This window comes from Panthera tigris, chromosome C1 (assembly GCF_018350195.1).
Source record: "Panthera tigris isolate Pti1 chromosome C1, P.tigris_Pti1_mat1.1, whole genome shotgun sequence".
NCBI classification, from domain to species: Eukaryota; Metazoa; Chordata; class Mammalia; order Carnivora; family Felidae; genus Panthera; species Panthera tigris.
This window is the reverse complement of record NC_056667.1, coordinates 4,177,930-4,453,171: the sequence shown is the minus strand read 5'-3', so window position 1 is coordinate 4,453,171 and position 275,242 is coordinate 4,177,930. Positions and strand designations below refer to the sequence as shown.

At 54.5% G+C, this 275,242-nt stretch overlaps 11 protein-coding genes and 2 long non-coding RNA genes across 28 annotated transcripts; 6 read left to right on the top strand and 7 right to left on the bottom strand.

Moving 5' to 3' along the window:
* Positions 1-7,853: 7,853 nt before the first annotated feature.
* LOC122240970 lies at positions 7,854-12,537 on the bottom strand. Its single transcript, XR_006220832.1, has 2 exons — positions 12,264-12,537; positions 7,854-8,140 (listed from the first exon to the last, which is right to left on the bottom strand). It is a non-coding gene; the product is annotated as an uncharacterized LOC122240970 (long non-coding RNA).
* A 13,741-nt stretch (positions 12,538-26,278) lies between these two features.
* Positions 26,279-92,148, top strand: DNAJC11 (DnaJ heat shock protein family (Hsp40) member C11). The gene is made up of 16 exons (XM_042994820.1): positions 26,279-26,396; positions 46,811-46,940; positions 50,071-50,144; positions 56,958-57,059; positions 74,459-74,587; positions 75,562-75,684; positions 76,628-76,701; positions 79,769-79,958; positions 80,768-80,853; positions 81,099-81,215; positions 88,266-88,421; positions 89,472-89,541; positions 90,047-90,104; positions 90,238-90,380; positions 91,001-91,130; positions 91,523-92,148. Exons 1-16 carry the CDS (start codon positions 26,325-26,327, stop codon positions 91,546-91,548), a joined length of 1,680 nt encoding a protein of 559 aa, XP_042850754.1. The 5' UTR covers positions 26,279-26,324; the 3' UTR covers positions 91,549-92,148.
* Positions 92,149-93,901: 1,753 nt separating this feature from the next.
* Positions 93,902-101,906, bottom strand: THAP3 (THAP domain containing 3). Of its 3 annotated transcripts, none has more exons than XM_042994823.1 (5): positions 101,793-101,906; positions 98,610-98,802; positions 95,522-95,584; positions 95,062-95,160; positions 93,902-94,654 (listed from the first exon to the last, which is right to left on the bottom strand). In XM_042994823.1, exons 1-5 carry the CDS (start codon positions 101,864-101,866, stop codon positions 94,523-94,525), a joined length of 561 nt encoding a protein of 186 aa, XP_042850757.1. In that variant the 5' UTR covers positions 101,867-101,906; the 3' UTR covers positions 93,902-94,522. The 3 variants fall into 3 exon arrangements, with proteins under 3 accessions (XP_042850757.1, XP_042850756.1, XP_042850755.1); XM_042994821.1 differs by having other exon boundaries at positions 93,905-94,783; XM_042994822.1 differs by lacking the exon at positions 95,522-95,584 and having other exon boundaries at positions 93,903-94,783.
* Positions 101,907-102,854: 948 nt separating this feature from the next.
* On the bottom strand, positions 102,855-110,730 carry PHF13 (PHD finger protein 13). Its single transcript, XM_042996670.1, is given in 5 exon segments — positions 102,855-105,474; positions 105,476-105,528; positions 106,047-106,581; positions 107,849-107,950; positions 110,360-110,730. Coding segments are annotated over 5 exon segments (903 nt in total). The 5' UTR covers positions 110,399-110,730; the 3' UTR covers positions 102,855-105,300.
* Positions 110,731-117,881: 7,151 nt separating this feature from the next.
* Positions 117,882-129,991, top strand: KLHL21 (kelch like family member 21). The gene is made up of 4 exons (XM_007078394.2): positions 117,882-118,943; positions 121,137-121,542; positions 125,360-125,432; positions 126,636-129,991. The coding sequence occupies exons 1-4, from the start codon at positions 117,923-117,925 to the stop codon at positions 126,927-126,929; spliced, it is 1,794 nt and encodes a 597-aa protein (XP_007078456.2). The 5' UTR covers positions 117,882-117,922; the 3' UTR covers positions 126,930-129,991.
* Positions 129,992-131,902: 1,911 nt separating this feature from the next.
* ZBTB48 (zinc finger and BTB domain containing 48) lies at positions 131,903-139,381 on the bottom strand. Of its 4 annotated transcripts, none has more exons than XM_042996684.1 (11): positions 139,310-139,381; positions 137,994-138,690; positions 137,275-137,516; positions 135,118-135,229; positions 134,422-134,514; positions 133,941-134,027; positions 133,634-133,788; positions 133,060-133,196; positions 132,824-132,988; positions 132,345-132,433; positions 131,903-132,257 (listed from the first exon to the last, which is right to left on the bottom strand). In XM_042996684.1, the coding sequence occupies exons 2-11, from the start codon at positions 138,681-138,683 to the stop codon at positions 131,961-131,963; spliced, it is 2,067 nt and encodes a 688-aa protein (XP_042852618.1). In that variant the 5' UTR covers positions 138,684-138,690; positions 139,310-139,381; the 3' UTR covers positions 131,903-131,960. The 4 variants fall into 4 exon arrangements, with proteins under 4 accessions (XP_042852618.1, XP_042852616.1, XP_042852617.1 ...); XM_042996682.1 differs by having other exon boundaries at positions 139,243-139,371; XM_042996683.1 differs by having other exon boundaries at positions 137,994-138,686; positions 139,243-139,371.
* Positions 139,382-139,891: 510 nt separating this feature from the next.
* TAS1R1 (taste 1 receptor member 1) lies at positions 139,892-148,383 on the bottom strand. 2 transcript variants are annotated; one of them, XM_007078344.3, is made up of 6 exons: positions 148,085-148,383; positions 145,982-146,288; positions 142,881-143,642; positions 142,257-142,469; positions 141,825-141,945; positions 139,892-140,828 (listed from the first exon to the last, which is right to left on the bottom strand). In XM_007078344.3, exons 1-6 carry the CDS (start codon positions 148,273-148,275, stop codon positions 139,897-139,899), a joined length of 2,526 nt encoding a protein of 841 aa, XP_007078406.2. In that variant the 5' UTR covers positions 148,276-148,383; the 3' UTR covers positions 139,892-139,896. The 2 variants fall into 2 exon arrangements, with proteins under 2 accessions (XP_007078406.2, XP_042852002.1); XM_042996068.1 differs by lacking the exon at positions 142,257-142,469.
* An 822-nt stretch (positions 148,384-149,205) lies between these two features.
* On the top strand, positions 149,206-168,476 carry NOL9 (nucleolar protein 9). Its single transcript, XM_042996069.1, has 12 exons — positions 149,206-149,571; positions 151,183-151,402; positions 153,416-153,543; positions 156,562-156,697; positions 156,820-156,916; positions 157,470-157,567; positions 162,371-162,532; positions 162,733-163,030; positions 164,270-164,381; positions 165,655-165,832; positions 167,337-167,470; positions 168,158-168,476. Exons 1-12 carry the CDS (start codon positions 149,215-149,217, stop codon positions 168,305-168,307), a joined length of 2,070 nt encoding a protein of 689 aa, XP_042852003.1. The 5' UTR covers positions 149,206-149,214; the 3' UTR covers positions 168,308-168,476.
* A 20,446-nt stretch (positions 168,477-188,922) lies between these two features.
* Positions 188,923-194,625, bottom strand: LOC122241033. Its single transcript, XR_006220953.1, has 3 exons — positions 194,575-194,625; positions 191,661-191,939; positions 188,923-189,204 (listed from the first exon to the last, which is right to left on the bottom strand). It is a non-coding gene; the product is annotated as an uncharacterized LOC122241033 (long non-coding RNA).
* Positions 192,474-220,231, top strand: PLEKHG5 (pleckstrin homology and RhoGEF domain containing G5). Of its 5 annotated transcripts, XM_042995468.1 has the most exons (22): positions 192,474-192,525; positions 193,382-193,458; positions 208,839-208,968; positions 210,154-210,256; positions 210,637-210,694; positions 211,060-211,151; positions 211,574-211,710; positions 211,992-212,137; positions 212,623-212,817; positions 212,895-213,092; positions 213,381-213,476; positions 214,085-214,135; positions 214,261-214,410; positions 214,713-214,823; positions 214,954-215,103; positions 215,194-215,331; positions 215,508-215,627; positions 217,278-217,410; positions 217,510-217,625; positions 217,708-217,895; positions 218,689-219,465; positions 219,752-220,231. In XM_042995468.1, exons 1-22 carry the CDS (start codon positions 192,522-192,524, stop codon positions 219,759-219,761), a joined length of 3,180 nt encoding a protein of 1,059 aa, XP_042851402.1. In that variant the 5' UTR covers positions 192,474-192,521; the 3' UTR covers positions 219,762-220,231. The 5 variants fall into 5 exon arrangements, with proteins under 5 accessions (XP_042851402.1, XP_042851404.1, XP_042851400.1 ...); XM_042995470.1 differs by lacking the exon at positions 219,752-220,231 and having other exon boundaries at positions 218,689-219,469; XM_042995466.1 differs by lacking the exons at positions 192,474-192,525; positions 193,382-193,458 and adding an exon at positions 203,035-203,148.
* Positions 220,232-220,852: 621 nt separating this feature from the next.
* TNFRSF25 (TNF receptor superfamily member 25) lies at positions 220,853-225,164 on the top strand. 3 transcript variants are annotated; one of them, XM_042995476.1, is made up of 10 exons: positions 220,853-221,021; positions 221,564-221,684; positions 221,878-222,012; positions 222,381-222,548; positions 222,648-222,726; positions 223,470-223,525; positions 223,621-223,728; positions 223,938-223,975; positions 224,466-224,640; positions 224,833-225,164. In XM_042995476.1, the coding sequence occupies exons 1-10, from the start codon at positions 220,980-220,982 to the stop codon at positions 225,162-225,164; spliced, it is 1,254 nt and encodes a 417-aa protein (XP_042851410.1). In that variant the 5' UTR covers positions 220,853-220,979. The 3 variants fall into 3 exon arrangements, with proteins under 3 accessions (XP_042851410.1, XP_042851411.1, XP_042851409.1); XM_042995477.1 differs by lacking the exon at positions 220,853-221,021 and adding an exon at positions 221,207-221,482; XM_042995475.1 differs by lacking the exon at positions 220,853-221,021 and adding an exon at positions 221,257-221,482 and having other exon boundaries at positions 223,941-223,975.
* A 506-nt stretch (positions 225,165-225,670) lies between these two features.
* On the bottom strand, positions 225,671-257,344 carry ESPN (espin). Of its 4 annotated transcripts, none has more exons than XM_042995472.1 (15): positions 256,937-257,344; positions 253,840-254,033; positions 243,136-243,322; positions 242,818-243,036; positions 242,537-242,668; positions 239,841-240,042; positions 238,685-238,953; positions 235,869-236,030; positions 235,580-235,778; positions 234,217-234,243; positions 232,874-233,019; positions 232,528-232,791; positions 227,954-228,033; positions 227,845-227,856; positions 225,671-226,583 (listed from the first exon to the last, which is right to left on the bottom strand). In XM_042995472.1, exons 1-15 carry the CDS (start codon positions 257,228-257,230, stop codon positions 226,436-226,438), a joined length of 2,535 nt encoding a protein of 844 aa, XP_042851406.1. In that variant the 5' UTR covers positions 257,231-257,344; the 3' UTR covers positions 225,671-226,435. The 4 variants fall into 4 exon arrangements, with proteins under 4 accessions (XP_042851406.1, XP_042851407.1, XP_042851408.1 ...); XM_042995473.1 differs by having other exon boundaries at positions 242,818-243,000; XM_042995474.1 differs by lacking the exon at positions 234,217-234,243 and having other exon boundaries at positions 242,818-243,000.
* Positions 257,345-263,102: 5,758 nt separating this feature from the next.
* HES2 (hes family bHLH transcription factor 2) lies at positions 263,103-264,059 on the top strand. The gene is made up of 4 exons (XM_042994394.1): positions 263,103-263,170; positions 263,259-263,354; positions 263,619-263,718; positions 263,809-264,059. Exons 1-4 carry the CDS (start codon positions 263,126-263,128, stop codon positions 264,057-264,059), a joined length of 492 nt encoding a protein of 163 aa, XP_042850328.1. The 5' UTR covers positions 263,103-263,125.
* Positions 264,060-275,242: the final 11,183 nt, after the last annotated feature.

Below are 275,242 nucleotides of genomic sequence, written 5' to 3'. Positions count from 1 at the left end.
TGCAAGCACCCACTATCCACTAGGGGAAGAGTGTCACTGCAGAGAGGGTACACGCTGATCCGAATGGGAAAGTCGAGGAGTGTGACAGAGGGGTTCAAGCCCCAGATGTTCTACCTCAGCTGCGTGACCCTGGGCAAGCCATTCTGAGCCTCAGTTTCCTTATCTATAAAATGGGGTGAGGGGGGCGCCTGGGTGGCTCAGTCGGTTGAGCGTCCGACTTCGGCTCAGGTCACGATCTCACGGTTCGTGGGTTCGAGCCCCGCGTCTGGCTCTGTGCTGACGGCTCGGAGCCTGGAGCCTGCTTCGGATTCTGTGTCTCCCTCTCTCTCTGTTCATCCCCTGCTCTCACTCCGTCTCTCTCTCTCTCTCTCTCAAAAATAAATAAAGACTAAAAATATTTTTTTTAATAAAATAAAATAAGATGGGGCGAATAATGATACCTTTCTGTGGTAGACAGCACAATGGCCCCCAAAGAAGTAGGTACCCTAATCCCCAGAACCTGAGACTGTGGGACCTTACATGGCTAAAGGGTGTTCCCAGCTGTGGTTAAAGACTGTGGCTTGGGGCGCCTGGGTGGCTCAGTCGGTTAAATATCCGACTCTTGATTTTGGCTCAGGTCATGATCTCACAGTTCGTGGGTTCGAGTCCCACATCGGGCTCCATGCTGATGGTGTGGAGCCTGCTTCGGATTCTCTCTCTCTCTCTCTCTCTCTGTCTCTCTGCCTCTCCCTTGCTTGCTCGCTCTCCCTCTCTCTCAAAATAAATAAACATTTTCAAAATAATAAATAAACCTTGACTTATGGAGAAGGTCCTGGATTATCCAGGTAGCTCCAAAGTCATCCCCAGTCTTAAGAGGGAGACAGGAGGCTCAGTCAGACAAGAAGACACAGTGAGGACAGTAGAGGTCAGGGAGAGAGATTTGAAGGTGCTATGCTCCTGGCTCGGAGGATGGAGACAGGACCCACAAGCTAAGGATGCAGGCAGGCTCTAGAAGCTGAAAAGGGAAGGAAAAGGAAGAAAATGGACTCTCCCACTCCCCGCCCCCAGGGCCTCAGGAAGGAACAGAAGTCTGTCCACACCTTGATTTTAACCCCACACAACCCATTTCCTCCAGAACTGTAAGACAACAACCTGGTGTTGTTTTAGGCCACCAAATATGCAGTAATTTGTGACAGCAATCATAGCAAACAAATACGCTTTTCCACAGGAAGTTTGTAAAGATTCATGAAACTGCGTAAGCAGCTCCTAGCACGGTGCCAGGCACTCAGGCAGCTGCAGCTGTTGGTGGGGGTGGGGGACGCTCATGTTCCACCCCCAGCCTGGCCAGGAGCATGGAGGTCATTACTAAGTGGTGACCCTGGACTTCCTGCTTCCAAGCACCTCCGATGCCTAGAGGTCAGACAAGCTTGGCGGAGAAGGATCCCCAAAGCGAAGGCTTTACAATCACAGATGAAGGGCAAAGAGGACCTCAGTCCTGAGGGTTCCAGCCAGCATCACGCACTTTCCTTTCACCTAAGGATTAAAGCCCACTTTGTAAAAATCTCTATACCTCCACAATAATTTCACAAAGAAATGCCATTTTAGGGTGGGGAGGAAAGAGTATAAAATAGATGATGTGCAGCTTGAGTTTCAGGCTGATGCAAAAAGGGGCAGACACAGAACTGAGCCTCCCAGGAAGGACTTGATGATGGAGACCGTGGCCGCAGCCCTTGAGATGGCACGCGGCTCCCGGATTACCAAACCTGGACGCGGGCCAGGGTGTAATGGATCATAACTATGGAGTAAGTTATTCAAATTATGATCATTTCAGGAACCGTTTTTTTACGAGAAAATAAATTTTAAATAATAGCATTTTAAACTTTTTATGGTTACATTTGTCATGTGACCTGAGACAAGGTATATTTTTGCACTAAAATGGGGCGCATTAATTATCTCCAAAGTAACACTCGCTCAGTAACAACATCAGCGGGATGAAAGGGCAGGCTGGGCCAGTCAGCCAATCCTCTGACCTGAGACACGTGAGCACACACACGTATGTGCACACACGGAGGGTGGGACAGGACGGTTCGGCCTGTGGGTCCAACATAGGTCACCGAAGGGCGGGGGAAGATTGTACACAGGGCAGGTGACTTAATGCAGGCCCAGCAAAGCTAATGTGTGTGTGTGTGTGTGTGCGCGTGTGTGCACGTGCGTGTGCAATTGTGCACGTGTGCATGTGTGTATATGTTTGCTTGTTTGTTTAGCAGCTAAACAATCAGTTCATGTTTGGCCATACGCTTCCCCAAACTTCTAGAAATGGAAAAGAAATTTCTATCAGCAATCGTTGCCGACCTTTCTCTCCATATTCCCATGGGAGCCCAGAGGGTCTGAGCCCACCCACCGCCCCTGCAGGTGATCGGGGGCCTGGCAGCAGAGAGTAGGGTTGTCGAACAGGAGGTTTCCTGGCAGGAAGACCGGTCACTGGACCTAGGAGGTCCACACAGTCGCTGTTGTCCCTGGGAAGAAGGACAGGAGGCTCATACATAATAAAAAGGATGTTTTGTATAGTGCTTTCCAGTTTACAACTCCTTTTCCATTCATTGTATCGCCTGCCCAGAACTGGCTAATATAATTTGTGGGGCTGGTACAGGCCCCATTTAAACATTTTTAGGAATTTTGGGGCGCCTGGGTAGCTCAGTCGGTTAAACGTCCGACTTCGGCTCAGGTCATGATCTTGCGGTTTGCGAGTTCAAGTCCCGCGTCGGGCTCTGTGCTGACAGATCGGAGCCTGGAGCCCGCTTCAGATGCTGTGTCTCCCTCTCTCTCTGCCCCTCCCCAGCTCATGCTCTGTCTCTGTCTCTCAAAAATGAGTAAACATTAAAAAAAAAATTTTTTTTTTTAAATTTTTAAGAGTTTGAAGATGGCAACCACAGAACATTAAGCCAAGCCCAGGACACTCTGTGACTGCCCGGGTCAGCCGCCTGTGTAGGTAGCCCTGCTCCTGCGGAGATTTAGAATTTACCATTTGAGGCATAGGTACCACCCATTTTCTCCCATGCCCCCCTCCCCCTCATCCCCCTGCCGTGTGCTTCCAGCTGCAAAGTACAAACACCCAAAGCAAACTGGCTTAAGCAACAAGGAAATGGACGGGGTGCCATGACTAAGAGTCAAGAGAAAGCTTGGGCTTCAGGACGTCCCTAATGCACTGGCTGTGACTCAGTTTCCCTGCCTTGCTCTGGGTTCTGCCCTCTTGGGCAATGACATCATCCTCAGGTTGGAAGCAAGAATGGCTGCACATCGGGGCCCCCCCAACTGTGCACAACATGCCGTGCACCGACCCAACCTTGGATTCTTTGACCAAGAACTAGCAAGAAAGGGGGCTCTACAGCCCCCTCCCCATCCAGCTGAGCTCAGCCCCCAGACCACCTTGCTGCTGCGCTGGGTGTTGCAGAGACAAATCCACACGACCGCACCAGTGCCCTGCCCACATTCCTTGGTGAAAGCTGTCATGAGCTGCCATGTTCTCTAGCATATGACATTGACCTCGAGCCATATCTATTTGGGACACGGGTGCCCCAACCTGAGGACCAACAACCGACCGGTTATATATTGACCTGTATAGAAAGATGGATTAGACCAGATTGTTGCTCTGGGCATTTGAAGGAAGAAACCATAGGACTCAGAGAGAAGGAGGACCAGTTAATGTTCAAAACTGAAGTTTAAACATTACAACATGAAAAGAAGTCAGGGAGGCCACAGAGGGTCTCGTGCTACCAAAATCATGAACAAGATCCGGGTCCAGCAGAAGCCATAGGGTAGAGATCTTGAGCAAAAGGTGAGAAGCAGGAGAGTGGGGGAACGGAGGACCCGAGTAGCCTGGCGGAGCCCCAGAGTGAAGCCCACAGAGTCCTGCTCCCGAGGGCCTGAGGGCAGTCCAGCCTCTGGCGGCATTGCCCAGCCTCGCCAGCCCTCCTCGTTCTTCTCCTCTATTCGCTCAGTAGGTTTTTCTCACAACCAGAGGAGTCCTGCTTCAAACAAGGATCTTAGATTTAACTGCACTTTTCAGCTAAGAGGAGAGACATACAAGAAAAGAGCCCTTCCTTCATTCAACACACACCGAGAACTCCAAGCCGAGCACTCTGCCAGGCTTTGGGGACGCTATGGGCGGCCGGTCCTCTCAAGGACCTCGGTGTGGCCTCGGGGGAGGGGACAAGACAGGTGAGCAAGTGATTACCCTGTGGTGCGATGATAGGGAGAGGAAGGAAATGATTCAGAGTCCCCAGACTCCTCCTTCTCTGAGGGAAGTGTCCCCAAAGCTTAAACCACGTTCGAAATGGATGCTCTGAGCCAGCGTGAGATGGAAATATTGAGTAAAAAACAAGCATATGGCAAATTTCTCCGGTTCCCCTCCCCACTGTTTCTCCTGGATCTGTAATCCTTCCACTTCCATGAAAAAGAATTAAAAACAAATAACCAAGGTTTATCCAGAGAGCTTTGCACAGATTAGTCCTTGCAGTGGGTAAAGCCCGCAAAAGTACGGCTTGCAGATACTGAGAACGCTGATAACCAAAACCATATCCATGGTAACTGATCAGAAACATAGGAAATCTATGACATAGGAATCTCTGATGAGACAGAGTAATCAGATGGATGATAGTGACTTATGAATCTAGTTACGGAATTTTATGAGAAAAAGAAGAGGAGGGAGAAGGAAGGGGGTTTGCTTCTCAACACAACATCCATCTACGTCAGAATAAATAACCTCACCTTGATTCCAAGGGACTCGCCTTTCTCTCTGAAAATATCCAGGGATATTGGGTGCGTATTGGCAGGTTGGTGCCGGCTGGGGATGGGGCATGAGGAAGAACTTGCCTATTTTTGTGGGGAAGATTGAGCCACACTTTCCTGATTCACTTATCCTATGGGCATTCAATAAACCCACTGCACATTCACGGACTGATATTTGATATTGAAACGCTGGTTTAAGAAAGCCTTAGGTCCCGTGGGTGAAAAATCTTGCGGTCAGAACTCTGAAGCAAAAAGGTCCAAGGAAATTTGCTACAAACTTTGGAGGGGGACATTAGCTTAATTCTCTGAGGGACAGAATTACAGACTTTCCCCTTCCTTGCCTCATTGAGACCTCCTTAACATAACAGGATGTGCTGTTAAAATCTGAAAGAAATCGCACCGCATAAATCATAAAGACTGAAGTTTAATTTTTAGATTACAAGAGAGAAAAGCGAGCCTGAGAAGACCGCCCTAAGGTCAGCCGAAAGGGACGGGAATTGATTTCTCATGAAGTCATGGTTCAACAAACCCCTGGCCAGATGTGACCTGGCAAATGTCCACATCTGTATCAGAGAATCCAAAGTGCCATCCTTTCGTACTTAGAAAATAGATTAATAACAAGGCAAGTCACGATCACATTAACAACACGACAGCTGCCGGTCTGATGAATTGGAATGGGCAGAAGTATATGGAACTTACATTTTCGGAGTCAATGAGTTTTGATAATTGAGTTTATCCCTTGTGATGAGTACAGTTCTAGGAAATCTAGATAAAAGTGTTACGGGCTCTGTTTGCCTAAGTATTTCCTGAACAAGGACCGTTAGCTTTGTATCACTTTTTTGGACATTTTGTTGTCATTACATCCAGAATAAGATGTTCAGTGGTGTTCTCCAGCACCGTTTGCACCCCACAGAATGCCCTTTTTTTTTTTTTTAAAGTAATCTATGGAAATATCTGGAAATCACCCAGAAGAAAGGCAGCTCTCTGCTTGGTGAATGGCTAGGAGGGGCTGACCCTTTTCACCCCTGTCCCCACTGTTACACACAGTAGCCCCTGGGGGGATCCTGGGGAGCACAGTTTGAAAACCACTGCACAATCCCAGTGGAGCTCCATGATTCTTTCCTAGTTCATGGACTATCACTGAAGCTTCAGGAGGATTTGGGCTTGGGTTGGCCTTGGTTTGGGTCTGCATGGGCTGGCCCAGGAGAAAGCTGTCTGGGAAGAGAATGCACTGAGGGCCAGGGGCAGGGATGGGAGGGAATCTGGGGCGGAAGGAGCCTGGGAGTCACCCAGAGAGGGTGCCTGGGATGATACGATAGGAAGGAAGACGACAGATTGGGAGTTTGGGAGGAGACAAGGTTATAAAGGGTCTTGGATACCAAGCTAAGCAATCTGGCCTTTGTCCTATGTCACTAGGCTCTGTGACTAGTTGATTAGACTAGTAGTTCCCTAAGGCTCCCATAGCAAAGATCCACAGACTGGGGGGCTTAAACAACAGGAATTTATTTCCTCACAGCTCTGGAAGCTGGAAGTCTGAGAGCAAAGTGTTGGCAGGCTGATTTCTTCTGAGGCCTCTCTGCTTGGCTTATGGATGGCCACCTTCTCCCTCTCGCGGTCAGCCCTCTGTGTGTGTCTCCTCTCTTCTTAGAAGGATAACAGCCACGCTGGGTCAGGGCCCACCCTAATGATCTCATTATTTGACTTCATCACCTCTTCAAAGTCCCCCATCTCCAAATACAGTCACATTCTGAGGTGCGGGGGGCTAGGGGTTCAACGTATGAATTTGGGGGAACACATTTCAGCCCATAACATTGAGATTTATAATGTAAAGCACACACACACACTCTCTCTCTCTCTTTTATTTTTAATTTTTTAATGTTTGTTTATTTTTGAGAGACAGACAGACAGACAGAGCAGGAGTGGGGGAGGGGCGGAGACAGAGAGGGAGGCACAGAATCTGAAACAGGCTCCAGGCTCTGAGCCCCCGTGGCTGAGCTGCACCCCAGCGCAGGTACAAGGAGAGGTGGCTGTCATCTGGTGCCCGCGGGAGGATGCATTCCAGAGCACCACAGGAGTTCAGGCAAGAGAGGAAGAACAGTGTGGAGGGCAGAGAGTGTGGCGGGCACTTGTGCGGGACTTGACCCTGGAAGGGTGGGCAGGGCTGGGCTAGGCCAATGAGGGGAGGTTCTGCGTTAATAAAGAGGCGAAGGCCGAGCCACAGGACAGGCTCTGCAGCTGCCTGTACAGTTCGCAGACCTCCATGTGTGAGGTCTGGACATAGCCACACTCATTAGCTTAGGAAGCCACGGCTTCTCAGAGCACAATATTTAAATAGGAAGGACTTTGCCCTGACATCTGCATTGATCCTGAAGACATGCCCGGAGGTGATGCCGAGAGCCCCCATCCTCAAGAAGAACATTTCCTTCCTTCAGCGATTGGGTTTTGGGTTTTGTTTGGGTTTTTGGGGTTTTTGTTTTTGTTTTTGTTTTTTTGCATTTTTATCCGGTTGCAACACACTAGGCAAGCTCTCATTGCCTCCAAAGCCCTCCCAGGCACTCACACCAGCCCCCGGTTGGAGGATAAAGGAGGGGCACCCCTTCTAAGCAGGTCACAGGGAACCTGACATCCACCATCACGTGTGTTTCAATGGCACTGATTTTAAAGGAATTTTTAGACGGGCTCAAATAACAATCTGGAAAAGCCAGACTCCAGAGAACAATGAGAAAATGTAAAGAAGCCAAATATAAAAATCCTGGCACATGCAAAAGAAAAGAAAAAAAAAATCAATTCACTTCCCCAGATTACAACTGGAAATTCCCAGAAGAACAGGTAGATTTTTTTTTTTTGGGGGGGGGGGGGGAGAGGAAAAGAGATTATATTTTATGGGAAGAGATACAATAACCATTCTCTTCCCATAAAGCAAGTGATGGAAGATTGTCTCTGCTCCATAGATGCACGCTGCACATTCTCGGGATAATACCAACAGGAAATCAATAGGATCTTTTATATGTGAAAAGACATTATCTCTCACAAAAACTTGCCACTCGCTGTTAATCTTGGTCCTGAGACAACAAGTAGCCTTTAAATCGAGATCTCTGTTTATTTTTAAGTTATCCTTATTATTTATTTGTTTAGAAATAATCACGTTCAAAGCTTCACCCTTCGTTAGGGCCAGAGGGCCTTCAGATAACGCTTCAGGACAAGTGTCTCCACCGAGGGCCAGACGCTCTCCAGAAACCTCCCTCCCGGCCGCATCCACTCCGGGTGAACGGCCATATCGTTAGCCACCAAAAGCTTTATCAGGGCATAATTTGGCAGCTGTGACGAGCTCGACGGGATTTATGGGATCTCCTGGTTTTTTGCCTCCATTGATCTGAAATGGAACCAAAGTTAATATTAGCAAAAAGCACTTTGTGCTAGGGTAATTTTCCCATGAAAGGCTTTGGCGACTGGTGGCTTTGAACATCTATCATCCAAGTGCTCTTGGCCAACTCTAGGTCATGAGTTTCATAATACCCAAAAGACTAAATATCCTTGTCTCTCCTCCCGTATGAGAATCTAACCACCATCCTGGTGAACTCTCTCATTTTTCCAAGACACTAATTTAATTGTCACAGGGTATAAACCCCATTAGTATCAGGTTCGGATTTAGCACTGGCTCTGACCTTGTATTAGCTTCCTGGGGCTGCCCTAACAAAGTGCCAAAAACTAGGTGGCTTAAAACAACAGAAATTTCTTCTCTCACAGTCAGCAGGCCTGAGCTCTACCTGAGGACCTTGGGGGGGGGGGGGAAGGGGGGGAAGGGGGAGGGAGGATCCTTCTCTGTAGCTTCCAGCTTCAATGGCAGACGGATGTCCTTGGTGACCCTCGGCTTGTAGCTACAGGGCTCCAGTCGCACGGCCACCCCTCCCTCTGTCTTCACGTGGTCTTTCCTGGCTGCATGTCTGTGTCCAGGTTTCCCTTTTCCATAAGGACGCCAGTCACATTGGATTAGAACCCACCCTAATGACCTCATCTCAACTTGACCTCTTGCCAAGTCATCTTGGTGACGTCAACTTAAAGACCCTATTGCCAAGTAAGGTCACATTGTGAAGTATGAGGGGTTGAGACTTCCACGTATCTTTTTTGGAGGGCACAACTCAGCCTAAAACAGCCCTCAAGGAATTCATCTCTTATTACACGCAGACTAGATAACTTGTCATACGACTAAGTTGAATTAGGGGTTCTTGACCTCTGCACAAGTAACATCGTTTTGGGATAATTCTTTGTCCTGTGTATTGCAGGATGTTCAGCAAAATCCCTGTCCTCTACCAACTAGAGGTACAGGTAGCCACCTCCTGCCCCTTTTAACAACCAAAAGTGACTCCTGACCCTGCCGAAGGGCCCCTGAGGGGGCAACGTCGCCCTGACAGGACCAATGACTTCAGTGAAATGTAAACCAAGCTTATGAAGGTGCTTCATGCAGACTGAACCCTAAAGAGCTGAGGGTAGTTCTATGTCAATCAAAGAAGAGTCCCGAAAAGAGATGGGTCCTGAGGAGTCCCCTAAACGTCTGCATTCCTTCAGTAATGTAACACGCATTTACTGGGCACGGTGAGAAAAGAAGAGGACGAAAGAGATTTTGAAACCCCTGCCTTAAACATCATACATTTTAGCGGGGAGGCTGAAAATAAACAAGATGAATAAAACATATAATATGTTTAGATATTGATGAAAGGGGATGAGCGCAAGACGAAAGCGAGCAAGGAGGACAGGAAGCGTTGGCAGGAGAGGTGCTGAAATTTTCGACAGGGTGGCCTGGGAAGGGCTCACTGAGATATGGGTACACACCTAAGAAGTTGGGGCTGGGGGCTGGGCCGCAAAGATTTGGAGCAAAGACCTTGCAGGCAGGGACATTCCTGGGATGTGTGAGGAACAGGAAGAGGCTTGTGCAACAGGACAGATAAGGCGGGGCTTCCGGGTCCTAGCAAAGACACGCTGGCCCTCCTGGTGACACGAAAAATCAGCGGACACGTGTGTGGAGGGATGACCCCTGGCCCAGCGTGGTGGGTGACAGGGCCTGTGGCGAGGTTCTGAGCGCGTATCTGAAGGCACAGCTGAGCTTTAGTGGTGGGCCGGAGGTGGCCTGGAAGAGAAAGAAGGGGTCTTTGGCTCCCGCCAATGGAAAAATCGAGGTGGTATTAAGGGGGACGAGAAGTCTGCATAAGGAGCAGGTATGAAGGAAACATCAGAAGGAAGATCAGAAATTACTGGAATGCGAAGACTCGGGTGTTTTACGTGACAAAATTTACCAGTTCGACCACCTTTAACGCTAAGGCCCTGGGGCACCTGATACGTGTGTTGTGCCTCCATCACCACCATCCATGTCGAGAATGTTTACATCTTCCCCACAGGTACGCTGAACTCCTCAAACACCCCCACCGCTCCCCAGCTCCTGGCAATCACCAGCCTTACTCTGTCTCTGTGAGCTGACTGCCCTAGGAACCTCACGTAAGTGGACTCTCACAGTGTTTGTTCTTTTGCGACCGGCTCACTTCACTCAGCATCACGGATGAACTTCAAGGTGCATCCACATTATAGCGTGTCAGAATCCCCTTCTTGTTTAAGGCCGAACAATATTCCATTGCGTGTACGGACCACGCTCGTCCGTGGATGGACCCTTGGCCTTCTTCCACCTTTCCGCCCTCGTGAATAACACTACTCTGAACACGGGCATCCAAATGTCTGTTCGAGTCCTGCTTTCGGTTCTTTGGGATAGATACCTGGGAGTAGAATGCCTCAATTATATGATAATTCTGTCTACATTTTTTTTTTTTAATTTTTTTTTCAACGTTTTTAATTTATTTTGGGGACAGAGAGAGACAGAGCATGAACGGGGGAGGGGCAGAGAGAGAGGGAGACACAGAATCGGAAACAGGCTCCAGGCTCCGAGCCATCAGCCCAGAGCCCGACGCGGGGCTCGAACTCGCGGACCGCAAGATCGTGACCTGGCTGAAGTCGGACGCTTAACCGACTGTGCCACCCAGGCGCCCCGCGGTCTACATTTTTTAAGAACTGCCCTATCATCTTCCACAGCAGCTGCACCATTTTACATTCCCATTAGCAGTGTGCAGGAGTCCTTGCCAACACTTGCTGTTTTCTCTTTGTTTGTTTTTTAACAGCCCTACCAAATGGGCTTGAAGTGGTATCATATTGTGATCAGAAGGTTAGTTTTGCCTGTGTTAAGTCTGAGGTGCCTATTAGACATACAAGTAAATACATCAAATGGGATATATGGATCTGGATGTGAGGGGAGAGGATGGGGTGGCCAGACAGATTTGGGGGTCAGAATCTGTGGGTGGTACTTAAAGCCATGAGCCCGGCTGGGAAAAAAAAAAAAATTATCTGGGTCTGCACTGTCCAGAATAGTAACCACCAGCCAGATGCGGCCATTTAAATGTATATTAATTAAAATTCAGTAAAACTTAAAGTTGCCTTACTTAGTCACATCAGCTGCATTTCAAGTACTCGACAGCTACATTTGACTAGTGGCTATTATATTGGACAGTACGGATGTAGAGCGTTTCCATCATTGCAATTCCACTGGGCAGCACCGGTATGGGGACTATGTAAGATTTTTTTAAAAAGGGGGTGGGGGGGGCGCCTGGGTGGCTCAGTCGGTGAAGCGTCCGACTTCGGCTCAGGTCATGATCTCGCGGTCTGTGAGCTCGAGCCCCGCGTCGGGCTCTGTGCCGACAGCTCAGAGCCTGGAGCCTGCTTCGGATTCTGTGTCTCCCTCTCTCTCTGCTCCTCCCCTGCTCTCTCTCTCTCGCTCTCTCTCTCTCTCTCTCTCTCTCAAAAACAAATAAACATTAAAAATAAATAAATAAAAGAAAAAAGAGGTCCAAGCACTGAGTCACAGGGCACTTCAACACTGGGATCTTTAGTGGAGTGGGGTACAGGTTGGCCTAAAGGTAGGGTTACCTGATGGCCCTCTTTTCCAGGGACAGTCCAGATTGTGGCTGTGGGTCTGAGATGACTAACAGCAGCTCCTTAAATTCTGAAACGCACTCCACCTTGACAATGTGGTCACCCTACCTACCCCCCACTCCACGCTTACTTACTCTGCAGTAAGAGCTACCAGGTGGCGTCTCCTGTAAAGCAGGGGTGCGGAACTTCAGTGATCCACACAGTCCATACCGGGAGCCAGTTAGAGGGCTGGGGACGGTCTGCTTCTCCCCGTGACTAACCCGCGGAGGAAAAGTGTGCGCATCGGAGGCCACGCCTCTGGTACTGACAGGAAGCAGGTGTCAACCCCCAGCCCCCGTCCTCAGGGTCATGAGGGCACGCACGGAGCTTTGGGTCCACTTTCCCCTTCTGTCTGCTGGTTCTGATACGCTAAACCAAAGATGAGTTTAGATTGGCAAAGTTCGGGCTGTGAGATCTCCTGCTAGAATTTCCATCTCACCTGCAGCCTACCCTGTGGGGACCATCTGGTTATTTACAGCAAATCTCACCTTACTCGTTACCATTTACACGCACATGCAAAACTAAGGGAGAGCCTGAAGAGCTAGGAATGTGAGGATCCGCGGCGCTCCCGCGTCAGTCAGTCCATGTTTCGTTAGCCAGGGGGGCCGGAAGAGGAGAGAAAACCGGGAAGTCATGGGCACACATTCCAAAATCCCCCGTGACATCTTCAGAAGGAATGAAACCCCATGGCTGGCAAAAACAATAGCCCCTGTTCAATTCTGAAGTTTAGATGCGCGTTGGCACCGTTCTAGCTCAACCTTTCGTTTCCATGGAAACCATTCATGATGCCACACACACAGAAATGGGGATTCTGACCAGAGCGAGACAGGAGTAGCAGCACTGAAAACTAGCTTTCAAGTAAGCCTGTGGCAGAGGGAAGGACAGGAAAAGCCATGGAGCCGTACTAGAGGGAGAGCAGCACTCTCGGGGTCCCCAGGATGAGCACTGGTAGCCCGAGTAGAGCCCACCGACCCCAGAGTTGGTTCTGATGACCTGGCCGGCGACATGTCCCAGCCCGAATCTGCTTTACTTTTTTCCTCTTCTTTTCTAATGCAAAAAGCGTGTTCTACAGTGGGTGGGAAAGGGCTCTTTGCTGTAACTCAAGCATAGGAAGGTGTGGGATGGAGGGAGCAGAAATCACCCATGGTATCAGTTTCCTGTGGCTACGGTCACAAAGTACCACAAACTGGGGGGGTTCGAGACTTGAAATTTATTCTCTCACAGTTCTGGAGGCCGAAGTCTGAAACCCGGATATGAGGAGAGCCACGCTCCCTCTGAAGACTCTAGGGGAGAATCCTTCCTACCTCTTGCAGCCTCTGGGGGCTCCTGGCGTCTCTTGGCTTGCAGACGTGGTTCCAGCCTCTGCCTCTGTCTTCACGTGGACTCTTTCCCTGTGTGTCTGTGTCTCAAATCTCCCTCTACGTTTTCTCGTAAGAACACCTGCCTTTGGATTTAGGGCTCACCCTAAATCCAGGATGATCTCATTTCGAGATCCTTAATGACATCTGCAAAGACCCTTTTTCCAAGTAAGGTCACATTCACAGGAATGAAGACGTGGACGTACCTTTCTGGGGGCCTCTGTGCCACCCAGCAACACCCACTGTGCCCGGGGAGATGCAAAGATTCACATTCTCGGCCCCGAATTGGCAATCCTGCGGGTCTTGAGGCTTTGGCCAATTTCAGAGGAATGTCACGACCAGTTCCTATCATTCTGAGACCCGGGCTCGGCGGGGAAGCTGCGTCGTTGCCATGGTGATCCCACACCTTGAAACTTTTGTCCTTTTGCATTGTTCGCAAGGAACTAATTACTGAAGCTTGGCTGGAAGCACAGGAATGTGAGAGGTGGAGTGTTTCTGCAGGAAAGTCATTGCTCGGAGTGGGGACCTTCCTCTCCCCTCATCAGACAAGCAGAATCTGTGACATTCTTTGGATTTGTCCCAGACGACCGTTGTACTAGGCTCAGTCACAACGTTGAACATAATCAGGCACATCGTAATCGGACGCATCTGGGAGTGAGGAGAACAGCCCAGTGGGAAGGGGAAATAAATGCTCCTCCTCACCCTCACCACGTCCCACCCCGCCAGTGCAAAAGAGATTCTGAAAACGTTCGACCCCCCAGAAATGCGGGTGGTCACAGGGACGGGAAGGGAAAAGCCTCTGCATGAACATGATTCATACTGCTCTGCCAGGCACGGAGCAGAAGGGCCAGGCAGCGGGTGAAAGCCCGCTTCTCCGGGGAACTGCACCAACTTGGAGAAGTTGTTGTTTACCCTTCCTGCGGTTTTCGTGCAGGCGAGCTTGTAAAAATGAAGATTTGGGGGGATTCGTCAGTTTCAGCCCGGATAGAATTTTGGCAAAAGGTCCTGTGGGTAATTTCCTTTCTCATGAGCTCTTTCAATGCATCCGTCCCCTTCTGGATTCAGCGTCCTGCCGGGGGGAGCGTGCTGGGGCTTGAACACATGGCCCCAGTGAGCCCTGGAGAGCCTACCAGATAGGAGGATGCGGAGGAAAACCCCCTCCTTCTTAATGGTGTTTCACAGCAGAGGCAATTCTCGCTCCTATAACACCACACTCCAGACCAAGATCAGCGTGCTAGTGAGGAGTCAGGAGTAGAAAAGCAAAGTCGAGGTGGTCTGGCAACTTTACGTTATCTTTACGGAAGGAGGTTATGCATTTTTGAGAGCACAGGACGATTAAATACATTGTCCACAAAAATAGAAAAACAGCCCCGCCTCTGGACAAGCGAGGGCTGCAGCTGCCATTTTCCTGAAACGTCTCCCCCTCCGTTCCAAACCTTCAAGAACAATTTTCTTTGCCCACTTGTGCCGATCGGGACCACAGGTCTGCCCTCTGCTGGTTAAGGGACATTCGAGCAGCGTTCCGACTGGGAAGGGGATGATGTTGGGTCCCTTAGCCACCTGCCTGGCCAGGGGATGCAAGGTGTCCTCACTCGCAGACACTTCATGTTGGAGTCAGAGCTGTTAAGTGGGCAAGAGAACATTCCCCGCCCTCGCGGGTCCCTGATAACATCTTCACACACCACGTGTCCGAGGGAAGGAGAAGACAAAACTGACGTCACCACACGTACGGCTCAAGGTCCTCTGAAACATCATTATACAAATCAGTCTAAAAGCGAAATAACGATTGAACGTAAAGGCAGTCCTAAAAGGAGACAGACCTGCGTCTGAATCCGTTTTGAGGTTTACGAGCTCTGAGGGCTGGGACGAGAACCTGCCTGAGCCCAGCTGCCTCCTCTGTCAAGTGAAGCTATCAGTAATTACATTGGAAAATTAAATGAGAGGAATCCGTTAGCACAGTGTCTGGCACATGGCAAATATTCTATAAATGGTAGTTTAAATATTTTCCTTTTTCAATCCATTTAATTCTAGAAGCTGGAAAATCTTTCTCCTGCGCACGGAAAGTAGGAGAAGCCGACGTCAGAGAAGAGGGGTTCATGACCTTGTGGTTCATGACCAGTGTCCTCACCTCTAACCCAGAGTTCTTGACTAGGGTGATTTTGTCCCCTAAGAGACTTCTGGCAATATCTGGAGACATTTTTGGTTGTTGCAGCTGGGGAGGGATACTACTGGCATCAAGGGGGTAGAGGTCAGGATAGTGCTAAGCTCTTACAGCGCACAGGACAGCCCCATAATTACCCAGCACCAAATGTTGATAGCACTGAGGTTGGACACCCTGCTCTGACCTTTCTAGAAGCGTCTTGAGTTTTATTTTTTTAATGTTTTTTTTTTTCTGGGGGGGGGCACGTGAGCAGGAGAGGGGCAGAGAGAGAGGGAGACACAGAATCCGAAGCAGGCTCCAGGCTCTGAGCTGTCAGCACAGAGCCCGACGCGGGGCTCGAACTCACAAACCGTGAGATCATGACCTGAGCCAAAGTCGGACGCCCAACCGACTGAGCCACCCGGGCGCCCCTGAGTTCTAGAACTTTCAATCTCTGACAGGCAACATTTCTGCTAACTGCTTGGCTTTCTTGACGACAGTGGGATCAAGAATCAAGGATAAAATCTTCTGGATTTAAAAGCCACCCAAAGTCAAGAGATCAAGACTCCCAATATATTTTTTAAAAATGTTTAATTGTAATAAAATACACATAACATAAAATTTACCACCTAAACCATTTTGTGTCATTTATTTGTTTATTTTGAGAGAGAGCGAGAGCAGGGGAGGGGAAGAGAGAGAGAAGGAGAGAGAGAGAGAATCTCAAGCAGGCTCTGTGACGGTGCAGAGCCCTAGGGGGGGCTCGAACTCAGGAACCACGAGATCGTGACCTGAGCTGAAATCAAGAGTCAGATGCTCAACTGACCAAACCACCCAGGTGCCCCCACCTAAAGCATTTTTAAGGGTACTGATCAATAGAGTAAGTACATTTACGTTGTTGTGTGACCAATCTCCAGAGCGCTTTCCATCTTGCAAAACTGAAACTCTATAACTCTACACCCATTAAAAAACTCTTCATCTCCCCTCCCTACAAGGACTCCTGCTATCTCTGTAAGATAAAATACTCATGTGTGTGTTTTTTTTTAATGACCTACAGCAGCCATCCAGGCGCTGTAAGACGATCTAGCCTAAGCAGACACAAATCCCAAGAATGCCAGAGACGACTTGGAAACTGCCTTCTTCCTGGGTATCATTGAGCTGCTGATCTATCTACTTCTGGAACCCCCTGGCTTCTTGCTAGATAATAACTTCTGTTTCAGGGAGAAAACATGTAAAAACAAATTAAAATAACCAGCCAACCAACAAAATACCCATAGGTTTTTCTTTGAAGTTGGCACTTAATTTAAAAGAAGACATCTCTTTGGGGCACCTGGGTGGTTCAGTCAGTTGAGTGTCCAACTCTTGATTTCGGCTCAGGTCATGATCCCAGGGTCTTGAGATCGAGCCCCACATTGGGCTCTGTGCTGAGCATGGAACCTGCTTGAGGTTCTCTCTTTCTCTCTCCCTCTGCCCCTCTCCCCCGCTTGTGCTCTCTCTCTCAAAAAAGCAAATAAGTTTAAAAAGAAGACATTTCTTCAAAACTGGCGTGACTCTATGGTCAAAGCGGGTCCCCTCTGTGACAAACCCACCTCCACCTGTCTCTCCTTGGGGTTCCCAAGAAACGACGGGTAAGGGAGCTGGGCAGCTTATCACACTACAGAACCACGTATTTCCTGAGATCAGGGATGTTCGTGAAGAAGGCTGACCGACCCCAATTCAGAAAGGCTTAGAGTTTCCCTTGGCTCTCTGCTGGGCTCCTGGGGTCCCTGGCACCTCAGCCTGAGCTCTGTCGCCCTGCCTATCAGTGGATGAAAACATCTCTCTGCTTCCCCACGTCCATCATCTTTTGCTTCGAGCTCTCTTTCCTCTTGGTTTCAGTGCACGTTAAATACATGCATGTACGTTAAGCTCTTATTACATGCAGACACACAACGCTGTTGGAAATAAAATACAAACTATTTCAAGCACTTGCCTCCAGAGCTTACAGTCTAACAGAGGAAATAAACGTGTAAAGGATGGAAATTTGTCAGTGGAATATAAGTGGTATGGATGGACATTACGTTGTACAAAAGGACTGAGATTAAACCTGATGAGACACAGATAGGAGGTTGTCTTTGCTCCCTCCAGAAATCCCAATGAAAGGATAACAAAGGAACTAAGTATAAATACACATGGACACAATGCATGTAAGAGACAACATTGGACAAAAGATGCGACAAAAATTTGGAAGATGGAAAATGGAGGGGCCCTTTGTAACAAACTTGGGTTACAGCTTTCTCCACTTGGCTAAATGCTTGTGAGGTCAGGGAAGACAACTGAAAAGTGGGCTGGTTTGTGCTACAGGATCCAGGAGTGATTCAGGAATTGGAGGCTGGACATGTGTGTTGCTAGTCTATGTGCAGATAGTTTAGAACCTCAAATCTTTCCCCAATCTAGCCAGTCAGGCAACTATAGCCCCACCTGCACCCTGTAGGGGGTTTATTAATTGCTGAGGCTCGACAGGAAAGGCCCTGGAGTCTAGATAACAAAGCAAAGGTAGATAGCAGATATTGTAATGAAATGCTATTCCCGTCCCCTTTCCTACAGAGCTTTTACCTACCCCAGGCAGAGGGAAAAGTAGGACTCCTCCCTGGGAAAACCAATACACCCAAGAGAAAAGACCTACAGATCTGACATGTGGGGGACCTTACCTGACAACTCTCTAAGAGCCCCCCTGAAGAGTAGTCTTGAACATGTACACGGGGCTCCCATGAATAGACAGCCAAGGATCACCAGAGTTTTGAGAAAAGTCCCTTCCACCCACCCACACATACCCACAAAGGCCAAAACAAACAGGGGGAAAAATAACTAGGAGGAAAAACAAAAAGTGAAAAGGTAGAATAAAACTTAAATACATTCTCAGAAATACAAGAGAACAAATTGCATATACAAACCTATTTTAAAGATAAAATAATCAAAGAACAAGAAAGAGCTCTGGAAAATTTAAAAATTTTTTTAATGTTTATTTATTTTTGAGAGCAAGAGACAGAGACACACACAGAGTGTGAGCGGGGGAGGGGCAGAGAGAGAAGGAGACACAGAATCTGAAATGGGCTCCAGGCTCTGAGCTGTCAGCACAGAGCTTGACACAGGGCTCAAACGCATGAACCACGAGATCATGACCTGAGCCAAAGTCAGACACTTAACTGACTGAGCCACCCAGGCGCCCCTGGAAATTTTTTAAAAATATATTATGACAAGTATTTTTCAAAAATCAATAGAAGAACTGATAGATATAGTTGCATCTCCAACAAAGACTCAAAGAACAAAAGGATGGAAATAAAAGCATGTGGGAATCAGTCCAGGAGGTCTGGCATCACAATAAACATAGCTCCAATAAGAATAAACCCAAAAAACCAATTAAGTGGAATTAAGTTATCAGTCTAAGATATTTCTCCAGATATATCAGATATATCCAGATATATCAGTCTAAGATATTTCTGACTGAGTGACTCAGTCAGTTAAGTGTCCAACTCTTGATTTCAGTTCAGGTCATGATCTCACTGTTCGTGAGTTCGAGCCCCATGTTGGGTTCTGTGCTGAGTGTGGAGCCTGCTTTAGATTCTCTCTCTCCCTCTGCCCCTCCCCCCCCAAAACAAACAGACAAACAAACAAAAGAATATATTTCTCCAATGGACAGAAATGAACCCACTGAATGCATAGCACAATCCATTTTAGAAGATCTATACAAGGTACATCATCATGTAATTTCAGAAAACCAGGAATAAAAACAATGTTTCCAAAGAAAGAAGAAAAAAAAAAAAACAGTTACAAAGCCATAGGAACTAGAACAGGGTCCATCTTATTGCCAGCAACATTGGGAAACTGAGGTTGTAAAGCAATGCCTTCAAAATTATGAGGAAAAGTCTTTCGAACCTAGACTTTTGTACCCAGTCAAACTATCCACCTAGCAAACTCACTATCAAATATAAAGGCAGGATAAGGGTATCCAAGTTCTCAAAAACCTGGAAAGATTTACTCCATTAAAAACAAGGAGGGGTGCCCGGGTGGCTCAGTCGGTTAAACGTCCGACCTCGGCTCAGGTCATGATCTCATCATTCATGGGTTCGAGCCCTGCATCAGGCTTGTGCAGACAGCACAGAACCTGGAGCCTGCTTTGGATTCTGTGTGTGTGCCTCTCTGTACCTTCCCCTGCTCATGCTCTGTCTCTCTCTTTCAAAAATAAACATTAAAAAAAGGAGGGGAATGAAACAAACAAATAGGAAATAAGGCATTCAGGAACAGGGGTGCCAACAGTGAAGACAGGGAATGGGTCATCCTACAGTGACAGTCTAGGGAAGATGCAAGATGACAGCTGTGGGACAGGATGTATGTTCCATATATAAAATTCTAGAAAATGCAGACTAATCTACAATGATAAGTAGCAGATTGGCAGTTCATCATCTTATTTATTGTAATGGATTCACAGGCACATACATGTGTCAAACTCATAAAATTTTTCACTTTAAACATGCGCATTTTATTGCACGTAAACTATACTCCAATAAAGTAGTAAAAAAAATTTTTAGGAAAATGAGAGAAGTATAGAGAAGTAGAAGACTGGTCATGGAGAACTATCCACAAAGAAGCCATAGAGACAAAAAGAAGGAAGATACAAAAGAGAATAAAAAGCATACAGAATACACTGAGAGGGTCTAACACGCTTAATTGAGATCCCCAAAGAAACAAGAGAATCATGTCACGGCAGTAATCCCAGACATCTAAAGGAAGTGAAACCGTATTGGGAACAATGTGCTGGAAAACAAAAGAGCTGCCAAACTAGATTCCTCTACCCTGAGCGGAAAAAAAAATCCCTTAATATTAATAAAGACAGATAAAGATCTTTTCAGATAAACAAAAGTTGAGAGCATTGTTCAACAGCAGACCCCATACTCAAAAAAATTCCACACGGTGTTTGTTTAAGCTGAAGGTCAATGACCCTTCATGGAAGCTCAGAGATGCAAGAAAGGTTCAGAACCAAGTTCAAGAATGGTTCAGAGATTTAAAAAAAACAATTTTCTGGCTAGAACCAAAGCTCCATGAAGAAAGTCAGGAGATATAAGGCTGAAAGATGTGTGAACCTAGATCACACGGGTCCTGAATACCAGCAGGAGGAAGTAAGGATGATGAATACAGAGCAACATGGAGGTCGAGAGAGAGAGAAAGCAGAGCAGTGGAGGATGGAGAGCTTATAATGAAAAAGAAGGCAACGCCGTTAATGCTGCCTGGGGTCCAGGCCAATGGCGAGGAAACAGATGCCATTGGCTCTGGGGCTCAAGAAGTCACTGGAAACTTTGAGGAGGGAATTCTAGTGAAGGATGGGAATGAGGGTCTGATGGCAAGAAGGGAAAGAGTGAGGGGCGCCTGGGTGGCTTGGTTGGTTAAGCGTCCGACTTCGGCTCAGGTCATGATCTCACGGTCCGTGGGTTCGAGCCCCGCATCGGGCTCTGTGCTGACAGCTCAGAGCCTGGAGCCTGTTTCAGATTCTGTGTCTCCCTCTCTCTGTGACCTCCCTCGTTCATGCTCTGTCTCTGTCTCAAAAATAAATAAACGTTAAAAAAAAATTTAAGAAGGGAAAGAGTGAGTGGAAAGGAAGCAGAAGCAGCAGGTACCTCCTCTACGTGGAGGTCTAAGAAAGACTTAGGTCTACTTCTCCAAAGTAGAACTTTTGGTTACTCCCTCCAAACCCTGCCGCTTCCCTAGCTTCCTCGGGAGCATAGATGGCCTCACCCCCCGCACCGCAAACCAAAATGGAGGAGTAACTAACCACCGATTCCGCTCTTCCACCCCCACCCCCTCCAGACCCAACCTATCGTCACTTCCTGTTGACCCCAGTGCAACCAGTGGTCCATGCTTGCCAGCCCCGTGCAGCCCCCGTCTGTCTTAGTGCAAGCCCACCTCCCTCTCTTTCCAGAACACTGTGATAGCCTCTAACAGAGGAGGAGGGGAGGGGCTGCTTCCATTCTTGCTCCCTCTAGCCTCATCCCCCTGGAATAATCCTTCGGAGGGGGGGGATGGAAACAGGACCATGTCACCTCCCTGCTTAAAATCCTTCCATGCTCCCCATCGTGGTTGGAATAAAATTTGAATTATTGAACACTGCCCTCCACGAGCCCTAACCGAGCTTCTCTAACACCTTTTCCTACCGCTTCCTCCCCACCCCCACCCCCACCCCACCCCCCGCCCCCACCTGATACGCTTCATGCTCACTGAACGATCAGTCTTATGCTTCACCCTCCCTGTTCCTGGAGCACATCAAACTTCTTTCTGTCTCTGAGCCTTTGCACCAGAACGTTCTTCCCCGAGGTCTCGCAAGCTGGATCCTTCCCGTCATTCAGTTCAAAATTACCTCCTCAGATAGATCTTTCATAACCAACCAACTTGACGTGAACTCCCCCGACCTGCGACGTCCCACCGTTACATCAGCGTGTTTTATTTTCCATACAGCACTCAGCATCTGAAATTATCTTGTTTATTAAGTGACTGGTTTATTGTCTCCACTTCCCCGCCCGGTCCCCTTGGAGGGTTAATTCCACTAAAACAGAAAACATGTCCTTCTTGTGAATTGCTGGACCACCAATGCCCTTTCCTGGTTGTTGCCTTCCAACTTAAAGATAAGCTGAGGAGACACTGTGGGGGAATTTACAGAGGCTTAATAAGAGGTGAATGCAATAGGTTTACCAAGTAACACTGGGGGCTCGTTGAAGTCAGATAGCATCAACTGTGCGTTTTCCAAGACTTTTCCAGCTACTCCCGACAGCCCGGGAGAAGCGCAAAAAGGTAGAGAAGGAGGAAGAACCAACCGGAGAATGGATGTGGTGGACAGAGCCAAAGGTCAAAGGATTTTTGATATCGCCGAATGACCAAGAAAGCAGCTCGGAAAGGACCCCAGCTGAGTGCTGATGGATTAGGATGGATTAACACACAGGGACCAGGGACCTAAAGTTGCAAACGGCAGGGAAACCGGTACCCTTGGCACAATGGATGGATCACCTTGCAGGTGAAATGCTGAGTTCCAAAGGCAGGAGCTCTGAATCGGAGATTGCGGAGATGCACACTTTGTCGGGATGGTGAGGTCGAAACCTGGTGAGGCGTGACCCCACCTCCCCACCCCCTGTCCGTCCCTGCACTGCTGCCAGACACCCCCTCCCCCCCCGCCAGGCTGCCTCTGGGGTGTGGGACTGTCTCAGTTCTTGCAGGAGTGGCCCTTCCTCTGGCTGACTCAACCCTTCTGCAATTGTCATCTTGGCTAAAGATGTAAATGACACGTCCCTGAAATGCTAAGGGGGGAGATACCATCAAGAAAATTTAATCCTTGAGTGCCTGCAGACTTTCCCTTCTTTTCTTTAGCTAAGGAATATTTTCCCCCTAACTCCTCTTAACAGGGTTATCAGAGTTCAGGAGGAAAAGAGAGAACAGGCTATGAATGGCAAACAGGCACTGAGTCCCAATCTGGACTCAGTGACAAGAGAATAATAAAAAAGATTAGAGGTAATTTTTCCTCCTGAATTATAGAGAAAGGGTGTGGATCCAGACCAGCTGTGCAGGGTTGGGTCAGGCTGCTAACCTCATCTCTCAGGAGTCCTACTCAGGAAAAGGGGGAAGGAGTGAAGGGGTTCCAGTTGGGGGATGCCATGAGTAGCAAGTAAAATTGCAGGGCTCCCAGTCCAAATGAATTTCAGACACACAATGGATTTTTTTAGTATATGCATACGCCCCATGCAATATTAGTATACTTATCCTAACAATTATTCACCGCATATCTGAAATTCAAATCTAACTGAGTCCTGTATTTAGTGCTAGAAAGGAGGGCCCCAGCACTAGATAGAGCCATTAAACAGAGGAAGCTTCCCGATAGGCAGTCCTGGGAAGGCCACATGTTCCGGGTCATTCTGAATACGAATGGTGGTAAAGGTTAGGGGCGCGTGGGTGGCTCAGTCGGTTAAGCATCCGACTTCGGCTCAGGTCATGATCTTACAGTCTGTGAGTTCGAGCCCTGCGTTGGGCTCTGTGCTGACAGCTCAGAGCCTGGAGCCTGCTTCAGATTCTGTGTCTCCCTCTCTGTCTCTCTGCCCCTCCCCTGCTCATGCTCTGTCTCTGTCTCAAAAATAAATAAAAAACATTAAAAAAATTAAAAATAAAAAACAAATGGTGGTGAAGGTCAAGGTTTTTATCTTTTCTATTTAAAGCTAAGAGAATTTGGGGCGCCTGGGTGGCTCAGTCAGTTAAGCATCCGACTTTGGCTTAGGTCATGATCTCGCAGTTTGTGAGTTCGAGCCCCGCGTCGGGCTCTGTGCTGACAGCTCAGAGCCTGGAGCCTGCCTCAGATTCTGTGTCTCCCTGTCTCTGCCCCTTCCCCACTCATGCTCTGTCTCTCTCTCTCAAAAATGAATAAATGTTAAAAAAATGTTTTTTAAATATAGCTAAGAGAATTCAAAAATGATAATATATACATATATAATACATACACATGTATATATAAATATATTACATAAGTATACCAGGCTGGGCTTTGCAGCTAAATTACAAACTGGTTTGTGGCTTTACCCAATAAAGAGAAAACAAAAATGCAAGGCAGTGGGGCACCTGGGTGGCTCAGGCAAGTGCCTGACTCTTTAAAAAAAAACCCGATGGGGCACCTGGGTGGCTCGGTGGGTTAAGTGTCCGACTTCAGCTCAGGTCATGCTCTTGCCGTCCGTGAGTTCGAGCCCCGCATCGGATCTGTACTGACAGCTTCAGAGCCTGGAGCCTGCTTTGGATTCTGTGTCTCCTCCTCTCTCTGCCTCTCCCCTGCTCATGCTCTGTCTCTCTCTGTCTCTCAGTAATAAATAAATGTTAAAAAAAAATTAAGAACAAAAACAAAAAAACATGAGGTCGTGACCTGAGCCAAAACCAAGAGTCAGACACTTCACGGACTCAGCCACCCAGGTGCGCCTCAAATGCCTCACTCTTGATTTCAGCTCAGGCCATCATCTCACAGTTCGAGTTTGAACCTCGCATCAGCACTCTCAGCATGGAGCCTACTCGGGATTCTCTCTCTCTCTGCTCCCTCCCCCACTTGCTCTCTCTGTCTCTGTCTCATATATAAACAAATAAAGTTAAAAAAATGCAAGGCAATGAGTTAATGTGGCTGAGTTTCGTCCGTTGCTCTGGCACGAGTAACGGTTGAATGGGTGTGGTAACTTATCAATTTGTACTGTTCCTGGTTTCCATTATTTTGCCCATCAGAGATTAGGGTTTTTGGAGGGAGAAACAAAACAGCCAACCTCCGAAATAAATTTACTCTCAGGCCTGTGGTGTATCTAAGTTATTTTCCCTTTGTCACAACCACTTTCCAAGTAACCATACTACAAAGCATCATGGGCCCGAGAGAGGACAAACACAGAGCATCCCTGAGTCACTATTTATTTTGTTCGGGTGACGATAAAAACCAGGTCATCCTCAATCATAGAAACGCAGACCTGAACGTTCTGGAACATATGTTAGGTTCTGTTTATATAATTCCTAGAGGCGGTGTTTTCCAAAGCAGAAGAAGGATAGCAAGGAATTTCTCTACCCAACTGAGCATTATGGCCCAATTAACGTCTACAAACCTAAGGAAAAAAGGAATGTCTCAACACTGTAGTTTTTTTTTCCCCCCAGCCTCTCTGTAAGAAATTCTTAAAGACCAGCAAATGTCAGCAAGCAGCTTAGCCCTAATCACTGTTCTGCAAAGGAGAAAAAAAGAAAGACCGTAAAAAATTGCTGTGATAGCTTGCGGAACGTGAGGGTCTGCGGAAGCTACTGCGGAGAAGCCTCACACAGCTAGAGAAACAGCTCTTCCTTTGCAACCCCGGGCAGAGGTCGGCTCCAGACTGACTCAATAAACCTGCCTCAGCTCACCTATGTGTCTCATGCCAAAAGATCCTAAGAGGGGTGGGCAACTTGGAAGGGACCACACACAGGCCCAGATGGTGAACATCTGGCCAAAAATTAGAAAGAGAAAGAAATCAACTTCTCAAATCCACAGACAGGTGTTTGGGGCTTCCCAGGGGACCTGCTTAGGAAGGGCAACAGGGATGGTTCTAAACTGATCCTTAGTTAAGGAACAACACACACTCCTGAGAAATAATGAGGAATGGATACAGGTCAGCATGAACCAAACAGGTGGCAAGAGTATGGGAGCTCTGCTGTCCACCTTCTCTTGATAATTGCATCCTTTCGAAGACATTTAAATTATTTAGATGATTGTAACCGAGACATCTTTAATAATGCACCAAACAGCAGGCACCAGGTTGAAATCAATTAGACTCCACCGCTAAATTATAAGGTAGAAATTTACAAGAGGACGGCTCTGGGATAGGGACTGAAGGTATATATGCCTGCCAGAGACAATTATGTTAGGAACCAAATGGGTATTGCCTCGTCAGTTAAGAAGCAGAAAAAATGGTCAGGTGCTCCTAAATATAGGGCAATAATAAAAAACGATAATGAGGAGGCTGGTCCTCTGGGCAGGGTTCTGGACGGCCGCGAGGAAAGACAAAGAACAACGGAGGCAGGAACCAATCCCGTTCTGGGGGTTTCCTGTGCAAAGACGAGCCAGCAAGTGGGGCCTCGAGGAGTCTCGGGCCAGGGTGGCCTCACGGGGGTGGCCTAGGTGGGGCTGTTTGGGACAGGATGCTCGCCGCACTAGTAGCCGGCGGGAGGAGGGGGTGATGAGGCAAGGGAGAGGTCGTGGGGCACACAGGGAGTCCCCAGGTGTGACCGCAACGTCACGGTCCGGTCCCCGCTGAGCCGTGCTGGCTTCAGGATCACGAGCAGCACGTGGCTGGCCCCCGGCGCCGCGTCCCGCCCTCAGCCGCGCGGGGGCGCAGGGCGCAGGCGCGCTGCCGCAATGCGCGGGCGGCGGCGACGCCACTCCGGTCCGCCAGGGGCCGCTGTGGCGCAGGCGGGCTGGCCCGCGCTGTTGGGGCCGCGGCTCGCGGGTCCCTCTTGGGCACGGCCTTGCCGGTTTGGCGGGGTGAAAGGTTGCGAAGATGGCGACGGCCTTGAGCGAGGAGGAGCTGGACAATGAAGACTATTACTCGTTGCTGAACGTGCGCAGGGAGGTGAGGCCTGCGGCGGGACGCCGTCTGGGCGGAGGCCGCGCCCGGTGGCTCGGGAGGGCCGGGCTGGCGGCCACCGCTCCGTCCCCGCCACGGGCGGCCGGGACCCGGCGGGGAGGCCGCGTGACCCCGTCCGACATGCGCGACCGGCCGCCGACCGGGCGGTCCCCACTGCCCCGACCCTTGCACTGGGGGTGTCCCGCCGGCCTCTGCCCCTGCTCTCGGCGGCCGGGGCGCCGCGTCCTGGCAAGGCCAGAGGCCCCGGTACCCGCAGGAGGGAGAAGGCTCCCCGAGGTGGAGGCTCTTGGAGTGGGGTTCCCGGCCCTCCAGGACCCGGTGCCTCGTCCGGCTCACAAACTCACCTTGGCCGAGGGGCTAGGTCATCGCCCCCGGCCGGCAGAATGGGAAACTGAGTCTCAGGCACCAAGGTCAAAGCCACCAGCAAACCTTCCCACGGGGGTCTGTCCGGTTCCCGAGTATCCATGGGGACGTCCGGCTTCTGAAGTGAATTCAGGCCCCGAGGCGCGTGGCTTGTGTCCTCCTGTCCCCTGAGCTGCTGTCCCGAAATTGAAGGAAGAGCCTCCCGAACCTACAGCCTCAATTCGGAGGCCGCAGTTTAGGAAGAAGCCGTAAAGCCAGGAAAGCAGGCGGTGCCCCAAGCACGGCCTCAGCACGCGCGCCGCTTTCCAGACGCCCAGTGTTTGCACCCTGTTTCCTCACCCAGTAAGAGATAGGGTCTCACGCTGTGCCTGGCACGTAGTAGGGGCCCAGGAAGTTTCATGTCTTGTTGACCAGCCCAGTTGACATCAGCGTGAAGGGCAGGAAGGCTTCCAAGGTCAGGTCATAAGGTGGATCTTTTATCTCTAAGCTGCCGGGTTCGGTCTTCCCAGCCCTGCTAGAGAACCGTTAATTCCCTCTCTCATTTTTCCCAGCGATCGTAATTAGCCAAGTTTGACAAAGTTGTAGACAAAACCAGTCAAATGTGTGTCGTGCGTAAATGTTGGTGTGCATCGTGTCTGTCGGTAATAGCCAACATTTTTTGAGTACTGCTTTTGTGCAGGGCCCCGTGCCGAGTGAACACTTTATGTTACATTATCTTGTTCATTTCTCACCCCGGCCCCTAAGGGAAATGTTATGATAATCCTTGATTTACAGCTCAGAAAACTGAGGCAGAGAGAGGTTAAGTGACTTGCCCAGAGTCACATCAGTAGAAAGTGCGAGAGCCTGAATTCATCCCTGGGAAGTCCGGGCGGAGCTTCCGCTCTGCTGTCATAACTAGTCAGACTACAGAGCTGCCAGTTCTGGTACCGTGAGCTTGGGCACCCACATAAAAATCCCCCAAATGTGTTAGCCACCACGCATTATGAACAGTGAACTGTCTGGGGGGAACTGCAAGTCATGTTATCTGCCGTAGGCACCTGGAGGTTCTCATAAGTAATAAACAGTAAAGCTTGGGGTGAATCACTTCTTTGGCCTTGGGTTTCTTTCCTTTTGAATGAAGCTGTTTGGCTAGTTACTAAGTTTTCTCCAGTTCTTAGAAGCAAAGCAGTATATGAAACCAGCTTTTCTGAAACCAGCCTTTCTTACCACTGGTTTATAGTCGGTCTTATCAGTAATTGAGCAACAATGTATCCCATTTTCCAGGCTTACTGAATCTTATTTCAATTTTTTTTTTTAACGTTTATTTATTTTTGAGACAGAGAGAGACAGAGCATGAACAGGGGAGGGGCAGAGAGAGAGGGAGACACAGAATCTGAAACAGGCACCAGGCTCTGAGCGGTCAGCACAGAGCCCGACGTGGGGCTCGAACTCACGGACCGTGAGATCATGACCTGAGCCGAAGTCGGTCGCTTAACCGACCGAGCCACCCAGGCGCCCCCAGGCTTACTGAATCTTAGGCAGCCGCAGATGATCAAAAAGATCTAGAATAATAGACTTGGCCAGAGTCTTTGGTAAGCATTTGTCAGAGGTATACCTTAAAAATGCTGGGGTCTTAGGACTTGCCATTGTTATTGGACTGATGAGTGGGAGCCAAATATTTATTTCTTAAAAAAAAAAAAAGTCTTATCTCTCCCAATGAGTTGAGGCACTTTTCATGTTTATGGCTGTAGGTGAAATTCCTGTGAAACATGTTCTCTTGCTAAAGTCACTTTGTGTTCCCTGTGTCCACAAGCTCTGTGTAAAATGTTATCAAGTGTGTGCAGATTTTATCTCTGAAGATTCTACTGGAAGAGAAGCTCTGAAGGTGATCTCTGGACTTGATATTTACTAGGATTTGTTTTGTGAAATCAGAAATCAACCTGAAGTTGAAATAGCATGATTTAGTTGGAGAGTTAGAGGAAAAATAGAAGTAATCTGAACTCTTACATGTGTGGTTGGAAGGAGACAATAACACCTGTTTATTTGCTGTCAGTTCTGCAGCTTGACGCCATTTACATATACCTGTAGGAGGCAAGGTCCTCTTCCCACCAGTTATTCAGAGCACCTTCCAGAGAGTACCTTCAACGCTCTGTGTTCAGGAAGTTCAGAGACTTTTCCCTAGAAACCTCAAATGGAAGCAACCTGACCCAAAACCGGGGAATTCTATTTAAAATTTGAAAAATTACAAGCCTGATACATAGTTAAAATTGGAGTAATACAGAAATGTTAAAAACCAGCTTACAAATCTCTTTTTCCAGGTTTTAAACTTCAAAATATCCACTTGTATTGTATTTCAGAGAGTGAAGCAGGCAGCTAGACAGGACCAGATTCTTCTCTAAACAAGACTTCTGTGATCTTTAATGATTCCCTTTTCTCCAGTGTTCTGGATTTCCTGTTTGCAGAGTAGAGCCATTATCACACGGAGGAGGGAGTAATTTATCATTAACCCGGCACTCTGAAACCAGATTGGCATCTTTGGTTTAGTGTAGTCAAATGTGTCATCATGTGCCTAAAATCTAACTGATCTGAGGTTTCTGGGATGACTTTCTAGGACTTAATTTGGAGAAAGAATTCCTGACCAATCAGTGAGCTTTTCTTGATCTTTATACATTTTATAGACATTTTAACTGACACATTCTACACTGAATTTATGCCTTTTTTTAAGCTGAATTTATTTCTAAGTAAATGACTGAAATTCCTGCTTTATCAACGTGGCATTACCATTAAAAGAAGCTCTTTCATTTTTACGGATGCCTTTCAGCAGTGTTCCTAACCCATTTTAAGATCTTTGATCCCAATCAATTTAGCTTTCAAGGGGCTGATCTCCTTCTCAAGTTTTAAACACTTTTTAAAAAGACAGTTTAAAAAGGAAAAAAATAAACTTACGTGAAAAGGTTTTTTTCCTTGCTAATCCACCTGTGGAGGTCAGTCTTCTACACTAGCCTTGAAACTAGAATTGCAAAACTGTCACCTACCAATAAAAAGTTTCCCCGGAGTCCCTGCACTTTTTTTCGTTCCCTGGTTTAGAGCACGCTGTTCTTTCCGAAGTTTTTGGTTGTCTGGGTTTCTCTGGCTGGAGATGAGAGTCACAGAGTGGGGCTAAACATTCAGGTTTGGACTGTGGATGGGAAGAAAGGGCTAGAGCAGGAGAGGAAGGTTTACTGGCCACTGTCCGGATTGACCTAGAGGGATGTCACGCAGCCCAACAGGATGGCTTGGCTGGACGTCTAGACCGTGGAGAGTAGTGGTGGGGGCTCAGCCAGGCGCACACTCCAGTCCCCGAAGCAGGGAGGTGTTGTTTACTCATCCATTGCTTATCTAACTTTGTGATGAGCAGCTAATTTGGTCTTAAGGAGGGATATCAAGATAGGTCTGAGAAGGTTGTTCCTATGTTCAAAGTTACCATACTTTGTAATCGTGACTCTGCTTAAAACGTGTGCATTCAGGAAGTAGTGTTAAGCCTTGGTTGTCCAAAAACCTGTCTTCTCCACGAGATCACATTCCTAAGGTCACCTGTAAGAGGCTGAGGAGGAAGGTCATTAGAAACTGGAGTCTCAGCCCACATTGCCCCTGGGTGACAAGTCATTTGACCTCTTTTTTTTTTTTTTTTTAACAAGTCATTTAATCTCTTAAAGTGTCCCATTTACTCATGTGCTATAGTACTTCAGAGTTACTGGGAGAGTAGAAAGAGGCAACACTGTGGCTTTGCAGCCAGAAGGTCCTGTGTTCGAATCCCCATTTTACTATTGGCAGGAGCGGGTTCCTGCCTCTGGGCCAGTAGTTTACTCTTCCTGCTTCCCATTTTCTTTGATGTTGAAATGTAGGTGACAGGCAATAGTTTATTAGGAACTTACTGTGAGCCAGCATGCTGTATACTGGAGTTTGGCAAGGTAATGAGGATATGTATACAGTGCCTTTGTACAGGTGGATGTTCATTTAATATTTATTGTTATTTCTTGAATTTTGATAAAGCATGAGGTTTTGCTTACTTTAAAAGGACATACGTGAACATAGAAAAGCTTCGATACACTTCATCCTGGCTAAGTTTGCTATTCGTCTGTTATATCGATAAAATAAAAAACACAGTGCCAGGATTTGTGCTAAGTGTTAGGTTATGAATTCCCAAAGTTTTCTCTTTCTGTTCAAAATACTGAGTTTCTTCTCTTCAAAAGACAGTTATCCCTCTGAAGTCTGCTTCCTGCAAAGTCATGACTTTGAGTGGGGAGGGGTTCCCAGAAGGTGGAGCCAAGTGTGGGAGTAGGGCGAAAGGGATAATCCAGAAAGACAGTGAGTATCTGTGGTAAAGGCGCAGAGGGACCCAAAAATATAACTGTCGTGAGCTGTCGGCCTTTAAGGGCCCAGGCAGGAAGGGGAGGACCTCCCTGATCAGAAGACAGAGCACTGGGGTCAGGAGGGTTCCCAGCTAGAGTTCAGAGAGGCTTCTGGGTGCAGAGGGAGCTCTTAGGATACCCAGTTGGTTCCAGTGTCATAATATGATTAGCAAACACCATGAGGTTAAATTGTAAAACGTGTTTTCTTTAATGAACCACAGGCTAGTTATTACCTTTCTGCTTCAGGCATTTCAAACAATTGCTTCTTGAAATTTTAATGCTTAGTTCTGCATTATCTACCAAAACACCTCTCTTTTTTTTCTTTGCTAAAGAGAATTCAATTGAAAGCTTTTATATTTGCTGTGAGTTCAGTAGTAAAACGGTGGATAAGAGAATACAGGACAAGGGAGCAACATGTTTTCGTGTTTCCCTTGGCTGTGGAATTTTAGTGTTTAACTTTTATTAAACTTTGACTTTTATTTTATTTATACCCTACCTTGTTCAAGAAAAGATTTAACACAACTAACAGGAATGAATAAATAAAATGGCATGAGAGTTTAAAAGGGGGCCCCACTGGGAGAAAGACCGTCGGGAACACTGCCGCTTTATCATCAGAGTTGCGGCCCCTACGTTATCAAGGTCCCTTTTTCCCTTGAAGGAGCTCGGAGCTTGGAGCCTCCTCCAAGTTCATAGCCTGATGGCCGGCTCCCGTTTGGCTCTTGTACCGTTAGAACCATATCTGCATGCGACGAGTGCACAGTGTTCCCTCCCTCGTTTGGAGGAGCCAGAACATTCTTCAGTGGTAAAATGCCAGCAGACATCAACCACAAGAAGTCTGCGTGAGTGGGCAGGATTTAACAGATGGACACGGAGAGAGCAAGTAGAAGGTCAGGCTTTTAGGGAAAAATAAGCCAAGCTCTTGATGCAAAGACAGGATCCGAACCATCACTTCTGACCCAGAAAGGAACTGGAGCTCGTTTTTCTAAGACGCTGGCCTTTATTTACTGTTGTGTCTCAAGGGCACCAAAACCGCATATGGACATGACCGGGAAGAGAAATGAGCACCAAATTGTACAGCGGTCAGAAAAATCTCCCCTCAGCCCTTGGAATGACCTCTGGTCAGGAATCAAACTTTCTGCTCCACTGGCTCCTTTGTCCTCACATTCCGTTGTCTGTGGAGGTGGGCTTGGAGGAAACCCCCCCGCCCCCGCCCCCGCCCCCGCCCCATGAACCTTGAAGGTGACCAGGGGCTTGCCTTTTTCTTTGTTAGTATGTAGACTTCTGTCACTACTGATCGCCTATTCTGTTTTTGAATTTATATTGCCATCTTGGGGGGAATGAGTTGTGTAGATTTTGTAAGTGTTTTCCTTCTGTGTAAGACAACTTAGGTCTCGGAGTTACTTGATCAACCCCCTGTTTAACTTCTCTGACTTATTCGTGATTTTGTTGTCTCTCTCTGAAGCCCACCTTCCCGAAGCAGCATCTAAGATGGGTGTAGGAGGTTGACTTTTCAAAACCCATGACATGGACTGTATCCACCTGCCCCCTGTGCTCTACAAAGCTGTGGCCGTGTTCAGGGGTTCAAGAGAAGGACAGTTGAGGCCACTGAGCCCAGCACCTTCCATGGAAAGCCCCTGTGCACATTTGTCGGTGATGATTTGAAAAGGCAGAGATGGGGGCGGAGCTTGGAAAGATGAAGTCCTTGAACTCAGATTTGAGTTTGACTTTGTATTGTAGCAGCCTTACCTGGGGCAAGCCAGTTAGCCTCTCCAAGCCTCTCTCTTCACCCATAAACTCCAGACAATAATTTCACTGTCCTAGGGCTTTGGGGGAAATTAAGCAAGAACGCATGTAAGTGCTCCGCATAGTAATGGGCATGTTATTATGCAAAGTAAATGTCAGTATGTTGTTATTAGTATCGTGAGCATAAACGTTAATAAGGAATGTGCTTATTGATTTGTCAGAGTTCCTCACACAGTTTGGATGAGCCCGCTGTGTGATTGATGTTTTGTAAATACCTGTCCCCTCTCTGCAGCTTTTCACTCTCATGAACCACAGTGTGGTCCCGGCCAGGGGCCAGGGTGCACGGGCTCTTACTCTCTAGCCAGCTTTTGGGTCAGGGGTCCAAGGTCAGGGAAACTCCTTCTCCACCTCAGATCACGCTTTTAAATCTTTCTGATCCTCATTGTGTTTACCTCGTTTTAAATGGAGGTCCCAATACCAATCTCAAGGTGTTCTGTGAGTATTTTTTTTTTATGTTTATTTATTTTTGAGAGAGAGCGAGACTGCGAATGAGGGAGGGGCAGAGAGTGGGGGACAGAGGATCTGAAGTGGGGTCTGTACTGACAGCAGCAAGTCCAATCGATGCGGGGCTCGAACTCTCAAACGGTGAGATCATGACCTGAGCCAAAGCCGGACACCCAATCGACTGAGTCACCCAGGCGCCCCAAGGTGTTCTGTGAGTATTAAAGCACCAAATGAGGAAATACCAGTGGGAGTGTTTTGTGCAAGTGTGTGTGTGCACCACGTGTGTGCCTGTGTGCCACCTTGAAGTCCCCTTCGGCTTTGGCTCCTCTGATGCTCCCTTTGTCCTCCTTTCTTACCTTGCCAGGTGCTCATTCTCCGACCTGAGAATTCCCCCAGGTTTGGGCCTCGTGAGCTTGGCTCTTTTTAAAATCTCTTGCTTCTCCTGCATCTCTGTGTGCCTTCTGGGCTGTACGTGGTGGTCAGATTCACCTTCACCCCCAGCCCGATGCTTCCAATTTCTCCCCAACCCATGCATCTGAGCCAGAACTCCTGGAGTGCTTTTTGGTCTGTTTCTCCTTACGGTATTGAGCCCCTTTTAATTGTCCCACAAACGCATTCAGCTCATAAAGCCTCCCCTTGACCCCCTGCCGACTCTGATCCTTCATTTCCACTCTGACTTCTGGGCTCCCAACCAACCCTCTAACCTCAACCCTGTGGTTCTGCTGCACTTTTCCTTAGGTCTCTCTGATTTTGATTTTTGTCAGTTCTAGTCAGACTGTACCAAACTAATATCAACAAACAGTACCAATCGCATTATTTCCCTGCCCAGAAACCTTTCATGACCTCCCATTGTTTATCGGGTCAGGGTCAAACTCTCGGCTCCGTTTTAAAGCACCTTATAAATTAGATGTTTTATGTTTTTTTGCCTACCGTATGGTGATGTTCTGCTTTTCTCCACTGCAAAGTAAGCGTCATGTGGTTAGGGACCACAGCTGTCTGATTCCCCGTTATATCCCTTTGGACAGTGTGGGTATATGATAAGTACCTGCCAATGTTTACTGAATGAACGAGCAAGTGGATGGATGTCCAAGTTCATTTCCTGCCAGCCTCCTGCTTATACTTCTTAGCTCTTGTCAGTTTGGTCAGTGTTCTGTCTCTGTCCCCAACAGTGGCCTGTTCGTCAGGATGTTCTTTTCCTCTGAAATGCCCCAGCCCGCCCTAGATACCAAAGCAAATCACAGTCCACCTTCTTGCATTCCCATTTGGGTCCCTCCACCTCCATGAAGTTTTCTTCGCATTCTCACTGCCCCGAACTTATTTCCCCCCCACTAATGTTAGCATTTCTGTCTTGTATTGTTTAGTTAAATCCATACATGTGGGGTTTTTTTAGGGGAAGCACACATCCACACGCACACCTAGTTTGTAAACTCCTTAATATATTTCTGTTGTACCTCCTGTGGTACTTAGGACAGGGCTGGCACTCGATCAATGGACTGACTCGAAGAGGTCAGTATTTACTAACATCATATTCGCGTGTCTAGACGTGTTTTACTTTGTGGAAAACCTGTGTCGAAGATCACATTGCGGTTTTGGCAACAGACCGCTCTAGAGGAATTTATTGGAAGGAGTTTATCAGTTATCAGCTTGGCATTTCTAAATTTTCACTTAGAAAAACTGTTCAAAGTCAGATGCAGGAGGAAGAGAGCAAATTGAGATGCAGGCCTTGGAGCTCGCTCCCTGCGGAGACTGGGTACCAGGCCGGAGACTGGGTACCAGGCCAGGAGAGGAACGAGGGCTTGTCCTGCTGGGCTGGTGCTTTTTCACCTGGGAGACACCCTGTTCCTCTTCTGTGTATTGCAGGGGGAACCGGTTCCTTCTTTCTCATCTCTTGCACGGGCATCAGTGACGATATTGGTAAAAGCAAATACGTTTCAGATGGATTCGATTGTAGTTTCTTTTGTCAGAGCTCAATTTTCAGGATGGACAACGCGGGTTTAGTCTCACTCGAAATCCTGTTCTGCTTGAGACGCTCTTGTAAAGGTGGGTCAGGCGGAATGAGTCTGCACCACGCCTGAGATTGAGGGTGAGTCCGCGTGCGTCGTTGGAGTCTTGCTGTTTGCGGATGAACCCCAGCTTATTTCCAGACCCTCCAAACGAAAATGTAGAAGGCTGTGTTGAGCAGGGCAAATGACAGTAGAAGACGGCAGGACTGTGTGTGAGCGTGGTTTTATTGTGTGGAGTTTCGGACTACGTGGTGGGAGCCTTTGCAAAATGAAGTAGGACATTTTTCCAAGTCCGGCGTAGTGCTTTGGTGAGGACATGACTTGGTCTCCTCAGTGACACCAAGTGATCTGGAACAGCCCTCCTCCATGAAGCAGCTCTTACTCAGCACAAAGAACCCAGACTCTCTTGGTGTCAGTTAGCTCTGAAATCTGCTTTTTCCTTTAAATTGTATGAGCACCAAGTATCATAAAAAAATTACAGGTTTTATGAGCTGATGCAGTTGATTTCAGTCAGATTGTCATGGAACATATGGACAATAATGAATCTTCAATTGTGGTAATTAGGCAAACTTCCCAAAATCCAATAGAACATAGTTTGTGGAGACTTCCTTCCGGAAATACAGCAACATAGATGCAGCCTGGGGGTTTGGGCTGGAAAGTATAGGCTTCAGCAACTAAAGACCTAGTGGCTTTCCTTTTCCTAAAATGAACGTGGTGAGGTGTAAGTTGCTGCTTACGTGCTTCGAAGTATTGAATTAAATCTTGTCATTGCGTTAGTTTTAAGTGCTGCACACCATTTATTGGTTCTTTGCTTGCCGGCCAGGACTACACTTCCTGGTCCCCTAGTGGTTGAGCGAGGCCCTGTGACTAGGTCTAGCCAATGATATGAGTGGAAGTGATGTGGGTCCTGCTCAGGCTGAAGGGTTTAAATGCTGGTGTGAGAGCCAGAGAGTCTCTGTCTCTTGCCCTTCCCTCTGCCTTAGAGACTGGCAGTGGTTCAGGGGCACCAAAGTGGCTCAGTCGGTTAAGCGTCCGACTCTTGGTTTCAGCTCAGGTCGTGATCTCGTTGTTCATGGGTTTGAGCCCTGCGTTGGCATTCTCTCTCTCTCCCTCTCTGCCCCTCCTGCACATGAGTGCGCGCTCTCTCCCTTTCTCTCTCTCTCAGAATAAATAAATAAACTTAAAAAAGAAGAAATTAAAGCTCAATTAATAAAATATAAAAGGAGACATAAAGTGTACTCGTATTTCAGTAAGGCACAGGAAGACTGAAGGATTTCAAAATAGCTACGTATTGAAAAATAATGAAATTACAGAGATACAGACATCAGCAGATAAAATGAAAAACATCTAGTAACTACACAGTGAAATAACTGAGAGCCAGTTGAATGAATCTCTGAAATCTCTTATATTTGTGCTGTAAAACTACCACCTTAGAAATTACTAGCAAACACAATACACAAGTACACATTTTGTTAACCATCAAAACAGTGAGGTCATCACATATCATTTGGCCTTAAGTAATTCCCACTGTATGCATGACACGGTGAGAAAAAGGCAAGCGGTGGCTTAGTTTTATTGAAACTAGTTTTCAGACCCCCAGGGGGCCCCACGCCACACCCCGAGAACCGCCGCCCTCCCGGATCATGACCGATACGGTCTCCGTTCAGACATACGGGTGTTCCTCACCCATTTCCACTTACTTCGTTAAATGAAAATAGAAAACGAAAGCAGAGTGGCTGTATGCTCTTTGAGTGTGTGCATCACATTGATTCCAGAGATGGTCTTCCCCAGACTTTGGGTAGGTGGAGGTAGTAGTAGCTTCTTCAGTGGCTTCATTATTCAACGATAGCAAATAGGATGAAACTGGAGTCCGAGACTTTTCTGAGGATGACACCACAGCAGAGATCAGAAGAGAGACAATGTATAGGTTTGGTTTTGTAAAAGTGGAGAACTTCTGTGTTTGCTAAAGACAAAAAACCAAAACCTAAAAAAAAACAACCCATAACACAATTTAAAAACTCAAAAGGAGTATACAGTATATTTATTTGATCAACAATTCATCTATTTCCAATGTATATAAAGAACTCTTGGAAGTTAAGCAAAAAAAAAAAAAAAAAAAAAAAAGGATAAATGCCCCAATAGGAACACAAAACAAAGGAAACAAATAGGTTATTTCATAAAAGAAGAAATCTAAAATGCAAATAAATACATGGAAAAATATCCACCCTCAATAGTAAACAAACATGCAATTTTTTTAGTGTTTATTTTTGAGAGAGAGAGCAAGTGGGGGAGGGGCAGAGAGAACGGGAGACAGGATCTGAAGCAGGCACTGTGCTGCCAGCAGAGAGCCCAACACAAGACTTGAACTCCTGAACCACGAGACCATGACCTGAGCTGAAGTTGGATGCTTAACTGACTGAGCCACCCAAGTGCCCCCCCTTTTTAATGTAAACAAACATGTAATTTAAAACAGGGTACCCGTCTTTGTCTGCCAGATGGACAAAGATTGTTTCCTTTCTAATGGTAACATTCAGTGCTGATATGCTGGGTCTGCTCCCCCCCCCCCCCCCCCCCCCAGCCAGAAGACGTGACGTTTATTCCCTGGAGAAATTGAACCAGGAAAGCTTCAGAGCCTAGACCTAGACGCAGTGGAGGGCGAGAGTGGCACCCTTACAAAAGCAGGGAATACCTGAGCGATTGTATCCTGCATGGTGAGACTTAACAGCTTTTCCCATTTGTTCTCTGTGCTCTTTCCTGAAAAAACTAACCTATCAAAAAGAAAACACTGCCAAGTGAAACTTCCCTTCCTGGTCCTCTCCCAGCCATTCCACAGAGAGGCTCATCAGATGACAAGGCCTATTCACATAGGGCTTCCAAATACTTTCTTAGTATCTTTCTGTCACATATAAATTGATATTAAGGAACCATCAAATATTTGAAGGAATGCTCCAGTCTGAAATTCGAAGATCATGCAGACAGAGAAGAGAAATGAAAGAAGCAGTGCAGCGAGTTTGAAAACTAGATGGTCTTCAGAGAGAGAAGATATTACGTGTAAGAAATAAGAACAAGGTGATACTTTTAAAAGAAATATATACAAATGAAGAAACTCTTGGAACTTAAAAATAAGATAGAAGTTAAAACTCTATAGAGGGCTGGAAGGTGAGGAAATCTCCATGAAAGTAAAATTTAAAACTTAGAAGACCAACTCTTAGGCAGTAAAAAGGGGAAGACAGTATTAAACAATTATTATCAGAAAGATTCTCAGAACCAAAAAGTATGAGACTCTAGATGGAAAGGACCAATGAAGTAACTAGCACCGTGGGTGGAAGAGAAAAGACCTGTGCTGAGGGTAATCATAGGTTAAAGAGAGCATCCTAAAAGTTTCCAAATAGATCACAAAGTATTGGAAAGTGGAATGACATTAACCTATCTCGGCAGTGGTACTGTAAACTAGAAGACAATGAAACAATACAGTAAGAGTTCTGAGGGAAAAAATATTTCTGGGCAAGAATTCTATCCTCAGCTAACTACTTATCAAATATAAAGGCAGAATATAAGAACATTTTGGAGTGCCTGGCTGGTTCAGTCAGTAGAGCGTGCAACTCTTGATCTCAAGGCTCTGAGTTCAAGCCCCATGATGGGTGTAGCTTACTTTAAAAAAATTTTTTTTTTAATTTCTTAATGTTTATTTATTATTGAGAGACAGAGAGAGACAGAGTGTGAGCAGGGGAGGGGTAGAGAGAGGAGGAGACACAGAATCTGAAGTAGGCTCCAGGCTCTGAGCCATCAGCACAGAGCCCGACGTGGGGCTCGAACTCACGGACTGTGAGATCATGACCTGAGCCGAAGTCAGTTGCCTAACCAACTGAGCCACCCAGGCGCCCCTCCAAAAAATTTTTTTTGAGATCTGCAAAGTCTAAAACATTTTTCCTCCTAGCCAACCTTTGTAAAGGAAACTACTGGAGGTTGAGCTTTACTAAAATAAAGAAGAAAACCAGGAAAGAGAAAGGTTGTAGGATACAGAACAGAAGAGACTGACTCAGGAAGATACCCTGGAGGATGGTGACAGGAAATCCTAGGATGAAGTTTGTCTAGCAGGCCTAACATTGGACACAATGCAGAGATCTCTGGGAAGGATACCTCTTAGGAAAAAAGAAAAACTTGGACTTGGTAAACTGTTTTGTATTTTTGTAGTGAAAAGAGTATTAGAAGTCTCTACTTATAAGTGCCTTACTATGAGGAGTTGGAGAAGAATCTGTGATAGATACCTAGAAAGCTAAAGCAAACGGAAAAAAGTTAGGCAGTTACTAACTCCAGGAAAAATTAAAAGTAGTTCAGGAAAAGAAATAACAATCACAGTATCTGGTTCATTCAGCTTTGAGCTATATTTTCATAGTCATAATAAAAATTAAATTAAGTTTCACGGTACCTGGGTGGCTCAGTGAGTTCAATGTCTTGATTTTGGCTCAGGTCATTATCTCATGGTTGTGAGGCCTAGCCCCAGGTCAGGCTCCTCGCTGGGTGTGGAGCCTGCTTGAAATTTCCCTCTCTCTCTCCCTCTCTCCCACCCCCACTTACATGCCTGTGCACTCTCTCTCAAAATTAAAAAAAATTGAAATGATGTGGAAAATACTTAAAGACCAATAAAAGTCACAAAAACAAAACCTCATAAAGACCTTTAAACAGAAAAAAAAGACAAAATTATAGAAAAACAAATATTTTGTCTATAATTTTCTTTTTTCTTTTCTTTTTAAAAGTTTATTTATTTCGAGAGAGAGAGTGCATGTGAGCAGGGGAGGGGCAAAAAGAGAGGGAGTGAGAGGATCCCAAGCAGACTCTGCACTGTCAGCTCAAACACAATGCAGGACTCAGACTTAGGAACCGTGATCATGACCTGAACTGAAACCAGGAGCTGGACACTTAACTGACTGAGCCACCCAGGTGCCCCTATTTTTATTTTTATTTTTATTTTTATTTTTATTTTTATTTTTATTTTTATTTTTATTTTTATTTTTATTTTTTTAGGTTGTTTTTTGTTTTTTGTTTTTTGGGTTTTTTTTAAGTAAGCTGTATGTGGAGCTCAAACTCAGCCCCTAGATCAGGAGTCACACTTGCCACCAACTGAGCCAGCCAGGTGCTATGTACTTTTCATTTTATCCATGATGAGTGTGTATACTTTTCTAATAAGAATAAAGGTTTTTTAAAGGTAATTCAACTGGGAAAAACCTAGCACTTGACTCATTTCTTTAGCCTATTTTGACCAGAAGAATTGATGGCCATTTTTATCTCTATGCTGATGACAAAGCTTTTGTTCATATTTTTGAAATTGGTGTTTATTTTGCTTCATATCCTCACCCAGACTTAATATTCTCAGTCTTTGTCATTTTAGATATTCTCACGGTTGTGTAGTGATACCTACTTTTGTTTGTAATTTGCACTTCCGTAATGACTAATAATATTGAATGTCTTTTCATGTACTTTTTAGCCATTACTGTATCACCTTTGGTTGAAGTTTCTGTTTAAATCTTTTACTCATTATTTTATTGGGTTTTCTTCTTTAGTTGTAAGAGCTCTTTGTATATTCTGGATACAGGTCTATTGAATACATGTTTTACAAATATTTTTCTTTTATTGTTCTGACAGGAAATCTTTAACTCAAGGTTACAAAAATGATCTCCTATGTTTTCTTTTTAGAAGTTTTATGGTTTTAGCTTTCACATTTAGGGTTTTTTTTTTTTTTCTTCCATTTTTGAGGTGTTTTTTTTTTTTCAATTGTTTAAACTGTAAAATACAAATAACAAAATTTACCATCTTCCCCGTTTTTAAGTATACAGTTGAGTGGTGGTAAGTGCATACATATTGTTGTGTAACCATTACCACCACCTATCTTCTAAAGTCTTTTCATCTTGCAGAACTGAAATTCTACCCATCTGCACACATCCCAAAGTGTGTTCTGGTGTCACGAGTAGAATATTGTATATATGTCTGTTAGATCTGCTTGGTTTACTGTGTTGTCCCGGTCCTGTTTCTTTATTTCTGCCTGGTTATTCTCTACATTATTGAAGCAAGATAGTGCAGTTTCCAACCATTATTGTAGGACTGTCTGTTTCTCCTTTCAATTCTGTCAATTTTTGCTTCATATATTTTGACAGTCTGTTATTAGGTAACAAATAGTTATAATTGTTAATATGTTCTTTCTATATTGGACCTTCTATGAATATATATTGTCCTTCTATGTTTCTTGCAACCTTTTTTGATTTAGTGTCTATTTTGTCTGATATTAGTGGAGCCACCCTACTCTCTCTGTTACTATTTGCAGGGAATGTTTTTCCATCCCTTTACTTTTCACATATTAGTGTCTTTGGTTCTAAAGCTAGTCTCCTATAGACAGCAAATAGTTGGGTCGTGGTTTGTTTGTTTTTTTAATTCATCCTGCTAATCTCTTTTGATTGGAGAATTCAACCCGTTGAGTTTAAAGTAATTATTGATAAGGCGGGCCTTATTTCTGCTGTTTTGCTATTTCCTTTCTATGCCCTGTATCTTTTTTTGTCCTTTAATTTCCAAATTAGGGTCTTTTGTGTTTAGCCATTTTTTAATAGTGAAACGTTTTAATTCCTTCCTCACTTTTCACATGTATTCTGTTTTCTTTGTGGTTTAGTGTGTTAAACTACATTTAACTTCCTAATACTCTAATTTGAATTTATACCAGCTTAACTTCTATAACATACAAAAACTCTTTCCCATGCCTTTCAGCAATCGAGGTCATAGAATTACATCTTTATCTGTTGCGTCTCCAAAAAATAACCTGATAACTGTTTTCCCTAATGCATTAGCCTCTTACATGATGTAGAAACAAAATGTGAAGTTACAAGCCAAAGTTACAAAGGACTAGCTTTTAGTCTGACAGGCTTTTTTAATGTGTCGGTCACTTAAATTATTAAGAAAACAAAATGTGGAGTTAGGATCTGTTTTTGCGGCTAACACTAGCTTTTATACTTGCACTTGTCTTTAACCTTTACTGAGACCTGTATTTCCTCATATGGCTTTGAGTTGCAGTCTTTCATTTCACTCCACAGGACTCCCTGGAGCTCGCTTGCAAGGCAGGTTTAGTGGTAATGAACTCCCTTGGCTCCTGTGTATCCGTTTTTGTTTATCCGGAGGTCTTTGCGTGACCTCCTGTCTGATGCAAGATAAGGGTCCAGGTTCTCCCTTCTGTATGTGGATGTTCCCCTCTTTCAGCATCATGTATTAGAGACTATCTTTTCCCCTTGAACCATCTTGACCTCTTTGTCGGAGGTCACGTGGCCATATGTATGTAGGGGTCGGTTTGGACTCCCTACCGTGCCGTTGACTTTTGCATTGGTTCTTTCCCCTGTACCACACTGTCTTGATTCCCATAGCCTTGTGCTAAATATTAAAATCCGGTCACATAAGTCCGCCGGTTGTTTTTCAGCTATTCTGGCTGATAAAACAACTAGGAAAGTAACATACCTTTGTGTTCCATAGCCTTTGTTTTTCCACATGAATTTTAGAACTGGCTTGTCTGTTTCTACAGCAAAAGGCCTGGTGGGGTTTTGGGTTGCGTGGTATCTGTAGCATGCTTTGGGAGAATGTGGCATCTTAATAATGTTGACTCTTCCGATGCACGAAAATGGTTTATCCCTCCATCGTTTTCACTGTCAGAGTTGTGTTGTGGCTGCCCATGGACACGTCCTGCACGCACTCGTTCCGTCCATCCCTAAGCAGTTCGTGTTTGTGATGGTACTCTGAGTGCGTTGTCTTTTTAAATTTTAGTTTTTAGTAATGTAGGAAAAAATTGATATTTGCATATTGACCCCATATCCCGTGACCTCACTAATGTCACTTAGCAGCCTTTTTGTAGGTGCTTTATGATTTCCCACATAGGTGATGTCCGCAAATGCAGAAAGTTTTACTTTCTCCCTTGTAATCTGTATGCCTTTTAGTTTTGTGCCTTACCACAGGAATTTCATTTTTGTCTTGTATAGCATCGATGAATCCAACCATTTTAACAGACCACTAAACTCTACAGTCAGGTCACAAAGGACCTTTCCACTGTGAATGTTATGATCACTAAGGCTGGATTTATAATAAATTTACTTTAATTAGAAATATAACCAGATGATTGACATGCTGGAACTTTTCAGACTTAAGGCACAGTACATCTCCTTACTTTATATAGGATTTTAGAGACAAGTGTGCAACTGTAGGTTTCATTTTTAATGATAGCAGATTTTGAGATGATACCAGTATTTTTATGATAAAGAGTTTATCATTTGTGAAATATTGAACCAGTGACCTTAGCTATTCAGATATGATGAAAGGCCCAATCTAACCTTTTATTGAACATGATATTTATTAAAAATGAAACTCCTCGTTTCTATTACTTAATCAATAACACATTAAGCCATTTATTAATATGATTACAGAAGGTCTTGCAGATTAGATATTCTGCCCCCTTGTCATCTAGTTTAACAACCAGGAAACAGCAGTCTAAGCTAGAGTCAGCCAAATCTGTCTAATCATTGCGCCTGTAACTTTTATGAGATCCTGGAAAGAACACCTACAATTTGCAGAAAGAAAATAATCTGTAGTTGCTGTCTTGGAAGGAACAAGCCCCTTTTACATCATTACATAAGTAAACCTACCTGGAGAAGATCTATTTTATTTAGTTAACCATTATTTATTTGCTTAAAACAGTGAGGTTTGGTACAGGTGGCATATTGGTAAATGTGGCAAGAAATGCGTCGCACGCTTGATGTCGGCCAGGAAAGAAGCCTGTGGTAGGAGAAAGAAGAAAGAGCTGCAGAGTCGGGACTGTTGAGGCACATCTCTGCTATGGGGTCTCATGGTTTTTATTGAAACGGAGTGCCCATCTAGCAAAGGGCACGTGTCCTAAGTGAATTTTCAGAAACGAACTGCTTCCTGGATGAGCACTCCTGTTACCCTGTGCCAGTACCCTGTGTCCTGTTCCAGTCTCAGTGTGCGTGATGCCACGGGAATGTCGAGCTTCACTTGTGACAGTTAGGACAGCCAAGGACCCGGACCCCTTCGGAATACACAGCATTGTTGAGTGCTCTACAGGTCCCGCTTCATTTACTCCTCACAGTAACTTTGAGGAGGGAGGTCCCGCAGTCTGCGGTTTCAAGTTGAGAAAACGAGGAAAAGGTTTTACAAGAGCCACCCTTTGTAAGCAAGCACCGTAGGGTCTGCTCTCCCCTCGTTGTCTCCCCATCCCTGAGACTTTGCAGATGAACGAGCTGAGGGTCTGAAAGCTCATTTGCCCCCAGCCCGTGTTCTTCACCACTGACCTCGGAGGCAGCCGGCTACAAGTTGTTCAACAGTGTCACGCTCAGGGGCTGCCCCAAAGGGAGGGCGGAAGACTGGTGCTGGAACAGGGCAGACATCTGCCTGGCAAGGGGCTGCTCGGTCAGCCAAGTCTTTGACCCCTTCCAAGAAGCTGCTGATGTAAAACTGTGTGCAAATGAGCCTCTGTCCAAACAAGCAGCAATGGTCTGTGTCTGGTTTAAAGGACAGGCAGAGTGTCTCGGGTATAGGTGTTTCTTTTCCGGATAACAGATCATGTGAAGTCAGAGCTGGTAGGGCTTGTAGAGGTCAGCCAGCCAGCCACCTCCCCACCCAGACAAAGAAGCCGAGGGCCCGGAGGTGAAGGCATCGTCCTGATGGCACCGACGGGCACCAGGCCTCCCCACGGCCTCTCCTCTCGGGCACGTGTGACTGACATCTTACCAGTCACATGGAGTGTCTTTCTTTTGGAGTTCTTCAGAACTCCTTGTTTAAAACCTCTAGGGAACCTGCACAATGTTGCTGGTTTTCTAACATCTGAAGAACTTAGTTTTGCATAAAGTGTTTAAATTTTGTGCCTGGAGCATCTGGGTGGCTCATTCGGTTAAGCATCTGACTCTTGATTTCTGTTCAAGTCACGATCTCACGGTTTGTGACAGCGCAGAGCCTGCTTGGGATCCTCTCTCTCTCTCTCTCTCTCTCTCTTCCCCTTCCCCGCTTCATGCTCTTTCTCTAAATAAACTTAAAAAAATAAAAATAAATTTCATGCCGAAAAGTTATTACTAAAGTACAATAAAGTTTTTCCTTTTTTCCTTAGTGAAAAAAACTCATTAGTCCTGGAACTGGAAGGTAATGAAAAGTTGTGGAAATTATAGAAAAATGTGGTCAAACGTTTTCCCTTGTAACCTTGATCCCTTGATCAGTCCCTGTACTGGTTCTCCTTGGGGACACGTGTTCTGAGGCCTGTTCCTAGCGCACTGTTGGCCCTGGCATTCTCACCGGGGACCTGGTCCCGTTCTCTGCCCGCATGGCTGGTTTTTTGGTCCCTCCGGTGTGTCATCGGCAACCCAGAAGTGGGCTTCTATTGTCAAAATGGTGAGGGGGTTGCCTCCCAAAAACAAAATGTTCTTTACTTGACCGGTCACCTGGATAGAGCTGCCTGTTCGGCATCACCTCAAATAGACCCAAACGGTCCCGGAGGCTGATATGAAATCACACAGAATGTTTCCCCAAAATAGACCCACGGGGCTGGCCAGGTTGGTGGCTCGGTGTTCCTAGGGCCTCTGAGGGATTTTGTGTCTGAGGACATCTTGGTGGCTGTGCGGCAGGCAAAGCAGAGTGTGGGTTTTATCCTCCCTGCCCCCCCCCCCCACCTTCTGTGCGGCTAAAATACACTCAGTCCATTGTACTTACTTGGTATCATCTGTTCTTCCCATGGTGCATGTTTTCCCTCAAACTGAGGACATGTGAGGACTGGGGAGCTGAATGCTTGGGGGGAGGTCTTCTGGGTTTGTGGGGGAGGGCTTTTGTTTCTATAGGATAGCAACGCATTTTTGCCCACTTTCTGTGCTCCCTTTTAGAATCAGAGATTGAATCGGAGGCTTGTGTTGGTTTTACAATTTTATTTGTGGTTTTTACGGGTAAATCTTCATCGAGGTTCCTTTGTCAGAAAACTGGATAAATGCATGGCCTTTCTGTCTGATGGTAGATAGCTTTTTTCCTGTCTGAACCAGTTTTTTGTTGAGAGTGCCTCCGCGTGATTTATTTCAAATAACTTGGGTTAGAAAGTAAGCGGGTCTGTGTGACGTTTTTAGTTTCAGCTCAGAGCACATCGAGCCAGTATAGAGACGCATCTGATAGCAGCATTTCCCAGCAAAACACAATTGCTGTTGATGTACATAATTGATCACTTTATTAACTGTGGAAAAAAGAAGCCTTATTGAAGCCATAAAGCATAACTTCATTATGTCCTGAATGTAGAAAGCAAACACATTGGAGAGTGGCTGACAGGTTCCCGTTTCAAGGCTGATTCTGATCACGATAATATTCAAGCAGCATTGATTGTTCTCTAACTGGATTTTTCTCTCCGTAGGCCTCCTCGGAAGAGCTGAAAGCTGCCTACCGGCGGCTGTGCATGCTTTACCATCCCGACAAGCACCGGGACCCGGAGCTCAAGTCCCAGGCGGAGCGGCTGTTTAACCTTGTGCACCAGGCTTATGAAGGTCAGCGGAGGGCCAGGCCTCGCGCACATGCCCTGAAAAGCAGCTGCTCGATTTTTAAGAGGCTTGATTTGTAGAGGACAGAAAGAGAGTCCTTAGAGGTGCATGAGAGAGGAGGTTAGGTTAGTGCTTTTTTACTGACAGGTCCTTTGAAAGAGTGGTAGTTTGCCCTGGAATCAATGTGTCCGGTCAGTGGGACATGAGAGTGTGAGCAGAGCAGACGGGGGCCGGGCTGCAGGGAGCACTCAGGCTCTAAATCGCTCGCTGGCTTTCTTCTAAAGGGAGCTCTTCCAGGTAAAAGGCTGATCGCTTCAGACAGGCCCTCTTTGTTCTCTTTTTTTATGAGAACATTCACAAGAATGTTTTTTTTACTTGAACATCATTTTATTGGCTCCGGAGCATTTGGTTAAGGAAAGGTTCTAACAAAAGGAAGAAAATGATGTTAGGGAGGCCAACAGGAAGTAGAATCAAGTAATTCAGGTTTTTATACTTACATCTTAGGTACTTCAGAAGGAAAATTTTGTGATGTAGCTGTGTATAAAATATTGAAGTCGGGGCGCCTGGGTGGTTCAGCCAGTTAAGTGTCCAACTTCAGCTCAGGTTCATGAGTTCGAGCTCTGCATCGGGCTCCATACTGACAGCTCCGAGCCTGGAGCCTACTCCCGATTCTGTGTCTCCCTCTCTCTCTCTGCCCCTCCCCTGCTTGCGCTCTGTCTATATATATATAATCAAAAATAAATATTAAAAAAATTTTTTAAATGTTAAAGTAACTGATGGGTCCAGTTTCTGTTGGAGATGGTGGAAAAGCTCTAGCAACATAACAGTGATGGTTACACGACACTGAATGCACCTAATGCCGCTGAAGTATACACTTAAAAGTGGCTGAAATCAATTTTATGTTATGCATATTCTGCCACAGGTTTATAAATAAAAATTTAAAAATATTAATGCACTCTTAGAATATATGCCAAGTAAAATAAGTTATTCATTCTGGAACAGATTGGTGATTTGCTCCTTAGTTAAACAGACCAAAAATTAGATAATGTGTTTCTTTATGAAATAAAGACTTCTCGTTGTTGGGTGCCTGGGTGGCTCAGTCGGTTAAGCATCCGTCTTAGTCTCGGGTCATGATCTCACGGTTCGTGAGTTTAAGTCCCGCATTGGGCTCTGTGCTAACAGCTCAGAGCCTGGAGCCTTGCTTCAGATAGTGTGTCTCCCTCTCTCTCTCTGCCCTCTGCCACTTGTGCTCTGTCTCTTTATCTCCCTCTCTCCCTCCTTCCCTCTCTCTCAAAAATAAACATTAAAAAAAATTTTAAGCAATTTTTTTAACTTTTGTGTTTTTTTTTAATTTATTTTTGAGAGACAGAGCGTGAGTGGGGGAGGAGCAGAGAGAGAGGGAGACACAGAACCCAAAGCAGGCTCCAGGCTCTTGAGCTGTCAGCACAGAGCTCAATGCGGGGTCGGAACCCGTGAACCATGAGATCATGACCTGAGCTGGAGTCGGACGCTTAACCGACTGAGCCACCCAGGCGCCCCAACATTAAAAAAAATTTTTTTTAATCTATTTTAAAGACTTTTTGTTATAGACATAAAAGCATATGCCATATTTCACTTTATGGTTTTATCAAAAAATTGGGCTTTACTGATGAGGAAAACTCAGGCTGCAGTGCACGATCCACGTCTGTGGTCAGCATTGGGTCTTTAGTAGATTTAACTCCTGCTCAGAAGCCTGTTCCTTTTATCGTATCCTGTTGTCTGAATGGCTGTGTGAATTTTACCGTTGTCTAAATTACCCCCGTGGCCAGCTTGTGTTGTCCTGGAGATACAGGGAAGAGTTAACAGAAAACCCGAACGGTTCTTGAGGAAGTGCTGTGGCAGCAGAACCGCCCCCATGCTCAGCCTCATGGGGAGACCAAGGGAAAGCCGTGAACAGATAAGTCCCCACGAAATCCTACAGATTAGCTCAAGAAGTCTACCTCCCACGTCTTCCAGTGGTCAGCACTTCTTTCTTCCCCGTTGGATTTGCATATGGATACGATCATGTACATCGTTTTTTTAATGAGGCCTAAAAATACATGGGAAGTCTCAAGGGAGAGAAGTTTCGGAGGTCTTGCACAGAAACTGGCAGAGGAGGTGAGGAAGGGAGCGACCACTGGCTTTCCTAACACTTGCATTCCGCTTGGATGTCCTTCCAGTAGCTGTCCCTCCCTGAAAAATCTTTTTCTGATGTACTTATTTAGGTGATGTGGCAGCCACCATGGTGACAGGTGTTTGGGTCTTAAAATGATTTACAAAAAAGCAGAAGGATATTAAGTATATATATATAGTAAATATATATAAAGCTTATTCAGACAGGCTCTGATTGTAGAAAAATCTGATTTTACAATCAGAGCCTGTCTGAATAAGCTTTAGAAACTGGAATTAGCTCTTTCTTTCTTTTTGTTTGTTTGCTTTTTGTGTTTTTTTTTTGTTTTTTTGTGTTTTTTTTTTTTTTTTGCTTATTTCTTTATTTAAATCCAAGTTAGTTAACATATAGTGCAGTAATGGTTTCAGGAGTAGAACCCAGTGATTCATCACTTACCTGTGACACCCAGTGTTCATCCCAACAAGCGCCCTTCTTAATGCCCGTCCCCCCACCCACCTCCCCTCCAGCAACCCTCAGTTTGTTCTCTGTCTTTGAGAGTTTCCTAAGATTTGCTTCCCTCTCTGTTTTTATCTTATTTTTCCTTCCCTTCCTCTGTGTTCATCTGTTTCGTTTCTTCAACTCCTGAAATTAACTCTTTCATCCCCAGCTACTGTATAGACTGTGGCAGAAACTTAACCAAATTTGTTAAAAAACAACTGTTCTCGAGTGGCCCGAGAGTGCAGCTTCCTGCCAGGTGCACCTCACAATGAAGAGTTGCTTGGACACAAAAAATCCGACATTTCTCATTTGTGTCCCACCTTTAAGCACATCCTGGACCAGATCAGATAGGCAGTTAGGGGGAAAGATGCACAGGGGTGAAGAGTGCCTCTCGGTGAGATTGTGCTTGGACAGGGAGGAAGGGAAGGAGGTAGATTTACCTGACGATGTTGTTTCCAGCTCTGAAAGGTGAATTCCGTGCTTTGTAAATGTGTGATTTTTAATTTACAGTGCTCAGCGACCCCCAGACCAGGGCCATCTATGACATCTATGGGAAGAGAGGCCTGGAGATGGAAGGATGGGAGGTAAGAGAACCTGTGCATCTGGCGTCCCAGAAAAGTCTTTAAACATCTGCAGAGCACCAACCCCCTGATCCCACAGCCTGGGACCACGTGCTTGAGAGTACTGGAAGCCGCTAGAGTCCCTTTCTAGCTTCATATTTCGGTGTAAGGAGATGACTTCTAGGCTTGGCTATGCCTCTGCGTACCTCCGTGTGCTCAAGCAGGTCAGCCATCCAGCTTGTCCTCTGTTTCCTAACCTGTCAGGTAAAAAGCCAGGGGCGTAGGCTGTACCAGTATTTTCTAACCCCCGGGAGGGAACAGGCTGCTTGGGGGTCTGATGGAAGACAGTTTCCGTAGGGGTGCGGTTCTGTCTCCACACGCATTTCCTGCCACCCTCCACCGTTTTGTGCCGCTCCTTCCGCCCCAGGTTACCAGTGACTGCATTTGGGACGTGTTTGTGTTGGTAATGTGTTGTGCATGTGAGCAAATGGAAACACAGAAAAGTTGACAACTACTGGATTGAATTGCCCAGGAGGAAGAATGTTCCCCTGGCAGCCATGCTGTGTAAAAACAGTTACTCACGTTCACACAAGCTTCTGTTCTCCCTTTGCTCTGCCACTGACTAGTCACAGAGCCTCGGGCAGGTCCATGTTACGAGTGCGGGGAGGGGGAGGGACGGCACGAGGATCAGATGGGAAGATAGGGGAAGATGAAGACAAAAACCAGGGGGAAAACCCTTAAGTTGCTGTGAGAACATATATGTGTTAGTACTTAATTTCATTAAAGAAACTTGGGTTTTGACGCCCCAGAAATTGTAGGAGGCTGTTAATGTTAAATTGGCCATTGTTGATTTCTTTCTCATCACTGTATAAATTACCCCTGATGTTCTTTTGGTATTGAATCTCAAGCCTGTAAGCCTGTCTCCTCTAACTAGCATTAAAACCTTCTACAGACTACAAGAGAAGCGAGACAGCTTCTGGTTCCCTTTCCACTGCTGCTTAATATTGGTGGCTTGTGGGCCATGTTCCACCCGTGGTCATGTTTTGGTTGCCCACACAGCAAATTGTAGTCGCTATCATTTAAAACTCGGGACATTTTGCATAAAAGTCCGGTTGTCTGTCTTCTCTTGGAAAAATCAGAAAATCTGGTAGCAGTGTATCTGACTTCCCCTGCGAGGAACGGCAGTCCACCAGATCTCCTGAGGCTCTGCCCTGTGGGCAAGGCTGTGCCGTCGGCCCTCCCGACACTCAGCACCTCCCGTGGTCTTACATCGGGCCTGCCCTTCATCCGCGTGCCCTGCCTGGCTCCAGCAGGCAGTCGATTTCTGGCCTTTGGTTTGATGGCAATAGCAGTGCTTCAGGTCACATTAGCTCATCGTAGCAAAGCGTTAGGTCTGATAGCTAAGCATTTTTTCATCCTAAAAGGAAAACAGAATCTTGTTGTATTTACTGACTTTCTCCTCACCTTGTGTCCACCATGTTCAAGCTCCCTCGTTTTTTGAAGACGTGGGTCGGTTATAGTGTTTCGTGGTAGCAGTCAGCGCCGCAGAAAGGCTGCAGACTTGTCTTACATGCCCCTCCCTTCAGAGTCAGGGCTGTTCATTCCCAGCAGCATCATCCCAGCTAATGGAGCGGTGGGGTAACATCTTCCTGGCAAAATATTGTGTGGTTTCCTATCACCAAACCAAATTATCTCCCTATTAGCGACAAAGCAAAACCGCATGCACAGTAGTGATTATACAAGTATGTAGGCAGTCATGGATGGTGAATGGGTAAGTTTTTATATGCATATATTTTAGTAAGCTACTTTAAGAAAATCAAGTTCTGGGGCGCCTGGGTGGCTTGGTCGGTTAAGCATCCGACTTCGGCTCAGGTCATGATCTCACGGTCCGTGAGTTCGAGCCCCACGTCGGGCTCTGTGCTGACCGCTCGGAGCCTGGAGCCTGCTTCAGATTCTGTGTCTCCCTCTCTCTCTGCCCCTCCCCTGTTCATGCTCTGTCTCTCTCTGTCTCAAAAATAAAAATAAACGTTAAAATTTAAAAAAAAAAAAAAAAAAAAAAAAAAAAAAGAAAATCAAGTTCTCATCGATCAGAATTGGCTTTTTTTGCATTGATTCTAAGCCTTCACCGAATATAAAAATGGCTTCAAGGAAGAACACCTGAAGATCCCCTCCCAGATGTGCACTAAGAGATGTATCCGTGTCTAACACATGAGGGGAAAATTGAGCCCCTCATTCAGGCTGTGAATGAAGAGTCTCAGTGAACTCTGGAGCGCTCTGTGGGGCTGGCATCGCCACTCCTAAGAGGAGACCCCTCCCGCTGCTGGCTGGTTCACACGAGGGCTCTCCTGCATCAGTCAGAGCTGCTTCCCCAGGGAGGAAGCTGAGTTCCCTTCATGCTGTCGCTGGTGTTATTTTCTAATTGCCGATGGTATCCATTTGCCCCACATCTGTTAGTCTGAACAGATGGGGTAGTCGCCAAAGGGTGCTGTCAGAATCCTAGCGCCTTCAGTCCAGAGATGTAAGAGCCCATCCCAGGCGTAGTGGCCACTCCCTGCCCAGCAGAGGGGTCACCCCTTCTTTTGGTGGCCGCTGGGGAGCAAATGGGAGCTTGTTCAGGCTGCACTAAGTACCCTGCATTCAGTCATTAGGTAAGTTTTCATTCTTTGTTTTTGTCTTTTTCTTAACGTTTATTTACTATTGAGAGACAGAGCATGAGCATGAGCATGGGAGGGGCAGAGAGAGGAGGAGACACAGAATCCGAAGCAGCCCGAGGCGGAGCTCGAACTCACAAACCACGGATCATGACCTGAGCCGAAGTCGGACACTCAACTGACTGAGTCACCCAGGCGCCCCCCCCGCCCCGCCCCCTTGTTTTTGTCTTTTAACCTTCAAGAGGCTTTGTCATTCTCCGGCAGGATTCCACGGGAACGAGGTGCAGAGGTTCAGGCACACCCACGTGCAAAGCCAGCCCTTTCAGTTTTCCAAGTTGGTTGGCGGGTTTGTGTGGATACCCACGTTGGAAATGAGATTGGCTTCAGAGTGGCAAGGCTCACCCTGAGCTGGGAACGCTTGGTGGTGCTCAGTCTGCTAACAGCTCGCCCGCGGAATGGAGAGCACATGCCTCAGTAGCACTGGCAAGACAGTACATCGTGTCCTTTGGCCCAGACCGTTCACTGTCTGCTTTTGTCTGCAGCCCCTTACTTTGTCCTTATTTCACTGCTTCCGCTCTCTTAGAGGTCAGTCTTACCGTGTCTAAGAAGGTAACCTGCATTACCAAGATCATGAAAACAAAGGCTTGAAAGCTCTCATAGACTAAGGAGACACGATGACTGAAAGCAGTCCCAGAGCCTAGACTGGATCCCGGAACAGACAAAGGATGCGAGTGGAAAAACTGGTAAAATCCAGAAAGTCTGAGTTCAGTTCACGGTAGCACACCGAGGTTGGTTTTGAGATTTGGCAGCCGTCCCGTGGTTACGTAAGGTGTGAACATCGGGAGAAGCTGGGTGAAGGGTGTACAGGAACTTTCTGTACTATCTTTGTCGTTTTTCTAAAGTTCTAAGTAATCTTCTAGAATTATTCCAAAACAAAAGTCAGGTAGCTAGAGTCAGAATTTTCAGACCAGACGGTACCTCAGGAATCCTGTAGTTTATAGCAGGGATCTGAAGTGAGAGATCGGGGACCCCCGCTGAGGCCACCAGGAGGTTAGAGGCAGCGTGGGACAGCCCGCTTTTCGCCAGGCTGCCTTGCTTTTCAGGGTCCCTGTCCCCTCTCCCACAAGGGAAGTCAGTCTTCCTGGCTAACGCAGGGACAGAACTAGTTGGTGAATGGATGGTTAAGGCGAACGGTCCAGGTGTGTGGATCTACGGGCTGCACGTGGTACGCTCTGTCGTCGAGAACGTCTGGTATTTACCAGCTGTAGTGCCATTCAGGAAGGTGTGCTCCTGGGTGCACAGGAGGGCACGTGTCTGAGGGTGACCAAGATGGAAGGCGTGTGAAGGAGAGCATAAAGGCCGGGGGCCTTGGAAGCTGGAGCGAGACGCCCTGCCCGGCCCCTCACTGCTCGGGAGGTGCCAGCCGTCCTGACTTTGCAGTTAGCTCTGATTATGCGCCAGCTCTTTGCCAAAACTCCTGTAAAATTGACTAGAAATGGGATGACTTAACCCCTGTGGAGCATCTGCCTCTTCAGTTTACCAGGGAGTGTGGGAGAGGGAAAGGGATTTGTACCTATTGATCCAGCCAGCAGAGGTGAGGCAGCTATAGAGTTTTTGAAAACAAATCTTGTTCTGCTCTGGCCTCTGTGGAGCCTGACACTTTCTGGTCTTAATTCCTGGAATCTTACGAATCTATTTTAAAAATACCAATATAGGGGCGCCTGGGTGGCGCAGTCGGTTAAGCATCCAACTCTCGGTTTCGGCTCAGGTCACGATCTCTCCGCCGGTTTCGTGAGTTGAAGCCCTGCACTGGGCTCCGTGCTGACAGCGCAGAACCTGCTTGGGATTCTTTCTCCCTCGCTCTCTGCCCCTCCCCCACTCGCACACTCTCTAAATAAATAAATAGATAAACTTAAAAAAAACAGTATAGAGGCACATACACCACATACACGGAGTCAGTGTCGCTGGGTAAGTCTGGCTGGTCAGACTCGTGCTCAGTGTGCACTCTCAACACCAGCGTCCCGTTGGGCAGACTACTCGGCGTGAAGCCTTTTCGTCCAGGGAGAACAGCCCGGTTGCTCCGGGACCCGTGGAGGGGGCTCTTCCGCTTCCCATCCAGACCCCCTTGGCCGTGGTGATGCGTCACGTAGGTCGCCACTGGCAGGTTCCATAGTCCCAGGCCCACCGAATCTGGGTCCCAAGGTCACAAAGAATTCCTAAAATATTTTAAATCCTTTTTTCCTGATCTGTCTTGACCTTCACGGTTAAATGGAATAGTTGATTACTTATATTTCCCTGAAGCTCTCTTGTCTTTATTTTCTGTGATGAAGGGAGAGGCTGACAGGACATGGCGGGGGCGGGGGGGGGGTGATGGAAACTGAAGCACTGAGCCTCATTCCGCTCTGTCCAGGGCAGGGACTTCGGGTGGGTGCCTCACGCCCTCAGCTTTGGAGAAGTAGGTGAGCCTCCTTGTCAGTTAAATACAACCGAGGGTGTCGCTGTGAGGTAACGAAGCAGTCACTGGCGTGCCATTTAGGACTTTCATTTGTTCTTGGATGGTTTTTAAGTGTTCTATTTTATTTTTGAAGTTTATTCATTTGAGAGAGAGCGAGTGCACACACGACTGGGGCGGGGGCAGAGAGAGAGAGAGAGAGAGAGAGAGAGAGAGAGAATCCCAAGCAGGCTCCGCACTGTCAGCCCAGAGCCCGACTCGGGGCTTGATCTCGTGAACTGTGAGATCATGACCTGAGCCGAAATCAAGAGTCGGACGCTTAACCAGCTGAGCCACTCGGGCGCCCCGTGTTTTTATTTTAGGAATTATTGATTACATCTGGTTATTAGAGGCGGAAATGCTGTTTTCCTTATTTTTTCCTCTTTACTTCCTGAAAGCATAGTAAACACATTTCTCAGTATGCTTTTGGCTAAGCCAGTTTTTGTATTTATTTTTCTGTATTGCTGAATGATAAAATAAAGGGACACAGAACCTAGAACGTGACCCGGTTTATGTGAGAATGCACACACACATACATGTATGCACAGAGGGTGTCTAGGAAGATGCGTTAAAAACTAGATGTCAGCCTGGGAGAAGGAGGATGGCGGAGAAGAGGGAGTGAGCTATAGGCCAATTGTACTTTTTTCCTTTATATCCTTCTGTACTATTTTGATTTTTTGCTGTAAGCATGTATTTTTTTAAACAATTTTTTAAACTTGTGATTTCCAGGATTGCTTCTTCTCACATCACCTCCCTTTTTAGCTGTTCTGTGAGCAGCCTCTCGAGGCGCCTCTGTGTTTCTCCCACTGATACAAGGAATGTGCTCTCTGGGTTTGTCCCCCACCCATCTCATGACTTTGTCGGCCTGCCCCCACTCTCGGTGTTTCTCCCAGGCCATGGCATCCTGGACCCCTAGAAATCATGTGGTGCAGTTCCCTCTTTCAGAGATGTGGGGCCTGAGGCCCACGGTGGCCTTTTCCTGCCTCTTTGAAATCTCCATTTTGTGATGAGCTAAGAAAAGCCAAAACGGAACGCCTTATTTTCTCATAGACTTGTCATTGTGCATCCCTGAGTAGTATTGTGGCCTGCCTTTTGGTACCTGAGTACTGTTTTATGCTAAGGCCCGTCTGGCATCATACATTCTCAGGGTCATATCATATTGAAGGGGGAAGAGTCCCACGGTGTAAAAACGCCCAGGCCTGATGGCTGAAGCTCAGAAGGCATCTCCAGCGATGGCTCCAGCACACTGGGGAGAGATGACAGGGCAGTTGTGAGCACCTTCGTCCTCTGCTTTCATCTTCAATGTTTATTACTGGGCTGGGACTCATTAGGAAATTTAGACCACGAGACTTAAGGCGACGTATTCTCTGTAAGATTCCTACAGCGTCAGAGAGAAGTTTACCGCAACGAGGGAAACCACGCTTAGTCTCTCTGGAGAGCTGAAGGGAAGCATCGCCTTGGGGATGATCGGAGGGCAGAGCTGAGCGGATACGACCGTGAGCCTGAGCTCACCAGGGCCTGGCTCCGTGGGAGAAAGGCTTGTCGGGGTGTCATTGCTGCTCTCGGAATCCCAGGGCGAGGAACAGCCAGACCTGGGCCACGCGAATGCGCCATGTTAGCGATGTCCACTCTTGGTGTATGTTTTCCTCGCTTTCTGGGTCCTTAACTGCCTCTTCCTCCTGACTGTGCCTGCAGGTTGTGGAGAGGAGGAGAACGCCAGCCGAAATCAGGGAAGAGTTTGAGCGGCTGCAGAGAGAGAGGGAGGACAGGAGGCTGCAGCAGCGCACCAACCCCAAGGTAAGCCGGGCCCGCGGCAGTGAGGATGGCGTAGGCCTCACTGCCAGGCGGCAGGCCTGAGGTCAGTGGTGAGAGCGGACCAAATTGGTGGAACAAAATTGTGCGTATTTTATCTCAGAGCAGCCTCTTTCGGGAGAGCAGCTCCTGGTGGCTTTCGGCAGAGCTGCCACTCAGGACCTGGAGAAAAGTGTCTCGAACCCTTGAACCGCGTGCAGGGAAGACCAAACCCATCCCGAGCCGAGGAGACTTCCCAGGCGGCAGCACAGGCAAGGTCCCTGAGACCCTTTCCTGCAGTCGTGCCGCCCGAGCCCTTGGCGGGTGACAGTCAAGGGACACTGTCAGCAGCCATCTGACCCCGCTCCGAAGCAGCAGGACTCCCTGCAGCACTGGGGGTGTGGGACGTTTCCAAACTGCCTTACGCGGGGCCCCGGCTCTGATCTGCCTGGACACCGGTGCCGTGAACACCAGTCACCGGGCTGTTCTGACAACGAGGTGACCCCCTTTAACTCCATCAAGTCCCCAAGGGAGTTTGAGTCCCATGACCTAGTGACGGGCCTGAGTCTGAGAGCTACTTTTCGGTCCTGTGGATGATACCTTTTCCTCTGATCTGTTAGAGAAGCAGATTGTCCAGAGTGCACGCGCCAGCCCCGTGGCAAATGGGGTGTCTCCGTCAACTTGAGATGCCGGTTGTGTGAATGTATAGTCGAATGTGACCCCGGTGTCCTGTTCAGCTGCACTTGACGAGGGCCCTCAGCAGCCGGACTCCCTCAGTGTGGCCCGATGGCCTGGCAGGCAGCCTGAGATCTAAAGAGAAAGAACAGAGGCTGGCTTACAGCCCGGGCATTGTGATAATATGAACTTCTGATCAAGTACATTCTAGGAAGGGGAATTTTTTTTCAAGACTCCTACAGCGTTTAGAGGACCGTATCTTCAGAACACTCCCATCTATTTGAAGCCTGCATTTCAAAGTATATTTATAAATGCCGACACCTCTCCTTCCTGCCCAGCCTCCCTGCAGCAGATGATGGCGTCAGCGGTGCGGGGCCGTCTTAACGGTCGTAGGAGAGCGGAGAATCGAAACGCTGGCTGAACCGACTCGGGGCGGGTGACACAGTGGGGAGCACTAAAGGTCTCTGCGGCGCCCCGAGCCGTGCTCGGGGGTTCCCTTCGTGGAGCCAGTGCTCAGGGCCACGCGCCGCGGGAGGTCTGGTTTGAAAGTCGGTGTCGGCAGATGGAGTGAGGGTTGAGGAGACGGGGTGGGGCCTGGCGGGAGCAAGCTGTTGCTGTGGAATCTTTGCCGTTCTGGCTGGAGTTATGCTGCATCCCGAGCAATGAAGGGGAAAGAGAACGTCACAGTAGCCTGAGCCTCCGTGTCCTGCGATAAAATTGGCCATCTGGGTGCGCGCAGTGATTGCTTATTGGGATTCTGTGGAAACGTGTCTCCGGGCCATGTTTCCGTGGAATGAGAGAGCACAGCTGTGACCATTTCACACAAGCGTGCGAGTTATTGTAAAATTCCTAATACTTTGCTACTTCCATAAACTGCTTCCAAATAAATAAGACATTTTCTAGCCAGAAATAGTGAGTGATAACCAGATGTTTGGCCATGCAGCATTTTGAGGAGAGCTTTTATTCCATTTCTGAGGGTTTTGCTTTTCATGATGAGTGGAAAGGTTTGGGATGTTCTCATCCTAAGAAAGCGGAGATCTCCTCTCTTAAGGCCACAGGGGAAGGACACTGCCGATGACCATCGGGCTCAGCACCGACCTGTTGTCACAGGGGACTGGCAGGCGAGCACATGTGTGGCACTGCTGTCTGAGACTTGGATGGGCATTTCTCTCCGTTGTTACCAGTAAGAGTTTGTTGGGCGGGGATCTGCCGGTGGGATGTATGTATGAGAACGGGCAAAGAGGTCAGGTGGGAAAAAGTGGTAGATGGGAAATATTCTGACACGGTGATGTGGGACCCGAAGCAAAGCGCGTGACCTGTGTTTAGTTTTCTCATCTGTAAAACGAAGCCGCCTGACCTTCCTGACTACCACGCCAAGTTGGGAAATGATTGAAACAATAGGAAATAGGTGTTAATTCATTGGAAACAGACACACGTGCTGGGTCAATGCAAAGTGGTACCCATTAGGTACCATCGAGGTTAAGAACTTTTGTTTTTGTGTCTCCCCCAGCACTGCGTGGGAAATACTTGGTTTGGTCAGGTAGTTCTGGGCCCATGGGGTGGGTTTGGATGGGGTCTGGCAGTTGGGATTTCAAAGTGGCCCTCTGACAACACCGTCAGCCTTCTCCCATGGCCTTGGCCTTGTGGAGTCTCGGTGTGGCCAGCTACCTGTGAGTCTTGGTTTGTGTGAAATGAGCTTTGGAAAGCACAGTGGTGCTTAGAAACGATGAGCGGAATCCCCAGTTCCCGCGTGGGAGCCACCGATGGCACGCGTGCACACGCACACTCACGCACGCACAGACGCCCAGACGCCCAGACGCCAGAGGCAGCACGATAGCGCTTTCCACCTGGAGTCCGGAGCCCTGCACTGGGATTCTGATTCCACCCTCTTGTTCTGGGCCCGGGGTCAGGTCACTTCTCCAGTCTTCGCTCTGTTTCCTCTTGGGTGAAATGAAAGGTTTGCCACAAAGCCCACTGCTTGGGGTCAAGAGACTCCAAAGTCCTTAGTTTAATTGCCCCTGTTTTCTGTCTTTGCTGCGTGAGAGTAGAGTCGCGTTCCCTGCTGGAAAACGCGAGGCTTGGGTTGCTGGTGTCCTGGGATCTCCCAGGCCCTCACATTGAGCAGGCGTAGGGGGTAGTTTGCGGCCAGACAGACGATGAGGCTCCTCCACACCGAGTGCGCCGTGCGTGACTGGACTCTGACTGGACGGCCACGGCCACCCTCCCTCCCTCTTCAAGATCTTGGTTTTATTTGCTTAATCCATCTACGCGTCTTGACATTCAGAGACTTAAGATGATGCAGTAGGGTTGTTCCGTGCCATGTTCACTTCATACTGATTATTTTCATTCCTTTCTTTGTTAATGCCCATAAACCTTCTGTCTCTCTCACGGCAGCCACTCTGGGAGTCTAAAGATGACAGGTCTCGGGCAGCGCAGTCGGGACTTTGTTACTGCCTCCTAATGAACTTGTTCCCATCCCGTGTGAAGCACACTGTTAAGTCAAAGACTGTTGGGGGGCTGTCACTGTCTGCCCCTGGGGGTATGGACTGCTTGCTTTCTGACCCCTTTACATAACAGTTCCTGGAGATCGGCACATTATTTCCTGGACCTTCCATTCTCCTTTCGCTGTACAGAGCTTAACGTAAACTCCCTGGCAAGACCTCCTTTCTGATTTTAGAAAGGCCAGCTTATTGGTTTGGTTCCTGTAATAGCTTAAAAATAGAATCCAGCTGTATCAGGAAACATTTAAAAAATGTATCAAGGAAGACCTATAACAGTAAAAATATTTTTAAATCCCAGAGTGTTTTCATAAAGACACAGGATTACATTACTCAATTATTTTTAAAGGGTTTTTGAAAAGCCGTGTTTCACTTGCCATGGCTAATGATTATAGGCATCCGAATGAGCCTGTGGCTATGACTTCAGTCTGTTCGGTGGAAATGACTCTGATGTCATAAACTGACTCGGCTTCGCTGACAGGAAAATCGTACAGAAGAAAAGCTGTTCGAGCCCATATGTTGGTTGCGCTCAATGTCAGGAAGGGGCGACGTAATGTGTGCAGAAATGGGCAGCTGTCGAGAGTGAAGAAATTGGGAAGTTGGCACGGAAGAGGGGACCGAGTCCGAGGAGGCTGTTGGATAAAGCAGAGCTTTTGCAGAAGAGAAGGGCCGGCTGCTGTCCCCATCCTGGTGGCGTAACCACTTAGAAACAAGGCGTCAGAATTAGAGACTTCGGTTTATGCAGGGAGGGCGGCCCAGGGGGGTGGCGTCCTTGGAAACTCTGGTAAGTTTGAGATTGATCCTCCAACATGAGAGAACATGGGTTCTGACTTTGATCCCAGAATGAATCTGCAGAGACCATCTCACAAGAGCCACCATGGGCTCGTCAGCTATAAAACAGGCAAACTGCACAGTGCCTCTTAAAGCAATTGCCTCTTTGGGTGGAATTTTCAGTTAGTAATTGAGAATGCATTTGACAGAAATTTCTCACATTATCCTTATGGCCAGATAAAATACAAACATGAAAATAATTCAGAATGGAACATTCCTGGCTGAATGAACACCTGATTCTACTCAAAGAGGGTTGATTAATGCATCATCCCCAGCCTGGTGAGAAGCTTCTCCTCATGGGAGAAAGGCTGTAACTTGTCATGCTCAGAATTTCTGTGAATGATGTCAGTGAAGATGTGTTTGTCATATTCACAGGTGACCCAAGGCCGAAGGACAAAGCCAAGATTCTAAAAGATCCCAGTGAACTAGAATGGCAAGGTTAGACGTGCTAGCTAAGAGAAGGGGAGATGGGGAAATGGTGGTCTTTATTTGACTCAGTGTTAACAACAGTGTAGAGTATTTTGCAGGTTGGGAATGAGTACGATAAAGATGATTCATTTATTCACAAAGCAGTTTAAATTGGGTGCCTGTAAGGAGCCAGATCCTGTGCCAGATGTGGACGTGAAGCAGAGAATAACAGACGAGACCCTGCCCTCTTGGATACTGGCCGAGAGAGACAATAAACACAATACATAAAGCATATAATACGTTAGAACGTGACCGTGCTATGGCGGGAAGCTAGGTCAAGGTCCGGGGGGAGGAAAGCAATTTGAAATAGGGTGGTCAGGCCTTGCTGAGAGGATAACACTGGAACAAAGATGAGACAAGTCATCCGTGTGGATATCGGGGAAGAGCCTTCTGGATGGAGGGAGCAGCCAGTGCAGAGGGATACTGGATCTGGTATGTTCGAGTAGAGGCAAAGAGACCAGTGTGTCTGGAACAGTGATGGTGGAAATTATTAGCAGCTGGGGGCCAAGAGGCACATCTCCATTTCCCTGTTGAAAAGCAGCAACTGGCCTTAATTTGTGACAGTTCGAGAGAACAGAACCGACGGCACGGAGATGATCTTGGCTCGGTCTAAGGAGCAGTGAACGAGGTGGGCTGCTGGGGGCTGAAGGAAACCACACTTTCATCCACCGTCTCGTCCCGAACACAGAGCAGCAGGGACCTGCATCTTCCAAGTGGGGGGAAGGGGGGCAGTTATATAATTAAGATAAAAATAAGTTTTCCCGGCTGTTCACAGAGCCAGTGTGGGAGTGGGTGCCAGGCCGGCGGGTGGTGCTCCGTCCCGGCTGGAGCGCTTTGATGACCTCTGGCGGTCTCCAGGCCCTGCCTGGGAGTCGTGGTGTCCCTTGGTTATGTTAGCTCCTCCGGAAGAGGAGGCCTCTGAGACTACGCGGCACAAGAAGTCGACGGATTTTTAAATATGCATATAAGACCTTTCTGAGATTTTAAATTTTTTTTTTTTAACGTTTATTTATTTTTGAGACAGAGAGAGACAGAGCATGAATGGGGGAGGGTCAGAGAGAGAGGGAGACACAGAATCTGAAACAGGCTCCAGGCTCTGAGCGGTCAGCACAGAGCCCGACGCGGGGCTTGAACTCACGGTCTGCGAGATCATGACCTGAGCCGAAGTCGGACACTCAACCGACTGAGCCACCCAGGCGCCCCAAGACCTTTCTGAGATTTTAATCATTTTTAAGTAGATGCTAGTTTTGAAGTCTAAGGTGTGGGGAAATTTTTTGCAGGTTTTTGTGGTCAGAGTAATACGCGTAAGTAGTTTACGAAGTCGGGTACCAGACTTACTACGGAAACAAGCAGCCGCCCCTCCCAGCACCCGTCTTTCCCACCTGACTCCTGCCCCCACCCCACCTGACCCAGGAGAGACGTGCCTCTCCCTGCCCCCTGAGCTCTTGCTTCAGACATTTCTTCTGTATTCCTGAGTCGCACGTTTACACTGTTCTGTTTTTCCGGTTTCCCCCGGTCGGTAAAGATAAGGATGCAGTTCCCCAGCGTCCTTGTCCACCCAGCGCGGTTATAATCCCCTTTGGGGTTAAGTGAAGGTTCACCAAATAAATGCTCAGCTGAGCCAGGCGGGCGTACCACGACTACCAGACCTTTCTTGAAAGGCCTTTTCCTCACAGTGTCAGTAACTCTCCCTAGGTTCCTTTGACGAGCTTTCTATAAATCTGTCACTACTTCGTTTCCAGACTGTTGGATTCAACCTTCCCCCTTCCATCGCACTCCTTAGATACTCTCACCCATCCTGGTGGCACCCCCCGCCCCCAGGATCCCCGCTTCATCCTCCCTGCTCCCATTCCAGTCTGGACCCTGCTTTCCAGGCCTGCGTACAGCTGGGGCCCCAGGACTTTCCTCACCAGCTTCCTAGGAATGCCTTTTCGTTCAGTCAACATCCTGAGCTGCACCAAACAGAACCTCCCTGTCCTCGAGGAGCTCGGAGGCCCAACCCTTTCCTGGGTTGGCTTTCCGCCTCCCTGTCTTCCTGATTGATCCTTTTTTGGGCATCCTCCAGTAGCTCATTATAAAAGATGCCTGGAAGGCAAATTTCTTTGTCCTTTTTTTTCTGCTCTAAGTCTTTTAAAAGAAAAAATAACGTAAGGACTACGCATATATACACATACAAAGGATTACGTGTAATGTATAAACCGTAACAGGAGTGAGGAACATGTAGGACCCCACCGCCTGACCCCAGGACAAGAGTACTGCCCACACCTTGCATCCGCTTCCATGGCCCCCGCCTGCCCCACCCCCCTGCCAGAAGGAAACACAATCCAAATGGCCATCCTTGTGTTGCTTTTTAAATTTTGCCATAAATTGTGTGTATGCTTGGGGCGGCCTGGATGGCTCAGTCGGTTAAGTGTCTGGCTTCGGCCCAGGTCATTGATCTCAAGGTTCGAGCCCCACACTGGGCTCTCTCCTGACTTTGCAGAGCCTGCTTGGGATCCTCTGTCTTCCTGTCTCTCTGCCTCTCCCCCTCACGTGCGCGCTCGCTCTCTCTCTCTCTCTCTCTCTCCTAAAAATAAATAAATAAGCATTTAAAAAAACAAAAGGATGTAGGCTTAAGTAATACACTGTTTGGGTCTTATTTTTCAGCTTTATAAAAATGCTACTATGCTATCAGTAGTCCTCTGGGACTTGTTTTCTACCCACACCTCATACTCTTTTGGAGTCTGTGTGTTTCTCGTGAGGCTGTGGCTCGTTCGTTATCGTTGCTGTAAACCAGCTCACCCACCCTCGTTTCCGGGGTTTTGCTGTTCAAGAACATTCCGCGTGTTCTCATGCTTGTCTCCTCGTGCACACACGTGCAGGGGTGTCCACGAACACCGAGATATAAAATTGACGTTCAGCTCTTAAGAGGTGTCGCCACCTTGCTTTCCCGACTCTGCATACCTCAGAAGGTCTTGGTTGTATCTTTATCCTCAGCTAAGTATAAAGCCTGTGTGTGCATACGTTGGACAGTATACGTGTGTCGAGACACGTGTTATGAAGTGAGTCTAACTTACTATTTAGTTACAGCTTCATATTTAACGTGAACATTCCTGCTCTATTTTGTAACATCCACGAAGTTTCCTCTTCTCAGATGTGTTGTTTTTCTAATTCATGGGAAGGTGCAAGGTGGGGCTCTGGCGCTTTGAGCTGTAGAGACAGATGCCCTGCGTTCGCATCCCATCTCAGACACTTCGCCTCTTTGTTCCTCGGCGTGTTCATCTGTGAAGTGGAGACAGTGGCAGTGTCGTCAGTGAAAAGCTGAAGCGAAGCGGAACACGTGTTGAACACTTGGGAGAGTCCCTGACACATAGCGTTCACAGCGCTGTTTTTTACGATTAACGCAACATGTCTTATTTTTCTAAGGATATGATTCCTTGCAGGTTGTTTGCCATTTTCTTTGGCGTTTGTATTCTCTGCTTCTTTCTCCTTTCTGATCTTTACTTGGTTTCCGACTTCCGTGTTGGAGATTTCCCTCGAACGTGTGGTAATCTCTGGCTGTCTGCTCCCGAGGAGGGAGGCAGAAAAGCCCGGGCTTGGCAGGGCTTGTCACTCATGGCCTTAACTCCCTCCATCCTCGACGGAGCTTAGTGTTGAAAGGCCTCTTCTACTCAGCGGGTGGTTGCTCTCTGGAGAGGAAACCCCCAGTCTCTGGCCTGGCTGCGGTCGGGGCGTGGGGGGAGCGGGCTGGGAGATGACCCTGTTTCCAGGGCCTGCCCCACCCCTCCCGCCAGACCTGGCATGCCTTCCCTTGGTGTCTTCAAAGATCAGGCCTCTGTCACTTGTCCCCTTAGTAAGCAGGCAACTCCTGGGGTGTCTGGCCCCTCCGGTGCCTCAGCCAACAGAGGCCTGGTTCCGGCTTCCTCTGCTCAGTGACCATCTCCATCCTTTTCCAGTTTCTAAGGCTTGTTAGCACCTCTTCTCTATCACCTCTGTTATTCCTTGAGCCTCACTTTGGGAGGGAGGAGGGTTTCAAGACAATAATACTATTGGTTTAACCAAAAATCCACATTGGTTATTGGACGTAATTGTACCAGAAGCCTTTTGTTTGTCCGTCATCATCGAGATAGAAGAACAAAAGAAAAAAGAAAAAAAAAGAAAATAGCCACAACTCTATCAACCACAGCTTCTTCATTTGAAAGTCTGTCGGGAAGAGGGGCGCCTGGGTGGCTCAATTGGATAGGTATCTGACTTCAGCTCAGGTCGTGATCTCGGGATTCGTGAGTTCCAGCCCCGCGTCGGGCTCTGCACCGACAGCGCGGAGCCCAGAGCCTGTTTCGGATTCTGCGTCTCCCTCTCTCTGCCCCTCCCCTGCTCACTCTCCGTCTTTCTCTCTCTCAAAAATAAATAATCACTAAAAAAACCTGTTTTTTAACTGCAGATTCTCAGAGGAGCTGCACAGGAGTCTGTCAGGCTGCTCCCGGGGACTCTGCATCTAAAAAGCAGGCTCCCAGGGAGGTCAGATGGCGGCTGACTTGGAGCTGCCGCAGGAGTCTGCAGGCGTGAGGGCACAAAGCTGTCTTGCTTACAGTGTATTTTTGTTTCATGGTTAAAGAAAACAGGGTTGACTTAAGAATGCTTCGTTTGGTGGTCCAGTGTGGTTGTCGTTCAGAGGTTGGAATAGATGCTTAAAAGTTGATCTCTTCCTCCTATGTTTACCTCCCTGAACCTTTGAATCTTAAGAGTTGGTGATTTTTATTAAGTAGTTCAAACCTGAGAAACTAGTAAGTCGGATTCATTTGCTAAGTCGTGTTATATTCTTACTACCGTGGCCTGATTGAAGATGGTTTGAAACCACGGGGAGCGTCCTCCCTGGAGCCCAGTCGCTTGTGGTCTGGGCAGCGGAAACTGCCCTACGCGACAGACTGATTCTTCCATCTCCGGAACAGATCACAGAGGTCTTAGGTGGGAATCTGTAGCTGCTGCCTGTCCCACTGACGGTGTTTCATCGGTATCACGAACGCATGTAAAGGACTTTGTAACTATCATCGTGTTGTCTTTTTATACTCTGATGGCAGAATTGAGTACCCTAACACAAGGCTCAGCCAACCGTGGCCCACTGTCTAGTTTTCTTCAGCCCGTGAGCTAAGAATGGTTTTTATTACATCTTTAATGGTTTTTAAAAAATCACAAGAGGGGCATCTGGATGGCTCGGTTGGTTGAGCATCTGGCTCTTAATCTCAGCTCAGGTCTTGATCTCCAGGTCATGGGTTCAGGCCCCTCACTGGACTCCATGCTGGGCATTTAGCCTACTTTAAAAAAAAAAAGAAAAAAGGAAGAAGAAGAATTTGTGACACATAAAAATGATATGAAACTTGGGGCGCCTGGGTGGCTCGGTCGGTTAAGCGTCCAACTTCGGCTCAGTTAATGGTCGCACAGTCCATAGGTTCAAGCCCTGAGTCGGGCTCTGTGCTGACAGCTCAGAGCCTGGAGCCTGCTTTGGATTCTGTGTCCTTTTCTCTGTGCCCCGCCCCCTGCTCGAGCTCGCTCTCGCTCTCTCTCTCTTGCTCTCTCTCTGTCAAAAATACAAATGAAACTTGAATTTCAGTATTCTGAAATAAAGTTTTATTGGAATACAGCAAAGCTCATTCATTTAAGTATGACCTGTGGCTTTTTTGTGCTTTCAGTAACAGCACAGACTGAGTGGTTTCAGCCATAACCGTCTACAAAACCTAAAATATGATCTAGCCCTTGACAGAAAAAGTTCGATGACCCTGCTCTAGAAAACTAAAGTGAAGTGTGCAAGTATTTTCCTTTGTAAACTCTTTTTATTTGAAAAATGTGATTTAATTACAATTTAATAATAAAAGGACACAAACCTCCATACATCGGATGAAAAGTTGTTGGGAAAGCGCTGGCTCATTAATTTACCCGGCATTAGATCTATTTTATCTTTCTCTTTTCCTTGATCTTTTTGATCTTCTGTCAGAATTCAGATCTTTCACCCCTCAAAGTTGTGACTTCTCATATAAAAGCATATTGTCTTGAAAGTTCCTGAAAGTGAGTTGGTAAGTTGCCACCAAATACCTCGTTAGCACACGGAGAAGAAAGCTCTCCGGTTCTGGTACTGTGACCAGCCCATTCTCAAAAGGTTATCGCCTTGAAATGGGAGAACAGCAGAAGGCAGACATCCAAACCACTCTTGAAAATATTAAGAGACATGTCCTTGTGCCCCCAGAATGATGTGATCACTCATGCTCTGGGACAGTCTGTTTCATCGGGTGTGGCTGGCTCTTGAGCCTAACATCCCGTACAGTGGCTCTCTTGACCTTTCTGGGTGAGTCCTTTTCCATAGACTCTGACCAAAGCCTGTTGAGTCTCAGAAGTCACCGCTCAGGCGCGTGGGTGGTGGCTCTGTAGGTTAAACGTCTGACTTCAGCCCAGGTCATGCTCTCACAATTTGTGGGTTCACACCCTGCGTTGGGGTCTGTGCTGGCAGCTTGGAGCCTGGAGCCTGCTTCAGATTCTGTGTCTCCCTCTCTCCCTGTCTCTCTGCCCCTACCCCACTCGCACTGTCTGTCTCTCTCTATCTGTCTCTGTCTCTAAAATAAACATTAAAAATTTTTAAATTAAAAGGAAAGAAACACAAAATAGTTGAAAAACTGATGACTTGAGCAATATTTTTGGCTTTTAAGGGCTCTTCTACCCTTTGGTACACAGGCTGCTGGTCAGTGTGAAGTTAACACAAAGATGTATCATTCTAAAATTTTTCTTTGGGAAAGGAAAGAAAACCATACTTAACATTCTGGAAGTTTTCACCCAATGCAATTAGATAATAAAGGAGATGTAAATATTGAAAGGGCTGTAGTTTTTTGTGTAGGATATGATTGCCTGTCCTTAGAGAACCAACTGAAACCTGCCGAGACCAAGTTGAATGAGGCGGCCGTCAGGAAACCCCCAGAGATAAGACCGTGGTTGCCACCGTTCCTGCCACACGGATCACCAAATAGGCTCCCCTGACCACTCTCCCTGCCTCCTTCCTCGCCTCAGCACAGCAGGCCGATTGAGCCTGCAAAACTAGGGTGGGACCACGCCATCCTGCCTGAGGCGCTCCAGTGGCTTATATCATTCATTATGAGCCAGCATCCTGACAGTGGCCCGTATAGGGTGACTGTCATTCCCCATCCAAACCCCAGGACGTTTTTGAGAGAGAAAAAGAGGTACTTAAAATAATTAAAATTTTACAGCTTTTTGAAATGTTTATTGACCAACACTGATTTTATTATATTGGAGAAACTATGAAATGGTTTATTTAAAACCTATTTTCAAAAATAAAGTATTTCCTGTAAAAAAACACATACCTGTGTATATTAAAGCAGATTTTAAAAATTATATTGATTATGTGAACATGAAAAGTGGCAGAAGCAGGGGCGCCTGGCTGGCTCAGCTTAGAGCATGCGACTCTTGATTTCAGCATCGTGAGTTCAAGCCCCACGTTGGATGTCGAGCCTACTTAAAAAAATAAATAAAAGTAGCAGAAGCAGAATCATTTTCGGCACACATTCACATACGTATATCAGCTGTATTTGTCTCTGATATTCTGCATTCTGGTTATGTATCAGTGCATAACCAGTCACACCAAAACTTAGTGGCTCGAGTGAACAATTGGGTTTTCTCTCCTGGTCCTGTGGTTGACCAGACTCAGCTGGATGGTTCTCCCTGGGGGGTCTCCTCATATGGGTGAAGTCCAGTGGCAGCTGGGTCACATTGAAGATGACGTTTGCACTCTTGTGCCTCCCAGGTGGCTCTCCTCCTTCTCCCCCTAACCCCGGCTGGCTTGGGCTTCCTCACGGCATAGCAGTCTCAGGGGACATAGATTGTCCCGTGTTAGTGAGCTTCCCCAGAAAGCACCTCCAAAGGCCTGAAAGAAGCTTCGAGTCTTCCTGTGACCTAGCTCTGAAGGCTACACCTTCACACCCACTGCACTCTGTTGGACAAAAGCAAGTCCCAGTCCTGTGCAGAATCAAGGAGAGGGCTCTGTGCAAGGGTCACATGCCAGCAGGCAGGACCCACTGGGAGGCCTTCTTTGGATTCTTATTCCCTCACTGTGGCACCACTATTTTTCCGAAGAATGTACCTTTAGCGTTTTTTTTTTTCTTTCATGACATTGCCTACCATCTTCTACACTTGTATTTAGTAAATTTGAAATTTTTAACATATTTGATTCTTCTCTGTATACTATAGTATTCTTAATTGAGAAGAAAATAGTCTAAATTCTAAATTTCTACCTTGTGGAGCATATATTTTGGCCCAAGTATTTTCATAGGTATTGTCTTTTTGCCTCCATTTGGAATATTTTTGACACATTTTTTTTTTTATAAACTGTCTTTATTTATGATCTTTTGACTGCTTCATCAAATTTACATGCCAGCCACAAAGCTGCAGGCAAGGCCTTTTCGTTCCGTTCCAGGATAGAAGATAAATTTAACTAATTAAAGATGACAGCTCCACCCAACGATTCTTACCAAAAATTGAGATATTCCAAAATACCATTAGGGAATTTCAAAATGAAAAAAACTGTTGGAGCTCTCTTATGCAGTTTGTCCTTCCTCAGGAGCTGAATTTCAGAGTTACGTGCTTTATTTCCAGTGATTGCAATTTCTTAAATATTTTAAAAGCTACAGGGTTTATTGTGCCATTTTAAAAAGGAGTCCTTTAAAGACTCAGACATTCCTAATATTCAATTTTTAATGCACTGGCACGCCACACATTTTTTTGTGTTCAGAATCAGCTTCACAAAAAAAAATTGCTGGTACTCTGCATACACAAAAATATTTGTACATTTTGACAACTTTAGCTTTTTTTCATAGGTAGACTATCACAGCTTTTTTTTGTCTGTTTTATTTTATTTTTTTAAGTTTGTTTATGTATTTTGAGAGAGAGAGAGAGAGAGACAGAGAGAGAGAGAAAATATCCCAAGCAGGCTCCCTGCTGTCAGCTCAGAGCCCAACGCGGGGCTCGAACTCCCCAACCTCAAGATCCTGATCTGAGCTGAAATCAAGAGTCAGAGGCCTAACCGACTGAGCTACCCAGGTTTTGACACGGTTATGCATCTGTGTGCATTGTAACTAATCCCAAGACTGTTTCTACTCCTCCATAGGTCTCTTGATTCAATAAGATACTTGTACTGTAACGCTGTACTTTACCAAAACTGGTATTTGAGTGTCACCACAAAAACAAAATTTTACATTCATTGTGGAACATTCTGACTGGAGTTGACAGTAACATTTTCTCATAGAGTTCCCCCAATTCCCACACCGAGGATGAGGGCAGCACACAACCGGCAAATCTTGGACACCGACAGGGCGTCCGAGAATCCAACTCCATTCTGACACCGTCTACCTGGAGATGGCATCAGATTGCACAGGTTAGGGGTTCAGTCCTCCAACACTGCTCCCACCCCCCACTTCAGATGCCAGTGCCGAGCCCAAGGCCTATGACTGAGGGCTGCAGATTCCAACACCCTCCCCCTTGGGGCTTGCAGAACTCAGGAAAACACTTCAGTTTACAAATCAGCAGCCAGAGCGGGGTCTGGGGAATGGGTACGGGGGCTTCTGTGCCTTCTCCAGACACCCTACTCTCCCTGTACCTCCGCTGTGTTCACCAACCCGAAGCTCTCAGAACCCAGTCCTTTTGGATTTTTATGGAGGCCTCATTGCGTAGTCAGACTGACCTAAGTCATTGGCCATTGGCTGATTCAGCCTCTGGCTCCCCCCCCCCCCCCCCCCCCCCCCCGCCCTTGGGTGGAGACCACAAGTCGCCTTCATTAACACAACAGAAGACACTTTTATCGCCCTCATCACCAGAAATTTCTAGGGTTTCTGGAGCTGTGAGCCTGGAACCTTGTGGATGAAGACCAATAATACATTTAGTCATTCAGATGACCAAATATACATTTCTTATAATTCACAGCATTGTACGTTTACAATTCTAATCAAACAGTTATTAACATTAACTGATTTTCTATTTGAAGCATCTGGTTAACACTCACATAAAACTGGCATCATTAGCAGCTGCGAGGTTCTTTTGCTACTAGAACGAACACACATGCAGCTATGGCTTTATCTTTCATGTGTGCATTACAAACCTTAGAATGGAAAAATAGTGAAATTAACAGAGGAAGTACCATTTGATCTGTAAATCCCTGCTGCTGCTACCCTTCACTTCCGGGCATGGTCTTCAAAGAACAATGAACTAACTATTAAAGGAGACACTGGAGTTTAGACTTAATTTTCATGTGGTCTGAGTTAGCACTATGGATGGATGGTCGATGTTGAAAAACATTTCATACAAGTTACAAATTCATCGACTTACTGAGAAAATGGAAATTGAGTGCTTGTTTTTGTTGTTAAATATACACTACGTTTAATTTTATTGCTGCCTGGAGAATTTGTCAAAAAAGAATTATCCCCCCAAAACAACAAAACCCCTGCGTATTTACCGAATCAGGAGTTGCCCAGTTTTAAGTGACTTATGAACTAGGAATGGTTTTTATATTTTTTATGATCAAAAAAAATCAAAAGAAAAAGTTATGTTTTGAGACATGAAAAATGTATGAAATTCAGATTTCAAGGTGAATGAAGAGAGTTTTACTGGAACCGGAGCACAGCCGGGGTCAGCTGGGTGTGGGCTGTTCTCCTCTACAACAGTGACCGTAGGATCCACAACACCTAAAATAGTCACCGTGGCCCTTCACCGAAAGTATGCCACCGCCTGATTATACCATTCAGTAGGAGGAAAACACTGGCGAGAGTATTCAGACTGCCATCTGATGTAAATATGCAGGGGTTTTGTTATTTTGCGGGAGGTGATACTTTCTTTTTTGATAAATTCTCCACGTAGCAGGACTGCAGGACTGGCCGCCTGTCTCCGCCCGTGTTCACATGCACCTGCCGCTGTCCAGGCACACGGCTGACCGCAGCTTCACGCATGTCCCAGGCCAAGGCACAAGCCACCTGCCTGTGTCTCCTACGGCTCACACCCACACTGAGACGGGGAGCGCACCGTGCACCCCACACGCCCCTAGAGGGGACTGTGGCAGATGTCAGGAGTGGAGAGTGAAGGCCTGTCCACCAAACCCAGTCTGGCTTCTTAGTTTAAGTCAACCGCTGACGAGGAGAATACTAGTGATGATGATGGCAGTACGTTATGTAAACGTGAAAATCTGGGATAACTGCCAAACCAGCAAAACTGCAGGATTCGGCTGGTCATCTCCTGGATCTCCCCCCTCCCTCCCTGTGATGTCCACGGATCAGCCACAGGCAGCAACCCCAGCTCCTCCCAAGCCTTGTGCTGTTAGTGCTCCAGCGTCGTCCTCCCTCGTTCCCCTCTCCCGCCTTTGTTCGCATGTCCCCTTCTCAGGGACAGAAACACATGCTCCCACGCTACTTCGGGGGCGGTAGGTGTTCTGGGTCGTGATTGTGGAGGTGGTTTTGCGAGTCTATATGTCTGTCAGAACTCACTGAGCTACGCACTTTGGGCGGGTGCACTTTATGTTATTATATGTAAATTAAACCTCAGTGGGGGGGTGGGGGGCACCTGGGTGGCTCAGACGGTTGAGCACCTGACTTTGGCTCCGGTCGTGATCTCACGGTTTATGAGTTCGAGCCCTGTATTGGGCTCCGTGCTGATGGTGCAGAGCCTGCTTGGGATTGTGTCTCTGTCTCTGTCTTTGTGTCTCTCTCCCTCTCTCTCTCTCTGCTCCTACCCCGCTCGCACCCTCTGTCTCAAAATAAACATTTTTTTAAAGAAAACCTCAAAACAGTTTTTTTTTTTTTAATGGGCTGCAGGGAACTGAATAAAAACGTGTGCGTGGTCAGATATTTATATGTGGGATTAAGAAATATGCCCATTTGAAAAATCTTATGACAAAATAATAAACATTGATTTTCTGAGTGTGGAGCATTTTATATCAGTCAGCAAATTTTAGCTTCACATTTCTTGAGAGAATATGGTGTTCCACTTCTCATAGCTTAATTCTCAGATTAATTTTAGAAGGTGAAGGGCACCTGGGTGGTTCAGTGGTCAAGCATCTGGCTCTTGATTCCGTCTTGGGTCATGATCCCAGGGGTCGTGGGATGGAGCCTCGCATGAGGCTCTACACTGATCACGGAGCCTGCTTGGGATTCTCTTTCTCTCTCTCTCCCTTCCTCTGCCCCTCCCCTGTTCACTCTCTCTAGCTCTGGGAAAAACAAAACAAAACAAAACCTGATTTAGAAGGTGGGAAGAGTTTTTCAATCTCCCGTTTGTCCACAATTGATTTTGTGTGCACTTTTTTTTTTTTTTTTTTTTTTTTTTTTTTTTTTTTAGTTTATTTATTTTGAGAGAGAACATCCCAAGCAGGCTGTCAGCACAGAGCCCGACATGGGACCCAAACTCACAAACTGTGAGATCATGACCTGAGCCAAAACCAAGAGTCGGACGCTTAAGTGACTGAGCCCCACAGGCACCCCATCTCTGAAGTTATCTTTAAGTTTTAAAGAGTTTTGAGGTAGTTGTATGATTTAAGAGTGTCTAGACTCAAACATGAACATGCTTGGTCCACGTGGCTTGTGTCTCGGTTTCTGCATCCGTGGGTTAAATCTAGAGATGACCTAAAATTAGAGCCATGAAGTGGGTCCTGTTTGGGCTCTAAAAATCAAACTGCGTAGACCGTTTTCCTTTCCCTGACCCTTGTCTTTGGCGTGTCATTCACCTGCAGACGCGACTGGTTTTCTGACCCTCGCAGTCGGTGGAGCTGTGCTGCTGGTTGGTGTGAACTGTGACATTCATGCTCTGCGGGCCTCCTGGCGGAGTCCTGCCCACACTCAGTGAACCGCCGGGTGCCAAAGCGTAGATTGTCTTTCGTTCCACAAATACCACCCCTGCTGCTGACTGCTTGTTTTTCTGCCCCAGGGGACCATCAGTGTTGGCATCGATGCCACTGACCTTTTTGATCGCTACGAGGAAGAGTACGAAGATGTGTCCGGAAGTGGCTTTCCGCAGATTGAAATTAACAAGATGCACATATCCCAGTCCATTGAGGTAAAGCCCAGACTCCCCCCACTCCCAACCCGCCCCCCAGTGCAGTGAGGCTCGGGTTAACGAGGCACAACGTACTGCGCAGCTGTGGTTTTTCTCATCTTTATTTATGAAAGGATGTAATTAGCCACTTAAAAAAAAAGAGGGAGAGAGAGTTCCAGGCACAACCTTGTTTGTTACTGCTTTGCTGACGTGTTAGCAACATGAGTGCCAGGGGACGCTTAGCTTCCAAGGTCGTAGGGCTCCCCCAGCAGAAATGCAAGCAGTCTAAAAGAAGTAGCGGCCAAGTTCAGGATGATTCGGGGCGAGAAAACAGACCTCCATGGGGGATTCCAAGAACCAGTTTTAGTTTTAACGCACGCTCTATTGTGTGCAGAAAACGCAATATTCAGCTAAACCCAGGGTCACTAAAGTGTCGTCTTTCTACCCACGATTTGGATGTGGCACTGGTGGGCCAGTCTGCTGAGGGTAACAGTAGGTCTCTCTGCCCCCTCAACTCCTATGTTTATCCTCAAGTGCATCACATGAAGTCCTAACTCTGGGAAACCGGCCCCTCTGGTGGAGCTTCCAGGGTTAGTACGGCCCTGGATTCAGTCCCTTCCACGGTGCCGGTGGCGAGCAAGACCTGGAGAGGTGCAGACATCCCACGATGGGAGGAGAGACACATGAGGCGGTCACTGTGCAGTCTGATGCCATCGGTACACCGGGAACCAGGATGTAGCCCTGTCTTTCCCTGGTTTTATTTCTAATTTGCCCATTAATACTCTTGCAAAACATTACCTTGGTGGCCACGTGCAGTTCAGATGGCAAAGTGGGAGAGAAGTGAACCAGCTGAGGTCATACCGTGCATCCCTGTACACTTGAGCTGTAGGTCACTTGCACCTTTGGCCGGGCAGATACAGCGTATTCATTAGGCTGCTGTCCTTGTGCTTCCTAGTGCTTTGATTCATTCGTTACCAGCAAATCTCACTTCCTAGGCACCCTTGACAGCTACAGACACAGCCATCCTCTCCGGAAGCCTCTCAACCCAGAATGGAAATGGAGGGGGTTCCATTAACTTTGCACTTAGACGAGTCACTTCCGCAAAGGGATGGGGAGAGGTAAGAATGTCGACTGGCGGGATCGTGTTGTCCACTGCAAAGTCTTATTTCTGAACATTTATACTCTAAATGCCAACCCTCAAAAAGACCTGGGTTGGTTTCATCATTGTATAAAAGGTGGATGTCAAACTTGCATGAGTTGGCTGTCCCCAAGAGAAAAGTCTGTCTCGTGCCTGAGAAGGAATCCTCTGTCTGCTGGACAGCTCAGAGGTAGGACAGAGCAGCAAGATCTCCCTTGAGATGCCACCTTACAGAAATCCAGCCTCGAGAAACTCAGCATCTTTGTTCCCTTCTGGCAGAAACCTGTAGGCTCTTCCCGCCCCCTGCCCAGTTCAGAGGGCAGGTGCCGTGTCCGTGCTCTGCGCCACTGATTGGCGGTCATTTAACAGCCAGCTTTGCTGAGCACATTGAACTGCGCCAAATTAACACTGAAGAGTTGCCTTGAAAGTCACCCAGACAAGTAAATGAGGCAGCCAGAATCGGCTGGACCTCCAGGGCTGAGTGAGGGACCACTGATGACTTAGCTCCAGACGCCTGAGGGCTCTCTCCAGTCACCCAGGAGACCCTCAGGCAATGAAGCAGAGCAGACCGGGAACTCGAGGGAGGGGGGGCTCCCCCGCATCCGACCGCAGTGGGCAGCTGTGCAGATGGCAGCGAGGGCCACAGGGAGCCAGTCTCCCCTTGTGACCATCAGAGGCCTGCAGCGTTTTCATTAGAGGGGCTCCTTTCTGAAACGTGCCTCCTTTGGATCTGTGGAAACAGTCCTCCATTTGGCAAGGGTGAGGAAGAGGTGTTAAGAATCTTCCAGCTCCCACTCTTAGAGCCCTGGCAAGGGCTGACGGCAGTGAATGAAAAGGAATTATAACCAGAGGTGCTTACCTGAGACCTGGGTTGCTGCTATGACAGAAAACACTAACACTTTCGCTTTTTCTCTTTTGAACAGTTAGAATTTGGAGCAGGGGATCTGCAGGGACCTTTATTTGGTCTGAAGCTGTTCCGTAATCTCACGCCAAGATGGTAAATATAAAGAGAGAAATCCTCTTTGTTGGTCCTTGTGGATTAGGAGACTAGAACCCGTGTGTTCTTTTTGCCAAGGTCATCCGGACTTCGCTTTTCTGTCATACAAAGTCACCGGGGAGCAGACCCTGTGCCCCTGGCGTGGGGCCAAGGCAGGGTACCTGTTGCAGAGAGAGCTGTGGGTTGGCCGTCGCGGAGAGGGGTCGTCTGCTGCTCGTCCCCATCCGGGCCAGGCTAACACTCCGTGCTCCGCGGTTTCCTCCTCTGTGGGGATGAGGCCCCTGCCTACGCACCAGGGGCACTGAGGACCGGGAGAGAGAGACTGGAGGGAAAGCATATTCATGGGGAAGTTGGTCAGTGGCCTGAAATATTTATGAACTTGTGGGGATCGTTTCTTTGTCCTGAGAATGTTTCAAGTTCTGAAAAGGGTCTTTATTAAACAGTGAGAGGGCGTCTGGGTGGCTCAGTTGGTTATGCATCAGACTCTTGATTTCAGCTCCGGTCTTAATCTCAGGGTCGTAAGATCAAGCCCCTCCTTGGGCTCTGCGCTGAGTGTGCTTAAGATTCTCTCTCCCTGTCTCTGTCTCTCTCACTCTGTCTCACTGTCTCAGAACAAAACACTGAGCACTTGTGAGACTGCCTGGCAGTCAGTGAGATGTGCAGATGCTGGCACTTTAAGGCCCACTCGTAGAACTGTACGTCACTCCCCTTCTAGAACCACAGAGATGTCCTTATTTCCCACCTGTGTGAGCTCAGATAAAAGAATTGGGTGGAAGGTGAAATAAAACCTCTTTCTTCTGGAGGAGAAAACAGTGAAAGGAGCCCTGAGATAGGGGCGCCTGGATGGCTCAGTCAGTTAAGCATCCGACTTCCACTCAAGTCATGATTTAACGGTTCGTGAGTTTGAGCCCCACATCGGGCTCTGTGCTGACAGCTCAGAGCCTGGATCCTGCTTCGGATTCTGTGTCTCCCTCTCTGTCTGCCCCTCCCCCGCTCACTCTGTCTCTCTTTGTCAAGAATAAAACATTAAAAAAAATTTTTTTTAAAGGAGCCCTGAGATAGATAGTCTGTGTTTGCAAAGCAGGGTTTTCACTTGCAGTCGGGTGTGTATCTGCACACCCACCAGGTTCTTCAGGGGAAGACCCGTCCTAAGCTTGTCTGCATAATTCTGTCACCCCTGATGCCAACCCAGAGCACAGATTCCTGCCCCCACCCTTCACACCAGGCAGGTCCTCTGAGAGGCCTAGGAATCTGTACTTTCATCAAGCACCCAGGTCATCAGATGCACTTAGGAGACACTTCACTGAGGGAAATCTGTTGGCCATCTCATTCTGGTTGAGCCTCAGAGTGAGTGGTCGCCAGGGAGGGGGACTAGGGCTGGCTGGTCACCAGCCGTTACAGGTTTGGAAACTAAATTTCATCATAGTGCCCAGTAGTTGAGGAGACTTGAGAATGCAAATGTGTAGACAGGGACACCAGGGCGCTGATGCAGTGTCTGCTCTTCAGGGTGCCCTGATCCTAGGGTCGGGCTATTTGCAGTCCAGAGTAGCGATCAGAAGGTTGGTTCGGGGTGTAGAATCAGCCCCAAAAAGGCAGACGGCCTGTGGAGTGTTTTCCATCTCCCACTGCCTGCCTGCCTGCCTGCCTGCCTGCCTGGCCGATCTCTGTCTCGAATTGGTCTCTCTGTGTAGGACGTGCTGGATAAAAATACTCAATCATATTACTTTAATTAAATAGGAATCTCAGTCTTTACAGTTTGATTCTTCTATTTTTTAACATTTATTTATTTTTGAGAGAGAAACAGAGCATGAGCCGGGTAGGGGCAGAGAGAGAGGGAGACACAGACCAGGCTCCAGGCCTCGAGCTAGCAGCACAGAGCCCGACGTGGGGTTCGAACTCATGAACCATGAGATCGTGATCTGAGCCAAAGTTAGACGCTTAACCGACTGAGCCACCCAGGCACCCCTACACTTTGATTCTTTTAAATGCCACTGTCTTAGGCTTTAGTCTGTCTCCTCCCTGTTTGCCTCCCCTGACCCCGCTGTGGCTGAAGCAGAATAACACAGCTGTCACCTGGTGTGACTTGAGAGAAGCCAGGGAAAGTTTGGATTAGGGGCCCTATAGAGAGGAGGAGTAGATTCTTAATTCATTTGGGCATGAGCGGTCACTGAAAGTTTGCAAGAACACTGCGATCACAGCTGTCATGTTTATTACTTAATGCAACAGTGACGCCTTGCAAGCTTAGGAAAGAGACTGGCAATCTGGCAGATACTGGGCTGTTTGCTCACCTTTTAATGCTTTGGGTAAAGTGTGAATTCTTTGTTTTTGAAATGAAATACCTTTTTTTAACCAGAAGATGGGGCTGACTCCTTTGGAAACCAACTTCTGAGGCCTTTCAGGGCAAGTCGTTTACTGGCTTCTCATGTGCACGGCCATGGGTGGACACCAGAGTCACATGGGCAGTCTTGGAAAAAATACACTGATGCCTGGTCCCCCACCCCAAAACTCTGACCTCATTGGTCTGGGGTGGTCTCTGGGTAAGGGGTCCTCTAACTTTGCTGCACATTAGAATCACCTGGCAAGCTTTAAAAACACTCCAGGCCTGTAAATCAGCTCCCTGGGGCATGGGAGCTGACCATCAGTACTTTTTAGATTAGCCAGGTGATTCCAGTGTGTAGCCAGCTGTGGGACCTGCCCGCCCGCCCCGGCCTCCACTTGCCCTGCTCCCGCCCTCACCTGATTCTCAGTTGCAGTCAGATTAGGCCCACTGGTTTTCAGAACGCGGACATTCAGGGGACTCTCTGGCTGTAGTTACAGTCAGCATAGGATGGGGCGGGCGGTACACACCAGCAGGGAGGGTTACTAGGAAGATTACACCAAGGCGTCTTCTCGCTGTCTCTCTCTCTCAAGGACAGGCTCAGTGTCCTGCTTTCCTTTGGGCCACTGGCCCGGGGATTCATGGACGGGAGGGTGAGCAGGGTCTTAGCCTGGCAGAGAGGAAGGGACCAAGAACGGCTGAGAACCAGGCGTGTCATCCAGGACCCTTTCGATCTGTGTGTCCCCCCAGCTTTGTGACGACAAACTGTGCTCTGCAGTTCTCCTCCCGTGGGATCCGGCCTGGCCTTACCACCGTCCTGGCCCGGAACCTGGACAAGAACACTGTGGGCTACCTGCAGTGGCGGTGGGGTATCCAGTCGGCCATGAACACTAGCATCGTCCGGGACACCAAAACCAGCCACTTCACGGTGGCCCTGCAGGTGAGGACAGAGCCGCCCCCTCGTGTGTCCCTTACGTCCCTCACCCGGATCTGAGCACCCGTGGGGGCCCTGGGGGGCAAGTTCTGTTCACACGCACTCAGTGTCGAAATGCTGTTGTTGTTCTCAGGCTCCCAGGGTAACTGTGTTCCAGTTACCCTTAAAGCAAAATGCCCTTTTCACATCTTCTAGTAGGAGAAGCCCACAGAATCAGGGTGAGAAAGAGCACAGGTTGGGAAGCGACACCCCAGAGCAGCAGAGTTATGCACTCAGATGCCACTGTGGTGGGCAGGAGCACAGGGTGTGAGAGGACCCGCCCCCCCCTCAGACGGCACCTGCCCCTCAGCCCTCACCACCTGCTGCCGTGTAAGAACGCAGGCTCCTTGGGGCGCCTGGGTGGCTCAGTCGGTTAAGCGGCCGACTTCGGCTCAGGTCATGATCTCGCGGTCCATGAGTTCGAGCCCCACGTCAGGCTCAGAGCCTGGAGCCTGTTTCGGATTCTGTGTCTCCCTCTCTCTGACCCTCCCCCATTCATGCTCTCTCTCTGTCTCAAAAATAAATAAACGTTAAAAAAAAAGAATGCAGGCTCCTTGTCGCAGAACGTTTTCTTTCCGTGAGAAGTCAGGAAACTGGGTTTTTAAGTGACCTCTCCCAGCTTTTAAATATTGGCCTCTAATAAATCACACTCAGACCGCGGCCCCTGCCCGAGAGGCTGCCCGGGAAGGGAGCTCCGCGGCCGGTGTGCGCACGATGCCCACCTTCCCGCAGAGTCGCGGCCGCTAGCCCTGCCTTCTCTCCCTGTGTCTTCCCAGCTGGGAATTCCTCACTCCTTTGCACTGATCAGCTATCAGCACAAATTCCAGGATGATGATCAGACTCGCGTGAAGGGATCCCTGAAGTAAGTCCTGGCCCGGCTGACCGGAAGCAGGCCTGCTGCGCGTGGTACGGGGGCTTCCAAATGGCGGGCCGGACATGACCATCCCGCGGTCCCCGCCCTGAGGAACTGGAGTCTCGTGGAAGAACTGCGCCCCTGGGTGTCACTCGTGATCCCCTCCGGGTGGGGGTGGGGAAGGCGAGAGGGAAGGACGGGACCGGGGGTGGCCTCAAGGGGCCCGACGTGCTCAGGCCGCATGCTCCCTGCAGGGCCGGCTTCTTCGGGACGGTGGTGGAGTACGGAGCGGAGAGGAAAATCTCCAGGCACAGCGTCCTGGGCGCGGCTGTCAGCGTGGGAGTCCCTCAGGGCGTGTCTCTCAAAGTCAAGTAAGTTGAACTGGATCTTTCTGGCCCAGGCTTATCTGGCAGCTTGTAACTCACCTGGGCTTCACCCACCTTAAGGATGAAAGAGACTTTGCTTTGTGATTATGTTCTTAAAGAGACGGTTGCTTCTGTCTCGGGCGGGTCAGCAAACGTCAGGGAGTCGCTCAGGGTCTGAGTCTGTGGTCAGGGACCTTCCACGTGCTCCGTGGCCCGCCTGCATCTCTCCCTCCCCGGAGGCCCCCGTGCTGGCCCCACCCGCCCACTCATCGACAGGTCACACATGTGACGCGTACAGGGTCGCCGTCAGCGGATGCGGCACCCGCGTCTCCCTCGGGACCAGAGCGCTGCCGCCTGCCCACACCCTTCACCGCTGCTCCGGTGGCGCTCCTTCCAGCCTCTCCCCGCCGCCTCTGTTACCTCACCGGCTGGCTGCTGCTAAATGGCAGCATCACGGCGGGACCCCGGGCCCCGTCTGTGCAGACTCCCTCCCCAGGTGGCCGCATACCTTCCTGCACTGACAGCTCACGTTTGCAGCCCCGGCCTGGCCCTCCCCCACACCTGCAGCCCCTATGTCCCAGATCACTGCTCGCATCCCCCAGACATCCTGTCTCGACTCTCGATGCTTCCAAAGCTGCTCTGCCCAGAGCCTCCCTGTGCCGGTCGTGAGAGCCCCGGCCTTCGAGGTGTTCTGTGCGAAACCTTGGAGTTGGCCTTGGCCGCTCTTTTTCCCCACACTCCAGAGTTAATGTATCTCAAAACCCACCTGGGCTGTCCTCGGGAAGCATCTCCTGAGCGGGGCCGTTCCTCACATGCTCTCTGCTCCCACTGTCTCGTGTCTGAGTTATTCCTCTGTCCTCCTGGCCCGTGTCCTTCACCCCCTGGTGACCCTGCTCTCCACACGGGCAGAGCATGTAGGTCAGTGTCTGTCACTCGCTGCTCAAACTGTCAGTGATTCCCTCAATCCCTGGCCAAAGCTAGAGTCCTCCAGGACTCTCCGTGATCAGGCCCTCGCTTCCTGCTGACCCCTCCTCTCCCATATACCCCTTCTCCACTCCAGCCGCCCTGGCCCCCGCGCCGCTCCAGAGAACAGCAAGCCCACTCCTGCAACCAGACTGTGAGTTGCTCTTCCTTGGTCCCCAGATGCCAGCACGGCTGGATCCTTTGATTCCCTCGGGGCTCTGCCCAGAGGTCACCTGGGCAAAACCATCCCTCATCACCCTGTAAGAGCTGTACCCCTCACTTTACCCCAGGCAGACCTTTTCCGTTTAACCCTGTCTGTCCTCCACTGCACCACCTCCCTCTGATCAGCCGTCCACCTCGCCGGCCCTCATCAGGAGCTCTTTAACTTTGTTGTATTCTGTACGGTACTCCTAGAGCCTAGAACACAGCCTGGCACTCGAGAGAAACTCTGCAAGAGAGAGACAGACAGACAGGAAGCAGATCATACCTCATCACGGTGTGGGAGAGGAGAGCCACAGCGGGTCACCAGTATCAGAGCCGCGTCGGGCCTCTCTCCTCTCAGCGATCTGAGGCCCCCTGAGACTTAATAAAGAGCACACAGAGAGCTGACAGAGAATTTTACTCTCAGATTGGGACCACTGACGACACAGTTCTCTGATTCCGTTTCTGGTTTTAAACACGTGTCCCATGCAGGTATTACATGACACAATCTGAATTCTCATCCCAAGAGTGCCGCTCTGCCTCTCGGAAAGAAACATTTTCATTTCGTTTCAGCCGAGTTCCCCGTGTCAGCAGGCTGAAATGTCCAGACTGTATTGTTGTATAAGCCAAAGTTTTCCAGAAGGCCCTGGAGTTCAGCAATAACACGTGATCCGACTTTGCTAACTCTTCTCTTATGTTCTGTTTATTTGGTGAATGACAATAATTTTTGAATGTTAAACCAACCTTACATTCCTGAGGAAAATTCTTGATATCATAATGATATCATAATGATCACGATATAATACTTTTTATATATTGCTTGATTTGGTTTACTGATATCTTACTAAGGATTTTTCTATGGTTTTTTTTGTAAGTTTTTTTTAATGTTTATTTTTGAGACAAAGAGTGTGTGGGGGGGGGGGGCAGAGAGAGAGGGAGACACAGAATCCGAAGCAGGCTCCAGGCTCCGAGCTGTCAGCACAGAGCCCAATGCAGAGCTCGAACCCACAAATCTCAAGATCATGACCTGAGCCACCCAGGCACCCCTGTATCTATGTTAAGGGACACTGATGGTAATTTTCTTTTTCTGTTATGTGTTTGTCAGGTTTTAGGATGAGTTATGGCAGCCTGATAAAATGAAGTGTTCCTTCACTTTACTTAGGAAGTGTCACACTTCACTTAGGAAGTGTTCCTTCTTCCTCTGTTTTCCGGGAGGGCTTGTGTAAGAATGATTTATTCCTTAGGTTTCCTAGAATTCACTAGTGGAATGAGCAGAGACTGAAGGTTCTTTGTAGGGAGGTTTCTGAGAATGGATTCAGTACCTTTAATAAATCCAGGGCTTTTCCAGTTTTCTCTTTCATCTCATGTCAGCTTTGTCACTGTGTTTTCGGAATTTGTCGGTGAATTCAGCCGGTGAATTTCTTAGCATGAAGTTGCTCATAATATGCCCTTATCCTTTTAATGTCTGTAGTTCTCCATAGATGAGCCTTGATTCCTCACGTTGGTAATTTGTGTTCTTTCTACCTTTTTTGTAACCGGTCTGGCCGGGGCACTTAACTTTCAAAGAACCAGCTTTGGCTTTGTTAATATTCTCTATTGTTTATCTGTTTTCTATTTCTTTATTCTTCTTTCTACGTATTTTGGTTTCACATTGCTGCTTTTTCCAGCTTTTTAAAGCCCAGCCTTACGTTACTAATTTGACATCTTCCTTCTTTTCTAATATAAACTTTTGAGGCTTCACACACTGCTTTGCTCCATGCCACAAATTTGGATATGCTGTATCGTTATCATTCAGTTCAAACTGTTTTCTAATTTTACTTTTAGAAATGTATTGCTTAATTTCTAAATATTTGGGTTTTTCTGTATATCCGATTAGTGATTTCAATTTAATCTTATTTTGGTCAGAGAATGTTCTAGTCAGAGAATATTGTGTATGGTTCCAGTCATTTTAAATATATGGAGACTTGTTTCGTGCCCCACCATGTAATTGACCTTGGTGATCATGTGCACTCGAAGAGAACATGTATTCTGCTGTAGTTGGATACAGCATTCTTTAAATACCCGTGGGTCAGGGGGGTTGACAACATTCACCAGAAATCAGAAGTTCTAGGACTTCACGGATTTGGGCAGATTTCTATCAGGTGCTAAGTGTTAAAATGTCCTGCTATGAGTGTGGAATCCTCGGTTTCTTCCCTGGTCAGTTTTGGCTTTGTGTATTTTATCTCGAGCAGCGCTCTTTGGAACCACCATCACAGTCAAGACCTAGAACATTTCCATCGTGTCCAGAAATTGCCTCATGGTCTTTGTGTGGTCTTCTGGGCCCTGGCAACCACTGCTCTGTTTCCACTCCCTATATTTTCGCCTTTTTCAAAATGTCATATGATTGGATTCATACAGTGTGAAGCTTTTTGTGCTTCTTCCGTGAGTATAGTACTTTTGACATTGTCCTGTTTGTTTTTTTAATGAATCCTTCTCTTTTTTTTTTTAATGTTTATTTACTTTTTTTTATCTTTATTTTTTTATAATTTTTTTTTAACGTTTATTTATTTTTGAGACAGAGAGAGACAGAGCATGAATAGGGGAGGGGCAGAGAGAGAGGGAGACACAGAATCGGAAGCAGGCTCCAGGCTCCGAGCCATCAGCCCAGAGCCCGACGCGGGGCTCGAACTCACGGACTGCGAGATCGTGACCTGAGCTGAAGTCGGACGCTTAACCGACTGAGCCACCCAGGCGCCCCAAATGTTTATTTACTTTTTGAGAGAGAGAGAGAAAGAAAGAGAGCAAGCCAGTGAGGGGCAGAGAGAAAGAGAGAAATCCCAAACAGGGTCTGTCCCGTCAGCATGGAGCCCGGTGCGGGGCTCGAACTCAAGAACCGTGAGATCGTGACCTGAGCCAAAACCAAGAGTCAGACACTTAACCAGCTGAGCCACCCAGGCACCCCTGCCCTTACTGTTGCGTACGTCAGTAGTGTGTCCTTTATTTTTATCGCTGTTTGGAATGACATTGTTGATGTACCACAGTCTATCTGCTTATCAGTTTAAAGATACTTCATTTGGGGGCGCCTGGGTTCCTCAGTCGGTTAAGCATCCAACTTCAGCCCAGGTCATGATCTCATAGCTCGTGAGTTCGAGCCCTGCGTGGGGCTCCGTGCTAACACCTGGAGCCTGGAGCCTGCTTCAGATTCAAGGTCTCCCTCTCTCTCTGCCCTTCCCCCGCCCATACTCTCAGTCTCTCTCAAATATTAACAAACATTAAAAAAAGGGTTTTTTTTAATAAACATACTTTATTTGTTTCCAATTTTTACCAACCGCAAATAAAGCCAGCGGACCTTCGGTGGCAGGTTTTGTGTGAACAGAAGGTTCCATCTGTCTTGGGTGAACACCTCAGAGCACACCCACTGAGCCGAAAGTAGGTGTGTGTTCCACTTGGTGAGAAAGTAGCCAGCTACTTTCCAGGTGGGGGCTTCGTGTTACTTCCCCAGCAGTGGCCTGCCACGAGAGAGAGAGAGAGAGAGAGAGAGCGCGCGCGCGCGCTCCGGCCGCTCCGCACCCTCGCCGCCTGGGCCGCTCGCGTTGCGAGCACTGGCTGCTGCAGCAGGTGTATGAGTGTCTGCCTGGCGCCCACGACGCTGGGCATCTCCAGGTGCTTGTTTGCCATCCGTCCTTTTTTTTTCTTTTTTTTTAAGCAAAGTCTTCATTCAGATCTTTTGTCTGTTTTCGGGTTGTTTGGTCTCTTTTTTTTTTTTTGGTTGTTTTTTTTTTTTGCCTGTTCTTTGTCAATTCTGGAGTTGCGTTTCTTCCGAAGGATGTTGTCCCTTAACAGATTTGTTCTTTCAGTGCTCTGAAGATGTTATTCTACTGGTTTCTGGCCTCCGTTCTTTCTGATGACACATCAGTGGTCATCTGAATCATTATCCCCCTGCATGTGATGTCCTTTTTTTTTTTCACCTTTATGTTCTGTTTTTTTGTTGTTTGTTTTTCACTTTTGTTCTTCAACAGCCCACACCTAAAATGTACCTACATGTGTTTTTGCTATATTTATGCTGCTTGCGGTTTGCTAAACCTCTTGCATCTGTAAATTTATTCCTACGTGAAATTTGGAACTTTTAGGCCATTAATTCCTCAAATATTTATTCCTGCCCCACTCTCTTTCTGGGACCCTAATTACTTAAACTCTAAACCTCTTGAGGCTCTGCCCATTTGTCTTCAGTATTTTTTTTTCTCTTTGTTCTTTGTATTGGATAATTTCTGTTGATCTGTCTACAAGTTCACAGATGTCTGTCCTCTCCAGTCTGCTGTTCAGGCCATGCACTGAATATTGTCTTTGAGCATAAAGAAGCTGCTCTCTAAAATCCTTATCCAGGGGCACCTGGGGGGCTTAGTCGGTTAAGCATCCAACTTGGGCTCAGGTCGTGATCTCATGGTTCGTGAGTTTGAGCCCCACGTCGGGTTCTGTGCCGACAGCTCAGACCCCAGAGCCTGCTTCGGATTCCATGTCTCCCTCTCACTCTCTGCCCCTCCCCTGCTTGCACACTGCCTGTCTCTCAAAAATAAACAACGTTTTAAAACAATAAAATACTTATCTGCTAGTTCCAGCATCTGGGTCGTCTGGATTTGGTCTCAGTTCATTATCTCTTTCTCTTGTGCATCTAGATGTATACAGTGGTTTATATTATTGTGGGTAGGGCCGCCTGGGTGGCTCAGTCGGTTAAGCGTCCAACTTCAGCTCAGGTCATGATCTCACGGTTCGTGGGTTCAAGCCCTGCGTCGGGCCCTGTGCTGACAGCTCAGAGCCTGGAGCCTGATTCGGATTCTGTGTCTCCCTCTCTCTCTGCCCCTCCCCAACTCACGCTCTGTCTCTGTCTCTCTTAAAAATAAATTTAAAATAAATAAATAAATAAATAAATAAAATTTTAAAAATTAAAACATTAAAAACAAATACAAATATATTGTGGGTATTGTGAACAGTACATGGTAGAGACTTCAGTCTGTTATGATTCCCAAAGAAGCGTTAATTTTTCCTTTTTAAGGTAATTAATTTGGCTGAAGTCAGACTGCAAACTGGGACTCACCTGTGTGGCAGCAGCTAGGCCAGCACAATTATTTCACTGTCCGCTAAGGCCTTGGATAGACCAGGGACCGCTGGGGGTTTGTGCCACATATATACCAAGAATTTGGGGTTCCCCATCTCTGATTCCCCTTGTTGGGGGGCCCCTCTTCCCATCTGCTGTGGTTGCCTCCAAACTCTGAGCGCTGGGTCTGCAACCTCCTAGAACCACAGAGTTCTTTCCAGTGTTACCTGGCCACCGGTAGCCCGCCGAGACCTGTCCTCAGGCTAAAAGCTGTTAACGAAAACCGGGAAATTTCCCAGTGCTGTTCCTCGCTCTAGACTTTCAGGGTCCTGTGTCCCCACCTCTCTGCCCAGAGATCTTGTTAGTGGCCGGAGTTCGCAAGGGTTCCCTGTGGGGTGACTGCTCCCAGGGGCGCTACTTGACCGTTACTGGACGCGGAAGCTCTTGAACTTGCCACCTTTAGAAATCTTCACACGCTTCTTTCACTTCGATAAATTGAGGGCTGAGATGACCCTGCCTCCAGGACCCCTGGAGGTGCGCGCTCCCGTCTTCTCAGGCCACCTTCACTCTGGCCACGTGGTTGTCGTTGCTTTGCCCTTGAGGTTAGCAGATAGTGTGACCTTTCTTCCGTCACAGACTGCAAATCCAGCAACTACGCTTTGGAATCGAGAGCAGAAGGTGTGTAGCTCAGGAAGCCAATGGGCTCCGGGTTCCTCATAACTGGTGGTGTTCAGTGCGTCTCTTTCCGTGACTGCGGTCTCCGTAACCCTGCCCTGGAAACGTGACTCCTCCTGGGCGTTCTGTTTTGTTTTTGTTTTCAGGTTAAACAGGGCCAGTCAGACTTATTTCTTCCCTATTCATTTGACGGACCAGCTCCTTCCCAGCGCCGTGTTCTATGCCACCGTGGGGCCACTCGTGGTCTACTTCGCTCTTCACCGCCTGGTCATCAAGCCGTACCTCAGGGCTCAAAAAGAGAAGTGAGTTCAGAGCATGTCACGGGCACGTCCGTAGACAACTCTGTGCTTCGGTTTTCCTGCCTTTTAGACGGAGATGATGATACTAGAACCTACTCAGAGGGTTGTTAGGAAAATTCCATTAACTAATCCGTGTAAAGGCCCAGCATAGTGTCCGGTCCGTAGTAAGTGCTCAGTGCAGGCTCTTCTCACGGCGGTACTGCTGCCGCGGGCCCATCGCTCCTCCTTCCTACTTCCAGAAAGGGAAACTGGTTTACAAAATTGTGCAGCCTGTGCACCACCAGCACAGGAGACAGAGCCACCGGTCCTCATCTTTTCGTGGCACTGAGTTCAGGAGGAGTGGGTTTGCGTTCTTACATATAGGCGCGCATTGACCAGAGTCGCTGAAGTTACAAAACGTTTATTTGTTTTGCAGTTGCTTGTAGATAACCCACTGGAACATTACACCCAGTCTGAGAGGTGGTGTAGACTCGTAACTTACACCAGTCTGAGGTAGTAAGTCATTGAGCTTAGAGATTCTCCTCTGTGGGGCCCCTCTTAGCGTTTGAATCACTGGAGTTCGGGGCCCTGATTCCCCAGGAGGCTCTTCGAGCAAAGATCGTGTGGGGTCCAGTCTTCTGAGGGGACAGGTGTATGCTACCCCGAGTCCCTGTGCTTTGCTGCAAGAAAGTATATTTTGTATCCAAAGCAGTAAGTATTGTCCCGCCCAGAGCGTTACGTACCGGTCCAGAAGGCGGCATCCCCCGTGGCCCTCGCCTCTCTGGCCGCTCACTGTGCTGAGATTCTTGTCGGGTGGGGGCCTCTTCGCACAGCAGTGGGCTTCCCGGGCGCTCCGGTGCGGAGGGCGGGCAGAGCCGTCCAGGGACAAAAGAAGGGGAAGCTGCAGAGGCCTAAAATGAACAGACTTGCCTGAGACTGTCTTGGAAATATTTTCTAAGGCTCCGGAACGAGGCGTGCAGAAAGATCTCCGACTGTTCGCTGGGCGCCGGGCCAGCCAGGGGCTCTCCTGCCTCCCTCCACGCTAACATGTGCCTTGTGTTTTTCTCACTTGAGGGAGTTGGAAAAGCAAAGGGAAAGCACAGCCACTGACATTCTCCAGAAGAAACAAGAGGCGGAAGCTGCCGTAAGTGCCGTAGAGACACGAGCCGGAAGTCCTCCTGCTCCAGGGGCCTCCGGATGTCGCCGCGCTGCCGCACAGAGCAGACCGCGCCGCGGGCCCCGCTCCCTTTGCCGGCCCGCACGCCTGGGACCCGGGCTCCGGGATCACCTCACGCTCTGCGTGTGGGCCTCCAGGGCCAACGGCTTCACTGGTCATTTTAGTCTCTGTATTGCTTATGGGACGCACTGCCGGGAACTTCAGTCCCTGTCCTACAGATTAGATGCACTTACCCTCAAAAGGCATAACAAGGTTTTCTAAGAACTGGAAGGTACTGTCTTCCTTTTCTTCCCTGTACGTGAATTGTTTTTATGTGACCGCACAGACACTCGCAGCCTAAGTGTAGGGGTACCGTCGGGTTCTCCGAGAGCAGAGGAGGGGCTGAAGCGCAGCCAGGCCCGGGACTGTAGCTCTGCACGGGGACGCAGGGCCCGGGGAGGGCCCTGACGGTGGCCATCCTTGTTCTTTGCAGGTCCGGTTGATGCAAGAATCTGTCCGAAGAATAATTGAGGCGGAGGAGTCCAGAATGGGTGAGAAGGCGTGGCCTCTCTCGGGGCAGGGTGGGCGCCGGGGGTCTCGAAGGAGCACCCTGTTCTCACGGTCCGGCTGTGCGAGGGGTGCCCGGCCGAGACCTGCCTCTGCTCAGACTGAGCCCGTCCTCAGGGCTCATCATCGTCAACGCCTGGTACGGCAAATTCGTCAACGACAAGAGCAAGAAGAGTGAGAAGGTGAAGGTGATTGACGTGACTGTGCCCCTCCAGTGCCTGGTGAAGGACTCGAAGCTCATCCTCACGGAGGCCTCCAAGGTACAGCACGTGCCCACAGGGTTCGGTCAGGAAGGGCCTTTGGGGAGGGGGCACAGCCTGGCGCCTCGGAGCGGCCGTTCCATCGCAGCGGAATCCCTCGTGCTGCTGGCACTTGCTGTGTGGGGTGTGACCCGCACCCGGGTTCTGTTTACGCTGGAGCTAATTCCTTCGTTCGTTCACGCAGCAAGTGTCTATTAGTGTTTATGGAGCACCTACTATGTGGCAGGTAGAGCAGTGAACAAAATCTGCGTCCTGCCTTCATGCCTACGTTCTGCGTACCCCTTGCCTTTTTCCAGAAAGAGCGTGAGCTCTCCTGTGGCACGTTTGACACTCACCCCGGAGCCCGGGGCGGGGACAGTAAAGGCGAATTAAAATGCAATTAGCTCCGGCCAGACGGGAGAGCTAGCGTGGGACAGGGGGTCTGTGTTGAGAGAGAAGTCTAGGCCCACGTAGGCTGCTTTCTGACATTCTCGGGCACCAAAGTTTGCCTCTTGCGTGGGCGGCTCCTGAGGGAAAGTTCAGGCCCGTCCACACTGCCTTCAGGTGGCAGCGGACAGCCGCGGTGCTGGGTTTTAAATGACCACCTCAAGTCAACTGGAGCGAGACTGTGTCTGTTACAGGCCGGGCTGCCCGGGTTCTATGACCCGTGTGTAGGTGAGGAGAAGAACCTCAAAGTGCTTTACCAGTTCCGCGGCGTCCTGCACCAGGTCATGGCGCCAGACGGCGAGGCGCTTAGGATACCAAAGCAGTGTGAGTAGCTGCGCCTTGGCCGGCGCGGGCCAGGGAGAGGCTCTCAGCCACTGATGGGGACCGGGACATCGAGGTGGATGACAGCCACCTTCCCTCTGTTATCCGCCTGGGAGCGATGACTTGTCAGAGCCCGGGACGCGCTGCCCGGCGGAGGGGTGGCGGCCCTTCCCCTGGGGGTCTGAGTGAGCCTGTGGCCTGGAAGCTGCAGCCTGGGTGGCTGGGTAGGAAGCAAACCCGGCTGCTCCTGTGCTCCGGAACCGGTTGATTGTCGAGCGCCTTGCACGCTGCTCAGCCGGAGGCCAGGCGGCCTCTGGGCGGCGGATGGCAGAGCCCCCAGTGGAAGGAGGGCGTGGGACAGTTGCCTTTTGATACATTCAGTTTGTCTCTTACAGCTCACAGGATTGATACGGACGGATAAACTGCTTGAGAAACCAGATTTCCAAGAGGCTGCAAAAAATCTTTTCCCGGGAGTCTACAAATTCGGAAGCAGGGAAAAAACCCAGACATCAGATGTGTTTATTTTATATTACTCCTATAGAAGGTGGTACCGTATCAATTATGTGGAGGGACACACAGACACCCCGCTTTCATGGGTGCTGTAGATAGGACTCGGGCAGCCCCACCTGGACCAGAGCCGCAGCGTGGCCTGTGGCTGTTTTCCCAAGGATCATGTCCCCAGAGGGAAGGGCCCTCGGCCCCCACCCCAGCCCATCCCCAGGTTCCTGAGCCCGAGGGCTGACTGCAGCCACCCAGTAGCTCTCAGTCTGTCTTGAGGTATTTATGAAATGTCCTGCCTCACACATAGGACTGTGAACTACTTTGCCTAAAATCCACAGAGCATGGAAAACAAAATGGAAAAGAAGGAAGGTGTTCTCATGAGTCTCACGAGCAGAGGCCTCCAGAACGAGTGAGCGTCTGTCCGGTCAACTTCCCCAAAACCACTTTTTCCTGCTGAAATATTATTCAGTGAATCTGGAGAGGATTGTGTGGGTTTATAAATCTGCTTTTTATCTCAGAACGAATGGTTTTGGAAATTAGTGTCTTTTTTCCCCCCTCCCAGAACTTCTCGAATCATTCCACTGGCAGGTGGCTTGGGACAGAGCGGTATAACCCCCGGTCCCAGGGTCCAGCCCTGTCACAGGTCACTTCCTCCCAGGAGCCACCCGTGTCCTTGTGGAGAGAGGCAGGTGCGAGCTAAGCCATCCCTCTCAGCCTGCCCCCCCTCCCCGTCCCCCACGGCTCAGCCTGACCTGCCTTTGCCGCCCACACTGGAGCACCGGAGCGGGGAGGAGAGGGGGAGCCCGGGCGGAGACCCTGGCCCAGGTACGTGCCAAATCCCTAGCGCAGGGAGAGCCCGGCGGGCCTTGCTTGCTCTCTCACTCACGGCCAGCAGGTGGCGCTGCGGCTCCCACACCTCCTCACGGGGGTCCGGTGTCCGCCCCCCTGGGTCCTCTTCCCTCGCTCGGTTCGCTCTGTGGATGCAGAATACTTAGGAGCCGGGATGCTCCCGAACGGCCCGGTGTGTTGACCAAGAGTCACCGCTGAGCAGAGAGGCCCCCCTGCACGGTGGTGGCCGTGACGGCCCCCTGCAGCTGTCGCTGAAGTCAGGCTTCACTCCCCAACGCCGGTACCGGAGCAATCGCTAACACCCCTCTCCTCCAGTTTTCAAAAACAGTTCAGGTTGTCCAATTCTGTAATATTTATCTCTCTTTCAAAAAGTTTTCCTCTGAGCTGCTGCTCTGAATGTAAATCGTGCAATAAGCGTGGTGTGAAACATCGGACTGTGGGGCGCGGCCGTGCGCTCCCTCCGCGGCGGGTGGCTCGTCAGGGCACCGATTCTCGCGATTTTGTTTGAAATGGACTGTACGGAAGGCGCTCTCGGCGTAATAAATCTTTCCTGAAAACGGGATAGTGTTTTAATGCGTCTTGTGTGTTCATTTTCAGGGATGGGCAAAATAAAGTAAGTGTGTCCCCCCCCCCCCCAAGGCCTCATTCCATCCTTTATTCTTTGCTATTTAAACCACATTTTTAACGGTTCTTTTTTGTTTTGAAAGAAAGAGCCGGGGAGGGGCAGAGACAGAGCAAGAGGGAAAAATCCCACAAACCATGAGATCATGACCTGAACCAAAATCAAGAGTTGGATGCTTAACCTGCTGAGCCACCCGGGTACCCTTTTAACTACTTTTTTAACCGTGAGGCCGAACTTGAAGCCATGATTCAGTTTTACACATTAGACATTTGCCCGATAGATAAATGGGAGTCAGGACATCACTTAGGATCGTTTTCCCATTTGTTGTGGTTTTTGTTTGGTTTTGTTTTTATTAAAGTCACCTTTTTTCATAGCCAAAGGGGTCATGCCCTGCCCTTCCTGCGCTTCAACAGGAAACACGAAGTCGGTCTTCTCAGCAGCCACAAAGGACGGGAGGAGAGAGGGCCTCCAGCCAGCGCCTCCAGGTCCCTTCCCACCGCTCTGAACACAGAGCCCTCAGAGCCCTCCTGTGAAACCTTCCTCAAGCCACAATGGCATAAAGCGAAGAGGCAATTACTGTTCGTTTGTAGGAAACGTTCTGAGCATTCCCAGGTGCAAAAAAACCATCCCAGGTTTTTCAGATACTTTAGGCCACATCTTACTAACGGACGCATAAAATCGAGCTGAAGCACAGAGGCTCGCAGACAGCCGGGTGCTCGGCAGCTCGAAGCCGAGCTTCGCTCCCGGGGAAGGGGCCCGGCAGTGCCCGGTGCAGAACCAACAGCGGTCGCTAGTTCTGCTTTTCGCCTTTTCTCGCGAGAGTGGAAATCCTCCTCCGACCTCTTTAGGTCAGCGAAAGCAGGTACTGATGCAGGTCGACTGTGAAAGCAAACTGGTGTAACCTAGGCTCTCGGGAAACAGAACTCCTACACTGGTTTTCAAGTAAAGAAGGAAGACCGGTGGCGTAGGAAGACACTTTATTTTGTCGTTCGCTCAGACCGGGCCGGGCAAGGGAGGAAGGAGGCACGCCTGATCTCGGAGGCGGGTCCCGGCCACTCGGAGCCGCCGTCCTCCAGGTGACCGAGGGCCTGGGCCCAGCTGCCCCGCCAGGAAGTGCACTTCCTCCCCAGCGGGGGCGCCCCGTGCAGTGGCTCTGAAGACCCCCCACCCAAGCTTTTGTCGAAAGGACAGCTGTCACCTCCGGGAGCACCGAGCTCCTCTCGATCACGGTCCCGCCCTGTCCTGGGCTGATGCCACTAAACTTCCCCTGAGGTGGCCCGGGCTCCTCACCACGGGCTTGACCCGGCACGCCTCACTGTCCCTTTGCCTGTCAGCGGCAGGACTGAAAGGTCCGCGGCCAGCGCCCCACAGCCACCGTCCCACCCCCCAGAGAGGCTCCGACAGGAAAGCCCGGCCGTGCGGCTCAGCTCTGCTGCTCTGGCGGCGGCCTGGCCTGGAGTCCCGGCTGGCCCGCTCTGTGGGCGCGGAGGCGGCTGGACATCCTCTGTATCACCAGCCTCTGAGCCTTCAAGCGTTTTCGGAGCTTCTCGTTTTCCTTCAGAGTCAGGAAGAGTTTTTTTTTTAGCGCATCTAAGTCCAAAAGGGCGTAGCTGTGATCGGACGGCTGTGCGGGGCTGGCCGGCTGACCAGGCGCCTGGCTTCCCTGCGGTCTCTGCGGCGAGACCTGAGGACACAGCGCGTGAAGGCGAGGCGGGTCCCAGGGCCGAGAGCCGGGGCCGTGGCGGGCGGGGACACGGCCCGGCCCGGCCCGGCCCTCGATGCCACAGCACCCCTGACGTCCCCACCTGCCCATTCTACTCGGAGGGTCCGAGATCGGGGCCACAGGCTGTGGGGCTCCCACTTGGGGACCGGATTGCTTCTTTCTGTTTGAAGGGATCCCCCACCCCCGTGCGGAGCCCGAGCGACCACACGCTGCCTTCGTACCAGGGCCCCGCATCTTACCTGTTCTACGGGGCCGCCAGCGTGCGGGGGCAGCGCTTCGAGGGCAGCGTCCGTCTTCCTCCCCGGGCCACACTCCGCGGGCCCCGCCTCGGAGACCACCTAGGGACAGCAGGGCGGAAGCGGGCAGCACACCCGGGATCCCCTCACGCCGTCCCGGGGGACGGCCGCGGCCAGGGGACCGGTGCAAACAGTGAACAGCCAGCCTGCCCCTCCGGGCCTGGACTCGGACCCTCGGAAATCGGGCACGAGCCACGCCCACATGCTCGCCATGCTCGCAGTGAGACAGGAAGGAGGCCCGGGAGGCTCCGCCTCCCCTTTTCTAGGAAAACCTGGAATCCTCAACCCTGGCTTCTGCGGAGCGCGCGACAGACCCCTGCAGGCCAGCCCGGGGGCAGGTGCTGCCGCGCAGTGTCCCCGTCGAGGCCGGGGTCCTGACTTGGGGGTGCCAGCGCGGACTCACCTCCTCCTTCTCCGGGTCCGCATCTGCACCCCCACCGGCCGGGTCCGTGTTCTCCCTCACCAGCTGCAAGAGACAGAGCAGTGGACACAGGCCCCGGACTCTGCTCCTGGGAGGCCGAGGAGACCCCGAGAACCCCACCGGGCGCCCGGCCGCGTGCATCTGTCCCCGCTGCTCAGCCCTGAGTGTTCAAACGACGCTCTGAACCCGGCCCAGCTGTCGTCACCACCTCTGTCTCTCTCTCTCTCCCCGAATCTTAGGTCAGAGGCCCACGGACAGGCCCCGTGAAGCCACAGACCGAATTCCTACGTGTCACCCCAGGGCCTGACATGCTAGGCGCGTGGTAGTAGGTGACTCACATTTGGCTCATTGAGTGGCAGCCACGTAGGAGACAACATCCGACTCAGGGCCTGCGGCCAGTCCCGGGGCGTCCGCGGAGCCGAGCCACCGGCCACGGGGCCAGAACCAGCTGCCCACGCTAGCTTCCGGCCCCGGGCACGGACAGCACCCAGGGGCAGGCTCACAGACGTCCCCCGAGCTTTAAACTGTAATGTCACTTCAGGGGCAAACCTTTTACCACAAACGCGTGCGAAGCTGTCAAACTCCCATCAGCGACACGCACTGACGGAGAAGGTGACTGATCAGAGGGCACAAAGTTTCGGTCAAGCAAAATGACGAAATTCTGGACTCTGCTGCACAAACATCGTGCCGTGGTTAACAGTACTCTGTTGTACATTCAAAAGTTTGTCCAAGGGGCGCCTGGGTGGCCCAGTCAGTTAAGCGTCCGACTTCAGCTCAGGTCGTGATCTCATGCTTCGTGGGTTCGAGCCCCACGTCGGGCTCTGTGCTGACACCTCGGAGCCTGGCACCTGCTTTGGATTCTATGTCTCCCTCTCTCTCTGCACCTCCCCCTGCTTGTGCTCTGTCTCTGTCTCAAAATTAAATAAACGTTAAAAAAAAAAATTTTTTTTTACGTCTGTCAAGAGAGTAGATCACACGTTAAGTGTTCTTACCAGTCAAAATTGAATATATATCAAACAACAATAAACGGCCTTCCATGCTGAAATAACAAAAAAACAGACACGCATGGAGAACCTACTTTGTGGGGCGCCTGGGTGGCCCAGTCGGTTAAGCGTCTGCCTCTTCGTTTTGGCTCAGGTCATGACCTCGGGGTTCGTGAGTTCGAGCCCCGCGTCAGCTCCGTGATGAGCCTGGAGCCTGCTTGGGATTCCCTCCCCACCCCCACCACCACCCCCCGCTCATGCCAGCTCGCGCTCTCGCTCACTCTGTCAAAATAAACTTAGAAGGAAAGAACCTAGTCTGTTCAGGCCACATTCTTGGTGAAACAAATCCCTGCCCTCAGCCGAGTGCGGCAGCTGGTGGAGGTGCCCGAGGGAGCCGGCCCAAAGGGAAGGCAGGCCAGTGGGGGGCAACGGACACGGCGGCCGGGAGGTCCCTCCAGGGCACGTGAGGGCAGAGGCCCCGACGCGGGGCTCGCCGGGCACACGGCCGCACACGGGCTCACACGTCCTCACCCCGCAACTCCCCTCCCTCGCGCTCCTCCTCCCGGGAGCAGCCGCTGCACGCGTAGCGGTCGGGTCGGCCTCGGCTCTGCTCCGCCGCGACCCTGCCTTCCCGGCGCACACAGGTGCCCGCTGTGCGGCCCACACTCCGGGACTCGGGACACCCCTGGGATTTACTTGGTTCAGTATAATCCCCCTCGTGGCCGCGACGTCCCACGGTCGGCGAGCTCTCTCCTGAGCCGAACCTGCACGTCCCGCGCCACCAGACACGGCCCTTCGGTGTCTGGCCGGGAAATCAAACTCCAGGTGCACAGGGCCCGCCTCATCCGGGAGCCCCACCCTCCAGGGGCTCGGCAAGCGCCGCCCCCCCCCCCCCCCCCGCCCCACCTCCTGGGTCTGCAGAGCCCACGTGCTCTCGCGACCACCTGCACCTTCCTGCGACACCACAGGCCCCGGCCGGAGGGAGCCTGCCACAGCCGCGTCCCCACTCGCCTCCCCCAACAAGCCACGGTCTATTCAGGCCCGGCACCATCCGGCCCCTGCCACCCCCCGACCGGCCCGAGCCGATGCTGTTGGCGAGCGTGTCCCCCAGTCCCTCTCTCTCTACGTCTCCGCCCACACAGCCCCTGACCCCCTCCGCCGCTGCACCTGCCGCCGCCCTCCGTGCCCTGGCCAGAGCTCTCAGCCGGCGCGGGGGGGCCCCTGAGCGGCAGCGGCACGGCCCCCGGGGCCTTGACCACAGCTCTCAGGCCCCGGCTGGCCGCTCGGAAGGAAAGGACTAGGTCGAGGGGCACCTGCGTGGCCCAGTCGGTTCGGCATCTGACTCTTGATTCTGGCTGAGGGCATGATCTCACGGTTCATGAGTTCGAGCCCCGCGTCGGTCTCTGTGCTGAACAGAGCCCGGCTGGGATTCTCTCTCTCCCTCTCACTCTCTGCCCCTCGCCCCATCTCAAAATCAACTTAAAAAAAAAAAACAAAAGGGTGAGGTCTGAATGTAACACAGCGGCCACCCAGCCCTGGGAAGGTCCTCGCCGTGCGGCCTCAAGCCCAGCACACGTGAAACGCATCGAGGACCAAGCTTTTCGGCACACCCACCAGTCAGCTGCTTCAACAGCTTCTGGTCGCAAAGATTGATATATATACGTATATATATATATATATATATATATATACGTATATATACTTGTTTTTAAGTTTTTATTTATTTTTGAGAGAGAGAAAGCGAGAGCGGGGGAGGGGCAGAGAGAGGGAGAGAGAGAATCCCAGGCAGGCGCCACGCTCACTGCAGAGCCCGATGTGGGGGCTCAAACCCACAGGTCATGAGATCACGGCCTGAGCCGAAGTCGGACGCCTGACCAATTCGGCCACCCAGGCGCCCCAAGCGTGATCCATTTTTAAAGGGGCTCCAAACTGCAAATTACCTAAAGCAAAGGTCACGACCAGCAGGGCCCCTGGGCTCTGAACCCTGGAGGCCTGACAGCACTGTGCTCGCTCGTTCTCAGCCTCCACCTTTGCTGGCCCTGCGAACGCCCCCACCCCGCGTGCTGGGCGGTCCCCCGTGTGCTCACCTGTGCGGCGTCCTGAAAGGCAAACACCGTGGGCACGGCATTCTGCTTCAGGTTTTTGCGGTTTCCAAAGGCGCTGAAGCACTCAGGTCGGAAGTGCTCGGAGCAGATGACCGTGTGCTGCTTGGGCTTGAAGTTGCCCCGGCCAATGTTCAGCACCCATTCCTTCAGCAGCTCCGGGCGGCTGAACGGGAACCTAGGAGGCAAAGGAGGGAGACAGGAAGGAACTTGCAAAGCTGATGTGGGCCCTGTAGACTTCTGAACTCTGAAAATCCCACGAGGTATTTTAGCAGACAGCTTGGAAAATCCCGTAATCTCACTCTGTTAAACCACATCCAGTTTCTGGAGGCTTCTGTCAGGGCCGGTTATGGCATCGTTAGTAGGAAACCTGGGGTCATGAACGTGGCCAGAAAACCTTCTGAGGGTATATACTTGCAAGGTGAGCCCATGTGAGCTCCCTCAGGAGCGTGCCACGTGCGGCCCTGCCCCGGGCACTGGGAGGGAGGAATGAATAGGACAGTCCCACCCTCATAGAGCCAACCTTCGAGAATAGGAAAACAGACGGTCAACCAAACAGATCTGGACTGTGTAGGAATAAAGAGTAGGAAGTGGTCAGGAAGGCTTCCTAAGACGTGAGGTGATGCTGTTCGTGAAAGTGCCCCAGTCCCTCTCTCTCTAAGTCTCTGCCCACACAGCCCCTGACCCCCTCTGCCGCTGCACATGCGGCCGCCCTCCGTGCTCTGGCCAGAGCTCTCAGCCGGCGCGGAGGGGCCCCTGAGCGGCAGCGGCACGGCCCCCGGGGCCTTGACCACAGCTCTCAGGCCCCGGCTGGCCACTCGGAAGGAAAGGACTAGGTCGAGGGGCACCTGCGTGGCCCAGTCGGTTCGGCATCTGACTCTTGATTCTGGCTGAGGGCATGATCTCACGGTTCATGAGTTCGAGCCCCGCATCGGTCTCTGTGCTGAACAGAGCTCGGCTGGGATTCTCTCTCTCCCTCTCACTCTCTGCCCCTCACTCCACCTCAAAATCGACTTAAAAAAAAGGATAAGGTCTGAATGTAACACAGCGCCCACCCAGCCCTTGGGAAGGTCCTCACCGTGCGGCCTTTGAGCAGAGGCGGAAGGAAGCAGGAGCGTGAGCCCGTGGATATGTGAGGGAAGGGCTAAGAGCAAAGGCACCGGGATGGGGCTGTGGTCAGAGGCAGGCTTGGCTGGCAGGTGGGCAGTTGGTGGGAGGGGGGTGGGGGCTGTGGGCAGAGGGTGATGGCAGAGGGAGGGCACCTGGTGACCGGGACCAGGATGTCAGCAGAGCGGTGACAGGCAGGCAGAGCTGGGATGTATTTTGAAAGCTGTGTGGCAAGGTTTGCCTGTGGGGCATAAAATAAAGAGAAGGAAGGAGTTTCATGGATTAAGATGGGAGAGGGAGGTACTGTAGAGGGAAGGGGGCAGGTTTGGGGGACCAGAATTTTGGTTCTCTATGTTAACTGTTAAACGTGAGGCGCCTCTTACATGTCCCCGCTGGAGTGCTGGGGGACACGTGTCAGAAGACGTATGTCAATGTGGGGGCCATCCCCATGTAAAGGGTGGTAAAGCCATAAGCCTGGGAGAGATCGGAGCCCTGGGGAGTAAGAGGGGATGGGGAGGGTACAAGACCTCGGCCCTCACCCCGAAGGGCTCCAAGGCTAGTGTTGGAAATGAGGAGGACCCAGCAAAGGAGTCTGAGAAGGGACACTGTGACAGAGGAAGAGGGCATGGGGTGCCCTAGAAGCCAAGTGGGAGAGTGTCACGGGGGTCAGTGGTCAGCTGGGCCAAATGCTGCAGATGAGGATGGCCGCCACCAAGGGCTACTGGGGACCTGGCAGGGCACTTTTGTGGGAGTGGCCGCGGCAAGAGCCTCAATGAGTTGGAGAGAGAATCGGACCAAGTCCACTCCAGGCGTAAGCCCGGCTGAAAGGAACAGATACGGGCGCGGGGAAGACCTGTCCCGGCAACGTCTACGGTGACGTGCTTGAAATGGCCAAAAACCGGAGGCACCCAAATGCCCTTCCTTGTAGAACAGGTCAATTCTGGTATATTCGTTCAGCGGAGCGCTGCTCCAGACGGAGAGGAAGGCACCGCACTCCATGCGGGCGGCTCACAGCCAGCGGCGAGCAGAGCAGGAGACGCAAGAAAAGCACAGTGGAGTCCACGTGTGAAGTTCAAAACAGCCCAAAGCGCCCCACGCTGACAGATGGCAGGATATGGGTCACCCCTGGGGATGAGAGGGAAGGAGGGGAGGGAGGGGGTGCGGCTGGGGGTTCCCTAGGGGCTGGTGAGATTATGAATCACAGCAGTGACGCCACGTTCACTTCGTGGAAAGGGCCGGACTGCGGACGATTTGTGCGCTTTTCTGTAGGTCTTACGCTTCAATAAAAAGATTTACTTTGAAAAGGAGAATGATAATAGGAAAGGAAGTGGGGGCAGAGTGTGCCCAGCTGGCCCCGGGGTCGTGCTCGAAAGGCAGCACAAACACGGGCAGTGGCTGGAACCTGAGCTCTCCTGGGCAGGGAGCCGGTACCCCACCAGGCCCGACACGCTGCGAGCGCGGCGACAGACCCCACTCCCCCGACACCCTGGAGCGTTCTCGCTCCCGCACGCCACCCTCCCTTCACGACAGGAGGTCTGGCCGGGGCTAAGAAGGGGCCAGCTCAAGGCAAACCCGATGGCCGTCACCATCACTCATTCATTTGGAAATGCATTCAGCCAGTACACACTGAGCACCTAAGCTCCAGGATGCACCCGCGAACAAGACCAAGTCCCGGGGGCGACAGGCACCAGAACTGCAGAGGGTGCTAGGGGCTGCGGGGCGCGGCCTGGGGAGGGGCGGCCCACGCCGGACCCCTCTGCTCGAGACCTTCCCGATGCGCCCTCAGCAGGTTGCTCAGCCTCTCCGACAGTCTCCCCACGCGCCGAGGCCGGCCAAGGCGGCACAGGGCCGCCGGTGACCCCGCCGGTCCCCGGGCCGCCGGCCCCTCTGCGAAGGGCCCCGCTACACGCCCTCGGGCCTCTCCGGCTGCCGGGCAGAGGCTCCGGCGTCCCCGCCCAGCGCGCCAGGCCTTGGGCTCCGGCGGGGGGGTCGCGGCCGGTCGGACGGGCGAGGGGTGTCGGCGGCCGGGCCCCCGCGCCCCACGGCGCCCCCGCCCCTCACCGGTGGAAGGTGAGCTGCTTCCTGCGGCTGCTGTAGCGGTTGCAGCACTGCCGGGCCGCGCACGACTTCGGCATCGCCAGACACCAGACCCAGGTGCCCCTAACAAAGATGGCGGCGTCGGGCCTGTGGGGCGGAGCCAGAGAGCGGGGCGGGGCCTGCGGGGAGAAGCCTGGCCTGCGGGCGGGGCGGGGCGGGGCCAGCGGGCAGTGAGGGGACCGTGGCGAGGCGGGGCCTGCAGGGCACTGCCCGGCCCGCGGACAAGAGCTGGGCTGTGGACGGGGTGGAGCCAGGGAGCGGGGCGGGACCGCCGGGAGGCGGAGGCGGGCCTGCCCCTGCTCGGCTCCTGGGCCATCGCCTCGTGAGCTCTCTCTGCCGCCCGCCTCGCTAGAGTCGGGTGGGCTCCGGGGTGCCCCGTCAAGGGGGTGCGCCCGGACCCAGCTCAGGCCCGACGCCCCAAAAGCGCCGCGGGTGCAAGTTCCACCCATTCGCGAAAAAGCCCGTGGTCCTCACCTCCTTGCTTTGAAGAATCAAGACACACCCACCAAACAGCCTTGGACACCTGGAAACCAGAGAAGGGCTCGCGGCCCAAGCTGGCCAGCATTTCTAAGGTTTTAACAGGTGTTAATAACGTAGATTTGGGCTGCTCAAAAGTCACTGGAGGTACTAGTTGACCACCAGTTGGGTCTGTTAGAGGTAGGCAGACACAGCGGACAGAAGGAGCAGGCTATGGGGACCCCAGAGCGTAAAGGGACAGGATGAGCACCCCTGGGAGACTGCAAACCCACTTGCAGAACCTCACGGGAGGCTGCAGTTTTTACAAAGCAGGTAGCCACTCACGGGGATTCAGGCTGATGCACACAGTGTGATGAAACGGTGAAAGCTATTCATACTGCGGTTTGTTTCTGGAGAATTTACTAGAGAGGTATATGAAGCGTTGTGGGCACTTTTCATCCTGCCAAACCAAACTCAGGCTTCACCTCCCCAAGTCTCTGTGTGATCATCGTGGGGGAGGGAGGGGGCAGCCACAGCTACGCCCTTCAGCACAGAAAACAAACACCTGAAGCTAGTCAGGAACCTCAAAGTAGCAATATATTTATTTACAAAATATACAGTTTCACAGAAACAGCTTCGCTTTATACACATAAACTTTATAATTACACAGAACCATGTAAACGATGTTAAGTGTCTGGCCTGGCCAATGCCAATGCGAGGGGCTTACTTTTGGGGTGACATCTTTCCCTCCCCTCCCTTTATCAGCCACCAACCAGGAGCCCCTAGATGGGCCATGCCTAATTTGCATAAAGCTGATTGCAGCTGCCCAGCTCAATCTAACACAAAAACCAAGGTGTCTTGACTTCCTAGACACCACCCACAGGGATAGATCGATCTGTTAAAAGAACAAAAAGGAAATGAAGGAAACACATCAAAATGAGCATTAAGTACCTTCCAGAGGCGTCACCAGGCATTGAACCTTCTAAAAGCAACACAGCAATCGCCCAGGCTGGTAGTCCCACTGTAAAATCACACGTATTCTTAAACGCACTTTTAAAACTTTGTGGAGTTTTAAAAAAAAGAAAAAAAAAACACTTTGGAACTTTGGCTATTCTCATGGTGAAGACACTGGACAGGCAATGTCATGGGGCAGATCTTTGGCAAATTCCTCTCCGACTTTTCCTGGACGTTTGCCCTCATCAGAGCCAGACAGCTGTCTGGGGAGAAGGCTGGTTCTAAGCCCGCTTCTCACTATTTTTCTCTACAGCAGAACTTCCCCCTTGGGGATCTTCACAATAAACTAGGTTTCAGAAACTATTTCTATTTCTGTGTTAATATGCGCAACAGAATACAAAACAAAACAAAAGGCAGTTGGCTGGTGAAGCATGAAAGATACTAGCACAGAAAATGGGCTCTGATTAGCCAATTCGAGTTCAACCTCCCCCCACTGTGCCTAAGGGAGAGAATACAAATAGAGTCCCCGACACAAGGGTGCCACATGGAGACAACCCCCCCCCCACAGAGAGACTGGGGGGGTCCACCCCCACTGTAAATGTAAGTATGACCCACCAAGTCGGGCATCCTTCCCTTTTCATGCTTCACAAGAAACAATGTGTATGAAAACACACCCATCCATTTACAGAAAAAAACATTTTTGAGAAGAGTGTTTGAACTGCTCAAGAGCACTGTCAACTTCGGAGAAAGCGGAAGCCTTCCTCTCCCTCCAGGCCCCAGAGCCACCAGTGTCCCCTGCCCTTGAGCAGGGCCCTGTGGAGCTGCAGGCGCAAACTCCCTGGCTTCTCCAGAGCTGGCCTGCACAGGAGTTTCCCCAGTCCAGGGTCCTGGTTCAGATCTAAGGAAGTCTGCACCGTCCGATGGTATATTCCTGGAGACCAATGTTACCCTATCACTCACACACCAATTCAAACCAAAAAAAAAAAAAAAAAAAAAAAAGGCTTCAAATCCTAACCTTGCCCCGTGGAACCAGCGGGCCAGCCTGTGTGAGAGCATACTGAGAATCAACCACAGGAGAGGCCTCCCCTCAAGTTTTCCTTACCTCATTATGTAGAGGAACACCATTCCCCAGTGACTGCCTAACCTTCCTGCTGCTACTGGAGTAAGGTGAGGGAAAGAGGAGGACCGAATCCAAGGGCCCTCTCGCTGGAGAACAGCTTGCCGGGCACCCCAGGACCTCATCCACCAACCGAAAAGGGCACCCAGGCAGAAAACTGCCAATACTTTTGGCTATATCGTGCAAAAAGACAGGTTTTTTACATCGTGCAAAACAGGAAACTGAGTTATGAACACGGGCCACCTCAACCCCCCCCAACCAACCCCTTTTCCACCGAGAAGTGGCCACATACTGTCCCTTTTAACAAACAGAAGGAAACCTAGGGATCGTTAGCTGGCCCCCGCCCCAGGGCTCCTCCCAGAGCAAGACCAGAGGACTCTAGCTGGCAGCCAGCAGTGGGGGGGGGGTGGACGACAGCAGCAACCACAGCAGGGAGAGAGGGCAGACCACGAAGGTTGGGGCAGCTTGATGGTTGCTGTACAGACACTTATGGTCAAAGACTTACACTCGAGAGAAAGCTTACACGTATGGCTGTTCACTAACAGGCCCGGGAAACCGAACATCTCCTCTCCCGAGACAGCGGAAGCGGGTAACAGCTCGCACCCGTTCCCAACGGAGGGAGCTTGTTAACAAAATGACAGCAAGGGTTCGCCACTACCACGTACCCTCCTTTTCAGCTGAACCAAACCCACTGTACTTGAGTGTTGAGTCCACCTCCACTGCAGAGAACACGGCTCTGGCAGCAGCTTTGGCCAACGAGGATTTTATTCAGTCACTGGCTATATACAGGGTATACCTTGGACAGCCTGTCCTTTTGCTTAGGCACCTGAATGGCAGGGGTCTGCCCGCACCAGAGCTGAGAGTTCTGTGCTCAACTAAGAGACGGGCCAAAAAGCCCATCGTCCCTTCCGATTCCTCGCCCGTGGTCTCCTCGCGCACCGACAGTCAGTCCAGAAACAGTTTCCGTGAGCCCATCCGAGAACGGTTGGAGCGGCGGATGTCGAACTTGGAGTCCCGGCACTTCTGGCAGACAAACACTTCCGGAACATTGGATTTCCGGATTTTCGCACAGGACAGGTGAATCCAGGTGTGGCACTCGTTACACTCAATCATAGGGCGGGCCGGCGAACGGTTTCATGCAGAAGCAGGTGACGAGGTCCCAGGAGTCGTCATCTGAAAAGGGGAGGGAGACACATGTAAGGGGAGGGGAAGAACCTTCCTGCGACCCCTCCCCATCCCACCCGCTCCTCCAGTGGGTCCAGGCAGCTGAGTGCAGTCAAGCCTGATGTTCACCAAATGCACGGACTTCAACTTGCACTAAGGGCAGGGCTATCAGACCGGCAGGGCCCTAGGCAGTGCTCCCCTCTCTGAAAGCGGAGCAAATGCGTGAACGAAGCCACTGAAATGTGTGGCACCGGGAATTAACCACGAGAGGTGGACTTAGAAGCTAGATTGTTTTTGTATTTGGAGGCCTGTCCTGGAATCTCAGCTGTCTCCAGCCGCAATCACCCCCTCCCCCACCACTTCCTAAACATCTCAGTGTCCACCTTCTTCTCCCTTCCTCCCTAGAGATGGCGGGGCACACTCTGCTGTCACACTGCCAGGAAGGGACCGTTCCAAAACTCCTGCCTCCATCCCCTGCTCTTCGGACCACCAGCCACTCGCGTGGCACTCCTCCGGGGACCACTCACCCGAGTCCACCATTATGTCCTCGTCATTGCCGGTGCTGTCCTCGTCCCGGAACACCACCTGCTTTCCCTGCCGGACAATAGTCCGTTTGCCTTCAGTCTTTATTTCTTTGACCTGATCGGGTGACACCGTGACACAAGATCCACTGGAAGGAGTGTCAGAGTCCCAGCCCGAGCAGGGGTCGCCGGGAGCCTGGGGGATATCCTGCAGGGCGGGACTTGTGGGGGTCTCTACATATGGGTCAGCGGCTTCCAGCTTCAGCAAGCTCCCCATGTACCCCTCCTTCACAGGCACATCACTGTCCCTCCGCTTCCTCTTCTTCTTCTTCTTCAGCTTGTCCGTTTTCTTTCTGTCCAGCAAGAAGTTACTGGGCTTGGCTCGCTGCAGGAGGCTCGGCTGCAGGTGGCCAAAGCAGCGGTCAGAGACCGGCAAGGGTACCGCGGACGCCATGTCGGTGAAACCAGCGTCCCAGCCGTCACTGTCGATGGTACCAGCGGTGCTGTTGGCAGGGCTGGGGCTGCTCCTCAAAGGGAGCTCCTGAAAGGACAGAAGCACAGGCGTGGGGTCCGAGTGTTTCGGCCGGTCCCCGGCAACAAGAGCTGGCCACGGGCAGAGTGTCGCAGCCAGGTCAGGCCCACAGACCAGGGCTATCAGAACCGTGGCCTTCTCGGCTCTCACAGGCAGTACTCTTTAGGAATGGTGTCATGAGCACTTTACCGTGACCTTCCAGATAGAACGTTAACCCCCGAGGAGGAAAACCTCCTCTTGCTGAACCCTCAGCCCCTGGACCAGAGCCAGGAACTCATTCGATGCCCAGTAAGTATCTAGAAAAGTGCCAAGGACACCCTCTCAAACCCCCTTATCTTTCCCCGATTGTAATATCTCCTGTCTGTTTGTGCTCCCAAGGGTGTATTTTTTTTTTTTAATTAAGCGAATTTAAATTAGTTTTGGGAGTTTCCTGACACTCTTCTTCAAAACTGGAGACATCCCCCCAAATACTGCAAAATCAAAGTAGGTAATCATGGCCCCAAAGCCATGAGCTAATCTCTGTGGTTCCTTCAGACCAGTCAAGCATTTTATTTACAAACAGTGGCAACATTCTGCGTGGTACAAAAGACACACTTATCCACGTCCACGGCAAACAGAAACGATAAGCCAATGCTGGACTCTGACCTCTTAATAAACTTTCCTTTCTTTTGAGACCTGTCTAATACAAACCTGAACACCATGACCATGGTGGTCCTCAGTCCTGCCCGTTAGTTACTTAGCAAGGAGAAAAGAAATCCCTTAAAACACAGGGGATTTGGGCCACAAGTCCCTGAAGACACTGTAACATGGCGTGCAAAGCAAGTGGAGAGCTGCTCACCAGAAGAACAGTGTAGACCGGGCCTAACCGTCCGGCTGAACCCCAGGCTCTGCCACTGTAATTAGCCTGGAACCCAGGGCGAGGAGTGCCCCAGCGTCTTCGTCTTTAAAATGGGGACAAATAACAGCACCTGTCTCATAGATCATAAAGACCAAGAATGCCGCTCGGCCACTGTAGGCACTGCATCCGCACCGGACATTCAGAGCGGGCGGACGTGAAACATGTTATTTGCAAGCGAACGCTTAAAGTTCATTAAATCATTTCTAGACAAGCCTATGTTTTCTATCCGAGTTTTAGAAACCACCTCCCAGACAGGTCTAAGTTTCCGAGAAAGATTTCTACCTGACAGCCGTCTGAAGTCCCCCCACCCCACCCGTTCCAGACCCCCACCCTGCCACTGGCTTCACTGCCAGCAAGAAGGGTGGCCCTGAAGATTACCTCCTTCGGATAAGGAATGTAGCCAGCGTAGGCCAAGACAAAGGTGCAGAATTTGTTGAAATCCTCCACAGTCCTGCGCCTCTTGTAACTGGGGGAGCACTCCTGTTAGCAGGCGAGAAAACGGGGTGTGATTGAAAGTAGGCACTTGGAGATGGAACCACAGAAACAAAACTAAGCCAGCTGGAGATGTTCTTGTCAACCACTTGAAAATACACGGCTAGATTTACAAACGCTCCAGAAACAAGATAAGGTAGGTTTGGGTCCGAGAAATAGCACTGTACTCAGGAGACTGAAAGAAGGGTATTGTGGTGTTTTGCCAAGGGCAAACACTGGGGCACTGGTGGGCAGATAACAACACGCACAAGAGTCTATTTCTTGTGCTCCTGTGGCATTTTCCAACATTATCACTGTCTGCAGGCCTATCAGGAGCTCTAATAATTGTGCTTTTGCTACAGATTTTCCATTTTGAAAATAAACTCCAGCTGCAGCTGGAATCCAAATATTTTTAAGTGATTTCAAAGTCAACTACTTCTTACCCTTCAGAACTCAACTCAGGTCTGACCCCTCCCCAGCCAGGGAGGAACTCCTCCTCCTCCTGGGCGCTCTCCTCCAGGAGAGGCCACTTCCGCTCGGCCCTCCGCTGCTGCAACACCCAGCGTCCAGGGGGCCAGCACCCAAATGCTCCCCGACTCAGAAATTAAACCAGGAACGTTCTTGCTAGGCTTAACTTGCAGGGAGAAGAAATACTGGATGAAATACTAGAGGATTTTGGCTTGTGTGTCCTGTCTCCATTCAATCTAGAAACGTCCTTAACAAGAAGGGGTTTTCTCCCCGAAAAAGAGCAGCTCGGGGAGAAAACCCTTATTTGCTAAAAAGCAAAACAACTCTCCTTTATTTTGGTTTATTCGGCTAGCTTATTTACCAAGATTTCCTTCAGGCATTTTAGCACCCATCCCAACCCCATCCTTACGTGCTCCGCTCCCATTTCCAGAACCCAGGGACCCCCTACCCTGCTAGGGTGAAAGCGGGACAGGAAGCTGGGGGGTGGGTTCCTGGACCCAGCCCAGCCCCTCCCCAGGACGGAGGGCCCAGAAAGCGGCGCGGCACCGGCGCGCCGCCCGCAGGTTTCCTTCCGAAGGCTCCGCTTATTTTTTCAACTTGGTTCTAGCAGACCCCCTCCGCCCCCTCCGCCCCCCCCGCTCCCCCCCACCCCGCCGCTGGGACCCGAGGGGCGCGCAGGTCGGCGGAGCACCGGCCTCAGAGAGGTACCCGGCATTTCCTGCAGCGCAGAGACCCTGCCCCCATCCCCGGGAAGCACTGACCGCCCGCGCTCCGGCCACGGTGGGAGGGCCGCGGCCCTCGGCCCTCAAACTCTCGGGGCGAACTTTTATTTCGGCGGGGAACGCGCAAAAGTGGGTCAGGGGCCTGGACGCGGAGCGCAAGGCGGCGGCGCCCTCGGGCCCGGGGCGGAGGGACCCGCGCCGCCCCCACCGCGCCCGCCCGCCTCGCCGCCCCGCCGCCTTTAGGAAAAGCAGATGGCGGTGCGGCCCCCTCCCCGCCCTCCGCGGAAGCCGCCCCCCGCCGACACTCGGCCCCGGAAGGTGCGGGGCCCATCCCGCGGGGGAGGGGGCGCGGGAGGCCGGGCGGGATTCGGGGTCCGGGGCTGGTGGGCCCCGCGAACCCCCAAGGCGGCAGCGCGACGAGCCAACGCGCCCGGCGCCGCCTCCCCCACCCGCTCGAGCTGGGACCCGCACCCGAGCCCGGCGGACCTCGGGAGCGAGAGGGGACCGAGGCGGGGGCGCCGGAGGGGCCGCCCGGGAGAACCGAGGGCCGATCCCCGGAAGGAGGGGGAGCCGGGGCGGGGCGAGAGAGCCCGCGGCCGGGGGGCGGGGGCCCCGGAGGGGGAGGAGAGCGCGCGGAGGGCGGGGGGCTCGATTCGGGTGTTTGCGGGGGTGGGGACCCGGCAGGAGTAGGCCCCCGGAGCCGGAGGGGGCGGGGGCCGCGCGGGAGTCAGGGGGCGGGGCGCGGACTACCGGGCCCTGGGGATTAAGGGAGCAGGCGGGGGCGCGCGGAGCGGAGTCCCGGTCCGAGGGGGACCGCGAGCCCCTCCGGGAGGGGGGGAGGGGGCTCGTCCGAGAAGCGGGAACGCGAGGCGGCGGCTGGGACCGAGTCCCCGGGGGCGGGGAAGGAGTAAGCCAAGCCGGCGGGGAGGGGCCGGGGGCGCAGACAGGTCCCGGGGCTACGCGAGGCCGGGGAGGGGTGGGCGCGGCGACCCGAGGGAAGCGGGCGCCGGGAAGACGCGGACGCCCGCGGGAGGGACGCCGAGACGAGGGCCGGCTGGGAGGACCGGGCGCGGGCCCGAGTGGGGGGCGGGGTTGAGCGCCCAAGGGGGCGACGAGGGAAGGCCGGGGGAGGGGAGGGCGGCGCTGGGCCGGCGGGGGTCCGGCTGCGGGGAGCGCCAGGACTGGAGTGGGGGTGGTCAGGGGCGATCCGGACGCAGCCCTCACTCACCTCCGGGTGGAAGGCGGCGGCGCAAGAGTCGGAGTCCATGTTCAGGGTGGGGGGCGGCGGCTACGGGAGTGCAGGGGCCGGGATGCGGGCGCCGGGCCGCGGAGCCGCTCAGGGCTGGGGGCTCCGGCGGCAGCGCAGAACGAGGGCGGACCCGGGAGGGGTCGCCCCGGCTGGAGGTGATGAGGGGTTCGGCGTGTTGCGTCCCGGGCTCTGTGCTCCCGGGCCGGCGGCTCCACGGCCGAGCAGAGTTGGCGATGCAGCTCCTGCGGCCGGCGCGGCGGGAGAGGCGGGAGAGTCGCTGCGGGGGGCGGTGGCGGCGGCGAGCGGGAACCCGACCCGCTCCCCGACCTGACGCCCAGTTCGGCTCGTGTCTCGGGAGGGAGGGCGGGAGAGCCGCGAGGGCTGTCGGGAGATGTAGTCTGTGGGCGACGGGAAGCCAAAGGCGCGGGGGCGGGCGCGGGGCATTGTGGGAGTAGTGGTCCCAGCTCGGCCTCTAAGGCGCACAAAGGCCTCCTCGCGGACTACAACCCCCATAGAGCTCCGCGGCGACTGCCCGGTTTCTGGGGGCGGTGTCTCCGGGACCTGAGGCTGCCGGAGCGGGGGAGGTGCGGAGGCTTGCTCCGGCTCGGCGGTGGGGGAGGGGCGGCGCGAGCGGTAGCGCCGCGGTCTCCGCGGGGGCGGGGGTCGCCTCGGCGGGTGGGGGCGGGGCTGACGGCTTTGGACCAGGAGGGCGGGGGCGGTGACTAGCGTCTCCTTTTGGACTTGGGGTTCGGGCCCCTTTGTGGGACCGTGGTCCCCGCGGCCCGGGCGGGACTGGGGGCGGCGGGGGCGACGGGCGCTGACGTCGCGGCCGCCCCTGGGCTCGGGTCGGCGGTGCGAACTTGTTTTCGCGGTGGGGGTATTCTGGCCCACTCCTCCTGTCCCACGGGTCCTGGGGCGGCGGGACCGAGGACCTCCTGGTGTCTGTAGGATCCACTTTGGGGTGCCGAGTTACTGCGTTTTTAGAAACTGTGCTGGCATCATCGATGTTTTGGAAGATGTTAGCCTTAAATTAGATTTTTTTTTTTCTTTTTTCCTCTCTGCCTCATCTTGGGACTGCCCCTGCTTTCTTACTTTAATGGCATTATCTTCTGAATATATTCTCAGAGGATTACAACAGTGGGTGAGGGAGAAACCTAGTAAAGATGTTTGGTATTGACATTGATTTTATTGATATTTAATTGAGAAGTTTGCGGTGTTTAAACGCTGGACCGCTGAGTATTTTACAACTTTATATGTTGAAGGTTGATTGACTCTGAACACTTAGTTGAAAATTAACCGCTCTGATAAAATTACCAGAGGAGGCCTGATCGTTCTTGAACATTTTTGATAAGCATTTAAAAGAAAAAAGCCTATAGATGATTCAGTAACATGTTTGGTAGCTTCGAAGACAAAGGAACTGTGCTAAAGAGGAGTGACATAAAATTTTTAATTTGAATCACAAAAACGACTCCTTGACTCACTAAATCGAAAAAGATGATTGGAAGAATCTCTTGGAGGTTATTTCTGAGGGAGTGAATGCTATGTTGGTTGACTATCATTATTGAGATTGTTAAAATAATTCCGAAGGAAACTAGTAGTTAAAGGACCGGGGTTTGTCTTAGAAATGCTTTTCTGAACCACAGTTTCCTAGATTCTAAAATTGTTATCACAGTTCCTTTCTCAAAAAATGATAGTTTACTCTTTTTGCTGTTATTTTTTAATGTAATTTCAGCAATGTCTTCCCGGATTGGAGAGAGCCACAGCGGCGATAACAAAATGAGGTGATCTAGAAAGTTAGATTAAAAACAGACATTGAACTTGGCCTGTGGAAACATCATCAACAGCTTCTTACCCAGTTGTCACATTCAGGTGATTTAGCAGGATTTAGAATGCTAACTGATCACTATGGCCAGAGCAAATGTCCTGAGGTTAGCCAGTGTTGCCCAGGGTCAGATTACCAGCAGCAACCTGTTTTGCCTGAATAAGAAAAGACCGGGGCTCCTGGGTGGCTCAGTCTGACTCTTGATTTCCGCTCGGGTCACCATCTCACCATTTTTAGTTGGAGCCCTGCATGGGGCTCTGCACTGACAGCATGGAGCCTGCCTGGGATTCTCTGTCTCCCTTGCTTTCTGCCCCTCCCCACTCTCTCTCTCTCAAATGTAAATAAACACCTAAAAAATTTTAAAAAGGGCCAGGAAGGGATATTATTCTTTTGTTGGTTTAAAAAGTGTAAATGCCAAAAAGAGTATTAATTGGAGGTGAAGTCCAAGTAAATGAAAAGGGAATTTTTTTAGCTGCTAATTATTCCCAAAGTAAATTCATAGAGTAAATGTTAATTAAATCCTTCTCCTATTAAGAAATTGGAAGCGAAGAACTTGTTGGTAATAATAATGGCCTTGATGACAAAAGCCTAGAATTCAGGGATCTATATTGAATGGAATCACTCAGACACATTAAGGAAAGAAAATTCCAAACCTGAATTGTGTCATGTAACAGGGATCATTCTTGCTCAGAATAGGTGTTCGATAGATACTTCTTGAATAACTTATTAACAAACAGTAGTTCTTGGTACACAGATATGACCAGTACTTTCTGATGTCTGCTTGTTTCCCCGCCTGCCACTCCCAATAACTTCCTGGAGGATCTTCTTGGTCTCCTTCCTTTGATTCCTCTTAGAAGTTTGGCCCTCTGGAGGAGGTTTAGACATGAATATTTACCGTCCCTTCCCTAGACTCAAGGAAGGATTATAATACCAATAATTGACCCAAAGTCAGTAGCATAATATGTACTTGCATGATCTCATCAATACACAGATTATGTGTATTTAGTACAAAAAGGCAGAAAATATAGGCAAGCACAAACATTGAAGTAATGTAGTTGGTTTGTCTAGTTTATTTCTCAGGTGTCCTGGTACTATTCCTGGGCTCCAGGGGACAAATTTGGAATTCAAGGATTAATTTGGAATTCAAGGATTAGCCACAGTAGCCAGATACTTGGAGGCTGTGATTCCTTGTTTTCTGCCTTTAGGGAAAAAAAAAAAAAATTATTATTATACCTGCTGATTATTACAGTTATTTGGAAAAGAGGAAGAAAAAAGCCAACGCTAGCACAGGTTGTGACAAGTTTTAAAATACTAAGAATACCATAGTTTCCCAGTAAGTAACTTGAGAATGTAGTTATTTTAATTGGGTTACCAAATATAGCTTCACCTTTCTAAATCTCACGGCTATACCACATTCATTAGGGAACATTCTGGAAAGCTTTCTGCCTACCATTATAACTCAGTACCGGAGTGTGGGTATGAACATAACCAGAGGTTTCTTTCTCCCAGAATCACTTTTTGGTGGTTCAGCTTTAATAGAATATTCTTAGGAATTCGTGTGGATCTTTCCCATCCCGTTTTCTGATTTTTCTGACTTCCATCTCCAAGAAACCAAAAAAAAAGTAAAACTTCCTCAAAATCATCTTGTTTTTAACTTTTAGTACCTTGATCACTGTATGAATATATACATGTGAATAATCTTAAGTCATTAATAAATAATTTTTATACCATATATTGTCACCTCTTTATATAGCGAGGGAAATAACTTATGCACAAATAAGTCAAATAAACTCATACAAGGATTCATAGCTAACACTGTGCTGGATATTGTTCGTAAGTTTTTGCCTACAGGGGCACCTGGGTGGCTCAGTTGGCTAAGCCTCTGACTTCAGTTCAGGTCATGATCTCAGGTTTCGTGAGTTTGAGCCCCGTGTGGGGCTCTGTGCTGACAGCTCAGAGCCTGGAGCCTGCTTCAGATTCTGTGTCTCCCTCTCTCTCTTACCCCTCCCCAACTCATAGGCATCCGCTCTCGAGCTCTCTCTCTCTCAAAAATAAACATTAAAAAACTAATAATAAAAATAAACGTTTTTACCTACTGTATCTCATCTACTTATAATAACATAATAAATAGAGAATATTATAGCGTTCCTTAAAGGAAAGTTTAGTAAGTTCATTACAAATCACACTTGAGATGGTTCAGAATCAGTTCAGAATCAGAATTGGGTGTACAATAGGAGAAAAGGCATACTCTCTTTTTAATGGTATAAATGTGTAAGTATGTGCTTCTAAATGTTCTCGAAGAAAAAAAAAAACCCAGGATAACTGGCTTTTATAAAATGATCTCCATGACCTCTTGTCCTGTCTGCCTGAAATTAGAATTTAAATATCAAAATTGCATAGTTTAAATTTTTAGAAATGAAATGGTACCATTATTTGTTAAATCACATTACTTTCTCAGACAAAGACCATTTTCATGATATTGGAAGAGGTAAATTTTAAAAACTTCCATGGTTGAAATTTAATTTTTTTTTCTGTGTCCCCTGCCTCAGCAGCCTCCCCCCAGAAGTTTAATCTTTAAATACAAACATTTCCCCCCAAACTATGGGTTGTTGACTAGCGTTAACACCTTTCTCACTGAACACTAGTGTTTCTACCGTGCCCAGATGTGGAATGCCATTGGAAGAATTTGCTGGCTCGATCATATATTGTCATAGTTAAGTGAATGAATTTCTCACTTTCCCATCTTGAACTTTTTTTTTTTTATATTAATTTTGAGAGAGGGGCCCCTGGGTGGCTCAGTCGGTTAAGCATCTGACTTTGCCTCAGGTCATGGTCTCCCAGTTTGTGAGTTCGAGCCCCATGTCGGGCTCTGTGCTGACAGCTCAGAGCCTGGAGCCTGCTTCGGATTCTGTGTCTCCTCTGTCTGCACCTCCCATGCTCATGCTCTGTCTCTCGATAATAAATAAACATTGGGCGCCTGGGTGACTCAGTCGGCTAAGCGTCCAACTTCGGCTCAGGTCATGATCTCACGGTCCGTGAGTTCGAGCCCTGCGTCGGGCTCTGTGCTGACAGCTCAGAGCCTGGAGCCTGCTTCCGATTCTGTGTCTCCCTCTCTCTCTGACCCTCCCCCATTCATGCTCTATCTCTCTCTGTCTCAAAAATAAATAAACATTAAAAATAATAATAAATAAACATTAAAAAAATTAATTTCAAGAGAGCCAGCAGGGGAGAGGGGCAGAAACAGATTGTTAAGCAGTTTCCACACTCAGCGTGGAGCCCAACACGGGGCTCCATCCCACAACCTTGGGATCATGACCTGAGCCAAAACAGAGTCTATTCACCAACTGAACCACCCAGGTGCCCCCCCCCCCCATCTTGAACTCTTATGGTTGATCAGATGAGTGAGAAAAGGAACTAGATAGCATGCCTGGGTTAGTGGGTGATTCAAATTTCCAAACACAGCTGATGGGTCTAAATCTGTTCCTTTATTTTCTAACCACATTCCTATGTTGCCTTAGATATGTACACATGGCTTCGAATGCTCCCCTTTTAGGTCCAGGATATTAATAATACACCTTTTTTCTCAAGAACTGAATTCTTAGTTGTATTTTCAACTATTATCTCACCAAACAGAGTATGTCTATCTAGTACAGAAAGAGAAAAACACAGGCAAGCACAAACAACGAAACCTCGCCAACTCAGAATATGTTGCCTTCACAATTGCTTTGTGGGCATATGAACACAGACAACAAATTGGGCCATACTACGGGTAATCGGATTTTTTGCTCGACACTGTAGCACGAATATCTTATTCCAATAAATATACGCATCATTATTTCTTCAGGACTTCACAGTAAGGCTGATTTGTTTAAGTACACAAAACTGGACTCCGTCCTTCACCAGAGCAACATTATTTGATTTATGAAAGATTTGCTTTCTGCAAGGTGGACAAGTTCTGACCCAGAGGGAGTGTAGTACTTTTCCCTACAAACATCCCACTTCCTGGCTACTCAGACTCTCTTGTCACAAAGTCTGTGCAAGTAAGCTATTGGCCGGGCTCCTGGGCCCAGGAATGCTGCCGCTGCCGTTAATAGCTGTGTGAACAGTCCATCTATGGGCAACACGCAGCCGCCTGGGTACCTGAATGTTTTTTTCACTCAGGCCTGTGCTTCCCATGCTGAAATTTGGACCAGATACATTCTCATGGCAAGATGATGAGATTCAAAGTACGAGAGAAAGCCTGCAGTTCGCATTTCAGAGATGGAGGAAAAACAAGATGTCTTCTCCAAAGGTTGTGCCCACTCAGCTGGAACCAAGAAATGACAGCAACCCCCGGGTGCCTGGCCCGCCCTGGGACACACGTGGGCGCGGGGGTGAGGCGTTCACCAGGAATGTTTCTGCGAGGCCCACAGGGCATGGGTGGGGGCTACTAAATAACAAAAACCCAGGTTTCTTCTGAGAAGCAAAAGGACTGGAGTCTTTTCTAAAACCGAGCCAAGCGTCTGCTAAAGCAAAAACATGGCTTCCAAGGGAGGGAATTTTTTTCACCTAGTTACGTTGAAAGTGGAGTCCTGGTATTGTATTCACGGGAACCACAATAAGGAAGATTCCTTTCTTCACAGTCACCCCACAAGTGACTGTGACGTTCCCGAACGCCCACATCCCTGGTTTTTAAGGCAGTCCCCTGTCTGACCTTGAGCTAAAGGCAGTGTCCCCAGGCCCCTAGTGTCCCCTCTCCTGGAATAGGAAAAACTGCTGCTTTCGCCGGAATTATTTACATTATTTATATTATTATAATTTTCTGGTACTTGAGCCTTTTGTTCAACCTAATAGCACGTTCTTCATTCTCACGGCGGTCTCCTACCCTCAAGTTTTCTGCCTTCCCCACGTCCATTTCCAGGAGAGGGGGCCAGGAGCCTGGGGGTCGAGCCCGCGCGGGCCTGCGCCCTCAGAAGGCAGCTCTGGAGCCTGAGTCTCTATGAATCGGCAACCAGAAGTGCGCCTTGTACGCTGACGAAAGTTAATGACCGAGTTAGTCAAGTTTGAAACTCCTGCAGGAACACAGTGGAGCAGATTCTTGGCGTCTGGCCCCGTGTCACTTACAAGTGCGCCAAGAAAAAACGTCACCTAAAAAGCTTATACTTGTTCAAGCGTTAGTCCTGAATTGTAAAAATCCTGTCTTTTGAGATCTGCCCGGCAATACGGTTAACTAGCAACCCTCGGAACTAGTGGAATTCAAAACAAAATAAAAACAAAACAAGAAAAAGGTACTGTAGCGAGCCGCCCAGGGGCTCAGGGGCCGCCGACTGGGTAGGGAAGTCTGGCGCGAAAGGGGTGGCTCGGGTTCCGGGCGCCGAGCTCGCCCCCGCCGGCTTCGGCCCCGCAGCCCGGCCCGGTGCGTCGTGGGCGGGCCCTGGAGGCCCCCCGACCCCGGACGGAGAGGACACACGTCGCCCGGCGGGCCCGGCTCGGGCGGGGGACCGCGGGAAGCCCCGTAAGGGCGCGGGCGGGCGGTAGTGACTCAGCCTCGGGCGCATGGGGCGGGCGGCGGCGCCGGGCTCGGAGGGGTTAAGTGGGCGGGGCCAGCGACGGCCCGCCCCTCCCGGCCCGCCCCCGAGGCCGCGGCGCCCGGCGGTACTTATAGCGGCGGCGCGGGACGCGCGGCGTTCCTCCCGCTGGCCCCGGCCGCGGCGCGCCCCGGTTACCCCAACGACGGCGCCATGGAGCGGCCGGCGCCCCTGGCCGTGCTGCCCTTCTCGGACCCCGCGCACGCGCTGAGTCTGCTGCGCGGCCTGAGCCAGCTCCGCGCCGAGCGCAAGTTCCTGGACGTGACGCTGGAGGCGGCGGGCGGGCGCGACTTCCCCGCGCACCGCGCCGTGCTGGCGGCCGCCAGCCCCTACTTCCGCGCCATGTTCGCCGGGCAGCTGCGCGAGAGCCGCGCCGAGCGGGTGCGACTGCACGGCGTGCCGCCCGACATGCTGCAGCTGCTGCTCGACTTCAGCTACACGGGCCGCGTGGCGGTGAGCGGCGACAACGCCGAGCCGCTGCTGCGGGCCGCCGACCTGCTGCAGTTCCCGGCCGTGAAGGAGGCGTGCGGCGCCTTCCTGCAGCAGCAGCTCGACCTGGCCAACTGCCTGGACATGCAGGACTTCGCCGAGGCCTTCAGCTGCGCGGGGCTGGCGAGCGCGGCGCAGCGCTTCATCCTGCGCCACGTGGGCGAGCTGGGCCCCGAGCAGCTGGAGCGCCTGCCGCTGGCGCGCCTGCTGCGCTACCTGCGCGACGACGGGCTGTGCGTGCCCAAGGAGGAGGCCGCCTACCAGCTGGCGCTGCGCTGGGTGCGCGCGGACCCGCCGCGCCGCGCCGCGCACTGGCCGCAGCTGCTGGAGGCGGTGCGCCTGCCCTTCGTGCGCCGCTTCTACCTGCTGGCGCACGTCGAGGCCGAGCCGCTGGTGGCGCGCTGCCCGCCCTGCCTGCGCCTGCTGCGCGAGGCGCGCGACTTCCAGGCGGCGCGCTACGACCGCCACGACCGCGGGCCCTGCCCCCGCATGCGCCCGCGCCCCTCCACCGGCCTCGCCGAGATCCTCGTGCTCGTGGGTGGCTGCGACCAGGACTGCGACGAGCTGGTCACCGTCGACTGCTACAACCCACAGACGGGCCAGTGGCGCTACCTGGCCGAGTTCCCCGACCACCTGGGCGGGGGCTACAGCATCGTGGCGCTGGGCAACGACATCTACGTGACGGGTGAGGGGACCGGGGGCCGGCCGGGAGGGGACCGGGGGCCGGCCGGGAGGGCCCCGGGTGTTAAGTCTCCTGCGGCCTTGGGAGAATGCGTTTTCCGAACCTGGAACCCTAGAACCGCCCCACAGTGCGAGCGCCCCTTCCCTTCCCCCGCCCCTTCTTGGCCAGTGGGTACGCTTCCAGAGCTGGTGCTTTCGACCTGGAAGTCCGTTGTGTGAGCTGCGACAAGCAGCTCCTTGTGGTCTCTGTGTTCCCCGATGTTGGGGGGTGGGGGTGGGAAGGGTAGGCAGCCTAGATGACAGATGAGCCCACTCCTTGCCCGGGAGGTGCCCCCACCCCCATTTGGTTAGAGGATACTGGGGCATTCACCCCGCACAATGGGCACTTTCTTCTTCTCCCTAAGGAATCCAGGGACAGGAGAGGGACTGGCACTCGATGAGACACCCATTTCCTGTCCTGGGGATTTCCCCCACACAGCTGAGCCCCACAGGCCTTTTGACACGCTCATTTTGTCACCAGTGACAGGGTTCCCTCAAGCTTGCACCTAGGCTGGGCGCTGGGGGGTCACATGGTGTTTAGGCTGCTCCCTAGTCAGCGACTGTAAACATGGTCACATGCTAAGAGGTTTTCTTCCAGTTACTTGGCTCAAACCCCAAAACACTGCCGAGTCATGCTGGGCGGGTCCCATCCTGCCCCTGTCCTGGGCATCTCCCACATTTTTCATTAAAGATAAATCCCAGTTCAGACATGGGGCTACCTCCTTCCCTGGGGTGAGGAGGGGCGGTCTCTGTGACAGCTATATAAGGAAAGAACCCGACTCGGCAAGCAGCCCTGGGCCCTGCGGAAGGCTGTTATCAGTCAGTGAACTGAGGCTGTGCCCCGCGTGGCACCTTCAGGAGAACACCAGCTCTGAGCTCTGGTGTTCCCACCCCTCAGCCCCACACACACCACCAGTTTGTGAGTGGAGAAATCTTGGGTTAAGGACGTGCTCAGCTCTTGGCCTGCTGCTCTGTTCCAGCGTTTGCTGGAATATGCTGGAATTGGTCGCTTTCCAGTTTGGGGTTGGTCGGCCCTGTGTTTGGGAACTGTGTGCCCTCCCAACACAGGAAAGTCTGGCCAGTGCACTCCCTCCCAGAACTGGTTAGACTCGCCCCAACTTTGCACACCCTTCCATAAACGTCTCAGCTGAGCAGCTAATCCTTTGGGGTTAGACAGGTGGCTGGGTCATTCCATACAGCTGCCTGGAGGGAATTTCACAGGGGCAAGAAAGCTGGTTTCAGCTGCCTTGGACGCAGTTATCCTTTAGGAGGAAGAAAGCAGGCAGAGTGCACTTTGTAAGAGCTTTGTGTTTTAAAAAGCTCAAGGCTGTGAGACAGGATGTCATGCGTGCTTTGCCCTGTGGCGCCAGCTCTGGGGAGGGGGGATGTGACCCCACCCCTGGATTCTGGGGATCCCTTCAGGCTGTGGGAATTCTAATGTTCTGGGTTTAACTTATGATTACAGCCAGCACCCCGGGGGGCAGTGAGTGGTTGGCTCTTTTTTTGAAAGAAATGTAGAAAGAACTTGATTGATTTTTTTTTTTTTTTTTTCCTGGATGAGGCACATGTCAGTAACTTGTGCCTAAATCAAGAGCTGGATCCCCAGGATTCCCCCTATAGCGTTTCTTTTCGTGCTGGGCTCTTGCTTGCAGTGTGAGGTAGATTTCCTATCGGCCTGTCCTGGCCCTGCCTTGTTTGCGGCTGCCCAGGAAGGCCAGAATTCCACAAACAAGGCCCTGTGTGCCCTGCCACCTGCTTTGTGGCCCCCCAGAAGTTTTGGCTCTGAGACCCAGGCCCTGGTGCAGTTGGGGTGTTGGACAGTGTTTGTGGGGGTCCAGACCGCGATTGCTGTTTACTTAGAATTCTGGCTCCAGGGCCCTTGTTTGACCCACACGGATTGGCGGTGTTCTTGTGGCAGGAAGCTCTTACACCCCTGGGCGGCGGTCGGCACCTGCGCTGCCTCAGCCACCCCCCCCCCCTTCCGGCATGGAGCCCCTCTAGCCAGGGCTTTGGTGAGAGAAGCCATGTGTTGACGCTGAAACCCAGTGAGGCTACTTCCTGCCCTGGGAGGCTCCCTCTGGGAAGTTCATCGAGGCCCGCGTGGGTGCCTCACCCCGGAGTCCGCACGGGCTGACCTGTGCGATGCACGTCCCGGCAGGTGGGTCTGACGGCTCCCGGCTCTATGACTGCGTGTGGAGGTACAATTCCAGCGTGAACGAGTGGACGGAGGTGGCGCCCATGCTGAAGGCCCGTGAGTACCACAGCTCCTCCGTGCTCGATGGGCTGCTGTACGTGGTGGCCGCGGACAGCACGGAGCGCTACGACCATACCACCGACTCCTGGGAGGCCCTGCAGCCCATGACCTACCCCATGGACAACTGCTCCACCACCGCCTGCCGCGGCCGCCTCTACGCCATCGGCTCGCTGGCCGGCAAGGAGACCATGGTGATGCAGTGCTACCACCCGGACACGGACCTGTGGTCGCTGGTGGACTGTGGCCCGCTCCCGCCCTGGTCCTTTGCCCCCAAGACGGTGACTCTGAACGGACTTATGTACTTCATCAGGTGAGTATCCTGAAGCCGAGGCCCCTCCGCAGCCTTTCTTACCAGGCCCCGTGCTAAAGCGCATCATCACTGTGCTCGCATTTCACAGATGAGGAGGCAGGCCAAGCTGGCATCCGAGGCTAGGTCTTTCTAACCTGTTAGAACGGTTTCTGTGGGCTTCTAGGTTTTCTTGATCAAGGGATCCTAACTGATGGAGTTAGATCCTTGGATTATGGATTGAGTGGAGTTAGGGCCTTTTAGAGAGCTGTCTGAGACTCTAGAAGCTAAACCACGTGTTGCTTTGTCTGTCTTCCACCCTGGGGATCCCGCTGTATAGACCCTGGTGGTTCTCATGTGGCATTTATTAAGAAAGGAATCTGTCCTACATAGGAGGGGCTTTGCATCTTAAGAAGACTAGAGGAGGGGCATGTGGGTGGCTCAGGCGGTTGGGCGTCCGACTCTTGGTTTTGGCTCAGGTCCCAATCAAGCCCCACATCGGGCTCTGCACTGACAGCGTGGAGCCTGCTTGGGATTCTCTGTCTCCCTCTCTCTCTGCCCATCCCCTGATTGCACTCTCAAAATAAATAAACATTTAAAAAAAAAAAAAGACTAGGGGAGGGCTTTTTGGAGACTTTGGGTCTTTGGGGAAGTGTTGCTTCGTCAGAGGGACCCTTTGCTCACCCAGCAGTGTGTCTTCACCCTGCCGCCGGGTGCAAGAGCCGGGGGTGGGGGGATCAGCTCCACCCCCTCTGTTTATTATTTTTAATGTTTACTTGTTTTTGAGAGAGAGTGTGTGAGCGGGGGGAGGGGCAGAGAGCGAGGGAGACACAGAATTGGAAGTAGGCTCCAGGCTCTGAGCTGTCAGCACAGAGCCCAACGTGGGGTTCGAACTCACAGACCGTGAGATTGTAACCTGAGTTGAAGTTGGATGCTTAACCGACTAAGCCACCCAGGCGCCCCACCCTCTCTGTTTAAAAAAATTTTTTTTTTTTAACGTTTATTTATTTTTGGGACAGAGAGACAGAGCATGAACGGGGGAGGGGCAGAGAGAGAGGGAGACACAGAATCGGAAACAGGCTCCAGACTCCGAGCCATCAGCCCAGAGCCCGACGAGGGGCTCAGACTCCCATACCGCGAGATTGTGACCTGAGCCGAAGTCGGACGCCCAACCGACTGAGTCACCCAGGCGCCCTGCACCCTCTCTGTTTAAAGCAATACTTGGGCATTCAGCACATGTCTCTGCAGGTCCCATCTATGCCTTTCCCGCCTGAGCTGGCACAGGAAGGGTCCACGGCCCTGGGATCTAAGGATCCCACAGCCACTCCGGACCAGGGACCACTCCTAGCAGGGAGCCGGCCTTAAAGCCGTCTGGCGGGAATGATGAGGACAATAGTTAGCACGTGTCAGCGCCCCCGAGCTGGGTGTGGTCTGCCTCCTGGGCAGGAGTCCATCTCTATGACTGTCTGACTCTCGAGATGGGCACCACTGTCATCCCTAATTCATAGATGGCAGCAGAGGCTTAGAGGGGTAAGGAATTTATGGGACGGCATGGGGTTTGAGTCCAGGACATCCAGCCCAGGGCCCAGTGCGGTGTTGCTATATCGTGGTCTCCCTGGGCCAGGCTGTGGCCTTGGGAGCATGGGGCAGACATGGAGTGGCCAGGGGGTCACCATGCATCTGTGGGTCTTGACTTGCCACAGCCAAATATCCCCTCCTGATGGGCCAGCAGGCGTTCAGGGAAGTAGGAGCTCCTGTCTGCTGTGCACAGCCTGTGTGTGTGTGTGTGTGTGTGTGTGTACATTCATGTGCACTTGTAGGTGTGTGTCCCAGTTCCTCCCTTCCTGGCCTAGAGCCTGTCTGAAGCTGTGGGATCAGGAGGGAAGGGTAAGAGCTGTACTGTGGTCTCCTCTGTCCCCTCTTAGGAGCCTCAGAGGACATATGCACTTGGCTTCTCAGCCCTTCTCTTGCGTCCTCAACTGCCCTGGCCTTTGTCTGCTCCCTCCACTCTGCTCCCCCAGACTAGAGGCTCCTTCCCAGGCTTTCTTGGTGAGCACATGCAGGGCAGAGGTAGCACATCATTGTATGCCAGGAAACCTCCGGAGTGCTCAGAGAGAGCCCTGGAATCTCGGCCAGCTCCTGGTCCTGTTATAAAACATCATCTGACCCTTCGCCCAGCTCCCCCTCCCCCAAGTCAAGGTAGATGTCTTCAGAGAGGGGGTGGAGACAGCTATAAATACTTCTCTCAAGAGTGCCAGAACCTTGGCTTCAGCCCCTCGGAGTCCGTTCCAAGTTGAGCGCCTTTGAGAATGTCCTCCCTGCCCTGTGGTCCTAGAATAAGACGTGCGAAAAGGCCAGCCTGTCCACAGAAGGCCCCCTGTGCTTTCCTCATCCATGTCGGGGTCTCTTGTCAGGTGCTAAGCCCCCGCAGCTGGGAGCATCAGGGTACCCCCCCACACCCCGTGTGAGCCTTTGTGTGGGTTCAGCTAAGCCATGGGAGGCTGGGGGTGGGGGGTGGGCTCAGCTCTGCCCAATCCCAGCCCCCAACCACGTGGAGATAGTGAAGGGTGGGGAAAGGCGTCCCGATTGACCTCCAGGGGCGTGGCGTGGGCAAGACCTGGGGTCTGGTTCAGATGCAGTTTCACGTTTGTCCCAGAGTCACTCATTTCATGCCTAGTAAGCCTCGTGTCTAGTAAGCCCCGTCGCGCCCTGCTCGAATGCCACCTGTCAGGGCAGCTCCTGTCCACAAGCTGCTGTTTGCAGGGGCACCAGGCACTGGGTGGAGGCCTCAGCCTCTCAATCGCTGAGGCCCTGACAGTTTATACGTCTGTGCTGGGGGAGGGCAGCCCAACGGCCTCTGGCACTGTCATCCTCATATGGGCCACGAACTAAGATTGGTTTTTACACCTTGAAATCGTTGGGGGGGGGGGGGACCCAAAGCAGGAGCCGCATTTTGTGGTATGAAAAGTTACACGAGATTCAAATTCTGTCCACAAATAAGGTCTTTTTGGAATGCAGCCAGCCCGTTTCCGAACATCAGTGGCTGCTTTTGCGCTACAACAGTCACGTTGGGGAGTAGGTACAGAGCAGGCTCTGGGGGCCTGAGATGTTCACTGACTGGCCCTTCTGCTGACCCCGGACTCCTTACTCTCACTGCCATCTGGGGCTAGTGTCTGTGCTTTTCAAGGCTGTGCCTTTGAGCCTTTCCTTGCAGGGATCCAGAGCGTGTCAAACAAGGTGGAAAGATCCTGACCCCAAAGGGAGGGGCAATGCTGGTGCCTTCTTTCCTATGACTGTGCCTATCCTGCTGGGCACCCAGGACACAGCAGTGAGCGGGAGGAGACTGGGGGGCTGACAGCGGTGGGGAGGGCCCAGGAATAGTCAGGGAGTGCAGGGGGGCAGGAGGGCTGGCCTGGCCTGGTCGGCCGTGGAAGGCTGTTGTGAGAAGACACACAAGTGCAGGTCGGAAGACGGAGAGGAGACTGGTGGGCAGGGATGTGGGAAGTTCAGATCTGGAGCCAGCCGGGGGGGCCGTGCTGGTGTAGAGCAGCGTGTGTGTGTGTGGGGGGGGGGGGTAGGGTGGTTAAGCACCTGAAGGTGTTTGATCTTCAGGTTTGAGAAGTAAAGTCTGGTTCTGGCCTCAGAGCCCAGGCCGGATAGGTGTGTGGGCCTGAAGTTGGCCCCTACAAACCAGGGATGAGGGCTCACTGGCCTGTGGACTCCGAATGACATCAGAGACATTCCCAGAGGAGAGGGGCCTGCGTGGCCCTTCTCTCCAGCTCTTTACACACAAGGATGCTTCCTCCTGCCTCTGATACGTTCCCCCCCCTCCCATTCACAGGGATGATTCTGCGGAGGTGGACGTATATAATCCCACAAAGAACGAGTGGGACAAGATCCCATCTATGAATCAGGTAAATATGCGGCTGTGTCGGCATTGGTAGCACAGGCTGGTCCTGTTTTCTGGCCAGAGTGTAGTCATGACGTGTTTGGGAGATGGTCCTGGTGGGCAGGGCCCGTGCTGAGCCCTTTCCTGGTGTTATTGCACTTAATAGAGGGCTGGGTTTTCCCTCGGTTTGTACTTCAGGGGCACTGAGACCTTAAATAAATCCCAGGGTTAGACAGTTTAGTGAGTTCACCCATTTGGACCAGCATTCGATGAGTACCTGCTATAAGCCAGAGAGCATAGGGAGAAGAATATTCCCCAGAGGGACAGCAAATGCAAAGGCCCTGGGGCAGAGTGTGCCTGGTATGGTCGCAGAACAAACCTCACAGTCCAGGGTGGCTGGAGCAGAGTGAACAAGGGGACAGCGGAGGCAGTGAAGTCAGACAGAAGGTCTTTGGGGATTGACCCTGGGGAATACAGTTATTTATTGAGTGCCTACTGTGTGCTCTGAACAGGACACTGCTACCACTATCTGATCAGAGTGTCTCCCCTCTGCTTGTCGAGAAGAGAGGTGCTGAGTCTGACCCTGTGATGGAGCTGGGAAGGCTCGGTGGCATTTGGCCACGTGGGCAATCTCCTTAGTCCTAGTAGTTGTATATCTCCTCAACATCTTTTTTCTTCCTTAAAGTTCCCAAACCTGCTCCCATGATACCTCTGCATGGCATTTGTCACAACTTACAACATCCCAGTTTAACATTTGCACTTAGCAGATGGGACTTCTCTTCTCCCCGTGATGACCTACACGTTACAGCAAATTTGGGCAAGAGGAGAAAGTCCAGGGGTGTGGTTCAGAGCCCAGATGTGAGTCAAGTCCTGGCTCGACCACCGTCAGCCACGTGAGGCACTGCTTTCCCACCTGTACGATGGGAGGACAGCCGGGCCCGCCCCAGGGCTGGTGCTGCTCACGGGGAGAGTCGCTGCTTCAGCAGCCCCCCGGCCACCGTAGGAACCAGGCACGGCGTGTGGCGCGCACCCCCCCCACCCCCGGCCCTGGTTCTGGAGCCGGGGTGGAGGAGGGCATTGGCCTGGCCCGGGGAGCGTGCAGAGGGCCGCTCTCATTTCTCCAGGAAGTGGCGAGGGTCCCAGGCACCTTCTCCATGGAGAGAGGCCGTGGGGTTTCTGCGCTGGCCTGGCTGCCGGCCTCCACTTGCCTGTCTCCCTTGACCCGCAGGTGCACGTGGGGGGCAGCCTGGCCGTCCTTGGAGGGAAGCTCTACGTCTCAGGTGGTTACGACAATACGTTTGAACTCTCTGACGTGGTGGAGGCCTATGACCCAGAGACTCGGGCATGGAGCATAGTGGGACGGCTCCCGGAGCCCACCTTCTGGCACGGCAGCGTCAGCATCTTCCGCCAGTTCATGCCCCAGGTGCCCTCTGGTGGGCGCGGCTTCGAGCTGGACAGTGGCAGCAGTGACATGGATGTGGCCCGACCCCGGCGGCCACAGAACCCTGACGAGCTGCACTAGCCCTGGCCTGGCCCGGGGAGGGCCTCGGTGCAGGTAACACAGCGTGTCTGGGGGCGGGGCAGTGAGCCCCTCCTTCGTGCACAAGGACGGGTTGGGTTCACCAGGTGGAGTTGGGCTGTTGGGTCGCCGAGTGAGCCTCAGGATGTGACCCCAGGAGAGTCTCTGTGCATTTAGAGCCGGACTCACAGCTGCTGGGGAGCTGCCTCCCTGCCAGCACAGGGCTCTGGCTCTAGCAGGTGATCCCTCCTGCTGCCTCTGCCTATGCCTACTTGCTTCCATGTCAGAGAGGACGGCCTCTTGTCGGGGACAAGTCCTCCCACGAGAGTCTGAGAGTGGTCCAGGCCTGCTTTCCTAGGCCTGCGGGCTCTGCCGGCCTGGAGCATCGGGAATCTGGCAGACGATGGCTGCAGTGGGGTCCCCAACTCCACGTCCGGTGCTGGACATCCCAGGGGCCAGCTCCCTGGATGGAGGCGGTCTGCCTGCCTGGCTCCTCACACCTGCTGGGATGTCCCACCAAAACGTGCCTCACAGGCGCAGGGCAGTGTGACTGGACGGGAGTGTGGCCTTGAAGTGGGCCCCAAGGGACGTGCTGAGTAAACCCTGTCTCCAGTGAACCTGGGTTGAGGCAAATGCTGGGTGCTCCATCCACCTACCCCACCAGCTGGTGTTGCCACCTGACTTGGAGGCCTCCAGGACTGTCGTCCCAGGTGGATGCACGAGAGGGCAAAAGCCTGCAGGTGCAAGGTCGTGGCTCCTCCCTGGGAGGCCCTAGGAGTTTCTCATTGAAGCCCAGCCAGGCCGATGGTTGCGGATGCCCTTCTCTCCCTTAGGAACAAAGAATCCCGCTGCTTCCAAAGGAAGCCCTGGACAGGGTGGCCCCCGTGATTGGCTGCAAGGTAAATGCAGTCTGGCCCTTCCTTAGAAGAAGGGTAGGGTGGCCAGGGACGCAGCCAGAAAAGAGTCTCTTACAGTGCCATTGCTGAAGGTCTCTGCAGGGCAGGGGGACAGCCACCCTCCTCCCAAGCCTGGGGCATCCCCGGGAGGGTGGCGGGAGGACCTCCCAGGAAACTGCGGCTCAGGGGTCCCCGGTTCCCTGTTTTCTCTGGGGAGTGAGTGGTCTGGTCTCCTCAAGGTCCCCAAGGATCCCTTGGCTGGATGTGTCTTTCTTCCAAAGAGGAGGATGCTTGCATTTCCCTCACTAGAAAGCTGGAAAGCAAATGTTTGTTGAGTTGCCTTTCCCAGTGAACCGCCTTGGAGATGTGTTCTTAGCAGGAGAAGAAAAGTTCTAGCTGTCGCTTCACAAACAACACTTTTTTAAACACTTTCTTTGGCCAGATGGCAAGGGTTGTTCTGGGGGAGGAAGTCTTGCGGCCTAAAGAGCTGTTGGCTGGGGCCCCCACCTTCTCTGCCATGTGCCGTCACTGTCTGATTAGACCTGTTGCGGGAGCAGCTCCGGTCCACAGCCAGCCCTTCCCATCCCCTCAATTGTCACTCACCGGGTCACTCCTGCACACCCACTGCGCCAGGCGCTGCCAGACAGCCGGCCGGGTGGTGGTCCTGCCTGGGGCTCCCCGGCCAGGCAGGCCTGGCCGTGGGATCCCTTGGGCCCCGGGGGACTCCTTCATGCCCCAGGTCCCACCTTCGCCCCTCCTGGGGTGCGTGTTCCCCCTCGATCGGGACTTGCTGCCCCTGTCCCCCAGCGATGGTCTGACCTCACCTCCTCGGGGCTGGTGCTGCCTCCTCCTGGCTCTGGTGCCTTCCCAGCAGGCTCACTCCGCAGGGGTTTTCCATGCCCTTTGGTCTCTGTAGGTAGAGGGTGTCCTGCCACAGTGGCTTGTCTCCTGTCAGTGGCAGCGGGGAGGGCAGGGCAGCGCTGCACAGGACCGAGGGAGCCCTGATGTGCTCCAGGCACGGAGCTCTGCGCCGGCAGCTGCGGCCTGCCCGCTCGGTGTGGGGACAGGCCACGCAGATAGGTGTCACGATGCCTGCTGACAGGTCACCTGCAGCCACCCCCACCACCCCACCCCGCCCCCGGAGCAAGAGTGCAGGCGCCCTTTCTGAGGGCCGCCTCCGTGGAGGGTCCCTTTGGCAGCCGGAGAAGGTGGGGTGAGGAGGTGCCAAGGCTGCTGGAGCTCTCCCCACCTCCCTCCAGTGGGGCTGGGCTCTGTCAGGGTCAAGGACTTCCCGTGGTCAGCGACTTCCAGGGAGAGGTATCGTGTAACGCTTTTTTGTCGGGACGGGGCGCTGCAAACACGTTTTTCTGACAAAACCAGCCTCTGTGGACCGTACAGCAGGCCTGGTCCGTGCTGAGGGCTAGCGACCGCCCTGGCCTTCACCTGGCCTTCCCTGCAGACGCTCCCTTGTGGCAGGGGGCCCCGTGTCCTGGGTTCCTGCCCTTGGTTCTTCACCGTGACCAGCTGGCACACCACTGGCAGCTGTTGGTTGGCTGGTTCAGTGTGCACCCGTGACGTCCTCCTCCACACTCGCTCTCTAGAACTACGCGGGTCTCCTCCACCCGGGCCCCATCCTCTGTCGGGAGCACCAGGGCGGGGAAGGGGAAGCAGCAGCCTCAGCAGCAGCGGGTTCCTGCAGACCGCAGCCGGGGGTCCACGGTCAGGGACGGCCCTTCGGCAGCACCTGCTCCCCTGCCCAGCCCTCCCCGCTTCCCCCCGCGGGGGCTCTCGCCTGGGGACACCCCCCCCCCGCCCCCACCTTAGGAATGTCTATACACTGACCAGGGTCAGAGATAAGCCAGCTGGAGGTGGGACTGTGTTTGGATATACGGAACTTTTTAGTCTACGAGACAGTTTAAGTTATGAAAATTCAGTGACTCATATTTAATGCTGATTTGCTATAAAGTATTCTATATTTATATGACTTCAGAGACTCTTATGTACTAAAGGACATGCCCCTTTCAGTGTCCCAGCTATCTAGTTCCAACCCCAGACGGTGGGGCAGATTTGCCTATTTATTTGTTCTATAGGCCTAGGCGTCCAGAATCCTGTTGAGAGATTTTAGGATGCCTTCGATGTATACTTTTTGAAATAAAACTATTTCCTATACACTCGGTGTCCTGGTCTTCATCCTGCCGCTGCTGTCTTGGAGACTTCAGGCAGAGGCGGGGCAGCGGAGGGCTGCCCCCGTGCCCACGGAGGAAGAGGACAGACCGGGGTGCCCAGGGCTTGTGCGAACGGTCTCGGAGCAAAGCTTCTGAGGCCCTTTCTTGTCTCCGATCGTTACAAGGTGGCAAGTAGCGGGAAGCGGAGGCTGAGCCCAGGGCATGAGGAGCACGGGAGTCCTAGCCCCACGTGCTGCCCCACGGCCAGTTTGGCCTCCCTGCCTCCACCCCTTCACCTGGTCCCCTGCCTCGCTCCCCCCACCTCCTGAAGGTGGGCTCTCCGGTGGTGAGGAGACCCCCGTCTGTAGGGGGTAAACCTCAGACCTGGGGCGGGGAGTGGGCCCTTAAAGGAGGATCCTGGAAGAGGCCATGAAGTTCAGAAAGGTTCCTCGCGTATAACCCAAGGCATAGGCCGGTTTCTTTGTGGGGAAGGGAGCATTTTGAGGCCATAGTTTATTTTTTAATAACCTCACTGAAATAGAGCTGAGGCAGTTCGTAGTCTGGGCATCAGCTGTTGTGCCTGAATGTGGGCCTTACCTCTGAGCACCCCAGTGGTCGAGGAATACAAGGAAAGACGGTTAGATGGGTTCTGGGTGTAAAACAGATCGTTTCCTTCCTCAGACTCCAGGAGGAATTGGGCAGTGTGGAGCTCGTGTTTCAGGAGTCTTCCAGTGATAAGATTTAGGTGGTGCCCAACTTGAGCACTTGCTCGTGACTGTCACTGCCCAAATTCAGAGTTCGCTTCGTGCCGGGCACTAAGCAGAGCACCTCTGCTGTGCGTCAGGTGGTTGTAGAATGTGTGTGCAGAGCTGGACACCCATCAGCGGGTGGGGCCTATATCCCCTGCCCTTGAACCTGGGCAGTGAGGTTCCGGTGTCTGCCTGGACCAGCACCACGTGGCAAAGGGGACACTGTGACTGGAGGGCTAGGTCATGAGGCCTCACGGCTCTGGCTGGAACATGGGTCCTTGGCACACAGCCACCATGCTGTGAGGAAGCCTGGGCGGCCCGTGGAGAGGGACCCAGGCCCACAGCCAGCACCGCCTTCCCAGGCACAGACACCCTCCCCCCCAACCGCGCCCTCGCCAGCCTCCAGGGAAATCCTGGGGCGGCTTGCCATCTGGCAGGAGGTAACCGCGGGCCCTCTCACCGAATCCTTGTCTACAAAGCGGGTGCTATTACTAATTCCGTTGAAGAGGAGGACACGAAGGAGTCGCCTGCCTCGGGCAACAGGGCTGTCAGTGAAGAAGCTGAGGGGGAACGTGGGCGCCGGTACCCACACGCTTTTCCTGCAGGATGCGCACCCGGCCCTGCTGTCCCTGCAGAACCCGGAGACCAGCAAGGCCTCTTGTCATTCTAAACTTGGCCTTGCCGGCACTCCAGGCCACCTGCACCGGCAAAGCAAGTGAGGACCCTCCCGAGGGAAGGATCCTGTCTGCCGACATCTGCCAGCCAGGGTCCAGAGCCTGCTGACCACGAGCCCTACCTCAGGCTCCCCCCTGGGATCCGCAGCAGGCTGGCGGGGCGAGGTCATCGTCGGGGGCCCTGAATCCCATCCCCACTAGCTGGCAGCACCCCAGCTGTGAAACAGCAACGCCATGGCTCCCAGTCCTAGAACCCTGACAGTGAGACAAGAGCACCCGGGCCAGGGCCTGGCCCCTAAAGACACCCGCCCAGGGTCTGCCTCTGCTGAGGTCTCCCAACGAGGTGGGGAAGCGGCTGGCCGAGCAGCACCCTGAGCCACAGAGATGGCCAGGTGAGGCACCGTTTCTCCTAGAAGATTCGACAGGAAAGCAGCACACCACGGACACCAGGTTACTGGGGAACAGACCGCCAGATAGGCTGAAACGATGGAGTCCCGAACCGTGTGATTTATTGGGGGCTGGGGCCAAGTGGGCTGTGGTGGCAGGGGTGCTACGTGTCACAGTCCTCAGGGATGGCTGCCGTGATGATGAGCGAGGGCTCTATGACCCCGGAGCTCACCAGGCTCTCCTCCGCACAGAGTCTCTGGCTGGGCAGCTGGGAGGTCAGGCCGCCCTGCGCCAGGGATGCCACGATGACCTCGGCCGAGCCCACCTCCAGCTCGGCGGGTGGCTGAAGTGCCACCACCACCATCTTCTCGTCCTCAATGACCAGGTTCCGGAGTTTGCGCTGCCGCGGGTTATAGTTCTCCACCCGGTCGTGGATCTCCATGTGCCTCCGGAGGTGGGCCTGGAGGGCGAGGGGACTCAGGGCTGGGCAGGGAGGGCCCCGGGGTGGGGGGGCAGGAGGAGGGACCCCGGCCGGCCCCAGGCCTACCTGCCGGGTGAACTTGTAGCCGCACTCAGTGCATTCGAACTTCCTGACGCCCTTGTGCCTTCGGACGTGCACGCGCAGCTGCTCCACGGCTGTGGGAGGGAGGGGACCCCGGTGTTGAGGGGAGGCAGGAAGTGGGCACCACGGTGCCCAGATGAGGGCAGTCCGGGGTCTGCAGCTGCTCCGAGGGCCCTGCCAGGCTCCAATGCCACCCTGAGGGTGCCACTGCACGAGACCCTCCAGGGCTCCCGCCCTGCCCTGTCACCGCAGCTCCAAGGTCCAGTCTTTAACGCACAGGGAGAAGAGATTCTCTGGTAGGAAGACTGGCACCAAGAAGGAGCGTGCGACAGCCACCGCCGTGCCTGACCTCTCCCCGCGGACGCTCTCTGGCCCCGGTCAGCGGGATACGGCCCACCCTCCACCCCACGCAGGGCGTGCCTGGGGAAGGGTGAGCGCCAGGGGCCTCCCGCAGGCCCAGGTACCTTTGAAGGTCTTCCCACAGATCTGGCAGAAGTGGGGCCGGCCTTCCTGGTGGCGGCTGGCCACGTGCCTCAGCAGGGGCCCCTTCTCGGTGAAGCGCTGCTCGCAGAACTCACAGCCGAAGGGCCTCTCGCCAGTGTGAGTGCGGTTGTGCTTGTCCAGGCTGGCTGTGGGGACAAGGCGGGGGCTCAGCCGCTGCGCCGCGGCCCGGGACGGGGAGAGGACAGGCCTGCCTCACCTTGGGTGCGGAAGGTCTTGCCGCAGAGGTGGCACTGGAAGGGCTTCTCGCCCGTGTGCGTACGCAGGTGCATGTTGAGATTAGCTTTCTGGGTGAAGGCGTGGCTGCAGAACTCACACACGTACGGCCTCTCATTCCTGTCCGGAGCAGGGGGCGGGGCAGGAGCATCACCATGGGAAGCAGCCCCCTTCACCCCGCGACAGCTGGGAGCACGGCTGGCCCCGGAGCCAGGGAAACCGGCCAGGCCGAGGCAAACCCGCCTGAGCCGTGGGACCGGGCGCAGGCCGAGACCAGCCGTGCGGCACAAGGGCTCGGGCAGTGACAGGAGGGGCACCGGCGCCATCCCGGGAACCACAAAACTAAGAATCTGCCATCATGTTACCCTGAGGTCCTCTCCCTCAGCCTTTCTGCCCGGCAAGCCTACTCCCCCCTCAGGTGCCCCCACCAAAGAGGCTACAGGCACCGGACTCGGGGTGGAGAACGTTCTGTCCCACGCAAGCATCACCTAGCTGCCTTCCGGACCCTCCAGGCCGGCAGTAGGACCAGGCCCCGGGGAAGCCCGGCCAGCCCGCACCTGTGCTTGGCCTTGATGTGCATCTGCAGGCCGTTTCGGCTTGAGGCCCTGTGCCCACACTCCTCACACACGAACAGTTTCTCCCCTCGGTGCTTGAAGGCCTCGTGCAGCTGCAGTTCTGTTCGGGACAGGAAGCACTTGGCACAGGTGGGACACTGTGGGGCAAAGGGAGTGAGACCAGGCTGAGAATGGGGAGGGGTTCCCCGGCCCCCCGCACGACAGGAACCACACAGCCTGCCGGGTCTGACACGGCTGTGGCCACCTCTCTACGGCCAGCTCCCAGTTCTCAGCACAGCCTGGCACTTACGGCGTGGGGCTTGGGGGCTCCGTGGAGTTTGATCAGGTGGCTCTGCAAGTCCTTCTTCTGCATGAACTGCTGGGAGCAGGAGGAGCACTGGAAAACAGGCCCGAGGTCACCTCGGAGGCCACCCACACCAATGGGAATCCTGGCCACCCCTAGGCTATCGGGGCAGCAACCCACAGGCAGGGCCCAGCCCGAGACGACAGGAGGCTCCTTGGTGTGAAGGACGCTCCAGAGAGGACCTCCTCCCCCCCACCATGCCATGCCCACGGAGATGCTGAGCCTGCCCTCCACAGAAAGAAAAAGGACCCAGAGAGGGCCAGGGGCACTGCCTGAAGGGAGGGGACGCTGGATGGGTCCAGAAGGCTGGGTGTCTTGACAGCTGGTGAGAGGGAGGTGCCTAACATCACCCCACGTTCAGGGCTTGGCAAGAGGGATCTAGGGGCTGCCCCTCCGCCCACGGCCCCGGGGACAGGCCGAGCCTGACCTTGTAGGGCATCTCCCCCGTGTGGGACACCATGTGCACCCGCAGCTCCATCCTCCGGCGGAAGGTCTCCTGGCACACGGAGCACGTGAAGACCTGGCAGTGTGAGGGGCAAGCAGGGCCGGCATCAGGGGGGGGCCTCTGCCTGCGACGGCAGCCTCTGCCCGGGCTTCCACTCGCTGCTGGGAGGAGTCTGCCCGAGGGGGGGGACGCTAGGGTGGGAGAGGGCAACACGTGACCTGCCTGCCCTGACCCTGACCGTGGCTGAGCACTGCAAACCCACCACACAGGCTGGGGGCAGGAGCCGGGAGACCTCACCCGCAGACCCCACACTGGCGACAGGCCTCTAGGAGGAGAGGGTGGGGTTCAGCCGGCCACGTCACGTGGGCCGGCCAGCAGGGTGGGGGCAGCAGCTCGTCCCCACCGAGGCGCCCCTTCTCCAGAGTCCGGGGACCCAAGCAGGCAAACTCAAAATGCTTTCCAAAAAGTCCCTCTGGGGCCGGTCCCTTCCGCCCTCGGGACTAGTGTCCCCACCTGTAATACCAGGAAGCGGACTCGATGGCATCCGCTGGAGCGGACACTCCAGCCCTCTTGAGTTTACAATCCTAAGACGGCTTCCTGAGGGCCCCTCTCAGATGGCAGGAAGACGAAGGCCAGCGTCGCCTGCCGACAGAGTCCTCGGCCAGTGCCCGCAAGTACCTGTTCCGAGCGGTTCATGCAGTTCCGGGCTTCGTGCTCCAGGAGGTTCTCCTTCCGAAAGTAGCACTTTCCACACTTGGGACATTCAAAGGGTTTCTCCCCAGTGTGTTTCCTGCCAGGAAAAGCCACGGCGGGTGCGGGAGACTGAGTAACTGCCCGCCTCCCCCTCACCCGGTGTCCCTCTGGCTCCCCCACCGACAGCGCCGTGCTCCACAGTGCAGCGCAAGAGCGGTCCTGAGGCCGGCCACGGCTCACCACGAGGCTTGTTCAGGCCTGGCCGATGCACCTGCACGGGGGAACCCAGAAACCCTCCTCTTGTGGGAGCCCGCACAGCTCCCTACAGCGGGGCCACCGCAGGGCCACACAGGCCCAGCTGGCTAGCATCTCTGCAAAGACAGAAATGATCCCTGGGTCCCGACTTCCTAGAGAAAGCACCCGGTCTGCCTGGAAGTTCTGCGGGCTTTACCTTCAAAACCGTAGCCAGAATCTGAGCACTTCACCTCACCTCCACTGCTATCACCGAGCACAGCCATGCCACCCCTGGGTTCCCGCCAAGCCTGCCTCCCGACAGACGTGAAATTCAGCGGCCAGAGGCGCCCTCAGATATAGTCAGACCTCATCGCCTCTTTGCTCCCAACCCCGCGATGCTGCCCGTTTCACCGAGCAGGGGGTGAAACGAGAAGGCCGGGGGCCTAGCCGGCCTGCCCCTGACCGCGGGGCTTCGCTCCCCAGGTCTGGTCTCCCTGATGCTCACCGGCCCCTGGCTCACCCCAAGCTGTCTGCTCTGGCTCCCCTGGACCCACAACCCCCTCCTCTCCGCCCCCACCCCCACCCCGCTGCCATGCGCTTGGTGGAAGTCCTCATCTCCTTGGAGTCTGCTCAAGATTCCTTCCTTTAAAACTGCAACCCCACCCCACCCCTAGGTGGGACTCTCCTCCTTTCTTCCGTGGCAGTTCCCACCTTCCAGCACCCTGTCAAGTCGCTGTCAGTTCCAGTCTGCTCTGCCCCGCTGGGAGGAAGGCCCCACGAGGCCCCTGCTCTATCCGCTAAGGTACACCAAGCGCCCAGAACAGTCTTGTCAGCCACGCAGCAGAAGACCGGAAGAGCTCTTACGACTTCGCAGAGGCCATCCTCCACCACTCAATTAACTGTCCTTGTCCCCATCCCAATGACCTCACGAGGGCACTATCCCCTCGCAGTTCTCAAGGCCAGTCCAGCGGCCTGCACCGGAGTCTTCTGCTGGGGGAGCATCCAGGCTGACGTGGGTCACTCCAGGGTGCCTCCCACACGGGTCTTCCCCAGACCCCACTGGCCGCAGGTGCCTCACAGCAAGGCGAGCAAACAGGCATCCCCCAGCTCCCATCACTACTAGCTTCCCAGAGTGTCGCACTGAGAACACGTGTGTGGCCCAACCTGGCCTGGCGAGAAATCAGACTGGTGACATCTCGGACTATGAAGTGGCAGGACTGGAAGGCATGTCGCCTGGCCTGGCCTGGAGCGGCACTGTTAAGAGAACTCTCTGTAACCAGGGACGTGTCCTGTCTGTGCCGAGTCAGCTGCCGGGGCCCACGGGTGACTACCGAGCACTTACAACGTGACTACTACATCTGAAAAGCCAACTGTACTTTTATTTTATTTTAAGTTAACGTAGCTTCATACGGCACCTGGTTACCTTTCCGGACAATGCGGTTTTAAATAAATAGTCCTTTAGGCTCCACTGACACCATGGGGCTAACGTTTCCCCCAGAATCACAGGAGGCACCGACCCTAGAGACTGACACCTTGGCCCAAAGCCCACCTTGCTGGGCTTTAGAAATACCTAAGGTGGCGCCTCAGCCACAGCACAGAGCCATGGGTTTCTCTCATCCCCTCGGCAAAAGGCAGCTGGCGGTCAAGGTCCACAGTGGGTGGAACTTATTGACAAGGTGTCTACAGACCCACTTCAGAAGCTCAGAGTAAGAGAGAGACGAAGAAAGCATCTGTTCCACCACTAGATTCTCACTCCCTGAGGAGGAGAGGCATGTCAACATCGGGCACTACGAGTGTGAGACAAAGCCCTCAGCCCCCACGTGGCCCAGAAGCAGGGAGTGCAGGCCCCCTCCCCCAACAAGGGAATAGCAGACAGGAAAAAAAAAAATAGAAAAACAGAACGTTTACCTGTTGTGGACTTTTAGATAATATTTGCTGAGGAACTTTTTATGACATGTGGGGCATTCAACCGGCACCGCTCTACCTTTTCTGCTCTCAGCCGGCTCGGCTGCCAGGGAACCTGTGCTCAGGGCTGGCTCTGCAGCACAGGGCTTTCTGATCATGTTTGATTTCCTCCTGGTTGGCAAGGCCTCACTCTCAGAAACATAATCACCATCCCCGTCGTCCTCAACTTGAACCACCACTTCCCACTAGAGCAGAAAAGGCAGCAGGAGGCAAGGTCACCAAATGAACCATTAGGAGTTCTGGGGGCAGATCTACAGGGCAGTCGGCTCATTCCAGTTCCATCCCAAGATGACTCCCTTTATCGGTGACTATTCCCGTCAAGGTCCTAGGGCAGGCCTCCTCGGAATCTTGGATTTGGAGGGCAGTGACTCTGTGGTGAACTGGAAGTTTGGCTGGACTTCACTACCCTGGGGAAACACCTGTAACCCTGAAGCCAGCTACCCAACCCCAAGAAGCTGCCAACCCTGGACAGCTGTGACTCACAGGAAGGTTAGCTGGAGGCTGCAGGATGGAGCCGGATTCCTACGTTTGGAGGAAACCTATTCCAGCCCCACCTAACGAAGATTCTATCTTGGGGTCCAGACTATCCCAGAAAAGTGTCAGTGTCTCCACCACCACCCCCAACTCCTACCTCCCCATTCCCAGCACCCTGGGCACAGTACCTCATTATTCCCGCCCTGCAGCTGGACACCTTCAGCCTCAAAGGGTCTTGGAGGTGCTTTGCAATCCTCAGGCTCCTTGTCTTCTGGGGGACAAAGCTTCAAGGCTTGCTTGAGTTTCCCACGGTGGAAGGAGGGGCCCTCACTCGGGGCCGGGAGACCAAGCTGGGGCCTTTCGGGGCTGTGACTGCCACTGATCTCCTGGTCTCTGGGGACTTGACCCAGTGTCTTCGAAACTTCCTCTTCCTCCAAGCCTGCCGGCTCCTTGAGGTGGCTGTTTACATTCCGGGGGGTAGGTTTCCCCAGCCCAGTCTGGCCACTTGATGCCTGCCCCACTGAGGTTTTGGGCTTGAAACTCTGGCAAAGCTCCACAGCCTCTGGCACTCGCAACTCCCTTGCTGCCAAAAGCACCTGATCCCGGTTTCCGGAGGTGAGAGCAAGGTGACCAGTATAGAAAAAGTCCAACAGGAGACCAAAGATCTCAGCAAAGCCGGCAGGGAGGACAACACTGCCCCCTGAGCCATCCCCATAGAGGCTCTGGAAGAAGTGGCTGCAGCAGGCAAGGACACTCCAGTGTGCCTTGAACACCAGGCCTCCCACGTCCAGGGTGGCATCGCAGTACTGGCCCTTCTCTCGCTGCTTGTTGAGCTCCTGCAGAACCCTCACACTGTGCTGGATGAAGGAGCCGTCCATGGTCTGTCTGGAGGAGAGGAAGGTAGAAGTGACATCCTGGCAAGCCCAACCCAGGAGTAGCAAGGGGAAGCCCCTGGACTGGGGAGAACAAAAGGGGAGGTGGACGGTACTCGGTCATGTTTATCTCAACGAGGGCTTAGGTCAACGTTAGAGGAAGTCAGCTCAGACAGGAATAGACTGAACACCTCCCTGGGAGTGGGAGCCAGGTGAGCAGGCCATACTGGGTGGGCCAGAGACAGTGTGTGGCGGGGGCACAGACGGACTAGGTTGGGGACGGAAGCATGGCTTGGCGGAGAACAGGACAGGGTCGTGAAGAGGTGCGGGTGGAAGGAATCAGTGTGGGGGAAAGAGACGGAGAATCAGAGCGAACTGATCGGCCTGGCAGAGCGAGGGGACCCGTGGCAGGGAAGCTGCGGGTGCGGACAGGTGAGCAGAACCCACGCCGTGCCCACACGTCCGGGGCGGCCGGGCGGAAGGCGGTCGCAGTCACACTCCAGTTGGCGGCCACGGCGGCCCGCAGCCCTTCCCTCCCACACCCTGCTGCCTCCGAACTCCTCACCCGGGCCTGTCCTCCCTGCGACAGCCCCACAGACCCCGGACCTCGTCGCCTCCAGAGCCCCACTGACCAACTGCCCGGGCGGTACGTGCCCGGCCGACCGTACGGAGACGCCGCCGTCGCCGCCGCCGCCGCCGCCGCCGGACGTGACGTCAGGGAGCGCCGGACGCGCTGGGAAACCAGGAGGTACAGGGCTTCTAGCTCCGCCCCTGGGGCGGGACCAGGCAGAGAACGGCCAATGGTATCAGGAGAGGGGGCTTGGCCCAGATCGCTCTGCCAGGGCTGACGTCCCCGAGTTGCTTAGCAACGTCAAGCTGCGCCCTCGGGGCTGGGGCCGAGTGCCGGGGTTCCGGCTGCGGTCGGCTCCCGCGGCGTCCGCAGTTGAGGAGGCAGCGCCCCACCCTCGCTTCAGACAGCTAGAGCAGCCAGGACGCATGTTTCACCGCTTTATTGGCAGCTCGGAGCCTGGACTGGACTCCCGTGAGCGTACACTACCCGAGCCAAGACAGGAGTCCAAAAGGCCTCCCGGAGGGCGCGGGGCCCGCTCGCCTCGCTCGACCTTCGACCCTCAGGGCAGGGGAGGCGCCCCTACCCCACCTTCTACCCCTTCACCCCCCACCCCCCACCTCCCCGGCTAGGCCCTGCCCTCCCCACTGGTCAGGTGGAGCCGCAGCGCCTCGTGTACTCCTGGATGGAGGCCTGGAAGTGCTCTGTGCTGTTGAGATCTGGGCGGCACAGGATCACGTAGCACTTGGGGAGGAAATAACCGCTGAAGCCGCCACTCAGGCTGCTCAGCGCCGCCAGCACGTTGACCGCGGGCAAGTACTTGCCCTGGTAGACGCTGGCCGTGGTGAAGAAGGCAATCCAGGACACGAAGTTGAGCAGCAGACTGAAAGTGACACATTTGGCCTCGTTGTAGTTCTCTGGCAGGTCCTTGCCCAGGTAGCTGCAGGCAAAGGCGCTGACGGACAGGAGGCCATTGTAGGCGAAAGCCAACATGAAGCCCGGTGAGTTGGCCTCTGTGCAATCAAGCACCACCAGCTCAGGGAAGACCTGGTACTCCCTGGTGGGCAGTGGGGTCCACACCGCCAGCCAAGTTAGACAGATGAGCAGCTGGGCCATTGAGCTGATCACCACAAATAGGTCAGGACCGTGGTTTTGGACCCAGGCACGGTAGAAGGTGGGTACCTTGGCAGAAAACTTGAAGATGAAGACCAGTTGGAAGGAGCGGATGGTCAGGCAGGACAGGAAGATGGCAAAACCCAGGGCAAGGAGGCTTTGGCGCAACAAGCATGTGGGCAGCGTGGGCTCCCCAAAAAAGCCATAGAGCCCACAGCTGCCCCCTGCCAGGGAGCCCAGCATGAAGAAGCACAGTCGGCCCCCAGCAGACTTCACCACAGGGGTGTGTAAGTGCCAGGCAAACAGGCCAGCAGTCCCAGTCACCAGCAGCAGCAGCAACGTATTAGCTGCCAGCAGCACCCAAGAGATGGTCTCGTGCCAAGTCAAAAACACCACGGTGCGTGGAAAGCAGGTTTCACTTCCCGCAGGTGCCCACTCTTCTTTCCCACAAGGCTGGCAGCTGTGGAGGTCTGGAAGAAAAGGTGGAGGGGGCTCCTGAGAGCTAGATGAGCAGAGCAGGAATGAGGAAGGGAAGCCATGTAGGCCTGTAAGGTGCTGGGAGCGCTGTACCACAGAAGCCGGGCTCCTACTGCACACAGCGAGATAGGGGGTAGCCCTGAGTGGGGCCCCGCGGCCAAGTGTTTCCTCCAGATGCCTGTGTTAATTGCAGATTCTGGAGACCCTTGGGTAGGTTCTGTATGGCTTATGATCCCAGAAGGGGCTTGCAAACCAAGAGATCCTTAGAGAGGGCCTTACTCTGGTAGCTCTGCCCACATGCCAGTGAGGCTATGATCCAATAGGAGCAACCAGCCCCAAAGGAAGGGCATTTTCATCTCCCCAGCACTTCCATTACCCAAAGCCACGTATCTGTGCCGCCATTCTGTGGTTTCTCTGACTCTCTGAGAACAGAAGAGATGTGTTCTCACGCCCACAGAGATAGTAAAAGGAAAGAACGTGGCTCACAGAGTCCAGCTCTGGGCTGAGCCCTTAGCTACCTGAGTTTGCTCTCTGATCTTGACCTTGCATCATCACTGGGTGGAGTATGCTATGTTTCTTGTCTGCGGATACAATAGTATCTGCATCAAGGCCAAGCTGTCCAAGGTGCTGGCTGTCTTTGGCAGGGGCAACGGAAGGGACTTCACACAGACAGCATGGGAGGGGACAAGGGAACATAACTACATCTGTTCGCATAAAAAGGTTGAATTTAGGATAAAATTGCATCTGCAGGGATTGCATCAGGAGCCCTCTAGTAAAAGACACAGTGGACCTGAGGATTTCAACTGGTTGTTTGTTTCTGCTTCATCAGAACTCAGTCTCGTGGCAAATATTCTACAACCTGTACCTAAACTGGCAACAGAGGGAGCAAGGCTCTGGTTCTGCACATGCGTGGCCCAAGGGAGATCCCCTCATCTGCCACACAGACCCTGGGAGTGCCCAGTCATTCTCCCACTCATTTGGACACTCACCACTCTTGTTGAGGAAGCTCCCGGCCTCACAGGGCACACACTCAAAGCAACAGTGGTAGAAACCTGAAATCACTCGCTGGTGCCCTTCGAGGCAGTCGCTGGAGCACACAGACTTTGGCACCTGCAAGAAGCCACAGGTGTTCTGGAACCACATGGAGTGGCCCAAGTCAAGGGATGCTCACATGGCGAATGGGAATCTCCGTGCATCTGCCTTCACAGCTCACTCCCAGGGCACAGCCCCTGGTTGTGTATACCAGCTGCAGCCGGCCATCTGTGTGCGGTCTGTGGGGCTTCCCTGGCAGGGCTGGATAGAGCCACGTTGGCCTGGCACCCGGGGCCCCCTCCTGCTCCGTGTGAGCTGTGTCGACAGTGACTTCAGGCTCCAGGCTGCCCGTAAGGCGGTGACTTGGTGAGTGACCATGGCTCCATTACCTGGTTGTCCTTCCCATGCCACCGGATTTTGGTTTTATTTATGTCCAGATGAACTGGAGGCCACATGGAGGAGCCAATGACCCTGAAGTTCCACTTGGGGCCACTCCAGTCCCAGGCAATTATGTCGTAGCCACTGAGAGGGTCCCCGTTGTCATTAAACCTCACGGTGTCCTTGTGTAGGAGGAAATTCACCTTGCGGATCTGCTCCAGAAGCTGAGATAAACAGGGATCATGGAGCAGCCACAGATGACACAGGCTGCTCCTCCTCAACCTCCCAGACCCGGAAGGCTTAGGAAGCAAATGCTTCTATTTGGGTGGTTTCAGTCTGTCTGGAAATTCAGAGCCCCCTCCCTTCCAAGGAAGCCCCTCAACCCTCCCAACTGGCCTCCTGAGTGAGAGGAAGCTTCTAAAAAGGCCCCCTTTCCAGAGATTTTTAGTCCTGGGTCTGGAGCATGGTGGTGGGAGGGGCTGAGGTCAGAGAAGTGAAGCCCAAGAGAAGGAATTAGCCTTCTGATGGGTGGCCTTTGTCCCCCACCCCTGGCACTCAGTTGGCCAGAGAGGGATCACTCTGTTTGCCTTAGGAAAGCACCCCATTTCAGGGTGCCGGGGTCTGGGCTACCTTACCTGCCAGGGGTAGACTCGGTCCCTGGAACAGGCTCCAGAGGCACAGCCCAGGAGTTGGTGGAGGCCATGGGCCACTGCGTAGACTGCCCGGTAGGCATTATAAGCAGAGCTCATGGAGAATGCCCCGAGCGTGGGCATCTGCTCTGCCGTGAAAGCCCGACACTCTCTACAGAGCTGGTTGCTGCTGCACTCGGAGGTCCTGGAGCAAGGCCCAGGGGCCCCCTTATCTGCCTGGACATAGGCCTCTTCAAACTCCTTCAGGCCAGGGACAAGCCTCTGCTGGATGGCCACACCCAGCACCGTGCCAATGCCCTGGATCCCGGGCACATTGCTGATGTGTCTAGAGATGGCCCAGTCTTCTGAGGCGATCCACACTTTGGCAGTCAGGTTGGCCAGCACCACGGACTCAAAGAACACCCTGGCCAGCTGTCTGCTGGAGAAAACGACCACAACGGTGGTCCTCGCTCGGGCCAGGTGGTGCATGATGCCCTGCATCCTCTCGTCGCCCGGCCGGGCAGAGAAGGGGATGATGTCCTTGAAGGCAACGCAGATGCCCTGCTGGGTGGCCTGCTCCTCCAGCGCCTGCACCCCCAGCTGCCCGTAGTCGCCGTCGCTGCCGACCACCGAGATCCAGACCCACCCGAAGCTCTGCAGCAGCAGCACCATGGTCTGCACCTGGTGCTTGTCGCTGGGGATGGTGCGCAGAAACGAGGGGTAATGCCGCTTCACTCCGAGCGTCACGCTGCTGGCCTCGTAGCTGATCTGCGGAGGGGGGCGGGGGGGGGGTTCGGTTCAGCGACTTCAGTGGCCTTGGCCTCAACTCAGGGCCTCCAAGTGCTGGCCCTGTGCTGGGCGCGGGGACCCGAGGAGGAGGGAGACATGGTCCCAGCCCTGGCTCTCAAGGAGAGCTCTGGTGGACTAGGAGGCCGACCAGCTACATCTAAAGAAGAGGCAGAAACCCAGGGGGAGGTTTGTGGGAGAAGAAGGGGAAGAGAACAAAAGCTACACCCAGTGAGAGAACTGACCCAGGAGGTTGGAAGCCGGAAAAAGGAGCACAAAAGTAGGCGTGTCTGGTCAGGGCAGGAGGCCTTACTCCTGGCACTAAGGTAGCTAAGATACTTGGTCTTTATCTGCAGGCCCTGGGGAGCCCCTTAAATGTCTAGGCAGAGAGGTAATCTGCCCAGACTTGTGTTTCAGGGGTGTATCTGATTTCAGTGAAGAATGTGTTAGAAAAGGCTCAAGACCAGAGTCAGGAAGAACTCCCTAGGAGACTGCTGGAATCATCCCGAAGAGACAGCTTGGCAGCCTGAGTTTGAGCCGTGGCAGCGGTGACGGAGAAGAGGGATGGGCCCGGCAGCTCATAGAAGGTAAAAGCAGAGGCCGTGGTGGTGGGCTAACTGTGGGGGTGGGGGAAGGAGGAATGTAGGTGGCCCACCGGGTTCCTGGCTTGAGTGGAGGTGGTCACTCTTAAGGCAAGTGGGCAGGAAGCAGAGAGGCTTGAGTTGTATAGGGAGGTAGGTTCAGCTGGGGGGCCCGCCGGAAGAGCAGCCAGAAATGAGGCTCAGTGCTTAGAACTCAGGACAGAAGCTAGGGAACGGGCGGTGGAGCCGTGGGGCCACGGCCTGTGGAGAGGTTCTGAATGAACTGCCCCAAGATCTGCCACCTTGGCGTGTGGGTTAATTTCCAGTTGAAAATAATCAAGGCGCAAAAGACCCAGGGGGAAACTTTGTCCTTTCCCCTAACTGCCCAAAAGAATTTAGAGAGCTAAGCTGCCCCAGGTTCAGGAGCTGTCACCATAGAGAATTACATTACAATAGGAACTTGGCGAGGTAAGCAGGGGTGGGGGTGGGGGGAACCTAGCAAAGTCCGATTTGTTAAAATTCCTCTCCATGTCCCATTGTTTCTGAATGGCCCAGCAAACATTGTGTAATGCACATTCACTCTCTCTTCTCCTGTGAATTGTCTTCCTTTCCTTTGAAGTCTGACCCCTACCCACTTCTCCATAGTTCAGGATAGCAGATAAGCCTCACTTTGCCTGTCTTTGAACCTCTCATGTTTATGTAGATTCCCTGTACATACGTGATTTTGACTTTCTCCTGTTGATCTGTGTCACATCAACTTAATCTTTAGACCAGCCAGAAGAATCTTGAAGAGTAGGGAAAGTTGTTTGCTCCCAGCACCTGCCTGGGAAAGGGAGCGGTCCTGCACTCTGGGAATCATCCACTTTTTCAGAAGGGGGCGGGGGGGGGGAGGAGATTCTCCAAAGGAGACTGAGAAGGAGGAGGAGGAGAAGGAAGTGCCACAAGTGAGAGGGAGGTGGCAGGTCATAAATGCCGAGGCAAGAGCGTCACTGAAGGACTGGTCAAATTTGTCACAAAGTCGTCATGTCAAGCAAAGAAGGGCTGAAAAGCATTTGCTGGACCTGGAGATCTAGAAAGCCCTGGAGATCACAAGAGCAGGAGTGGTGGTGCAGCAGTCAGGGCAGGGGCCCGGGAAGCAAGTGATGAGAGGGAGAAGCAAACAAGAAGAGAGAGCTCAGTGCACAAGTTTCCACGGAACGAGGGCAGAGAGAGGGCAGCTCTAAGACCACAGGTGCCTGGAAGACGGAGAGGGGTAAAGCCAGCTTATAGGCGGAGGAGGAAGCCTAGGACAGGCCTATGAGCAGAGGAGAGGGTGAGGCCCAGGAGGACAGCATTGGAGGGGGAGGGGGACCACACCTCTGAGCCTGAGCTGGGAGGGAGGGAAGGAAGACTGGAAGGAGGAGGGTGGGGAGAAGTGGACAAGTGTGTGAGGTGGGAAACAAAGGGTGTTCCATTCTTCACAGAGGAGATGGAATGGAGGGGGCAGAGCAAAGGGCAGCAGTTTCAAAGGAGACGGTTTTTCTCAGGACATTGAGGCAGGGAGGTCTGGATGCAGCACTTGGGGAGGAAGGGATGCTGGGGCGGGGACTGTGAAGGGGGCAGGGCCCCTTGCAATGTGACCACCCAGGAGACCCAGGGGGCCAGAGTGGGCATGGCAGCTCTTGCCCCGCCCCCCCCTCCACCAGCCCACGCTGGACCTGCCGGCAGGGGAGATGGACAGGCCCCCGGGCTCCAGCTCACCAAGGGCACCAGAAAGGGGCTCAGCAGGGCTGCAGTGGTGGCTGCGTGGTTGGTGGTGTCAGGCCCAATGACAGCCAGGGCGGCAGGCGAATAGTGGGAAGGGTCTGCTCGGATCTCTATGTGATGTGTCCCCAGCAGGGAGAGCACGTTTAGTGTGGCATACATGTTGGCAGACTCCGAGCACACGTCGTACAGCTGGTATCCCAGGGTGACGTTCGGCAGGAGGGCCGTGGAGTTGTTTATCTCCTCGATGCCAAACCGCATGGCCTGGAAGAGGTGGTAGCCGTGACCGTTGAAGCTGTCGGGCCTGTAGAGAAAGGCAAGCTGAAAGCTCAGAAGGGCAAGGCCTTGCCAAGACCCTCTTGGCGTCGGGGGTGGGGGGAAGCGTAGAAAGGAAACTCTGAGGGCATCTGTCCCGTCCCCTACCACCATGACCTCACTGTGGGCCCTGTACCATACACTCAGCTGTGTTAACAGGCCTTTGGGTGGGCGGCGGGGGGGGGGGGGTGGTTACAACTTGGAGAAACCACAAACCATTCCTCCCTGGATGAGCATATTAGTGTTGAAAGGCTGATGAAGTCCTGTAGCAGGGAAACCTGCTGCGTGAGTCAGGGTTCTGCAGAGAAACAGAACCAGTTGGATAGAGAGACAGAAAGAGAAGTTTATTTTAAGGAATTGGTTCACATGATTGTGGGGCTGGCAAGTCTGGCATTTGCAGGGCAGTCTGGAAATGCCCTCAATGGTCAAAGCTGCAGTGTTGAGTTCGAAGGCAGAATTTCTTCCTTTTTGGGGGGACCTCAATCTTTTCTTTTAAGGTCTTCAACTGGTTGGATGAGGCCCACCCACACAATGGAAAGCGATCTGCTTTACTCACCCTGTTGGTTTAAATGTTAACCTTCACAGCCCCATCTAGACTGATGTTTGGTCAAACAACTGGGCACCATACCCCAGCCAGGTTGATGTATAAAATTAACCACACACCTGTCAAACCTCGTTTACCTAGTATCTCTCTCATCAGGACACTTGTGAACGTGGTGAGGGCCTGTGTTCCTCAGTGCCTCTCGGGAGCCGCTGACTGGATCCCAACAGGAACACGGTTCAGCTCTGCTTGAAGAGTGTGCTAGCACGTTTCACTTTCCAGCCCTTCTGCTTGTTAGAAGGGTCTTCTGCCATTTCCATCACTTGTGTCCATGAGTCCCTCAGAGGGTGCTCATTGCCTCCCACGGTGACACCTTCAGAAGCGGACATCCATGTGTCTCCTCTTCCCCAAGTCTCCTCTACCTGGGCTCCTATCTGTAGCTCTTCGGGCCAGTCCTCATGCACCAGACTCTCCAGAACCTTCTTCCTCGAACCCTGGCTGTTTGCCTTGGCCTTCCGGGCCTGTGGTCCTACTCAGGAACTGGGCAGGGTGAGGGCACAGGTGCAAACCAGGTGGCGGCCGCTGCCCCTCCCTCTGGATGGTTGTGGGTTCTGCTCTCGCTCTGGTGCCTGCGGCTTCACCTGGCTCAGAAAGGGACCCCAGGCGTCTTGAGGGTAGAGGTGACTGTCAGATGTGCGTCATGTTTAAGGCATCCTGCCACTGAGTCCCAATGCGTCCTCGAGCCTCCCAAGCCCGCGACTTGCACAGATGACAAATAACTATCTTCTTTAGGAGGGAAACATATTTTTCTCTATTAGGCTGTCAACTTCCCAAAGGCAAGGCACCAATCTCAGGTATCTCTGCTAGGTTCCCAAAGCATATACTCCCAGTGCCTTCCCTCTCCTCCTCACTTGCCATCGGGGAGACACAGGAGTTTGAACCTGGGGAGGAGTGGGGAGGACACGAAAGCAGGGGAAAACCTAACTACCTACTTACGTCCCAAAGCCCAGAAATGACCGGAACGGGATTAGAATACAAAGCACTCGAACAGCCAGGACAAAATCACGTATTACAAAGCAGAACCTGGGCAGAAGTGCCAGGGAAGGTCCAGCCAAGGCTTGAAGGTGGTGACCATAGGATGGGGGAGGGATGGGAGGCGGCTCGGGAGGCAGAAAGGGCAAGATCCTCACTGAGGAGGACAGAGGATGGGCAGAGGTCCTAGAGGCACAGGACCCCTCACTCACCTGTCACAGAGGGTCACCGTGGGCCGGTGCCTCACGCCCGGACAGTCAGAGTGCAGAGGGAACAGACCTGCGAGGAGGTAATCCCCAGGGAGGCTGAAGTCGGCAGACGTCTCTGTGCTGTGGCAGCTGAGAGCCCAGCAGCAGGAGAGGGAGAGCTGCAGGCCGACCAGGTGAGCTGCCGGGAGTGACATGCTGGCCAGTCCGTCCTGTGCCTGGCATGGCCAGCCAGCACCCTCTGACCAGCTCGGCCGTTTAAATAGAATAGACAGCGGCTGCCCAGATGCTTCCCAACTTCACGCCTGTGCCAGGGGTGGGGCTGGAACCCAGTCGTAGGAACCCGGCTGTTTGCCTTGGCCTTCCGGGCCTGCGGTCCTACTCAGGAACTGGGCAGGGTGAAGGCACAGGTGCAAACCAGGTGGCGGCCACTGCCCCTCCCTCTGGATGGTTGTGGTTCTGCTCTCGCTCTGGTGCCTGCGGCTTCACCTGGCTCAGAAAGGGAGCCCAGGCGTCTTGAGGGGCAGGGGTCAGAGGAAGGCAGGGACACTGCTTCTCTGGGGGACAGAATGTGGAGAGAGCTGTGGGTTTTACAACTTTTTACCTGGGCCTCAGTTTACCAAATGAGACTGACTTTAAGTTGACCTCCTCCGAGTCCTCAGTTTTCTGACACTGAAATTTTGGGTGAATCATCCTGGGTTCGCCTTCTTTTCCAGGGTGTCCCCCTTCAGCCCAAAGACAACTGCATGCAAACACGGTATGCAAATAGACTGGTTTTGTTTAAACTGCCAGTCCTGGCTCTTTTTCTGCCAGAAAAAAAAACCAACAATTCCAAGTGGATTTCCGGAGATGTGGCCCTGGACTCCGAGTGGGGTATCTGGCCGGGGTGGGGCTTTTGCATAATGTAAATAGGGCCCTCGGTGGGACGGCCCCACGGGGTGTGACCTAGGCTGCCGCCCCTGCCGCTTGAGGCCGGCAGGAGCCTCCGGGGGGCCTGCGGGAGCCCACGTGCGCTGCCGCGGGCGGCCGGCAGAGGGCGCCCCCCCCCCGGCCTCTACTTTCCGCCGCACGACGGGCCGAGGGGCGGAGCGACCGGATCTCGGGAGATTCTCGCGCGGCAGGCGCCCGTGGCCAACATGGCGGACGCCCAGTTGCTTCTCAAGCGGGGTCCTTCCCGCTCCACGTGGCTGCGGGCCCGCAAGGCTCGGCCCCAGCTCGTCCTCAGCCGCCGGCCCCGCCGCCGGCTCGGGACCCTGCGCTGGTGCGGCCGGAGGCGCCTGCGGCGGCGGCTGCTACAAGCCCAGGCGGCCGGCGCGGACTGGCGGGAGAGCGGCTGCCTGGTGTCGCGCTCGGCCGCCCGGAGGCCCAAGACCGCGGCCCCCAGCCCGGCCCCGGCCGCGGCCCCCGCCCCGAGTTGCCCCACGACCCTCCCCATCCCGCCGGTGCGGCCGGCCGGCCCGGGCCGCGCCTTGCTGCTGCTGCCGCGGGACCAGGTGGGTCGCGCCGGTGGGGGGAGGCTGGCGGGCCGCGATCGGGGGGGGGGGGGGGAATGGGGAGCAGCTCCGGGACTCGCGGGCTGGGAGAAGACCGTGCGGGCTCTGCGGCCCCGGGTCGAGAGCGTTCCTCCTGGCGGCGGTGCTGAGCAGGGGGTGACTAGGAACCTGTTGTGGAGCTCTAGGCTTTGAGAGCCGAAGGGAATTTAATAGCAGGAAATAGTAGGACCAGCTCACGTTTTCGGGGTGCTTAGAGAGGCCGGGCTCTACGTTCTAAGTGTTTTAGGTTTGTGAACCCTTTTAATACTCTCAGCTCTATGGAGTCATTACCTTCATTTCCGTAAATGTTTACGGACGAAGAAACTGAGGTATAGTTTGGGTAACTTGCTGAAAGGCGTAGAGTAGGGGCAGAGCTAAGACTCAAACCCAGGCAGCTTAATTTCAGGACCTGGGCTCTTCACTTGGATGCTGGTGTGGGAGGTCTTCCTGCAGTGTCGGGGGGATGTGAAAGCCCAGGAACGGGAGAAACTTGGCAGGCAGTGGGCCTTGGTAGAGAGAGGTCTGTGACAGCTGCAGAGCCCAGTTCATGGGACCCGCTTGTTTTTCATGTGTCTGTATACACCAGCCATCTCTGTAGCTGTGGTGGGATATGAAATTAGGTTAAGGATAATCAGTACCCGATGGCCACCTAGTACAACGTGTTGTTACTTAGAAGTTACTTGTTATGTGAATAGCAACTAAGAGTTTAGAATTTTATTTTATTTTGGAGAGAGTGAGTGAGCACGAGCAGGGGAGAGGGTCAGAGGTAGAAAGAGAGAGAATCCCAACCCAAGCAGGCTCTACACGAAGTAGAGCCTGATGCCGGGCTCGAGCTCCCGAATTGTGAGATCATGACCTGACCCAAAATCAAGAGTCAGAGGCTGAAACCAACTGAGACACCCAGGCACCTCTAGACATATTTTTTATTTTTTATGTTTTTCAAAAATTTTTTTAATGTTTATTTTTGAGAGAGAGAGCCCGTGCGTAGGGAAGGGGCAGAGAGAGGGAGACCCAAAATCCGAAACAGGCTCCAGGCTCTGAGCTGTCAGCACAGAGCCCGACGCGGAGCTTGCATTTACAAACCGTGAGATCATGACCTGAGCTGAAGTCTGATGCTTAACCAACTGAGCCACCCAGGTGCCCCAACACATTTTTTTTTTTTTTTTAAGAGGAAGGGGATGCCTTCCTCAGTGGGTGGTGCATGCTACTCTTGGTCTCAGGGTCATCAGTTTGAGGCCCATGTTCAGCATAGAGTTTAGTTAAAAAAAAAAAGTTTTGAAAATTTCAGTCATGGGGACACCTGGATGGCTCAGTCAGTTCAGCGTCCAACTCTTGATTTAGGCTCAGGTCATAACCTCACGGTTAATGGGATCAAGCCCTGCGTGGGGCTCAGCACTGACAGGGTAGAGCCTGCTTGGGATTCTCTCTCCCTCTCTCTATACTCTTCCCCTGCTCATGCTCTTATGAGTATGCTCTCAAAATTAATTAATTAATTAAAAAAATTTTTTTCAGTCATTAGTAACAGGATTTGTCATGTTATTTCTTTTTTGCCCACCCCCCCTTTCCTTGTAGGGTTTTACTTTTAGCGGGATCTGTCGTGTGACGTGCCTCTATGGCCAGGTGCAGGTGTTAGGTTATACCATCAGCCAAGGCCACCCTGCCCAAGATGTCTTCTCTACCTACACTCATTCTCGCCTTACTATCAACGCAGTTCATTACTCTGTGCCTGAGAAAAGCAAGAAGGAGGTGAAAAGGGAAGCCCGAGCTTTGCTCAGATCTCATCTTAACCGGGGTAAGGAAAATAAATGGATAATTTACTGAGGGTATACTATAATAAGGCTAGTGTTATTATTTTTATCTTTTTGTAATGTTTATTTTTGAGAGAGAGACAGAGCGCAGGCGGGGAGGGGCAGAAAGAGAGGGAGACACAGAATCGGAAGCAGGCTCCAGGCTCTGAGTCATCAGCACAGAGCCCGACGCGGAGCTCAAACCCATGAAGCATGAGATCATGACCTGAGCTGAAGTCAGACTCCCAACCAACTGAGCCATCCATGCGCCCCCAGTGATATTCGTATTTTTGTTTTTACTTTTGTTTATTTTGAGAGACAGCACAAGTGCGGGAGGGGCAGAGAGAGAGGGAAAGAGAGAGAATCCCAAGCAGGCTCCACATTGCTGGCCCAGAGCCCAGCATGGGGCTCAAACCCACAAAACTGTGAGATCATGACCTGGACCTAAACGCTTAACCAACTGCGACACCCAGGTGTCCCCAAGGCTAATATTTTTAGATGCTTCCTATTGCCTAGATATTGTACACTTTTCTGTGTCTATTTAAACCTTCACATGGGTCCTGTGAGTGAAACTTATTTTCACCATTTTTCAGATGAGAAAAGTTACCCAAGGCCACACAGCTAGAGTGTGGCCAAAGCAATCCTGGATTGACTTCTCTCTCCATCCAGGTGTGTTCTTATTATGCAGTATGGTTTCTTGAAGAAGGCCCTTAACATAATTACTGCTCTCAAAAAGTTGACAATTCAGCTGAGGAGAGGGTGGTCCTAAACAGTGTAGAATTTAACGAAGTTACTATTTTTTTTCTTTTTCTTTCTTTTCTTTTCTTTTCTTTTTCTTTTATTATTTTTATTTATTTCTTTTAATTTATTTTTAAAATTTTCATCCAAGTTAGTTAGCATATAGTGCAACAGTGATTTCAGGAGTAGATTCCTTAGTGCCCCTTACCCATTTAGCCCATCCCCCCTCCCACCACCCCTCCAGTAACCCTCTGTTTGTTCTCCATATTTAAGAGTCTCTTATGTTTTGATCCCTTCCTGTTTTTATATTCTTTTTGCTTCCCTTCCCTTACGTTCATCTGTTTTGTATTTTAAAGCCTTCATATGAGTAAAGTCATATGATGTTTGTCTTTCTCTGACCGACTAATTTCGCTTAGCATAATACCCTCCAGTTCCATCCACGTAGTTGCAAATGACAAGATTTCATTCTTTTTGACTGCCGAGTAATATCCCATTGTATATATATATATATATACCACATCTTCCTTTTTTTTTTTAATTTTTTAAAATTTATTTTTGAGAGAGAGAGAGAGAGAGCACGTGCAAGCATGAGTGGTAGAGGGGCAGAGAGACGAGACACAGAATCTGAACCATGCTCCAGGCTCTGAGCTGTCAGCACAAAGCCTGATGATACGGGGTTTGAACTCACCAACCGCGAGACCATGACCTGAGTCAAAGTCGAACGCTTAACCCACAAAGCCACCAGGCACCCCAATATACCACGTCTTCTTTATCCATTCATCCATCGATGGACATTTGGGTTCTTTCCATACTTTGGCTATTGTTGATAGTGCTGCTATAAATATTGGGGTGCACGTGCCCCTTCGAAACACCATACCTGTATCCCTTGGATAGATACCTAGTAGTGCGGTTGCTGGGCCCTTGAGTCGTTCTGTTTTTAATTTTTTGAGGAACCTCCATATTGTTTTCCAGAGTGGCTACACCAGTTTGCATTCCCATCTTTTTTTTTTTTTTTTTTTTTTCCTAATGTTTGTTTATTTTTGGGAGAGAGAGAGAGTGCATGCCTGCATGCACAGAGGAAAGGCACAGAGAGAAGGAGTCAGAATCCCAAGCAGGGTCTGTGCTGTCAGCGCAGAGTCCCAACTCAGGGCTCGATCCCATGAACTGAACCATGAGATCGTGACCTGAGCTAAAATCGAGAGCCAGTCGCTTAACCCGCTGAGCCCCCCAGGCACCCCTGGAGTTACTATTTCTAAGGTACTTAATTTTTCTTTTTGCAGATGACAGATGCTGGTTGATGAAGAATTTTTCTCCTCTGTGTTCCATTGTGATGTTGGAACAGCTGAGAACCTCCACCGTAAACTTCTTAGTCAGCCACCCGGGTTTATCTTACGTCTTTGTACAAGAGGTGCGACCAGTTTTCATTCAGAGTTGTGCTCGTTAGTTTCACCAGAGCAGTCCTATCAGATGATTGTAGGATGCGAGATTAGAGAGCAGCGTGGCTGTTGTGCTGTGCTGCGGGTTGTGCAAAATGTCATACGTGTATATGGTGAAAAGGTGTGTGTAGAACGGTCTGTCATGAGAAATGTCTCCCCTTCCCCGTGTTGTTCCCCAGCGAAAGCTGTTCTTTCATATTGTAAGTGGTTAAATGCCTTTTGGAGTTGTTATTTATTTTTTCGAAGTTTTGTTTTAACCTCCCTCTCAACGTGGGGCTCAAACACAGAACCTGAGGGTCAGGAGTTGCATGCTTTACCGACTGAGCCAGCCAGGTGCCCCGACTTTTGGAATTTTTCAAATGGTTTTCTTTTTTTTTTTTTTTTTTCTTTTTAAATGATTATTTTTGAGGGGGTGGAGAGAGAGAGAGAAAGAGAGGGAGACAGAGCACGTGCGGGGAGGGGTGGCAGAGACAGAGAGAGAGACAGACTCCGAAGCAGGATCCAGGCTCCGAGCTGTCAGCACAGAGCCCGACGTAGGGCTCAGACTCACGAACCATGAGATCGTGACCTGAGCTGAAGTTGGAAGCTTAACCGACTGAGCCACCCAGGCACCTCCGGATGGTTATCTTTTTATCTTAATTCATTCACTTGAGACAGTAAATAAATTTTTCTCTGTGCATGTACGTTGGTGCACTTATACTTTCTGTCATGTCTCTGTCGTCTCCGAAGTTTTGCTGGTCACGTTCTTAATTTCTTAACAGTCAGGCTCTGTTTCTGTAATTGTTTCCCATGAGCCATAAATTGAGCCTAACCTGCAGGATTTTTATCAGGCTGACTGGATGTGAGGCATGGGGAAGAATCAGGGATGACATCAAGCTCAAGCTTGTTAGCCTACCCGCCCGGGTGCGTGGAGTTACTGACGTGGGGGTGGTGTAGGAGTTGCAGATTGAGATGTTAGCTTTGAGGTGCCTGTTAGACCATTGGAGATGTCAAGTGGCCAGTTGCATGCGTGATTCTGGAGTTGGGAGCTTTCAGCAGAATGGTCTCTGGGCCGTGAGATGGGATAATAACACCAAGGGAGTGGATACAGAGAGGTAGAGAGGTTCAAAGTCTGAGCCCTTAGGCGCTGAGACCAGAAGAGGTGTGGATGAGGGAACAGCAGAGGCTGAGACAGAGTGGTCACTGATGGTAGAGAAAAACCAGGGTGTGGTCAAGAGGTGTTCAGAGGAGCTGGACGTGGGCAGTTGTGGCAGATGCTGATGGTAGGTGAGGCCTGAGAAGGGAGCTTGCGTGTAGGCGTGTGGTCTGGACTAGCGTGTCCGCAGTAGACCGCTGGGGCGGGTGGGGCAGACTGATTGGAATAAGGTCGGGAGCCTGGGCAGAGAGCAACTCTTAGGTTTAATAGTAAGAGATTTTGCCTTTGTAGAGTTAAGCGGTACGGGGAAGGAGAGAAATGACACAGTATTTGGAGGAGTGTGGTCAGAGTTTTGTTTTTTGTTCAGATGGATGAAAAAACCCCAACAGGTTTGGACACAGCAGGTGCGAATGATCTAGAGCGGGGAGGGTGCCGAGGATGCAGCAGAGAGAGGTGAGGACACTCGAAGTGAGGCGTCCCGAAGGAAGGCTTCTGGTTCTGGTGTCTGCAGGCCTGGGGCAGTGGCCTTGGGAGCACAGGCAGCTGACCTAGAGTAGGAGTAGCCGGAGGAAATGGCGGGATGGGCTGCGGGGGTGTGGGGGTGGGGGGGGGCCGCCAAGTGGAAGTTCTCTTCTGAGTGGTTCGTTTTGCTCCAGGAAGCAGATCAGGATCATCATCACTGAGTGGGAGCAGAGCTAGTAAGTAGGTGTTGGAGGTTTGAGTGACAGAAGGTATGAAATGGGGTCAGGACAGTGAATGCACTGTTGTGGTTGCATCAGTTTAATCTAGCGCAGAAGCCAGTAGCTTGTTGAGGACCATGGAGGAGGAGGTGGAGGCCCCGTGTTACTGAGATTTGCTTCTTGTAAGCGAAGATTCTAAACGCCTTGATTTTTTTTTTTCCATTTATTTTTAACTTTATTTATTTATTTTTTTCTGGGACTTCACCACCGCCGTTTATATTCCTTATGCTCTTTCTTGGGTAACTTTCCTCCCCCAATGTGTGTTACTACATTCTAGCCTTATTTCTTCATATCCGGCAGATGGTGAACTTTATATGATCTCATAAGATGTTCTTTTTTTTTTTTCTCCCCAGGAGTTATTCTTATTTTACTCTCCGTGACTGATAGTTGAGCAGAGTATAGAGTCTTTTCCTCAAAACCTTGAAGGCCTTGCTCCATTGTTCTCTAGAATTCAGAGTTGCTGATAGGAAGTCACACACCAGACCGATTCTCGTGCCTTCTACGATGTCTTTATCTTGGGGGTGATGAATTGCACGAGGATATGATCATGCATGGGGGGCTCTTCCTTGATCTTCTTCACCTTCACCCCAGAGGCCTTATTCCCTCCGAACCCCACCTGCGTCCGCGAGGGTCTGCTCTTGATGCTGTGGGTTGCTTCCGTGGTTTCCTGTTACTTCCGCTGGAGCGCCAGTGGGTTAGCGGGCCTGTCTTCCGCGTGCTCTCAGCTCTGTGCATGTTCTTTGTCTTTTTACTTTATGTTTTTGGAGACTGCCTTGATGTTACTCTAAATCACCAACCTGTTGGACAGCTGTGGTCTTCTGTTGAATTGTTCTTGGGGCAATCACTTTTATATTTGCACAGGTTTTCCTTTCCTGGGGGTCCTCCTGCAGAGGTGACGGCAGCCTGGAAGTATGTGTGAGCTAGGAGGACAGGTAGGGGTGACTGCAGGGACAGCTGACGAGCATTACGGAAGAGTTGGCTTTGGGCGTGAGAGAAAGGAGGGACCAGGTTTGTCTTTTGTAGCTCACAACTGTTTGAGGTTTACTAGCCTAGACCTAGACGACGAAACGTGCACTGTGTTCATCTTTTCTTAAAGCTTACATTGTTAATTTCAGAGCCCAACCTTCCAGATTAACTCTGAACATTTAGCCCTGAGGTCTGTTGGCATCAAAAGAGAGAAGAAGAAGAACGGCCTTCGTTTAACTGAGAGTGCCCTGTCTGCCATGGAAGAGCTGGTCACTGTGTCCTGTGGTGAGTGGCGCGTAGTGATAAACGGAGTGTTCGTCCACCAGAGCCTCAGAGGGTTATGATTTGCGATTAGAGCCCTAAAGAAGGTGGCTAATCCTAGGCGTCAATGTTTCTTTTGCCTCCAGAAGAAGTAGACGGCTGCCCTGTCATTCTGGTTTGTGGCTCTCAGGACGTTGGAAAGTCAACGTTTAATAGATACCTGATTAACCAGTTGCTAAATAGGTAAGAGTGGGGGTTTTTTTTTTGTTTTTATTTTTTGTTTCTTAATTTTTTTTTGTTTAGACACGTTATTAGATTTGGGGCATGAAATAGGACTTTTGACTTAAGAAACTAGACAGGAATACATCTTGACATCTAAGTAGAGATTGTCTATAAGTCTGTGCAAAGCCGCTCAGCTGAGCAATGACTGTCTCTGTTCTGCTGTGTTTGGGAGCGAGACAGTGACTGACCTCGCTTATCAGCGAGGGGGCAAGAGGGGCCGCCTGTCTTAGATTCTGTATTTGTCCATACCCAGAGGTTCAGAGTAGGGGAAATTCCGTTGTATTTCGAAAGTAAAATTTTAGGTAGTACCAAGTTGTATCCATATTGTGAGTGGACACTATGACCGTGCCTGCACATTTTCTTTTCGTTGATTGTCATGTTTGGAGCATCCAACCTAAAAGACTATAAAAGGGTGGATTATGCCTGTGTGTTGCATAAAATCTGTGAGATCTTATGTATTCATTTGACATAGTAAAGCTAGCTAAGGTTTTCTTTCTTCCTTTCAAATTTTCAGTATTTCCTGTGTTGACTATTTGGAATGTGATCTGGGACAGACAGAATTTACGCCTCCAGGTTGCATTTCCTTACTTAATATTACAGAACCAATTCTAGGTATGTATTACACGTTTCTTTTTTTTTTTTTTTCTTTTTTAATGTTTATTTATAATTGAGAGAGAGACTGAACACAAACAGGGGAGGGGCAGAGAGAGAGGGAGACACAGAATCTGAAGCAGGCTCCAGGCTTTGAGCTGTCGGCACGAACCCAACAAAGGGCTTGAACTCACGAGCTATGAGATAATGACCTGAGCTAACGTAGGATGCTTCACCGACTGAGCCACCCAGCCTCCCCCCCCCGCCACCTTTTTTTAATGTTTGTTTATATTAGCGAGAAAGTGTGTTGTATATTTCTTAAATGTCTTGGTTTTATAAAACTCAAACATAATGATAGAAAAAACTAAAAAAATGAAAAGTATAAATATGAAAAAAGAAAGTGTAAAAGTGAATATTCCCCCTTCCACCCAAACTCCCGGTCTTCTTATAACGGTTCTCCTAGCTTCCAAAAAACAAAACTATGGTAATTTTCTAGGGTTCCATTTTGGTAAATGGAACCAATACCCACTTTGTTGTGTGTAAATCAGAAACATACCTTCCTATAGTATTTACATTTTATGTAACCATATATAATGATTTAAACCTAGAAATTACATTGACACAGTACTGTTAACTACAGATTTTAATCAAAATCCATCAGTTATCCTACTAACATCCTTTTTATGGTCCAGAATCCAACCCAGAATCCCATGTTGCTTTTTTTTAATGGTAAAATATACAAAATGTGATACTATTTACTGTTTTAACCACTGATAAGCATACAGTTCAGTGACATTAAGTACGTTCACAGTGTTACGTAGCCATCACCACCTACATCCAAAATTTTTTCGTCATCCCAAACTGAGATGCTGTCCCTGTTAAATAGCACCTGTCCTCCTTCCTGCTCCTGGTGACCTCTATTTTGCTTTCTGTCCCTGTGAGTTCACCTGCTCCAAGCCCCTCCTGTAGGCGAGACCTTAACAATATCTGTCCTTGGGTGACTGTTTTTTTCACTAAGCATAATTTTTTTTTTTCTTTTTGCTGATTTTAAAAGATTTATTCATTTATTTGGGGCGGGGTGGAAAGAATATAAGTGGGGAAGGGGCAGAGAGGAAGGGAGACACAGAATCCGAAGCAGGCTCCAGGCTCTGAGCTGTCGGTGCAAAGCCCAACACGGGGCTCAGACCTACCAACTGTGAGATTATGACCTGAGCCAAAGTCAGACGCTTAACCGACTGAGCCACCCAGAGGCCCCAATGATCAGTCTTCTTACGAACACAGGGTGCCTTTCCAGTTTTTTAGCTCTTTAATTTCTTTCAGCAAAATTTTGTGATTTTCAGTGTGGAAGTCTTTCACTTCCTTGGTTAGATTTGTTCCTAAGGATTGGATTCTTCTAGCTAATACTGTAAGTGGAATTGCTCTCCTAATTTCCTTTCCAGATTCTTCACTACTGGTATATTGAAACACATGTGATTTTTGTGTGTTGACCACGTACCCTGCAACTTTGCTGAATTCCCGTATTACCTCCAGTAGGTTTCCTACGGATTTCTTTGGATTTTCTTTTTTTTTTTTTAACGTTTATTTATTTTTGAGACAGAGAGAGACAGAGCATGAACAGGGGAGGGGCAGAGAGAGAGGGAGACACAGAATCCGAAACAGGCTCCAGGCTCTGAGCTGTCAGCACAGAGCCCGACGCGGGGCTCGAACTCACAGACCGTGAGACCATGAGCTGAGCCGAAGTTGGGACGCTTAACCGACCAAGCCACCCAGGCGCCCCTGGATTTTCTAGATAGAAGATCGTCATCTGCGGATAGAAATAGTTTTACGTCTTCCTTCCAGTTTGGATGCCTTCAATTCCTTTTTCCTGTCTAAGAAAAGGCTAGGACCTCCAGTACAGTGTTGAATAGGAGGAAACATTTCTTATTCCTCATCTTAGAGGGAATGCGCTTCACCATGCTGTCCATGCTGTCAGCTGTGGGTTTTCATTGTCAGTTGCGTTCCTTCTCCAGGGTGAAGAAGCTGCCTTCTTTTTCTAGCGTGTGGAATGTTTGTTGTCATGAAAGGGCGTTAGGTTTTTGTCAAGTGCTTTTTCTGTGTCTGTCAAGATAGTTGTGTGATTTTTGTTTGGTTGACTTTTAAATTTTATTTATTTATTTAAAAAATTTTTTTAAGTTTATTTATTTTGAGAGAGAGAGAGAGAGCATGCACATGAGCAGGGGAGGAGGCAGAGAGAGAGAGAGAATCCCAAGCAGTCTCCAAGCATGGAGCCCAGCATGGAGCTTGATCCCATGAACTTTGAGATCATGACCTGAGCTGAAATCAAAAGTCAGACGCTTAACTGACTGAGACACCCAGGCACCCCTGTTTAGTTGACTTTTAACAGGTTTAAGACTTGAGTTTTAAAGTAATCTCTGTACCCCATGTGGGGTTTGAACTGGTAACCCTGAGATCAAGAGTTTCACGCTCTATTGACTGAGCCAGCCAGGCATCCCTGTTTAGTTGACTTTTAAGAGAAGCAGATGATATATCAGGTTGCTGGATATGTTCTAGATTTAACAGACTTTTTGACAATGAGAATAAGTAGAGCATTCACGTTGCTTTTACAGTTTTATCAAAACTAATTGTTTGGACTTTGCTCTTTAGCTGGTTTCATTGTTCCTTTGTTTCTTTTATGTTTTCCCCAGTGCATTTACTTTTCTTTTTTACCCCTTAATATTTCAGTAGGTGTTTCCCCAAACAAGGACACTCCGCTATATAATCCTAATGCAGCCACCAAATCAGAGCAGCTGAACTGGTGGAATACTGTCCCTCGTCCATCATCCAGCTGCCTGCCCCGGCCCAGCGTATATTTGCAAATCTTTAGTCCTCGGTCTGGAGCAGTTCCTCCAGCTTTCCTTATCGTCCATGACCTTGGCAATTTGGAAGAGTACCTGTCGAGTGCCCCTCATGGCTTGATTGACATGTGGTGCTGTGTTCTCAGTGCATCATTTCAGCAAGCTGTCAGTTGGCCCTGTCACCAGAGAGGTTGCCTCTGATCATTTGGTTAAGATAAGTGTTTGCCAGGGTTTTCCACTCTGTCTGTAACTAGGTGTATTATTTGTTACTTCTTCTGGGGTGTCACTGCTTGTAGATCCCCTCGGTGGACAGAGCTAGGAAATACATGCACGTTTAAACCCATACATGTATATTATGTGCATACGTATTCGTACATACATATACACTACGTTTATGCTTCTGTGTACATATTTTCTATTTATTAAGAGCCACAAGTTTACTGCAGTCATTCTGATTCTGGTCTGATACCCTGGGTTTATTCTAGTTAGCCTTCCTCCTCCCGTATTTATAAGTTCCATATCTGATGATAACAACTCTGGCTGTGATTGTTGTCAGTGTATTTGCATATTTACTCAGTCTCTTTGTATTTGTTCAATCCCTCTGCTGTGCAGGCCACTTCCTCAGCTGTGGGCTGCCCCAAGTCCCCTTACTCCACCTTTGAGGGGAGCCTTGCCAGCCCTGTCCCAGGTGGCCTGGCACCAACCACATTAACCATGGCCCTCACCCTGCTGACCGTGGTGCCATGTGGTCCTGGTCACCAGCCAGATAAGGGAAGTAGGTCAGTTTTGACGGACTGGTGCTACAGTTAGGAATGTTTGCTCTGGGGGCACCTGGGTGGCTCAGTTGGTTAAGCAAGCGTCCAACTCTTGATTTCAGCTCAGGTCATGATCTCGCAGTTCATAGGTTCGAGCCCTGTGTGGGGCTGTGTTGACAGCACGGAGACTTGTTGGGTTTCTCTGTCTTCTCTCTATCTCTGCCCGTCCCCCATTCACGTTCTCCCTCTTCCTCTCCCTCTCCCTCTTTCTCAAAAAATAAATAAATAAACATTAAAAAAAAAAAGAAGAAAGGAACGTTTTCTCTGGAGCTGAATCACCTGAGTTCAAGCGCAGTTGGTATCTACTAGCTGTATGACCTTGGTCAATTAATCTGTGTCCTCCTCTAGAAAAATGGGCGTAGTAATACTACCTACGTCATAGGATTTTTATGAAAATTAGAGACTACTTGTGAAATACATGGGGCATAGGAAGTGCTGCATGCTAGTGAGTGATTGCTGCTTACTTGTCCGAGGATGGGGACATGGTTTTGTTCACACGTGTATCCTGAGTATCTAGAAAGATACTGACTTGGCTCACTGAGCATCAGTGTCTTGTCGGTGCTCAGTAAACGAATGGCCATATTAGGACATAATAAGAATTGGGATTAATTATATGTGACAATGAGGGGGTGTGCCTGGGTGGCTCCTTTGGGTAAGTATCCAACTTCAGCTCAGGTCATGATCTCGCAGTTCGTGAGTTCGAGCCCCTGTCGGGCTCTGTGCTGACAGCTGGGAGCCTGGAGCCTGCTTCGGATTCTGGGTCTCCCTCTCTTTCTGCCCCTCCCCCACTTCCACTCTGTCTCTGTCTCTCTCAAAAATAAACATTAAAAGAACATGAAGATGTCTTTGTATTAAATTTAAAGCTAAGTTTTTGTTTTTCTTTCTTTTAAGAGAGAAGGCACAAGTGAGCGAGGGGCAGAGAGGGAGAGAAAGAGAAGTGGGGCTCGTGTTCACCTGATGTAGGACTTGAACTCACTAACCCTGAGATCATGACCTTAATGACTGAGCCCCCCAGACGCCCTGAAAGCTTAGAATATTCTGAAAACGAGATACAGCTATTCCTAGTGGTAGGATAATCTTTGACTTCTTGCGAATCTTTGTCACTGGCAATGGCCGACACGGAGCCCTCGCCTCTTTTTAAATAGTCCTGCAAACTCTCACCTTTATCTTCCTAGGACCACCTTTTACTCACCAGAGGACACCGCAGAAAATGGTATATTATGGGAAACCTTCTTGTAAAAACAACTATGAGAATTATATTGAGATAATACAGTACGTGTTCAGCTCCTACAAGAGAGAGGCCCCTCTCATCGTCAACACGATGGGCTGGGTGTCAGGTGAGCCTGCGGAGGCGCATCTCGCGGCAAAGGGTGGGCGGTACGAGTAAGCTTTTGGCTTCAGGCCGTAACGTTGAAGCCCCATTCTTAGGAAATCGTTCTTACTGATCTTTCTGTGTCACAGACAGATGTTCCGTTTTCTCGTAGAAACGTGTCCTTGCATTTTAGTGTGCTAACTGCTCGTGTCACCTTCCTCACAGACAAGGGGCTTCTGCTTCTCATCGATCTCATCCGGCTGCTGTCTCCCAGCCACGTGGTCCAGTTCAGTTCCGGGCGGAGTAAGTACATGCCAAACCTCACTCCTGACTATGTAGACGACATGGACGGCCTGTACACAAAGAGCAAGTCCAGAATCCGGAACAGAGGTTTCCAGCTGGCGGAGTTTACAGAGAGTTTGGAATTTGCCGATGAAGAAAAGGAGAGTCCCGTTGTGTTCACTGGACATAAGCTGATTTGCGTCCAGTCAGACTTTGCATTTAGAAAAACGCCAAGAAATAGGTGAGTCAGCCACCGTGGATGGAGGATAGAGTTCTCTTCAGTGTAATAAGCCTCTCTGCTCTCATTTCCTTAAAGGGAAGAATTTCTCGGGGCGCCTGGGTGGCGCAGTCGGTTAAGCGTCCGACTTCAGCCAGGTCACGATCTCGCGGTCCGTGAGTTCGAGCCCCGCGTCAGGCTCTGGGCTGATGGCTCGGAGCCTGGAGCCTGTTTCCGATTCTGTGTCTCCCTCTCTCTCTGCCCCTCCCCCGTTCATGCTCTGTCTCTCTCTGTCCCAAAAATAAAAAATTAAAAAAAAAAAAAACGTTGAAAAAAAAAAAAATTTAAAAAAGGGAAGAATTTCTCTACAAATGTTCAAATCTCTGCCACTGCTACATGTTTACGAAGGAGAATCGGCTATTTTCTGAGCCATTATTTTCCCAATGGAAATACAGACAGTCCCTGATTTAAGATGGTTTGATTTCCAAAAAAAATTTTAGGGGCGCCTGGGCGGCTCAGTCGGTTAAGTGTCCAACTTCGGCTCAGGTCATGATCTCACGGTTCGTGGGTTCAAGCCCCGCGTCGGGCTCTGTGCTGACAGCTCGGAGCCTGGAACCTGCTCAGATTCTGTGTCTCCCTCTCTCTCTGCCCCTCCCCTACTCGTGCTCTGTTTCTCCTTCTCTCAAAAATAAACATTTAAAAATTTTAAAAAACTTTTTTTAATTTTTCTTTTTTTTAAAGTTTATTTATTTATTTTTGAGAGAGACAGTACAAGCAGGGGAGGGGCAGAAAGGTAGGGAGACACAGAATCCGAAGCAGGCTCTGGGGTCTGACCTGTCAGTACAGAGTCCGATGCGGAGCTTGGACCCATGAATCCTGAGATCATGACCTGAGCCAAGTCAGACGCTCAACTGACTGAGCCCCTCAGTCGCCCCAGTGTGCGAGGTGTCTTAAAGGCGTTTTCATCCTTCCATATTTTCAGCTTCCGGTGGGTGTATGAGGATGAAACCACATCATAGGTTGAGGAAGACCCATAGCCAGAAGCGGCCTCCAGCTCTGGTTGCCAAGAGCCTTTATTTAAAGGCGAGTCTTTAGGCATCATGTTTTTCCAGTGGGTTTACAGAAAGGCAGGGTGTGCCGATGTCAAGGTGGGAGTGTGTGCTCGTGTATGTATAATCTGCGTAATGACCAACGTACTGTGTTTCTGAGCGGGAGGTGGATGTGTAAGGTTAAATCTCTACTTCGTTCTGATTTACTTTTCAGAGAGTCGCATAACAAAGTTCTTCGTGATCTGGCGGTACTGGGTTACCTCGGCCAGCTGCAGCCCCCGGTGCCAAAACCACTTTATCCTTTACATGGTCTGACACCCTATCAGGTAACCTGAACTTGTATGAGGAATTGTCTTTGTTTACTTAGCCAACACTTGTATGGCTTCCTGTGAGCCGGGTGTTCTTCTGGCCTCTTACCCCCAGAACAGCCCTGTTCTGTGGCTTCTGTAACTGCCTCACTTTACAGATGGGAGGTTGAAAGCTCTAGCTTGAGAGTCCACGCTCTTAGCTGCTGCCTTGTGTTGGGCATGACTGTGCTTCGTGCTGGTTAAGAACGTTCTTCCTGGGGGTGCCTGGGTGGCTCAGTCATTTAAGTGACTCTTGATTTTGACTCAGGTCATGATCTCAAGGTTCATGAGTTCGAGCCCTTCATCAGGCTCTGCACTGACAGTACAGAGCCTGCTTGGGATATTCTCTCTCTGTCTCTCTGCCTCTCCCCTGCACACACTTGTGCTCGCTCGCTCTCTCTCTCTCAAGAATAAACATTAAAAAAAAAAAAAAAAAAAAGAACGTTCTGCCTCATCCCAGAGGTGGCGCTGGGGAGCCCAGCTCTGCATTTCTACTTTTGAGCTGCGTGTTTTGGTATCTTAGGCGTAAAACAGAGGCTGGGCCAGACCTCCCAAGACGGTCATGTGGAAGCAGTGAGTCTTCACAGTGGTCAGAAGGGGAGGCTCACCCCGCTTGCATTTGCGTCTTGGAATCCCCCTAGACTTCACCCCATTCAGGTTATCTGGAGACTTGCTTGAGTCTTGTGTGTCTGTTCAGACAAGAAAGTTCTAGACATCAGTTTAGGTGTCTAGCAAGTGTTGGCTGGCAAAGAACTTCTTTTGAATTTCTCTGTGTTAAATATTTAGCCAATGTTTGTTAGTGTTTCCATTCTGTTTAGATACTTTTTGGTAAGCACTTTGGCCAACATAACTAATTTACTAATCTCTCTCCCTACCTCTTTTCTTTTCCTTTCTTTTCCTCTTTCTTTCTTTCTTTCTTTCTTTCTTTCTTTCTTTCTTTCTTTCTTTCTTTCTTTCTTTCTTTCTTTCTTTCTAATATTTATTTTTGAGAAAGTAAGAGAAGGGAGAGACAGAGAGAGGGCGGACAGAGGATCCAAAGCGGGCTCTGTGCTGACAGCAGCGAGCCTGATGTGAGACTTGAACTCACGAACCGCAAGATCATGACCTGAGCCAAAGTCAGATGCTCAACCGACTGAGCCACCCAGGTGGCTCTGGCCAACGTAACTTTAGATAGCTGGTTAGTCAACTTTTAAAAATTAAAAGTAATCTTTCCAGTTGAACTAATTGAGGGAGATGCACATTTATTTTCCAGGTCCCTTTCAATGCAGTTGCTCTCCGAATTACTCATGCTGACGTCGCTCCTACCCATATATTGTATGCTGTGAATGCCAGCTGGGTTGGTCTCTGCAAGATCCTAGATGATGTTAGAGGGTACGCAAATGGACCAATCCTGCTCGCCCAGACTCCAATCTGTGATTGTTTGGGATTTGGTGAGTGAGAGTAAACCATGTCTGTATATCAACTGAAATTGATCCCCTTCTCCGCCTGTAGATGGCTGGTCTTGACCTTGTATCAGTCTCCCAGCTGGAGTGGTCAGAGAGTGTCTCTGGCTTCTATACAGTGGGCCTGGGGGCTGGTGGGCAGGAAGGAAGCAGCATTTTCTCTGCTTCTCCTGCCAGCTCTACATCTAGGATTCTTGAGGGCCCGGTCATGACCTTCTTCTCACTTGACACATTTTCCCTAGGCCACCTGTCCCCATGCTGGGACCCTAGATCTACCTTTAGGCTGATCTCACTGGATCTCTGTAGCCTGACTGCGTGTCTGAGTTCCAAGCCCACGTTAGCAGTGTGTGTCTTCACTTGGGTATCTCACTGGCATCTGAGTCCTAGGTCCATGACTGAGGTCCTAATGTTCTCCCCAGAACCCCTCCACCCGGCATCCTCTCCTGTTCCCAGCCTGTGAAGAATCCTTGGAAGATTCACCCTGCCCTGGGTCCACCTGCCCTGGGTCCACCTCTGTTCACCACATTCAGCCCGCTAGCAGGTTTTGGTAGCTCGTTTCCCAGGGACGTCAGATTCCTCCGTCCGTCTCATTTCTTCTTACTCTGCCAAGAGTCTGGGCCACCGTTTCCGTGCCGGAGTTCACGGTCGGGTGGTCTGAGGACAGACATGATCATGTCACACCCTGGTGGTCCCCATCACATGGGCCCAGGACCATTGGCCTCGTACTGCTTCGGGGCCCTTCCTCCTTCTCCAGGCCTACCTCATGTGATTGTCCCCCTGGCTCACTGAGGTCAGTAAATGTCAGGGTATGATTCTAGAAGGGTGCTTGACTTATGTAGCCCAAAATTAGCAAAACCCTTAAATAATTACAAATTTTTGCTTCATATACTGCTACTTCGCAGAAGTGTTTCCTCAGAAACTGTGTCACCTGGTACCGACCCTGAAGGAGGAATTGGTGATGGGGAAAGATTGTGTCATCTGTCTGTTCCTCATGGTGGCTTTTCTCCCTCTGGTCTGTGCGCGCCTTATTGAAGACAGTCCGGGACTCTGGCATATGGACCACTTTGGTTCCTCACAGCTAAACAAGGAGAAGGGGACTAAGAGTCGTCAGATACTCCCGTCTCTTGGAACTTTGTATTTTCAAAGCAAAACACAGTCGAAATGGAAATTAGTTTTATTTTTTTTATGAAAAAATTTTTTTTTAATGTTTATTTATTTTTGAGGGAGAGACAGAACATGAGCGGGGGAGGGGCAGAGAGAGGGAGACACAGAATCTGAAGCAAGATCCAGGTTCTGAGCTGTCAGCACAGAGCCCGACACGGGGCTCGAACCCACGAACCGTGAGATCGTGACCTGAGGTCGGATGCTCAACCGATTGAGCCACCCGGGCCCCCCTGAAATTCTTATTTTAAAAGCCATTCTTTGATTCTCAGTGGTAGGGAGATTTAATATTTTCCAGAAAGGATAGCTTAGTGTTTTGTGTGTCTTCAAGGAATTTGTAGAGGGATCGACATGGAGAAGCGGCTGTACCACATCCTCACTCCTGTGCCCCCAGAAGAGCTAAGAAATGTGAATTGCCTATTGGTCGGAGCCATTTCCATTCCGCAGTGTGTCTTCAAGAGCCAGGTGAGCACTCACACTCCCAGGGGCAGCCCTGAAAGTCGCTGGTCGTGTCCATGGCGAAGAGAGTCATGGGAACACGTTATTGTGTGGGAAACTCACACTTGGTTGTAGAAGCTGGATGAGGCAGATAGAGTGTCAGGGTGGCCTCAGAGGTCCAAGACCATGAATTGCCGCCATTTGTGGTCAGGGGTCCAGTGGTAGAGCCATCATCCCAGGAGTAGCTTGTGGGAAAAGAGAGCAGAGGTGATCTCTCCAGGGTTACCCCGTCCTGAGGACAGTCTTTGGGCACATTGATGGGAAGGTCATGTTGGCCAAGGACATCTGTGTGGTGGCCTGAAAGCCAGACTGCAAGGCCTTCTGGCGGCCTGGGGAGGCCATGGACGTCCCACCCCTCCTAGCTGCTTGTCCTAACTTGTGTGAGAGAGAAACACACCCACGCCCACTTACTCTCAGTTAATGTGTTTGTGGAGTTGAATTGGACAGAAAGAAGGCAGTGACCTTTGTGACTGGGCCAGTTGCATCAAGTGAGCTGTCTGGGGGGAGGGGGACCAGAGGCCTTAGGAGTGTGAGGGCCTTTCTCAGACTCTCACTTTTAACAGTATTTTCTGGGGAAGGAAAGAAACACTACAAACTCTGACTGGCAGGACTTGGGACTTTCCCTCATCCTCCTTGTGTTTGTTTCTGTTTCAGCGTGGGCTTGAAGGGACAATACCTTACGTCACAACAGATTATAATTCTAAACTTCCTGGAGCATCAGAGAAAATTGGAGCAAGAGAAACCGAGGAGACACGTGAAGAGAAAGTACACCCGAAACCTAAGCTCTATCGAAAAATAAACTGATACTGATGTGGTCCATAGGGGCAGGAGCTTTTCTACCAGAAAACTCGTCTCGGTCTGCAGCCTGACGTCAGACTGACGGCGATGGCGGGAGTTGCGCAGTGACGCAGCAAGCGAGCTCCCTGGGTAACTCGTGGATCTGTTGAGAGTAAATTTAACTCTTTTTTTTTTTCCTTATGTTTTTCTTATTTATTTTTGAGACAGAGACAGAGCGTGAGCTGGGGAGGGGCAGAGAGAGAGGAAGGCACAGAACCTGAAGCAGGCTCCAGGCTCCCAGCTGTCAGCACAGAGCCTGATCTGGGGCTCGAACTCACAAACCTTAAGGTCGTGACCTGAGCCAGAGTCAGACACCCAACCAACTGAGCCACCCAGGCACCTCTAAATTTAACTCTTTTCCAAGCTACGTGATCTAGAGTTCTGCCCTAGTGTACTGTATGGTTCATCGTACTTTTTTATTTTCTAAAGGGTTAAAGCAACAGGAAAAAGTTTGAACATCATTAGAACAGAAAGAACACAGTTGATGCCTCAAAAAACTCTTTAACGTCCTGGTTTTGGGAATCTGAATAAAAATAGGGAAACTGGGGCCACAGAAATCTACCAAAGAGGAAGGAAGGCCGGCCAGCGGGGTCGCGAGCATAACAGGATGTGGGGGCTCCCCTCGTCCTCGAGCAGCGATGGCAGGCGGGCAGGAGGTCCAGCAGTGGGCTCCACTTGTGGACGGTCAGGGCCAGGCGGTCGTTCTCATCCCGTCATTTGGTGCTGTTCACGTTCTCTTCCATTCCTGTGGCCTGGTGTGTCCGGTGTTAAAAGATCATGTTTGGTCTGCTCAATTTAATCAAGGCTTAGTAGTTAACAAAGTTTGGACTCAAAAACCCTTTGTATTTTGGGTTTTTTTTTTTGTTTTGTTTTATCTGATGACTGTAAGCTGAAAAAGTTGCTTTGAAATCCAGGAAACCTTTCCTGTGGCCTCTTTACAACTCTGTCTGTCCTAATTGACTTCTCATCTGAGGTTGAAGACCCACTGTGCACAGAGCTGCACACCAGGCTGTTGGAAGGACGGACAGGGCACTTGTGGGAAGCCCCATCTTGCCTTTGACAGCTGGACCTGAACTCGTATATAAGGACGGACAGTTCTGTGTCACGAGCACTTTCTCCTAGGGGCACTGGAGGCCGGCGATGACGCCGTTCTCCCAGATGGCTTTGGGGAAGATGATGGGAATCCATCCTTTGCCTTCTTCCTGGTTATCCCAGTTCCTGGTCCCCCAGGGTTGGAAGTGGTTTCAGTAAACAAGGGTGTCAGGTGGGATCATGTCATTTGTGCACTTAGATCAGTGAGAATCTGATGGAGGTAGCATTTCAAACTAGTCTTGTGAATTCCAGCTTCCTACGGCTCGGGTGGAAGGCTGGTCGTTCCGATGTGAGTTTTAACATCTGTGTTCATCTGTATTCATCGGTTATCACCATCCTGGTGGCCCCTCGCATCTCGGAGACCCGCACTCACACATTCTCACTGGAACTCTGCCACCCTCCAGGATTGGTTTTGATTCCCTAGACTGTTTAAGGTCTAACTTAGTTGCCTCTCATTTGATTCTAAATTTACCTTGTGTGTGTTTTTCTATCTTGGCCTTGCCAAGAATTTTAACAATCTGCCATCATCAGCTTTCTGCCTCCTTCCCTACTTCCTTGTGTCTTCACGGTGGTCCCCACTGTAGGTCATTGGCAGCAGGTGTCCAGAGGAAGGAAAGTGGGGCCCTGGCACTTGAGTTTTCATTCCATCTAGGCCTGCCTTTGGCCCGATTTCCCTTCTGCTCTTCAGGGCTGTCCACGAGTGACGTAAGCAAGCGTTGCCGCTAGAGGGAGCTGCCAGCCACCGGTCAGATGGCCATCGGGCTAGCACGGGCCCAGGAACCTGCCTGGGACATTCTGGAGGCTGAGACCCTGGGGACTTGGCTCTCTGGCCAGCTCAGTGGGCCTGCTCAGACTGGCAGTGGTGCCATCCGCCCCGGATGTCAGTCCCTTTGTCAGTGTCAGCAGTATGGTAGGAAGTTCTATACTAGAGTTATTCTCAACACAAACTCCGTGTGTGTGTGTGTGTGTGTGTGTGTGTGTGTGTGTGTGTGTGTGTGTGATTCCATGCTTATTTAAGAAAAAGAAATAATGTGACTCAGAACTTGAAACCCCTAGTTGCTCCTTTTGCGGTTGTTTTAATGAGATTCCTCTACAGGAAAGATAGATGTGAAAATAGATAACAAGATTCTTGGATCCTGGGGTTTTATTTTGTAAACAAAGTTCAGCTCCCAGCTCTCCTCTGTTAGGCCTGGGGGCGGAAGCGGTGACACCCCCCCCCCCCCACCTCCCCAGAGCCGGCCATGGAAACGAGGTCTGAGAAAGGGGAGAGGGCCAGTTGAGCTGGCCCTTCAGGTGCCTTGAATGTTTGCGAAATCGGTCTGGAAGAGGCCTGCGGGGGTGGGGGGCCCTGGGCTGGGTGGACGGAGCCCAGCCCTCTGCTGGGACCCCTGTGACAGGTGGCTGCTTACCTGCCGGACTCGGGTTTCTGCCCAGCCGCGTGAGCACCAGAGGACACGGGAGCAGGTTCCTTCCGTTGTGCCAGACGGTGATTTTTTTTGTTTTTAATTGTCCGATTGCTAGCTTCCTTCCTTAGGCTTCGATGTGGCCGTATAGTGGGTAAGGCGGCAGGCTTTGATGTCCGAGCTGAGTTGGAATCCCAAGGGGCCACGGGCCAGCCAAGGAACTTTGCAAGAGATATTTGACCTCAGCCTGTTTACTTCTGAGACGGGTTGGTGGCTGTTCCCTCGGGTGCCTGTGCGTGGGATGCATGAGACTTGTCTATACGTGGCGGGGCAGTGTAGACAGGGACCAAGATCGTGTTCCTTACGGTCACACTGGGTCGAAGAAACTAAATGTTTAAATCCACAGCTGTCTTCCCTTTCTAGCCAAGTATACTGTTGTCACAACCAGGGACGTGGGTTCCATACCCTCCACTGAGTCCCGTTCCTAGAAGTTCTTCATAGACTTCCGCTGAACTGCTTTTCAAGTTGTATGAACACGTCACACGTGTGGAACGTGGCTTTAGCCACACCACGTGGGTGATCACTGTCTCGTCTGGTGTTTTTCTAAACGGCACGTGTGTTCTACAGAATTGGGTTCCTGCCATATGTATGGTTTTCTATGCAGCTCTTTTCGGTTAACACGTGAACTTCTGTATCATTAAAGATTTTTGAGAACATGAGTTTAATTGTGTACTTTTATTACGTATGCACAGATAGACCATTTTACTCCAGGGAGTTATTTGAACGCAGGAGACGTTGTGATGAACACTGGGGAGAATAAAGCATTGGGACGTGGGATCTGGATGCCAGAGCAGGGAAGACAGGAAATCCTAGCAGATCCCGGTGCCCTTTTCCAGCACAATATTGAGCGCAGTGGGAGTTTAAGTTTTGTTTGGGCCCGAGGATGTAAGTTAAGAGAAAACGCTATGTCCTTTCCGCCCCATCTCCGAGAGTGTGTTGCTGCCGGAGAGGTTCGAAAAGAGGAAAACCAGCCTGGGGTCTGTGCCTGAGCGCAGTGATGCGAGCCCAGCAACTCCCAACTGTGTCCTCGCTGTCCCCACACTGGCCTGGCGGAGGGGAGGAGCCTGGGCCGACCAGCGGAGCCCGAACCAGGGAGCCAACTGCTGTAAGGGGGAAGGAGTCCTTTTCAGAGAGGCTTTGCCTGGGAAAGTGGGGCAGGGGGTAGCTGCGGGCAGTCACCAAGACCCACTTGGAGGTGAGGGGTGGCAGGTCCGATCTGGGAATGCCGGGAGCTGAGGAAGCAAAGTCTTGGGAGTCAGCAGATAGAGCTGAGCCGGCAGACAATGTGTTGGGCTGGGAAGCCAAGGGTTGCCATGGCGACGGGCCCTGATGCCACTGTGGTGCTCAGCCGACCGTGGTGTGGGTTTTCCCGAGGCTTTGGAAGGTGGGCTGTGAACGTCTGTCGGGCGGGGAGAGGCCACCAAACTGAGAATTTCCTCTCAAGGAGGCCGGCCAGCTGCTGGCTGTTGGGATTGCGAGATGAGGGTCTTCGTGGAGTTGCTTTCCAGGAAAGGAGGGAAGGCACCCGGCGAGGCAGCCGGCACCGCGAGAGCCCTTTTCCAGGGAGCAGATGCGTACTTGGGAATGGGAAGGGAGAAAACCAGCAAGGAGCCGGTGTGAACCATGGCCACAAAGTCCATACCATCAAATACGCAGCACCCAGGGGGCCTGCGTCCAAGGCGAAGCAGGTTGGCGGGGCTGAAAGCTCTGGTTTTCTGTGCAGACGATTCAGTTGGACAGATTCAGCCTGGGGCCGAGTCTGGGAGAAGCCCTCTGGTGTTGGGTCTAGGTGGGCAGAGACGTGTGTGTGTGTGTGTGTGTGTGTGAGCGCGCGCATGTGTCTGACACGAGGGCCAGGCAAGGTGCCACCAGAGGGCAAGTGTGAATCCAGTCCTGCCAGAACGTGGGTTCTGGCTCAGCCTCCGCCCAGGAAGTGGTGTTTTCTGCCTCTTTGTCCAACGAGGGTTGACGACCCAGAGCAAGAAGAGGAGGCTTTGAGGCTTTCCGGGTCTCAGAGGGGCCACCACCCCACGCTTGCGGAATTAGTCTGAGCCCTGGAAGAAGCTCTCGGGGCTGGGCACTTCTGTCCTTGTTAATTGGTGAGATGATGAACTGAGAACATGGAAGGCGGGGGTTGTCCAGCCAGTTTTAGCCGCCAGCTTTGATTTATGGCTGCAGGTAACGTCCTGTCTTCTGAGAAGGCGGGAAGGGGAGGCTTTCTGTCTCAGCCATCCAACTCCTGGCAGGGCGCCTGGGTGGCTCAGTCGGTCAAGCATCCGACTTTGGCTCAGGTCATGATCTCCTGGTTCGTGGGTTCGAGACCCCCGTCTGGCTCTGTGCTGACAGCTCAGAGCCTGGAGCCTGCTTCGGATTCTGTGCCTCCCTCTCTCTCTCTCTCTTTCTGCCCCTCCCCTGATCACACTATGTCTCTCTCAAAAATAAACAAACATTAAAAAAAAATTAGTAGTGGGGCTCCTGGATACCTCAGTCGGTTAAGTGTCCAGACTCTTGGTTTTGGCTCAGGTCATGATCTCACGGTTTGTGAGTTCGAGCCCCGCATCTGGCTCTGCGCTGACAGTGTAGAGCCTGGTTGGGATTCTCTCATCTCTCTCTGCCCCTCCCTTGCTCACTCGCTCTCTCTCTCTTTCTCAAAAATAAGTAAACATGAAAAAAAAAATTGCTCTTGTGGCAGAACTGACAAGTTGCCTCAGAAGGGCCAACGGTGACGGATGGTTATCCAGCTTCCTCTGTGCGAGATGGAAGGTGGGGGGTAAATGTGCTCCAAGACCCTCCAAACTGCCACGTTTTGTGCATTACAGTTGTGTCCCCACTGCTAGAATGGTCTGGCCCAGGTTCCTGGGCCTGGTCTTTGAAGCTCTCAAGAAAGGCCTTGAAAGTCCTCTTAAACCATCAATATTTTTCAGTACTCTTTTGATACACGCCGTGACACATTTTGGCAGCGGGGGTCAGGACTGTGAGCGTGGAACCAAATAGCATTCCAGAACCCCAGAGCCGGAGCCCTGGCCCGGGAAACACCCCGTTCCTGGCCAGAGAGAAATGGCCCGGGGACGCGTTGGCCACTGACTTCCGCGTGCTCAGATGAGAGCACCCGTTCTGGCCCCCGACCCCTGTCACACCCTTGGCTGGCCCGAGGCAGGTTTATGAAGCAGGCCGTCGTGGACAATTGCCCCTAATACCTACGTAGGCCCTTCATCGCAGGGTATCCCCTACTAGGAAGGGGTCTGCACTGCTGACGTTTCCTTCGTCCGGCTCAACCCCGCAGCAAAACTCCCCTATCGTGGCTGGTGTCTCTGCTGGGGGGGCAGCCAGAGAATAAAATACAAGCGTGCCGGCCACGTTAGCAGGTCTATCATACTGATATACGAGTCCCGGTGACTGATGTCCAGTGAGCTCAAGGTCCATCACCGCTTTCTCATGAAGGAGATTATCTCCAGGCATGAGTGAAATGTAGGCTACAGGCCATATGCAGTGTCCCCCACATCATACCTGCCACACATGGACGGCAGAGAACGGCCCCCTTTTCTGCCTCAGGGTACTCTTGATCGTGCCTTTAAGCCCTTTAAAATTGTTCTCCCTTTGGGGAAACCCTTTGGGTCGCTCAGTCAGTTAAGCATCTGACTCTTGATTTTGGCTCAGGTCATGATCTCCTGGTTTGTGGGTTTGAGCCCCACGTCACACTCTGTGCTGACAGTGCAGAGCCTGCTTGGGATTCTCCCTGGCCCTCTCTCTCTCCTCTACACCTCCCCTCCTCGAAATAAATTAACTTAAAAAAATGCTGATACATAAAAATTCTACCTCGTTCTTTTTAGTGGCGTCCTGATATGTATTGGCTATACCTTGATTTTTATTTTTTTTAATTTTTTTATTTAAAAAAATTTTTTTTAACGTTTATTTATTTTTGAGACAGAGAGAGACAGAGCATGAATGGGGGAGGGTCACAGAGAGAGGGAGACACAGAATCTGAAACAGGCTCCAGGCTCTGAGCGGTCAGCACAGAGCCCAACGTGGGGCTCAAACTCACGGACCGCGAGATCATGACCTGAGCCGAAGTCGGACGCTTAACCAACCGAGCCACCCAGGCGCCCCTATACCTTGATTTTTAAACTGGCCTTTTGTGAGAACACATTTGGAGTGGTTTCCAATGTTTCACCCCTGTAAATGACACCATAGTGGACGTCCTTCCACCTGTATCTCTGTGCGCTTGTGAAAGACTATAGCAGCTCCTGGAGGGGAATCGCTGGGTGGTAGGGTGTGAGCATTGGCACTGTAATGCCTGTTTCCAGACTGTCACCCAGAAAGCTACTTGTTCTCTCCTTGGTGGAGTATTTTGGTTCTTCATCTGCTCCCATGTGCGTTCATCATCCTCCAAGAACCTGTCCCTGACGCGTGAGGGCAGGTGGCCGGGCAGGTGTCCCTTTGTGTGGTCCCGGGCACGTCTGTTCTTTGTTCCCTCCCATGATGGAGATGCTGTGGCTCTTAGCCGTGGCACAAGGTCAGCTTTAGGCTCTGTCCTTGTGCCTCTAGGACTCTCTGAGGAGAGCACAGAAGGCACATCGGGCATGATTCCTTTCTCCTCAGTTTTCCTTTCTTTTTTTAAAGATTTTATTTAAAAAAAAAATTAATGTTTATTTATTTTTGAGAGAGAGAGAGACTGTGAGCAGGGGTGGGGGAGGGGTAGAGAGGAAAACAGAATCCAAAGCAGCTCCAGGCTCTGAGCTGTCAGCACAGAGCCCGGTGCCGGGCTCGAACTCACGAACCCTGAGATCGTGACTGTGCCACCCAGGTGCCCCTAAGATTTTATTTTAAAATGATCTCTGCACCCAATGTGGGGCTTGAACCTACAACCCCAAGATCAAGAGTTGCAGGCTCCACCGACTGAGGCAGCCAGGCACCCCTCATTAGTTTTCCCTTCTAAGGACCCTCTGACGTGGTGAGTTTTTAGGGACACAGATGAGAGGCAACTGACCCGTGCTGAACTACACCCCTCTAGTGGGGTGATGACCTTCGGCAAGTCCCTAGCCTCCACACCTCCATTTCATGATCTTCAAAGTGGGGGTAATAGTTGTGTCTACCACCCAGAGCTATTGTGGAGATCAGATAAGGAGGTATTTGAGTCAGTGTCTGATAATTCCAGTATTTCGAGTTTTTGTGGGTTTCTGGTGGTTTTCAACCATGGAGCCTTTTTTCCTTCTGTGCCTCGTTATCCTTGATTCTGTATTGGACATTGTATTTTTAAAACTATTTGCAGGAAAAATTTGAGGTCTAGGCGGAGAGAGGATTTTCGTGCAATTCTGCTATATGCCCGCGGACAACGCCAGTCTGGGATGCCCTTACTCTAAATTCAAGTTGAAGATTCTCTTCAACTTTGTTCCCCAGACCCCATATGGCCATTAAAAGTGAAGTGCAGTTCCCCAGCTTTTTTTTTTTTTTTTTCATAAATAACCTGAGGGTAAGACCATCTGATTTGACTTCCCTAGATCCTTCCTTCTCTTCTGAGTTTTAGCTGGGTTGATGTTTTTAAGATTAAAATATCTTAAAAAAAGTTTTTTTAATGTTTATTTTATTTGAGAGAGAGAGAGAGAGAGAGAAACAGAGACAGAGCACGAGCAGGGAGGGGCAGAGAGACAGGGAGACACAGAATCCGAAGCAGGCTCCGGGCTCTGAGCTGTCAGCACAGAGCCCGACGTGGGGCTCGAACTCACGAATGGCGAGATCATAACCTGAGCCGAAGTCAGTTGCTTAACCGACTGCGCCACCCAGGCGCCCCTAAAATGTCTTTTTTTTTTTTTAATTTTTTTTCAACGTTTTTTATTTATTTTTGGTACAGAGAGAGACAGAGCATGAACGGGGGAGGGGCAGAGAAAGAGGGAGACACAGAATCGGAAACAGGCTCCAGGCTCCGAGCCATCAGCCCAGAGCCTGACGCGGGGCTCGAACTCACGGACCGTGAGATCGTGACCTGGCTGAAGTCGGACGCTTAACCGACTGCGCCACCCAGGCGCCCCAAAATGTCTTTGTTTTAATTCACCTTTTTCTTTGTCCCGAGTGGGAAGGATGATCTAATTTATCTAATCCACTGTTGTAGGAAGCAGAGTCCCCCCTGTACCCCCTAGGGTCCCCACAATTACTTCTGTGACAACAGCTTTTTAACTAAGTCAGATCACATCCCTCTTCTGTTAAAGAACAAAAACAACAACACAACTCTTATGGCTTTTGTCTCATAATAAAAGACAAAGTCCTCACGGGTCTTCATGGGACCTGATGCCCCGTCACGTGTCTGGCTTTATCTCCTCCCCCCTCCCCTGCTCCAGCCACACAGGCCTCCCTGAGGCTCCCTAGCTAGGGTGACCAACTCATCCTGCTTTTAATACTCAAAGTGCAGGGAATCCTCTCCGCCTGGGGTGAACTGGAGGAGTTGGTCATTTTAGCTTGAACCCAGGATACGTCCCTATCTGGGGGCCTTTGGCTTGCTGTTCTCTCAGCCTGAGATGCTCCTTCCTCGATATCTGCCTGGCTAGCTTGCTCATATCATTCCAATCTCTGCTCAAAGTCACCTTCCTCAGAGAGGGAGACTGTAAAATAAGGTGCATGTACCCCCCCCCCCCCCCGCCACTCTCTCTATTACCTGCTTTGTATTTCTTAGATACCAGTGAACAGGACCCAGGCAGAACCTCTCCAGCTCCATATGGAAGGCTCTTGAACACCAGCATCTGCTACAGAGCCAAGACAGCCTAAGACCCAGCAGCTGCCCTGCCCAGAAATTGCCTGTGTAGGCTGGGCTCGTATCCCGGGCTCGGAGGAAGGAGGGGTCCTTAGCCTCCATGGGCCAAAAAGGAGACAAGGCCTGTCCGAGGCAGCCTGAGTCACTGCTGGGGATGTGCAAGGGGGCAGTAATGATAGTTGCCAACCATCAGGATCGGTGTTTCAACGATGGACTAGATATTTTGAAATCCCAGCTGTCCTGGAAGTCTGGCCGGTCTTTTCCGCGGTTGGGAACCTGGCCCAGAAGCCTTTGTTCCTTGGACAGACTTGGCCCTTGAGAGGGCCCAGCCTCTCAGTCTGTCTGGCCAGGTTTAGCAGTCTGCAGTGGCCAGCGGCCGGCAGTGAGACTGGAATGTGGCCATCCTGCCAGGGCCACAGACGGCCCTGGCAATTCAGGCCCCCAGCTCCTCCTCTTCTCCCTTCCCAGGCCGGGAAAACCCTGGCACCCCAGCTGCCCGAGCTCCTGGGTCCAGCAGGGTCTCAGCTGCTCCCAGGGGGTAGCCGGATCTGTCCCCAGGCTGGGTGTCCCAAGCCTGCAGGCTACCCTCTGAGCTGGGGTCTTCCTGTGAGGAGCCCTGCCGCCTTAACCTTGGAAGATGAGCTGGAGCCCAGCTGGACCAAACTTTGAGGAATTCAGATGTTGGCCCCAGAGAGAGATGGTTGACTGTGAATCGATCCAAGTCCCAATCAATAAGCATTTCCCTGGCACCTTTTCTGGGCCAGGCTGGGCCTGGGCCCTGCATTTGGGGGAGAAGGAAGCCAGTGGTCGCTTCAAGGGGCTCCCAGTCTAGATGGAGCCTGGTTTCCACCATTCTGGTGTGGTCACGTGCTACGGGGACAGGAGTAGGAGCCAGCCCGGCAGCTGGGGGACGGTACCATCGGCTCGACAGGGAGCAGTGGGTGGGGTGGGTCTGGAGGGTCAGAGTGGCCATGTCAGGGAGGGTGGCCTCGCCCCACAGGTGAGAGGAGCAGGCTTTTAATCAAAGCAGTGGCATTTTCAGATCTGCGGCCTGTTCTCATCGTGACTGAAAGTCAGTGTCCACAGAGCCCATGCCAGGAATGGAGCCTGAGTGTGAAGGCCGCTCTCCTGGATTAACTCACTTAACGCCCACAACACCCCCACGAGATAGTGCTATGAATACCCCTGCTATCTGGGTGAGGGAACTGAGGCCCAGAGAGGCTAAGCAACTTTCCCAACGTTCCACAGCTGCAGGAGCTGGGATCTGGAAGCCAACTAGGAGGGGGTAGAGCGAGGCAGGGAACCAAGACTGGATGGGGGGGCCTGAGGGGGGCCAGGGCATTCCAGGGGCAGAGCTTAGAGTGGTGTGGGCACCTGGTCCATGACCGGCCCGGACTGGGCTCGACGCCAGGCTACAGTGGGCGGACAAGTGGGTGGTGACGGTTGGGCCAGATGCTGGACAGTGACTGGACCTCCCCTCCCATCACCTCTGGGGAGCGGCCCGGGTCAGAGAAGCCTGTTGTCTGCCTGTCTCCCCCACACTTGGGAGCCGAGTGAGGGACCCGCCTCCGTTCAGGCCTGTGGCCAGTGGGCTCAAAGGTCAGGGAGGCTTGTCCCAGCCTGAGGTCCTCCCAGAGTCCCGAGGCAGGGTGCATCCGGGGCAGGAAGGGCCTCAGGACTCAAGTCACCCAGGACAGGTCCACCGGAGTCCCCGTGGCTTGGGGCTTGGCCTAGGGTGCTGAGCAGCAGTGGGCAGGAGGGGCCGTTAACTAGATCCTGGCAGCACGTGGAAGTTGAATGTCTTGGCCGTGGAGGGAGCAGCAGGTGGCCTGGAAGGTCATAGGGAAATGGGTGGCATCCCCCATCCAGCCCCTGGCTGACCTGGGCAGGTCTCTAGGCCCCTCTGAGCCTCGGCTTCTTGCTCTGCAAAATGGGCGTGATGTTGGCACAATGACAGGATCCTTAGGCAGATTGAGGGGCACCCAGCCCCCGTGGCTCTCGTCCAGAGAGCCTACCACACAGGTGTTCGCCAGGTGTTCGTGTCCCTGTGTGAGCCGGGCCCGGAGCTGGAGACAGAGGGACTGAAAGAGGGGCTCCAGCTGAGCAGGAGCCCCTGCCTCTGAGGGGTCTGTGTGGAGCACCTGAGCGAGAGCAGCACAGGCTTCCCTGGCCCTGGCCACGCGGGTCCAGCCTCTCCCGTGCCTGGCACGGGGCTCCCTGACAGCAGAATCTGTCCCCAGGCCGTGGCGATGGGTCACGCCCATTCACATCCCTGAGTGTCAGGGCCGCCCGGCTCAGGGGGTAATGTTGACCATCAGCAGCCTGCCGTGCCCACCCTGGGGACGGAGTGGAGACCCCCTGCATTGTTCTGCCCGTCTCGGTGCTGGGCTCTGCAAACCCTCCTGAGCCTGGACAGCATCTCACGTGTCACAGTCCCAGCTGCTGGGTTCCCCGGGGATTGGAGAAAGGGGTGTGTGGGCAGCAAAAGAGGGTGGCGGTCACCTCTTAGAGCCCTCCTGTCATGGTGAGGGCAGCGTGCCCTGGTGGGCAGTGTCCCACGAGGCTGTGGGCCACGAGAAGGTGTTCTGGGAGAGGGCACGGGGCTGGGGCCGGGTCGAGGCTCAAGGGCAGGACTGGCTTGTGGCCAGGTGGCCGTGCCCCAGCTTTCCACCAGAACCTCCCACATCGACGGGACATGGACGACTGAAGCTTCAGGCACACGTGTCCAGGCTTCAGAATGGTTTACTCTGCAGGGGAGAGTGTATGCCGCTCATGCCAGAGACCCCACTGTTTCACCCCTCCTGCAGCTGCCAGACTGGATGACGGGGGCGGGGGGGGCCACTGCCTCCTGGCCAGGGGTTGGCTTCCATCATACCCTGGGGCCACCCCACCAGGGAGTGGTCCTGAAGGGTCCTTGGCCTGGGCCACCGGCAAGCGTGGACAGATTCTTGTCTTTACCTGGAGCTGGAGGTCCAGTGGGGGGGGGAGGGTGGTCATGCGAAGCATCTCCTCTCAGAGCTGGCTGATGGGGCAGAAACAGAATGGTGGAGGGCCGGGAGGTGGCCAGCGCCAGCCCCCCACTGGGTTATGTAATGGGCCTCCGGCTGGCTGGCCTGACTTAATTCCTAACAGGCTCTGCAGCCCGAACTGAGAGCACTTATGCAGGACACGGCCCACGAGGCCACTTCTCACGAGAGCCGGGTGGCTGGCCCTGGCACGGCCCCGGGGCACTCGCTCTATTCCCGGCCACCTCCACCAGCCCACACATCTGGCGCTCACTCCTGGGCTGCCCTGGGGGTCCAGAGAGGCCTCCCCAAATGCCAGAGGAGGAGGGAGGGATGTGATCCCCTGCTTCTGGGGGGGGGCTTAAGGGACTACAGAGTGTCATAATGGATCTTGCCTGGGAAGGGGGAGAGGCAGGGCCCGTCGGCAGAATGCAGGGACCCTCCGTCCCTGTGGGGCTCTGTGCCGGACTCCTTGCTTAGTCCTATGCGGGCAGGATGTCATGGAGACAACACTGTGGGGGCCTCTTTCCTTAACCCATTTCACAGATGTGGAATCTCAGGAAGTATGTCTGGGGCTGCCTGGCTCTTGAGGCAGAGGCGGGACCTCGAACCAGTCCTACCTCTTAGGGAGCGGCCCTCAGGGAGCTGCAGGGCCTAGCACAGCGGGGAAAGGGATCAGCCGGGGTGGCTGAGGGGGAGGGGACATCTAGGGCCCAGGGACCACCCCTCCGCCCCCAGTCTGCTAGCTGAGGCAGGGAAGATAACTCCAAAGCCAAGGTCTCTGTTTGGCCAGGGCCTGCTGGGAGGTGGCCAGGGTGGGAGCTGATGGCTGGTTTGGGCCACCTGCCCCTCTTCCTCTTTCACTCCCTTACTCAGCGGGCCTGCGGGCCACTCAGGGTTCCTGCTTGGATCCTCACGTGGCACTTCTGCTCTCCAGGAAACGGCTGCAGTTTGCAGAGGGCTTAACCCTTTCCCACATCCAAGGCCATTGCCAGGCACTGGATGGAGCAGCCCCCAAACCAGCAACTTGTCCCTCTGTCCGTCCTGGCCCCCGCCCCTGGTCACGGGAGCCTCCCAGTGGTGGGGACAAGAGGCACACCTCTGGGTTCTCCCTGCCTGGGGCTGAGGCTCCAGCCCCAACGGGGCATCTTGAGAGAAGAGCATGAACCATTGGTCTCCTGGCTCTCCTTGGACTGTCCTGCCCAGAGGTCATGAGGTTCCCGCAGGGTGGGCCTGGAGAGGTGGGCCTGGGACTTCGGGAGGACAGGCTTCCAGCTTGGGACTGTCCTGCCTCCCTCCGGGCCTCAGGCTGCCTGCCTATAACGTACGGTAACCGTGTTGCCAAGGGCCAGGCCGAGCAGCCCAGGGGTGAGATGACAGCTCTGGGGTTCGTCCCCCTCCCACTTGACCTCTTCCAGCTCCGTGTGACCCCTGGGCAAGTTACTGGCCCCTGGCCTCAGCTTGTCCAGCCCCATTGTGGTGACAATGGCACCTGCCTCATGGGCGGCCGGGAGACCTAGGGGAGAGAGCATATGAGGGATGCTCAGCTCGGCATCTGGCCTACGGTCAGTGTGGCCGTCCCCACTCCTGACCTTCCTCGGGCTGGAACACAGCAGCATGCGAGACAGACGTGTCGTACCCCAGCTGTTTCGGAAGCCACAGCAAACCCCCCACGTTTATAAGCAGCATCACCAGCCATCTATTGTCCTGGCTGCCCCCAGACTGAGTAACAGGCCCAGATGTGTTGGTCCACCGCTGCCACTGACACCGACTGCCCCTCGGAGGTGGGGGCTGGTGCGGCGCCTGGAACACTGTGGGGGCTCTCTCCCCAGCCCGGGGCTCCCTCGTGCCCTCCTGCTTGGGGAGGATGGACGCGAGGCTGGGGATGCTGGCCTCTGGCCTGGACAGAAAGGGTGTCGATGGGCGATGCTCCATGGGAGCCAGAGAGGACATCCAGGTGGAGAGGTGCGAAGCATGGACACATCTGGGGACAGAGAGAACCTGGAGAATGACGTTGAATGTGCCCTGGACAGCGGGAGAGGGAGGCCCAATCTCTCTGCAGCATCAGAGGCCTGAACACAAACAGCCGCCCAGCGGGGCGTCTGCAGGGAGTGGGGACTCCTTGAGCTGAGGGTGGGAAGAAATCCCCCCGCCCTGCCGGGTAGGGCCACTTTGAGGCTGCCTGTTCTGAAACCAGAACCAAGTGTGGCCCCCGCCAGGCCCGAAAGCAGAGGGATCTGGACCGGGTAACTGCTCCGTGACCATCCCCACTCTGTAGCCCTGGCCTCTGCCGGGTGGTCCCTGAGACCCGCCATGGCTGCTGGGGACAGGTTGTTTCACTCCCCTGAGCTTGACCTGATACCCCACACCGGCCACCTGCTCGTCAACACGAGCTGGGCCGGGCGCCCCCAACCTCCTGTGCGCCCAGGCCTGGTGGGTGCCAGTGATAGAGGACCAAGGGGACACAGATTTGTCTGTCCCTGGCCCTTTGCCAGAGGAGGAGGAGGGGAGGGGGGGCAGGCGGGCAAGCATATGGTTTGAATTACTAGAGCTGCCTCTTGGCACCTCAGCCCTCAGCTGGGGGCATGCGGGCTGCTCGGACGGCCACCCCTACCACCGTCTCACCAGACACAGCCCTGGAGTGACACCCCCCACCCTCGAAAGCAGAGCCTTCTGCTGACAGCTGTGTTCCAGCTCTGCAACCCCCCGGGGCTAGCTCCTTCTCCGTCCTGGCGGCCTGGGGAGCCAGGGGAGGCTCAGAAAGGGAGGCTCGGCAACACGGCAGAGGCAGGCGGGGGGGCCCAGCACCGTGTCCTTCCCTCTCCCGTCGGGATTTCCGAGGGGCTGCCCCACCCCCCCAGGTGGCCTTCCAGGTCCCTAAGCTGGCTCTGAAGCCATACAGTCCTGGGTTCAAATCCAAGTTCTGCACCTTGTTAGCTGAGTCCCAGTGTCCTCATCTGGACCACGGGGTTTAATCCCACCTCCACGGGGAGAACCGAAATGACCAGGGAGGCACGGCTTTCCTGGATATGAGGGCAGAGGACTCTCCCCAGGAGGGCGACCATAGGTTTTGGTTTTGATTTTCTAACTAGATAAAAATGTACAAGTTTCACGGGGCTCCAGAATAACTGGGCCGGGGACCTTCATCTTCTGCGTAGCTGGTTTTTTCTCTTTCTCATGGTTCTCCTTGCGGGTGGCTCGGTGCCCCCAGCTCCTCCGCCCCCCCACACCCCCACCCTTCCAACCTCCTCGATGCACCCACCCCGGAGCCTACCTGTGCCGGGGGCAGTGAAGCTCCGTGATGACAGCAAAGCCTCTTTGGGTTTGGCCCACCCAGGGCTCTATGCGTGGTGCTGCCATTAGCGTGGGTGACCGACATATAGTCCAAGAAGGGAGTCGGGGTGGGTAGGCAGCCTGGTGAAGTGTGGCCAGCCCAAGGAGGGGAGAGGCCCTTGGGGAGAGCCCAGAGGGCAGAGTTTGGGCCTCACTGGCACCCTGGGGCTCAGGCTTGCCCAGCGGCTCCTGCCCTCTGGCCCCTGGATGCCCCCTTCAGGCCTTTGCTTGGTGGAGCTGGGAGACAGGCCTGGAGCTTCCTGGGGGAGGGGACCCAGTCGGGCAGCTGAAGCAGCTCTGGGAGCCGTCCCATAGCACCCCCATGGGTGCTTGCACTCCTCATTGAGAGATCCTACGGGCCCCAGCTAGGGCTGGGAGCTGGGGTCAGAAGTCAGGGGTGGGGGGGCTGGAATTGCTTCTGGGGCAGCACATTTTTCTCCTCTGAAAATTTATCTTCGCAAAGAGACCACGGAACAATTGCAGTCTTTTCCGGGCTTCTGCCGTCCCCAGACGGCCTGCCCATCCCCTTGGTGGGGGCTCCGAGGGGGCCGGGAAGTTGAAATTTGTAAAATGTCTGTAGGAGGGGAAGAAAGGCGCTTTGTGTGGGGCCGGGGCCCTGGCCATTGGTCAGCTCCAAGGCCCCCAGATGCTCCCAGCATGCTCCCTTCCCAGGGGAGGGCCGTGCTTGCCGGCCCAAGGCCAGCCCAGGGTCCCTGCAGCCCCTCCACAGCCCGTGTACTCGCTGTGTCCAGGCCTCGGGGACCTGGGTCCCCGGGGCCACCCAGCCTCTGAGGGCACGGGCCTGGTGGGGGAGCCCCCTCGGGCCTCAGCATGTTTCTCTACTGGAAGAAGCGGGGCGCCTACGAGCTGGAGGCCCTGCCTGGTGCCCTGGCCGAGCTGGAGCTGGGGGCCGTGGAGCGTTTCTCCTGGAGCTCCACCCTGGACATCATTGAAGACCTCGGGGGTAGGTACGGGCCCCCACTTTCCCGGGAGGGCTTTCGGGAGCCTCTGACACCCGATCCACCTGGCCACCTCCCTCTGGTCAGGGCCTGTGGCCCGCTTACCACGTACATGTTACTCTTGGTCACGTACTCGGCAGTGGTGTGGAGGCCAGAGCCCCTCCTGAGAGCCGCCGCTGGTGGAGGAGAGGGGCCCGAGGACCCTGGGAGCCATAGGAGAGGTGAGGGCGGGCCAAGGAGCTTCTCCTTCCTGGGGGCTTGCCTGACAGGCACGTGGGCCCCACGCCTGGGCCTGGAGCAGGGCAGCTAGAGCTGAGGACAGCAGTGACCAGTGCCAGCCTTCGAGCCTGGGTTCTGCTTCTGTCCTCTGCCTCCGAGATCAAGGCCATGTGGTAGGATGAATCCTTCTGGAATTTGTATGGTCAAGGCCCCAGGACATGTGTTCACGCAGACGAGGAAAAGAAGCAGAGAGAGATTAAGCTTCCCAAGAGACAGGACAGGTAGTGGGGGTGCTGAGCCCCACAGCCTGCGCTCGGATGCCCACATGGCCACTTCCTTTCTCAGAAGTGAGATGTCAAGAAAGCCCTATGAGTGGGATGATGACGCCAGTGGCACCGTGGAGTGGCCGACGGGTGGTACGCACGGAGCACTTCAAAGCTCCGTGTGGCCCAGGTCAAGGGCACCGTTACCTGCTGTTATTATTGCCCTTGTTTTATCAGAGCTCAACTAATCAGAGGTCCAGAAGAATATTCAGCTTCCGGGTGGCGACTCCAGTTCTGTGGGGTCTGGCCTACAAAAGCCGGGCCTCATCTCGGGCCCCACGTGGTGGCCTCCCCAGGCCACAGGCCCAGAGGAACATGGGGAGTGATGGGCAGGCCTGTGGTCCACCGCAGAAGACCACATGGGGCGTGGGTTCCACAAAGCTCGCTGGGAAATGCTCCTCCCAGAGAACGGATGTCTGGTGGGTATACATGACAGGTGTCCCGTGTGTTATCAGCCCCCTTACTGCTTCCAGTCCCACCAGCCGAAATGGATAGTGGCGGCTTGGAGGGGAGGGGCAAGGACTGCCCACCCAGACCCCGGGAGTACCGGGTACCTTCGGGGCATGTGCAGGAGACCGAGGGGGCAGGACAGTGTGAGGGAGAGCTTGTGCCACGAGGCAGGGTGTGGAGCAGGAGGTGGGGCAGGCAGTGTGTGGTTGTGGGCCAGCCTAGAGGCAAGCCCCCCTTTTCTTTCAGTCAGGCACTGTTCTGGAGCCAGAGGGTAGGCTGGGGGGTGGGGTGCGGAGTGAGCCTGGGGCGTGGGCTGTGGGAGTCCTGTCTGCTTGTACTGACTCACCTGGCAAGTTCCCATCCACCTGAGGCAGGTAAAGTGGCCGAGGTCCCAACAAGGGCCGGAGATGCGCCTGAGCTCAAACCGCCTGTTCCGGGCACAAGCCAGGCAAACCCAGCAGGGACTGTGTCCCCCACTCCTATTTGTTCCCTCTGTCCCCGTCTTAGAGAGGAGCCCAGACTTTGCTGCTGCTGGGGACCTCTGCCTGGGATGCCCTCGCCACTCAGCGTGGCTCCGCGGCACCGTCTGCGAAGCCCGCCCTCCCCGTGCCCGCCCCAGGCAGACCACCCCTCCCGCCTCTGGGATTCCATAGCCCACCGCAGCGCCCATCTGCTTCCAGCTCTGAGCCCCAGCAGCTAACACTTAGAGGGGACCTGCTCCTGGCATCTTCATGAGTACCCTTTGGGGCAGGGATGATTCTTTTTTTTTTTTTTTTTAACATTTATTTTTGAGAGACAGAGAGAGGCAGAGCATGAGCAGGGGAGGGAGAGAGAGACACACACAGAGAATCCGAAGGAGGCTCCAGGCTCTGAGCTGTTTGTTAGCACAGAGCCCGACACGGGGCCCGAACTCACGAACCGAACCGCAAGATCATGACCTGAGCCGAAGTCGGACGCTCAACCACCCAGGCGCCCCAGGGCAGGGATGATTCTTGATGTCCCCTTTACTCTGGAAGCAGGGTCCTGAGTGGCGGGGGTTGGGGGGGGTGGGGGTGGCGGGCACACAAGTCCCGCCCTCACACAAGGCCTGCTCACAGCTGGGAGGGCGGCCCTGGCACACAGTGGGTGGTTCGAGGCGCGTGAGCAGACGTCGGGAGTGAGCCGAGGCAGGCTGGGTGGGTGAGCGGGCACACAGCTGTCTGTGTGGGTTCTGTCCTCTGCAGCCAGCTGGCCCCTGGCCTGGGCCCATCGGGGTGGGTGGTGAGCCGGGCGCCAGCACCGCCCCGTGATGGGGGTGGGGCTCAGGCACGGAGTGTGACCGTCCTGAATTGGAACCTCAAACGGGGTTCTGCAGCCCCGCTCCGATTTCTCCTCGGTCGCTCTCGGTTCCTCCAAGTCCGTGGTGGGCAAATGGGCAGGTGCCCACAGCAGCCTCAGCCGGAGGAAGTGGCTGGTGGCTCCAGGCCTGCGTGTTCTGTCCACATGGTTTCTCTGGCCCCAGAAGGGAATTCTGAGTGGGTCCTCCCACCCCTTCTCACTGAGCCTGAGGAGTGTGGGCGCGCCCGACAATGGTTGGGGTCTCCGGACTCCAGGAGATGAGGCCATCGATGGTTCTGGGCTCCAGGCAGGGGCAGCGTCGGAGGCCACGGTCCATGCTCCTTCCTCCAGCTGGGTCCCCACTTGACCGCCCGACACCAAAATGCTCCACGGGGCTTTGGGGAGGACACCACATGTCTTTCCTGGGCCACCTGTGATGCTCTGACCAGGGTAGGGAGTGACAGATGGTTTCTGGGGCCAGAAGCCAGGTGCCCGGGACATGCCCTCTGGCTCTAAGCCAGCTTTGGGCCAGATCAGGCCCTTCCACAGGCTGCCTGGTGAGGGGGCTTTATGCAGCCTATGGCGGCTGCCCCAGCAAGGACAGGCTCCCAAGAGGGCTGGGTCTGCGTGGGAGCGGGCATTTAAGGTCACAGCTGCTTCCCGGGAGGGGCAGCCTCTGCAGGGCCAGGCCTGGGTTTGGGAGGTGGTGGGCAGGAAAGGCATGGCCTCCTCGGGGCCGAAGGGTTCATTGAAGTGGGGGCTCACAGTGAGGGGTGTCTCTGAGGAATGAAAAAAAGGTGGTTTCTTATATCCTCAGGTCAGCCTGGGGCCAGCTGGGAAAGGGGGCACTTATGTGACAACGGGGGCATGAATTCATGTGTGCCAGGTGCCATGGGGGCACCCTGGGGCAGTGCTGCCTAATGGTTAGAAGTCAAGACTTTGAGTCTTGAGCCTTACCACCCACACAGCTGTGTGACCTTGGGCGAGTCTCCCGATCCTCTGAGCCTCAGTTGCCCCATCTGTAAAACAGGCAAATGACCGTACCTCCCTCTCCATTGTTTAGAACGGTGCTCTCCAGGGGCGCCTGGGTGGCTCAGTCCGTTAAGCGTCCAACTTCGGCTCAGGTCATGATCTCGCAGTTTGTGAGTTCAAGCCCCTTGTTGGGCTCTGTGCTGACAGCCGGGAGGAGCCTGGAGCCTGCTTCAGATTCGGTGTCTCCCTCCCTCTCTGCCCCTCCCCGACTCGTGCTCTCTCTCTCTCTCTCTCAAAGATAAATGAACATTAAAAAATTAAAAAAAAAAAAAAAAGAGCAGTGCTCTCCAATAGAGCTTCCATTGTTGCAAGTTTCTTTTTTTATTAAAAAAACCTCTTTTAACATTTATTTATTTTTGAGAGAGAAAGAGAGACAGAGTGCGAGTAAGGGAGGGGCAGAGAGAGAGGGAGACACAGAACCCAAAGCAGGCTCCAGGCTCTGAGCTGTCCGCACAGAGCCCGATGTGGGGCTCGAACCCACGAACCGCGAGATCATGACCTGAGCCAAAGTTAGACACTTAACGGAGTGAGCCACAGAGGCGCCCCATCATTACAGTTTTCTAATAGCCACGCTAAAAAGCAAAACAAAGACTAAAAACCAACAACCAAAATTAAGTTTAATGATCTTTTCATTTAACCCGGTGCATTCCAAACATTACCATCACAGCTTGTAATCAACGTAAAAAATCATCAATGAGATTTTACACTCTTTTTCTTCCCCCTGTGGAGTCTTCCAAGTCTGGTGTGTTTCACACGTACAGCGCATCTCAACCTGGACTGGCCTCGTTGCAGGTGCCCGGGAGGCACAGACCGTGTGGCTGCCATTTGGGGTTAGATCACACCGCAGAGGGCTGGACAGTGAAAGGAGACCAGGTCTGGAAAGCCAAGAGCGCTGAGCAAGTCAGAGAGCCCTGTGTGGGCAGTTGCTCCTAAAGCCATCGGGTGGGGAGGAGAGGTCAAAAGTAATAGGTCATTTCAGAAGCCCATCCCGGGATAGTAGGATCTAGCAGGCAGAGAGTCATCTGCAATTTGGATATGTTGACACACAGAGGCCTTGGAGAGTGGGGGGACATCAGTAGACAGTGATGTGAAGGACGTGGCAGGGGGCAGAGGGAAAGAACCAGGAAGGGCCGGGCTGGGGTCAAAGCTCAGTTCCCTTGGGGTGGGGGGTGGGGGGCGCTGCTGTGAGGTCATAGGGAGTGGTAGCGGTGGGGGTGGGGGGTGGAAGGGTGGGTGCCTGTTTAAGGCACACGCAGCTCGGGTCCTGGAGCCGTCAGGGATATGGGTCCAGAGCTGCCAGACTCCTCTGGTTTGTCCATAGAAGCCAGAAATCCGGATTTTTATGTGAAATCTGACTTTTCAAAGCTGGCAACCAATTCAAATTCTTTTGAGGCACCGTGCTTGGCCAAACAAAACATGTCTGCCGGCCGGCTTCTGCCCAGGCGCCCTGTCGGCCAGTTGTGGTAGAGATCATGTTGGGAGAGACGCAAAGGCGGCATCTCATGACTAAGATAGGAGGTGGGGGGAGGGCTGGAGGGTGGGCCTGTCTGCCTGGCCGAGGGGGCCCCTGGCTTTCCAGGACGGAGGGAGCTGGAGGGGCCAGGAGGGCTGCTGGGCTGTCTCACACCCAGGGGGGCAGCCTCTGGCACCCTGGGTGTGGGGGGCAAGTTCAGGGCTCCACGTCTGCCTGAGGTTTGGCTCAGGAGTCGCAGCCAGACACCCACTCAGGTTGACTCAAATCAGAGGGGGTCCTACAGGAGCAGGCGGTGGAGACAGGCCCCCAGGAGCTGTCCCACAGTCACAGGGCTGTCTTCTCCCCTCCCTTTCTGCTTTAGGGTCCTCCCCACTGACCAGCTGCTTCTATGGGTCCCCTCATTCTTGCTCTTCAACAATTACAGGGCTCTGCACCCATGCACGCTGACTTCCCATGATCGCAGGGCTGCAGGGCTGCAGGGCCCCATGGGTATTGCCCGTCTCGATTCAAATTCTCAAGAGAGCAAATCCAATTGAATGGGCTAGGCCAGGTGGCCACCTCTGGCCTGATCTATGTCCAGGGTATGATGTTACCTGGTACAGTGTCCCCCTCACCAGGCCCACCCTTCCTCCAGGCTGTAAATGGGCTGGCTTGCTGGGAGAGGAGCTCCCGGCAAGCCTGTGGTGGGGATGGCCTATGCCCGTGCTGAGCCCTCCCCGGGCCCCAGAAGCCCCTCTTACCGGGACCTTCACTGATTTTCCTGTGTTTGGGGTCTCTGGGAGAGAGAAGCACACCCACAGACCCCAGGAGGTTGCAGCTTTAGCACAGAGAAAGCTAGCCCCCAGGGGGGTGAAGAGCAAGCAGTCCAGAGAGGGGGTCTAGAAAACAGATGGAGCATCTCAAGAGAGCTGAAACTGGGGGCTCAGAGGCTAGAGAGTTCAGCCAGGTAGAGCCCCAGCGCCTGGAAGAACCAGGACAAAGAACTCCAGAACCACAAGTCAACAACTCAGCGGCAGCTGCGGGCGGATCAGGCTGTGCAGGGGCTGTGGCCTGACCCAGTCATGGCAGGACATAGAGAGCTGGGAAAGCAGTTCCAGAACGTTGTGGTGGAGGAAATAGCCCAGAGCCCCCAGAATTTAGAGCCAGAACCCAGAAGTCTTGGGGTCTAAAGGTGTTAGAGCCTGACTCCAGAAGTCTAAAGGTGTTAGAGCCTGACCCCAGGCCTAGAGTTATGACCCAGGGGACCTGAATTTGAGAACTCCCTTACAGGGCACAGGGGAAATAACCCCCAGTCCCCAATATGGCTGAGGGCCCCAGGTCCCCATGGAAACCCAGAGGGCAGAGGGGGTTGGGCAGGGCCCTCGGGACCCCTGACCCCCAGGGACCCTGTCAGGACAGGCCTTACTGGCCCTTTGTACAGCTGAGGCCACAGAGCTTCTGATGGGGAAATCAGAACTGTGTGCTTCTGGGAATGGAGTGAGCAGCACAGTCCTCAGCGCCCTGAGAATTACGGCAGGCGGGCCTGGCCCTCCTCAGAAGCCCCAGCTTCAACTGCACCAAGAGGAAACTGAGGCCCGTGTGTCATTGGCGCCCTCACCCAAAAGCCTCAGGGCACCAGTTAAGCCCTCAGGATAGATGCTTCCCGACGTAATCCCTCAGCCTCTTCCGGGAGAGCCCCCTCCCCACTGCATGCAGATGTACTATCCCTCAAAGGGCCCACGGGAGCTCCCCAAGGCTTGTCAGGATCACTGATGGGTCCCCAGTGCCCAGCCTGGGGCTTGGCATGTGGTGGCCCCTCAGGGGACTCTCGATGTGTATTTGCTGAGTGAGTCTAGAGAACCCAGAAGACCTGGACCGATCACACTTCCCTCTGCCAGGAGTCCTCAAGGGCAGGGGCTGGGTTCTGGTCACCTGTGAGTCCCCAGGGCTGGCCCACGTAAGGGATACATGCAGGAAGGCAGTACCCCACTCTGGCTGAGATGAGATGAGATGAGATGAGACGAGACGAGAGGCCAGGGGAGCCTTTGGGAGAGGGAATCCCAGCCCCACCAGAAACCGGATCTTCCACTCCTGGGTCGCATCCACGGAGGGCCTCCTGGGACTATCTAGCCCATGGGGTGGGGTCTAGACAGGCTTGGGAGCACCTTCAGTCCCTCGGGGCAGTGCTGGCCACCTCCCGAGGCTCCATTTCTGTAGTGCAAAGTGTTTTGTAACCATTAAAGTGCTGTCCAGGTATCGAGTGATGCCATTTACATAAAGTACAAGACCAGGCAAAACTAACCGATGCAGCTAGAAGTCAGGACAGTGTCCTCCCCTTGTGGGGAGTTCCTGGCAGCCCCGCGGGGTGGGGGGTTGGGGGAAGGGATGGGACCTCTGGGGGGCTGGTGATGCTCTGCTTCTTGAGCTGGGTATTGGTTATTTTGTGAAAATACATCCATCTTTGACACCCCGCGTGGCAGGGTGCAGGCGCGGCTCAGCCAGGCGCGGAGTAAGCATCGCAGGGCGGGAGACGCGGGAGGCGGGGCGCGGCGCACAGGGGCGGGACGGCCCGCGGAGCCACGCCCCACGTAGGCGGGGTCTCCCGTCGGGCTCCTCCTGCCGCCCACCTGCCCCGCCCCGCCTCCCGCCGCCGAGGGTCCCGCGGCGGCGGCGCTCCGGCCTTTCCCCCGGCACCCGGCTGGCGCCCGTCCCCCGCCGCCGTCGCCCGCCCCGCCGGCCGGCCCGTGGCGCCCCCCGCCCCGCCCGCCTCCCCGGCCGCTCGGCGCCTCCTCCATGGGTGAGTGCGGGGCCCCGGCCCGGCCCCGCCGAGCAGGCCTGCCGGTCGGCTGCCTCCGCGCCGGCTCGAGGAGGGGCGCGGGCGGGGGGCGCCGCGCGCAGGCGGGCCGGGCGGGGGGAGCGGGGGGGGGGAGGGCGCGCTCCTTCCCCTGCTCTGGGTAAGGCCTGCTCCCGGTGGGAGGTGGACGCCGGCCTCGGAATCAGGGCGGTGGGGTTCCAAACTCTGTCCCCTTGTTGGGGCCCGCTTTAGCAGCACCCCTTCCCCTGGCCCTGCACGCTGGCTGGCGCGGGCAGCCCGTCTGCCCCTTCCCTGCCCCCTCCGCTGCTGCACCCCAGCCCCTAGGAAGAGAGGCAGCTTGGAGGGGGCCAAATTCTGGGTCAAAGATGGACCGCGGGGTAAAGGGGACACCCCGGGCCTTTGAAGAGGAGTCCATCCACAGAGGCAGTGATGTGGAGGTCAGGGGGTCAGAAGGGACCGCGGACCCGGCAGCCTTCTGGGGATCCCCCAGGAAATCTGGAGCCCCGCAAGGTCACTGAGCTACCCTCCCCCCCACTAGTGGGACAGAGGGAGGGAGCAGCTCATTTCCAAAGACGTTTTCTCCCCGTGGAATCTGGATAATTTCCCTGGGGAACTGCAACAAGAAAAGGGCTCTGCAAACAGATTCCCGTACAGATAAGTTGGCATTTAAAAGAGAAAGGGACACTGACCTCCTTTGAAGGGAGGATTGAGGAGACAGCTCCACCCATCCTCTAGTGGAGGCCACTGGGGCCCCAGGGCCCTCCTGGGTGCCCTGGCCTGGGGCGCAGCCTCCCTGGACCCCACCCGACTGATAACCCTCTGCTTCTCTCCTCTGCAGATGACCAGAGCCTGGCGGAGGAAAAGGGACTGCGCTGTCAGAACCCCAACTGCATGGACAAGGGGCGGGCAGCCAAGGTAGGGAGGCTGGAGGGCCTGGGTTGCCGGGGGCAGAGAGGACAGGGCTCCAACCCTCTCTCTATTCAGGCATGGATACCCACAGTGTCCTCTGGGTTCAAGGGTGGGCAGGGCCGCAGGGCGGCTTGTTTAAGAGGCCAAGGGGCCGCCCTTGGCTCAGGAACAGCAAAATGGAGGGGACTTCTGTAAGAACAGGGAGCAGAGGTACACCAAAGCCCTTTCCTGCACTGCAGTCCTTGTGGCCACCCTGAGGTGACAGGAGCTGTGGCCCCATGTCACAGAAGAGGAAGCTGAGACCCAGGAAGAGAAAGGACGCCCCCCCCCCCCCCCCCCAGCTCAGGCTGTGTTCCAGTGCCCAGCTGGCCCCCTTCCTGGAGCACTGGATCACTCTTCAGGCCTGGGCATGGGTCAGGGACACTTTGGGACTTGGTGAGAGTGAGGGTGCCATGGGAATGACAGAGGGAAGAAGGGACAAATTGGTCCTGAAACGCCAGGCCTTGGGAGCCAGCAGCAGGGCAGAACAAGAGGGAGAATGATAAATATCGTCGCCGGGCACCTCTGTCCATTATGCGCCGGGCTTTGTGCCACATGCTCTCTGTGCCTTATGTGCTGTTTGTGGCAGCTCTGTTGGGCCGGCCTGCGTGCCCCCTTTTCCAGATGAAGATACCAAGGTTCAGAGAGGTCCTGTGACTTGGCTGAGGCCCCACAGCTCATGAGAGACCAAGCCAGGGCTCAAACCCAAGCGTGGCCCCTTCCAGCACGCATTTGAGTGACCATGGTAATGACTGCCAGCTCTTACTGTGTCAAGCTGGGGAGCTGAGGACTCGCTGTCTCCTCCTTCTGGCCTTCTGAGATCTGTCCTGTCGTTATTATTTATAGATGAGGAAACTGAGGCTCAGGGAGCTAATGGCTCACCCAAGGACACATGGCCAGGATATAGTAGAGCTGGGATTCGAACCCAGAGCCCAGCTCTGTGTAACGTTGGAACCTGTGTTCCTAACCACCGTGTAGCTCAGCTCTGCCAGCTGCAGGAAATTAAAAATGCCACCCTCCCACCCACCCCCCCCCGCCCCAGCTCCCTCTCCCACCCCCCTCTGCCCAGACACATGCTCATACATTCTGCACAGGAAGACCAGGTTAGAAGGAACACGGAGGACTGTTCTGGGGGCGGAGACAGGAGGGGGAGGCTTTCAGTTGCCGTGGTCACCGGGCAGGGGGGTGGCTGTGATGTCAGACACAATCTGCTGGCACGGATGGTGCCTGGCATTGGGGCTCTGGTGTTGGCTGGTTGCCTCTTTCCCAGATGGGGGCTCCTGGCAACAAACTGGCCTCAGCTACCCCCAACATACATCCTGCCAGGGGCCTGCAGAGCCCTGGGGCCCCTCCTTGGGTAGTTGCTCCTGGGGCAAGTCCCCAGGCTGCTGCAGGCAGGGGCAAGGGTAGGAGGGCTCGGACCACGCAGAGGTGAGGCCTATGAGTTGAGAGCTGGTCTCAGCAAGTGGGGGCCCTCTGCAGCCTCCCGGTCCTAGCTCCAGCCCAGCCCCGGCCTGCCTGGAACTCAGCATGACTGCCATGGGCCAGAGGGTCACCCAGACTGCCGTGGGAGACACCAGGCCCTGGCACTCATAGGACCCACTTTAGGACAAATGGCACAGACTCACTTTGGGGCCAGGGATGCCTGAGTGATCAGAGAGGCAGGGGGGCCAGTCTTGCCAAGGGGTCGAGCAGGCTGAAGCAGAGAGCGAGAGAAGAGGCAAATGACATCCTGCTTTGCTGAGGAAGAGGAACAAAGAATGTCCTTGATGGTGACAATCACCACCACCGACCAAACGCACTTGTGCCCTAGGTGGGGTGTCAGGCCCTGATGCTTGTGTCACTGAACCCTCGAGAGGTCAGGAGGAAGGCGTTATTCTCGCATGACGTGAGGGAGATGAGGCTCAGGGAGGAAAGAGCTTTTGCCCACCTTGCACAGCATGGCCGGCAGAGCTGTTTCCGGAGGGGGATCAAGGGCCTCATTCTTGTTCCTCCCCAGCCATGCTCAGAAGGCTAGCAGGATAGGACTAGCTATTTATTTATTTATTTATTTATTTATTTATTTATTTTTAAAATTTTTTGATGTTTTTATTTATTTCTGAGACAGAGAGAGACAGAGCATGAGCAGGGGAGGGGCAGAGAGAGAGGGAGACACAGAATCCGAAGCAGGCTCCAGGCTCTGAGTTGTTGGCACAGAGCCCGACGTGGGGCTCGAACTCACGAGCTGTGAGATCATGACCTGAGCTGATGTCAGACTCCCAACCAACTGAGCCACCCAGGTGTCCCAGGACTAGCTTTTTAAAGGAGATGATGTCATTCATTCGTTCACCAAATGAGCTTGTAGCGTCTGCTGTGCAGGGCCCACTTCTAGGCCCAGGACCTCCTGGAGCGGACATCCTAGGAGGGGAGAAGTCAGCACTTGGGTTTGACAAGCCCGTCTCCAGGCTTTTTAAATTTCAGCCTGTCGTGGGTGCTGGGGCTTCTGAGATGAAGCAGCCGCCCCGCCCCTACCTCCTGCCCTGGGGGTTCTGGGGCACAGGCTCCTGGAGGAGGCTGCTGGCGTCCTGAGGAACGAGGAGGGGTGGAGATGGAGGGAAGCTGAGTGAGCAGAGGGGCAGGGGCCCCCCGAAGTCAGGGCCTCGGAGATCACAGGAGAGAAGTTGTACCCCTGCCCCTGCTCTGGATGAGGATGTGTAGAGTGGCTCCAAGGTCAAAGCCTACTCCTTTCCAGCTGTGTGACCCTGGGCAAGTCACTATACCTCTCTGATCTCCGTTTCTTCATCTGCAGACTGAGGCTTCTTGAGTTGTGGGTAGGATTAAACAGGGCTCAGATGTGAAGTGCTTGGCGTGGAGTGTGGCATGATGTAGGCTCAAGAGAATGCTAGCTGTTCGTCCGCCATGGAAGGGGAGAGAAACCCCTAGGCTTTGGGCGTGCCCTCCTTCCCCTCCCTGAGATCTGAGACCGCCCCAGATTCCAGCCCAGACCCCAGCGAACCCCACCCAGCATGGCAAATGTTTATGGCACATCTGTCCTGTCCCCAGGGCAGGTGGAGCTTGGAGTCTTGGGAGGGGTGGAGATGAAGGGAGTGTTTGTTCCCTCTCTCAAGGGGGGCCTGGTGATGATATAGTGAGTATCCAGCCCTCCTGCAGAGTAACCACAGGACAGATGGTGTCCGGACTCCCCAACTCCTCGCCGGGCCCCCTTGAGCTGGGTGATCTGGTCAAAGTCTGCAGGGCACTCCAGGTCACAAGGGGACATGGTGGAGGGCTTTCGCTGGCCCAGGGGACATTGGACCATCACTTCAGAGGGAACTGAAGACTCAAGGGTATTTATCCTGGAGATGGGACCCTCAGGGCATCATCATTCTCAAAGGTGATGCTTCCAGCAGCCACCACTCATGTATTCAGCACCTACTGTGTGCCAGGCCCTGCTTTCTATGCCTCCCCAAAGGGACCTCCTCTGTCCTCACACCCTCCCTATGCCATAGGGACCACCCCATCTCCACATGAGCGATAGGATCCCATGAAGCAGGGGGGTAAGTGACTCACCAAGGCAAGGCCAGGACTTAAACCAGATCTGTCTGTCCTCAGAGCCTCCCATTTCTAAGGAGCTATCAGGAGGAAAGGGAGGTGACTTTTTCTGCTTGGCTCCAAGGGCCCAGGCAGGATGGGAAGTTTCCAACAGCTGAAGCTGCTCCCCAGTGTACAGGTTGTGAGCACCCCATTCCTATAAGTATCCAAGCAGAGTGGACGTTGGATTTGATGACCTTAGAGTTCCCTGCCGGTTTAACAACAGGTTGTGAGGTGGCAGGGATGAGTCAGGGGGAGGTGTGTCTAGGGGAGTGGTGGCCAGCTGAAGACCAGCGGACACAGGGCAGAGGAAGGGGCGGATTTGAGATCCTTGTGGGGAAAGAATGGGCAGGATGTAGTGAATAATGGGAGAGGGAGTCACCTATTCTCCAGGGTGGTGCTCTGGGAGTGAGAGGTGGGAGGCCAGGGTGCCCTTGAGAATGGCCAGATTCTGGGGATTTCTGGGGGTGACTTTTAGATGCTGGTCAGCTGTAGGCAGGTGGCAGTCCAGTCTGCAGCTGGAGGAAGCGGCAGAACCAGAGTAGCAGGGCAAACGGAAGTCCTGGGCTTTGGCTAAGTAATTCTGGGGGCAGCGGGTGACGGCATGGGGCGCCAGGCCCAAGAGGCAGGGACAGAGGATCCACCATGTGTGATGTGGCCAAGATGAGCCGTCCTGGAGTGGACCCAGCCCCAGTGAGGTCAGTGCTGCCAAAGAGGGCAGAGCCTGCTAGGAAAGAGAACCGGCAGCCTAGAGGCCTTGGCCTGGTGACGGGCTTGTGGGAGGGGGTTCTAGGTTTGGAAAAACGCTGGTGCGCCTGAGCCCAAGATCGGCCCCAGGCCCACCACTAGTAGTGATAATTAGGGAAGGGGGTTGGTGTGCTGGGGCCAGTTCCTCTCGCAATACTCCTGTATCCTCGCCGGTGTCCTCGTGCACTCCCCGCAACCCCCGTGCCCAGCGCGGAGTTATTCTGAACTTAGGCAGCCGGGAGAGGGAAGCTGGGAAGCACCAAAGGGCCGAATGGCCCCCTTTTCAGCCATGCCAGGCACGGGCTAGGGAAAAGGAGGGGGCACTGAGATAGGCGGGCCCGTTTCTCAGGCGCCGTGGACGGCACAGTTCAGAATCCAGCGGAAGCGAGCCTGGCTTGGGGCGATGCCCGGCCGGGCTCGGCCTGCGGGTCTCTGCGCCTGGACCCCCCGGGGCCTCCCTCTCTCAGGCCGGGACTGCTTCCCGCCGCGGGCCCTCGCCGGGGACCGGCGACCTCCCGTCTTCAAGCCCAGGTTAAAGCCTAGGGACTTGGAACTTCCCGCACATTTGTGAAGAGCCAGCCCCCTCGGGGACAGTGACGACCCCTCCCTCCCGGCCCCGCAGCCCGGACCCTAGATTACCCCCCGGCGCCGGCCGCGCTTCCTTCCCGGGCTCCCCGCGCTCCCCCTCGCCAGCCGGGCGCGCCGATGGTACGTCCCGGCCCGCCCAGGTGGTAGCGCCCGCGCCGGCCTACCGTAATTCCCCTACGTCCCGCGCCCCACGCCGGCTCAGAGCCGACTGAGCCCGCCCCGCGGCTCCGGTCCCCCTGGCTCTGCGCGCCCCTCGGGGCTTTGGCAGCCTTGGCCCGAGCCCCAGCCACAGGGGAGGAGACTCATGTCCCTAAGGTGAGTCTCAAGGGGAAGCTGGGGACGAGACGGGGCTGGGATCGGGACGGCTGTGGTTCCGGCGTCCAGGACTCCCCCCGAATTAATGGACAGAACCGGGAGTAAAGGGACCGACGCAGTCCCAGGGCTGCGGGGGTGGGGGTGGGGTGGAGGGTGGGTATCGATGGGCTCCACTGGCTCTACCTCCATTTACTTGAAGGTGGAATGGGCTCAAGCTCCCGCCCCCACCCCAATGATTCTAGGGTGGGGTTGGCTCGGCGCTAGGGCAGTGTGGAGCCAATGGGAACCCCTCTCCGGTGTGAGGATTGTTGACTGGGCGAGAGGATCCTGGAGTGGGGCTTGGCGCGGGGTGGCTGGGAGGCTCGGGCGACCCTGCCCAATCTGGGCGTCCGAGAGTTGGTCCGAGGCGGAAAGTCGTTTCGAGGCCGGCAGGGGGCGCGCGAGTCTGAGCCTCAGGCAGTCTGGGCCGGCTGGGACCCGATTGGGGGAGGGGAGAGGGAGAAGACCCATGAACCTGGAGAGGCCTTGGCTTGCCATGATGAAAGACGAAGAAATGGAGACCGAGGGGGTCCTGGGCCCTACAGATTCCCCAGTAACCTTCCCCAGGTTTGTGGGGCTGTAGGAGGATTTTACTGTTCTTGTGCCCCTTGGCCAGGGTCCAGGCACATATTAAGGCCCAGGAGCCATCCCTAGGTAGAATATTCTAGAGAACTGGCCAGTGCCCTCTTTGCACAGATGGGCAAGGGCAGGGGTAGGTGGGACCCAGAAGCAGGTCTTCTGTAGCCCAGGCATGTGCCTTCTTCCTCATTCCCTCCCAGGGAGACTTTTATACAGTGCTGGAGAGAGAGGTATCAGGAGAAGACACTGGCTTCGATGCTGGCATCTGGGGCTCCAGGACCTGGCACATTCGTGCAGGGACTGGGCAGGAGGTGAGGTTCACTGACCACAGCCTCTGCCTCTGTCCCTAAAACTGGGTCCCAGCTGGACTGCTCCCTGGGGTGGTAGGGGCCTTGCTGACTTCTGGGGCCCACGTGGTTAGCCGGGCCTGCAGAGAGGTTCCCTGCATCCATCCAGCACAGGGCAGGGCCTCAGGGCAGGCTCTGCCTCCAGGTGGGCCCCAGAATCCAAGGACAAGGGGTGAGGCCCAGGCCTAGGGGAAGGGAGGGGCTGGGTGGGCTGTTTGGAGAGCAGCCTGGCAGAGTTGGCCCCACCCTGGCCGACCTGCTCAAACATGCAGCCTCCACCCTTGGATCTCCAAGGAGCTAGATGGGGCCTTGGGGCCAGTAGGCTCCCAGGGGAGCTCAGCCCGGATGGGGAGCCCCTGGGCAGTGGTGTCCCTCTAGCCAAGGTGCTCCAGGCTGGTTGTTGTGGGCAGAACATGGAGCTGGCCCCAGAACTATGGTCTCTCCTCCTAGACAGGGAGCTCCTCTGTCTCACCAAAGACCAGGCCGGGTCCCCCACCTGCTGTGGGGGTGGACTGCCCACAGTCCCCTGCTTTTCTGGGTTTGGGAGATGGTGCTGCGGCGGGGGAGCGGAAGGGGGGCTTCTGCCTTGGAGACTCCATTATTCATCAGCCCCAGCATCTGGTTTCTGGGTATCAGTTTCAACAAGCCAGTCCTGACTCATGAGCCTGGAGCTGGGGCTGGGCTGGAGAGGGGCCCCCTCCCCAGGGAGCCAGGGCCGAGGACTTCTTTGTCCTGGGCATGGGCTATTTCAGCTCCCTCCTCTAGAGGAAGTGGGGACCCAGGAGACTGCTGAGGCCTTCTCCCTCTCCTGGCACGAGGGCCAGGGGCTCCTTTCCTCCCCTGACTCTGCAGCTTCCTTGACCCTCCTTCCCTCTCGGCCCTGGGGCACTAGGGCCCTGGCCTTCTGAGGAGCAGGCCCTCTGCCGTGGCTGGAGGAAGCAAGCAGCAGCATGACTGGGGAATGGCCAGGGCCTGGTCACTCAGGTGACCTCCGGTGACCTACCTGGCCCAGCCCCCGAGGTTTCTGCTTGATGTGACCTGCTAACCCCAGGCCAGTAGGATCCCCCTGAACTGGCTTTGGGACCTGCCCTGTTCCCAAGCCGGTAGAACTCAAGGCCCTGCTGTTAAACCACCACTTAGCTGGTCTCCATGCCCCCCACCCTGCCTGAGGCCCCTGGATAGTGGTCCAAAGCACAGGCATTCTTCTGTTTCCCCACTTTGCACCCGGGGCAAGCCACTTAACTTCTCCAAGCCTCAGTGTCCCCATCTGTTAAGTGGAGATGGTAACCGTGCCTCTTCCTTTGAGAGTAGTGAACAGGATACTGGCACAGGCCTGGCATTTGGGAGTGCTCAGCTGTCAGCCTGTAGGGCAGCAAGAACAGAGAATTTGTGGTAGAAACCACCGCCCAGGCCAGCAGGCCCGAGGTCACGTTTGCTAGCAAAAAGAAGCAATCCTACGGTCAGGCAGTGGGGAGGGTTTTGTCGACCACTGGCAGCAGGAAGGGACACCCTGGCAGAGATCTTCCCTGCCCTCGTGGCCTTCTCTGGCATGAAGACCCTTCCTCTGCTTTCATCCATTTGTTCTCCTAGTCTACACTGAGCACCTGCTGGGTGGAGGGCGCCGTGTGGGCCAGACAGCTAAGGACCCTGGGCTCTGGAGAGGATATTCAAGTGGGGAGGGGTGGTCATCAAGAAGTGAACAAGGAAGTCAAACAATTTCAGGTAGTTTTAAATGCTTAGGAGGAAAGAGTTTAGTTTAAGAGGATTGGAAGTGAGACATATAAGGGGCTACTTATTTTGAGAGGAGGTTAAAGCCTTGTTGAGGAGGTGGCATTGAAGCCGGGATCCAGTGCCAGCCGTGGCAAGATCAGGGGCCCAGGGTTCCAGACAGAGAACACAGAGGTGCGGGTGCTGAGCTTGGTGAGTCGTGGGGACGGACGAGGCAGGCTAGCATGGAGACCACCGTGAGGGACCTGCCGGGAGGTGAGGTCGGGGCTAGCCATGTTGGGATTTTATTCCAAATTCCTGGAAGGTTTTAAGGGAGGAGCGAGGTGTTCGGGTTTTAGTTTTCAAAAGATCTATCTGCCTGTGGTGTGGACAGTGGATGGCTTGGGCTTTGGGAGTGGAGGTGGTCCTTGAAACCTCCTGATTGGAGTAAACTGCTACCTCCTCAGAGCCATCTTCAGAGACCCTGCCCTGTTCCCCCCCCCCCCCCATGGAGGAGGAGCTGTGTAGGGGATGGGTAGGGTGATGACATCATGTCCCCCCTGCAGCACCAGAAGTACTGAGATGGGGTCCCAAGGAGGCCATTCCAGAACAACAGAGTCAGGACTGGGTTTCAGTCCTGCCTGTAGACTTTTGAGTCACTCCATAGTTGTGCCCGCCCCCCACCTCTTGGGAGTGAGTGTAATCTACTGCGGGGACCCCACCATCACCCTCCAACCCTCCAACCCCCCCCCCCCCCCCCCCCCCCCCCCGCCCAATCCTGGTCCCTCTAATCTAGGGCTCTGAAGAGCGCCTCCCTGGCCGTGGGGCTGGTGGAAGGGACCCAGCCTGGAGCAGCAGAGATCTGGGGGGAAAGCCGAGTTGGGCTCCCAGGTTTTCCCGATGCTCCATCTCACCCAACTCCTGGGGGCTCCGGAAGATCTACCATCACTGCCCTTTCCACCCACGTGCCTGCCTATCGCCTGCCGCCTCCACCAGTGGTCGCCTGGAGCCCTCCGCTCCTCTGCCTTCACCGCTGGCCTGGGCAGTGGGAGCAGGGTCCCCCAGGCCCAGGCTCTGAGGCTGGGGTCTCGAGGACTGTGCCCGGGCGCCAGGGTGACGCCCCGGAGGGGCTCTGAGCGCTGGATGTGTGGCCCGGCCAGTTGGAGGTCAGAGCAGAGACAGGTGTCCCCGTTCTGCCCCCCACCCCCTTCTGCCACCAGCTTTCGGAGGGCTCCCTTGGGAGAGGGAGAAAGGGTCCCGGAGTTGAGGTTCTGAGGCGGGGTCTCCAGGACTGAAGGGAGGGGCCTTTGGGCCCCAGACGTCGGCGTTGGGGGTGGGGTGGAGGGCCGGGCGGAGCGGGGCGCCCGCGGGGCTGGGCGGGGGGTCGGGGCTCCGCAGCCGGGGCGGGCCCGGCCCGGGCGCCCTCGTCCTGGGAGCTCCCCGAGGCCCAGAGCAGGTCCGACGGGGACGCCCGAGCCCCGAACCTTTGCGCCGGGGGCGGGGCTGGGGTCGCAGCGGAGCCGCCCCGGGATGGCCGAGGCGGGCGGGGGCCCCGGGGTCCCGGCGCGCTCGGCCGGGGGCGGGCGCGGCCGCACAATGGCAGGAAGCGGAGCCCCGCGCTTTGTCCGGCGGGCGGCGCAGACCGCCGCTTCCTCCGGCCGCCATGGGGACGGGCCCCGGCGTCTCCGGGCGCCGCGCGGCCTCCAGGCCGGGCCCCGGGCTGCCCTGTCCGGCGGAGGGTCGCGCCCGCGACGGCGAAGGCCAGGTACGGGGTGTGGGCGGCGGGGCGGGGGTGCGCGCGACCGCCCGCCCCTGGGGATGTTTCCCCACCCTGCGACCGAAGGGCCCCGGGGCGGCGAGGTGGCCCGCCAGCCCTTAGCCTTTTGTGTCTGGGGCTGCCTCCCGACTCACCTGTGGGTGCCAGGCCCTGCCCACCCTCCCCCCATCCCCGCTCCAGCCTCTGGCTGGTGTGTGAGTGGGGAAGTCTGACTTCTGGTGCCCCATCCCCACCGTGCTCCCCAACGGGCCCCCTCTGTTATTCGTAAAGCTGGGGTCCATTCGCTGCCTTTGGAGGTGCTGGGTGATCTGGCTGTTCCAGCCGGTGGGCTCTCCTCTCGGTGGGTTGAGTCCCGGGAACCTTTTTCCTGGGACCCTGCTGCCCCTCCCCCACTGGCAGGGGTGGTGCCGCTCTCAGAGGGTGGCCGTGGTGGGCAACAAGGAGGTGGAGAATAGGCACCTCGGTCTGAGAGAAGGTCCAAGAGTCTGGCTTTGGGAAGGGGCTGCCCTGTTTTAGCGCAGGGGAGACCCTCGCTCCCAGAGGGAGCTGCGGACATCCAGCAGTTTGGTGGGGATGGAGGTACGAGAAGGGGTGGGGGAGCAGATTCAGAGCAAGGGGCCTCTGCTCACCCCAGTCTGAGCCTCCCAGTTGGGCTTGTGGTTCTCTCTGGGGGCTCCTGGAAGCTGTCATCAGCCAGACTCGTTGAATTAAGTAAAGAAACACCCACCTGGTTCAGATCCTGGGCCTGACCCTCACATGCCCCTGGTGTCCCTGAGCCTGGGGGCTGCTGGGGGGATGGAAGCAGAACAGATCACCATGGCGGAGGGGCACTGGCTCCCATCACCATTAGTAGTGGTAGTAGTTAGTAGTAACGGGAGGAGGAGTGGTGGTGATGTTCACCAGAGCCCAGCACAGAGCTGGGAAGTGAATCCTCCTGAGCCTCAGGGAGACCAGTGCCTCCACAGGGCGGGCGCCTAGTAGGTGCTCAATAAATGTTTGTGGAATGCTGAATCTGCTATCGGGAGTGACTCTGTGTACAATCTGCCGCCCGTACGTTGGATTGGTTTAAAAACAGGATTGTGGCAGAGAGCCAGGGACTTGGGCTGGAGGGGTCCCGGAGGCCCTCCGCAGGACTCTTCGAACCTCGCATGGCCCCTGCCACGTCACCTCCCACCCACTATGAGACTAGGGCCTGGGTAACCCGCAGGTCCGCAGTCCCACCGCTCTGTGCCTGGGCGCCAGCAAAATGAAGCCAGCGGGGAAATCACAAGAGGCCTGGAAGGGGTGGGAGGGGCCATCTGTGCCAGGCCGGCTGCCAGGCTGGATGCAGAGGCGGGGGATGGCCGCCTGGCTGGCAGACTGCGGGGCTCCTCGGGAAGAAGGGGCTGAAGTGGGGTGGGTGCCTTCCCCCCGAGTCATTGTCAAGAGGAGATGCTTGCAGCTGGTGGGGGGAGGGGCGGGGGGAGGGGGGTCCAGAATCTGCAAAGCCAGGGCTGATGTCTGTCAGCCGTGCGGGCAGAGCCATGGCGGAGGATAGCGGTTTTCACACTGTTTGGGAGTAGGTGAAGTGAAGGTAGAAACAGCTGCGCTGGCTGAGGGGCGCCCCTCACCCCTGCCCAAAGCCCCACGGACACACTTGAAGACCGCTGAGAAGGATGTGGGAGTTGGGCGCATGTGGCGCTCAGGCTGCCCTCGGGAGTCTGGGCCATCATGTCCACGCCCCGCCGCTCACCCAGGGCCCAGGCCTGGAAACGTCAGACCCCCTGGAGCCAGAGGAGTCCCCAGTCTGCCCCCTGCTGGCTGTCGTTTCTCTGCCCACGTTTTTGGGTGTTCTTGTTTTGTTTTGTTTTCTCTCTGACGGAGGCCTAGGAGGCCACAGGAGCCCAAGCAGGCAGCATCAAACTATGACTGCTTCCCTCTTCTCTCTGTAGCACTCCCCCACCGGCCGCCCGACTGCTGCCCCCCGGGCCGGCTTCCCCCGCTCCTCTCTCCCTTCTTAGCCACCCAAGAGATAGACGGTATGAATATGCTGGACATCTAGGCTCTGGAGCTACACACGCTGGGCTCAAGTCCCGGCTCCGCTGGCTGTGTGACGCCCAACAAGTTACTCGCAACCTCCCTGAGTCCCACTTTCCTCCTCTGTAAAATAGGGGCAGTCGTAGCTCCTGCCTCCTCGGGGGAGGGGCCCTCTGTGCGGCCCCAGGCACACGGTGACCCCGAGTTACAGCGATCAGACTTGTTCTTCCTCCCTTTGATTACTTTCTCTGCTGTCTGTCCTCACGCTGTCTGTCACCTTGAAAATCTCTGATGGGGCTCTCCCCAGACAAAACTCTTCAGTGACCCTGCATCACCCTGATTAGTAGACCGAACAGGTATTCACTGAGTGGCTAGGACCTGAGCTAGGGCAGTGAGTCGGACAGACTAAAATCACTGTCCTTGCAGGGCTGGCGAGCTGGAGAGGCACCAAAGTGAAACAGGCTGGTCCACCGCGGAAAGGACACCGAGGGGACAGAGAGTGTGGAGGGGCATTGACTTTAAAGCACTGTTGTTGTTTCTTAAGTTTATTTATTTATTTTTGAGAGAGAGAGTGCAAGAGCATTCCAGCCGAGGGAGTGGCAGGTGGTCAGAGCTCAGAGGCAGCGAGTCGGGGTCGCCAGGGGGCGGTGGGGAGCAGGGTGAGCCAGGACGGGAGGGCAGGGCAGGGGGGCCCCTGCAGTCACCATACGGGACTCTGCCCTTTCCTGGAGTGAGATGGGAAGCCATCGAGGGTTCTGAGGAGGTGAATGTGACTCCTGGTTGAGCAGGGGCCACTCTGGCTGCTCACGGAGATGATGCTCAGGGCAGGTGGAAGCAGGGAGACCGGTTATGAGGTCACTGTTGGAATCCCACTGGGAGGTGACCGGGACGGCCACCGGGGGCAGCAGTGGGCTAATGAGCCTGGCCGGGTTGAAGCCACAGCTATTGAAGGGAGAGCCGCAAGCGTCGTCCCGTCGACCCATCGACTGGATGGGGGTGTAACAGAACGGTCAGAGGTGACCCCAGGGATTTGGGCCTAATGTATTCATTCCCTAGGGCTGCGGTGACAGTGAACCCCGATTGCGTGGGAAGTTTATTCTCCACGTATGGAGAGCCACACAGTGTAGTCTAAGCCAGTTGCCTCATTCCCACGTGTCCCTGTTTCTGTCTCTCCTCTTCTTGTGTGAGGACCCCAGTCACAGGATTACCCCATACGCCGCTTGGTGACAGACTCCAGCATGACCTCATCTTAACTAAAGGCATCTGCAATAACCCTATTTCTAAATAAGGTCACATTCTGAGGGACCCGGGGTTAGGCCTTGACCTGTTTGAGGGACGCAATTCAGCCCATACTGCCATGCAGCTGGAAGGCACTGCCATTGACTGACGTGCAGGGAGCTGCAGGTGGCAGTCTGGCAGCACACGAGAGGACGTTGGCAGTGGGAGGCGCTTCTCGGAACCCAAGGGGGGCATGGAGAAGGTTGGTCTGGTGTCCTGGGTGAGGACCTGACTGAAGATTTACCTCCGGGAGCCCTCGGCACGTAGATGGCTTTTCGGGTCACGAGACTGGCTGAGTCCCCAGGGGTATGGGATGCGGATAAACGTGAGCAGGAGGCAGGCAAGGGAGCCGAATGCTGCGGGGGAAGCCGCAGAACATGGGGTCCTGGGGCCCACGGAGGAGACGGTGTGCAAGAGACCACCTGTGGCAGTGCTGGGTCCTACGCGTGGACTTAGAAACATGGTGGGGGGGAGGGAGTGCTCCTGGGTGTTGGTTAAGTGTCCAACTTCAGCTCAGGTCATGATCTCACGGTGTGTGGGTTTGAGCCCCGCATCAGGCTCTGCGCCTGCTTGGGGTTCTCTCTCAATCTCTCTCTCTCTCCCCCCACCCCAAATAAATAAATAAACTAAAAAAAAAAACCAAAAAACAAAAAAAAACAGTTATTAAAAAAAAGAAAACATGGTGGGGGCCCAAGATGGGAGAGGGTCTGAGAGAGAAGGGAAGAATTAGAAAATCTTCAGTTGCAACCGTCGTAGTCATGTTTGATTTAGGCAGACGTCACCAGTGGATGTGAAAACCCTGGAGTGTGAGATTGCCGGGAACAGGATGTCTCGAAGTTATCTCTCCACGGGCTACTTATTCATTACAGAGAGAAAAAGGGCCTTTACGCAGTACCGCGAGGCCCCCAAGGGATCCAGCCACACTGATGGGCGCACTGAGGAGGGCACAGTCCACTCTCTCGTGTCGTTGCCCCAAATGCTCAGCCCGAAACCATCCAAGGACCTCCAGAAAGATCCCCGTGGAGGGGCTTTCTCCCAGACTGCTGGCTTGAATGCTTCAAAAACGTCAGTGTGATGAAAGAAAAAACAAAAAGGACAGAGAACTCTTTCTTAAAGGGATAAACAGATACAAACGAACGCATGCGCGAATCCTGAATTGGCTCCCATATGGGGAAAAAAGCTATAAAGGCCATTGTTCAGACAGCGGACCTTAGACGGATCATATACCAGCGTTCAGTTTCCCGAGGGTGCCCATTGTTTTGGGGGTTTGTAGGAGAACGCCCACGCCCTTCGCCAGGGGAGAGGTAGGTGACAGACAAGGCCAGTGTGACAAAATGTTCGTGACGGGGGAAGGTAGAAGGGTGTGTGGATGTCATTGTACCGTTCTTACAGTTTTCTGTAGGTTTGAAACATTTAAAAATGGAAAGTCAGGGAAAATAAGGTAACAAGTACTGGGAGGGAAAAGTAGGAAGTGGTCAGGATGGAGACCTGTTTCACCGGGCTTCGCAGAAAGGGAACAGGGAAAGGGAGCCGCAGATGGGAAAGAACCTGTCTTGAGCCAATAGACGGGGAGCCTGACACTATAGGGGAGGGGAGGGCTCGCTGGGAGGTGGCTGGGACCGGAGCACGGTGACGCCCCCAGTGTGGGGCAGGCGGGTGGACGTGTTGGGCTGGGGTGGGGGCAGGGGACAAGGAAAGTAGGAAGCGGAGGGGTCAGAGGTAGGCTGTGGAGGGCCGGAGGGCAGAGGAGAAAATGGGACAGTTATCCACAGGGATGGGGGAGAACGTGTACAGGGTGATACAGTAAATACAGTAAATACTGGTGTGTGCGGGGGGGGGGGGGGGAAGGGTACTACCTGATCACCCAGACTGCCAGCACCTGTCCCTAACTCCCCCAGAACCCCCTTCGTCCCATGTGAGGTTGGCCATGCAGCGGCCAGACAGGTCACAGAACTTAGAGCAGAGGGTCTGGAGGGAAGGACAGGAAGGGCTTGCCGGTTCCAACACTGAGCTGGCAGAAGCAAATGGCAGCCTTGAGCATTTTGGGGTGCCCTTCCTGCCTGCACCCCAGGAAGAGACCCTGGTAGCAACAGCCTCGTGGTTCCTTACAGGAAGTCTCCCCTCCACGATCTGTTCCTCGAGGGCAGGGATCTGCTTTTCTCTGCACCCCTCAGAATGGAACCACGGTGGAGTTTGGGAAAGGTCTGCAGAGTGAACTCGTCAGCACAGGGCACCCTGTGGGGAATGGACGGTTGGAAAATGAAGAGCAGCCCTCGGACGGACCGCAACCCCACTTGTGCACTGCAGTGGTCGGGCCACAGGCCCGCCTGCCTGACCCTCTAAGGGGGCCCAGCCCGACCCACCTTTCCCTCCTTCCCCACAAGGTATGCCACCACGCTGACTGCCAGCAGCTGCACCGCCGGGGGCCCCTCAACCTCTGCGAGGCCTGTGACAGCAAGTTCCACAGCGCCATGCATTATGATGGGCACGTCCGCTTCGACCTGCCTCCCCAAGGTGAGCGTGGGTAGGGACTCCAGCCGGGCGCGTAGGGTTCCCAGAGCAGCCCTGAACTCCCTGTTTAGGGGCACGGTGTCTTGGTAGCTGTTGGAGCTGTGACGGGCCATCAGAAGGACAAGAGTTGGGGCACCTGGGTGGCTCAGTTGGTTAAGCGGCCGACTTGACTCAGGTCATGACCTCACGGTCTGTGAGTTTGAGCCCCGCGTCGGGCTCTGTGGTGATGGCTCAGAGCCTGGTGCCTGCTTTGGATTCTGTGCCTCCCTCTCTCTCCACACCTCCCCTGCTCGCACGCTCTCTCTCTCTCGAAAATAAATAAACATAAGAAAAAGAAGAACAAGAGTTAACTGTAAATCGTGAAACCCAAGTACGTTGTGGCTCCTTCTGTGCTACAAGTTTTTAAACAAGAGAAAAGGTTGGGGACTGTGCCCCATGTTGAGAGCAGGCCTGTCTCTTCCGGGTTCTGGGTCCTTGTTGTTGGGTCTGCACATCCCATACCTGCTCCTGCCTTTCGCCCCGGGCCAGCATGGAAAAGGCCCCTTTCTTTTCCTCAGAGTAGGGGACTGCTGGGCAAATCCTCCAGCCAGGCTGCTGGCGAGCAGGGGCCGTGGGGGTGGGTGTGGGCAGGTCAGAAGGAGCTTGTAGAAAGGAACCAGAAACCCTCCTGCTGAGTGGGGACCTGGCCCAGGCCCAGCACCAACTGGCTGTGCTGGGGTGACTTACAGGCATCTGAGCCTGGCCAGAAATGCCAACCCTGTGTCTCCATTTTTAGCTGGTCAGATGGACAGAAGGACTCTCCCCCTCTGCCAAGGCCCCCTGGGACTCTGGGTGTGTTCACAGTGGTGGGGAGGTTGTGTGGAGAGGAGGCCTGAGAGAAGGAGCCGTAGACTTTGGTTCCTTCCTGCAACAATCCCAGAGGCAGAGCTTCCTTATCCCTATTTTATAGAAGGGTAGACTGAGGCCACAGGTTTGGGGGCAGGGCATCACCTGGGGTGTCATCCCAGGGTGCTTGTGTCTTTTTGAGTCTAGGGATGGATGGGTGATCAGCAGTGACTGAGCCCCTCTCTGCACAGACCTGAAGGGCCCTAGTTTGTTGGGGGTGGGGGGTTCCCAGGACTGGTAGCAGGCTGAGAAGGCAGCCAGGGAGGGAATAGGCATGACCTTTCCTCCCACTTTACCCCAAAGGCTCTGTTCTGGCCAGAAACGTGTCTACCCGGTCATGCCCCCCACGCACCAGCCCTGCAGCGGACTTGGAGGAGGAAGAGGAAAGCTCTCTGGATGGCAAAGGGTAGGTGGGCAAAGCGGACACCTGAGGGATCCCAAGGCTGGATCTCAGATCAGAGATCCAGGGACAAGAGGCTTCAGAACACCCGACTGGAGACCCCTCCGTGCCCCTGTGGATGCCCTGATTCCTGGAGGAAGCTGCCCAGCCTGGGCCAGCCTCCAGCCTGGCGCAGGCAGACTCCTGTCTAGGTACCACTGGGTGTGGCTCCTGGGTTGACCACCAGAGGGCACTCAGCCCCTTGTGGGCCCTGGCCTGCCTGAGCTGCACCTGAGTTAGTTATCTGATCGCCTGGGGTGAGCAGAGAGTGGGCAGCCGGGGCCTGTTCACATCCCGCCCTGGTGAGGGCCTACCCGTGCCTCCAACCTCTGCCCTCTGTCCTGCAGGGACCGGAAGAGCACAGGCCTGAAACTCTCCAAGAAGGCAAGGAGGAGACACACAGATGTAAGGAGCCCCTGGGCTGTCAGGGGGGTTCCTGTCAGCCCCTGCCCTTCCTGGGCCCTTTCCTTTCCATCCCCAAGACTGGGCCTGTCTGCTCTGAGCTCCAGGACCAGGAACGGGGCCTGGAGTGAGTGGGTCCCTCCCTGCCCACCCTGCCCTGCCGCCCACTACTATCCACCTTAGCTGGATGGGAGATGCCACAGGAACACCTCCCTTGGGCAAGAGGGACACTGGGCACCTCCTTGGGACCGAGGCAGGCTGGGGAGATCCCTGGGTTCACTCCCATGCTGGGGTTCCCATCCTGCACCCTGGTAGCGGGGGAGGCGCCGAGACAAGGGGTGCAGAAGCTGAGACCCACACCCTTTCAGGACCCCAGCAAGGAGTGCTTCACCCTGAAGTTTGACCTGAATGTAGACATTGAGACAGAGATCGTACCAGCCATGAAGAAGAAGTCGCTGGGGTAGGGCTTGGTGGGGCCGAGGCAGGGGGAGTGGGGCCGGGGGTGCCGGTGGCTCCTTGCAGGCATAACTGTGTGTGTCTGTGTGGTGGCCGGTGAGTGAGCGGACCCACCCATGGATTTCAACACGTGTGTGCATGGCCCAGTTCCTGGATGTGGACCAGCACGTGACAGTGTCCACCCTGGTGGCAGACACGGAAGCGGGAGGGCATGGGAGCACTGGTTTGTGTGTCGACCCATGTGGGAGCGTGCGAACCTCTGTAGGCAGCTGTGTGTGCACGCACACCTGTGTGTCCTCGTACCTGTGTGTGATCCTGCGGGTGGCTCCCTTTCCCACTGGTAAGGTGGGGTGGAGCTGGAGCTGGGCATAGGGTGGGGGTTCGTGTGCCTGCCCCCTAACGGCCACCCCTCCCATCCTGGGGCAGGGAGGTGCTGCTGCCGGTATTTGAAAGGAAGGGCATCACGCTGGGCAAGGTGGATATCTACCTGGACCAATCCAACACGCCCCTGTCCCTCACCTTTGAGGCCTACAGGTTCGGGGGACACTACCTGCGGGTCAAAGGTGAGCAGTTAACCTGGCAGGTGGGGCGGCTGGGGCCTGACCGGGCCTCCCGGAGATGGCTGCTTCTTCCCAGGCTCAGATTCCCATTGGCCATGGCCCTGAGCTGGCTCATTACCATACAGGTGTCTCTGCTGGGCCCTGGCAATGGGTGCTGGCAGGGCGGGGCCTCAGGGGAGGGCAGCTAGGCCTTGGTTGGGATCCAGGAGAGAGAGGTCTTGGGTTCCCTTCTCCACCGGGCCTGGATGCTGAGGACCTCTCCTTGCCCCCTACTGCTGCCCCAGCCAAACCGGGGGACGAGGGGAAGGTGGAACAGGGAGTGAAGGACTCCAAATCCCTGAGTCTGCCAATCCTGCGGCCAGCCAGGGCCGGGCCCCCCTCCTTGGAGCGCGTGGAACCCCAGAGCCGCCGGGAGAGCCTGGACATCCTGGTGAGGGGCTGTGTCGGGGCTGGGGGCGGGGAGGGACCTTAGAGGGGAGGTCAGCTGGGCCCCTCGCCTCTTGGGATTTAATTTCCCCTTCTAGAAAATAGGGGTGGCTCTGAGGATAGGGAGCCCCAAGAGAATGGGTCTTGCCTCTGAGAGTCTGCTAATGCCTGAGGAGTGTGTGTGTGTGTGTGTGTGTGTGTGTGTGTGTGTATCCATTTGGAGCTGTGTTTATAAGCTGTGCCTCTAAGTGTGCCTGTGACTGTGTGGTGCTTGGGGCTGGGGGCTGGGCGGTGGTCCAGCTACACCTGTGCCTGGATCTTCAGCCCCCAGAGCATCTACGGGTCCTAGAAGAGGTGGCATCCCAGGGCGGGGGGTGCAGAGACCCTCCCACGTCTCAGCTTCCCCGAGGTCCAGGAAACCCACCGTGGGGTAGGGGGGGGGGGTGAGGGTCAGGGGGGCCCTGGCCTTGATCGCCCTCTCCCGGCCAGGCCCCTGGCCGCCGCCGAAAGAACATGTCGGAGTTCCTGGGGGAGACGAGCATCCCTGGGCAGGAGGCCCCCACGCCTTCCAGCTGCTCTCTGCCCAGTGGTAGCAGTGGTGGCAGCGACAGCTGGAAGAACCGGGCGGCCAGTCGCTTCAGTGGCTTCTTCAGCTCGGGCCCCAGCACCAGCGCTTTGGGCCGGGTATGTGGTCCCGTGGGCCCTGGGGCAGGGTGGCTGGCGAGCCCGTCCCCTGACCCCAGCTGTGGGTCTCCTTCCAGGAGGTAGACAAGATGGAGCAGCTGGAGGGCAAGCTGCACGCCTACAGCCTCTTTGGGCTGCCGCGGCTGCCCCGCAGGCTGCGCTTCGACCACGACTCATGGGAGGAGGAGGGGGACGAGGAGGAGGAGGAGGAGGAGGAGGAGGACGCCTGTCTGCGGCTGGAAGACAGCTGGCGGGAGCTCATTGATGGGCCTGAGGTGGGTACAGCCGCGGCCCTTCCTCCCTTCCCTTCAGGGCAAGGGGACACTTCCAAGGACCCAGTGACAAGGTGCTCTACAAGGTGTTCCCCACCAGGCTGTGGGGAAACTGAGGCGAGGAACATGCGGTGTGCCGCTTGGCTGTTTTAGTGGTGGAGGAGGGTGCAGAACTTGGGGGACCTCATGTTTCCACGGGGAAAAGGAGGTTGCCTGCAAGGTGGCTCACCCCCTCCCGGGTCATCCGGGCACACTCTGGGACTCCTGGCCAACCTCCTGCACTTCCCACAGAAGCTGTCCCGGAGGCAGTGCCACCAGCAGGAGGCGGTGTGGGAGCTCCTGCACACAGAAGCCTCCTACATTAAGAAACTGAGGGTGATCACCAACGTGAGTGTGGGTCCGCACCCTGCCTCCCTGCCCCCCAGGGCCTCCCTCTGGGGGCCCCTGAACAGAGTTTGGGGCTTTGCAGAAGAACAGGGGAAAGAAAGCTTTGGGCAAGTTTGCCAAGTTAGCTGAGCACTAGGCTCACTCTTGCACTCGTTCATTCAGCCACTGTCTCTGAACACCTGCTGTGTGCCAGGTGCCCAGCAGCCCACACCCGGCCTGTGGAAGTGGAGTGTGAGAGAGTGTGTGTGTGTGTGTGTGTGTGTGTGTACTTCACCCTGGGGAGAGCACCTATCTTTGGCTTGGGGTTCAGGAAGAACTCCTTAGCTGAAACTTGGGGCCGAGCCAGGACAGAGCTGGAGGAGAGAGTTCCAGGTGTCACTGCAAGGCCAGTCTCCCAGAGCTTTCCCTCCAGGTGGGGACGAGGCAGGATGAACCCCCGGTGGGCCGTGGAGGTCGGGCCTTTTCTGAAGGGGTGAACCGTCTCTGTCCCAAGCTGTTTCAGGGCTTCCTGGGAGGGGTAAGGGGTAGAGGGGAGCCTAACAGCCTGGGGGCGGGGGGGCGTCGGGACTGGGACGCCCCCCCAGCTGCAGCGCCCCCTGCCCCCACAGCTGTTCCTCTGCTGCCTCCTGAACCTGCAAGAATCCGGGCTGCTGTGTGAGGTGAGGTGCGGCCCCGGGGGGCGGGGCCTGCCGCTGGGGGCGGGGCGGGGGCGGGACATAAGGCTGGAGCCGGAGGGGCGGGGCCCGGCCCGGGGCGTGGCCGAGCGCACCTCCCGCCCCTTCAGGTGGAGGCCGAGCGCCTGTTCAGCAACATCCCCGAGATCGTGCGGCTGCACCGCGGACTGTGGGGCAGCGTGATGGTGCCGGTGCTGGAGAAGGCGCGGCGCACGCGGGCGCTGCTGCAGCCCGGGGACTTCCTCAGAGGCTTCAAGATGGTACGGGCCGGGCCGGACACAGGGGGGGACACCGCGGCAGGGCTAGGGCGCCGATCCCGTCTGCCCACCACCCCAGCCTCCCCGCGACCCTGGCGCCACGTGACCCCTAGTGGTCGGAGGCAAGGAATTCCGAGGCGGTCGCCCGGGTTTGAACCCCACCTGGCCATCTGCCCTTTCTGTCTGGCGGAAGTTCAGCCTGGGGTGGTCGCGAAAGTGCGGTGAGGGAGGGCTCGTGAGGCTCCCGGCGCAGGGCCTGGCCGCGGAGAGCGCGCAGTAACCGTGCCTGTTCCGTCCCGGGCCAGTTCGGCTCCCTCTTCAAGCCCTACATCCGATACTGCATGGAGGAGGAGGGCTGCATGGAGTACATGCGCGGCCTGCTGCGCGACAACGACCTCTTCCGGGCATACGTCACGGTGAGGAAGGGCCGGGGCGCAGGACAGTTGGGCCCACCGGGGCAGCAGGTGCACTGGGGGCGGGCGGCGGGCGTGGCCTGGGACCCGGGGGCGGGGCGCGTCCTGAGCCGCGTCCCCGCCTGCGCCGCAGTGGGCCGAGAAGCATCAGCAGTGCCAGCGGCTGAAGCTGAGCGACATGCTGGCCAAGCCCCACCAGCGGCTCACCAAGTACCCGCTGCTGCTCAAGTCAGTGTTGAGGAAGACCGACGAGCCGCGCGCCAAGGAGGCCGTCGTCACCATGGTAACCGGGGAGGCGCGCGGGGTCCCTCCGCAGCTCGCGGCCGCCCCCAGACCCTGGCCCTGAACCTGCCATCGCCTGCCCGCCCTGCAGATCGACTCGGTGGAGCGCTTCATCCACCACGTGAACGCGTGCATGCGGCAGCGGCAAGAGCGGCAGCGGCTGGCGGCCGTGGTGAGCCGCATCGACGCCTACGAGGTGGTGGAGGGCAGCAACGACGAGGTGGACAAGGTGGGAGGCTGCCTGTGCGGGGGACCCTGGCCCCGCGGGAATGGAGGAGGGGCCACCCTGGCAGACAGGCGCCTAGGCCGGGAATCTTTCGCGCGGACTTCCAGTGGAGAAGGGGAGTCAGACCGTGACCTCCCTACACGTGCCCCCCCCCCCCCCGCCCCGCCCCCAATCACCAGCTCCTGAAGGAATTTCTGCATCTGGACCTGACAGCACCCATCCCTGGCGCCTCCCCCGAGGAGACACGACAGCTGCTGCTGGAGGGGAGCCTGAGGATGAAGGAGGGGAAGGACAGCAAGGTGAGTCTAGGGACCACCTCACGCCCGGGGCCCCTTCCGCACCCCCTCTTCCCCTGTGCGTTTGGACCACCCTTTCCTGGGGACCTTCTGGGCCCTATTTAGTGGTTCTCAGCTGCCGTGGCAGTTGGGTGGCAATTCAAGAAAGGATGACTTTGTGGTCACATGAGGGCTGATGATCTGCCTGCCATTTACTCTTTACAGATATGGCAGCAACCACACAGCCCGTGGGGTGCTGGTCTTGCCCACTTGCTGGTGCCATGTGGGTTCCTGGTGGGAGGGAGGGGGCCCATTCCAAGAGCAGGCCAGGAACAACCCGGAGCCTCGCTCCTGAGCTATTAATCCCAGGTGCTTAACCCAGAGCCTGCAAATTGTGGTTTTAAAATCACTTCCCTCTTTCTCTTTAATGTAAACCTTTTTTTTTTTTTTATAACTAAGGTACAGTTTATTGTAATAACACCTATAAACAAAAATAACAGGCACATAGTATTGTTTTTGAGAACAAACTGAACTAATCTCTGAAAATACTTACAATCTAAACTACTACCATAGGAGATTCTAGAAAGTACAAAAATACACAAGCAGAAGTCCATTAGCCCTCACAATGATATCATCACATGTCCTGTAGCCTCTGGAAAGCTCTGCTTTTTCACTTCTGAGGGGATCAAAGTAAAAAATACAAATAATATCTTAATATTATAAACATAATTTTTTTTAAAGGAATTATTTGGTACACCTGAGTGGCTCAGTCGGTTGAGCATCTGACTCTTGATTTCAGCTCAGATCTTGATCCCTGAGTTGTGAGATCGAGCCCTGCACGAGACTCTGTGCTGACCCTGGAGCCTGCTTGGGATCCTCTCTCTTCCTCTGCCCCTCCCTGTTTTCTCTCACACAGGCACGCACTTTTTCTCTAAAATAATAATTAATTAAAACAAAATAATTTGTTTTTATTACATTTGTTTATTTTTGAGAGGCAGAGAGAAATGGAGCGTGAGCGGGAGAGGGGCAGAGAGGGAGGGAGACACAGAATCTGAAGCAGGCTCCAGGCTCTGACCTGTTGGCACAGAGCCCGATGCGGGGCTCAAACCCACAGACCACGAGATCATGACCCGAGCTGAAGTCGGACGCTCAACCGACTGAGCCACCCAGGCGCCCCTTAAAAAGAATACTTTTTATACTGTGGACTATCTAAAAGTGAACACTTTCAGCACTGCTGCCCTGGACCCCTTAATTGTTGGCTGATAGTCACTTAAGCCTCAAAATCTTCAGACATGCTTTGAACCACCCAAATGGAAGCAGTCTTTGAGCCTCGTTCAGTTATTCTCTATCATTTTAGAATATTACAATTTCTTGTGGTTTACCAATTTCTGGAATTATTTTTAAATTATAATGTAAACCTTTAATTGAAATAAATGACAAGTAGGTTAGCTCCACCTTGCTTCTCATCTTAATTGTATTCCCAGATTCATGGGGGGCAGGGAGCAGGGAAGGCGTTTGACCAAACCCGGGTGCCCCCAGCAACATCACCAAAGCGCAGGCAGGAAGGGGCCCAGCCCAGGAGAGGGCGTCGCGGCAGATAGGCTGAGGTCCCAAGACCCTGGCCCTGATCCCGGGCCTGGCCTGCTCCCCTTGCTCCCCCCACCCCCACTCCAGATGGACGTGTACTGCTTCCTCTTCACGGACCTACTCTTGGTGACCAAGGCGGTGAAGAAGGCCGAGAGGACCAAGGTCATCCGGCCGCCACTGCTGGTGGACAAGATTGTGTGCCGAGAGCTTCGAGACCCCGGTGCGGAGGCCGGCCCCGCTCCCGGTGGGGTGGGGAGGGGGCCCTGATGGACAGGGGCTGTGGTCCTCGCTGGCACTGATGGGAGCCCCTCCTCACCAGGCTCCTTTCTCCTCATCTACCTGAACGAGTTCCACAGCGCTGTGGGGGCCTACACGTTCCAGGCCAGCGGCCAGGCTCTGTGCCGTGGCTGGGTGGACGCCATTTACAACGCCCAGGTGAGAGCCGGGTGGTGGGCGGGTGGGTGGCCAGGGTGGCCCGTCGGGGGGAGCCGCTCACCACCCCCTCCCCCACCCGCAGAACCAACTGCAGCAGCTGCGCACCCAGGAGCAGCCAGGCAGCCAGCCGCACCTGCAGAGCCTGGAAGAGGAGGAGGACGAAGAGGACGAGGACGAGGACGAGGAGGAAGCGGGGGAGAGCAGCGCTTCTGCCGCCAGCTCCCCCACCATCCTGCGCAGGAGCAGCAACAGTCTCAACTCCCAGCACTGGTATGCTCGCCCGGGGCCGCTCTGCGAGCCAGAGCAGGGCAGGTGCTGCGGCCCAGCCCTCCTGACCCCGAGCGGGGCCCTCCTGACCCCAGGGCCGCTGACCCCGAGCGGGGCCCTCCTGACCCCAGGGCCGCTGACACCGGGCAGGGCCCAGACTCCCCACCTTCCTCCGAATGGCTTCGTGCTGTGACCACAACGTGAGGGAGAGGGCTCTGTCTCCCACCAGAGTCCCGGCGGGGATGGCAAAAGGTTTTGACCTTGAGCGCGGACTCTGATCCCCCAGTGCCAGTGGGGTGGAGCTGAGCGGAAGATTCTTTTTTTTTTTTTTTTTTTTAATGTTTGTTTATTCTTGAGAGAGAGAGAGAGAGAGAGCGTGAGCAAGCAAGTGGGGGAGAGGCAGAGAGAGATGAAGACAGAGAATCCCAAGCAGGCTCCGCACTGCCAGCGCAGAGCCTGACACGGGGCTCAACCTCACGAGCCATGAGGTCACGACCTCAGCCGAGATCAAGAGTCAGACGCTCAACCAACTGACCCACCCGGGCATCCCTGAGCTGAGGATTGTTGCACTGTGTCCAGCTGGAGGGAGGAGTGTGGTGGTGACAGACACCATTATGGGTGTCTGTGTTGTAGGCCCAGGTTGGGAGCTCTGGCTCACGGGCCACATGCCTTTGCCATCTCTGAGCCTCAGGTCGGGAGGGTGGAGGCTGTGGACCTCTGCGTTGCCAAGCACTGGCTGTACCAGGCCACCTGGGCTTCCTGAGGCCGGGCTGACTGTCCTCTCCCGGCCCCACAGTGCCTCAGATGGCTCCACGGAGACCCTGGCCATGGTTGTGGTGGAGCCTGGGGAGCCGCTGTCCTCTCCCGAGTTCGAGGGTGGCCCCTTCAGCTCCCAGTCGGACGAGACCTCTCTCAGCACCACTGCCTCATCTGTCACGCCCACCAGCGAGCTGCTGCCCCTGGGGCCCGTGGACGGCCGCTCCTGCTCCATGGACTCTGCCTACGGCACCCTGTCCCCCACCTCCCTGCGAGACTTTGTGGCCCCAGCCCCTGTGGTGGAGCCAGCGCCCCGGCCCCCAGAGTTACCACAGGCCCCTTCACCCCCACCCTCACCCCGTCTCCGCCGCCGCACCCCTGTCCAGCTGCTGCCCCGCCCGCCCCACCTGCTCAAGTCCAAATCTGAGGCTAGCCTCCTCCAGCTGCTATCAGGGGCCACTGCCCGTGGAGCGCCCCCGGCCCCCAGCCGCAGTCTGTCAGAACTCTGCTTGGCCGTTACGGTCTCCGGCACGAGGACTCAGGGCTCCCCTCAGGAAGCCGGGCCCAGCTGGGTTCACCGGGGGGCACCCAGCCCTGGCAGTGGCCCCAAGCCATCAGAGCTGGAGGGCAGAACCAGCTGCCCAGCTGGGGCGCCCGAAAGACCCACCAGGAGGAGCAGAGAGCTGTCCTTGGGGGCCTCACCCAGGGTGCAGCCCGAGCCCCACCCAGGGATCTCTGCCCAGCACCGGAAGCTGACGCTGGCCCAACTGTACCGAATCAGGACCACCCTGCTGCTTAACTCCACGCTCACTGCCTCGTGAGTGGCCTGGGGAAGAGGGCTTATGGCCCAGTGTGTTGGCCTTGGGGGCACTGAGCCCTGGGAATGGGTAGGGGCACTGTCATGACTGGGAGCAGATGGCATTAGGAGGTGGGGATGGGAGAAGGGAGCCTGAGACCTGCTTCAGAGCCTGAATGGCAGTGTCTACAGAGGGTGGTGGGGAAGGGGCCTAAGGAGTCTGGTGGGGCAGGAAGGGTGACCAGAGCCCCCTCTGGAAGTGGCATCAGCCAAGGAAGGACTGTCTGTCCCTTCCCTTCTCTTGCAGGGAGGTCTGAGCGGAGGGAGGCCCCCGAGGGTGCCACTGACCAAGAGACAGCAAACAGCATGCCTCCTGGGGCATCCGGGTCCCTGCTCCGGCTGCTGCCTGCACAGTAGCCAGAGCGCCGGGCAGGACCCCCGATTTGCACTTTGCCAGACTGGATGGAAGTGGAGGAGGGCTCAGCAGAGCTCCAGGCCCAGGCCTCCCCCCAAGGCCACCCCCACTAACCTGTCCACCCGACCCCTGCAGGGTCCCTTGTTCGCTGCTCCCTGAAGTCACCAGCTCCAGTCCTGGGGTGGGCTCCAGGGCGGCCTTTCCCGCCTCCACCCTCATCCGGCCCCAAACGGGATGTTTGCTCTCCTGTCCTTGCCTCCCCCTCTCCCAGGCCCACTGGCCACCCCAGGCTCGGGTTGGGCTCTGTGTAAAGTTGCATATTTATTGAGCTTTTGATTCTTTTATAAAGACTTGTATATACTACCAGAAGAAGTTCTTTGCTTTTGGAACCAGCCCCTTTCCTGACTCAGGTGCACTTGAGCCGGGGGGGCAGGGGCCTCTCACTCCTGTCGCCCTCTGTCTGTGGTAGGGCACCCCCGGAGGAGACTGTGGAGAAGCATTAGTGAATTAACAGGACAGAGGTGACCAGACCAGCACCCCCGAGGTCACCCCCCATCCCCTGCCTCAGCCACGAGGGCTACCCAGGAGCCCCCCATGAAGTTCTCCCTCCCACGAGGTGCCTCACGGGCCCTGCCCTGGGTGGTCCCCGTAAACTTATGCCAGGGCGGGCGATGCGTCTCAGGCTCTACTGAGAATGCCCGCTGGGACTCCCCTGCAGGGGCGGGGCCCCTGTACCCACACCCAGGCAGTATTGGGGAGGCTGGGTCTCCCAGCTGCGTCGCTGTCGCTGTGGCCCAACCTCTCATGGCTGAGGGAGGGCTCTGAGGCCCAAAGGAGGGAAGTCACTTCACCTGGAAGTTGTAGTCTCAGGGCCGGGGCCAGAACCCAGGCGGGGGGACCTGGATGCTGCCCTGTCCTGCGTACGCCTTGCTGCCCCCAGGCCACCTCAGGTGAGCTCAGGTGCGCAGGGGCAGGCTGCGTGGGCTGGGGGCCCCGCCCTGGCCCCCACCCCTGAGGCGGGCTCCCCCGGGGCTGGCTTGGGGCAGAGCGGGCGGAGCGGGGGAAGCCCCCGGGCTGGCGCACGCCTGTCATCCGAGGGCCCAGCAAGGCGCCAGGAGCCATGGAGTTGCGGCCGGGGGGCTGCACGGCAGCGGTGGCTGCGGTGAGTGGGAGCACGGTGGAGGGGGGCGGGCAGCCTGGAGCCTGACCTCAGGCCTGGGTCGCTGCGCTAAGAACCATGGGGCCCCACTTCGCGGGGAAGTGTGCCAGCACCACCACCAACCCCTCTCCACTTAGAGACTCCGCTAGTTAGAGCCTCAGCCGGGCGGGGCCCTTCCGCTGAGAGGAAACCCCCGCCCCGGGGGCCAGAAGGGTCTAGGGGCCCCAGGCAGAGAAGGATCCGGGTCCTCCACCTTACACAAGCCAGGAGTGGGGACGGGGCTCCCCGGTGCCTGCCCTGGTGCCCTGGCAGAGGGAAACGTGTGTGGGGGGCCGGCTGGAGACCTCGCTCTGCCTCTCCTGAGCCTGCTCTGTGCACGGGGGGAGGGAAGCTCGTCTTACCCCACATCCATGGCACCTCCCGCCCAAGAACCTGAGAAGAGGGCCTCTCTGAGGGCAAACGCGGTGGGGGGCTCGGAAGGGGGGGAGGCCGGGGAGGGCCCGCACGGCCAGCCCTGTCACAACCAACAGCCACCTGTCTTCCAGGTCCTGCTCCTTGCGCTGCTGGGCGCCCAGGGCCAGGGCGGCACACCCAGTCCAAAGTGTGACTGTGCCTCCAACTTCCAGAAGAGGAGCGGTCTGTTCTGTTGCAAGGGCTGTCCAGCCGGTGAGCAGCCGAAGGGGTGGGAGGGATGTGGAGGGGAAGTGAGGGCAGACAGAGGGAGATGGGGTTCAGGCGGGGTCAGGAGACAGGGGAGGTGGGCAGGGCTGGGGAGGAAGTAGGGAGCCAGAGATAGGAGAGGAGGGAGGGGAAAGAGGGAACCCCCTTTGACTGTCTGACCCGGGTCTGGTTTCCACAGGGCACTACCTGAAGGCCCCCTGCCCAAAGCCTTGTGGTGCCTCTACCTGCCTCCCGTGCCCCCGCGGCACCTTCCTGGCCCGGGAGAACCACCATGAGACCCGCTGTACCCGCTGCCAGGCCTGTGATGAAGAGGGTGAGGGGCCTAGTGCTCAGTGGGGGGACTCCTGAGGACAGGCCATGGCCAGGCTGTTTCTGAAGGAGGTGGCTGGCTTGGGCTTAACCTCTGGTGTGACAGCCCTGTGTCCACCCATCCCAGGCCCCTCCCCCCTCGATCCCACCCTAGGATTCCCTTGCCCCCTCACTTCCCGATGACCCTCCCATCTCTATATATGCCTCAGCCTCTGATCTGGGGCGATCTCCACGCTCCTCTCCCTTTGGGGGTGGCCCCGTCTTTGGCTGCCCCCATCTCCATTCTCCAGGGGATCTGCCCAGGGTCCCCGCGGGGGAGTCTCTGGCCCTGATGGCCTCCACTCTCCCCATCTCCCTGAACACTCTTGCCAGTTTCCCAGGTGGCCCTGACGAACTGCTCAGCAGTGGCAGATGCCCACTGTGGCTGTGACCCGGGCTGGTTCCCCGAGTGCTTGGTCAAGTCCTGCAGGGACGGCTCCCCCTTCCGCTGCCACCCGTGCTCAGACTGCAGGGCCCTGCACCGCCACACACGGGTGCCCTGTGAGTACTCCCGCTCTGGGCTGTCTACCCCTCCACACCCCCCCTCTCCCTAACTCCCGCTCTCCCTTCCTGACACACAAGCCATCTCCTGGACTGCAGGTTCCGTCAGAGACACCGACTGTGGGACCTGCCTGCCTGGCTTCTATGAATATGGCAACAGCTGTGTGTCCTGCCCCACGTAATGTCCTGGCTGCCCTGGGACAGGGAGGGGGTTCTGGGAGCAGAGTGGGGATCCCGGGAAGGTGGAGGGAGCTCGGTCCTGTGGTGGGTGGGCGCCATTTCAGGCAGACATTGGATACTGAAGGGAAATCTGCAGTCACCTTATGCCAGATAAATAAGGGGTTGTGTCCTTTAGTAATCTTTCCAGCTGTAGGTTAAGGAAGCATAGGATTTGGCCGTTTATAGAGAGTCAAGTTGATACAATTTCAAAACTATGATCTGCCACTCATTCTCTGGGAGATCTTGGGCAAGTGACGTCACCACTCTGATCTGTGGCTTCTCCATGTGCCGATGTTAGCAGGTTCTGCCCCCCCCACCCCCGGGGCACAGGTTAAGGGGTAAAACACTTTATCCATTCATTTGCTCTGCAAGTGTTTATTAAGCATCTACTATTTTCCAGAGATGTTCTAGGTGCTGGGGATCCAACAGGGAACAATGTAGGCAAATCCTGGTCCTCATGGAGCTGACATTCTAGTGACCCTCAATCTAGTCTAGAAAAAGCTCCATAAATAGCGGTTGTTGCTGTTGTTTCTGGGGACACCAGTGAAGTTTCAGCAGTCCTTTGGGAACATTCCAGGGTACTGTGGTGCCCAGGGAAGAGACCTGGGGAGGACAGGGCCTCCAGGATGGAGAGGACGGGGAACCTCTCCTGGTGTCTACTCCCTCACGCCCCCCACCCCACCCCACCCCCTCTTCTTGCAGGAGCACCCTCGGGAGCTGTCCTGAGCCCTGTGTGACTATTTGTGGCTGGAGGCAGAGTAGGTGGTGTGCTGGGAATTTGGGCAGGATTATTGGGATGGTTGGGGAGGCTGGGGTGTGGCTCCTATCCACCACCCACCGGCTGTTCTTTCAGTGTTCTGGGTGCAGGTGCTCCTGGCTGGCCTGGTGGTCCCACTCCTGCTCGGTGCCACCCTGACCTACACGTACCACCGCTGCCAGCCGTGCAAGCCCACGGTTCCTAGTAAGTACACGCACGCGCACACACGCACATTTCTAGGGGCATCGGGTCCGCACGGGTAGCCCAGAGCCCACTCACCCCTGATGCAGAGGGGGGAAACTGAGGGAGAGAGTGCTGGGGGCAGGGGTGGCACAGGAACCCAAGAGGAGCTGGACCAGCACCCAGGTCTAGGAGTCTTGCCTGGTTGCTAACGAGATGCTCTTGTCTCTCAGCAGATGAAGCTGGGTTGGAGGCCCTGACTCCCCTGCAGGTAAGAATATTAGTAATATTCAGGGAAGAGAGTGAGCAAGAACCCAGGCCTCAGCCTTCTGGAGCTGAGAGGCTGGGCCGTATTATAACTCATGGTCCCCCACACGGGGCACGGTGGCTGGCAGGCACAGAGTAGGCCTAATGAACACATGTGAATTCCCTGAGTGAATGAGAGCAGCAAGGCACCTGTCTCTTAAGTGGCTTTCAGTCTGGTGGGATCCAGACAGGTAAACAGAAGACAGTTCAGTGGGATGAGTGTCACCATAGGGAGGCCTCCGGCAGGGTTGGGGCCACAGGGGAGGGCAGCCAGGACAGGGTTATTTCAGGCAGAGGAAATAGTTCTTCTGGGCCACCCAGTGAGAGATGAGGGGGGACTTCGGGAGGCAGCCTTGAAGAATGTTTGCTGACTGATCCAGGGAATGGCCACTCCCGGCCAGAGACCCCAGGAAGGAGTGACCCCAGGCTGACCTGGGGCCTCTCTTGGCTTCCAGGCCACCCACCTCTCGCCCAGGGACAGCACCCTTCTAGCTCCAGCCAGCAGTATCGAGAAGGTCCGTGCTACCCATTTGGTAGGCAATGGCTGGGCCCTTGGCTCCCCTCAGATCCAGGAGGCGCCCTGCGCGGAGGTGACGTGGTCCTGGGACCAGCTGCGCAGCAGAGCCCTCGGTAAGAGACCTCACTGGCCTTGACCCCATTCTCCTGAGCCTGAGATGAGAAGTAATGGTTTCCTGAGGCACCACCTGCCCACTTCCCGTCCCAGGCGGACGGGGTGCACCCCCCTGGTCCCCCGCTCTGCCCGCGGTCCCGCCTCTGGCCTCCGTTCTTGTTCCCCACCGACTCTCTCTGGCCCGTCCCCAGACCCGCCGCCGCCCACGCCCACGCCTTCGCCAGCGCCCCCTGCGGGCTCCGCGGCAGCCACGCTCCAGCCGGGCCCGCAGCTCTACGACGTGATGGACGCGGTGCCCGCGCGGCGCTGGAAGGAGTTCGTGCGCACACTGGGGCTGCGCGAAGCGGAGATCGAGGCCGTGGAGGTGGAGGTCGGCCGCTTCCGCGACCAGCAGTACGAGATGCTCAAGCGCTGGCGTCAGCAACAGCCCGCCGGCTTGGGCGCCGTCTACGCGGCGCTGGAGCGCATGGGGCTGGACGGCTGCGCCGAGGACCTGCGCAGCCGCCTGCAGCGCGGCCCGTGACGCGGGGGCGGGGGCCCACACCGGGCGCCTCTGGGCCCCGGCGGCCCTTGCAGAAGCCCTAAGTACGGTTACTTATGCGTGTAGACATCTTATGTCACTTAATAAGCTCCTGGCACGGCCCTGCGTAGCAGCGCCTGCCGCGCGCCCCCTGGGGTTCTGGTTGAGGCCAAGCGGCATCGACAGATATCGGGAGGGGGCAGGAGATGGCTCAGCAGTGTCTCGGCCCGACTTTGGCCGAGGCCTGGGTATTAAATCTGTGAAGAAAAGCTACTGCTTGGTGCTTCCGAGGGGCTGTGGTGTTAAGTGGCCCCGGCTTCGTTTCCTGGGGGGCGTCGTCGAAAGGCCCGGAAGTCTTAGCGCCCCTGGGTCGGGGACCCACGGTGGAACCCAGTGTGGCCCCTGGCGCCCGGGCCGCCCCCGCGCCCCGCTCCCGCCCGGCCGCGGCCTAGTTACCCGACGGAGAGAGGAAGTCGTGGCGACAGCGCGAGAGAGTGCACGTCAGCCGCGGCGGCTGAGAGAGCTTTAATGGGGGTGCGGGATGGCGGGGACGGGGAGGAAGCAGGTGGAGACACAGCGCAGGGACCCTTGCCTCGCACTCACGCCACCAGCGTCGTGAAAGGGTCTGGGAATCGTGGGACCCGGGGGGAGGGGAGCGCGGACTTCACCAGGGGGAGGGGGAGGGGGAGGGGGGGAGGCAGAGGTTGGGCCCCCGGAGCGGCAACTCGGTCCCGACGGGCAGGTTGCCGGTTTCATCGTTTCTGGTAAACAAATGACTGAGAGGAAACCCTCGGCGGGGATGGGAAATGCGGGCCGGGTGCAGATCTGGGTCACGACGGGAGGAAAACCCCTTCCCCAAGCGCGGGGCCTGCCTCCGCCCAGGATGCGCCCGCCGCGTGGGTTCCGGGGTGCGGGGGAGGGGGCTGCGGCCGGGCGCGCGCCCCGCAGGAAAACAAGGTCGCCACCCACGGGGCTGGGGAGCACTCTGCGCGACCCTCCACCGAACATGCAAATATATGTAAATAGGCATGCAAATAAGCAGCATCTTTTTGCGTCAACAGCTTGCTTGGGCACTTTTCCTGGGCGACGGCGGCGGGTGCGTTCCAGCGGCGCCCCGGGCTGGGCATGCGGGGGCCGGAGCGGGGTCAGGGAGAGGTTCCAGCGTGGGAGGGGAAAGGCAGCGCGGCTCCCAGCCCTTTCCGCCGGAGCCGGGCAGGCCGGGGCGGAGACTGGGGCCCCCAGAGCTCACGAGGCTGCGAGCAGGAGGGCGGCACCTAGTACTTAGCGATGTCCCCCTTCTTCAGGATGATCTGTCGCTGCCAGGGCGCCAGCTTGCTCTCGTCGTAGCCCAGCGTCCGCAGCTTCTCCGACTGCTCTTTCTCTCGCTGCAACTCCTCCTGCTTCTGTCGCTCCTCCTCTTTCCTAGGCATGGGGCGGGGGGCAGAGCCGCGGGCAAGCGTGAGACGGTGGGCCAGGCACCGTAAGGGGCAAGTAAGGCGTTTCTGGGGGCAGGAGCTGGGCGGCCAGGGCAATGGGTTCTAGGGGCAGAAGGGCTGGGGGACTGGGGACTGGGGTCGGGTCAGGAGCCACAAGGATAGGGTGGGAACAGGGAGGGGCTTGGTTGGGGGCAGACTGGAGTCACGGGGGCACACACAGGAGCTGGGTGAGGGAGAGGCTGTGGCTGAGTTATTTCTGGCTGGGGTATTACTGGAAACAGGGGTGCTGGGTCAGGAGGGTGGCAGAGGGTGAGCGGGGAGTGTCCTGGGGGCAGGACCCAAGTAGGAGGGACCACATTAGTGGGAGGCAGTGGTGGCTAATTAGGGACGGTTATTATAAAATAGGGGCTAGAGGGGCGCCTGGGTGGCTCAGTCGGTTAAGCGTCTGACTTCGGCTCAGGTCATGATCTCACGGTCTGTGAGTTCGAGCCCCGCGTCGGGCTCTGTGCTGACAGCTCTGAGCCTGGAGCCTGTTTCAGATTCTGTGTCTCCCTCTCTCTCTGACCCTCCCCCGTTCATGCTCTGTCTCTCTCTGTCTCAAAAATAAATAAAAACGTTAAAAAAAAAAATAGGGGCTAGAGCTGTGCTGACAAGGCAGCCACTAAACTCAGGTGGTTACTAAGCATCTGAAGTGTCAGAAGTGAGACGTAGGATACGTGTACAATGCGCACGGCATCACGAAGACTGCTTTTTAAAAGACTGTAACACATCTCGCTAATGACTTTTACACTGGTTACGTGTTGAAATAATATTTGGATACTTTGGGCTAAGTAAAATGTAAATGTTAAATTCACCTTTACCTTTTTATTTTTCCAAAGTGCCTTCTAGAAAACTTTACACAGTGGCTCGTGTTATATTTCTGTAAGCACTGGGCTAGATTACTGGGCAGAAACCACGCTTTGAGGGACAGAGGTCAAGGTTATTGATACTGAAGTTGGGTTATAACTGAAGGCTAGGTTAGTGGGACACGAGGGGCTCGGTAATCCAGGCCGAGGTTATCAAGCCATAACATCTAGACTTTGGGGCAGGGGCTAAGTTGCTGGGGGAGAAGAGTCTGGTGGCATTAGTGGGAGCAGAGAGATTGTGCTACAAACCAGACAAGGGGGTGTGCTCAAGATGGGGCTGGATGAAGGGGCAAAAGGACTGTGCCTAAGCCAGGGAGGGGCAGCAGGTCGGCCCACACTCACCGCTTCTGCTCCCTAGAGGAAAAAGAGACAGCATTATTTGGTGCCACCACCTCAGGGGCATGATCAAGACACCCTACCAGGCCCTGAAGCTTCCGGTCCCCCGGCTCACCTCTCCTCTTCTAGCTTCTTCCGCAGGAGGTCTCGCCTCCAGGCAGGCATGCTGGCCAGCCGGGCCTCCTCCTCTTCCTCCTGAAACACAAGCACAGAACTTCAGGACCAGCATGCGCTGGGAGGTGGGGTTTGGGGGGAGGTGCACCCCCAACCCTGGGAGACCCACGCTAGTCAGGGACAATGGGATACAGACGTCCTTCTACAGAGCAAATAGATGAAGGTGCCTGGCCACAACCCCCTTAGAGGGGGCCTCCTGTGCTCTACCCCCTCATAACTCAGGCCCCCTGTGTTCTAGAGGTGGTGCCAGACAGGTCAGAGCTAAGGTGCAGGAGAGGAGCAGAGAATGAGATTTCCCACTAGGGCAGGCTGACGGATGGCTCCAGGGCCCTGACCTCGACTCTCTGGGCAGACCCATACTTGGGCCCCCACAGATCCAGCCAGCCCGGAGGGGCTCAAGCTGGCCTCCACCGCGAAGGACCTTCTGGCCTATGCACGTCCTGTTCCCAAGTGGAGTAGACACTACCTCTACAACTGTGTGGCTCATCGACTTGGCAGGGGCGGAGGCGGGCATCCAACACAGGCAGCTTACAGCAAAGAGTTTTATTACGTGGATGTTACACAGGAGAACACGTCACACGGAACACTGCACATGTGGCTCCCTTGACCTCAAAGAAGTAGCTGTGAATTCCAGTGCGAAACCAAAGAGAGGAGAGCCACACTGCCCCGGGGGGGACCCACGGTCCCTCACTCAGAGGGGCGGCTGCTTCTACCTGCCTACCATGCAGAGCCGGGCAAGACCGTAGGCCCAGAGGGGAACACCTGGTTTGCCCTGTGCCCTGCCCACCGCAGCCACTGCCCCACATCTGGTCATAGTGGGCTTCAAAGGCTCTGGCAGCCTGGTCCTGGATACTCTGGGTTTTCCAAGGCCACCCTGCTGGCTTCTGGGTTTTTCCTGTGGGCTTCTGGCCTCCAGAGGGCATCAGACGGGCATCCAAGCCTGGGTTAAGATGCTTGAGGGGGAAATTCCGATTTCTGCTGCTCAGATGTCAAAAAGCTCTGCCTCCTTCTCCTTCCAGAAGGAGAAGCTGCGGTCGATGTAGCGGCAGATGTCCTCGTTGCTGAACTCGCCCATCTCAGACACCAGCTCCAGGGGGTCTTCGACAGGGGCTTCGGAACCAGGAGGGTCCCACGTCGGAGGAGGCGCGGCTGGCGGAGGGGGGCTGGGGGGCTGCGGCGCAGGAGCTGGGGCCTCGGGCTGCCCCTCTGGCCAGTCCACCATTTGACCCGGAGGGACCTTTTCTGCCGGCTCTCCCTCCTCCTCCGCCGCCTCCTCCCCCTCCTCCTCTTCCTCTTCTTTTTTCTCTTCTTGCTCCTTCTCCGCTTCTTCTTCCCGGGCTGGCTCAGCCTCCGGGCTGTCTCCAAAGAACTGGCGCCTGAGGTCCTCGAAGCCGTCGCTCCAGGTTCGTCGGCCAGCCTCCACCTCCTCGAGCACCACGCGGTGGAAGAGGCGGATGAGCTCCCACGGGTGGCTGCCCAGCCGGTCGAACATCTCGTAGCACAGCAGGTGGCGGAACTTGCGCTCCTCGCGGCTTAGGCCCATCTCCAGCAGCTGGAAGTAGCCGAGCATGAAGAGGTCGAGCGTGAGGCTGTCGTAGCGCGGGGGCGCGCCGCCGTCCAGGGGCGGCAGAAAGTGTTCGGGCCAGTACAGGCCGTGAGCCAGGCCCGAGCCACACGGCGGGCGTCCTGGCACCTGCCGCAGCAGGCTCCGCCAGTGGCCCAGCAGCTTGCCCACCACCTGCCGCTGCTTCAGCAGGCGCAGCAGCCGCGCATCCGGGCCGTCGCCGGCCAGCGGCTGGAGAGCGTCGGCGGCCTCGGGGCCCGGGCCCGCGCCGGCGGCCACCACGCGGGGCAGCAGCCTGCGCAGGCGCGCCTGGGCGTGGCGCCGGGGGCCGCGGAAGGTCCACTTGCGCCAGTGCTCCAGGAAGAGGTAGACGATGCGCTCCTTGCGCATATCTATGTAGTCCTGGACGCCGCGCGGCTCGGTGGAGAGCGACGGCTGGCGCGCCAGCTGCTGGGGCTCGGGCAGCGCCGCCTGGTGGTCCGGCGCGTCGGGCGGGCCCAGCGCGCCCACGGAGTCCCAGGGGGCCGGCAAGCCGTTGGCTACCGGGGCGCTTGGCTCCCCGGTGCCGGCCGCCACGTAGTCCTCCTCGAGGATGGGCTCTCGGCCCGAGGCGGCGGCGGGAAGCGAGAGCTTGCGGCGCGAGCCGCGCGAGGGCGCCGAGCCCTGGGCGCGCAGCTCGTAGACGGCGCGGAGATGCTGCACGGAGACGCCGCACTCGAGGATCTCGCGCGCCACCGCCTCGCGACACCAGCTGAGCGAGTGCGAGCGGCCGAGGCAGAGCGGGCCCGGCCTCCAGGGCGCGTCGGGCAGCGGTGCCAGCGGCTGGCCGGTGTCGGCGGCCAGCAGCTCGGCCAGGTGCGCGGGCCGGCCGCCCAGCGCGGCCAGCAGCGTGGCCATGCTCTTGAGCAGCGTGGAGATCTTGCTGCACCAGGCGGGCAGACTGGCTGCGCGGCCGTGCATGCGGCGCGGATCGACGGTGAAGCGCGGCGCGGAAAGGGCGGCCGAAATCGGCAGCAGCTGCTCCAACTCCAGCTCGAGCTGCTGCAGGCGCGCCTCCAGCTTCTGCGCCTTGTGCAACACCTGCAGGTTCTCGATTTGCTGCTCGATGCGGAGGATGTCGGCTTCGGTCATGAGCTCGCCGAAGGGCCCGAGGATGGCGTTGTGCGCGCTGGAGTACCTCCAGCCCTCGCGGGGGTAGCAGCATGAGCTGGCGGACGTCAGCTAAGGCGGGGAAGACAAGAGAGGGGAGGGAGGCGCGTCTCCCTCTGGCCCGGCTCCCGCAGCGGCCGCCGGGGGGCGCCCTTTGCATGTCCTGGGTGGTGTAATGGCTCCGCGGGGCTCTGTCGGCAGGGACGGGCCACGCCCGGCCGGCGGGTGATTACACTGGGGCGAGACTTCGGCCCAGGCCGCTACTCCGGGCCCTGGGCAGTGTCCACTTTGGTCGCTGGCGGGGTCGTTGGGCGCTGTTGCAGAGACCGAGCGGGCAGAGGGAGTCTCCACACCTGGCTTGGTTGCTCATTACACCACCGAAGGAACGTGCAAAAGGCGTTGAAGCTGCGACGCCAGGCTGCCCTTTCCCACCCCATCTCAGGGCTGCTGTTTGCAGGCCACATCCCAGAGGGACCTCGCGCATACTGAGGACCTCTTGTCAGCTGTCCCCGCAGCCCGAGCCCTCCCTGTGCACGCTGTCAGTGTTTTACTGCTGAACCAGCTTGAAGCCTCAGCTCTCACCCCTTGTCCCCGGCACTAGGGATGATAATCAATTTTATGAGCTAGGTGTGCCAGGAACTTCTGAGGGTTTCGTTCATTCCTCACTTTAGTGCTGGGCTTCTGCAGCCTGGGCTGGGGGGGGGGGGGTGGGCGTCGTCCTCACATCCTCCCGGTTCATCTTGACCCACTACAATCAATCCGTTCCCTCACAGCCACATAGGATGATGCTAATTCCCTCACTTAAACCCTCTCCCAGGCTCCCTACCGCTGCAGGAGAAAGTCCATTTTCTTCAAGGCCAGGGCTTGGTGATCTGCCCCCACTGCTCTCTCCAGCTCCGCCCCTGTACTGACAGGACAGTCACTGAGCCTGCTCTTTGCCCCACTCTGTTCCCAGCCCACCTCTTGCTCATCTTCCAAGTCCACCTTGGACTTCACTTCCTCCTTCATAACACCGGCCCCACGCCAAAGAGGACGGTGGGTGCAGGGCAGCCCCAGGCCTCTGCATGCCCCATCCCGGTGAGGGCAGCGTTGTTAACAGCCCCGTCACTGGCTTCCCTGCTCACTCGGGCTCTCATGTTACCTTGTTTTGTATTCTTGGGGGCACTTGTCTCTCTACTAAGATGCTGTGTTTGCTTGTCGGTTGACCCCCTCCCGCCCCACTCCCCAAAGCCACCTTGAAAAGGCCTTGAGATATCCATCGCGAATCCCTAGAGGCTACAACGGTGCACAGAACACAGCACCCAGGAAACACGTGCTGAGCCGGTCAGGGGCAAACCACCCTGCCAGCCAAAGACGGTCAATCATCTGACAGATAAGAAAACTGAGGCTGGATGAGGCTCAGTCTCGAAGGCTGGAAAGTGGCGGTGCAGGAGAGGGCCCAGGCCAGTCTGACTGCAGCCCAAAGCCTGCTGGCCACGCAGAGGGCGGTCCCTGGACCAGCAGCTCAGTCTCACCAGGAGCTTCCCAGACACGCAGAATCTCAGCCCCACCCACAGCTCCTGAATCAGAATCGGCATTTTTACGAGATCCCGGGCGACGTGAAGCACATTCGCGTTTGATGAGCTCTGCCCGTCTCACGGAAGGACAGTCCCCAGGGCAGGGGGGGTCCTCCAACCCTGCTTCCCACCCCCCAGCCCCCGCCCCCCAAGGCCCATGGGAGCCGCCTGAGGTGGAAAGGCCCCCCGCAGGCCGGGCGGCGATGTGGGGGATGGGCCCGGGTGCAGAAGCCCCGCCCCACCCACCTTCCGTCTCTGCTCCTCCTCCTCCTGCATCTTCAGCTGCAGCTTGCGCGCCATCACCTGGCGCTTCCACTCGGGGATGGGCCGGCCCTGCTCATCGTGCGTGGGGACGAGCGCCTCCACATCGAGCTGCACGCCTGGCGCCGGGGTGGCGGGCGGCGCCGGCGCCACGCTGCCGTTGAGCAGCGGCTGGGGCCCCACGGCCGGCGGGGTGGGGCTGCGGGCCCGCGACGGCGCGGGCGACGCCTGCGGCAGCGGCGCTTCGGGCTGCGGGGAGAAGCGGCGAGGCTGAGTGACCGGCCGGCACGGGGGAGGGGGGCCGGGGCGGGGTACCCGTCGAGCCGCCTACCTGGGAGATCGGCTGCCCGCTGCCCGAGAACACCGTGGTCAGCCCCTTGCTCTGCGGCGTCGGCTTCAGACTCTTGCCGGCCTTGATCTCCGCCAGTAGCTCCGAGTTGTCACCCGTCGGGGACATCATGTTGAAAGACTTGGTGCCTGCACGGAGGCAGGAGAGGAGGTGCTGGCCAAGCGGGGGGGGGGTGGGGGTGGGGGGGGGTGCGAGGTCTGCATCCCCGCCGCCCCTAGCCTGCCCCTCTGCCTCCCTCTCCCCAAGTCGGGAAGGGCCGGGCCCCAGATGACAGCTCTCCAGATCCCAGGCCCTGGGGGCGGCTCTTGGGTACCCCAGAGGCGGGCTCCCCGCTGACAGCTCACAGAGCCCCACCATCTTCCCGGCCCTACTCACGGGGCATGGGGGCCCTGCCTGGAGGCCCCTGGGAGTTCATGCTGGCTCTTGGGCCGGCCCTGGGGACTCCGGCGAATGTCTCCACCCAGGACACTGACTGACCAGCTCTAAGACACTACCTGTCTAAGGCCAGCCACCCGACCTTTGTCCTGGGTTCCCTGGCTCTGCCAGCCAGGGTGGAGTCTCCCTCCAGCCCTCTCTGCATCAGCAAAGCTCAGTGACCCTTGGACTGAGTTGCCTGGGGCCTCCGTGGCTATATGGGCTCAGGACCCTGGATACCACAACCAAGCCAGTCCCCTCCCCACCTCCCACACAGACAGACAGACAGACAGACATGGACACAGACACACTGGTTGCAAGCCCGTCGTGTAGCAAAGCGCTGCTCAGCCCTGGGGGACCTAGGAAAGCGGAGCCTTTACTAAGGATACGGGGTGAAGTCACCCAGGAAGAAGGGCCAGGTGAAAAGCATGCAAATAGGCAGGTGCACAGAGTTTGCATTTTCTGACAAGGCTCGCGGAGGCGGCTGGGGTTTGGGAAGGGCTGTCTTTAGAGACCCAGGGAGGGGTGAGGGCTGGGTGAGGGGAACAAAACAGGCCAACAGCTCTTGGGTTCCCCAGGTTGGGGATCCCTGAGCGAGCGGCAGGAGGGGTAAAAGGGAAAGCTGCCAGGCAGGCACTGGCAACAGGCTCATTTATTTGGGCAAAACTGAAAGCCATGGGTAGAATTTGTGGGTGTGTGTGTGGGTGTGGTGGAGGTAGGAAGGTAGCTGTGGGGCCAGTGGCCCCACCTGTAGTGTGGAGGACCCCTGGCCTGCCGGCCCCTGGCCCTGCCCCCTCCTTTTTTTTTTTTTTTTTTTAAAGCCCCAGGTCCTTGGCCTTGCTTCCCCTGAGCGTGCCTTGTTCCCCGCCCCACACCTCAGCCAGGAGCCCCGCACGCACGCAGCTACTCACTCTTCCTGTGTCTCAGGACTCTCACTTCTAGGGATTGAGAGGAGAGAAGTGACAGCAAAGTTAGGACAAGGAGGAGGCCGGGGTGAGGCTAGGACAGTGGGGGGGGGGTGTGGATAGAGAAGGGAGGGCAGGAAGAGGGGAGGGAGACACGCAGAGGAGGGGAGACAGGAGAGGAGGAATTTTCCAGCTCATCTGACCCTGGCTCAAGCTGCTCTGGGGCTCCACAAGGGTGGTCCACCCAGTTCCGGGCTTTACTGCTGTCCCTGAGGACTGGGCAGGGCTGCCACTGGCCCTGGTTCCCCCAGCAAGGGCCTCAAACTTGGCATTGGGTTGGGATAGGGCACCCAGCCCAGGCTCTGCTGAGAAGGGGTTTCTGGAGAAGCCCAAAGTCTATTTTTCTTCCATTCCTAGCATCAGCCTTGCTCCAGAAGGAAAAAGCTAACCCCAGAGCTAGGGCCCTTTCTGGAGGCTCAGCTGGTGGTGGACAGGCTACGATGGGCCCTGGTCAGCAGGGGCTGAGGCTCCATAGGGATCTGAAGGGAGCCCAGGCTGGCCGTACCCTGGACCCGGTTATACCCTTGCACGCCTAGTGAGGGACATGAAGCTTTGGATGTCACTAAACATGGTCCCTGCACTGAGTGGCTGGGTAAAGAAGGCGTGCGCACGCGCGCGCACACACACACACACACACACACACACACACACACACGAGGCACCACCTCCTGGGCCTTGCAGGAGCCCTGGCATGCAAGAGACTGCCCCACCTCACAGAAGAGAAGCCAGGAATCTTGTTCACCAGCCTAGACCTTAAAAGGATGCCCATGGGGGTCATCAGGAGGGAAAGGGCAGAGCATGATGGGTCACTGGCCTCGTCCCCATAGCCGGGTCGTAGCTGGCCTGGGGCCTTTGGGGTATCTGGCCAGGAAGAGCCCTTGAAGCATCTGAGAAAAGCTAGCTAGCTTGGAGGAACAAGAGATAGGGGTGAGGAGCAGAAGAGAAGCTCAGGATAGAGAAGGGGCAGGACGAAGGTTGGCCCTGCCTCTTTGAATCCAGTTCTACTTGGAGCTGCCCAGTTAGCACCAGCCCATTAGAAACACCAGCCGCCAGAGCTGGGAGGCCTTCCCTGCTGCATGGGACGTGGGCCCAGAGAGGTCACTGAGGTGCGCTGAGATCACACTGAGGCAACCCAGAGCCTCCGCTTAGGGTTAGGTCCTCACTGGGGTAGGGGCTTGCCGCAGGAAGAACGAGTCGGAAAAGAGGGAGCACCAGGGCGGCAGCAGCAGCTGGGGAACGAGCGATGTCTAGGCTTCCCTCCCCTTCAGGGCTGGCACCGCCCCCCACCCCTCAACCCGCCCCTACGCACTGCCAGTGGACGAGGAGGAGCGACGCTGCCCGCAGCCAGGGCCAGCGCCCTCGAAGGGCAGAGGTGGAGCCGGCGGCGGCGAGCTACGGGCCTCCGGCAGGGGCGGCGGCGGCGGCGGGGGCGGCGGGGGCAGCTCCCTGGACGCCTTGGGGTCCGCGGCGCAGCCGTTATGCACGTGGTTCCCGGGGAGCAGCGCCGCCTGCGGGGGAGCGGAGGGGCTGGCGAGTGAGAAGCGGGCGGCCGGGCCGGGTCCCGGGCGGCCGGCGGGCGCGGGCTGGCAGGCACGCACCTCCTCGCTGTGCGCCATGCCCGGGCGTGTGGCCAGCGGCTCCCCGGGACAGCGGCCCAGCTGGCGGTAGTAGTCCCCCGTGCTGGGCTGCTTGCTGAAAGCGCGGGGCTTGCGGCTGGAGTCCTGCCTCCGCAGCCCGTTGTGGCCGTCGCGGGAGCTCAGCTGCGGGAAGACAGCGGCGGAGGGGCTTCAGGCGCTGGTCCTCGGGGCCTCCCACGCCCCGCCCCCCCAGCTCTTCACTTTCCCGGGGCTCATGGCCAGCGGCCGTCGAGGGGTGCAGGCAGCCGGGTTCCCAGGCCCTCCGGTCCTCCGAGCGGGGATGGGGCGAGGGTCCCGGGGAAGGGCAGGCTCGGTCGCCCCCGCCCCCCCACCAGGGAGGGGTTCTGGGCGCAGGCCAAGGGCCACAAGGGCCCCCACTGAGGCTAGAAGGGGCGGGACCAGGGGCGGGTTGACCCAGCCCTGTCGCCAGGGGGAGCCGGAGAAGGGGCAGCTCGCAGTTTTAAGCCAGCGCGAAGGCCTCTGCCTCACCCCACGCCTGGCTACCCGGCCGTCCCGCGCGTCCCCAAGGCTCTGCCGAACCCTCTCTTTCAGGGACCCCGACCCCGAGGGAGCTCTCTCAGAGCCCTTGTCCTGTTAGGCTCCTGGTTGCCCAAGGCTCTAAGCCGCGCGGTCCCGGGGCTGCTCCTACCTGCGCCAGTGCCGGTGGCCCCCGCTGTGCACCTGGCGGCGGGGGCGGCATGGACCCGACACCTGCGCCACCTGATCCTTCCTCTCGGGTTACAGCCCAGCCCTTGCCCGCCCGCGCCCCAGAGCGCCTATGAGCTCTGTCGCCCTGACATCACCCAGGGCCAGCCAATCCCGCGCCGACCCACTCCCAGCAAGGGGGGATGCCACGGGGGCTCCACCTGCGTCGCCACGACCGGCCGCAGCGCCTCGCCTGCCCCGTAAGCCAGATGTGGCCCCGCCCCTGCTCCGCTCTCCCTCTGCTAGGTGTCGAGCACCCCAGACCTCACCCCCTCCTCCAACTTGTCCCCTCCATACCCCGTGGACGGAGTGCAGGAGCCACCCGATCAGTGGAGCCCCGGGTGTTTGGTACCCCCGGGTTCCGGGTCACGCCCCCGCCCTTCCCCTCCCGCATCTGGAAACCATCGACATCCGCGTAAGCGACACCGACACCCGCGCCTAAGCCTCGGGTTTCAGGGGCGGCAAGGCGGGCTCGGATGACAGCGCGGTGGCCCGCCCCATCGCAGCTGCCCCCTGCTAAGCCTAGCCCAGGGAAAAGGACATGGGGCGGCGGGGCCAAAGGCCGAGTCCCTGTGCGGGGGCTGTCCCCTGATCCACCCCACCCCCACCCCCCCGCCCGTGCGTCCCCGCGGTGGCCCCGGACCTCCAAGCCCCACCCGAACCGGCTCTCGTTGCAGGAAACCCGACACCACAGGATTTGTTTTCTGGGCCAGCCCGCCCCTCGGCGCCCCCTGCAGCCCCAAGGCGCGGATGCCGCGACCCTGCTCCCGCTGCGGTCAAGCAACGGCCAGGGCCAGGGGGCGGAGGCGGGGGCGCCAGGCGCAGTGGGCACACAAAGGGCCCTTTGTGGAGCTGCCTGTCGCCTGCGGCCCTGCACGCACACAGCGGGTAGGGGCACGGGACCTCAAGATCCTGGGGCTCAGGGGAGTGGAGGGGGCACAGGCTGTGCTTTGGCCAGAGCCCACACGGCCGGCCAGGAAAGTCCGCCCGCCCTCTGCAGTCCTCTCCTGGGCCCTCTCCACCTCACAGAGATGAAAGGGGAACCCGACTGACAGCCTGGCCGCAGATGGCATGAGGGGACGGTGGAGTCGCTGTGGAAATTGCCCCTCCCCTCCCCCACCCAGTGGCCTTGTGACCTGGGACACCTGTGGGCAAATTGGTTACTCAGCTTGGCTCTGGAGTGGTTTGCCTTGGGCTTGAGGGAGAACTACAGGTCAGGGCTCCCACAGGACCCTCCAGAGCCTAGACCCCATACTCAGCCACCTGTGGTCTCAGGCTGCCCGCCATGTCCCAGACCAGCGGGCTCTGCCCTGTTGGCCAGCACCCCGGGGGCCCCCTGGGGTGGCTCCCCGACTAGCATTCTCAGCCACTGAGACTAGCCCTCTGGCTCCAGAGCCTCAGCCAGGACCCCAGAGGCCCTGACATCCTGGGCACCTCACACTCAATGTGCCCACACTGGACACAGCCCCCCTCCCCACAGGCTGGCTTCTCCCCCACACCTCGCATCTCAGGACTGGCCCTTCCATCAGCCTGGGCACTCAAGCCTCAGACTGGGTAGCCGACCTCAGCTTTACCCTCCCTCAGCCCCCACTGAGTGCTGAGTCCCTCTCTCCCTTCCTCCACCCTCCTCCTGGCCCTCACCTTCCCTGCCCCCTCATCTCCCACCTGGAAGACAGCCCCTTGGGAGCCATTCCCCACCTGAGCCTGGGGCTCTGGGCGCAGGTAGGTCTGCGGAGGGGGCAGTCTCTGCCAATTCCGTGACCGCCCCACCACGCTGTGCGAGAGGTCGGGGAGGACCCAGCTCCCTGAGAGGCCCGGCTGTCTGATTATATGTTCCTTCACCCATCACCAGTTCCCGAGAGGGTAGTGCCTTCGTCTGACTCATCTCCCTGTCCCCAGTGCCCAGCCCTGAGTCCCCCACGGGGCTAGCCACGAGTTTATACTCTTGAATAGGCCACTGGCCCGGGTCCCCCCCTCCCCCCCCCCCCCCCCCGCCCTGTGTCCAGGACCCAGGCAGTCTCTTGGCCTCAGCCCAGCGCTGGGAGGCAGGCAGCTGGGAGAAGGTTCACTACCTCCTTCTTGAAGGCCTCCTTCTCCACATGGCGGAGTTTGCTCTTGGTCTGCACGTAGATGTCCGCGGCATGTGGCTCCACAGGGGGCTTGGGAGCCGGATAGCCTGGTGGGGGTGGGGGCAGTTGGGTGCTTGGGGGTGGGGGCGGCGGAGGGAAGCTGGGTGGTGGTGGTGGTGTGGTTCTCCCCATCTTGCCCTGGGGTCGGCCCAGCTCGGGGCTCAGCATGTCCATGTAGCTTTGTATGTCTGCAGCTCTGGAGCTGGCAAGGCCTGGGGAGGGAGGGAAGGCGGGGTGTGGGAGTTTGCAGAGTCCCCAAGACTGAGACCCCCTTCCACCCAGAAGCAACGCGCCAAGGGGTGAGGTGGGCTTAGGGATACGGCTTCTACGGCTCACCGGGAGCCCCAGCAGCAAGGGCCCAACCGGAGGGTGAAGGCGTAGCTCCTGAGCTCAGACCTGACAGGGCCGGGCGGCAGGAGTCCGCATGGCCATGCCCCAAACTGCCGGGGCACCCCACCATCTCTGCGGCCACCACCTGGCAGCAGGAAGCAGGTATCACAGGTGGATGGCCACCTAGGCTCAGCGTGTGGTCAGCGCGTGAATGCTCGCGTGCCCGCCTCTGCCTAACATTTGCGCGTTGGTGTATGCAGGTGTGCAAGCATCTGCGCATTTCTTTGTATTTACAAATGTGTTTGCATCGGTCTGTGGACGTGGGGTGTGCGTGTGTTAACGTGCACACGTGCCCGGATATGGGGACGGAAGCTTGTGTGTCCGTGCTGTAGCGCAGGTGCGTGCGTGCATCTGCACGGTGTGTGTGCGCGTCCCTGTGTGCTGTGCAGACACGTGGGCCCTCTTGAGGGCGCACAGGTGTGTGTCACGTCTGGGGAACATCTGTGCGTGTGAGCGAGTGAGTCATCTGCAGGGGGCTCGTGGGGTTTGTCCCAGGGAGAGTACGTGTGGGTGCACAGGTGTGCTTGCGAGCAGCACATACCAGGACAAGTGTCACCGGCCTCTCACCGGGACCAGCAGCCCTTCCTGGTGACCTGGGCAGCCTCCGGCGTCAGCTGTGGGCAGAGTGGGCCTGGGGCTGGCCCTCAGGGCCCGGTGGTCTGTCCCGGTCTGCGCCCCCTCCTCCCTCCTCCCGGCCTGGCCCGCTCACCACGTGGGGGGCGCCGGCCCTTGATGCTGGAGTGGCTGGAGGAGCAGGAGTCGTAGTTGGAGAGGGTGCTGGCGGGTGAGCTGAGGTCAAAGTTCAGCGGCTGGACCGACACGGTGGTATCGGGTGAAGACATGCCCGAGTCGGGCTGTTTGGTCTCCAGCTCGGCAGACGGATCCCGGGACAGCACGCGGTGCTCCACACTCTGAACAGGAGGGAAGGCAATGAGGTCGACAATGAAGACCGGTGCGCTCGGGCCAGGGTCCTGCTCCGGCATGTCCTTGCTGTGTGACCCGGGCCGAGCCGCTTCCCTTTCTGGGTTCCCACCCCATAATGAGAATGTCTGTCGGGTTCTTCCCAGGCTAAGATTCAAGCCCGGCCCCCTCGCAGCAGGACCCGGGGTTCCTGGGAAACTCCCACCCCAGCCCCTCTTTGCTCAAGGGGGTGGAGAGATGGCCGGAAGAGGGGGCCCTGGTCTGGACCCCAAGGGCAAGACTGCCATGGCACCGGCCAGAGGGGTGGGCTCCAGTGTATCTGCGGGGAGGGGCTCAGGAGCTGCAGCTGATGGGAACACCTGGGGCAGGTGGGGTAGGGGAGGCGGGTGGGGCCCCACAACTTGCAGGGAAGACTGATTCCCCATTACCCGGCCAGCAGCCCTGGTCTCTCCCTGCCCTACTGGGGCAAATCCCAACACCAGCCCAGCCTGTCTCCCGATGGGGCCCTTGGAGAAAGGGCAGGGCCTGGGGTGGCCCGGCTGAGTCTGGAGGGCAGCCGGGCTCAGGCCACAGGCATGCTGTCCCCACCACTGTCTATGCCCCGCCCATGGGCCTGACCCTCCCATGGGACGGGAGCGGGCTGGGGTGGGGGCTCGCTTACATTGCCCATGCTGGCCTTGCTGCTGGCAAGCCCGCTGGCTGGCTCCGTCTGCTGCCTCCTGCCCAGGCCTGCTCCTCCCTGCCCCGCGCCCCCTCCCCTGCCTGAGAAGTGTCACAGGCCCCCTGGGAGCGGGAGGCAAGCCTCGCACCAGGTAACAGCTCAGCAGCCCTGCTCATTGGCCCTGTAATTAGGGGCTCTGTGGGAGTGTTTGCCTTTTCTGGGCCAGCATTCTGCATGGCTTGGATCTGTCTCTGCTGCAGCTGGGCCTGTCTGGGTGAGGGGGCCGAGGGGCCCACAGCCCACCCAGTTGAGCGGGGCCGGGTCGGGCCCTGCTGCCTCTTCCGTGAGCCAAGGGGAAGCACAGGGGCTGGGCTTCTGGTAGGGGGCAGATGAAAATGCTCTTTTCTTGGCAATGGGGGTGCGCAGTCCTGACCCCACGGATAGCAGAGGTTAAGGGCCCAGGCTCTGCAGCCCGGAACACTGGCTTCAAATTTCACCTCTCCCACCTACTAGCCAAGTGACTTCGGGCAAGTCACTTATCCTTCCTGTCGGTGGGGATAACAGTATCTCCTGCCCCATTAAGGTATGAGGAAGATTTTCACAGTTAGTGAAGGGCCAGGGTATGGTAGCCAGTACATGCTACACAATGTCAGCTGTTAGTATTAATTTACTGTGGAGGCTGAGATTACGCTAGAAAGCGCTGGCAGGCTGCGTGCCAGAGTGAGGATTCAAGGGATGGTGTTTATTGCTCATTTATTGCTTACTTAGAGACAGAAGGGCTGGGGCTTTGTGCCTCCTGCCATCCCACCCTCCAAACAGAATCGTACCCTCTCTCCGTGGGAAAGAGCCACCTGTGGTGCAGAAATGCCCCTCACAGCATCCACCCCTGTTTGTATACCCTGGTGACAGGGTGCTCACTGTCTCTTGGACCGTTACTCTCTCTGGGCGGCCCTTTTGGGGGGACAGTCTTCCTTGGGTCCAGCTGCAGTTTCCGACCACTGGGCCTAGCTGTGCTCTGGAGGGTGCCCCTGTGTGCTTGCAGACAGGGCAGACGGTGCTGTGGGCAAAAGGCCATCCCACCTTCTCCCCTCCAGACCTCATTTCCTAGTCCCTCTTCTGGCCAGGCTGCCCCCTGGAGCTGAAAGGCACCTGGGAGGCCCACCCTCTGTCTTCCCTCCTGTCCCAAAGGCATTACACCAGATGAGGCAGTGCCCTGAACTTGGAACCAGCCGCACCTGAGCTCAAGTCCCAGTAGGTTACTTCCCAGCTGCGCAACCATAATAAAATAATTTAAACAGAGTAACAGAAGTTTCGTTATGAAGCAGCCATGAAGTGAGCAAACATACACTGTCGCGGTCAAGAGCAGTGGCTCCAGGCCATGCCTCTCAGACTCCACCACTTAACAGCTGTGTGACCTTGGGTGAGATGGGGACATTAACACCACCCACCTTAGAGGTGGTGGAGAGTTAAATGAGCTACTACTTGTGGGCTGTGGGCAGGTGAATGGACTTGACCATTCCCATTGGTATGTAAGTGTCTTGCGATTTCTCCAAACCTTCCTTCTTACCAGGAGGACGCTGGTCCTCTTCCCCTTGACCCTTTTCCTTCACCCCCTCCCTCCTCAATGGTCAGTGGCTCTGGGCTGGGAAGGGTAATGGTCTAGGACACTTCCTCATTGTGTGACCTCGGACAAGGGACAAGGGGCTTCATGTCTGCGAACCTCAGCTTCCTCCACGGTAAAGGGGTAACAACACCTACCTCTGGGGGCAGGGAGAGGCGGGGTGGGGGACGAGATTAAGCAGGGGGCAGCGCCAAGGTCGTACCAGGTTCTCCACGGTGCGCAGGTAGCGGGTGCAGTGGCTGTGGCCATTATAGTCCGAGAGGTCGGCCGCCGTGTATCCGTCACGGTCGCGGACGTCCAGCTCCGCGCCGTTCACTACCAGGATCTGGCAGCACTGCGGGGGTCGAGTACTGAGGACCCCGGTCGCCAGCCCGGACCCCCCGCCCCCCCTCACCGCCCGGCGCCGGGGCAGGGTTGCGCTGAGAGCTCGGCGCCAGCAGAGGGCGCCCGTCCCACCCCCGTCCGCTCCGGCCCCGCCCCCACCTCCAGCTCCCCGTTTTCAGCGGCGTCGTGCAGAGGGGTCCCGCCCCACAGGTCGGCCGTGACCTCGCCGCCGTGCAGCAGGAGCCAGCTGAGCACTTTGGCGTGGCCGCGGCTGGCCGCGAAGTGCATGGCCGTGGCGCCGTCATTGTCCTGCTCCGAGAGGCTCACGTCGGTGCAGCTCACCTGGGCGGGAGGCGGCGGGGGAAAGACGGGCGGGGGCTGGGCGCCGGGCCCCTCCAGGCCCCGCCCCCGTCGGTGCCGGCGGCTGGGCGTGCAGACCCCGCCCTTCCCCGGGCCCCGCCCCGCCCCGGAGCTCACCAGCCACACGATGACCGGGCAGTGGCCCATCTGCGCCGCGGCATGCAGCGGGGTCATGCCGTCTTGGGCTCTCACGTGCGGGTCCGCGCCGCACTCCTGCACCAGGAACTGCGTCACCTCCAGGTGGCCCTCCTGGCACGCCAGGTACAGGGGCGTGGCACCGTTCTTGGTTTGCGCATTCACTCCCCTGCGGAGACACAGCACCCACCTCGGGCTCTCAGCGCCCACCTGCCTCCAGAGCTTCTTAACGTCCCTCGCGCTCTTTTGGGGAGCTCTGGAGGGCCGGGGGCGTGGGTTGGAGAAGGTTTAGTTACCGGGTCGTGCTATACCTGACTCCCTCTGGACTCTCGGTCCTGTGCCAGCCTCCCTCAGGGGGGCCCCTCTGGCCTGGCCACTCCCCTCCAGCAGCCTCCCTGCTTCCGTGTACATCTGACCGAGTTAGTCCCTGTCCTCAGTAAATAGCTCAACCTCTTCACCAAGGTCTACAAGGATGTGGTGAGCTGGCCTCTTCTTACCTTTTCAGCCACACTGAACCACTGTCACCGTGAGCCCCCAAGTCCCCAAACCTTCTGTCTTATCTTTATGCCTTTGATCAGGTCCCTCTCTATCTGGAATGCACTTCCTTCCTCCTCCCTAGGACTCAGTCCAGATCCCTCCTCAGTGAGGCCTGCCCTGATTTCCCCAGGCAGAGCCTGCCTTTCCTACCTCTGTGCCCTGTACGGCCCTGGGCTCACTCCACGGACTGCCTATCATGCTTGATTGAACGTAACTGATTTTGGCCTCTGCCTCCCCTGGAAGACTTAATTCCCAGAGGGCAGAGTAGTAGGGTTGCCAGGTAAAACACAAGATGCCCTGTTAATTCTGAATTGCGAAACAAGAAATCATCTTCTAGCATAAGTATATCCCAAACAAAGCATGGGGCATACTTATACTAACGCATTATTTGCCATGTATCTAAAGTTAAACTGGATATCCTGTTGTTAATCTGGCAACTGTACAGGAGGCCACCATTCACCAAGCACCTCTGGTGTGCTATATATTGGTGGGCGGGCTGGACTTCAAGCTGTATGACAAAGCTGTCATCATCAAGACAGTATGGGACCGGCACAAGAACAGACACTCAGATCAATGGAACAGAATAGAGAGCCCAGAAATGGACCCACAGACATATGGCCAACTAATCTTTGACAAAGGAGGAAAGACTATTCAATGGAATAAAGAGTCTCTTCAGCAAGGAAGAGGGAAAACCTGACAGCTACATGCAGAAGAATGAACCTGGACCACCTTCTTACACCATACACAAAAATAAACTCAAAATGGATGAAGGACCTAAATGTGCGACAGGAAGCCATCAAAATCCTCAAGGAGACAGCAGGTCAACCTCTTTGACCTTGGCCGCAGCAACTTCTTACTCAACACGATATTGGTGGGCAGGTTCTCATCGAATGCCCCAGCTTAGGTCCTATTGTCATTCCCATTTTGCAGAGGGGCAATTGAGGCTCAGGGGCTTTGACTTGCCAAAGGTCACATGACTGGTAAATGGCATTGGAGCGGATGTTTGTGATGCAGAGCCTGGTGCATGCAGTAGGCACACGGGGAGTGAAGAGGCCGCTCCCTGTGCTCACTCCTGGGGCTTCCCTGAGGCTCAGCTTGCGGGTGTCATTGCTCCTCGTGCCCGTTCCCCAGCTGCTGAAGAAGAGTCGTGACCGGGGAACTGGGAGTCAACCCCATGAAGTGGAGTGCTGCTGGGAAACAGGGAAGCTGACCCTGCCGCTGACGGAGTCTGGGTGTGGACAGCCCAGAGCACAGTTACCACAGTTGGGCACTAGGTGGAGCCACAATCCAGGACCAGACACAGGAGCTGTGTGCCCACCACCCTCCGCGCGGGGCGAGTCTCAGAAGCTCCCTAGGGGCTGAGCCCCCCTGTGCTGGGTCAGCCCTCTGTGCCCCAGGAAGTGCAGTTCTTACCTGACTTCACATCTTCCCGCCCATCTGCCTCCCCAATCTATCTGCTGGCGACATCAGTCACACACTCCGCCAGTGTCCGTCCACGCCCTCCCTCCCTCATCCAAGTGCTCGCCCAGCTGTCCGTCAACATGGGCACCAGGCCACCCAGTCCTCTTCTCTCTGCCCTCTCACCCACCCTGTCATGACATGACTTGGTCCCTTTCCCAGCTGACTTCTCCCTGCCCCTAAAACCCTGGTCCCTGTCCACTTCCCAGACCCCTAACCCCACGCCACCTGCGGCCCCACACTGGGCGCCTCCCTGCTCTCTCCTCACTCCTGACCCGGGCACCTCCTCCCTAGACACCAGATCCCTAGACACAGATCTGCCATTTTCTAGGGCTGATGCGGAGTGTGGCACTTCACACATTTGGGGTGGGACAGAGACCATGCCTGGCTGCCCTCCGTGACCCAACCCGTGCCAGGGCAACGGTGCTCACGAGCCGACAGGGCACACAGTGACAGAGACTCATCCACACGCCTCTCCCCAGGAACAGTCTGGCTTGCGGCCACCAGCCTCCACGCCCCAGTGCCATCGTCACCCCCCACACATGCATTCACATACTGATGTGACAGTAACAGCCTGTTTAATATTTCATGACCGACACTCAGTAGCCTGAATTATTCACCCCGTAACCAAGGCACAGTGAGTGCTGGGGTCCTGGGGATCAGAGGCTGAAGGGGCCACCACCCAGGACCCACTGAGACCTCTCTGGGGAGGTCTGAGGCAATGGCGACACCATGGGGCGCCAGATACGCCAGGAGCCCTGCCCTCCCAGCACCCCCTGCTTGGCAGGTGTCCACGATCCAGGGGTGGCCAGCCAGCCTGGGAAGGTCTGAGAAGGTCTGAGAAGCTGGCACACAGCAGGACCTGAGCAGGAGGGGGCAGTCCTGCGCACAACCTCCTGCCAGGCCAGTGGCCGACACTCCCCGCTGGAGTCCCTGGGCCAGAGTAAACACTCAATAAACATTCCTGCCTACCAGCCTTCCAATCAGCACTTCAGCCTCTCCCGTCCTGGAGCCACAGCCTCCAGCCCAGGAGGCCCCAGCACAATGAGGCAGATATGCTGATGGGCGAGGGTGAGGGCGAGGGCGGGGAAAAGGGGTCCCTGGCCTTGTCACCTTCTACTTTGGCCTGGAGGCAAGAAGGGCGGGGGCACCCTCATGCTCACTGGGGGAAATCAGAAAAATATGGAGGAGCACAAGGAGCAAACTTAATTAATTTCAACGGAGAGCTGAATATATCATAGTAGCGACGATAATCGATACCAGTGAAAGCAGGTCTGTTTCAGGCACCGTGATGAGCACAGAGCTTTCTCACCACGTCCTCTCAGCGACGGATGGGGGAGGTGCTGGCATTGTTCCCATTTTCCAGATACTGTGCAAAGAAGCCTAGGACCGCTCGATGAGAGACAGGCAGAGAAAGACCTGGGCACAAGAGGGACTTAGGGGGACACCTGGGTGGCTCAGTCGATCAAGCGTGTGACTTCGGCCCCCCCGTCAGGCACGGAGCCTGATTGGGATTCTCTCTCTCCCCCTCTCTCTGTCCCTCCCCCACTCACACTGTCTCGTTTTCAAAATAAATAAATAAACTTTTAAAAATTAAAAAAAAAAAAGAGGAACTTGGGGTATGAACCCCGCCAAGCTGTGTCAGCGTCTTGCCTCTTGTCTCTTTGATCTCAAAGCTGTCTGCAGAGGGGGCAGTAATCGCCCAGGAAACATGCTTGGAGACCCCTCAGCACAGGCCTGTCACCTGGCATGAGCCTGAAACCGTTGTTATATTTTGGGATCCCTCCTCCCTGTACCTCTGTGGGGACACCGCTGGGCTGGGGTGTCTGGGCTCAGCCCAGCACAGGTCAGGCCAGGCATTGTTTCTGTTGTGGAGGGTCACCCAGAGGACGGGGCTAGGGTCTTGCGGGGGTACTTCTGGCCTCAGGTCCCACCTGCTCTAACCCATCGGATTCTAGCCAAAGTGACACGAAGGGTAACCATTCCAGTCCCAGCCCCTGCCATTGGCCCTGGCCTCCAGCCACCACCCTGACTCTGTAGCTCACTGGGTAGGACCCTAGTGGGTTATTAAGCTCCTGAGCCTCAGTTTCCAAATACGGCAAATGGGCATCATAATTGTCCGGCATCTCCTTGCCTCTTATGAGGGAACGGAAGAGGAAGCTTTGGAAGGTTGCACATTTCCTTGGAGGGAAGGCGGCTCTTTGCCTCCTGGTGCGGCAGCCGTATCCTGACCAGCCAACCCCCTCCCCCACCCACTGGGTCTCAACTGTCACTCCCTGTGACCAACCCCAGGGGTTTCCCCATGCTCCTCTGACTTGGCCATTCCCTAGCACGTGCCCCTCCCCCTTCTCCGGAACACCTGCTCCTCCTGGCTTCCTACACCAGCAGCCGACTCTCACGCCAAGCCTCCTAAGCCTTCTTTGCTGGGCCCTGGCCTTCACCTGACCTCCAAATGTGGGGATACCCCAGGGCCTCCTTTCTGAACACAGTCTCCCCCCCGGTAAGGTCACCCACTTCCCAGGGTCAAAGGCCACCTGCACCCCCATGCTGCTCCTCTCTCTAGCTTGGACCTGGAGTCTCCATCCGGCCCTCACCTCCGCCCACCGGTCCTTGTGTGCATTGCCCAGGCCTCTGGAACCTTACGTGCCTAGAGCAGATCTCTTGCCTTTCTCCCTCAAACCCTCCCCGACCTGCCAACCCCATTTTGGCAAAGGACACCACACTACCCTCCCTTGAGCCCAAGCTCTAGGAGTCTTTGGAGACCCCCAACCCTTGACCTCTTTATACGCCTGAAAGTCCCTAGCAACAATCACACGAACCATATTTTTCTCCCTCTTTGGAAAAAAGAGGACACGAGTGAACTGCGACAACACAGAAAAAGTGGAATGCTTGCTGGAAATCTCCCGTCCAGGACCGGTGCCGGCTTGCTGTTGCCACTGCTGTGGGCAGCAAGGAGCGACCTGCCCACAGAACCAGATTCAGGTCAAAGAACAGCATTTCCGGTGGCCAACAATTTCTGCTCCAAGGGTGGTCGGGAAGGAGCTGATCCTATGAGGATCAGGGGTAAGGCCGCCTTGGATACAATCATGGATCCTTTGCTGGCCCTACGTCTCTTTGCCTCCACTCACGCCTCCTGGCTTATTTGAAAAGATCCCAAATTCGGCTTGATGCAGGGAAGAAATGCAGTGATGATTTCAGGGAGGTTCTAGGACAGCTTTACGCCCAATCCATCCGGGCTGAATACCCTTCCCTGCAACTCCCCCAGCCTCCCAGGCCTTCTTTCTGGTCCTCAGCAAAGCCAAACTTGATCCCACCTCAGCACCTGCCTCTGCTGGTTCTTCTCCCTGCGATGCTGCCACGCCAGGTTTCTGCAGGGCCGGCCCTTCTTTTTATCCAGGACTCCGATGAGCTCTCACCTGCTCTAGGAGGCCTTCCTTGACTCCCTCAATTTATTTCTCGTGTGTGTGTGTGTGTGTGTGTGTGTGTGTGTGTGTTTTGAGATTTTTGTCTTTAAGTAATCTCTATTCCCAACGTGGGGGCTCAAACTCACAACGGAGATCAAGAGTCACACACTCCACCGACTGAGCCAGCCAGGTGCCCCTTGACCCCTGAATTTAAAGAAAACCCCATTGGTTTCTCCCAAACTACCCTGTTTTGCTTCATGGCGCTGGTCACGGAGACGTCTTGTGTGCCTATTTGGTTCACTCCAGGGACACGTGTCACCAGGCTGCCACACGCCAGGATGGGGCAGCGCCACGCAAAGAGCAGACCCCTGCCGTCAGAGTTTGGTTCCCCTGCAGCTCCCAGACGGCAAGCCAACACACATGCAAATAAATTTCTGTGAATGAGGCACGTGCTGTCCACCTGTCCCCTTGTTTGCCCCGGAGCCTCCCGGAAAGTGGGCTCCAAGAAGCCGCGAGGGCTCATGACACCCCAAGCTCTGACGGCGTGCCCAGTTGCTCGTTGTTGAGTAACCGTGGGGGTGAGTGAGACGGGCAGTCAGACGGGGAGCTCTGTGATGTCCCCTCGCACAGGGCCTCAGCTGGTCTGTTTGCCAGGTGGGCCCAGGGAGGCCCAGCTCGGGGTGCCATCTGAGGTCACTCAGTGAGCTGCACGCGGGGCCGGACGAGCCCCAGGGCTTCCGGCCTCCTCGCGCTTTCGACCAATGTTTAGTGCGCGTCAGGCACTGGGCCTCCAGGATGGGGAAGACAAGGTCCGCTCTCCCTGGCTGGGGAGCTGCGGCAAGAGAACGCCCCCAGATGCACAGAACGTAATGTCAGGTGGTTACGAGGGTGCGAGGGAAAATAAAGCAGGCGAGGGATGTGCTGCTGGGCAAGTGACAACCTAAAGGAGGCCGTGGGCAGGCCCTGCGGAGGAGTGGGGGTGGAGGAGAGACTCCAAGTTAGGGAGAGGGTTCCAGGCGGCAGGAACAGACAGCGCGAGGCTGGAGCATACCAGCCTGCTGGAGGAGCAGCAAGGAGGCCCGGGAGGTGGAACGGGGTGTGGAGGGGGGAGCGGCTGGGGTGGGGCGTGCGGGCTGGGCCAGGGTGAGGAGGGCCCCCGGGCCGTTGTGGGGAAATGGCCTTCTCTATCCGTGATCAGGGAGACTGTGGCCAGTCCGGGCATCCGACTTGCATTCCCAAAGGCAGAAGAGCTGGACAGCGAGAGGGCCAGGGCGGGGAGACCTGAGAGATTAGGGACTGGACCAGGAGTGGGAGACAGACCTGGACAGGGGATGTGGTTTGATCAAGGCCATACAGGGAACCGGGGAACTGGTGGGGCCTCGGCTGCTCAATTAGCCTCTCTGAGACACCATGTCTGACTCTGTCAACACTGTGTAGCAGGGACATTTGTTTAATTCACTGACGTATCCCTGGCACGTTAAAATATTACCTCGCACGGGGGCCCTGGGTGGCTCAGTCGGTTGAGCATCCAACTCTTGATTTAGGCTTAGGTCATGACCTCATGGTTCGTGGGATCGAGCCCTGTGTTGGGCTCCATGCTGAACATGGACTTTGCTTAGGATCCTCTGTCTCTCTCTCTCTCTCTTTCTCCGTCTGCCCCTCTCCTCCACTTGCATTCCCTCTCACTCTAGAAAGAAAGAGAGAGAGGGAGGGAGAGGGAGAGGGAGAGGGAGAAAGGGAGGGAGAAAGAATGACAGAAAGAAAGAAAGAAAGAAAGAAGTAAGTAAGGAGGGAAGGAAGTAAGGAGGGAAGAAGAAAGAGAAAGAAAGAAAGAAAGAAAGAGAAAGAGGAATGAAGGGAGGGAGGAAAGAAGAAAGAAAGAAAGAAAGAAAGAAAGAAAGAAAAGAAAGAAAGAAAAGAAGGGAGGAAGGAGAAAGAGGAATGAAGGGAGGGAGGAAGGAAGGAAGAAAAGAAAAGAAAGAAAGAAAGAAAGAAAGAAAGAAAGAAAGAAAGAAAGAAAGAAAAAGAAAGAGAGAAAGAAAGAGAGGGAGGAAGGAAGGAAGGAAGGAAGGAAGGAAGAAAGGAAAGAAGGAAGGAAGGAAAGGATATTGCCTGGCACAGAGTAGATACTCAATGAACATTAGCTGAATAACTCAATCTGCAGTCAAATGCTCTACCACTGAGCTCAATCTGAATCTCAATCTACCCCTGAATAACTCAATCTGTAAACTGGGCTGCTTATAGAGCTATTGCCTGGGGTGGTTATAAGGCTCAGACTACTGGGGGGGGGGGGGGCGGTGCTAGGCACTTAGTAAGCACTCAGCAGGCCGGAGCTCATCCGGGTTTATCCTGACCCCTGGCCAGGGCACTTCCAATCTCTGCCCCGGGGCAGGGGAGGCCTCAGGCAAAGGAGATACTTGCAAGGAGGTGGAATTGATGCAAATCTTTGGACAGACTGACTTTCCAGTTTGCTACGTCTGGCAGAGCATGGGGCCCCAAAGGAAGGAAGAGCCCAGAGCCCCGCCACCCTCCACTATTCTCCCCAGCCTCAAAACTCAAGCCCAAGGGTCCGAGCTGAGCCTGGGGCTCCTCTCCAGCTGCACAGACCCCAGGTGAGCAGATGGTTGAGGCCAAGCAAGCATGAGGTAGTTCCTGGGCCCCAGCACCCCGCTGGCAAGGTGGTCAGGAGCTCTGAGGCGACATATTGTCTGCCCCGACCGGAGGCCTGGATAGCTGGTTCCCCTCTACCAACCACTAGTGCTCCTGGCCAGGAGGGTCGGTGCTCCTGGCCATCGCCCTCAGACCCAGTTCCTGCCAGCCTCCATGCTGCCAGCTTAGGGACCCTGCTTCTGCGGGGAGGATCCCCACGGGAAAACAGCCCCAGAGGCCACTGTAGCAATTCCTTCACCTCTGGGGAGAATTCGCCCGATGGATTGGGATACCCTGGAGGAGAGGCAGGTGGGCGCGGGGTGTCCCTGCAATCTGAAGCCTTTTCTAACACCGTAAGGTGCAGCCTGGCTCTAGCAAGGCCTCCCCCGAGGCTGTCCAGCCCGCCCGCTTCCCCGCAGCTCGGCACGGCCATGGCCCGCTGCTGCCCACAGCCTCCTTGGGCGGGATCGAGTTTCTCACTGGTAGGTCTGGGAGCCCTTCCTCCCTCACCAACCGCCAGGGAGAGCTGAGCCCTTGTGAATAATTCACTGTGCTTCACAGCAGGCCCGGGAGGCTCACGAGAGTGAAAAGCGTGGAGTCACAGCCTCCACAGCCAGGCTGCCAGGGTCCCGGGTTAAGCCCTGTGGCCTGGGGGACAGCCTGGGCCTCTGCCCTCTCCATGCCCCGCCTTGGAGAGCAGGAGTCTCTACCCCGGAGATAGGAGTCTAAATGGGCACTGACCTCCAACCCCCAGCAGGCCTCCCAATTCCCAGCCGCCCCCTCCTGCCTGAGGCAAGCACATAAAAGCATTTTCTTATCAGCCAGGTCACACGCTGCTGCTGCAGGGAACGGGAACGGACCCAAGTCCTCTGACGGCCTCTGTGAGATTTGTAGAGGCCTCTGAGGGGCTGATGGCTCATCAGCCCAGGCCACCTGGCCTCCAAGTTGGCCCCAGGACCCAATCACAGCCAGCATCTGGCATGGCCTGGGAGGGGTCAGCGTTCCCAAGGCCCGGAGGCCGCGATGGTGCTCCATGGCCCGGCCAGTCTTCCCGAGGCTGGGATCGCAGCCCATGGAGGGCTCCAGCTCATCCCAGGCCCCAGGCTTTTCGGTGAGGAGGGGGTTCAGGGGCCAGCCTGGGGCTCCACCCCTACCCCTCCCGCCCACGTTCCTCACCAGCGCTGCCAGGGCTGGGCTTGGAGCCCTCTCTCAGTTTACACCATTTGGGCTAAGTTGGCATTGCCATTAGCCTGGCTTTTGGGGGCCCATTACGTGTGCCGAGGGAGGCTTATGGGTGCAGAAGGGTGGCCACGGCCCACTCGTCCCCTTCTAGGGCCTCAGCGTCCTCTGTGTCACGTGACAGGGTGGAACAGAAGTGTCGGGACCAGGTCCCCCAGGGGTATTGCTGATGGTGCCAGGTGGGGAGCACTCGAGGGTCTCTGGGGCCCTCCTCTAAATCCCAAGGACTCTGATGTGACCCAAGCCTTAGCTTGTCCAGAGCAGAGAATTCATGCCGAAGTGACACCAGGCGGCCTCTGGCAGGGACGGCGGTGGGAAGTCCCGGCCCGTGCACCTGCTGGGCTCCCACCCACCAAACCAGGCCATGCCTGCTTAGCAAGGCGACTGCAGGCTGAGCTGGGGGTCTTAGGACTGCCCAACGTCACCCCGATGGGGCCAGCCTGCCATGGGGCCATGGGTCCGGGCAGCCCTCCTGCCTCCGCTCTGGCAGCCAGCCACCCTGCAGGCTCCCTCGGGTGTGGAACCAGTGGTAAGGATCGACCCTCTGACTTCAGGGCTGCTCTCCTCCTGAGACTCGGTCCTCTGTCACTGCTTACACCACAGGCACCCACTTGGACTGACAAAGGCCACTGATCAGAGCCCCCATTTGTCAGGTCCCTGGGGCCACTGTTGTCCCACTCTCCTGAGACAATCCTCTAGGACCCCTGCTTCCCTCCAGATCCACCTAATACTGGCTCCCTCCCTTCCCCCAGGGACCTCCCAGGACTCCCCTGCTCTGCACTGAGCCCCATTCTTCCTCATGCTCCCACCCCACCCTGGGGAGCTCCCAGCTCACTGCTCAGCAGCTCTCTCAGACCTGCCACTCAGGCTGAGGACCCTGGGAGGATCGGGGGCCCCACCTCCCATGGTGGTGGGAATGGGCTGAGGGGCCACAGGAAGTGACAGGTTGCTCTGTGGACGGCCTAATCAGGGGCAGGAGGAGGCTCCTCCTCCTTCGTGAGTAGGGGTCTAGGAAGCTCTCCCATATCTTCACCCCTGCCCCCATCCCCCCATTAGAATAGTCTCGCAAACTGGCACAGGCCAGAGCTCAAGAGAGCCACACGCGTAGGCTCCCTGGAGAGGAGCATGTGACCTTGGCCCACGTGCCCAGCCCCCCAGGGGCAGCTGTGCTGGGGGACACCTGCTTGCAAAGCTCTGGGGCAAGTGGCTGTGGGCGGCCCGCCAGGAAGGGAAACATTGCAGCCTGGGTAGGAGCTGTCTCCGGCCTGGCCCTCTAGCCACTGGAGTGGCCCAGAAGCGGTCACTCCCCTGGAAAGCTGGAGGGGCAGATTCCAGGCAGTCCCTGGAGGCCTCGCCCACCCGCAGCACCCAGAAGACGGGCGAGGAGGGTTGTCCTTACTCAGGATAGTGCCCGATGAGGAGCCTCAGGGAGGGGAAGTCTCCTTTGGCGGCAGCATAGTGGATGGCCAGGGCGCCTGTGTCTGTGGTCGCGGTGGCCTCCCCACCGCCATGGCGCAGGAGCCATTCCACCAACTCGGGGTGGCCGAAGCGGGCGGCCAGGTGCAGGACTGTGGCACCAGAATTGTCTCTGTCCTGTGGGAGAAGAGCGCATTAGTCCCGACGCCTTGTCCTGCCCCACATCCCGCCGGCCACAGGGGCCGTTCTGTCCTCGGGCACCTAACCGGCCCCAGTTCATAAGTGGCACCCATCCGTGCCGGGCTTCCTGAGGCTGCAGGTCACGGCTGGGAACTGCTTGCATATAGTAGACTTTGAGGACGTAGCACTCTCGTCCTCCCTGCCGGAGAAACTGTCCCCCAGATGCTCTGGGGACACCTGAAGGAGTGAGCAAGGGTGGCTGGGGCAGGAAGGGTGGGCTGTTGGGGTTCTACCAAGTTAGCATCAGGACTGTGGGGGGCAGCCCCTGCATCTAACCCTTGGTCCCTCCATTTCCCTCTCCCCAAGTGTCACATGAGAAAAGGCCTCCAGCTTGGTGTACCTTCAATACCCCAACATCAGTGCAGAGAACTGTCCCTCCCGGCCCCCCAGCAGACTCCCTGCTCCTGGCCCAGGGAACAGGCTGTGTTCTTGCTCTATGGAGGAGGAAGCTTCTGGGTACCGGTGGCAGGGCCTGGACAGTCAGCCAACAGTGGTAGGTGTGGGCTCGAGGCAGCCCCTGGGAGGGGCTTGGGTAGGACACCTTCCCGGGCACCCCCAAGGGGGCAGGCTGATGATCACGGCCCGGAAGTACTAAATGTGTCATCCATGAACACCCAGGTGTGTGCGTCTCTGTGGCGGGAGGGGGTTGGCAGGTGCCGCTGATGTTCACCTGGGCTGGAGGAGGAGAATCACAGAGAACCCAGAAGTCTGGACTCAAAGGCCGGCGAGTTTGGGAGCGTGGGCACTGGTTCGAGAACAGCATGAGCTCCCGGCACCAAGCACGTGGGATGATGGAGAAGCAGGGAGGGGGTGCAGAAGCAGTGAGAGGTGGGCATGGTTTACTAGGATCAAGGAAGGGAAGCCCCTCTGCCCAGAGAGAGGCCCTGTGGGGACAGGTGTGTCCAAGGAGGCTTGAGGAAGGTGAATCTCAGAGGCTCTTATAAAATAGGCACAAGGAAAAGAGAGCACAGAGGGGACGGGGGCCACCACCAGTAAGTCACCAGTCAGCTTCTGGGGGTGGCTGTGGGGCTAGGAAGGAGGCAGGAGGAAGGTGAGGGGGACCAGGCAGCACAGAGGCGGCTGAGCACAACACTGAGAGCCCTCTGTGTGCTGGACCACCCAGGCAGGGGCTGAAGATTGCTTCAGTCTGTCCCCCTGAGCCCGGAACCTCTGCATGGGGAGGGGTGGGGGTGGACAGTAAGGAGAGAGCCCGGGCCTATGGGCTCTGGCCTGTCCCCAAGCCTCCAACAGCTGCTTAGGCCCCAGGAGCCTCATGTACTGCGGCCCGCACCCTAAAGCTGCTTATCTCTCTGGGCTGAGGAGGGCCAGGGATCGAGGTCATCCTCCCCCCCCCTTCCATCCTCAGCACCCAAGCTGGCTGGGGCTCAAGGGAGGGAGACTTGATAAGCCAGGCACAAGGCCACTTGTTCCTCTACCTCCTCTGCAGTGGCCAGGGAGGCTTCCGGCCAAGGCTGGACCCTGGGATGAGGGAGGCGTACCACCTCCCAAAAGAGTGGGTGTGGACCATGTGCCAGGAAGTCCTGATAACAGAGCCAGCCAGCAGATAAGCAATCCGTCCATCTCCCAGGAAGGGTAGGAAGGGGGGTCTTGCCATCCTGAAGTTGGGGGGGGGGTTGGTCATCCTTAGGGCACAACCAGCCAGCTCTGGGCCACCCCTGCCTTCTCTCCTTCTACATTCAGTTAACCCAGTGGTCTTGCTAAGTGGGAAATCAGTTCTGGGTCCTCTCTCCAGTGGCTTTTCCCCACAGCTAGAATATCATCCAAATTCCTAGCCCCGGCCTATGGTGGCTTCTCCCAGCACCCTCCCCTGCCCCCCACGCCCCAAACATGCCCTCCTCCTGGCTGTTTCTGCAACAGGATAAGAATGTGTGTGCCTGAGGGCTTTGCACTCCTTGTTCCTTGCACTTAAAACTCTCTGATCGGCACCTGCTCACCTCCTTCTCATCATCCAGGACTCCCTGCAGAGGCCACTCACTCCTAGCCACCTCGCCCAAGCAGCTAGCTCCCTGACACCCCACTGCATGGCCCATTGCCCCAATGGACTGGCAGTTCCAGGAGATCAGGAGCGTGTCTGAATCCCCAAGCCCGGTACCTGCTGGATGCTCTAATGCCAGCAGGAGCGAAATGCAGAGATACACTTAGGGCCCGGAGCTGCCTCCTCCTCCAGCCCAGGAGGGGCCAGGCTTATATCCGCCTGAGGGCCACTGAGTGAGACCAACCAGGTGGGGTCTTGGGGCAGGAAGACTCAGGCTGGGCTGGAGAAGCAACTCGAAGCTGGAAGGGAGGAAGGTGCTGGTGTCCCGGGGTCAGCTAAGGCCCTAGGGAGGCCCCATTTACCACGCCCATCACCCCTCCCCCACACCCTGGCCTTGGGGACACCTGCATCTCTGCCTGGGGTGGCCTGCGGGGGGGTGGCACTTTGCCCACCCTCTTCCAGACCTGCTCCCAGGAGACCTGGGCTTCTGATTCCGTGCCCCACCTACACTCCAGGACTCCCCTGGATCAGTGCTTTGCTCTCCTCCCCATCCTCCCCAGCCCTGTCCCAGATTATATACTGGCCCAGGTAAGCCCAATTCCCTCTGGCTCCCCATTACCCAGTGCTCTTCTAGGCAGTGGCCCTAGCTTGCCGGGGCGTCTTCCCCGGCGCGCTCTCCATCTGGGGAGCCCATCCCACCCCAAGCCCTCTGGAAGGAACTCAGGAGCAAGCTCAGTCGGTAGGTGCCCAATCTCACCCACCCTGGAGCCAAGGCGGCTCTGCGCCAGAGCTCCCCCCCTGGGGAGGAAGCCCCCAGGGCGCCCAGGGAGCCGCGCGGACCCACCTGCACTCCGCAGCCGCCCTGCGAGAGCAGCCACTGCAGGCAGGCGAGGTGGCCGGTGGCGGCGGCGTCGTGGGCCGGCGTGGCTCCGTTGCGCGCGCGGGCCGTGGCGGGCAGGGCGGCCTCCTCCACCAGGAAGCGCAGGCAGTGCAGCTTGCCCGCGCGGGCAGCGTGGTGCACCGGCAGCGCGTCCAGCGGGTCCCGCTGCGAGGGTCTCAGCTGGCCGGCGGCGTGCAGGGACCTCAGCACTTCCAGTTCGCCCTGCCGCGCCGCCTGCAGCGCCAGCGCCAGGGCCATGGTGCCGCCCGCGGCGCCGCGACCCGCTCAGCGCGTTCCCCCGGACGCCATGCACCTGTCCTGCCCGCGGCGCGGCCGTCGGGGCCCTGCGGCTCCGGGGGGGGGGGGGGGCGGAGCGGCTGCCGGCCGGGTCTCGGCCCGCACTGCCTCGCCCGCTCCGCTCCGCCTCCGCCGCCGCCGCGCTCTGGGGCTGCGGGGCCCCCCGCGGGCGCCCGGCGTGAGGCTGGGGCCCGCCCCCCGCGCCGCCTCGCCCCGCCTCCGCCGCGCCGCCCCGCGGGCTGGCGACAAAGGCCAGTGCGCCCGGGGACTTCTCTCCTGATTTGGCTCACGTATAAATAGAGACCCCCGGAGGGCGGCCAAACTGGGTTCGAATCTGAGAGCCGTCCAGGCGCTGGCGAACAGAGCCCCCAAACGAATTAATTCATCAACCCAGTGCCCACTACCTGCTGTTCCAAGCGCTGGAGACACAAGCCAGCAAATAATTACCACCATTCCAGAGAGTGACGAGTGTCGCCAGCACGGAAATATGGGGTTAGAGAGCGAGTTGTAGGGGCTACGTGGGTGGTCAGGGAAAGGTCCGTCTGAAGAGGTATGGTGGGCTGGGTTTTGAATGATAAGAAGGGGCATTCCAGGCAGGGATGGCTGCCAGGGCAAAGATCCTGCAGCGGGAACAGGCCATACGAGTCCTTGGGGGGCTCTGGGTCTGTTTCAAAGTGGGTGCAACAGGTGCTGGGCCCTCCAGGCCCCAAGAATTGTCCTCAGAGCCTCCTGGAGGCAGAAGAAAGAAGAGGAAGGGGCACGAATGCCCGGTACATTCAGGTTTCCGGGTCTGGAGGCTGTGGGCTTAGCCCCCAGAGCCTGTGTCTGTGGTGTGTGTCGGGGGGGGGGGGATGGGTGGTCAACAGTGAGCTTGGGGGCCTGGGGCTGCCAAATAGGGAGAAAGGAAAGTAGGAATGCAAGGGCTGGGGGCAGTGGGGAGATCAGCAGAGCAGTCACCTGGGGAGCAGGGCCAGGACACTTCCCCGAGGGCTCAGGAAAGTTCCAGGAGGCAGGGGGGCAGAACACACGTGTGCCAAACCAGCCTGCCTGCATAGCCGGAAGCCTTTCGTGGGAGCTGGAGGGAGGCATAGCCCCCTGGACAGGAGGACAAGCTGCCAGAAGGCGGGGGCCGCATAGTTGTGGGAGCGCAGTCAGCACGTCTTGTGAAGTTGAAACAGCCTGTGCCCTTCTTTTCCCAGCCCTCCCCCCCACCCCCTCCCCCTCCCCCACCCCCCACTGGAGCCCTGTGAGGGTTTGCTTCACCCAGCACCTAGCTAGGACCAGCTCAGGGATGCCCCGAGCTGCAGACATGCCGTGGAATGAACCTGCTTCCAGGAACAGTGGGAGTCCTCCTGTGGGACTCTGGGGCTGACACCTGGTGGCGCTGTGCACCATTACCTGCAGGGCTCCGAGGTGCCACGGGAAACCAGAGCTGCTGGGCCTGAATGGCCTGGTGGGTTTCCACTCGTTTCCAAACGGCCAGGACGACCTCACTCCCTCCATGGGACCTGCGACAACTGGGGCCTGGGACCCCTACCCAGTGGTTTGCAGACAAGGGGAGGGAGAGAGGAGTCTTATCCTGGCATCCTCGATGCTTCAGCTGACTCGATGCCCACTAGAGCTGCCTTTCTCTAGCACACCCAGTGTCAGGCACACCGTGGGGCCTGCAAGTGGCAGGGGGTGCTGTGAAGAGAGACGGCTGGTCTTTGGGGCCCCCCGCCCCGAACCTCCTCCATGACTAAAAATCCCTACCGTTCATGTTCTTCACTCCCAAGGTGGCTCCCCTGGTGCTGAACACCCTCGCGTCTCACACGGTTTTGTCATTTGGGGACCAGATGGGGGTGACGTGCTGTCGCCATGGCAGCAAGGCAGAGGACACACCCTGAGCCTCTCTCACCGTGGACAGGGACAGCTCCATAAAGGTCGCCTGTGAGCAGCCGTCCTCGCGGGCCATCTCCTCAGACCCCTCTCAGAACACCGCCCAAACTCAGGCTGAGACCCAGGCCTTCCCTGTCCTTTCCGGGCTCCACCAGGTCCCGCCCGGCAGCCCCAGGGAGCCCACGCCAACAGGAACACATTTGTGGAAGCCCTTCTGCTTCCCAGGCACTACGCTAAGCTCCGCCTATGCATATGAACTTTAACACAGAGACATTGATAGTTAGAAGGGACGAATCTTACCCTCAAATTGGTTTTAACATAAACGCATCAGAACAGAGATGCACTCGCCCCCACAGGTCTTTGGCTCCCTCCAGCGCAGGGCTCAGTTACACTGCTTTCAGGCACCACCGGTCCCTCTTCTGCGCAAGAGAAGTTCAAGTTCCTCCCTGTTATCCAGCAGCTGGAGGGGACAGAGTATGACAGACTCTGGAATGCCGCCTGCCTGAGCCCCACCTATTCTCTAAGCTTCAGGGAAACTGGCAAGTGCATTTTCTGAAAACGCTGGAGGGAGTTATGTGACATTCCTTTGCTTAACAAGCAAAACAAAAGCGATGGGTTTGGGGAGTTGATGCCCCAGCAGGATCTTGCAAGGGGCTGGGAGTCTTCCTGGGGAATTGGGGGGCACCGACAAAGCGCCAGGCACGGAAGACCACCTCAGAACCTCTGCTCAGAAGTTGAGGAGGCAGAGGGGGGCCAAGCCAGCCAGAGAGCGGGGTCCCTCCCCGGTTGCCTTAGGATTGTCTCTGGTCTCCGGGCCCCAGAGAGGCCTCCCTCCTTGGTCACAGGTGAGGGAATGAGCTGCAGCTGCAAGTTCTCATTCTGGAAGGTGCTGTTAAAAGCCAGTCGGGGAGCCTCCGAACAGCCCTATAGCTCCCACTGCTGTGATGCTGGGAGAGTTCTGTGGGGAGAGCCCGCCAGGAACTTCCTTGGTAGAGATGGCCAAGCTGATCAAATGCTTGGGTTTGGGCATTTGGGTCCAGAAAACGTTCTGAGGCTGCCTTCTTAACAGCAGGATCTGCTTTGGGTGATAACAGGTGGAGGCATATATTTACCTGTGATGGGGTTCTCCTTCCCTTTTTATTTTTTTAAAGCAATTTGGTAGGGATTCTTTAATGTTTATTTATGGGGGGGGCAGGCAGAGAGGGAGGGAGACAGAGAATCTCAAGAAGCCTCTGCACCGTGAGTGCAGAGCCCGATGTGGGGCTCCAGCTCATTAACCATGAGATCACGACCTGAGCCAAAAGCAACAGTCGGACACTCCAATGACTGACCACCCAGGCGCCCCTGTTCTTCCCTTTTTTTTTTTTAATTTTTTTTAACATTTATTTATTTTTGAGACAGAGAGAGACAGAGCATGAATGGAGGAGGGGCAGAGAGAGAGGGAGACACAGAATCGGAAGCAGGATCCAGGCTCTGAGCCATCAGCCCAGAGCCCGATGTGGGGCTCGAACTTGCGGACCGTGAGATCGTGACCTGAGCTGAAGTCGGACGCTTAGCCAACTGAGCCACGCAGGCGCCCCATGTTCTTCCCTTTTTAATTTCAGGTGAATTTTCACTTAATTTCCCTATTTTGTGGTTTGAGCTGCACGTGTAGTGTGCCCATCTTGTGCACCCCATGGTTTTTGTGGGCCACACTTTGTTTGGCAGACAGGATGGATGATATAAATGGCCACGGCGAAAGGTGGTCATTTCACCTTCACCTGTATACCTAATCTCCACAGCGACACTTATGAGAGAGGTACAATCACTATCCCCATTTTACAGCTAGGGAAACTGAGGCACCAGGAGATTATTGTTGTTTTTTCTTTTTTGTGTATCTTGCCTGGGGTAACACAAATGCTCAGAGCACCTCCACTATGCCCTCCAGATGTCAGCTCCCTCCCTACCAGGAGGCTTTTTCTCATCCCCCTTCTGGGCTCAGGCCAATCACCCACCCTGTTCACACCTCTCCCCCAGCCCAAGGGCAGGGAGCCAGGGCAGAGTGTGACCCCACTGTACCCTCCCCTAAAGCCTGCACCCCCATACTCTGCCTACTCAGTTGTCTTACCTGTTCCCCTGGTCATAAATAACTCCTGGCTCTAGGTAACAAGCGAAATCTCCAGAATCCTTTGGTTGAAGGGAACGGCGGGCCAACCTGGCCAAAGTCCATCACAGCAATGGGAGAATGGAGAAAAAAACCTTAAAATCTGGAGTAGCTGAAAAGGGAGTTTGCTCCCCCACCTTCAGTCTTCCAGTGGTGATCCACAGGCATGGAGGGGGGTGTTCTAGGAGCAATCTTCCTACTTTGTCCCCCCAGGAGCTACTATCAGGGTCTGTCAGCAAAGATACAAATGTTGGGGTGGGGTGGGCTTGTGGGCACAGAGCTGAGTCAGGCAGTGTGTGTGTGGAGGGGTGTGTGTGGGCGGGTGGGACACGTGAGGCGTCAGTGATCCACTAAGTGATCCACAAAATCATTTTCTGAGCCCTTAAAGAACAATTCATTAACTTGGAAGGGGCTGGTCCATAGATACCCTGGGCTCAATGATGCCAGGAGGACAGGGGCTCAGGCATTCCCAGGCCTTGCTGGGAATTTTGTTCTCATAATTACGACTGCTATGGAGGTTAATGGAGGGGGGGCTAACAGGTGCTTGGCACACAGCACGTGGTCCATGAATGGTGACCAGTTGGTCCTTTGAGTGTCACAGATGAGGATGGGTGACCTGAGCTCCCCGGTCACCCCAACTGCTCCAGGCCCCTTCCTGATAGCCAAGTCGGTCTTCTCAGGCCCTGCTGGGGGGGGATGGGCGGGGGGACTTGGAGCGAGCAGCGGGGGGTAGGGGACAGAGATGGGGTTTGGGCAGCGAGGGAGGACATCCGTCTAGTACCCTGGACAGCGCCTGTCGGTCCAGCCCGGGCGTACCTCTTCTTGGCCCTTGGTCTGTGGGTCTCGCCCCCCACTCGCCCACAGGTCGGCCGGCAGTCCCAGTCCGCAAGGCTGTCCGTTGCCCCGCCAGCCGGCTGGGGGAGGGCAGCCCCGAGCAGATGGGCGGGGGACGCCCAGCCAGTTTGGCACAGCAACGGCCACGCGGCGCGGAGGCGGGCCCGGCGGACCGCTGGGGCCGAGGCGGACAGCGGGCAGGGGGCACCCAGGACCGCCCCGCCCCGCTCGTCACGTGAACTCCGACCGTCCCGCGGGTAGGAACCCGCGGCTGGAGCCAATTGAAATGAAAACGAGCCCAGGGCTCCTGGATTGCCTCGTCTTCTCCGGGCCTCACTTTACCCATCCAAATCCGAGCACGGGAGAACCCAATGATCCCTAAGTTGGTGAGCCGTTGGAAGATTCTGTGAGGTCATTAGAGCCAGGGCAGGCCTCCAGCGACCGGCCAGTTCCCAGAGGCTAGGGCCCGAGCAAGCTGACACTTTACTCTGGGCCTCGGTTTCCCCTTCCAGCTCAGCCCTTCAGTCGGCAGAGCTACTCGTGGGGGGAGTCCCTCCCCTTGTTTCGAAACCTACGTGGGAACTCCTGCCGCCGCTAGGTCCCCCGCCCCGGCCTGGGGCGGGGCTCACAGGAGGTGCTGGGCGCGAATGAAGGAGCAAGCTCAGGACCGCGAAGGTTCCGATGGCGCCCACATACCCCCTGCAGGTGCTCGGGTGCGCCCCCCGCCCGCGACCGCGCCGCAGATGGGATGCGAAGGCCGCACGAGGGCAGCACCTTGGGGGGCTCTGCAGTCACCCGCTCGCTCCTACCCTGCGAAGGAACAAAGACGGGAGGTGGGACCCCGGGCCGCCAGACTCCTTGGGGCGGGGCGGGGCGGGGCGGGCGACACCGCCTCCTTAAAGCCGGGCGGCGGGCTCGGTGCGCCACCCTCCCGGGACTGCCCCCGCTGCGCGCTGCTCTTTTCCTCCCGGCTCGGTCTGCGCGCCGCTTCTCCGCAGAGCATGGGGCTGCCTCGGAGGGCGGGGGACCCGGCGGAGCTGCGCAAGGTAGGGGGGCTGGGGACTGAGGGCTGGGCGGCCGGGGCGGGGACCTTGATGCGACCCGCCTGACCTCGGCCTGGGCGCCCGTCCGCAGAGCCTGAAGCCGCTGCTGGAGAAGCGCCGCCGCGCGCGCATCAACGCGAGCCTGAGGCAACTCAAGGGGCTCATCCTGCCGCTGCTGGGCAGGGAGGTGGGTGCCGGGGCTCTCGGGGGCCGGGGGTGGGGACTCCCGGGGCGCAGAGCGAGGAGGGCGGGTGGGCCGAGGGGCCCTTGTCCCCGGAGCCGGCGAGGGGCCTCCGCGCGGCGCCCGAGGCCGAGCCCGAGCGTGGCTGGCGCCGAGGGGCCGACCCACCCCCGGCCACGCGCGCCCCACACCCCGGCGCTCACGGCAGTCGGCCGGAGATGTGTCTCGTTTGTCCGTGTCTCTGCCCCTCTCCCTCGTGGCCGGGCGCAGAGCTCCCACTGTTCGAAGCTGGAGAAGGCGGACATCCTGGAGATGACCGTGCGCTTCCTGCAGGAGCTGCCCGCGTCCTCCGGCCCCGCGGCAGCGCCCGGTGAGTGACCCCTCCGCCCCGCCCCGCCCCGCCCCGCCGCAGCCCTGCCCCACGCCCCACCGCGAGCCTCACGCCTCTCTCCGTCCGCAGCGCCCTCCGACAGCTACGGTGAGGGCTACCGCGCCTGCCTGGCGCGTCTGGCCCGTGTGCTGCCCGCCTGCCGCGTCCTGGAGCCCGCCGTGAGCGCTCGCCTGCTGGAGCACCTGCGGCGGAGGGCGGCCGGCACCACCCCCGACGGGGGGCGCGCTGGGGACTCCTGCGGCCCTCCCGCGCCTTCCCCGCCGGCCGCGCCTGCGCCCGCGCCCCCTGAACCTCCCCGCGGCCTCTGGAGGCCCTGGTAGCCCCCTAGCCAGTCCCCGGACCCTGCTGGCTGCAAGAGACCTGGGGCGCTGGGCAGACAGAGGAAACCCGTGGGGCCAGCTGCCGTTCCCGTCACGAGGTAGCAGCCCAGCATCCACAGGCCGGAACCTGGATGTTTGGGATCTGTGTGGCGACTGAAGGCCATGCGGGCTCAGCTTAAGGCAATCAGTGGAGCAGCCCAGCCTCACCCCAACTTGGGTGCGTCTAGGTGGAGGCGAAGGGGGCAGGTGGCTGCAGAGGGAGGAAGGAGCCCCCCACTGCAGCGACTGGAGGTGGGCCCTGGTACTGGGCCAGCCATGCTTGGGCAGCTGGCACCAGCCCAAAGACTGGGCCAGGAGCTCACGTCTATTCTGACTGGTCACTGCCCTCCCAGTTGGGCCTGGCTCCTTAACAGCTCAGCTTTGGAACCTCTGAACACACAATAGCAATGGCCTGAGGGGCTCTACGGGCGGCAGCCATCACCTCTGCTCCTGGGCTCTCCTGTCCCATGCTTTCAGTTATAGGGACCGGGTGCAGCCAAGGCTCTCTGTTGCTGGGGTTGGGGGCATTGTAACAGGGCCTTGGACTTACTTGGACTTACTTCCCCAGCGTTAAGTTACCTCTAGGGGGTCTTGGGGTGTGAGGAAGGGGTGGGATAAGGAGGGTGCCCTGTGGCCTCAAGGAAGCTTGTCGCTTGGAGGGCCTGGGCCCAGCAGAGTCCATGCCAACGTGAGGTGAGCAGGGCCTGTGTGTCACCCAGAGCGGCAGAAATTCAGGGGATAAGAACAAATAAAGGAGCAGGGAAACACCTTTCCTCATTTTCTCTTGCAAACTGCTCCCTGCTACTCCTTAGGACAAGTTACTGGAAGCAACTTGTTCTTCGGGCTTCTTTTCCCTCTGCATGGAAACAAGGGGAGCCTGAGAAGACTCAGGGAGGGGACTGCGGTCCCCAGTCCTGTGTGCCCAGGAGGGGGGGGGGGCAGCTGCAGCCTGCTGGGCATGTTCCTGTTTTACGAGGATTCACTGGGCATTCGAGGGAGGTTGGCAGTCCTCCCGGCCATCCCCAGTCCAACATCCCGAGCAAGGGACCAGGGCACTAGGGACAAGAGGAGCTGACTTGGCAGGCATGTTAACTAAGTCCAACTATGTCACAAATCCATGGTGGCCTGGGCACTGATTTGGGTGGGACGCTGTGGGCATTTTCGGAGGAGTCAGTGTTAAGACAACAGGTGAGGGGCGCCTGGGTGGCTCAGTCAGTTGAGTGTCCGACTTCGGCTCAGGCCATCATCTCACCATCTGTGGGTTCGAGCCCCGCATAGGGCTCTGCTGACAGCTCGGAGCCTGGAGCCTGCTTTGGATTCTGTGTCTCCCTCTCTCTCTCTCTCTCTCTCTCTCTCTCTCTCTCTCTCTGCACCTCCCCCAATCGTGCTCTCTCTCTCAAAAATAAAAACATTAAAAAAATGTTTTTTAATTAAAAAAAAGACAACAGGTGCGCCCCCAGCCAGAGGTGTTGTCCTGCCACCTCTCAGGCCCGGCTGGCTAGACTGTAAGTTCCTAGAGGGCAGGGCGAGGGCTGAGTGCACCTCTGTGACCCCCAGGAACTCAGCACGTGGTGGCTGCCTAATAAACACCGCGAGCTAACGAACAGGCAGTGTGACTGGACCCCAGCTGTACGGAGTCCTTTTGCCCCGACTCCCACCCCTAGTCCCTAATGTCACTTTGCATATCGGCTCCACCAAAACTTGTGCGTCCCGGGGACAAACGTGGGGGAGGGTGGGGAGAACGGAAAGAACAGTTTCTGCTGGTTTTCCCTGTTCCTGAGAATGTAAGCCTGTTTTCCCGAGTCTCCAGGAGCAGGTGGATAAGGAGGGGCAGCCCACACCCACCACATGATGTCAGGTTTCCTCCTTGGGTTGAGGACTCCGCGCTGGGTGCACACTGAGCAGGGTCCTTGTTCCCAATACGTAATATCTTTTGACACAGGTTTGAAGACAGTAAGAACTGGCCGACCAGAGGCCCCTTTCCCTCTTTGGGTCATATTTGCCACTTCTCGCTTCTGAGCCCCACCTGGGTCCTCAACCCTGTGACTCCCATTGACTTGACGCCAATCAAGCTATAAGACAAGCAGCCGGGAAGGAGGGGAGTGTAGACAGGCCTGTGACTCACGGGATCAGGCGTTCCGGGGAGCCTGGACCGGGTGGCTACCCCGGCCCTGGCAAGGAGCTGAGGCGTGCCCAGGCAGGTGAGGCTCTGGGCCTGCAGTGAGAAGCCGGTTTCCCAGTCGGAATAGGCAACAGCTGCCCACAAGTTCTCAGCTGGTCCTCTGAACTGGGCTTGTTGAAACAGGGATGATACCAGCCTCCTCCACAGGACCCCCTCAGGCTCCTCCCCAGGTGTTCCTAAAGGTGAACGAAGGGCAGTGCAGCCTTTTTCTACGTGGGGGAGGCTGCCTCACTCAGAGGGGCATTTAATGATCTTTAACAAGGCCCACATCGTGTCCGGTGACCAGCACTTATGATGTCCTCTCTGCTGTGATCCCATGACTGAATCTAACTGTCTGGTTATCACGCTTGGTTGGACAAAAGTCTCCTGTGTCTCTCATAAACCAGTGGGTGAAATGATCCAATGGCCCAAGGATAACCAGAGCACTGAGCTGTCTGGGAAACTCGGGCTGGGGCCGAACCCCACACATCCCCCCTCCCCGGCACCAGTTACTTTGGAGAGGTCAAATCTCATTTCCATGAGGGAGGATAAAGAGCACGTTGCCAAGGAGGGATCCTCTAATAAACATTTACAAATTGCTCTGCTCTGCCTGTGAAGCCCAGACTCTGCCAATGAGTCTCCCACTGGTTTATCTGTAACAGGATCAGAATGAACATAGCCTGCGGGGAATGTCTGGAAAAAATCTACGGCTCTGCAGAACCTCCCCCCCCTCCCCCATGCTTTGGGGTGACCACTCTGGAGACAGCAGCAAGACAGAGGGGGGCTTCCCCATCATGGGCAACTATCTCCTATTTGAAACATCCATATGTGGCCATATTTTAAAAATTTTTTAATGTTTATTTATTTTTGAGAGAGGGAGAGGCAGAGAGAGAGGGAGGCACAGAATCCAAAGCAGGCTCCAGGCTCTGAGCTGTCAGCACAGAGCCCAACTAGGGGCTTGAACTCATAGACTGAGAGATCCTGACCTGAGTTGAAGTCGGAGGCTTAACCAACTGAGCCATGCAGGAGTCCCTTTATGTGGCTATATATATATATATATATATATATATATATTTTTTTTTTTTTAATATAATTTATTGTCAAATTGGTTTCCATACAACACCCAGTGCTCTTCCCAGCAAGTGCCCTCCTCCCTGCCCATCACCCACTTTCCCCTCTCCCCCACCCCCATCTACCCTTAGTTTGTTCTCAGTCCTCAAGAGTCTCTTATGGTTTGCCTCCCTCCCTCTCTGTAACTTTTTTTCTCCCTTCCCCTCCCCCATGGTCTTTGTTAAGTTTCTCAGGATCCACATATGAGTGAAAGCATATGGTATCTGTCTTTCTCTGCCTGGCTTATTTCACTTAGCATAATACCCTCCAGTTCCATCCACGTTGTTGCAAATTATGTGGCCTTTTTAAAAAAACAAAACAAAACATACTAGGTTGCTATAGACATCCCAGAAAAGAACTAACCCAGCCAATGGTGTTTTTTCCCTTGGTTTTACTTCTGGCCTGGCCGCTTACCAGTGTGGCTGTGTCTCTGGGGTACTGACTGCATATGTGTGTGTGTGTGTGTGTGTGTGTGTGTGTGTGTGTGTGTGTTCATGTGTATCCCTCTGCACAGCCAAGTGACCGCCCTGCAGGGAGCTGCCAGGGCATGTGATGTGCGGGAGAAGGCTGCCACCCACTGAGAGTTCCCAGTGAGCAACCAGTTTCGCTCTGGGTTTTGAGAGGCCCTGGCAAAGCCCCAGGCACTTTCAGCGGCGTGAGAAAGGCACTTAGTGGGCACACCCAGTGTACAGGTGGTGTCTTGTCACCTGAGATCCACTGGGGGGCAGTAGGGAGCAGGGGCCCCAGGGGCTGGTCACAGCTTTGTGAGGCTGGGTTCCCTGGTGAAGGAAGGAGATTCCCAGCCGAGTATGTGCTCACTGCTCGTTCTGTTGCGGAGGGTGGGCCCAGACCACCTGCCTTGGTGCTTGGCATACTACGAGCCTCAGGGAGAATGGGACCAAGTTATTAAAGAACAAAGAGCCATTCTAGACCTCAGAAATCCGAGGCAGACCTAGGTTTTGTGGGGCTACATTCCAATATAAAATTGTAAATACAGACTCAGTATGAAAATACTCAGTGAAAAAATAAATCACATCAGACGAGTGGCGCTTGCAGACTGATGTCTATGCTTTTGGTTTCTCTTCAAGCAATTTGTCAGGCACACTTCCACAGAAAACCTCCCTGGTGACAACCCAGGCCTTTCCTCCGTTCCAGAACATTCTACTAGGTTATGCCCTTCCTTGGGAGCAGATCCAAGCTTGAGCTTCATCAGCTTCCTGCTAAATCCAGAGTAGACACTCCATGGTCAAATGTAAGAGTCCAGAATGCTCAATGACAATAACACGGTAAATGTCTTCCATTCACTGCATCCATTCATTATGGGCTATTATGTTACAAGCTATATATTTACACGAACATTTACAGTATTTACGGCATTTTTTTTTCCCTTACACCTTTCTGGGAAGCTTGTGAAATGCAGATTTCCAGCTCCCGCGTCCAGGGGTTCGGATGCCCTGTGTCTGAGTCAACAGCCTCGCACCATACACACCCGAGGCCAGGTTAGTCTGCTCGGGCAAAGACACCGCGTCTGAGGACTGTGGGTTCCCGGGGCTGGGCGGAAGGACAGAAGACGGAGTTAGTGTTTGGTGGAGACAGAGCTCCAGGATTGCAAGATGAAACGAGTCCCGGGGACGGATGGTGATGCTGGTTGGCTAATAACGTGAATGTGCTTCCATGCCACTGGATCGCACACTTAAAGACGGTTAAGAGGGTGAATTTTCTGGGTATTTTACCACCAAAAACAAGAATGAAAAGAAACGGTATCTGAAACTGGGGCTGCCCCTTGATTGAGTTTGCAGAAGATCTGTCCGGTTCTCATAGGAAGTAGACTGGTTAAATTAAGCTGTGATAAACACGGCTCCTGGCTGGCTCAGTCCATAAAGCTCATGGCTCTTGATCTCAGGGTTGTGAGTTTGAACCTCGCATGGGGCATCCTGGAGATGACTGAAATTAAGCCATGATGCACACTTTAGGCCTTTTAAGAGTGGCGTCAATGTTTGCCACTTTGGGAATCTACACTGTTTTGATTTACTAGCCTATCCTGCTTGGGGGCAGAGCTTTGCACTTTTTTTCTTTTCTTTCCTTTTTTTTTAACCATTTTTAAAAATTGAAGTATAATTGACCTACCGTGTTCTGTTAGTTTCAGGTGCACAATACACTGATTCAACAATTCTATACGTTATACAGTGTTCCCCATGATAAGCGGACTCTTAATCCCCTTTCTCTCACATCCCCCACCCACCTCCCCTCTGGCGATCACCGGTTTATTCTCTGTATTTAAGAGTGTGTGGGGGTTTTTTTTGTCTCTTTTATTCTTTGTTTATTCATTTATTTTGTTTTTAAGTTATTTTTAATGTTTATTTATTTTTGAAAAAGAGAGAGAGAGAGAGAGAGACAAAGCGTGAGCAAAGGAGGGGCAGAGAGAGGGAGACACAGAATTTGAAGCAGGCTCCAGGCTCCGAGCTGTCAGCACAGAGCCCGACGCGGGGCTCGAACTCACGAACCTCGAGATTATGACCTGAGCCGAAGTCGGACACTTAACTGATTGACTGAGCCACCCAGGTGTGCCTCATTTGTTTTGTTTTTTTTTTAGATTCTACATTATGAGTGAAATCATATTTGTCTTTCTCTGAGTGACTTATTTTGCTTAGCATGATACCTTCTCGGTCCACCCATGTTGTCACCAATGGCAAGATCTCATTCTTTCTTATGGCTGAATAATATTCCATTTATATATATATATGTGATATATCTCACATCTCCTTTATCCTTCTTTGTTGTCTTTATCTATGGGCACTTGGGTTGCTTCCTTATCTTTGCTATTGCAAATAATGCTGTGATAAACATAGGGGTGCCTATGTCTTTTCAAATTAGAGTTTTGTTTTCTTTGGGTAGATCCCAGTAATGGAATCACTGGGTCATAATTCTATTTTTAATTTTTTGAGGAACCTCCGTACTCGTTTCCGCAGTGGCTGCACCAGTTTGCATTCCCACCAACGGGGCAAGAAGGTTCCTTTCTCTCCACATCCTCACCGACACCTGTTGTTTCTGGGGTTGTTGATTTTAGCCGATCTGACAGGTGTGGGGTGATGCCTCGTCGTTTTGATTTGCATTTCCCTGCTGATGAGTGATGTTGAGCGTCTTTTCATGCACCTGTGGTCTTCTTTGGATAGATAGCTATTCATGTCTTCTGCCCATTTTAATCGAATCATTTGGCCTTTTGGTGTTGAGTTGTATAAGTTCTTTGTATATTTTGGATATTAATCCCTTATCACATATGCTGTTTGCAAATACCTTTTCCCATCTAGTACGTTTCCGAGTCGTTTTGTTAATGGTTTCCTTAACCGAGCAAAAGCTTTTTATTTTGATGTAATCCCAAGAGTTTAATTTTGCTTTTGTTTCCCTTGCCTGAGGAGAATGTCGAGAAAGATGTTACGACTGATGTCAGAGAGTTTACTGCTTGTGTTTTCTTCAAGGAGTTTTATGGTTTTAAGTGTCACATGTAGGTCTTTAATCCGTTGTGAGTTTATGTGTGTGTGTGGTGAGAAAGTGGTCCAGTCTCATTTTTTTCATGTGGCCGTCCAATTTTCTCAGAGGTTTGCACTTAAAAAAAAATAATTAAAGGGATGCCTGGGTGGCTCAGTCAGTTAGGCGTCCAACTTCAGCTGAGGTCACGATCTCGAGGTTCCCGAAATCAAGACCAGCATTGGGCTCCTTGCTGACAGTGCAGAGCCTGCTTGGGATTCTCTCTCTCCTCTCTGACCCTCCCCCACTTGTGCGTGCTCTCTCTCTCAAATAAACTTAAAAAAAAAGGAAGAAAGGGGGCGCGGGGTGACTCAGTCAGTTGAGCGTCTGCATTACCCTCAGGTCATGACCTCGCGGTTAGTGAGTTCGAGCCCCGCATTGGGCTCTGTGCTGACAGCTCGGAGCCTGGAGCCTGCTTGGGATTCTGTGTCTCCCTCTCTCTCTCTCTCTCTGTCCCTCCCCTGCTCACTCTCTGTGTGTCTCTCTCTCAAAAGTAAATAAACATTTAAAAAATTTAAAAAAGAAAGAATTCGTTAGTAACTTAATGATAAGTTTAGTAACTTATTAGTATACATACTGTTAACAGATGCTAACTATCCTTCGATTCCAAAATTAACACCCTACTTAAGAAAATGATGTGAGCGCACACACACACAGACACACACACACACCATAGTGCTTCACTTCTAAACAAAGAATTGTGTGGGAGAGGTTTAAATTAAGGGACAGATATTTTCCCACTATGCTTTCATTCATCTTTTTTTTTTTAATGTTTATTTATTTTTGAGAGAGAGAGAGAACACGAGCAGGGGAGGGGAGAGAGACAGGGAGAAACAGGCTCCAGGCTCTGAGCTGTCAGCCCAGAGCCCAACGTGGGGCTTGAACCCACGAACCACGAGATCATGACCTGAGCGAAGTTGGACGTTCAACCTACAGAGCCACCGAGGCCCCCCAGTCTTGGTTGTCTCTGTTTCAGGTTTTTCTTTAGTTCCAGCTTAAAAGCATACTCTGCTGAGTCCTTCACTTTCCCAATCTCGTTAATATGACTTTGTCAAGTTTGGCTCAGGCACAGAGGATGCTATAATGTGTATATAGTTGTGCAAACAAAACCACAGTGACTAACTGTCCCGTGTCTCACCATTCTATAACCATTAAATAAACTTAAATTAAAAAAAAGAATATAGAATGCCATTTATCACGTTTGTCACTTTGATTTTGTTTGCAGCAGGGGAGGGGCAGAGAGAGAGAGGGAGGGAGAATCCCAAGCAGGCTCCACTGTCAGCGAATTCACGTGCCCGATGTGGGGCTCGATCCCACGAACCGTGAGATCCTGGCCTGAGCTGAAACCAAGAGTCATATGCTTAAGTGACTGAGCCACCCAGATGCCCCTCATCATTCTATATTCTTTCTTTATTTTAATGTGTATTTAGTTTTGAGAGAGACAGCGTGTGAGCAGGGGAGGGGCAGAGAGAGGGGGGAACAGAGGATCTGAAGTGGGTTCCGTGCTGACAGCAACGAGCCCGATTTGGGGTTCAAACTCATGAACCGAGAGATCACGACACGAGCCGAAGTCGGACAATCAACTGACTGAGCCACCTAGGCGCCCCTCACCATTCTATATTCTCCTAACCCACACATCATAATACTGCTCCCTCCTAGATTAGAGGTAATTTCCTAAAGCCCAGGAAGTTTCTGATTGAGAGGTTTACACCTGACCTTCCCCTCTATGATAGGTCTTACCCTACAGACCACAGAATTAATGTGGGGGTGGTCCCAAATATCAAGTTTCTGTATTCCAATTATACTTTGGGGGACCAGAGAAATGACACATGTGTGAAATGTTCACACATGTGTGAAATGTTCACACACTCGGTGGACCCACTGTGAGCCCGACAGGACCAGGAAGGGCTCCATTAATGACCTGGCCCCCGTCACTCACGTTCCCATTCGAAGAGGGTATGTGACGACACTTTGGATCTTCAAGGATCCTTATGAACTTGGACTCTGTGTCCAATGGCCCAGGAAATGTTCACACATGCTACCTCCCCTAGGGCACAGTAGCCACGTAAGGGCCATTGATTCTTGGGGGGAAATCCAGGAGGAATCAGTATTATATACATTTACTTCATGTTGCAAAGTCCTGGGGGCCCAGCCTTCCTTCAGTCGGTGGGTTCCACGCCCAAAAATTGTCTCAGGTAATGGAAGACAGGCAAGGAATCATTGCTTTTTATTGGGGCCGATGCCATAGGCCCCGGTAAGCATTCTTTATTTCCTCTAACTATACAGACGGAGCCACGCCCATGTTGGGACGCTGGGACGCTGTTTTCATGGCCATCACAACTCTCTGTGGCCCAGGCCTCCCTGGTGGCCACCTTGTCTCTGCCACTCAGTACAATCATCCTGAGCTCCCGGCTTCTGACGGTTAAGCGCTGCCATCTGGCCTCTCCTGTTTTGGAGTCCATCATCCTGGGATGACAGTGGTCCTGCTCCTGAAACGGCGTCTTCTGCTGTTGCCCGCTGCTCTGCCTCTTCGTGACGCAGGTGCACCTTCGCTGTGCCTTCCTTACGAACGTGTGTCCTCCGGGTACTCCCAAGTAGCCTTCTCATCTGGGGGCTTGTCCAGCCTTACATGGCACGTCCGTGGTAGCAGGGCCCCTCCTCTGAGCCTTTCAGGCGCGGCCGGCCTCCCTTAGAGTGGGCCATCACCTCGTCATGCCACCGAGAGCCACCTTAGCCACGTGACCGCACCATCTCAAGGGGTAAATGCCCGTGTGATACAGCCAGTGTCCTGGGATGATGCTCCCAAAGCAATACACGCTCCCTTAACCAACTCTATTTTCCAACTCTTCGAGCAACCTCCGAATCCGGTCCTGTGTGTTCCCTCCAGGACCTGTAGCTCCTTGGGGGTGTGTGGTCCCTGTCCTCTGTCACCAGGTCCAGCACAGCCCAGCTAGGCTCTGTAATAACTTAATCCTAGTTATTAACCTCATGGCCAGGCGGGGAGGCGGGCCGGGTCCTGAGGGGCTCCCGTCCCGCAGTGGTGAGGCCAGTTCCACCCCCCATCATTTGTAGTCCCCCCTCCCCCATATGACTTTACTTCCTGATATATCACCCCGCTCAGGGCATTTCTTTTCAGTAGTAAACTATTTGGAGTGGGGTGAGTAAAAATAGACTAAAAATTCACATCTATCTGGAACCTCAGAATGTGACCTTATTTGGAAATAGGATCTTTGCTGATGGAATTAATTGAAGATGATGTCACACTGGATTAAGGTGGGCTCTACATCCAAACATTGCTAGGGGCGCCTGGGTGGCTCAGTCAGTTGAGCTTCTGGTCATGATCTCACAGCTCAAGAGTTCGAGCCCCGCATTGGGCTCTGTGCTGACAGCCCAGAGCCTGAAGCCTACTTTGGATTCCGTGTCTCCCTCTCTCTGCCCCTCTACTGCTTGTGCTCTCTCTGTCTCTGTCTCTCTCTTTCTCTCTCTCGAAATAAATAAACATTAAAAAAAATTTAAATCCAAGGATCGGTGCCCTTATGAGAAGAGGAGAGGACAGGGGCGCCTGCGTGGCTCAGCTGTTTAAGTGTCCAACTCTTGATCTCAGCTCAGGCCTTGATCTCAGGGTTGTGAGTTCAAGCCCTGTGTTGGGCATGAAGCCTACTTAAAGGAAAAAGAAAAAGAGGAGAGGACAAGAGGACAGTAGGGCAGAGAGAAGATGGCCCTGTGAAGATGAGGCAGAGATTGGGGTGATGCAGCTTCAAGCCAAGGAGCACCAGGGGTCACCCGAAGCAAGAGGGGAAGGAAGGATTCTTCCCTATGGCCTTTAGAGGGAGCGTGGCCCTGCTGACATCTTACTTTGGGACTTCTGGCTTCAGAACTGTGAGAAAATAAATGTCTATTGTTTTAAGCCATTCAGTTTGTGCTACTTTGTTATAGAAGTCCTGGAAAGTTCATCCACTTGTGTTGTTAGCTGAGCCAAAGTGAGACACTCTATTTTATTTTATTTTATTTTATTTTATTTTATTTTATTTTATTTTATTTTATTGTTTATTTTTGAGAGGGGGAGGGGCAGAGAGAGAGGGAGACACAGAATCTGAAGCAGGGTCCAGGCTCCGAGCTGTCAGCACAGAGCCCGACGCAGGACTGGAACCCACGAGCTGTGAGATCATGACCTGAGCCAAAGTTGGACACTTAACCGACTGAGCCACCCACGCACCCCTGGAAGACGTTTTAAACTCAACTTTATGTAGATTATATCTACCGATATCTACTCTAGTAGAGATTAAAAAGAAGTTTTAAAGCTTTACGTGTTAATTCACTAGAAACAACAATACGTGCATTACTTGTC

What these genes read in the sequence shown, in the direction of transcription:
- DNAJC11 (XM_042994820.1), top strand. Translation starts at nt 26,325, where the DNA reads ATGGCGACGGCCTTGAGCGAGGAGGAGCTGGACAATGAAGACTATTAC. An exon ending in TGCTGAACGTGCGCAGGGAG is followed by an intron (nt 26,397 to 46,810) that starts GTGAGGCCTGCG and finishes TTCTCTCCGTAG; the next exon opens with GCCTCCTCGGAAGAGCTGAA. An exon ending in CCGCAAAGGGATGGGGAGAG is followed by an intron (nt 75,685 to 76,627) that starts GTAAGAATGTCG and finishes TCTTTTGAACAG; the next exon opens with TTAGAATTTGGAGCAGGGGA.
- THAP3 (XM_042994821.1), bottom strand. Translation starts at nt 101,866, where the DNA reads ATGCCGAAGTCGTGCGCGGCCCGGCAGTGCTGCAACCGCTACAGCAGC. An exon ending in CCTTTCAGGACGCCGCACAG is followed by an intron (nt 95,585 to 98,609) that starts GTGAGCACACGG and finishes TGTCTCTTGCAG; the next exon opens with CTGGTGAGGGAGAACACGGA. An exon ending in CGGACCCGGAGAAGGAGGAG is followed by an intron (nt 95,161 to 95,521) that starts GTGAGTCCGCGC and finishes TGCTGTCCCTAG; the next exon opens with GTGGTCTCCGAGGCGGGGCC.
- KLHL21 (XM_007078394.2), top strand. Translation starts at nt 117,923, where the DNA reads ATGGAGCGGCCGGCGCCCCTGGCCGTGCTGCCCTTCTCGGACCCCGCG. An exon ending in CAACGACATCTACGTGACGG is followed by an intron (nt 118,944 to 121,136) that starts GTGAGGGGACCG and finishes ACGTCCCGGCAG; the next exon opens with GTGGGTCTGACGGCTCCCGG. An exon ending in AGATCCCATCTATGAATCAG is followed by an intron (nt 125,433 to 126,635) that starts GTAAATATGCGG and finishes CTTGACCCGCAG; the next exon opens with GTGCACGTGGGGGGCAGCCT.
- ZBTB48 (XM_042996684.1), bottom strand. Translation starts at nt 138,683, where the DNA reads ATGGACGGCTCCTTCATCCAGCACAGTGTGAGGGTTCTGCAGGAGCTC. An exon ending in CAAGACCTTCCGCACCCAAG is followed by an intron (nt 132,989 to 133,059) that starts GTGAGGCAGGCC and finishes TTGTCCCCACAG; the next exon opens with CCAGCCTGGACAAGCACAAC. An exon ending in CTGTGGGAAGACCTTCAAAG is followed by an intron (nt 132,434 to 132,823) that starts GTACCTGGGCCT and finishes TCCCTCCCACAG; the next exon opens with CCGTGGAGCAGCTGCGCGTG.
- TAS1R1 (XM_007078344.3), bottom strand. Translation starts at nt 148,275, where the DNA reads ATGTCACTCCCGGCAGCTCACCTGGTCGGCCTGCAGCTCTCCCTCTCC. An exon ending in ACGGTGACCCTCTGTGACAG is followed by an intron (nt 146,289 to 148,084) that starts GTGAGTGAGGGG and finishes CTTTCTCTACAG; the next exon opens with GCCCGACAGCTTCAACGGTC. An exon ending in GGCATGGGAAGGACAACCAG is followed by an intron (nt 141,946 to 142,256) that starts GTAATGGAGCCA and finishes GGCTTCTTGCAG; the next exon opens with GTGCCAAAGTCTGTGTGCTC.
- NOL9 (XM_042996069.1), top strand. Translation starts at nt 149,215, where the DNA reads ATGGCGGACGCCCAGTTGCTTCTCAAGCGGGGTCCTTCCCGCTCCACG. An exon ending in GCTGGTCACTGTGTCCTGTG is followed by an intron (nt 156,698 to 156,819) that starts GTGAGTGGCGCG and finishes TTTTGCCTCCAG; the next exon opens with AAGAAGTAGACGGCTGCCCT. An exon ending in CACGATGGGCTGGGTGTCAG is followed by an intron (nt 162,533 to 162,732) that starts GTGAGCCTGCGG and finishes CCTTCCTCACAG; the next exon opens with ACAAGGGGCTTCTGCTTCTC.
- PLEKHG5 (XM_042995466.1), top strand. Translation starts at nt 203,047, where the DNA reads ATGGGGACGGGCCCCGGCGTCTCCGGGCGCCGCGCGGCCTCCAGGCCG. An exon ending in AATCCGGGCTGCTGTGTGAG is followed by an intron (nt 214,136 to 214,260) that starts GTGAGGTGCGGC and finishes CCGCCCCTTCAG; the next exon opens with GTGGAGGCCGAGCGCCTGTT. An exon ending in AGTCTCAACTCCCAGCACTG is followed by an intron (nt 217,896 to 218,688) that starts GTATGCTCGCCC and finishes CCGGCCCCACAG; the next exon opens with TGCCTCAGATGGCTCCACGG.
- TNFRSF25 (XM_042995477.1), top strand. Translation starts at nt 221,429, where the DNA reads ATGGCACCTCCCGCCCAAGAACCTGAGAAGAGGGCCTCTCTGAGGGCA. An exon ending in CCAGGCCTGTGATGAAGAGG is followed by an intron (nt 222,013 to 222,380) that starts GTGAGGGGCCTA and finishes CACTCTTGCCAG; the next exon opens with TTTCCCAGGTGGCCCTGACG. An exon ending in AGGCCCTGACTCCCCTGCAG is followed by an intron (nt 223,976 to 224,465) that starts GTAAGAATATTA and finishes CTTGGCTTCCAG; the next exon opens with GCCACCCACCTCTCGCCCAG.
- ESPN (XM_042995471.1), bottom strand. Translation starts at nt 257,230, where the DNA reads ATGGCCCTGGCGCTGGCGCTGCAGGCGGCGCGGCAGGGCGAACTGGAA. An exon ending in CTCATCGGGCACTATCCTGA is followed by an intron (nt 243,323 to 253,839) that starts GTAAGGACAACC and finishes GTGTCTCCGCAG; the next exon opens with GGGAGTGAATGCGCAAACCA. An exon ending in AGGAGGAGCAGAGACGGAAG is followed by an intron (nt 228,034 to 232,527) that starts GTGGGTGGGGCG and finishes CTTGTGTTTCAG; the next exon opens with GAGGAAGAGGAGGAGGCCCG.
- HES2 (XM_042994394.1), top strand. Translation starts at nt 263,126, where the DNA reads ATGGGGCTGCCTCGGAGGGCGGGGGACCCGGCGGAGCTGCGCAAG. An exon ending in ACCCGGCGGAGCTGCGCAAG is followed by an intron (nt 263,171 to 263,258) that starts GTAGGGGGGCTG and finishes GCCCGTCCGCAG; the next exon opens with AGCCTGAAGCCGCTGCTGGA. An exon ending in CGGCCCCGCGGCAGCGCCCG is followed by an intron (nt 263,719 to 263,808) that starts GTGAGTGACCCC and finishes CTCCGTCCGCAG; the next exon opens with CGCCCTCCGACAGCTACGGT.